The following is a 283,264-nucleotide window of genomic DNA, read 5'->3' on the forward strand; positions in this document are numbered from 1 at the left end:
ATTACTGGCAGTAGAGAAAAATCGAGACCACTTTTCTGTGGTACAGCATGCATGTTACATCCAATTTTTAGGTGTATTTTGACCTATCTCTACCTGGTAAAGAGTTTCTTGTGGACTTATATTATTAATTTTTTTTTTTTTTTTTTTTTTTTTTAAAGATTAATTTCCCTTTGTTGTTACTATAAATAACTTACATGATAACATTTTTATAATCAGCCAAAAAAATTCAATATGAAAACAACTGTGGGTTTTTATATATGCACATTTTAATCCAAGTGTGTTGTTATAATGTTATAACATATTGTATATGTAGTACAACATTGTTTATACATCATTGACAGATATCAGTTCATTATGTTATACTGCAGTAGAAAAAATTAGGTGCCTTCCAGTAGGGGACTTTGTATTGCATGGCAATACTTCATTCACTTGTTTAACACTGCATTTATTAGATACATTTAAAGTTAATGCAGCAGATGTTGATTGTACATTGGAATCTTGTCGTCTTGAAGTTGGTAATGGTGTTTTTTATCCAGAAACAGAATACACAAGTATATCAAGAATATATGATGATGTAATTAATTATTATTATAAACAAAATAATAAGACTACTGGAAGTCTGCTAAATAGATCAAACTTTAATAATTTATTTGGATTTGTTCATTTTAACTTGGAATATACAAAGGAAGTAACTATAGAAGACCCTAAACACATTACATTAACAGCTAAATTAAATGTTCTGCCGGCAGCAAATGTCCGTGTTTATGCAATTGTATTGTATGAAGAAACAGTTGAAATAAATACTATTGGAAATGAACTTGTTATTGTTTAAATAAAATAAAATTAAAATAAAATAAAATAAAATTAAAATAAATATAAAGTATATAATGACATCAAATTATATTGAATATAAAGTAAATTTAACAGACGGTCAAAAGAAAAACTTAGCAAAAGCTTATAGTAATAAAACTCCATACATATAATTTTAGATTAAAATATGAACAACTGCGTGGAAACTTCCCTTTACTTTTAACAAAAACACAAATTAATCAAATTAAAAGGTCTATTAGAAATAATAAGGGGTTAGAAATTACAATTTCAAAAAAACAAATGTCCAGTCAAGGTCAAAATGGTGGATTTTTAGGAGCTTTGGTTGTTTTGTTAGGAAAAACAATTCTTCCAATGGCAGCAAAAATAGCTCCAAAAATATTAGCCCCTCTAGGCATCGGAGCCCTCTCTGGGTTAGCCAGTACCGGTGTTAGTAAGTTACTTGGGAATGGTATGATTTCGGTAGCTAATGATAAGAGAAATATGATATCGCCATATCTTACACCTAATCAAAGAAAGCAACTAGTAGGGTCTGGAGTGATTAAATTAACACAAAAACAGAGACAAAATGGCGGTTTTTTTGGGTATGCTTACTGCTAGTCTAGGAATACCTTTGATTACATCTTAGTGGGAAAGGATTACAGATGGATTCCCAACGGAGGTCGTACAGACAAATTCCTATAGTAAAAAAAAAAGATTATAAACAAACCAATTTCCAACTTTGAAATTGAACAATAGGTTAAAAAATTGAAAATTAAAAATTTTAGGGGTGTATTTAGTAGAAATAATTTACCAAGAGTGAAACTCTCGGAGACCGTAGGTTTACCAAAATCAAAGTTGAATAATGAATGTGGAATTATAAATTTGGACGACTCTGTTGGGCCTGGAACACGTTGGGTTTGTTATTTAAATGCTTTGTACTTTGATCCATTTGGGCTTCCTCCGCCGAAGGAGGTAATTGAATATATACCAAATGTAAAGTCAACAATGTTCAATATCAAAACAAAACAAGTATTCTCTGTGGTTACTATTGTTTATTTTTCATAAAAATGTTACAAAACAAAGTACCGTTGTATGATTTATTGTATAGAATACTAAAAGTTAACAATCAAAGAGTAAATGAACAAACAATTATAAATTATTTTAAACTATTTTAAGTGTGGAGTTTAAATATAGAATCTCTTAAATTTTCCTTCTGGATTTTATTTTTAAATATATGTTTTCTTCATTTGGTTAAACAAAAGATTTTAATAAATAATTTATTAAAATCTTTTGTTTTTTTAATTGGTCGACTTTGGATTTTTTAGAAGAGGGTGGTTAATTAAAATTGAAAAAATTGCGCCAGAACCCCCAGTTCTTATACTACTATTCTTGTCACAGGGACACCGTACGAGCGCCGCACGAGCCAACGGTCTTCGCACGAGGTACGGCCGGGCTACTTGCGAGTTCCGTGCGACTTGTCTGCGATGTCCGTACGGATATCCTATGATTGTAAATGCAAATTTTTCAGACATCGCCGAGCTGATTTATTCTTGTCGCACGGACACCGTGCGGATACCGTACGAGTACCATGCGAACACCGTACTAACTCGCAAGCACTAGCTGTACGAGGTATGGCCGGGCTGACTGCGAGCTCCGCACGACTTGTCTGCGATGTCCGTTCGGATATCCTACGATTGCATCCTCTAAAGAACGTACCGGACCCGTAGGTACTGTGACCAGACACTACGATTGTACACAGACCGTAAGGATTCTAAAATTTGTGGACTCGTACGGTTATTTAAAACCGTACGGACATCGTACGGTTTTGTTACCAAGGCAGAACCCAAGGCCCGTATTTATCAACATATCAAGTCTGAAATTTAGACTTCAACTTAAAGAACTGCTATATTTCTATTTTTTTCCTTTCATTTTTAATTCGCACAGATTATCACGAAACTTCATATCAATATGCATTCCGCTGCCACAGACACAAAATGCTCTATAAATAACAAAGTTATGGCAAATTGAACTCTTGCCACACCTGTCTGATTATTAAAACTTTAAACATTGATAAACATGGGACCTGAGAATATATAAAACATTTCATAATTACAGATCACTTTCATATGTTACATGAAACAACAGGAACGTATATCATTGTATATACGACTGAATATAGAAAACAAAGACATATTGAATAGCATTACAAAGTAAGGCAATTCGAAGATCTTGATATGCACTGTTGGTTCATTACAAAATGTTTCCTGAGTATCTAGAATGGGCTCTTTGTTATTACAGTCTTTCTTGTATAAACACATACTTGTGTAAATGTCTGTTTTGGTAATGAAAAATAAAATATTCACAGCAGACTTTTTTGTTTAAAAAATTAACCAGTGCTTTTGAAACCACTTGGAATGTCTCATTACAAATGAGTCGATGTTTCAATATTGTCAACCGTTTTTTCTCTGCCGTCTACTTTAATATCTACATCTAACATATCTTCTAGCACAGCATCTTTAGTTTCCCTGTACAGCATCATAATGACAGCTGAGATCATCATCAGCACACCACTGAGAAAATATAGAATCCCTGGTATCTCGTCGTCCTGAATTTAAACATACATATTTAAATAAATAGATTTTTTGAATCGACATACATTTATTATATTTAACATAAAATCTAGTTGTTTAGTACACATACATATTTTCATTTACAATACATATTCCTTTAACCATAAAAAGGATTATTATAACAGTAGCTCGATCTTGGATGCTGTATTCGGCTCGAGTGAATTTTGCTAAATCGGATCTCAGAAGGCGAGCTGCGCCGAGTGTGATCCGTCCTTGCAAAATCCACGAGAGCCGAATACAAAATCCCACATCTAGCTAAGTACTGTTGTATTGACCTTTTTATCATATACCTCCATCTTTTTGATTGTTTATTTGTAATCGAACGAAATCTTAAATGTTTGATGTTAAAATGAAATGAGTGATTCTTTTGTGTGCGCTGTTTATATAACAGTGTCAGCTCATGCATATCAATGACGGTAGTCCGGCAACATACAATACGGAAGGTACAATACGGGATATATTTCGGCCTGTTCGTGTTTCCTTGTGAAATGCAAGCTGTAGTTTTGACAAAATGTATATAGGTGTATTATAAACATGTTTATTTGAATGTAAAGTATCCAAATCGAGACAGTTTCAGATATATAAATGACATGCATATATACGTTGTATATAGCTTATCGTTTTACTTATCTACTTATCTATATGAGCAGTTGTTTAAATTTAACCTTTAACTCCTTATTGATTGCAATTATTATATCTTTCTTTTACCAGGAAATGTCACAGCCTTATTGTGTAGCGGTGATTGCATTTAGTTCAATTTTAAGATTTTATTCTTACCAAGAAAACAATTTGTGGTGCAACCATGCCACCGACTCGAGCGGCTGTGCTATGAACGCCGTAAGCAATCGTTCTGAAGGATAAATAAACGTGATATCAAGTCATTGAAAATTCAACAGATCATACACTAAAAGTGCTCTACAAAGAAATGCTCTGACTGGTTAAAAAGATTCCACTTGAAAAGTGGAAAACCGCAGATCGTCCAACACGACATAAACGAAAATGTTGCAGACTCGGTTTGATTGAGCCTTTCATGGACGGAAGTAGGGATGCAAGCTACCGTCCACGCCCTCTAGCCCTGGGTTGAGCAGAACTCAACTTTTACACATGTTATAAGTACTAGGATATAAATTAGAGACATCATACGGCGGTGCATATGGAATGATGCACAGAGTGCAACTCCATGAAAAGCGGTGTATGGTCCCCAGATAAAATAATGGCTTTGTCCTAAACGAGGAAAAAATGGACAGAACTTAATAGACTGGAATTTAGAGCGGGAATATGTGGCTATGGAGCCTGCATATCACAGAAGCTGCCAAAAGACAAAATGAAAAAGTAGGCACCATATCCTAGGGGTGGTTAAACAATACCCAAAGCTTTTAAAGCGGGAGTATTGGAACCACCCAAGCCGAAATATTCAAGCTGAAAAATTACAGTACACTAACACAACATAAATCTCGTGCTGAACGATGTGAAAAAAACTAGTTACAAAGGTTCTACTAGTTATGCTTAAACTAGTTACAAAGATATCAATAGAAATGCTTAATCTAGTTACGTAGATTCAGTTGATGAAGATTCAAAGTAAATGTTCTTAGTAATAGCTAGATACCGCAAAAAGACAAATCTTATGTAGTTGCTGTTTATGTGACGGACAAACGGAAAAATATGTTAACGTTCTTCTTACCTGACAACAGTTGGGTATATTTCAGTGGTATAAACTATCATAGCTTGCCAGCCACACCCTACACTTAATTTTGACAGAAGTGCAATAGCATTGGTAAGTTGTCCATTCACTGGTAATGCTGTGAGTTTCAATTAATACAATGATATAATAAATGCAGCGCCAAACGTAACTGACAGTTGGGGAGCACTTGACAAAATAAGAATATTGCATACAGACTTAACTCTTTACGACATTTCAAATACAAACCTCACAGGCCCCCTTCTTCTAAAAGTCTTTTATATAGACATTCTAGCGAATTTCTGAAATTTGCTTTCCTTCTAAGCTAAGCGCTTGTGTAAATATATTGTAAGATATTATAAGATAAATTTTTTTTGTAAACTGGTTTTTAAAAAAAAAACTTAATATGCAAGAAACAAATCATCATTTATCTTTGTTTATACAAACGTACTAAAGTACTGTATGACACCAACTCCAATTCCTGTTACACCAGCAAGTACGTAAAATGTGAAACACACTTTCTTCCTGCCAAACCTAAAAAAATATAAATATAGCAAGGATGACAAAGTTAATAACTGACAAACTACCTGATAATATATGATAACTGTTATGGGCATCTGTGACCGAATTGCTGTGACTGCTTTCTTCAAAACACTTGTTGTTGCCTCTATGGGATTTTATGCGTAAGGACAGGAAAAATACAACTGCCACACGGAAGGTCAGTGCTTCTACCCATGTGTCATTCAGTGCTTAGAAATATGTTTTTGATGCACAAGTTCTCCCGGAAACACATGGGCCGTTTTTATAATTATTTTACTCGCATGATTCTGAAAATCAGAACGTAAGCTGTAATCATTTAAAGTGAATAAAAGATAATAGTAACATGTAACTTAAAGACGGTACATAATAAATATATATTTTTTTTAAATATTAATTTTGAAACCAACCAGTTGACCAAAAATGCCGTTAAAACCATAACTGGAGTTTCCACCACATTAATAAGAAACATGTTCAAATACAAGTCTCCTGATAAACTCTTCACACCAAATGTTATACCATAGTACCCATAGCTGGCTGCAAACCTAAAAAACAACAAGACGTTAATATGTATATTTAGTTAACTTAACTTGCATTGCATTTCACGTACTGATATAACAAAATCAAATACAAATATATACACATGGCGAAAAAGTCATGCTCACCCTGAATAAGAAATGACAAACAATTGCATAGCAAATTTTTAGTTGCATTTCAATTGTCTCTTTAATTACTCTTAACATTTTCATAAACATGGATACCAATTATTTGGCTATTTAATGATTCATTTCGTTCTAAATTTCAAATGAAAAAAATCAACAAATTTTTAAACATTATATAGGTTATACTGATGTCCCTAAAACGTTATCTCTGTTTTTAATTATAGCATAGTCAGTTTCTATTAACTTACACAAGTGTCCTCGTTGTTAATAAAAAATCAAAGTCAGTTGTCCAAGTAATCTACCAGCATCAAAACTGGCTTGTTCAGACATGTCGTTTTCTAAATTTTTATATTTAGTCGAACGAGTCTGTAAACATCTCGCTTGGAAAAAGAAGTAATCGTTGATAGGTGGTCTCTCAACACAGGTAAATTTACATTTTTTTATTGCAAAAATGCGAAGAGAAAGTAAAGACCTTCATAAGCAGGTTTAATATTAATGTCCTTTATTCGAAGATGGTCCATGGTATTTTCTAAGTATTAACTGGCCATGTTTTCACAAATATTCCTCCACCTCTGATTCACACAACTGGGGAATTTAGTAGTTACTTGTGGAGAACAGGTCTGTACTGGTACAGAATCTGGAAACACTGGTTAGCTTAACTGCCCGCCGTTATATAACTGAAATACTGTCGAAAAAGCGGCGTTAAACCCAGAACGAACAAAGAAAATCACAAATATTATTCATGAAGTGCAGATACACCTGTTTTTGCAGCTACTTTTGCACATGTAATGAAATTTTCCAACTTGATGCATACAGAAGGAATGCAAATACGATCGACATCACAAAATGAATACGAAAATGGAATGTACTAAATGAAATTTTTTAAATAGTATTTATAAACAGCAACTACGACTAAAAGAACATTTTGGCAGAATTACGGCACAATTAATTACCATGCAAACAAAAGGCCAATAGTGGTCTTTGTGCTCTCTCTTGTTCGGAAAAGATCCAGAAAGCTGTATCGTTTGCTTGTAGCCTGTTGATTTGTTTCTAGTTTTGCCTCTGCAAATATTTTGTCAAGTGTTGGCTTCTCCGCCTTGTTGACCTTAGCGATAATGTTAACAACTCTCTCTGCTTGTTTAAAACGTTGCTTTGTAACCAGCCAACGGAAACTTTCCGGCATTATCCTTAAATATAACCAAACATATAATTCTTGATAATGAATTTCGAAACTTTCTTGTCATACATTTAAGAGAAAACTCTTGATATATTGTATAGCTACAGCTTCTTTGCACTATACTACTTTGTAAATGATGTGATTTGTAATTTTACCCTCATAGATAAACAAAAACAGTGCTATCATATACTAAAATTATAAGCATGAACGAATTGCTCTAGTCTCATTTTGAAAAAGGTGTAATAAAGATATAACACTGACAACACAAGTTAAACTATAACTCAGTTCTGTCTCAAATATTTGTTGATTTATACTTTTGTGATTCGCATTTTGGAGCACAACTTTACTAGACGTCGATAACAGAAATCGTTTTTTTTAAACACAATGTCAAAGAATTTTAGAATTATCTAGTTCAAAGGTCACCTACCACCATGCTAATAGAAAAGGTGCTCCTACAATAGCAATAGCAAGATGTATTTTCTTCCAGTCATGAAATCCCCATGCAACCAAGGCAAAGAGGCTGGACTCCAATGCCCAAGACGGTGTAGTTACTATAGGTGGCCTCCATTTAGCAGAAGCAAACTCATTAGTGAAGCTGTACTGTACCGTTAAGTAAAATCCAACACCTATACCAATAAGGAATCGCAAGGCAGCGTATACCTGCCATGATGGTGAAAAATAACCAGCTAGATTAAAAGCAACCGTCGCAAAAATGGCAAGAAAATAAGTCGGTTTCCTGCCAATCATATCAGCTAAATGTCCTGAAACAATGCATCCAAGAAGTACTCCACCCATTTGTATCGTTGTTATTGTTGCTGAAATCCATTTCTTGTCACATACAAGGTCAAACTGAAAAGGAAGAAATTATCTTTGATTTGAACTAAAAATGCATACCCGCAAGAGGAATATCAAACTTTCAAACAGGGGATCACTATGGACCTAAGACAAATCGGCCTTAGATGTTTTGGCTCAGTCAATTCGGTCCGAAGAATTTTCGGTCAAAGAACATTTTGGCCATAAGATATTATGTACTAACATTAAAAGGTTGACTGATATTGTGAGAAAATGCTGTTTGGAAAACGGTGACCAGTCGGTTGGGCCAACGTTGCGCCAACGAACAAGACCGAAGGAAGAACGTTAGCAAAATGCGGCTGGTCCACAGGTAAAAACTGAAACCTAAAAAGACACATCGGTAATGTTATCTAATACAGGCAACATCAAACAACACATGTCAGCCAGAAGTTTCCTAACGTAAGCCAAAATATACGGAGCCGGATCCCTAATTGGGATGGAGGATAATGAAACCTAATTAGGGCCACTTCTTAAGGATTAGCACGTAATGTAATATCCAGGTCAAAATGTCTTATAAAGAATATTCATCGGTTTTTATTTTAAGAGTTAGCATTCAATATTAAGTTTAATATTTTCTTTCTGCTTAATTATTACTTGCAAACAATTAATTTGTGAGCTATTTGATAAACGTAATTCAATCATTCAATCTGACAATATGTAAATTTAGACATGCTCCAGTTCAATGTTCAAAATGAAGTAGGTCTCGTTTTATTCTATATTTAAATTTCTACAACAAACCCTTTATTCTTGCATTACTTCATAAATAATATTTACATACTATTTTCATACACTTAAGCAGGATATAATTTGCATACACTCATCATTTGCAAGCAACTTGTGCCGTCCTTGCACTTCAGAAGGGTCAATATTTAAAAAGGGTCTGGACTTAATGTATTTATGGTTAATCTTACTTTTCAACACCTAACACACATGTGTAATGGGGTCACAACTAATCCAATGTAAAACTTAGAGTCTGGTTTACTTGTAAATGATAAAACCTGTCTGAATGTTAACGAGTTTCAAAATAGTAAAATCTGAATGGTAAGTCCACAGGGGGAACTTTTAGATTTATGCGTTCAGTGATGATTCTAGTACAAATGTAAACAGTGGGTAACTGAGAAAAGTGAAACAAAAAATGAATATACGCATGTTACATGTTGGGCACGATCTCTTAAGCTATCGACTGCAGGAATTCGATTCTAAAATCTCAAATGTTCGCTAGTAGAAATGACGGGCCATTTTATGAACATTTAGAATTTATAGGAATTATTAAACATTTTTGAAGTAGCAGTTTGGTTAGAAGTTTTGATGAATGGAAATTGCCAGTTATAATCTGTATTGCTTAAGATTTAACAACAAAATACAACAAAGGCGATACCCACTGTGCTACTTTGTTTTACTTGTTTTTTGTATATATGCGCTGTTGTAAGGTTATTTCTCTGAGAGTCTGCGTTCATGGAACGTGGCTATCCCTATGGAACTTTTATCATTGTTTATACATTGATATGAAACCTTGTTATTTTTGCAACCGTACTTGAGTAAGTAGATTACATAGACATCCAATATCTTTGTTTGTAAAATACGTACAGTCATAAGATGATAGGGGCCTTCGTAAGCAAACGGTTAAGGTCGTTGGCTACGAATCATTTGCCCTTCATTAAAGTGGGTTCGAAACATCACGTTGGGCGTAGAATTATTTCGTGTGAGGTAGTACCAACTGAATTATGGAAGGTTGGTTGCCAATGTTTGTAACAATGCCGGAAGGGCATCTTGGCTCTTCATCAGCAAAAGCTGGAAATTCACCTTATGACGCAAAGTTGTATCGTAGTGACTAAAATCCGGACAAAACAGAATTATATGTCAAATAATAAATATATATGTTTCTTTCATTGACTGCATGTTTTAAGACAAGTCGCTTATTTACTTCCTGAAATTACTATAATGTTACTGATAAACTTTCTGAAATGGTGATACATGAAAAGATTATTAAAAACATTTTACTTTTACTGTATCCCACCGTGTGTACTTTTAATTCAATTTGCGCAAGATTGGCTTGTACTTTTACATCAGCGTTACATGAATTATGCGCACTCACTTAAATCTTGTCGTTGTCCACCAAACTTTGTGTGTTAACATTGGTCATTTTCCTTCTTTGTGGCGATATTCAGCAATTCGACGCGCACAACTAGTATTTGTGCGATCTTCAGCAATCGATTAATTGTTTAAAGCAAAAGTGTATCAAGAGAATGCGCGCAGAATCTTTTTCAACTAAAAGTAATTCCGTAATTCCGTGGGGAAATGCGAAGTTTGATAAAAACGTAAGCGAGGGTCTGTAAATCGTTCAAAACATGGAATTTTCCTATCAAAAACGTGTTCTGTTTTGAATCCAATTCAAATGAATCATTAAGTATACTTTTGATGAAAGAAAACAAGTTTTATGACATTACAGAATATTAACCACTGCACCTATATATAATTGCTACATTGTCTTTAAATATCTAAATGATGCAGAACGTTTTAAAAACAGAAGAAAATAAATCGAATTGATTATAGTTTAAAAGAAGAGTGCTTGATCCCAATATAATTATATTGAAACTTTAAACAAACCATATTGCTGCATTCAGATTTATTTCTTAACCTAATACTCAGTACAAAATTGCTACATAGTTCAGTAAAATAGTACAATGTACTCAAGTGTTTAAAAACTGTTTTCAGATACATTTCAGCTACTTAAAAATATTTGCGAATCACTTGTATAGGAATGTCTGTTATAAAGTATTCAGGAATGGCCAAATGAACCGGTGCCTAGGTGACTGAGCCTATGTCTTAGTCCAAAATGAAAAGGGTTCGGAATTAACAAGGACTGTTTTATTTTATGGCTTAAAAGTGTGGAAATCTTCTAATTTGATGCGATATGGTCCCAAGGTAATGGCACTTAAATGAGATATTTAAGTTACGAAAGGATTGTGAAACTCAGACTTACATCAGATACAACAGTCTTCATATGAGTTTGGAACACATAATCCGTACAACTGCTGCTATTTACGTTGCATTTGTCCTCGAGAGTGTCGTTATAACTGTGAGCAACTGATTCATTGTTCCCATACTGTCCATTGTAACACAGGAATCCTGGGTCCTGTCCAGCAAATGTCATTGTTATCATGCTCCATGTCGCTATTGTCTTTCCAACATGAACGATGGCAGCCAAAAGCCATTGATAAAGTCCGCATCCTCCAAGATCCGTGATAAGGTCTTCAAGTAATACGTTATAAGTCATTTTTTGTACGTGAACTGGAACCGCTTCTGATTAACTTAAAATTTACTACTTCATTTGATTTTGTTACATCTGTAAAAAGCAATATATATATTTTTTAAAAATAAAGTGTAAATAATAAACTATATCTACAGAAATACATTCTTCACTGTTATGTTGGCATAGCAAGTTATTTTTGTATGACCAACAATGGGGAGCAAAACTGGCATGGGATATGCAGAATTTAAGTATATCACAAAATTAATCCAATTAAAATATTCCCTATTGGCCTTGTCCAAAGTCGATAGAAGACGTGTTCATTTCAAGTGAAGAGACAAGATCAGATGTTAAGTCACGTGGAAATCCTCCATCAACTAGTTTTTATACATCGTTAAAGGTAAAATATAGCTTAAATTTAGTAAATCAATTTACTTTTAATTCAATTTGCGCAAGATTTGCTTGTACTTTTACATCAGCGTTACATATATTATGCGTACGCACTTTAAATCTTGTCGTTGTCCACCAAACTTTTCTCGCGGTTTCATTCTGTTGCCGATGGAGGCAAATACCATTGTTTTAAATGAATAGTAATACAAAACGTAAGTTAGAATATAATATAGTTATGGATACTGGAGGACCAAGAGGCTGCGATAGAAAGACCCTAGTAGTGCTCATTGAGTATAAGGAATTCTGTGTATTCCTCCGTTGTTCTCTTTGATATGGTGGTATGTTCAGTCAAGTATGTGCGTTCAGTTCTCAGTGAACTGAAAAGTTTTACATCATATGCAAAAGTTATTAAAAACCGGGACAAAAATCCACACGAAATGGCCACGTTCCAAGTATGAATGTATGTGTGTTTTCCTTAAACGCTTAAACGATAAGCATATACTATCAGTTAAAAGTTAAAAGATTTCCCGGAGGCACAGAGCACCCCATGTCAATATCCATTGAGCCATGCATCGAAGAGACCCAACAACCATTGAAGAGACGTGATTACCGCGACAATCCATTTGTGACTGCAAACAAGGTCCCACTGAAAATATAAACCAAACTTGACGTGTGAGACAATAGATTTGTCCAGTTTCATGTATACAAAGAGCTACGATAGCTGTATTGTCGTGCAATATACAAGAGCTCTCATAGGAGACAACATTTACGACTACATATCCTAGACAGTGACAATAGAAAACAAAACGTGCAGAAGCAAGGAATAAATCGTTTGGTACATCTGTCAGTCAGTTTATTAGCCTTTACCCTGCTGCATTTCTAAACTGGACTGGTCCAACATTCCGTTTGGGCAGCACCACTTATTATTCAAAGGAATAATCAGTGAATATTTTCTGACTGAACAGCGAACAGTGCAGACCATGACCAGCCTGCATGGACGTCCAAGCTGATCTTTGTCTGCAATGGTCGTAAATGCAAAATCACTTTCCGCAAGCACAATAAATGTTAAAGTGAGTAATTATTATGTTGACCGAGTAGTTAAGGTCACTGACTTTTAACCACTTGCCCCTCACTGACTCAGGGCGGTGGTTCTACCTAGGTATACGCCCGTAATGAAATTAAACATGTGGGTCACATTCGGTCTTCCTCTACCATCAAAAGCTGGAAAGTCGCCATATGACCTAAACTGTGTCAGTGTGACGTTACACCCAACAAGAACAAACACAAAACAAAAGCGAAAAAAATATTTTATCAATATTTCTACAAGCACTCGTTTTGATTGTGTTTCTAGATAACAGGTAATGAAATGTGCCACTACACTCGTATAACCGACCTAAGTGGAACTCTAATTATAGAATAAAGTTTGTTGGACTGAATGGTCCTAAAGGATTAGAAATGATTCCTAATAAGGGACAACCCGTTGTTACATAACACTTTAATCCTGTTGTTGCGAAGGTCAATAAACTTTATCAGAAAATGATTTGGAAACGTGTAATGTAACCAAATAAGTCTTACTGAGGCTGCTCATGAATGAAAATGAAATATTGCAACGCCCTTCCGGGTTTAACATCATCTTAAATACGTTCACACTGAAAAGACACCATGATGTTAAAGGACCAAAATGGTAACTACAACGTGTTCAAGTGCTGAGTGGCACACGGTACGTAGGAAAAGCTGTGTCAAATGAGTAAAATAAACGTGAAGTGAATTATTTAGAGTAACTCACAACTTCAACAAAGCATATCTAGACGCAAACTATCCCAGATTGCCATTAAAAGTTCTTTTACGTGGTACAGCTGAATTAGATTTTCTGATAACAGAAACATTCTACTTTCAATCCGATGCATACTTGACTTTGGTCACTTTTTAATGTTGCATTCCTCCATTCTGATGTATTTTCAAGATATATAATACAGTCTTAAAACATTCAAACAAAAAAAAAACATAGATGAAAATCAAACAGGGAAAGCCACGTTCCAAAAACGCAGCCTCCCAAAACGCTAACCCAGCACGCGGACACGCACACGCATCACACACGCACACACACCTACCATAGCGTATATATATTATAATGCAGTACAGAATATAAATGCTGTTTACCTGGGACACCACGGTAGACATGCTTGTATAAAAGTAGTAACTGTTACATTCCGCTGCTTCATCAATTTTACAAAGGCCTTCAGCTGAAACATCTTCAAAGGCAGTGTTGTCTGGTATTTCCTCTCTTTCAATGAACATTGACTTGCAGACAAAGCCAGGATTATGCCCAGCAAAAGCCATTGTAATTGTACTGAATGTTAGCACTGTCTTGCTTGCGTGCATAATTATGCATATTATCCACTGGTATGCTCCACAGCCTCCTACTTTTCTTATTGCCTCTTCGACAAGATCTTTGTACGCCATGTATCAACATTTATTCCAATCTTTATTTCTATGGAAAAGTACAATTTATTCGCACAGCTGCCATAGACAGTATATTGTTATAATATTTACTACAGTTTGCAGCAGACGACATCGATATAGCAAATTAAATTTTGCGTTTTAATTAAGCCCTCGTTCAGGTCGATATGTAAATTGACTGGTAGATACATATACTACTTTGTTACACTAATTAACTTAATAGTTAGTAAATGAAATTTGATATCAATGCATGTTTTCCACATTATTTTAGCCTTTATAGTGGTGATACGGTTTTATTATTAATGTTACATATATAGTTGTAGAAACAATTGTTGGTTACAGATGACAAATTTATCATAAACTTACAATATTTTGTACCTCAAAGAGCAATTCATGAATACAACAAAACCAACGATAAATACACAACCTCGTAGCTAAACATTAAAACTGTAAAATGTCTTAAAAGAATAACACTCTAATATTTGATTTTTAAACTCTTGCTTTTTAAAAGAAATTATGCAGCCTTATTTTTAACAATATGTTCCATTCATCTGCATGTAAAAATTATAGATGATTAATAAATGCAAATTATTGCAGAAAATATTCCAAAGCTGCTTGAAACGGGAAAAGATTGCAAAAATTCGAATAAAAAAGTACTAAAGAAGACATTTCGAACACACAGACACATGGCAATCATTTCAAAGTTATTTTCTATGATAATCTATAAGGAAATGGACACAGACATTTAATCAACACATTTAGCTATCCCTATCAATGTAAAGAGCTCACTTGATATATGTAAATTAAGTCATGACGTTTAATAAGAAAATATAATAAAAAAGAGCCAAGGGAAGCATTAAAAATTAATGCAAACAAAATTCCACGCATCAAACGTAAACTTCCACGCCGCATGAAAACGTAAAACTATATATCTACGCAGCAAACTTAAACCTTCAAGCTGAAAACACATCATCCAAGCCGAAAGAAAACATAAACATATATATCCGCGCCACAAATTTAAACCTTCATGCTGCAAACCTTATTTTCATGTCGCAGGAAATGATCAATCTAAATATCCACGCTGTAAACTTAGACCTTCAATCTAACACATCACAAACCTTAAAGCAATCAGCTTCTTCAGAAATTGTTCACCTTTACCGGCGATGTAGCGCTAAGAGAATTCAATAGTTACGTAAATCTAAAACACACAATTGACAACCTATAGCAGACATAGTGTTTTTCAAGTTCAAGGTACATTACAAAACTTCTTTGAAACTTTAATAATTTGTAATAGTTTGATCAGATTTTTTTAACTAGTACATTTACATTTTTGTTTTGTTACCTCTTGTATGTCGTAACGCAGTCATAGGATCGTACCGTGTTAAACGAAGGAAAGAAATACACACTGACCAAATATGAGAATATGGCGTCTTCATTATTTGTCAGCTATTTTTAGACAATCATGTCATTTCTGTCTGATATCATTGTCAGCTATTTTTAGACAATCATGTCATTTCTATCTGATATCAGCGTTCATTATAAGCATCATCATATTTAGCATGTACAAAACGGTGTAAATATAAAATAAAATTTAATCATTAATCTAAATAAAATCTTTGTTGATTGAGTTTTAAGATGCACTGTATTTTGACAGTTTAGTAGTTTGAAAACAAATTAAAATCTGATGAAAGATTGAGTTCAGTTGTGCAACTCTACTGTAAAGGATGTTTGTGAGAAATCATCATAGAAAATAAACATCATGTTGAAGCTGATATTTTCACCTGTCTTTTAATGACAAGCTACATTAGTCACACGTTTTGCTATTATAGTGTTTACCAAAGCAACGTAACTTGGATTAGCTCGAGAAAAGGGAATAATATATAATATGACGTAAGAGTATTAAAACTGGCAAGCTTTTACAAATAAAATAGTTCTTAGTTTACGCCCTTTTAATACTTCATGTACCGAAAGATGAACAGCATTCAATTGATGAAATTCTTTTATACTTTACTAGAGTAATTCATTCGTGTTTAAAGATCGTTAGCTTAACCTGTAATTCATTCTGATGTCCCGGTTTCTAGTCCTAATCTAGCTTCTCTTTATGTCACAATTAGTGACAATTATATATTGTATTTTATCTAGATTATATCTTAATCACGAAGAAATATTGCTATTGTCTAAAATCATAACTTAAATTTGATTGACAATTGTATAGAAAGAGTTCCATTCAAATAGTATATAAATTAGTAATTGATTTGCACAGACGGCTGATATCTCCCCGTATATTCAGTCAGAGTTGTTATATTTCGATCTTTCCAGATTGTTTGGCACGACTTATGTTGTGTTATTGGTACTGTTTAGTATTTCAGCTTGACAATTTCGGTTTGGGTGGTTCCAATACTCCCGTTATTATAGCTTCTGGTATTGAATAATCACCCCTCGGATGTGGCGCCTGTTTTTTTTTTTTATTATTTAATTTATCTTTTGTCAGTTCCTGTGATATGCAGGCGCCATAATCTCAGATCCCCTTTCTAAATTCCAGTTTGTTTAGATCTACCCATTGTTTTCTCGTTTAGGTTAAGCCAGTTATTTTGACTTGGGACCATATGACGCTTTTACTGGAATTACACACTAATTGAAAGTTCCATGTGTACCTCCATATGAAAACATGTTTGGATGTCTTTCAGTTGTATTTGGTACGTGTAACATGTGTTAATGTTGAGTTCTGCTCAACCCGGTGCAAGAGGGCGTAGAGGTAGTATACATTCCACTACCGTCAATGAACAGGGCCTGCAACATTTTCATTTTCGTCGTGTTGAGCGACCTGTGGAGTTTTCGCTTTGTCATTTTACCTGCAACCATCAAATATTTGTACAAATATGCATGTTACTTATCAGAAAAAATCTTCAAAGCTTCATTAGCAGTAGCTATAAATACAAAGTGCATGGAAACTTAGACTTACTACAATATGTTTTACTGAAATTCAAATCTGAACATAGACATAATCGCTTGTATCATTCTTTTAGATACAATATCGCTGTCTTAACGTTTAATTTGACAATGATACAATGTAGTAGACATGATTTGGTTAACGCTGTTCATTGAGTTAATGGAAACACACATCACGACGAAAATAAGAGGGCCAAGATGGCCCTAATCATGGCCCTAGGTCGATCACCTGAGAAACAGACCATAACAGTGTAATCATGTTTGACCTAGTGATTTCATGGAAACAAATATTCTGGTCAATTTTCATTAGGATTGGACCAAAAATGTGCTCTCTTGAGTTTAAACAAATATTTTTTTTTATATGACCTATGACCTAGTTTTTGATTCCAGATGACCCATATTCAAACTTGACCTAGATGTCATTAAGACAATCATTCTGACCAAATTTCATGAATATCAATTGAACAATAACACCTCTATCGCATACACAAGTTTTTTTTCTTTGATTTGACCTAGTGACCTACTTTGTATCCCCAGATAACACATATTCAAACTCGTCCTAGATTTTATCAAGGCAATTATTCTGAGAAAATTTTATGAAGATCAATTGCAAAATACAGCTTCTATCGCATAATCAAGGTTTTTATTTGATTTAACCTAGTGACCTAATTTTTGACCCCAGATAATTCATAATCAAACTCGACCTAGATTTTATCAAAACAATTATTCTGACCAAATTTCATGAAGATCAATCGAAAAGTACAGCATCTATAGGATACACAAGGTTTCTCTTTGATTTGACCTAGTGACCTAGTTTTTGATCCCAGATGACCCATTTTCGAAAGTGGCCTAGATTTCATCAAGGTGAACATTCTGACAAAAATTCATGAAGATCAAATGAAAAATACAACCTCTAACGCATACATAAGCTAAATGTTGACAGACAGACAGACAGACAGACGACAGACGACGGACGCCGGACATCGAGCGATCACAATAACTCAGGTGAGCTACAAACTGGCTTCAGCGGAAATCTACAGTACAGTAATATTAAATAGACTCAGTAATCTCAAAGGAAAATAACAGGGCGGCTTGTGACAGTTAATAGAAATCTACAACAAAGTCGTTGCAAAACACGGAACACGAATACAAACAAACTGGTAGATTGGTTGGTAAGTGAGATGTAATGAATTGTGGAGCATAATTTAAGCATCCTTGCTCTGACTGAAGAGGTGTTCTATTATACTGTAATACTGGATGGATTCCATGATCCCGGAGACCCAAACATGATATCACTGAGTCAAATTACTTTTAAGTTTTAAATCTGAGGCCACGGTACGGCATCCTTACAAGGAACAAAACTTTGAAATAACCGGAAAACGTATTTTTTAGAAAAAATGATGTTAAATTTTATTGAACAAATTGCCCCGACATTCTATACTTTCTGCTAAGTTACTGAAAATATCATTTGCAAAGTTACTGTAATAAATGAATAAACTACTTAACAAACCACCAAATGAATGCAGTACCTTAAAAAGTTAACTTGAAATAAAAAATTGCAAGTAATATTGATATATTGTATCTTGCTTTACAAAATAAAAACGCATCTGCTACATAAATGAATTCGTTATGATGCCATTTGGTCCGAGAGCTCACAGACTTTTATTGCAACATGTTGGAAAATCTTATAATCTACGACCTGGTCGTCTGCCAAAATGATTTAACTATCTTAAAATATTTTTTCAGATACTTCAATTGCGAATTAAATATCTATTTCATGCATGTGTTTAGCTGTTTATATATTTGTTCAACGTCAGTTTAGAGGAAAAAATGTAAACCGTATTCACACTATGTACCCGGATAATCCTAACTCTGTTCAGCGACCCTAACTCAGTGCCAACATGGCTGACAGAAAGACGATGTATGTAGTTAATTTCTTTGTCTTTTTTCATGTTTTTATGTTAGTATGCAATGTTAGCGTAAAACTTTTGATAGTCATAATATCCTGTATTGATAACATGTTTTGTGTACTAAATATTTTAATCGAAAAGTCACATTATGTGGCTGGAATTCATTAAAATGTACTCAAAGAAGTCTTAAAAATGAACATGTTTTATGTTTCTAACTGTTTTAAAGTACCAGAAATTGCAGTAAGACCTTACTTACCAACTGTTTTAGTTCCATAAACATCTCTTTGACAATGTTTAACAGTATCAAAGTTTGAAATTGATTTTTATAGCTTAAATAGTGTATTGATTATCAGGTGGGTTTAAATGTGCGGATAATTCCTAACTGGTATAGGAAACAGTGCTGGATAAATACGAACTTAAAATGGATAAACACCTAACCAAACGAAAACATAGCTGTTCGTCTGTGCTTTATTTATGGACTGTAGATGCTCGAAGTTCTTTGACCTACCCACCCCTGCAGGGATGTGGGATTCCTATGTCCAACTTATCCGACTCGTGTTTTTTTGCCGGCGGACAAGTGCATTTTTCATTCTGTCTGTCCGCGGACAAGCATACTTTTTCAGGTATAAAATGAGAAAACAAAAAATATCATTTAGATTGTGTGTTGCTTCAAGTGTATGGAGGTGATAAAGATAATGGGTTCTTTGACTAGGTCTCGCGCACACTGTAACTCGGTGACTATGATCAAATATCAGAGAAGATTTAGATACAAGAAGATTTATTTAACGTCGGATAAGTATAAACATATAACACTAGCTTAAAGCTATTTTCCGACAAACACATGTAAATAAGCTCAACGTAAGTAAAACAGCTGTAATAAAATTCATATATGTTAAAGCACATTAAAGCAAATAAAGTATCTGGCTGTAAGTAGACAAGAAACAAATCACAAATTATCACATACATGTTACAGCGCATTAAAACAAAATAGCACATAGGTACTAGCAAATAAAAGGAAAAAGTAATGTACCACATACAGATTTAAGCACATTGAAAGCAACATAAAACAAGATTAGCTAACACTACACAAAAATAAGAAGAGTCACATTTTACAACATGCATTTAAAAGAAAAACAACATATAAGAAGAAATCATATACATGCTAAAGGGAACATAAGAACTACTTAAAGCAGCTGAAGAAAAACATTTGCATCATCAGCATATAGCATTCTGTAACTAAAACTAAAATAGGAAAACAAGGGTTACACACACAGAACTAAAAGTACATTTAAAGACATCAGAAACGTAAACAACTTAAAAAAGTATTATGACAGGTTTGTAAGTAGAATTCCAACTGCTGAGACAATAAGTCACTGTCAAAGGAAATATTGGAGCCAGGAGTCAGCCAAATTAAAATCAAAAGCACACAGAGATCGCAAGTATGACTAAAAACAAGTCGGAACGTTTTAAGAGTCTTTCTCTGAATTCATCTGGCTTTGCACCATTGCGTGGGCAGTGTTTCGGGCATGACCTCAAAAGATTCCGAACCCTGCTAGACTTTTATAAACGTTAAAAGGCAAATATTTCAACAGCCTATTTTTACCACAGTTACTGTGATATGCTTTTCTTTTCATTGTCCTAAATAAAGAACTCGATCTCCAGTCTATTTGCACTTCCATGAAGGTTTAATATTACAAATCAGAGCAAGTGAAATTTGACTATGGACAAGTGGATTTTTAAGTGTCCGTGGACAAGTGAAAAATGTAAGGATACCCACACCCCTGCCCTGTCAGTCCATGCATCACTCCCACCCCCCCCCGCACCACACACACACTTTTCTTCCCTATTTACCGTCTGAAAAGTATCATATTTAATAATTATAAATCTAATCCCATTTAAACAATTCCATTAGCACCTCTATAAAAATCTCTTACACTATACGATATACAAGATTTGAAACAAACACAATTCTTTTGAAACAGTGTGTATGTGAGAGAGAGAGAGAGAGAGAGAGAGAGAGAGAGAGAGAGATGGAGGGAGAGAGGGTTGGGGGTTACAGAACTTCGAACATCGGTGGTATTAAATAATTTCTTATATAATAATATAATAATTTTGACTTTTATACTGAGTTATTTTTGAGGGTTTATCCAGATTTTTGCAAACATTGCTATTTACATAATATTAACATTATGAAAAAAATATTTGACTGTAGTGGGCATACATACAACATCTTGTAAAATTAATGACAAAGTTTGAAGACAATACCGCTTATAAAGTAATGTTTACAATAATCAGAGCATGTACATGTCAACTCATTCATTTCTATAGAATACTAGTCAGTTAGGTGTTTATCCGTCACGCAATTTCGTGTAAGTTAGGTTTTTATCAATTCCTCATGTAAACTGAGTTCGGTTTATCAACTCAAAGTTAGGTTTCTATCCCTTTTCTCGCTGTCAGTACATCTGAACATTTATTATGTCAACATGTAGTGGGTTAACAACATAGTGTAAACGGGCCTATAAAGCAGTATATTTTTGCTTTCAAACAACAAAATAGTCGAGGCATCAAAAGCATATAAGTATTTTTAAAGATTTTTTGTAAAAGTTTTCATTGAAAAATTTGCCTTGTTCGTCGTTTTTCCACCTGAAAACACAAGGGTTGATATATTTAACATGATACATTTTGAAATAAATATACACTTGATCAATGTAGATAGATATAACAACAGAAACATTCCTTTATACATCGTAATTACACAGAAAACAAAGTTGTATCCGCTTTACATCCGCCATGTTGGCACTGAGTTAGGGTCGCTGAACAGAGTTAAGATTATCCGGGTACATAGCGTGGTATTGTTAACATGTTTATATTAATTGCTTAGTATCAAACATACAATCAGTGTTAACGGTATTATATATCAGCTACGCATTGTGCACATTCAAATGACAGCTAAAACAGGACCACACGTCATATTAGAAATTGTAAATACATATTTAAGGTGTGGTTATTATAGGTTTAAAGCGTTTTGCTTTAGTGTTGAATAGGGACATGATCTATTACGTCTGTGACAGGGCAGTTCAGGTAATTGATTTTATATAATTCGTCATCACTACTATTAGTTTGAATTTATTTCGTTTGTTTTGTTCAATGATTTTATATAGGTTCAACGACATTTTCCTAAAGTATTTCTTATGTTTTTAAAAAGTATGCGCTGATCAAGCACAGTGCTAAAGTATAAGGAAAAATATTTGTCCATGCCTAAAGTCGTAAAGTTGAGCTATTAAATAAAATGTGAGCGCTTTCTGCCCATTCATCCATCAATTACATTGTTTTACTTTTAACACTCAAGATATCCCATTTCTTGATAAACTTCTATAAAACGGATAAAGAATGTATATGATCTAAAGATTTAAGATAAGTTCAATAGGGGATAGGACTGATCTAATAAAATCAACTTACTGTTTTGGATAAATTGCAATACTAGTATTTTACATTCCTACCTAAAAAGAGGTCTTCATAGCTTCATAGTAGCTGATCATTTCTCCTGGACTGGCAAGATTACTTGAAGTAGCAAAATTACATTGGCAGCACATCAGAGGTCATTGGAACAATCTTCACGATACTTATTTGAAATAGATGTCGTTGCAGGACAAAGTTTGTAGTGGACAAGTTTACGTTAACAATGATAGAGCTTTGTCTGAATTGCTTAATTTCGCACTAAGAAACCTAATGTCTTGACCATCTTATGAAATGTATAGATAAAGCATATGGCAACATATCTGAGCTGAATTCTAAGCATTATCGGTCCATCACAAATGTCCAAGTATTTGTTCAAGAATTTATTTTATTTTACCTAAGCGTATCAGTAAAATTTCTACAATTATTTATAGGAAGTTAATTTTGTACTTGTATTTGTGTATCACTTTAACTAGCAATAGTTTCTGTATTTTACACTTTGAACTCATAAAACTGAGGCTACAAGTCATCATGATCCTTTTTTCCATTCACAACGGTATCTTAACAAACAAACATCAAAATTTTAACAAAATGCATCTACATAGATAGTTTGAAGCATGCAGTTAATACATCTATTTAGACATCTAAAACAAAATCAAATATTCTGAGTTTTTCATTATTTTGATTTAGAGTTAAATATGTTTTATTTGAATTTTATTCTGAACAAAATTTATTTTTCAGCCGGCTTTATCATTCGATATTCAGTTAAATGGTGAACAATTCCAAAAAAAGCTTATCAACAAAAAATAACAGGAAGAAGGCGTTTTTCTTAACTCTTGTGAGTGTATAACGTATTTTCAAACAATGGTCAAAAACACCAGAACAGTTTTCCTTTTTATGGTTCTTATTTATCTATGTACCAAGTACGGAGATTTGAAAAAACTTAGCGAAGAAAGCATAGACTTTGTCTGTGATTTCAATAACAGAACTTTAAAACTAGTCATAAACAATGGTTTCAAAGACGAACAGGTTATAAAATGCTTAGAGGCTTATAACACTTCAGAAACATTAATCTTTAGCAACAGTAGATTGAAGAGAATTCCAGAATATCTAGATATACTAAAAAGGCTTGTGAGTTTAGACTTATCACAGAATGAAATAACCGCTGTTTCATTTGATACATCGCAACAGATGTGTCACAATTTAAGACAGCTTGTTCTGGATGACAACGATATTTATGTATTACGAGCAGGAAATCTCGATTGTTTAGAATCTCTAGAGAAACTTTATCTTGCTAACAACAACTTATCACTCATTGAGAACGGGACGTTTAGTGTCAAATTAAAAGCGTTAGATTATGTACATCTTGTTAATAACAGTCTGACAATTGTTGACTCCAGTTTAATTAGTAAGGTTTTATTGTCTAGTAAGACATATATTAGAATAAACGCTTCACGAAATAGAATAACTGGGTTTACAAATTCCGTTAATATCACCATAAACGACATTGATAAATCAACTGTAATTGGTATCGTTCTGACTCATAATAATATCACAACCGTGGACACAAATTATTACTTTAAAATGTTTTCGGTAACACATCCATTTCCACAGCTGCTTAACTTGTGGAACAGTGCATTCGATGCACGTTTTAACCCTTTTATATGTGATTGTGCTCTCCTGCCTCTAGCCTTAGCGCTTAGAAAGTTTTATACAATCGATCCAGATAATCCAGTCTTTTCCATAACGTGTGGAGTTCCTAAAAGTTTGGAGGGAATGATGGTTCGCAAGGTACAAGCTGACCAGTTTAACTGCTCAGTTACTCAAGATTGTCCAGATTGCTGCACTTGCATAAAAACTATTGCTATCGGCCTCATCACCGTCGACTGCAGTAATACATATCATGCAGGTGACCTACCTATGACATGTCCGGTAGCAGATACGCTTAACATTGATATTAAATCCAATGACATGATTCAACTCTCTTCAAGAGCATATCTTTACAATGTGACTGTATTTGATGTCTCGCAATGTGCAATTGCTGATATAGACCCATCCATCGTCAAAACTCTAGAAGGCGGAATTAACCGATCAATATTTTTACATGATAATAATTTTGAAAATATTCCAAGAACATTTGAAACGTTTGCATTTGCTAAAGGACAAGTTTTAACCATCGATGGAAATCCATTCACATGTGACTGTCATACACTTTGGATGAAAAAATGGCTTCTGTCAAATAAAGAGCACGTTTACAACCAGTATAAAATTATATGCGCAACTGGAACTGGTAAAGGTAGAGCAATGATTGAAGTTCCAGACAATAACTTTGTGTGCCAAAGAAGTCTACCTTTCGTTGACAAAGTATTCATAACAGTTGGATCGCTAATTGGTATTATTTTACTGTTCTTATTTGCAGCCTGCAAAAGAAATAGCATTCAAGTTTTTATGATATCAAATTTTAATGTATGCAAAACCACTTGTCGAAAGAAGATACCCCGGAGTTTGCCTTACGATATCTTTATAGGGCATTCACCCTCATCCGAAGACAATGAAAAAGTCTTAGAAATTTATAATTATCTGACAGGTCAGGATCCGAAATATGAGGTGTACAGGCAGGAAGAACAGCGTTCAGGTGAATTATTATCTTTTATTAATAATGTGATTGAATCTAGTCATATAACTATATTCGCCATCTCGAATGAATTTTTGAGAAACTCTTTGAATATTAGTCAATTCCGAGGGGCCGACATGAAATACCGTGAAAGACAAATAAATACAATGGTGTTAATTATATTAGAGGATCTAGATAATAATATTGTTACCTCGGAATTGATACCATACTTGGAAGCGCGTGTATGTATAAAATATAGTGACAGACATTTTTGGGCGAAACTTTTAAACCGTCTTCCTATTATGATTTCACCCGATAATGATAATGGAGAAGGAAGGCCGCTTCTGCTACCAGAGTAGTTTTTGAAATGGAACTGTAGTTTGTTTGTGCACAGGCTAATACTTAACGTAAAATATAGCATATGAAGATGTTGGTTCGCAAGGTCCAAGCTAACCAGTTTAACTGCTCAGTTACTCAAGATTGTCCAGATAGCTGCACTTGCATAAAAACTATTGCTATCGGCCTCATTACCGTCGACTGCAGTAATACATACCATGCAGGCGACCTACCTATGACATGTCCGGTAGCAGATAGGAGAAACATTAATATTAAATCCACTGACATGATTCAGCTCTCTTCAAGGACATATCTTCACAATGTGACTGTATTTGATGTCTCGCAATGTGCAATTGCTGATATAGACCCATCCATCGTCAAAACACTAGAAGGCGGAATTAACAGATCAATATTTTTACATGATAATAATTTTGAAAATATTCCAAGAACATTTGAAACGTTTTCCTTTGCTAAAGGACAAGTTTTAACCATCGATGGAAATCCATTCACATGTGACTGTCATACATTATGGACGAAAAAATGGCTTCTGTCAAATAAAAAGCACGTTTACAACCAGTATAAAATTATATGCGCAACTGGACCTGGTATAGGTAGAGCAATGATTGAAGTTCCAGACGATAACTTTGTTTGCCAAACAAGTCTAACTTTCGTTGACATATTATTCATAACAATTGGATCGCTAACTGGTATTATTTTACTGTTCTCATTTGCAGCCTGTAAAATGAATAGCATCTTAGTTTTTATGATATCAAATTTTAATGTGTGCAAAACCACTTGTCGGAAGAGGATACGCCGGCGTTTGTCTTACGATATCTTTATACAGCATTCATCCGAAGACAATGAAAAAGTTGAAAAAATTGATAATTATCTGAAAGGTCTGGATCCGGAATATAATGTGTACAGGCAGGACGAAGGAACTCCAGGTGAATTATTATTTAATATCAATGATGTGATTGAATCCAGTCATGTAACTATATTCGCCATCTCGAATGAATATTTGAGAAACTCTTTGAATATTAGTGAATTCCGAGGGGCCGACATGAAATTCTGTGAAAGACAAATAAATACAATGGTGTTAATTATATTAGAGGATCTAGACAATAATATTGTTACCTCGGAATTGAAACCATACTTGGAAGCGCGTGTATGTATAAAATATAGTGACAAATATTTTTGGGCAAAACTTTTAAAGCGTCTTCCTATCATGATTTCACCCGATAATGATAACGGAGAAAGAACGCCGCTTATCCAACCAGAGTAGTTTTTGAAATGGAAGTTTAGTTTGTTTGCGTACATGCATAATGCATAATCGATAGTTACAAACGCAAATTGTTTGTTTCAGATACTAACTTAAAATGAAGAAAGTCCTCATCAATATACTTTTCGTGTTTTCGCTGTAAACATTGGTAATATGAGAATGACTTTTGTAAATCATTTTTGTATTATATTCGATATTTTATCCTTTCGTAATACGTAAATGGGCATGGCGCTTTATGCGAATTTCCGAAGTAAATGTGCTGTTTGTTTACAAAAAATATATGACAATGCACAATTTCTGCGGTTTACCTTTAATTGTTTATATAAAAGGAACTTCCGCGTTTTTCCGTTTAATTGTTTATATCAAAGGAGCGCAACAAAAATATAATATTTTTGTATTTGTAACTTTAATATCATATCACTATTCTGCAGATTAGCAAGTTATCAATATTTGACTGTTTCAAAGACTTTTTTTCTAGATTTTAATTACGCATGGTTATCATACTGCTTGCACATTGTATATTTGACGTTTTAACTGATGCAAATTTATTACATTGTATATTTTCATCACAGCTTTTGATTTTGTAATGGTTCTTTGGAAACTGTGTCCACATTTCTGACTTGGTACCATTGGTTTTGTCAATCAAAATTGTCGTGTTTTTTCGAACGACAGTCTATGGACATACGTTATAAGACAATGTGAAAAAACAATTTTTACTAGACTACATACTTACTATATAATTTGTACTAGACTACATACTTTACTATAGAATTTATACTACACTACATATTTCACTATATAATTTAACGTTAACTACATACTTACTATAGATATAATTTCACTATACGATAAATATGTGAATGTTATGAGCACTTAGTTTTCATGACTGTTCCTTAATGGACAGACACAGCAATTATTTGCTTTCTTTCGTATACCTTTTATATTTCCGAACGTCGGAAAGTGGACGAAGCTATAATGTATTTTTACAGTTGTTTCATTATTAAGAAGGGTAGCTCATTTATTTACTTTGATATCGTACGTATACAGCTGTGATGTTTTGTTGATCTGACTTGCATACTGAACGTTAGACAATTATATGAAAAGTGCCATAAAACATTATATTCTGCTCTTCCTCTATAAGTATAATATCTTACACCACATATAAAAATTACGCCTTGGTCAGATTCTTGATCTGACTTTTTGTCACAACTGATAGCAACTTCGCTCAGTTTTTTAGCGATGACAAAAACAGTATTTTAGTCTATAAGACGTCCTCATTCTAATACCTTAAGTTGACTGTGTATAATAATGTAGAGGCTAAATGAAACATTAAATCTTATTTAAACCTTATTAATTAAAATCATTGTTCTATTTCATGAATAAGATATCTGCAAACCTGTTCAGTTACAGAAACATAACGTGCCTTGTTACAGTTGTATAAAGATGCCTATTACTTGGAATTCAATCACTGTAATCATTATTGTTCATGGAGTCTATTTATGTTTGAATATTTTGAACTTTTTAACGGCGCTTTATTTAAGATGAGTATAACGTTTACAAATTATAAGAGTATATTTACTGATTTCAGCGGATGCGGCATTTGAAATTCCCAAATGTATCTAAATGACAAAACATTATAAAACCATTTATTTTAACCAATCGTGACAGTGTTGATTGTATTTTTCTTTTTTATTAAATCAAATAAATATTTTAAAGAATTTTACTAAGTGTACTATCATGTTTAATAGACAAAGTAGTACAAATACAATGCCTGTAGAAAGACAATGCTACAATGAATGAATGGTAACAGTTATGCAAAAAAAAAAAAATTATGCCACTATTATCTGTGTATTGTATTGTTTAAATGTCGCAAAATTGTATGCTTTGTTAACTTTTATGTTTGTAATATTTCGCATGTAATTGTCTGATTGTCAGATTTATCAAGATAGCTCTTTAAATTTATATTCATCCTTTCGTCTTGCAAAAGTATTTCAATGCTTGAAAACTTTAAATCGGGTTTTACATGCACAGAGATATAATATTATTTCAAAACGTGCATGGTTCGAATGTTTCAAGGCTTAAAGGCCTAGATCTTGGCAGTGAGCCAAAGGATTTCTATCTTCATTAGCACAGTTTGGGGCTAATAACTGTCACAGTATGGTTCCTATACACAAATGTCATTGTTTATTTGAAAGTGTCATTTTACCTCATAAATATATCAATAACAGTCTATTTTTTATGAATATTTGACAACTTTAAACGTTATACCCATTTTTGGAAAAAGAAAAATATTTGTTGATTAATTTAAAACATAATGATAAGGAACTTCTAGAGGAATAAGTTACAAATTTCGTTTAAAAAATGAATACCGAATATACATTTCAGTGTTATAAAGTAAAACATGAAAAGTACACTTTACGCAATTAATTATTGAAATTCAAAATTCAGTATAGATCGAACACAATAATTTTATTTTATCCAGTCATATTATATGCAGATGAATAATGAGATTGCATGTAGTACTATATGAAAAAAAATCATTATAATTATGATATTGGAAGAAATCATTGAGTTTTCTCTTTACCTTTGTTCATTTTTATTATTTTTATTGTTGTTAATATTATTACTATTTTCTATCATTGTTATTAGTAATAATAATAAAATATCAACATTTTCAGAGGAAAAGTTAATTTCCTTCAATTCCTCTGCATACATCTCCATAGCCGAGATAGGACCACTGCTTTGCTAATTGCCTTCTAGTTAGGTACTGTTACATAAGCAGCAGATATGGCCGCCTTTAAGACATTTGAATAATATTTCGATAAAACACAACTTATCTTGTTTTTTGTTATTAGCTCACCAGAGCACAAAGTGCTCAAGGTGAGCTATTCTGACCGGTCATTGTCCGGCGTCCGTCGGCGTCCGTCGTGCGTCGTTCGTCGTGCGTCAACATTTGCCTTATGAACACTCCAGAGGCCGCATTTGTGGCCCAATCTTTATGACACTTGATCAGAATGTTTGTCTTGATGATTTCTAGGTCAAGATCGAAACTGGATCATGTTGGGTCAAACACTAGGTCAGTAGGCCAGATCTAAGGAAAAGCTTGTGAACGCTCTAGAGGCCACATTTGTGATCCAGTCTTTATGAAACTTGGTCAGAATGTTTGTCTTGATGATCTTTAGGAGAAGTTTGAAACTGGGTCATGTGGAGTCAAAAACTAGGTCAGTAGGCCAGATCAAATGAAAAGATTTTGAACACTCTAGAGGCCTTATTTGTGACCCAATCTTTATGAAACCAAGCCAAAATGTTTGTCTTGATGATTCCTAGGAAAATTTCGAAACTGGAGTATGTGGGTTCAAAAACTAGGTCAGTAGGCCAGATCAAAGGAAAAGGTTTTGAACACTCTAGAGGCCTTATTTGTGATTCAATCTTTATTAATCTTAGTCAGAATGTTTGTCTTGATGATTCCTAGGAAAATTTCGAAACTGGATCATGTGGGGTCAAAAACTAGGTCAGTAGGCCAGATCAAAGGAAAAGCTTGTGAACACTCTAGAGGCCACATTTGTGACCCAATTGTTATGAAACTTGATAAGTTTGTAAGTTTTAATGATTTCTAGCAAATGTTCGAAACTGGGTCATGTGGGGTCAAAAACTAGATAAGTAGGCCAGATCAAATGAAAAGCTTGTGAACACTCTAGAGGCCACATTTGTGACCCAATCTTAATGAAACTTAGTCAGAATGTTTGACTTGATGATCTGTAAGAAAAGTTCGAAACTGGGTCATGTGGGGTCAAAATCTAGGTCAGTAGGCCAGATCAAATGAAAAGCTTGTGAACACTCTAGAGGCCACATTTGTGACCCAATCTTTATGAAACTTGGTCAGAATATTTGTTTTGATGATCCCTAGAAAAGTTCGAAACTGAGTCATTTGGGGTCAAAAACTAGGTCAGTAGGCCAGATCAAAGGAAAAGCTTTTGAACACTCTAGAGGCCACATTTGTGACCCAATCTTTACGAAACTTGATCAGAATGTTAGCCTTGATGATTGCTAGGTCGTTTGAACTGGGGAATGTTGGGTCAAAAACAAGGTCAGTAGGCCAGATCAAAGGAAAAGTTTGTTAACACACCAGAAGCCACATTTGTGACCCAATCTTTATGACACTTGGTCAGAATGTTTGTCTTGATGATCCCTAGGACAGTACGAAACTGGGTTATGTGGGGTCAAAAACTAGGACAGTAGGCCAGATCAAAGAAAAATCTTGTAAACACTCTAGAGGCCACATTTGTGACCCAATCTTTATGAAACTTGATTAGAATGTTAGATTTGATGATTTCTAGGTCATCTTGAAAACTGGGGCATGTCGGATCAAAAACTAGGTCAGTAGGCCAGATCAAAGGAAAAACTTGTGAACGCTCCAGAGGCCATATTTGTGACAATCTTTATGAAACTTAGTCAGAATGTTGGTCTTGATGATCTCTAGGTCAAGTCTGAAACTAGATTATGTTGGGTCAAAAACTAGGTCAGTAGGCCAGATCAAAGGAAAAGCTTGTGAACACTCCAAAGGCCACACTTGTAACCCAATCTTTATGAAACTTAGTCAGAATGTTTGCCTTGACGATCTTTAGGAGAAGTTTGAAACTGGGTTATGTGGGGTCAAAAACTAGGTCAGTAGGTCAGATCAAATGAAAAGCTTGTGAACAATCTAGAGGCCTTATTTGTGATCCAATCTTTATGAAACTTAGTCAGAATATTTGACTTGATGATTCCTAGGAAAATTTCGAAACTGGATCATGTGGGGTTAAAAACTAGGTCAGTAGGCCAGATCAAATGAAAAGATTGTGAACACTCTAGAGGCAACATTTGTAACCCAATCGTTATGAAACTTGATCAGAATGTTAGTTTAATGATTTTTAGGTCAAGTTTGAAACTGGGTCATGTAGGGTCAAAAACTAGGTAAGCAGGCCAGATCAAAGGAAAAGCTTGGGAACATTCTAGAGGCCAAATTTGTGACCCAATCTTAATGAAACTTAGTCAGAATGTTTGACTTGATGATCTCTAGGAAAAGTTCGAAACTGGGTCATGTGGGTTCAAAAACTAGGTCAGTAGGCCAGATCCAAGGAAAAGCTTGTGAACACTCCAGAAGCCACATTTGTGACCCAATCTTTATGAAACTTGGTCAGAATATTTGTCTTGATGATCCCTAGAAAAGTTCGAAACTGAGTCATTTAGGGTCAAAAACTAGGTCAGTAGTCCAGATCAAAGGAAAGGCTTCTGAACACTCTAGAGGCCACATTTGTGACCCAATCTTTATGAAACTTAATCAGAATGTTAGTCTTGATGATTGCTAGGTCAAGTTTGAAACTGGGGAATGTTGGGTCAAAAACTAGGTCAGTAGGCCAGATCAAAGGAAAAGTTTGTGAACACACCAGAAACCACATTTGTGACCCAATCTTTATGACACTTGGTCAGAATGTTTGTCTTGATGATCCCTAGGACAATACGAAACTGGGTTATGTGGGGTCAAAAACTAGGTCAGTAGGCCAGATCAAAGGAAAATCTTGTGAACACTCTAGAGGCCACATTTGTGACCCAATCTTTATGAAACTTGATCAGAATGTTAGTCTTGATGATTTCTAGGTCAGCTTGAAAACTGGGGCATGTTGGCTCAAAAACTAGGTCAGTAGGCCAGATCAAAGGAAAAACTTGTGAACACTCCAGAAGCCATATTTGTGACCAATCTTTATGAAATTTAGTCAGAATGTTGGTCTTGATGATCTCTAGGAAAAGTCTGAATCTAGATTATGTGTGGTCAAAAACTAGGTCAGTAGGCCAGATCAAAGGAAAAGCTTGTGAACACTCCAAAGGCCACTCTTGTAACCCAATCTTTATGAATCTTGGCCAGAATGTTTACCTTGACGATCTTTAGGTGAAATTTGAAAATGGGTTATGTGGGATCGAAAACTAGGTCAGTAGGTCAGATTTAATGAAAAGCTTGTGAACACTCTAGAGGCCTTATTTGTAATCCAATCTTTATGAAACTTAGTCAGAATATTTGTCTTGGTGATTCCTAGAAAAATTTCTAAACTGGATTATGTGGGGTTAAAAACTAGGTCAGTAGGCCAGATCAAATGAAAAGATTGTGAACACTCTAGAGGCCACATTTGTAACCCAATCTTAATGAAACTTAGTCAGATTGTTTGCCTTAATGATCTCTAGGAAAAGTTTAAAACTGGGTTATGTGGGGTCAAAAACTAGGTCAGTAGGCCAGATCAAATGAAAAGCTTGTGAACAATCCAGAGGCCACATTTGTGACCTAATCTTTATGAAACTTGATCAGAATGTTAGTCTTGATGCTTTCTAGGTCAAAGTTGAAACTGGGGAATGTTGGGTCAAAAACTAGGTCAGTAGGCCAGATCAAAGGAAAAGTTTGTTAACACACCAGAAGCCACATTTGTGACCCGATCTTTATGACACTTGGTCAGTATGTTTGTCTTGATGATCCCTAGGACAATACGAAAGTGGGTTATGTCGGGTCAAAAACTAGGTCAGTAGGCCAGATCAAGGAAAAGCTTGTGAACCCTCTAGAGGCTACATTTGTGATCCGATCTTTATGAAACTTGGTCAGAATGTTTGTCTTGATGATCCCTAGGATAAGTTTGAAACTGGATCATGTGGAATCAAAAACTAGGACAGTAGGCCAGATCAAAGGAAAAGCTTGTGAACACTCTAAGGCCACAGTTGTGACCCAATCTTTATGAAACTTGGTCAGAATGTTTGTCTTGATGATTTCTAGGTCAAATTCGAACTGAGTCATATGGGGTCAAAAACTAGGTCAATTTGCCAGATCAAAGGTAAAGCTTCTAGAGCTATTCATTCCACCTTTGTAGGACGTTGCCGGGGATCGAACGCACGACCATCTGCACTCAAAGCAGGCACTCTATCAGTTAGCTACTGAGGCAGTCTCACTAAGTACGACCCAGAGCACAATTTTGTAACAATAAAACTTTGTCAAGATGGGTATGGGAGGGTGTGCAAAGCAGGCATTTCAGGGACCCAGTCTAGACCGAAAGCCTGAAAGTTAAAGCCGCATAACGAGATACATGTTGAAGAAAACTTCGTAAACTTCTCTGAAACACTCGTGATAAGTAGCAAGTTATTATTATGTTTTTGAATTAGTACACTTGACATTTTTGCATTATTTCCTCTATTTGTAAGATATGACAAAACACAGCTAAGGATCGTGTGGTGAAGACAACTAAGCGATACGTAGAAAATTACATGTACAATATGTTTCACTAAATACTATTTCAGCCATGTTAAACGATGGGACAATGACAAAAAAGGAAAGGTGCACATTCGCTGAAACTTATAACACGAATCAAATAGGGGTCAGCACTTAACGTATACCATTTATAATTAAAATCACTCACTGGAATACACCACCATAATACATTTACATATTTATGAATCAAGTGTAGCGGAAGACGTTAGGACTTAGGACTAATAGTGTTCGTTCTATCCGTCTTGGGTTCAAACCATATTACTCTTTCTTGTATTTGTTCCTTTTCCATCCTTTAAACATCGTTTTGATGCCTTAATTTGTTAAATTATTTTCTTATCCATCAATTAATTACAACAAATATGTTTGATTTAAAAAAAAGGATTAACTCTAACAATTATTTGAGATCCAATTCTTTCTTGGTGTACATGGTATCTTTTTAATTTCTTAAATTTGCTTTAATGTGTTACATATAACTTATACATACGTACATGTATGTTATATAACTGTATTTCTCAGAGCTTTACCAGCAGATGGTAATTTTAAAATAAGTTCAACACAGACACTAACGTGTTTGTACACTAACGTGTTTGTGTGTTGTAGTACATTTAATTTTTATCAGACTGCATTTAAATCATATAAAACATTTATTTTGTCTACAAACGATAGATATCAAAAAGAAAAAAAAAATCATTATACATTGTAGGTCCAATTTCAGTTTTTTAAAGTAAAGCACTCGTACCAATGGATATACCAAATTTCAAATTGTATATTGAATTGTACCGAACGAAAATTACTCCTGTTTCAATACAAACATAGTCTTAAAGTATTTTTTTAATTCTGAAAATTAATTGTGTATGGTACACCTTAAGGTATTTACAGTTCCTGAGTACTGTAAACTACAGAATGAGAAATATAGTAAGTTTGCCATGTAAATTAAATGAAACTGTAAAGTTCAGGGAACTTCAGCATATTGTCCCTAAGAAGGTTTACAGCTTCTACACAGATTTACAGGCTCTTATGGCTTCCCTGACGAGTGTAGATCTATTTTCAGTCACTGAAAAGTATGAAGCTACTTTTTTAACTTTATATACTATTTTTACAACATTTTTCAAATGTTTAAAATACTTTAAAATCTTCGAAAATCTGCAATTTTATTTATTCAACTTATATCTCAATATATCTCAATATGTTATCAAAGAACTTGCTGAATGGGTTAACATAAGCTGCCCAAATAAGTATCAACTGAATTAAGTTCTTTTGCTACTGTTACTAATTTTCAATGTTCTTAAGAACCTATTAATCACATCCCGTAAGGTTTTCCTCATGTAAAATGCTTTACAATTATAGTGAAAATAAAAAAAAATAATGCCGATACATACATGCAAGTAGTTTTTCAGTGGTACATCTCCAAACGACTTTCTTGTTCATGACCAGCTCGCAGCCATAGCGCCTTTTGCATAGCAGTCTTTAGACCACTTACATTAGTTGATATGTTTATATTATTTTACGCATTTAAGTAAATTTATGTTCTCTTACGAAATAAATTGTTTTAATTTTGGTGGGTATCGTCTTGTCTAACATAACGCCTCACTGCTAATCCGCACCTGTATTTGTATTTATAGTCGTATCGGTTCAAATACTAGTCTGACAAGTTTTAATCCCACGGGATTTTCATGGGCAAATTTAGTGCAGTGACAAGTACATTCTTTATCGGAAATCCGTAGAGGACAGATCGTTTACAAAAATTTAAAGAAGATTACGACGGAAAACTGCAGCGCTACTGTTTTGAGAATTCACAATTGAGATGAGTATACATTATATATTTTCTTTAGATGTCTGCACTTATAATTTTGATTGCTGAACTTTCTGTTTATACGGCATTTGAATATGTCCTCTGGAAAGTAATGGAGACACGTGTTCATCGTACAATCAGCAAGATATTGGTTATTTGGTTTTATTCAATCACTAACTGAATCAGTCTGAAGTGAATTTTAGTTAAAATTAACAGACATAGTGAGCTGACAAAACACGGGTATGGTCGAGCGTTTTTTTTTTTTTTGTTTGCATGTACATGCGCAAAAATGCAGTACGTTAGTTCCTGTACATTATTCTCGGTCATTATTATTTATGGACTTTAATCATATGTACAATATGCATGTACTGGTTTCACCCGAGGTGTATTGAGGTTTATGCATTTCTAACGTACATTGTTGCGGAAATATTTTGTAACATGATTTAGTATCGCTGGGATTAATCAAAGAATTTTGCTTTGTAGCCTAATATAATTTCAAAAAAAAAAAAAAAAATACAAACTATTATGTCATTAAATCAAATAGAAATATACATTTGGTTGTTTCTTACCAATTGTCAAAATTATACTTTAAATATCTTGCTTCAAATGATAAAAAGCATGCTGCATAGTCTAGTTACAGCTTAACAGATCCGATGAGAAAGGAGCGACATACAATTAATTGGTTCCATGCCGTTTTCAACAGTATTTCAGTCAGATGGTTGAAGTGTTCGTAGAGACTGCACATAGGAAAATTGACGCAGTTCTAGCCTGTACGCTTTGATGCGGATAATCCATTACGTCAGCAACTGTAACACCAGCATTAACACGGTCAGTCTCTGGTATAAGGGGCTGCAGAAAACTAATGTCGTCAACCGGCTATTCTCCTTATGTCTTTAAACAGTTTAGCTATAGAAGCGGCGCGGCATGGTCGGGATCGGCAGCTATTGGGACACCTTGTGTTGAAAGGTAACTACTGTACCTGGTTAATTTTATTAGATCCGATTTATCTAGGTCCGTTGCATGCATTACTTAACTGCCTGCATGTAAAAGAATAAGTTATAAAAATGCATTGATATGGAAAACGAAATAATCAAGAAATATCGAAAATAGGTGTAAAACAGAATTGAATCAATTATGAGAATAATGTTGATAATAATAATAATAATTATAATAACAATAGTGATATGAATAATAATTTCAATAATATGAATGCAAAGAAGACGTCACAGGAAACTGTTCAAGCATATTCTGTTTATGACGTAACAAGTCAGTGGCAGTAGGACTCTTCTAATTGAAAGTCTTATGGCTATTGGTTTCCTATTCGTCCGCCCTATCGCCCGTTCGTCTGATGTTCGTTCAAAATAAATAGATAATACATTTTGACTGAAACCTCAGCAAAAGGTTTCATGATGACCCTGGCTTATAGTAATCGAACTATTGGATAATATGTACATGTACCTGAATGACATTGTAACATTTAAAGATATACAATATGTAAAATATGCAGCGAGTTTCATAGATTTTGATACATCTTAAAAATTAAGGTACATAGCAAAAGGTAATTTCTAGCTCTAGACTTTAACTGTTTGTCAATGACCTGCTGTACCTATTGAGTAAACGTGTATTCACTGCATACCTCGTTTTGGCGAATTTTATTTTCATAAAATGTTGAGTGGCCCTCAATACACGTAATGTGCATTTCGGTATGGCATATTGTAAATCTTATTAGTACTAAGATCTAAAATGCATTACATTCGTTGAAATCTATAGTTATCATCTTATGTCATAGAGATCGGTGAGAGCATCTTTGCCTCGTTTCGCATTAGTGCGAAGTACTAGAACCTACAATTTCCTATTAGGTCTGGTATGTTCTGCGCTTATTTTCATAGTTTTCTGCACCTTCGCTCTGCTATGTTGCTTCCAGGCATTTTAGCTGGAGCTTTGTCTTTCATATTTTCTCATCATTTTCATATATACCATGCTATATATTTACAATATGACATAATTTTCATTTGAAAATTTACAATAAAGTCACGGCCTTATCCCACATAATTTTGTTTTGTTTTTGCTATATTACTTGGTACATTCACCTTTGTCTTAGAACCGATGAACTCCCTTATGCAGTCAGACCCGTACTGTAGACAGCCTCCAAAAAATATAACCTGCTTACTATGGTCACACGTCACCTGTCTTGAGAAAATATATGTTTTCACAAATACCGGCATTTTTCAGTCCCCAAGGGAGGTTCTGCAGCCGGGTTTGACTGTATATATATATAAATACCCTAGCACCCACCAATAAATTAAGTAAATTTATGTTCTCTTATGAAATAAATTGTTTTAATTTTGGTGGGTATCGTCTTGTCTAACATAACGCCTCACTGCTAATCCGCACCTGTATTTGTATTTATAGTCGTATCGGTTCAAATACTAGTCTGACAAGTTTTAATCCCACGGGATTTTCATGGGCAAATTTAGTGCAGTGACAAGTACATTCTTTATCGGAAATCCGTAGAGGACAGATCGTTTACAAAAATTCCCTCCCACCCTTCCCATTACAGTAACTTTGTTGTTTTTTAACATATTTCTGCCGTCAAGTTTAATCTGTTTCAGGGTCACAATGGTGAATCATACTGCTGAACCCTGCCACAAAATGTACTGCTGCACCAAACATGTCACGCCGCTTCTGTAATCTATGGTATATTAGAGAACAAACTCTTTACAGTGTGTGTGTATAAACTCAATTTTGCTAGTATGCTTCTGTTGGTACATTTAATCATCATGGAACAATACGGTTGAATGAAACCGGCTTGATTTTTAACTGCATGTATTCATTTATAAACATTCCGAATGTTACTATCTTTTTCTTTTTGGTACTTTGTTTGTTGTTTTCTGTTAAATTTGTTTTGAATTTAAGCACGAATATATCATGTATTAGTGCGGGTTTACTACACAAAGCGATAGCATGCAGGTTCGCCAAATTCTGGCATTGTATTTGCAGAAATATGAGGAGATGGTCTTAATGTCATTTATTCTGTAAAAAACAACAACAAACAAACATAATTGAAATATTTTTGTAGGACATCGTTTTGTACATCGATTTATAATTTGATGACAGCTCATGAACATTACCCAATTTTTTTCGTGTTTTGTTCTGTTTGGCACATTTATTTTATCTACTAGAAACATTGATGATAGTAAATACTCGGAAAGCAGGGGGTGGAGAGAGCCTTTTCGCTGGTCAGAGCCTCGGATTCTCCCTACCTCCCCCCTCTTATATAAAAATATCATAAAAAATAGAAAAGAGTTAGGGTTGGGGCAGCCGGCTCGCAGCATACGATTAACCTGTCTTTCTGGGTAGTTTTAGATGAAATTAAAACAAAACAAAATAATAATTATAATAATAATAATGCGTAAAGATTAAGATAACATGACAAGTATTTGTCATATTACATATGAATTGTCCATTCTGTATTCTGTCTTACTGCATATGTTCATAAATAGTCTGGTATATTTTATGTTTCTTTCGGCATATTGATTGCTTAAGTACATGCATATTTGGAAAGAATTATGATATTTCTGTCTATATATATTTCGAAGGCGTTCTATTGATGCATTGTGTTATTGGGATATTGATTGTTATATGAACAGTAGTTAACCACCATCTTTGAAACCAGTTTAAGTTGTTTGTTTGGTATTAGTTATATAGTAAAGGAAAGAAATAAGGCGTGTATGCGTATATAAACTTGATTTTATTAGTGAACTTACATTATTTGCATTGATCTGATTTCATCAATTTAGAATTATTTTATTGTCGTGACTTAAATGGCGCTTACAAATTGTAATCTTTATTTGGGGTACAGTAAAGAAAGTCTTCTTTATTAAAATGTTTGGCTCAAGTTTATTCTAATTTCATTTTAATTTTTGTCCGTGTTGTGAGCAATATTTAGTGATCCACAAAACATTTTATTCTTGTATACTACGGCAGTATCAAAATAAAAGCTCACTTGTCTAGGTTGACCTTCTCGTATCTGCAACCTCGCGCTCGGTTGGTCATCTCTTATTATTGGTGTTATTGGGCGGGCGCTCTTTAACCGTTAGAGGGGGCCTTGTACCATGTGGTCGGCCATTCACCTGGTCCATGGATTGACTGTGTCTTATATAAACAGGGTTGTTCAACTTATCGGCCATACGATTATTAGTGATCAGTCGAAAGTTGCATTTGTTATATGTACGTGTAGGTCCGTACATAATTTTATAATTTGTGGATCACTTTGCTACAAACCTCTAACACATGGGTTATGTTGAAACAGACATGTAAATCCCCCCTGTTTTCTTACGTTTCCAGTCTGCTGGTTAGCTCAGTCAATCGCTTGGATGGATTATATTATTATTGTAGCATAGTTTGCTATAACCATTCCCTCGCACCGGTCCGTTTGTTCATATATTACATTGAAACAAATTTTTCAATATTTTAATATTTTTGTGCGTTTGTTTGCTGAAGACTTTCTTGACTTACATCAGATTTTATTTTGATCTTGGTGTTATGTTTCATTTAGCATTTACTTAATCTAGGAAGAATATTTTTGTTGATATATCATCTCATGTCATAGAGATGGGTGAGAGCATCTTTGCCTCGTTTCGCATTAGTGCGAAGTACTAGAACCTACAATTTCCTATTAGGTCTGGTATGTTCTGCGCTTATTTTCATAGTTTTCTGCACCTTCGCGCTGCTATGTTGCTTCCAGGCATTTTAGCTGGAGCTTTGTCTTTCATATTTTCTCATCATTTTCATATATACCATGCTATATATTTACAATATGCCATAATTTTCATTTGAAAATTTACAATAAAGTCACGGCCTTATCCCACATAATTTTGTTTTGTTTTTGCTATATTACTTGGTACATTCACCTTTGTCTTAGAACCGATGAACTCCCTTATGCAGTCAGACCCGTACTGTAGACAGCCTCCAAAAATATAACCTGCTTACTATGGTCACACGTCACCTGTCTTGAGAAAATATATGTTTTCACAAATACCGGCATTTTCAGTCCCCAAGGGAGGTTCTGCAGCCGGGTTTGACTGTATATATATATAAATACCCTAGCACCCACCAATAAATTAATTACATTTAGGGTTAAACTTGTGTCTCTGAATGGCTTTTCTTATAAATAAAATAATCATTTTTCATTTAGACTAAGATGTGTTAAAGTGATTTATAAATATGTATTGAATACGTGTAATAACTCTTTAGATTGAATAAGTGTAATTTTAAGTATGATTTAAAATGTTGTAACAGGCTAAACGAAAGTCAATTGATTATCATAAGACATTTTAACATATTAATACAGCAAATTGTGCAGTTAAATGCTGCCGATAATAAGGTAAAAAGCATGGTTTTGTTTGTGTTGTGTTTAACGTTGTTTTTCAACAGTATCTCAGCCATGTTACGGCAGGCAGTTAACTAATCAATGTTTCTGGATTCTGTACCAGTATTAACCTGTACTCAGAACGTAACTGCCAACTTCCCCACATGAATGAGAGGTAGAGGACGAATTATTTCAGCCACAATGTATTTTATAAAATCGTCACGGAGAACATACGCCACGCCCGGGGATCGAACTCACGACCCCGCGATCCGTAGACTCTACCTACTGAGCTGAAAAATCATGGTAAAATGGTACCAGAGATGTATTGTATTTTATCCCATAAGTGCTACAGACATATGATAATCATGGTATAAAATCTAGAGTTTGAAACATTAATATATTAGCGGGAAAAAAAGGCTTATAAAATCTATAACATACGAATCAATGGAATCACAGCTTGTTCGGAGCGGGCAACGCCATTTTATTCCTGATAGGGTCCGTAAGGTAGAAACACTCATCTTTTCTGGGTAAGAAAGTGAAAACAGACTGTACAACCAAAGATAAAGATATACTAATGTCAGTATGTCACAAAAAAGTATTTGAAATGTAAAGCGGTATGCAAAATTTAATGTAAATTTTATGCAAAATTTAATGTAAATTTTTCTAAAACTACAATATGATGTTCGCACGAGTTACGTGTTCATTAGTAAAAATGTCAGATCAGGTCTTCATGAGTGCACAAGTGTTCGATCTTACATGTAAAACAATCCTTTTTATTTCATGTTTTGTATGTGCTGAACCAAATTTTTCATTATGACATTACCAGATATACTTCCATAATTCCCTAAAGAAAATGTGTATAAAAAATTGTGTTTTGATACAAGCCTAATAAAGCCATATAATTACCATGCATAATAAATAATAATGTAAGTGTATTTCATATTCAAAACTAAACCGTTTAGGTTTGTTCTAAATAAAGATAGAGTAAAATGTATTGTAGTTAAAATCAATACAAATTGAATGTTTAAATAGCCGTACAAAATGATAGACTAGTAATTTGAATTTTGGTGTTCATAATCATTAGCTCATACATTTGTTTTTCAGAGTTTTCTAAAATGTTGACATATAACTTTTAAAGTTAATCAACTGTTAGCGTAATCGCCTGTTAAAGTTTTGAACAACTGGGCCGATATTGCCAAGTCATTACTTGTGAAAGACCAGCATGTTAATAAGTTTTTAAGAAGTATATAAAGCATTACTATGTTTTAACGTATTGAATAAATACGAAGAGGTTATACTTATGTGGAATAATTTCACGATAGTACACCCCGAGTGAATTATACACACGCCGTATACTGATTCGTATTGTTGCGACATGTTTAAGGTACTGCTAAATAACATTTTGATTCTAAAATGGCTTTATAATAAATAGTTGATCCAATGTGGTAGCACGCTTTCTCGGCAGCTAAACGGCCCCAAATGATATGTCGACGTAACGTCAATATGTCTTAATGTATGTTTAAAGGAAAACATTCATTGTTTTTTATGTTAGAATTAATTTTTTACCACAGCTGGACAACCACTCGGTATAAGTTTGCCTTGCTTCTTCAATTTTAATGTATTCGAGGAGAAGCCGACACTGAAGGCAAAGCAGGTGGGGTACATTATTTGAATTGTGCCAAATGGTAGAATGAACTGTAAATGAATATGTGTGTGCAAATAAAAGATGATATGATTTAATTGTTTTAGTAGTAATTTGTTAAATAGGAAAGTAAGAAACAAATATATAGACACATTTTATGTACCCATCTTTTGCAGTTATCTGCAAAACTTCAGGTTCATACTGAACACAAATACTTCCCCATCGAATTATCATTATCCATATAAATGCAAAGAGCATTAAACAATCCATATTAGAAGCTTTCTCAAACCTCAACCTTAATTGATTCGTCACCAAAGAGAGTCACTATCACCAAAATAGAAGTTTTCCATTGTTGACAATTCAGTCACTTTACACATGAAAAGTAGTTTTTCAAAACAAATACGTTGTCCCATAAATGACAAAACCTACACATTACAGTAATGAATATAAACAGCATGTGAATAATAACAGTCAAGAGCAATTTTGACACTACTAGCTTTAGGCCATGTAAGTGTATTAAGCTAAATAAAAATAATCCTATTTCCCCATTACCTGACAAGTCTATCATGCATTCATTCTTGAACACTTCACAGGACAGATAGTTATAGTATGCAAACATTGTTTGCTCAATCATTTGTTAATACTTTAATAATTGTACTTAAGCTTATGCATGGTTGACAACGATAACCCATATTGGCGGGTCCTCTTATACGAATTCGAAATTTCTAGATTGTTACCAACTTGGAAGGCCGTATGTATTTTACTAGTCCCAAAGCGTGACTCTAGTTACCTCCACTGGCGGTCCGTTCACAGAGTCACAAGCACCGACTTTTTGGAAATCAGCGTAACCGAGGTACTTTATTTTTTTAGACATAATTGCAAGTATAATGATGATTTATTGGCGAAAAGAAAAATATTTCTGGTTAGCAAATACATTCTTGTGCTTGTCTTATGTAATACGCAATATGTTATGTCATGAGCACTTCGCAGTACTTTAAAAAAGTCACCCACTGACCTACTTTATCGATTTGTATTTGTCATTGGTGACGTCGCACCTTTATTACGTCACTATTGGCGCATTTCATTCACCGGCATATACCGGTACCGGATAGCAGATAATGGGAAGCACAACGTCTCAGGCTAATTCTAAGTGTATAAGGGCAGTATATTTTGTATATTTACCACGATCTCAAGTTAAATTACAACATTTGAAAACAAAACATACCTTGGGAGAGAACTATTCATTTCTATTCTCATGTGCTTGTTCCTTCATGAACACCCGGAATAAAGTTTGGTGAACAAATCGAGCACGACTTCACACTGTGCTAAATGCTGTATGTTCATGCATATATTTGATAACTATTTTTCTATTAGTTTTTTTTAAGCAGAACATATCAAATAACGCTTCTATTCATGAGATAAATGTATTACCTACCGCAAATTAAAATATCTCTTTGTTTTTCATACTGTGAAGTTTATAATTTATGTTCGTATTAATGGTTACGCATGTTATTCATTCAAGTAGGTAGACTCTCCTTCTGAGCATTTCTTGCTACAACCCGCATCCATTGTCTTCTCATCGGTAAAACTGGCTTTCTCTTCATCAGTTCTGAATGTGTTCTCAAGTAGTTTGTCTTTAGTTTCCGAGAACAGGCAGCAAATGAGACTTGAAGCAATGATCAGAATACCGCTGAGAAAATACATCAGCCTTGGTATTTCATCATTCTGTAAATAAATAAAATAAAATATGGTTAGCTAGCACATTATCTTACTTTCTCAGGAAAACTGTCATTGGACTATAATTATAATCATCAAGGCGAATAATTAACGCCGTTTCGAGTTCAATATATCTTATCAAACACATTCTTTGAAAATTTTGCTTAACAAACATAGAAAACACAGTTGAAATGGTTTTTGACATTGCCAAAACATAATTAACTAATAAAAGAGGTGATATTAAGTGAAGCACTCGTCAAGATTGATATTTAGATATATGATAGTGTTTTGAGATTTTGGAGGTGAACATACTCAATACTAATGTAGATACGATTGCATGTAGTTGACCGTTTCAGTTCCAAAACGATTGGGTGGACACTAATAAAATCAATGAAATACAAACAACACACTTCATTGTAATAATCAAAGAACCACTTACCAAGCACATATTTTGTTGAGATGATAATTAACGTTACTATCACCAAAACATTTTTGTAAAAACGTTCCTTATATCACAAAGAACACGATATTAGGATAGAAACTACGGTGTACAGCTTCCAAAAATCATTGGACAGATAACAGTTAGTTTTCCTCTTGCAAAAAGAAAACAATTTGGAATAAAATAACTGTAGTTCCCCTAACCAAGAAAACAATAGATATAATCATATTAATACACTCTGAGAGATGGTAATTAGTTGACCTCTTACCAAGAACACAATTTAATCAGATTAACCATATACTTACTAACAGCACAAACTGATACCTACCAAGAACACAGTTAAGTTAGATTAATCCCATATTTACCAATTAGATTAATCCCAGACTTACTAAGAGCACAGTTTAGTTAGATTAAACTTATTCTTACCAAAAGCATACCCTGAAATCCCTAAAATAAGCCGCGGCTTATTTTAAATTTTCGTAAAGATTTGGTGGCTTATTATTGAGTCCGGCGAACTTTTGAGTACATATTTCCGGTAAAGGTTTGAAAACCGGCGTATTTTCGAGTACCAAAATATTGCTGATACGGATGTCATATCTTTTGCTTTTAAGTAAAAACATCGGTGATAACTTCAACTTCTGATATAACTATTTTGTTACAATTTCTTAATGAATGAGAAACATCCGATGCAAACAGACCCATTAAAAAGTTTTCTCTAGTATAAAAAACAAATACACCTATGATTAAATCACCCTTCGAGTATGAATAACTTACACAATACGTGATAAACATTCCATTGTGCTATCAATTTAAACTTTTAATTGTCCAGGGTTTTAAAAATTAGCATTGTTTTAAGCGTTTTTTTTTTGTGTGTGTACAGGTTGGTAGGTTTTGTTATCTTATATGGTGTCCTAATAAGGTCCTTGATACTGTTACAAAAAAGTAGACGGCTTATTTTTGAGTACGGCTTATTTATGAGCCATTTTTGCCTGTAGTGAAATGGTGGCTTATTTTCGAGACCGGCTTATTTTCAAAACCGGCTTATTTTCGAGATTTCAGGGTAATTTAGTTAATATATTATACAAGAGGATAAGAGGATAGTAGTAATAACAGAGACACGTATTAGATCATAACTAATGAAGATCTTTATCAATTGGAAAACAAATATGAGGGTTGATCCAGAAATTATATCACTCCGTCATTCATAATTTTCATAAAGATTTTATATTAAATTGTACGCTAATTCAATTAATATATATCATTTTCTATGATGTTTTTGGTTTAAGATAGATAGATATTCCAAGTATACCGCCGATGCTATTTCGTCGCATTCTACTCTGTAAAAACAAAATTCAATTCTAATGTCAATATCCAGTGACGTGCGAAGGTTTTGCATAAATACCACTTTCTCGAGAAGTATACATTATTTGCGAGAGAGGACGCAGTGGTCCAATGGTAACATTGTCTGACTCCGAAACCAGGGGTCGTGAATTCTAGCCCCAGCTCCTCCAAGTAAAAAATACAAACATTGTAATGAGAGTCCCGTGTATGGGTGCTTACACCTGGTACGTTAAAGAACCAGCGAAGCTTCTGGAGTTTGAGTGTGTTCTGTATCTTCTTGCACTATCCTACTACTAACATTACTAACATTCCTATGGATGAGTCGCCCATATGGGTTACCGGTGGCAACTATAAATGAGCTTATATACAAACAAACAGTATACATTACATTATATGATACTTTCAAAAGATATTGATAATTGATAAAATTATATTGGTATGAACTTTCTTTCTATTTTTATTAATCACTTTTTTGTGACACCAGTATAACATTATTCCTTTGATCAACCTTCTTAGGTATTAGTTTATTAACTCGGATTCGGACAGCATTAAACTAGTCAAAACGGTTAAACAACCTTTTGCAGATTTACCAATATCATAAACATTTATGAAACTCAGCTTCTGTTTACAGCAATTTAAAATTTAAACTATGATGTAATTATTACTTCCACGTCCCATTTTTTTTTCAAAAAAAAGAAAAAAGAAACACACTTGAAAGTTTATTATACAGCGAGTGAATGAAAAAGATCCAGTCTAACATATACACCCCTAACATATTGATTTAAATATTCTATCCTTAGTATGTAACATAAAACATTAATTAAAATAACATATTACGAATTGGCATATTAAACATATTGTAGTAGCTATGAAAGGAATTTAATTTCTTCAAAGCCACTGAGGAACGATAATAATGTACGTATCGAGTATGTTAAAAATGTTAAAATGCAAATACATATTACAAATTTCAAGGAAGTTACAATATCTTGTGAACTCACGACTATGCATAACAGTGTCCTTTTTTCTTGAGGCTATCTTACTCCTATTGCCGGATACCAGTGTTCAAAGCCCCTGGTTACTGGTGCCATCACTTATTATTAAAAATATACTACACACCGCCCATAGAGCTATAATACCCATGGAACCTGTACCAACAAATATTTAAACGTTTATTGGATTAATAATCACTTTCAATGCAAATCATGCCAAGTTCCTGCATACCAGACGGGGATTTCCGGTATTTTTAGCGGTGCTGGAAAAACCCGTCTTACACCCCGGGGTGTAAGATGACTCTCGTGCTTTAAATGACGTATTACGAACTACATATATGTAGAAGATTTATGTAGTTATTTATATTTTATTTAAATAAAAAACGGAATAAAAATCCAATACCTTGACAATTCCTCTTTGTTCCTGATAGTATATTTCTCGATTCAAAACACGTTATTTTATCAAAAATTCATAAAGTAACGCTGCAACTGATAAAACAAAACCGGAACTAAACATTGTTTTTTGTCTTTGAAACGGCATGTCGTCTTTCCTGTTTACGGACGTTGCTTTCCCGCGCTTTGTTTAAAAACGCTGCTAAAAGAAATAGTTCTAAAAAGAAAGCCGTTCGATTGATTTTATTTTTATTATTATTTCTTGATATCAGTATGCAAGAAAAAGATTCTGTCACTGGTTATAGGTGCAGATGGGAATATCCGGCTCTCGGGTAACTGTTTAGGCGGTAACTCGGCTGGAGCCTCGTTACCGCCTAAGCAGTTACCCTCGAGGCCGGAAATTCCCATCTACAACTACAACCAGTGAAAGAATCTTATATTAAAATAATCTGTATTTCTGCAAGGAGATCTTCACATTCATTTGACATCAAAACAATAACTTGCTCAGAAGGTTGAAACATCCAATATGGCTATACATCAGACAAATATTAAACATTACACAATAACGACGTAAATTGGCTTTTTGTAAGAATTAAGCGTTTATAATGGGTATTAACCACAATGGGAATTCTTACAAACTCACGAATCGTGCTGGCGATTTTTGCATGATTTGTAAGAATTCCCAAATGAATGTGGTTTATGCCCTTATAAACGCACAGAAATAGCATTTAATTCTTACATTTACCTATTTCACAGTAGCTTGCTACAGAAAATCAAAATACATGTCAGGACATAGAACAGCCAAAAACCCGCACAAGTTAAATTGTCATTCGCCTTATTTAAAATATCGTTAATTCCAGTAGAAAATCATATAGGTTTTTCGATTCAGTTCTGAACTTTGTCACCAGATTTTAATTTAAGCAATAATTTAATGGGTTTTTTTTCCAAAGTTTGGTTTCAAATTTGGAAAGTCATTTCGAAAGACTCCATTTTGTTCATGTTTGTTTTGGTTAATGACGTCAGATTATGTGTGCAATTTCCCGGAAAGGGCCGTCCCTGATATCAACAATGTTGTTTTTACGAAAATAAATGCTTTTTCTTTCCATACAAAACATACAGTGAACATATATATACCATTTTTTTCTCTTATCGCTCGTTTGTAGATATCATTTAAGACTTTTCAAAAATGGGTTGCAGTCGTAGAACGATTGCATCAGTTGAATTTGTTGTAATTTCCAGATGTCATGAACAATATATTCTGGATATTGCTAATGCATCATTATATTATGGTCATTCAAAGGTGCCAGTGCGTTGAACCGATATCAATATTATTTTATACCGAGGGGAATAACTTCCAAGATAATTTATATAAGAATTCGCCTTTACGACTCAAACATGTTACATTTAGTGTTGTAACCTTTATAACCAATAATGTGATGAAAGTTTTGTCCTTAGACACCCAGTAGTTACCTATTATTCTTAAATGATTTAACAGTATTTGAGACGTCTGATATATTTATTGATAGAATATGATTGGACATTTGATACACTATCCTTTTTTAGTGTTTTATACCTAACACGAATTATTTAAGTCGCTTTGAAACGGAGCAAAGCGCCGTTAACCTAGGTGGAATAAAATATCAGTAAGATAAGAGTTATGTCCAATAGTCTATTTCAGTAACACAGATTCTTATGATTTAACAGTCAAATATATTGCTTCTAAATATAAAGCGTAAATCGATATTTATTTATATTCTTCATTTTCCTATAATAGTAAACGAGCAAACAGAACCTTTGATAGACAAAATCGATCAATATACATTATAGATATACACAATATACTTTAACCTATTAAGACTTTATAATGCTATATAGTACGGAATCACGATCTTGTATTTCACATTGTCCGATACTTAATGCAAAAATATCGTACTGAATCCTGAACTTGTATCTCACATGTAAAATATCATACTGAATAATGCCATAATTCATTGTGTTAAAATATCGTGCTTGTGGAAACATAGTATTAACTGATTACAAAAGGTTAGTAGGCACAAATTCTAATATTCTTAAAGTTCCTAAAGTGTATTCAGTTTCCGCTAATTATTCATTATATAAATTGGCGTTTTGGATGTAAAAAGAGTTTTTCTTTTCAAAAGAAGGGAGGAAAATAAAAGAAAAAAATCAGACTTCATTTGATACTTTTATGTTGTTTCCTATCATTCAGATAACGTACTATGTAGTTTAAGCTCGCTCCACATACAATTTGAAAATGTGTTGTTTTAATAGCCTGATTTAATTATTGATTTTGTTTAATTAGATTAACAGAGCTATGTGATACTTTATAAACAAATGATATACACGTAGATGTAGTTTTACATTGCGTAGTGTGAACATGTTACGAGTCAACTGACATTTTGATAACATTGCAATTTTTTGATGTTCAAACTAACATGTCATATAGTTGAAATGTAAGCTACACATGTATTTGTAATATTTGAACTGAGAAATTGTGTTTTCTATATACCATTTTCGCCTTTTTAGAAGAAAAAGAGAGTTGCTGAAGTTAAGATGACTAAAGTGTTTCTGAGATATGGGCCTTTTATGGTTAGATGACATATAACCATATACACAGACAAGCATTTGACCCCTCTCATCAGTAAGTGCCGTGTTTATTATTTATTTAGTAATTGGTATTGCCAGTTTAATTTAATTTGCTCCGATGTAATATGATAAACATTTATAATTATGTCGCAATTTAAGACTCAAATAAATATAATACCAAAAACAAATGACATATAAAACATCTCCCAAGCTAACTGAATAAATGGACAATCTATAACCTTTTACTAAACTTCCTTGTAGATATGTATTAACGGTAGTACCAGTATTTTGTATCATTAAAGAAATTAAAAAGCACCCTTCTGTTATCGATATATAAAATTTAATTTTGAAAATAAGTAAAGTAATTGTATGTAGTTTAGTATAAGACACACAACTTTAAGGTAAATGCACAATGTACAAAATCTAATAATAATAATAATAATAATAATAATAATAAATTATAAATCCATGTGTAGTGTATTTTCGTATGATAACAGTTTGATTTTTCAAACTTTACAATAACACGTCCTACACCGACATTCGTTGCATACTGAATTTATGTCTTTGTAAACTTCTAGGAGAGCTGGAGTCTGCTGGTTTTGTTGTGGTACCCGTAAAGATCAAAAGGAAAGATGCTTGTCAACTCGTCATTGACAATGACATTGTATGGTCACGCAGTCTCAATTTGTTCCAAACAGGTAATGTCCACACTGATCGATAAACAATCATTTCCTGTACTATTTCACTCTAATTTAGTAGTTGTTTACTTTCCAATGGTAGTGCCACGACGGAACTTTTTTTTAGGTAAAGGTGTGTCCCTGGGTGCAACCTAGGCCAGGGGCCGTATTCATAAAGCATCTTAAGTATAATTATAGAGAAAATTGATTTTTTTACTTAATATTACTTAGTGAGAAATTTTATTTTACTTAATAATTAGATTATACAAAAAACAACTTAATAAGTAATTCTTGACTTTTTATTGTGGACGAAAACATTAAAAAAAAACATTAATTTAGACAGATACAACATGCACAATTATAGGTTTTAAAGTGCTTTTTTCCTGAAAAAACAACACTTTAATTGTACTCCACACCCCATTTTGTTTTCTGACTTAAGTCCTTTCTTACGTATTCTAAGTTTTAAGGCTGTTTTTATGAATAGGACTTTGGGGGGGGGGGGTGGGGGTACAAAGCTGAAATCCACCACAAAATCAGTAAAATCTTCAAACTTAATCAAAAACTTATACTTAACGATGCTTTATGAATTAACGGCCCCAGGTAAATACCCTAATCCAGTCATCTTTTCAGGTACATGCGGGTACATGCGGGTCCATGGGTAGAACCAATGTCAGCGAAATACCCTACTCCAGCCAACTTTTATATTACAAGCGGGTCCCTGTGTAGAACCAATTTCAGCGAAATACCCTACTCCAGTTACATTTTCTGTTACAGGTGGGTCCCCGTGTAGAACCAATTTCAGCGAAATACCCTATTCCAATCATCTTTCTGTTACAGTGGGGCCCTGGGTAGAACCAAATGTCAGCGAAATACCCTACTCTTCCAGTCATCGTTTCTTGGTTTACAGTCGGTGCTGGGGCGGGTATTAACCAATATCACGAAATACATTTGTTTCGGTTAAAAGCTGGTCCCTGGCTTAAACCAACTCCAGCTAAATGCCTTCTTCCAGGCATCTTTTCAGTTACAGGCGGGTCCCTGACTAAAACCAACGCCATCTAAATACCTTCGTGCAGGCATCTTTTAAGTTATAGGCGGGTCGTTGACTAAAATCTACGCCAGCAAAATACCATCTTCCAGGCATCTGTTCAGTTACAGGCGGATCTCTGACAAAAATCAACGCCAGCTAAATACCTTCTTCCAGGCATCTTTTCAGTTACAGGCGGGTCCCTGACTAAAATCAAAACGCCAGCTTAAATACCTTCTTCCAGCATCTTTTCGTACAGGCGGGTCCCCGACAAATTCAACGCCAGCTAACATACCTTTTTCCAGCAATCATTTTTCAGTTACAGGCGATCTTGACTATAATCAACGCCAGCCTAAATACCTTCTTCCAGGCAACTTTTCCGTTACAAGGCGGGTCCCTGACTAAAATCAACGCAGCTAAATACTTCTTCAGCATCTTTTTCAGTTACAGCTGGTCCCTGACTAAATCAACGCCCACTAAATAACTTCTTCCAAGCATCTTTCAGTTACAGGCGGATCCTTGACTAAAATCAACGCCAGCTAATTACCTTCTACCAGCTCTTTTCAAGTACAGGCGGGTCCCCCCCCCCCCCCCCCCCTGACTAAAATCATCAAACTGCCAGCTAAATACCTTCTTCCAGGCATCTTTTCAGTTACAGGCGGGTCCCTGACTAAAATCAACGCCAGCTAAATACCTTCTTCCAGGCATCTTTTCAGTTACAGGCGGGTCCCTGACTAAAATCAACGCCAGCTAAATACCTTCTTCCTGGCATCTTTCAGTTACAGGCGGGTCCCTGACTAAAATCAACGCCAGCTAAATACCGTCTTCTAGGCAACTTTTCAATTACAGGCGGGTCCCTGACTAAAATCAACTCCAGCTAAATACCTTCTTTCAGGCAACTTTTCAGTTACAGGCGGGTCCTGACTAAAACTCAACGCCAGCAAAATCCCCTCCTTCCAGCATCTTCAGTTACAGTGGAACCCAGACTAAAAATCAACGCCAAGCTAAATACCTTCTTCCAGGTCATCTTTTCAGTTAAAAGGTTGATCCCTGACTAAAATCCAGCCACTAAATACATTCTTCCAGGCAACATTCCAGTAACAGGCGGGGTCCTTGACTAAAATTAACGCCAGCAAAATACCTTCTTCCTGGCATCTTTTCCAGATTACAGGCGGTCCTATGACTAAATCAACGCGAGCTAAATACCTTCATCCAGGCATCTTTTCAGTTACAGGCGGATCCTTGACTAAAATCAACGCCAGCTAAATACCTTCTTCCAGGCATCTTTTAAGTTACAGGCGGGTCCTTGACTAAAATCAACGCCAGCAAAATACCTTCATTCCAGTCATCAATTAAGTTACGCGGTCCTTGAACTCAAAAATAAACGCCAGCAAAATACCTTCTTTCCAGCCCCCCCAAAAAAAATCTTATAAGTTACGGCGGGTCCTGAACTAAAAATCAACAGCCAGCTAAATACTCTTTTTCAGACAACTTCTCTTGTACAGGCACGTGTCCCCAGGAATTGACCAACCGCCAGCTAATACTCTACTCAGACATATTTTCCGGTACAGACGGGCCCCTGGGTAGAACAACGCCGACTATATAGCCTCCTTACATGAACAAATTCTACATTTAAAATGGGATACTAAACCTACGGTGGTGAAAGACACTTTTTTGGATGTCAGCAACCACAGTTACTGGCAGAGGGGACACCAAATTCCTTTACTGGACTGAATTCGTATAACAAATACGTTTTATTTGCATTTGTTATAAGCAAATGAATTAGTATTTCATGACAATCCTAGACATAACATGTAGAACTATCGTGTACCAGATACAATAAAACCATATGATCTGTATGTTTTGTTATCACCATTACACATAACAAGATATTACAATTTTGCCTATACTTTTAGTTGATAGAAAGAAGAATGATCCATTGATACGAGAAGCTGTAAATGCATGTATATCTACAAACGGAAACTGCAAAGGTTTAAGTCATGATGTTAAACGGACATATGTGGAAGTCAGACTATTACAGAAGGACATATAAGAGTGTAAATATTTTTGAAACAGAACGTTTACCTTTTAATCTATGTATACAAGGCAGAATCTGGCATCCAGACATTGCAGCACAAAATAAAGAAGCCTTTTTTTCGGAAGCAAAGATTCCTATATTTGTCCAGATTAAGAGAACACAGCCTGTCACGCGGCAATAGTCACAAATGAATTGATGCTTCCACACACGTACCTGCATAAATATAGAGGTAACAAAACGCATGTCTTCAATATCAACGAATGTACCCAAACGAAAAATGACATACAACATTTTAGAATGGAATATAGTTCTTTCTGTCTAATAAGGTCATGAAATAGCTGCACTACTTAAAATAACATGATTAAAAGTTATGTTGTTTTTTTGTTAGAAACCATGGTAACAAATACTGATGTGTGCTTAATCATGTTGAAAACAGTTGTGTTTATAAAAAATAAAAAGCTAAAAACTGTTTTAGTTTGCGGTCTCAACAACAGAATTGTTGATGTCTTCGCCATTTCCTAATTTTATACATAACATGTCTCTAAATTTTGGACAATCGTGCTGATTCTTCCCTCAGTAATATCAGCATTTTCATTGATAAAAAGGCGGTCACGCTGTAATCCGTAACATTTCTGTGAGGGTCCGTAGACTTTGGTATCGTTTTTAGGCTAAAATAATTGTCTATAAAATAAATCAATTTGTATAGGCTTGTTATGACTCTCCACGGAAATATGTTGGGTCTGTATGGTAACCAATGGGACATAGCTACGTCTCGCCCCTATTATATCATAATGGACCACCAACTAATTAATACTGTTTGAATTTTCCGGACTGTGTACCAGTACAGATACAGCATTATCCTAACAACGATATACCAAGGCTGAAGTGATAAAACCGTTGAATATTGATTTTTATCTACTATTTTAGCAAACATTGTATTCACAATATGTTCGTTTCAAGTTATTGTTTTTGGCAATATATTTATTCATATGTGGCTGTAGTATCGTGATGTAAACTGGGTGAAGATTCCACTTCTGTGCAGAATTCAATTAGGTCAACAATATCAACGACTCTTTTAGAAGAAGATACAGCCGACAAGATCTTGTTGAAGCTGTCTCTGTATCATAGAAAAACAACTTCATTACGTTTTTATTTTAAACAGTGTGTATATAAAGGACGGTCATAAGTATCATTACTGGTCAACAGTTCATCGAACGTGAGTAACCATAATTTGCGAGACTTTCTCTAAAAATGTTTTAAACTACACCAACGAGAATCTTGAGGAACACATACTATGATCATTTCACAGATCAAACCAACGGCAAAAATGCCACAAATGACAAACAATGAAACGTAACTAAATAGCATAGATCAACCAAATCTGTTAAACAATAACATATAAAATACAAATCAAATCAACAGGGTATGCAATAATCTGGGAATGTACTTAGTTAAAATTGGAACGAAGCTGAACTAGCGTCAGAAGCAAAGGACATTCTCACAAACAGAAACATCGTAACTTGTATTTCGTATACTATATGGCCTAGAATACTGCTTAAGTCCGGTGCTAGGGGGCGTGGCAGTGTTGCATTTTCCAATACTGCTCATGAACAGACACAAATCAAACCGAGTCTGCAATTTCACGTTTGCCCTTTTTCTCAGTGCTTCCGAGGATCTACTTTCCAATTTTATTTACGTCACAACATCGGGTGTTAAGTGCTGTGTGGCGGCCGGTAAAAAGTCGCCCCGACTTACATCTCATTGAATGATATAATTTCTGGTCCTTCGGGATCATTGATTTCAACTCATTTTAGATTTGAAGATTGAATACTGCTTTAACGCCGGTGCAAGGGGCGTGAGCAGTGTTGCATTTTCCATACGCTCATGAACATACTCAATCCAAAACGAGTCTGCAATTTCACTGTATGCCTCGTTCTCGTTTTTCTTCCGAGGGATCTACTTCCAATTCTATTTACAAATATTTTTCATAATCGGTTATGAATGACGGGTACTGGAATTACCGTTAGAATCATAGGAAACTACATTTTACAAATACATGTACTAGCATCTCATAAGCATATAATATACGTGAAAAGAATTTGAAAATTCTCAGAAAGCTTGCTATTATCTGAACATAGTAATCATACTAAAGCGTTAATTAGCGTTCTACTTTTCAACCTAAATGTTTGCGAAAAAGCACGTTTTCAATTAATTGATGAAAATTTTGAAATATGCACTTTCGTTAATTATAGCATGTCACGGAATTTCCATTGAGCTGGAGCTCCATTGTTTTGACCGGTTCAATCGTTGAGTTGATTTCAAAGTCTCCAATTCTTCGTCCGTTTCTAGTACTGGCTCCTCAAAAGAAATATCCTGACATTCCCGGAAGAAAAGGAAACAAACTGCCGATACAATCATCACTATACCACTGCTTAAGTACAACAAGCCGGGGATTCTATCATTCTAAAAAAGAAATAAATAAATACATACATTTTCTAAGGATATTTTGATCTTCTCAGATCGTTCAGCACGACTTTTATGTCGTGTTATTTGTACTGTTTAGTTTCTTAACATGACTCATTGGGTGGTTCAATACTCCCCGCTTTCATAGCCTTGATATTGTATAATCACCCCTTGGATATGGTGCCTGCTTTTCAATTTTGTCCTTTGACAGTTTCCGTGATTAACGCAGGCTCCATAACCTCAATCCCCTTCCTAAATTCCAGTTTGTTAGTTCTGCCCATTGTTTACTCGGGTTTTGGGTCAAACCCTTTACTTTATCAGGTGACCAAACGCCGCTCTTCATGGAATTACACGCCTCCAACACGTGTATCATTGAAGGTTTCCATATTCCACCGCCCGTTGACTACATCTGCGGATGTCTCTAAATTGCTTTTGGGTACTGGTGAGGGGGGGCATGAGTAAATCATGAGTTCTGCTCAACCCGCTAGAGGAAATGGTAGTTAGCATCATTTCCACTACCGTCCATGAACAGTTAACAATCATCAAACCAAGCTGCAACCATTGCTCGTTTTTGTCGTGTTGAGCGACCTGTGAAGTTTCCACTTTTCTCTATTTTAAATGATATTTTTTTGTAATAATGAAATTAACGAAGTTCTTTTTTGCAGAAATGCATAAATATTTGCATCCAGTATCTCATTTTGAAGAAATAAATAGAAATTTCATGAGTTAAAAATGTGATACTTACCTACAGCACTATAAGAAATGTTTTAATTCAATTACAAAATGAACCTAATCGGAATTTAATTCAAAGATGACAAAATGTCATAAACGGTACAAATTTACAAAACAAAAACAATTAAAAAAAGTGTTTATTTCTTAATGATACCGAGACGTTCTCTTGCAAGCGCAACATTTCATGGAAATGAAGTGCGGCTTTTATAACAGTTTAGTGCTACCTTTGTGAAAACCTGTCAGAATATCTTAAAGCTGATATCACCCGCCCGTTTTGCTCCATAGGGAGAGCACAGATTTACCGATCTCGGGGTCGTATGTTCTTCGTGACGATTTGATAAAAGACATTGTGTCTGAAATCGTTCGTCCTCCACCTCTGATTCATGTAGGAAAGTTAGCAGTTACTTGCGGAGAACAGGTTTGTACAGGTACAGAATCCAGGAACACTAGTTAGGTTAACTGCCCGCCGTTACATAACTGAAATACTGTTGAAAAAAACGGCGTTAAACCCAAAACGAACAAACATTAAAACTGATATCGAATATTTTCAAGTAGTCAAAATGCCATAATAACAACTAAAGGGCAATCATTTCTTATAAAAAGAGGCAGCTGTTTTTATTAAGTATCTATATTACCACATTTACAATCAGAGGGAAATTGTCTTATAAAGTAACTAGATTACCAAAAGTATAACCAGAGGAGCAACAACACCTCCTAACAGAGATCCAGTGTAATGAAAGCCATACGCTAATGTTCTGAAAAGAGTAAATAAAAGCATTTGTTCTATAGCAGTAAATGCTTATAAACTGAATCAAAATGGCATGCGCTAAAGTTATAATCTATATTAGCATGCACTGTAGCATGTAAATTGGCAATATTACAAGGGCTAATAATAATGTTTAAGTCAGGGCTGACGTCCATGGTAGTAAAACACGTAGTGAATAGCTTGCCGTAATATTTACATTATTGACCTGCAAGCCATTCAATTAGTGTTTATTATTGCAAGGTTGGAGAATGATATGAGCCCGTATGAAAACAGATCCATTTACTAATTTTCATATTTTATGTCGTTTGTTGCTGGATAAACCATTTATCTGTTGCATTAAAGGGGGGGGTATATAATATATATCAGAAAAATACCTGATATCACTCTCGGGTTACATATCCAATGTAAACATCATAAGAACAATCCAAGCACTAGTACCAGTCATTTTACAAATCAGTGCAAGCACTGTGGTAAGTCGGTATTCGAAGAAATCTGCAAACAATTGCAAGTACCTGTCTACTAGTGCATGAACTATTGCTTCTAATTATATTCCTACTGTATATAAAATTGTGTATCCTGCATAATATGCACTCACAAGTTCTACGAATTCTTATGTGAAATTCATGTGTACACTAAATTAGACTTTAACAGTAAAAAGATTTCTTTGCCTCCTTTTGTATTCTGTTAGTTAAAGGATTTAATAGGAACATTAGATCAGTAATCTATTCCATTTTTTTACATATGACGTGTGACCAAACTTTGCCTACATGTTATAACAAGTTGTAAAAAAATGAGCTGAAATAAATAAGTAACAATGAAATGTTAAAAGAAATACAGAAGTATGTCGAATTAAACAGTTAAGATTGAGCATTCAAGAGAACTCCAGCCTCAAAAAAAGCACAACATACATGTGTATTGCAGGACTCCAACTATAATACCACAAACACCAGATACAACTATCGTACAAATGCCGTATTTCTTTCTTCCAAACCTAAATATGAAATGTATGAATGTATATTCATGTACATACACTTCTGGTAAAATGAAGAGATTATGCGAGTAATAAATGGGGTCACTCATAATGAAATACAACTACGAAAATGGCTATACACTCTAACCTTTAAGAAAAAATGTCTTACCAGTTCGCCAGCGGTCCTGTTAATGCTACCAATGGAGCGTCAATGACTGTAATGAGTAACAGATTCAGAAACAAGTTACCCTGAAGAACGCCTACACCAAATATCGTTCCAAAATATGTGTATCCCACAGCAAACCTAAAATAGCATTCAATAGTTTTGATATTCAAGTTTATTGTTAACCGCCGCATGAAAATATCATTTAACATTCTGCATTACATTTACTGGTACTCGGACAGTAAGGCTTAGTTAAGCATTAGTATTCACTTATTTTAGCTAAAGCTATGTTAGCGCAAGAAAGATATAGATACACCATTCTGTTCATACGGCTATAGTAATTCATTTACACTTAAGAAAAATCTGTGAATATGACTAAAATTGTATATGTTGAAAAAACATAGCTATCTAAGTTTTTTAAATGAAGCATAAGATTTTATTAACTCCACAGCAAGGAAGGAAGCCACTGTTATTCCACATGAATATCTAGAGGTAAATTGATTCAAAGGTCTACCATTCTTATAGTCCTCTAGCTCTGAAACAGTCTGTTAATAGGTCGTTGACGTCAGGTTTTTCTTTTCTGTTTACCCATGCGATCATACGGTACGTTCTAGCAGCAGTTGCCTGTTTATATTTTATCATTTGCCATCTAAAGCTGTCGGGAACACACCTAAAATATCCAAATAATTGAATATGTAAAGATATTACAGAATGATAAAGGAAACTGAAAAAGCGAATATTTTTTTGGGAAGGTGCAAGTTGGAATGGGTAAACCCCAGATAAAACCAAGGATGTACAACTTCACAAACCAAAAAACATGCCTGTAAAGTTTCATCAATGTCAAATGCGTTTTTAGATGAATGCAACACAAACTTAGATCCCTTTTGCATATTTTGACTATGGCACTGGCTCTACTGTGTAAAATCCTAATTAAAACCCCCAGAAGCACCATTATATATGCTGTATAATATTTATTCCTGTAGATTTAATTACTCTTTGCCAAACACTTGATAGAGATATGCTCGACACAAACGTTTAGGTCATTTATGCATATCCTTTACTAAGTTTTGAGACATAATTCTGGTCATACCCAGAGAAATCTTGAAGACCCAAGTGCATAACTTTGCATGCTGAATAACTATTTCATATATAATGCTGAAAACATATGTGCGTCACGAACGGACGGATGAACATCCGAACTGACAGACATTCGGACAAATGCAGAGCTAAATGCCCTAAACCCTAACACAAACAAAAGAACAATTGGAGGGGACACACAAATTTGGGGACGGTATGAATTCAGTCAGAATATAAACAAATATTTGGCAGTAATGACAAAAATGTAAATACATGAAGAGTTTTCAAAATAACCCGTATGTTTTTAATTAACAGCTGTTGTACTATGTTATCAATTTGTCAAATGTAAAAAATGCTAACTTAGTCCTATATTTTGTGTTGTATAAAATATTTTCCTAACATTGAATTAAAAAAAACTTACCAAAATAAAAGCAGGGACGGTAATCCTGCAACAGTGATGAACAAATGGAACATCTTCCAGTCATGAAGCCACCATACAACGGGAGCAAATAAACACCCTCCAATAGATACTGAAGGTACTGCTGATACTACAGGTACTAATTTAGCAGGCACATATTCGATCATTAATGCAAACTGCACAGTGACAGACAAACCGATACCTAACCCAATAAGTATTCTGATTAAAATATACAACTCTGCGTAAGTGGAGTAAATGCCAACAAAATTGAAGATTATTACAGTCAATTGTCCAGAGAAAAACGTGCGTTTCGGACCAATATAGTCAGCTAAATAGCTTGAAAAAAGACATCCAAACAAAACACCAACCATCTGAAGAGATGTGATTAACGCGACAATCCATTTGTGACTGCAAACAATGCCCCACTGAAAATATAAACCAAACTTGACGCGTGGACAAATAGATATGTCCAGTTTCATGTATACAAAGAGGCACGATAGCTTGTTTGTCGTGTCAATATACAAGACTCTCATAGGAACAACATTGTTCTATTGGAAACATATCCTAGACAGTGACAATAGAAAACAAAACGTGCGGAAGCAAGGGAGAAATCATTTGGTACATCTGTCAGTTATTTTATTAACCTTTCCCTGCTACATTTCTAAACTGGACTGGTCCAACATTCAGCGTATGCAGCATGGATGCCCATGCTGATCTTTGTCTGCACTGGTCGCAAAGACAAAATCAATTTCCGCAAGCACGCTTAATAATCATGGTGACCGAGTAGTTAAGGTCACTGACTTTGAACCACTTGCCCCTCACTGACTCGGGGCATTAGATTTTTCAAAAGAGGAAGCCACACATCTGTTTTACGGAAGGTTGGCGGTTCTACCTAGGTACATGCCCGTAATGAAATCAAACACGAGGGGCACCTGGGGTCTTCCGCCACCATCAAAAACTGGAAAGTCGCCTTATGACCTAAATTGTGTCAGTGACAAGAACAAGCGAAACAAATGTTTTATCAATATTTATACATGCAAAGATCATTTGGGAGAAGGATGCGCAACAAACAAATCAATAGCAGACTCATTTCGATTGTGTCTCTACAGACAGTAACGTGGCACAACACTCACGCAACTATTAACCGACTAAGGAACTCTTAATATAGAATAAAATTTGTTGAATCAATGGCCTAAAGGATAAGGAATGATCTAATAAGGGTCAAACCGTACGGTTATTATACAATACTTAATACCTGTAGTTGCAATGGTCAATAAACTTTATCAGATGATGTTTTAGAAACGTGGAATACAACCAACTAAGTTTATTGAGGCTGTACACGAATGAGAATGAAATATTGCAACGCGCTTCCGGTTTTAACATCATCTTAAAAACAGTCACATTGAATAGACGCCATTTTTTCCTAAAGGAACAAAATGGTAACTACAGCGTGTTCAAGAGCAGGGTGGCACACGGTACGTAGAAAAGCTGTGTCAAATGAGTAAAACAAACGTGAAGTGAATTATATAGAGTAACTCAAAACTTCAACAAAGCATATCTAACCGCAAACTATCCCAGATTGCGTGATAAAAATACTTACTAGTACAGCTGAATTAGATTTTCTGATAACAAAAACATTCTAATTTCATCCGAGACTTACCATGACATTGGTCACTTTTTAATGTTGCATTCCTCCATTCTGATGTATTTTCAAGATATATAATACAGTCTTAAAACATTCAAACAAAAAAAAAACATAGATGAAAATCAAACAGGGAAAGCCACGTTCCAAAAACGCAGCCTCCCAAAACGCTAACCCAGCACGCGGACGCGCACACGATCAACACGCACGCACACACGCACACACACCTACCTTAGAGTATATATAATAGTGCAGTACAGAATATAAATGCTGTTTACCTGGGACACCACAGTAGACATGCTTGTATAAAAGTAGTAACTGTTACATTCCGCTGCTTCATCAATTTTACAAAGGCCTTCAGCTGAAACATCTTCAAAGGCAGTGTTGTCTGGTATTTCCTCTCTTTCAATGAACATTGACTTGCAGACATAGCCAGGATTATGCCAGCAAAAGCCATTGTAATTGTACTGAAATGATAGTACTACCTGCTTGCGTGCATAATTACGCAACATATCCACTGGTATGCTCCACACCTCCTACATTCTTATTGCCTCTTCGACAAGATCTTTGTACGCATGTAATCTACAATTTTCCAATCTTTATTCTATGGAAAAGTAAAGCAATTTTCGCACAGCTGCCATAGACAGAATTTATATTAACTACCGTTTACGCAGACGACAATCGATATAGCAAATTAAAATTTTGCGTTTTAATATAGCCCCGAAAACACTTTGTAATAACTTCATAAACATAATAGGTAGTAAATGAAATTTTATATCAATGCATCTTTTCCTCATTATTTTAGCCTTTCTCAGTTGGTAAAATAGTGGTGACACGTTTTTACTATTAATGTTACATATATTGTTGTCGAATGAATCGTTGGTTACAGATAACCAATTCACCATAAACTTACAATACTTTGTACCTCAAAGAACAATTCATGAATACAGCAAAGTTAATGATACATAAACAGTCATCGTAGCTGAATATTAAAAACAGTAAAAAGCCTTTTTAGACCGTTGCTTTTTTTTTTTAAAGAAATTATGCAACCTTATTTTTAACACTATGTTCCATATATGACATTCATCTGCATGTTAAATTATAGATGTATTATAGATGCAATTTAGTTTCAAAAAAATGTTCCAAAGCTGCTTGAAAAGGGAAAAGATTCCAAAATTCGAATTAAAAACACATCTGCCAGTTTCCTAAATGTATATAGGCAAAAGTTTTCCTACGGACAGAATTTCCTTTAAACTTTGTGTACTGAACTGAGATCAAGTTTAAAACGGAAATATATTCTTTAAAATAATAGTACCGGTGCTTGATCTTGAATTATCGTGCCCTTGAAAAAATAGCTTTTTTTCGGTATTTTTCCGACTTTCAGGGCAGACAATTATGACCCAAGGCTGATACCTATGATTTTTTATTTCATATTTCTGTTTTGATTTTATTCTCTGTCATAAACACAGTTTGGTTTTTTATTGGAGGCCATAAAAAATTTGCCGCATGTCAATATAGAAACTGTGGCAAATGTCCTTGACTATGAACATAACAAAATGATACCTCAAAGGTCTTTCTTATGGACCGAATTTCATTAAACTTTGTATACTGAATGCAAATGATGACTAAAACGGAAATATAAATTAAAATGCACAGCTCGCTTGCCTTAATTGTGAATTATCTGCCTTGAAAATTGAGTTTTTTAGGAGTTGTTCTGATTTTTCAAGGCAGATAGTTCAAATCAAGCACCTCACTAAAAAACACATCCTCCAAGCCGAAAGAAAACATAATCCTACATATCCACGCCACATACTTAAACCTTCAAGCTGAATACCTTACTCTCCACGTCGCAAGAAAATATCATCCTAAATATCCACGCTGTAAACTTACTGGTTGGCGACCCAGATTCGGACAATTTTACAACCTTTTCAGCTGTCATATTTTCATTTTTAATGCAAGATCCATGAAAGTTACCTGAATCAAGTTTCAGTTTTTCTCTTTGTCACAAACGCGATGTTTGAATCTAAAAATAAAACGGACACGTCACTGAGGCCGAAAGAGGTACTAAATGTAACGTTTTTAGCGTGGTTGTAGGACCAAAAATTGGAACAGGACAAAAGCGCTAATTATCGTCACTTCGTGTTGCGCAGATTCACTTTTAGGTCCGGTGTAATGACAAAAGACATTTTACCACTACTAATGTGTAATATACGGCTGTCGAGAATTGAAAAAAAAAATCAACTTCCTGGCCGTAACATATACAACAGCTTGCCGTAACAATACAACACAATATTTGAGTATAATCATGTTTAAACGTATAAATCTCATTTGGGATTGTTGATATCGATCCAATATTTTTCAGGAGGGTCGAAGTAAGGTGACAACAACAACCCCCCCCCCAAAAAAAAAATACATACAAACAAAAACAGTCCATTTCGTGCGGGAGACGGGAGGGGTTCCATGCATTTGCAATATGACGTGTACGCTATTCGATTTAATCAATCCGCCCTGATAATAACTATGACTGTCTTTCATTGTATAGACACACAATTAGACAATACCTATGATAAGCCATCATTTCATTCTCCGACATACAGCACAATCAATTTTAATTCTTCTACATACAACCATGGTTTACATTGTCTACAAACCATCACACCTCTCCACTCAGCTTTCCAACAAATACTCTCGCTCCCGCATACTCAACATTCCCTCGTGTTACCACCTTTCACACATCTCTCTATCACCACCATACAACATTACACCCATTAATTCATCGTCTTCCTTCTCTTCACCACAACACTACAAGTTAATTTTTCTTTGCCGCCAGTCCTCCCGCCTACTTCTCTCTTCATCCTGTCCATTCCTTGCTTAATGCCTTGGATCTCCTGTCCTCCTCGCTCTTCTTTTCACAAGCCTCTCTCCTCCTCTTTCTGTCGCTGTATCCTCTCTCTCCCCTGTCTCTGTCTCTCCCCTTCTTTTCCTTCACTCTCCTCGCAGCATCTTCCTTCCTCCTTAAATCATAAATGAGCCGCGCCATGAAAAACCAACATATTTGTGTGTTTGCCTTCCGCACTGTCTGGCCAGATCCAAGCTGTAATTGTAACAGTCCTCTCTAATTGCAATAGCTTTTGAAATCGAAAAGCATGGATCCTGACCAGCTGCGTGACTAAGTAGATTGGTACAGATGGACGCTTAAATCATTTATTGTTTTTTGCCGTCGTCCGTCGTCTTTTCTCTGTCAGAAATATATTTGAAGATGGTTAGAATTTTCCAGTAAACTGTCACACAGTTTCGCCACCTCGAGGAAATGCCACCGCAAGGTACAAATTGACAACATCACATCACCACAGGATCGCTTGGTAGTCATAGAGTGCAAACACATTTAATATATTGTTTACCCGGGGACACCAAACGGTAGACATGCTTGTGTAAAAGTAGTAACTGTTACATTCCGCTGCTTCATCAATTCTACAAAGGCCTTCAGCTGAAACATCTTCAAATGCAGTGTTCTCTATTTCCTCCCTTTCAATCAACATTGACTTGCAGACAAAGCCAGGATTATGTCCAGCAAAAGCCATTGTAATTGTACTGAATGTTAGCACTATCTTGCTTGCGTGCATAATTATGCATATTATCCACTGGTATGCTCCACATCCTCCTACTTTTCTTATTGCCTCTTCGACAAGATCTTTGTACGCCATGTATCAACATTTAGTCCAGTCTTTACTTCAATGGAAAAGTACAATTTGTTCGCACAGCTGCCATAGACAGTATATATATTTACTACAGTTTGCAGCAGACGACATCGATATAGCAAATTAACTTTTGCGTTTTAATTAAGCCCTCGTTCAGGTCGATATGTAAATTGACTGGTAGATACATATACTACATTGTTACACTAATTAACTTAATGGTTAGTAAATGAAATTTGATATCAATGCATGTTTTCCATATAATGTTAGCCTTTATAGTGGTGATGTGTTTTTATTATTAATGTTTCATATATAGTTGTAGAAACAATCGTTGGTTACAGATGACAAATTCATCATAAACTTATAATATTTTGTACCTCAAAGAACAATTCATGAACAACAAAATCAACGATACATACACAACATCGTAGCTAAACAGTAAAGCTGTGAAACGTCTTTATAGAATAACACTCTAATATTTGATGTTTTGCACTGTTGCTATTTTAAAAGAAATTATGCAGCCTTATTTTTAACAATATGTTCCATTCATTTGCATATTAAAATTATAGAAGTATCATAAATACAAATTAGTGTAAAAATGTTCCAGAGCTGCTTGAAACGGGAAAAGATTGCGAAAATTCGAATAAAAAAGTACAGAAGAAGACATTTCGAACACACAGACACATGGCAATCATTTCGAAGTTATTTTCTATGATTATCTATAAGGAAATAACACAGACATTTAATCAACACATTTAGCTATCCCTATCAATGTAAAGTGCTCACTTGAGATATGTAATTAGGTCATGACGTTTAATAAGAAAATATAATAAAAAAGAGCCAAGAGAAGCATTAAAAAATTAATGCAAACAAATTTCCATGCAGCAAACGTAAACTTCCACGCCGCGCGAAAACAGAAAACTATATATCTACGCCGCAAACTTAAACATTCAAGCTGAAAACACATCATCCAAGCCGAAAGAAAACATAAACATAAATATCCGCGCCACAAACTTAAACCTTCATGCTGCAAACCTTTCTTTCACGTTGCAGGAAAACACCAATCTTAATATCCGCGCTGTTAACTTAGACCTTCAATCTAACACATCACAAACCTTAAAGCAATCAATTTCTTCAGAAATTGTTCACTTTTACCAACGTTGTAGCGCTAAAAAGAATTCAATAGTTACGTAAATCTAAAACACACAATTGACAACCTATAGCAGGCACTGTCAGTGTTTTTCAAGTTAAGGTACAGTATCAAAACTTCTTTGAATCTTTAATAGTTTGTTATAGTTTTATCAGATTTGTTTTAACTAGACTAAGTATACTTTACATTTTTGTTTTGTTACCCCTTTTTTATGTCATAACGCAGCCATAGGATCGTGCCGTATTAAACGAAGGAAAGAAATACATACTGACCAAATCTGAGAATATGACGTCTTCATTGTTTGTCAGCTATTTTTAGAAAATCACGTCATTTCTGTCTAATATCAGTGCTGATTATAAGCATCATAATATTTAGCAAAACGGTGTAATTATAAAATAAAATTTAATCATTAATCTGAATAAAATCTTTGTTGACTGAGTTTTAAGATGCACTGTATGTTGACAGTTAAGTAGTTTGAAAACAAATTAAAATCTGGTGAAAGACTGAGTTCAGTTGTGCAACTTTTCTGTAGAGGAAATCGTCATAGAAAATAAACATCATTTTGAAGCTGATACTTTCACCTGTCTTTTAATGACAATCTACATTTGTCTCATTTTTTGCTATTACAGTGTTTAACAAAGCAACGTAGCTTGGAATAGCTCAGGAAAAGGGAATAATATATACTATCACGTAAGAGTATTAAAACTGGCAAGCTTTTACAATTTGATTGACAATTATATAGAAAGAGTTTTATTCAAATAGTATATAAATTAGTAATCGATTTGCACAGGCGGCTGATTTTTAAGATGTGTGGCAGCCGTAAAATATCTCCTCGTACATTCAATCAGAGCTGTTATATTTCGATCTTTTCAGACCGTTCAGGACGACTTATGTTGTGTTATTGGTACTGTTTAGTTTTTCAGCTTAACAATTTCGGCTTGGGTGGTTCCAATACTCCCGTTATTATAGCTTTGGGTATTATAAATAACCACCACTCGGATGTGGTGCCTGATTTTTTATTTTATCTATTGGCAGTTTCTGTAATATGCAGGCGTCATAACCTCAGATCCCCTTTCTAAATTCCAGTTTGATTGTTCTGCCCCATTGTTTTCTCGATTAGAGTAAGCCAGTTATTTTAACTTGGGACCATATGCCGCTTTTTTGTGCACCTCCGTATGAAAACATATGTGGATGTCTTTCAATTGTATTTGGTACGTGTAACATGTGCTAATGTTGAGTACTGCTCAACCCGATGCAAGAGGGCGTAGACGGTAGTATGCATTTCCACCACCGTCAATGAACAGGGCCTGCAACATTTTCATTTTCATCGTGTTGTGCAACCTGTGGAGTTTTCGCTTTGTCTTTTATACCTGCAATCATCAAATATTTATACCAGTATGCATGTTACTCATCACACAAAATATTCAAAGCTTTCTTAGCAGTAGCTATTGATACAGAGTGTATAAAACTTAGACTTACTACAATATGCTTTACTGAAATTCAAATCTGATCATAGACATAATCGTTTGTATCATTCATTTAGAAACAATATTGCTGTTTTAACGTTTAATTTGAAAAAAGGTCGGTATAAAATGTGAATCAGAAATAATATCGTTATATGCTTAGATCACATCAAAGCAAAATGATAGTAGACATGATTTGGTTAAGACTGTTCACGGAGTTAATAGAAACACACATCACCACGAAAAAACTAGCTTCGGCGGAAATCTTCAGTACAGTAATATTAAGTAGACTCCATAATCTCAAAGGACCGGAACTTATTACGACACAGAGTAAGATACCAGGGCGGCTTGTGATAGTTAATAGAAATCTATAACAAATTCCTTGCAAAACATAGAACGTGCATACAAACAAACTGGTAGATTGGTTGGTTAGTGAGATTGAAGAGGTGTTCTATTACAATGTAATATTGGATGGATTCCATGATCCCGGAGATCCAGACATGATACCATTGAGTCAAATTACTTTTAAGTTTTAAATCTGAGGCCATCGTACGGCATCCTTACAAGGAACAAAATTTTGAAATGACCGGAAAACGTATTGTTTAGAACAAAAAGATGTTAAATTTTATTGAACAAATGTCCCCGACATCCTATACTTGCTTCTAAGTTACTGAAAATATCATTTGCATAGTTACCTTAATAAATGAATAAACTACTTAACAAACCACCAAATGAATGCAGTACCTATAAAAAGTTAACTTGAAAAGAAATTGCAAGTAATATTGATATATTGTATCTTGTTTTACAAATAAAACATATCTGCTACATAAATGAATTCGTTATGATGTCATTCATGTGAGAGTCATATTACCCCTTCTCTAAAACACTGAGTTTTACAGCGCCGGTAAAAGCACCGAAAAGTCCTGTCTGAATTGCCAGAAAACGATTTCAATTGATGTTTATGCAGTTGGCAAATCTTATTATCTACGACCTGGCCGTCTGCCAAAATGATTTAGATATCTTTAAATATCATCCTATTAGGTGTTTTCTTTTCCTTAAATTGCAATTTAAATATCTATTTCAAGCATGTGTTTAACTGTTTTGATATCCGTTCAACGTCAGTTTAGTGAGAAAAAAAATGTAGACCGTATTGTTAACGTGTCTTAGTATCAAACATACAATCAGTTTTAACGGTATTATATGTTAGCTACGCATTGTGTACATTCATGGCAGCTAAACAGGACTACACGTCATATTAGAAATTGTAAATATATATTTAAGGTGTGGTTATTATAGGTTAAAAGCATTTTGCTTTAGTGTTGAATAGAGACATGGTCTATTACGTCTGTGACAGGACTGTTCAGGTAATTGATTTTATATAATTCGTCATCACTACTATTAGTTTGAATTTATTTTGTTTGTTTTGTTCGATGTTTTTTATATAGGTCCAACGACATTTTCCTAGAGTATTTCATTATGTTTTTAAAAAGTATGCGCTGATTAAGAACAGTGCTAAAGTATAAAGAAAAATATTTGTCCATGCCCAAAGTCGTGAAGTTGAGCTAATGTGAGCGCTTTCTGCCCATTCATCCATTAATTACATTGTTTTACTTTTAACACACAAGATATCCCATTTCTTGATACACTTCTATAAAACGGATATAGAATGTATAAGCCCTAAAGATTTAAGATAAGTTCAATAGGGGATTGGACTGATCTAATAAAATCAATTTACTGTTTTGGATAAATTGCAATACTAGTATTTTACATTCCTACCAAAAAAGAGGTCTTCATAGCTACATAATATCTGATCATTTTTTCCTGGACTGGCAAGATTACTCGAAGTAGCAAGATTACATTGGTAGCACATCAGAGGTCATTTTGAACAATCTTCATGATACTTATTTGAAATATCTGTCGTTGCAGGACAAAGTTTGTAGTGGACAAGATTACGTGATAGGGTTTTGTTTGAATTGCTTAATTTCACACTAAGAAACCTAATGTCTTGACCATCTTATGAAATGTATAGATAAAGCATATGGCAAAATATTTGAGCTAAATTCTAAGCAATATCGGTCCATCACAAATGTCCAAGTATTTGTTCAAGAATTTATTTTATTTTACCTAAGCGTATCAGTAAAATTTCTACAATTATTTATGGGAAGTTAATTTTTTTACTTGTGTATCACTTTAACTAGCCATAGTTTCTGTATTTTACATTTTGAACTCATAAAACTGAGACTACAAGTCATCATGATCCTTATTTTCTATTCACAACGGTATCTTAACAAACATAAGAATGGATTTTAACAAAATGCATCTAAATCTACATAGATAGTTTGAAGCATGTAGGTAATAGATCTATTTAGACATCTAAAACAAAATCAAATATTCTGAGTTTTTCATTATTTTGATTTAGAGTTAAATATGTTTTTTTTATTTGAATTTTATTCTGAACAAAATTTATTTTTCAGCCGGCTTTATCATTCGATATTCAGTTAAATGGTGAACAATTCCAAAGAAAGGCTTATCAACAGAAGAATAACAGGAAGAAGGCGTTTTTCTTAACTATGTGAGTGTATAACGTATTTTCAAACAATGGTCAAAAACACCAGAACAGTTTACCTTTTTCTGGTTTTTATTTATCTATGTACCAAGTACGGGTATTTAAAAAAACCTAGCGAAGAAAGCGCAGACTTTGTCTGTGATTTCAATAACAACACTTTAAAACTAGTCATAAAAAATGGTTTCAAAGACGAACAGGTTATAAAATGCTTAGAGGCTTATAACACTTCAGAAACATTAATCTTTAGCAACAGTAGATTGAAGAGAATTCCAGAATATCTAGATATACTAAAAAGGCTTGTGAATTTAGACTTATCACAGAATGAAATAACCGCAGTTTCATTTGATACATCGCAACAGATGTGTCACAATTTGAGACAGCTTGTTCTGGATGACAACGATATTTATGTATTACGAGCAGGAAATCTCGATTGTTTAGAATCTCTAGAGAAACTTTATCTTGCTAACAACAACTTATCTCTCATTGAGAACGGGACGTTTAGTGTCAAATTAAAAGCGTTAGATTATGTACATCTTGTTAATAACAGTCTGACAATTGTTGACTCCAGTTTAATTAGTAAGGTTTTATTGTCTAGTAAGACATATATTAGATTAAACGCTTCACGAAATAGAATAACTGGGTTTACAAACTCAGTTAATATCACCATAAACGACATTGATAAATCAACTGTAATTGATATCGTTCTGACTCATAATAATATCACAACCGTGGACACGAATTATTACTTTAAAATGTTTTCGGTAACACATCCATTTCCACAGCTGCTTAACTTGTGGAACAGTGCATTCGATGCACGTTTTAACCCTTTTATATGTGATTGTGCTCTCCTGCCTCTAGCCTTAGCGCTTAGAAAATTTTATACAATGGATCCAGATAATCCAGTCTTTTCCATAACGTGTGGAATCCCTAAAAGTTTGGAGGGGATGTTGGTTCGCAAGGTACAAGCTGACCAATTTAACTGCTCAGTTACTCAAGATTGTCCAGATTGCTGCACTTGCATAAAAACTATTGCTATCGGCCTCATCACCGATTGCAGTAATACATACCATGCAGACGACATACCTATGACATGTCCGGTAGCAGATAGGATAAACATTAATATTAAATCCAATGACATGATTCAGCTCTCTTCAAGAGCATATCTTCACAATGTGACTGTATTTGATGTCTCGCAATGTGCAATTGCTGATATAGACCCATCCATCGTCAAAACACTAGAAGGCGGAATTAACAGATCAATATTTTTACATAATAATAATTTTGAAAATATTCCAAGAACATTTGAAACGTTTGCATTTGCTAAAGGACAAGTTTTAACCATCGATGGAAATCCATTCACATGTGACTGTCATACACTATGGATGAAAAAATGGCTTCTGTCAAATAAAGAGCACGTTTACAACCAGTATAAAATTATATGCGCAACTGGACCTGGTAAAGGTAGAGCAATGATTGAAGTTCCAGACAATAACTTTGTGTGCCAAAGAAGTCTAACTTTCGTTGACATATTATTCATAACTGTTGGATCGCTAATTGGTATTATTTTACTGTTCTCATTTGCAGCCTGCAAAATAAATAGCATTCAAGTTTTTATGATATCAAATTTTAATGTATGGAAAACCACGTGTCGGAAGAAGATACCCCGGAGTTTGAGTTACGATACTTTATAGGGCATTCATCCTCATCCGAAGACAATGAAAAAGTCGAAGAAATTGATAATTATCTGAAAGGTCAGGATCCGAAATATAATGTGTACAGGCAGGAAGAACATCCTCCAGGTGAATTATTATCTAGTATTAATGATGTGATTGAATCTAGTCATATAATTATATTCGCCATCTCAAATGAATTTTTGAGAAACTCTTTGAATATTAGTGAATTCCGAGGGGCCGACATGAAATTCCGTGAAAGACAAATACATACAATGGTGTTAATTATATTAGAGGATCTAGACAATAATATTGTTACCTCGGAATTGATACCTTACTTGGAAGCGCGTGTATGTATAAAATATAGTGACAAACATTTTTGGGCAAAACTTTTAAAGCGTCTTCCTATCATGATTTCACCCGATAATGATAATGGAGAAGGAACGCCGCTTCTGCTACCAGAGTAGTTTTTGAAATGGAACTGTAGTTTGTTTGTGCACAAGCTAATACTTAACGCAAAATATAGAAGTTATACAATGCTCATCTTTCACTAAAATAGTTGGTTTTAGAAACTATACTGAACAGCAAAAGAAACTATCCAGATGTATAACTGGTATATTTTGAAATAAAAATTAATTTTTCAAATTTGAATTGTTTCTTCATACCAAAATTACACTTGAAGATCTTCACGTGATAAATGTTTGAAAACCAATCAACCGTGAAGTCAGTAGTCCCACAACAGCCGTTTGAAAGCCTATATCTTCTGCGCGTCAGTTGCATTGTAACATCCCAATTGGGCGCTCGCGCTAAATTTGATTCAGTTGTGCGGTGCGACCAACAATATTTTTTAAACTTTATGCTGTTTTTCGTGTTAGTCAATTATCAATATTTCCAAAGACAATAGAATTTCACAAAGAAACTTTCGTGCCAAACGGCTTTTGTGCGACTACTGACTACGTTTTTTTAAATTTTACACGTCAAGTTCTTCAAGTGTAAAGTGATATGAAAAAACACAAGTGATTTATAAGTTTTTAATAAAAAATACCCCTGTTATAAAACTGGATAGTTTCTTTTGCTGTTCAGTATAGCTTAAAATGCAATAATTTCCTCATAAAATAGATTTTTCTTCACTCGTCAATATATAAAAACAAAATGAATATGTTTGTGTTTATATACAATACTGTTTGCAAGGTTTAAAATAGTACACGGCTAACTCAAGGCTTTTTATTTTATTTGTTTTTTTATTCAAATTACCGTTATTATACTACAAGCATAATTAGTTGGTACTATGAAATAATTGCTCATATTTTCAAATATGAATTTGGGTATAATATGTCTTTAATGCGAATTATCAGGAACTGATTTAAACAAACAGTAAATGAATAATGAAATGAGTTGGTGATATCCAAACCAATATTTCAAACGCACCTGCAGACGAAGCGGGGCGAGGAGTAATTTAAGTTTCATTGTCTTGTAAAAGAGGTTATAGCATGAGGTTTGGTGCCAACAAACTAGTTGAAACTCCCCGAGTGGTGTCTTTTAGCTCAGCCACTGAGTTTATACAGTTTATACAGATACACATATTCCCATATGTCCTTGTGGAGTCCTGTATGGGTGGATGTGCCTCTATTTAGAAAGAGCTAAATGAAACATTAACTCTGGAGAAAAAAATAAGGTTATAAACTTAATTTATGGCAATTTAAATGTTATTAATGTAACAGTTTATATGAACAGCAATCATTTTCGAGCACATTGGCGTCATCGTTCTTTACGTAGATAGGAATTACCTATCGTAGCAAAGGCATATTTTATGGAATTAAATGTGGGTACATACATAAACATTCAAAGTAAGATTCATATTATATTTTGGTCATATTTTGATTTTTTGTTGTTTTTCATTGATTATCATATTATAGTTATGCCCATAGATGTGAAAACCAATGACGTCACTGTGACCAAAATGACTGTCGTTATATTACATGGAATGAAATGGCTATATTTGTTTAGTTTGATTTTCTATATTGCTGTGACCATTTTTATACCCCCGTTTCGCCTGTCTGCCCTACCACCAGTATTTTTAGATATTTGGACACTAAGTCATAAATCATACTTGCTACAGCTTTCAAATTTTACAGGATGACTAAATACCATGTGCGGATCCCTATTGCTTTTTGGTCCAGTAGGTCGCAATAAATGCAGACTGACAACGGTTTTCTGATTCAGCTACGGCTTTCAAGCTTAACATAATATTTAAGTACCATTGGAGAAAGATTCTTATTGATAAAATGACTGAATATCTGTTTAGCAACAGCAATATCATGTGCCTTGTAACAGCTGTATAAAGTTGACCAGTACTTTATCACCATGTAGTCTTGATTGTTTGTCATTTGCATCTGTGGAATCCATTCATGTTTTAATTTTAAGTAGGCGTTTCATTTCAGGCCCGTAGCTACACTGAGGCACAGGGAGGCCGGTGCCTCCCTGTTTTTCTGCCAAGATTATGAGAAAAAAGGATATGTTTTGGGTCACCATCTTAAAAGGCATAACCGAACTGAGGCACTTTTATTTCGTTTTAATTTGTTAAACTATTTGCCGCCATTTTCTTAATATCAAGAATAATTACACTATACATGACCGTAGCGAGAGACTAAATTTTACCGAGGCAAACGAGTATGAGCGTTTGTTCGTGGTTGTTAGGTAAATTTGAATGGTAAAGGCAAAGCCCCGACAGGCATTAATTTGGAAGGTTGTGTCCCACCCTCCTCCATAGGAGGGTTTGTGGGGGCTCCCCCAAAAATAAGATATATGATATGAAAAACACACTTTATGGCGCTGTTTTTATATTAAAGAGAAAAATTACCCTTTCACTCCGCGATCTACCCCGGGTACTCATACCGATTTATGGTTCGTTTGTAATGTCTCTCCTGCGATGGAGGTCTCGGATGCAACACAGGACTTACTTTTTGGGAGGTGTATGTCTATAATATTCTTCTTGATGGAGCTGCTGATTTGTCTCATACGAGTAAAATTAAATGTAAAAATTTCAAACAATTTACCCTAAAATCAAAGTTCCGCCTAATGTTGCTCTCATGCTGAAAAGGACATTAGTTTTCTATAAAAAAAATCTTCTTTCATACAATGACAAGGCTGTTGCTACAAAGACTGGATATCAGTATAACTCGCCACAGATGTAAGAGCAAAATGCGTTTTAACAAATTGTTTGCGGCGTGAAATTAAAATAAAGCTTCATTAGGTTGAAAAGAACATTCAAATTCATATTAATTAATGAATACAGCATAAATGGAGTTTCATCAATTGCTCACAATACCACATGTTTTACCTATCGTCTGCTTTAACAAAAATTTCGCGCTTAATATTCTTCAAAATAAATGAACTGCGCCGTTCTCCATCAATGATATTTTGATAAAAATGAAATACTTATAAACTATAATGATAAATCATTAAGTTTCAAATGATTTTGCTTTTGGCACCAACAAATTCATCGATTTATTTTGAATCTTAACCATACTTTGAAATAAATTATGTTTGAAAAAAAAGATTTATATTGTAGGAAATTAGACATAAAGTAGCTAGAAAACGTAGGTATGTAAACTTTTCTAGTGTCCCAACCTCCCGATCCCGAGGTTTCGTAAATAATTGCTCCCGCTATAAGTGCCCAAGTACGAAATGACGATGGGAGGGATGCGAATATTAATTCGGGATCCGAATGTTACACGAATGAAAAATGCAGTCCTTGTGAATGTTTAGAAATAGCTATTTGGTTGGTTTAACCACTGGCGCCAGATTAGAAAGAAAATGCCGTTGTACATGTTATACCCTATCCCTAGGTATTCCATAAGAACCATGGTCATGAACGGGAAAATATACTAACCCGTTTCAATCGTAAATTTCTCAAGTTAAACGCGCAGTTCGGTGAATGGGTACCTAGTATATTGAACAAGCGATAATTTATCTTCCATCGTGCACCAGTCATCTTATCTCAATATTCCATATTGCTGAGATTATCAACATTTTTTTATGCTTTCGTCAACGTTACAGAAAAAACTTGCTTGACCTTCCCTAATGAACATCCGGTCTAGAGGTCACGGCAGTGTGCACATGTTTGGCGAAATGTAAACAAACAAAAACAGAATTAAAAAAAAAATACAATTTTACACTAAAACTTGAAATGATGAATGAAATTCATCTTGTATAGGATCTTTAATTTGAAATCGTACATTGGTCTGCATCTGGCCTGTTTATTTTATTTATTTTGCACATTTATGCTGCATTTTCACATTTAAGCGAGCACGTGTAGTAAAATGACGATTGACATACATTTTCACAACAGCCAATCAGAATGGTTTTGTAATCTAGAACGGAACTTCACCAGGGAAGGTCAAGCAAGTTTTTTTGTGTAACGTTGAAATAACTATAAACTACGCGTTGTTTTTTTTAAGATAAGATATATTGAAGAAATGTGACCGGTACACAATGGAAGATAAATTACAACTTGTTTGATATCCATAGTACACATTTACCGAACTGCGTGTTTTAAGTATGAAATGCGTGATTGAAACGGGATAGTAAATTTTCCCCTTCATGACCATGGTTCTTATAGAATGCCTAAGGGTAGAGTATAACATGTACAGAAACATTTTCTTTTGATCTGGCGCCAGTGGGTTTAACAGGCCTATTTTATCACATATAAAGGACATTTATGTTGAACTGTGATAGACGTATACAGTACATTTTGCCTTAGCGGTCACTTACAGGTATTAATGTATTAATCATTAAGTAGCCAATCAAGAAACTTCGCAAACTGACTATTCTATTGTGCCGAATAAAAAATAGTAAAACATTGTTTTGATATACTTATGGGCAACACTTCGGCTGATACTACAATACTGGAGCTTATTTGAAACTGAATAAGATCAAAGTTTAAACTAGTATCTAGAATGTTTGACATAATTTGTTTACGACAGGCACTATGGATATATTTAAAGTTGTAAGACTTAAGTGTACTACACGAATATAATTTTTCTAGTATGATAAATATATAAATTTGTATTCGTATAAAATACTCACGAGTACAATTTTGAAGCAATGGTAAGGGTAAACGTGTAGCAAGAAGTTATCATTAGGTTCAACACATCTGACCGAAAGAATTTTGCTATTGATCATTTAAATTCTAAATTTGACTGGAAACTTATTCTGTCACGCTCTTTGGAATAAAAGTAGCTACATACGTCTCTCATTGGTATAAGACACTGTTTTTACCTGCTATTTTTGAATTACCTTACATTTACAGTAGTATGGTTTCTTTCTATTTATATTATTCGAACGCAGTTATTAGGAGCTTTTTTCTCTCCTTTTGTTTTACAAATGCAATGACACTGCAACTTATGCCCATATTACCAAGTAATGAAATCCAAGCAATTAAAAGGGAAAACGACTTACCTTGTGGGTATGCATTTCGCTATTTACATTTGAAAGCAGTTTCACCATTTTTTTGTCATAGTATTTTAGATACTTTTTTGCATTTAGGGGCGTTTAGATTATGACGCTAATGTATCTATCTGATAACATATACTGTTATTTTGACACAGACAGTAGACATTTTTTGACCGGTTACTTGATTCAGTATTATATCTTATAAATCTTTTGAAGATTACTAAAATTTCTGATCATGAAAGGATATCAAATCATGTTACCCTGACATCCATTTCTTGTAATAGTGGTAAAACCTTTGTTGGTATTAACCAGTATGGCATTTATCTACATTTAAGCAAGATGAACATTTACAGTGAAATAAAGGTCTACAGTAGACATTATTAAATGAATTACAGTTGTGAAATATTTACTAGGCTGTAGGACTAGGAGTACCAAAATCTGCATTAAGCAAATATAAAATATTTATTTTGACCGTATCCCAGAGTTTCAGATATGCATATGCAACAGAAGTGTTTTATCACTCACTGCACTTGCTAATCAATTTCATTAAAGAGTGGAACGTCTTAACTGGACGACTGAAACGTCGAGGTCTGATAATTCTTCAAACATGTCCTTGTAAGTAGGAGACCGAAAAAGATGCAATCTAAATAATTTGCGCAAATGATTTGTAACAGTTTTTATGAAGGGGAGGAGGTGGAGGTATGTGGTGTTTAAGACCAAATAAAATCAACCTTGCTACGGTCTTGTATTTTCTTCTGAAATACAATTCTACAAAAATACAGTTTACTAATATATGCGCAAACATTGGCACTAGCCTCATACTCTGGCCTGATCTATTTCATTGCTTCTTTCGATATTTGATAGAATTAAGCCCAGCTGTAGCTGAGAAAATCGAGATTGAGCTTTAATGTTAATTTAGGTCGTAAGTTATATCAGTTTTTAACTAACTATTATTCGAACGGAGTTATCAGGAGCTTTTTATTCCTATTTTATTTCACAAATTCAATGACACTGCAACTCATGCCCATATTACCAAGTAATGAGTTCCAAACAATTAAAAAGACATAAAAACTTACTTTGCGGCATTAACTACGCTTTATACATTTTAAGATTTTTTTTCCACAGTATTATATATATATTGTTTCATTTAGCGTGTTTAGATTACGATGCAAGTGTAACTTAATGAGCAACTTTTTTGACTGCAAAACAACTTGATTTAGTATTATATTTGGTAAATCGTTTGAAGATAATTAAAATTTCTTTTCTTTACTTGCGTGTCTGAATCATGAAATGATATCTTAATATGTCAACCTGACATAGCCTTCAGTGCTATACTTAGATTTTTAATTTTAAGTACAGTCAAACTTGCTTGAGAGACCACAACACTCAATGACTCAGATAATAATCCTACCTTGCATTCATCCATACATCTATATGTCATAGCTTAGTGAAAAGTAATTTCAATGTAATGTTAATTTTCATGGTAAATATTGAATAGTTTTTTCTTATTTTTATATATGATATATGATATGGTTCGAATAATATTATATCTAAATAGTGGCTCTGAATTTATTTTATTAGACTTACAACATTTTCTGATATCATACAATATGCATGTATCTTACAATTTTCCGTCATTGAGAGAAGTTATTCCCGCAATAATTATCAATAGCTTGATAGGTAGGACTATCTATCAGCTACATGGAAATTAAAAAAAAACATTAAAACAACATGCTCAAAATGATCAATTCAAGATTTTTTGGTCTTGCATGTTATATATAAGCAACAAACAAGAATTTTTCAATTGCTTTTCATAATTTAAAATTTGGGTACTATCTCTATAATATGAGACCACTTGCATTAAGATATCTGAAATGCGCGCAGTTCAGTTTAGTTTATTTACAAATAAGCATGAGTCCCACTTTATGTGGGCAGCATCAGCATATACATTTCTATAATACATACATTCAGTAATATATCACATGACCACCAACTGAAGTATGATACTGAAAAAGCTCTCAAATACCACATAGTTATAACGTCGTATCGTGTTTTACGCTGTTGTCCTATAACATACCTATTCGAAAATGAAAATTGAAGACATATTTGTCACTCCCCATATAGCTTCCTTCGGATATAGTTCCCGGGGTGCTGTATTCGGCACACGTTTTCGTATATAGCTCCTTGGGACAGAGGAGCTGTATACGACAAAACACGAATATGACTCCTTATACATGGAAAAATTAAAATACTATAGCAGTACTGTTCGAGTAATAAAAAACATGAATATTTGGCAGAGTGTCATTTTTTGACCGAGGCAAGTGCCTCGGTTGCCTCAATAGTCGCTACGGCCATGCTATATAGCATAGTTTTCGCACAACCTATGCGCCCGTTAGTTTATATTCCAGCTTACACTATCGCTGTCAGTTAGTTCATGTTCTTGCGAAAGAAGTTTTATGTTATGCATACCTAAATAAAACGTGGCGTTTATCTGACTGAATGTTGATATATTTTCTAAATTGATTCATTTTGACATTAAAACAGAATAAAGTCTTGCAATCATGCGGTTTTGTTCTTAACACGCCTTTGAACATATCATTTCTAAAAAGTCACGATTATAGATTACAGCATTTCGAAACATCGTTATAAGATTTCTCTCAAAAATATATGGTCACTTAAAAGTTAAGAACTTATATCAGATATACTTATTAATTGTTCGTAAGTATGGAATCTTTCAGTTTATACTTTTTTTTATAAATGTGTGACATTTTAGATTTCGATTAACTTAAAAGTATAACTTTATGACGACATTTGATCTTTTAGATCTGACATGTGATACACATTATTTATCCAAGTGCTGAATTTCAAAGATGTAATATTATTTTAAGAAGATTGACAAAATATATTATGTACTAAGTAGATTAATTTTGTATTACATTTCTGTATTGTATTTGTATATGCATAAACTATGTTGCTTCTTTCAAATTTTCGTTTCACGTCAGCCATGCTAAAACGTTTATACATTTACTCAACTGAAGATGTAAGAACCAAGCAAACATGACCATATGCCTTTAAATTAGCGTTTTAGAGTGACAATAATCGCAAAGACGTTGGCTATTTCAAAACTCTTATTTTTCTGTAGATCTATATAAACTATATTAACTAAAATGTACGCGAATCTTTTTAACGTCATTTAATTTTTTTTTCGAAATCGGTATCTTAAAAGTAACAAAAACATGTTTGAAATGCAGAAAAACGCACGAAATGGCACCCTCGAAAAAAAAAGCCAGGGGAGCATGCCCCCGGGTCCCCTACCAAATGCCTCCCTATTGTTTTTACCTCTGGCTACGGGCCTGCATTTAAGGTGAAATACAATGTTTTACAGTCACACGAGTATAACTAACTGTTTTGAGCGGCGCAACCTCTACAATGCCAAAGATGGTTATGAATGCCATTGGTAACTGATTTGAAGTGACAAAACTTATTGTGATTTTCTATTTTAACCAGTCTCTAGTAACTGTTGCATTTTTCTTTTCTTTTCTTTTAGAATTGTAAATGAATATGGTTGTCACATGAACTACATGTAGTACCATGTTTTATAGAAACGTAATGCAGGTACGTTGCTAGTAAAACGACAAATCGCGAGTATACTCTTTTAGAGTCAGACGATTACTGAAGATGGTGAAGATGATTTTGGGGTCAGTGTCTTAAAGTTCAAGGTCACATGAACCTGACTTTTCTAGATCCCTATTGTTTTATGGGTCAATAGGTCAAAGGTCAGTGTCACAGACAAATCCCAATATCTTACTTTCAGATCAACTTCTTGACAATGTATCTATCTGTGTATCCATTTTCCAGACACATTACCCCTCTCAACCTGCTATGATTCATTATCTAATTTCATATAGATTTCGACACACTTTACTTTTATTTTGTTGTATAAATATCATTTTCAATATTACATTTTCAAAATTAATAAATAGATATTGAAAAGATATACTTTACGTGCTTATTGCTGTAATGTATATGTTTTCTTTTATTGTAAAAATGAGATGACGTTTTAAAATCATTTTTTTTTTATCAATTGATATTTTAGTTTTGGAATATGTAATGGTGCAATGTGCAACGCGCATTAAATGAGTAACATGTATATTTTTACATTATCAGAAAGGTAGATTATATTCTTACCTTGACCATCGTGCGTATTCAATTGCCAAGCTTTTGTTAAATATGCCTCCGTATGCAAGGTTAGGAAAACCATGACAATTGCTATAAGTTATCAAATTCTACTTTTCTTCAACTTCAATAGTTTTTTACCGCGTATAAAATTAGAATATGGGCAGATTTTTAACATGTAACTGCGACTTCTCGTATAGTCTTATAGCGATGACAAAAACCATTATTTATCCATGATATAAAGACATTTTTCTATTTCCTTTAATTAACTAAGTAAATTATTGTAACTAAAAGTTTCTTTATTTCACGAGTAAAATGACCAAATATCCGCTTAGAAACAGCAATAGCAGATGCCTTGTAACAGCTGTAAAAAGTTGACCAGTACTTTATCACCATGTAATCATGACTGTTTGTCATTTGCATCTGTGGAGTCCATTCATGTTTTAATTTTAAGTAGGCGTTTTGTTTAAATGTGAGTACAATGTTTTACAGTCATACGAGTGTAACTGACTGATTTGCGCGTCGCAACTTCTTAAATTGGCAAAGATAGATATGAATGCCATTAGTAACTGATTTGATGTGACAAAACTTAATATCAGTTTCTATTTTAACTAATCTTATAGTAACTATTGCATTTTTCTTTTTATTAGAATTGTAAATGAATATGGTTGTCCCTTCAACTACATGTGCTACGGTAACCATGTCTTATAAAAAATCAGTGCAGGTACGATGCTAGCAAAACGACAACGCTAATCTGTATATGAAAAGAATTGGAACCACTGCCTTACCATTGCACGATCGTAAGAGGCGACTAATAAGGTCTTAACACTTGGTTTTGCTGTAACTCTGTGATTCCAGCAGGTATGCAAATTTTGATTCCATACCTCATGTTTTTATTTCGCTGTAAATGAGATGTGAAACCAAAATTTGTAGTCCTGTTTGACGCCATATGACCTATACTGTGTTGGTGCGCCGTAAAACCCAAATAAATAAATAACAAAATGGAACACTATTTTCATTCAAGAGTCCCGAGAAATGAAACAGCTGCCTGAAAAAGACCCGCAGAGTATACCAATTATATGAAGAGACCTAACTAGCCACATAGACTTGGATTCAGGACCTTACCCCTGTCCTCCGCAAATGATGGCGAATTATTCTACACAGCGATTGACAGACTCAGTATGTGTGTATATTAATCAAGACAGTTGTTCTATGTGACATTTCGTTTTAAAGCGACTAACCCACACATTGTGAATTGTATTTTTTAAAATAATTTATCACCGAAAGGCAAAATGCCGCCACCGTTTCATATATTTACATTAAATATAATGGTTGAGCAGTTTACAGTTTTCAGAATTACGGGAACATTCAATTTATATACTCTTCTGTCGATTAGGGAAGTCAGCATGATTTATTTTGCCTTATTAAGGTAAGAACCACTATCGTATTGAATAACACTACCTAAATAACGGATCGTTCCATTATCAAAAGTACACAAACATCGCTCACTGCAAAACCGAACTATAGGTAGCGCACAGTATTATGGCGTTTAGAAGTGAAAACAAAACAATAACATAAAATTAAGTCGGTATATTACGTTTACGATTTAGTTAGTGATTCCTCGTTGGCCGAGCGGTTACGGTATTTGTATTGTACATTTTCGTCGGGAGTTCGATCCCCATTTCTTTTCAGTTTGCATTACATACTTAGTGCCAGTTTGTTTTTCTTTGGTTCCTAATTTATTGTTTTCTTATTTTCGCATAAAATTGGTAGTATCTATAAATCAATCAATCCTATAATTATGGCACCGGGCAATGCGTTTATTAAAGTGAAGTGTAAGATTGTTATTAAACTTATAAAACTAGCCAGTACAGGTTTACAAAAAAAAATCACAAGAAAGCTTAAAAAATCCATTAGATCATATTACAGGTGGAGTGTATTTAGACATAATTACGTGTCAATTGTGACATATATTTTTTGTGAACATGTTCGAACTAGATTAACTAACTCGTTTTGTCTTCATTGAATTGTAGTGAAGGAAAAAATATAAAGACACAATTTAACGGGTCTGGAAATCAAACTCACGACGAAAAAGTATAATACGAATTACTCCGTAACCGCACTAGGCCAACGAGAAATCACTGACTGCATCGTAAACGTATTAAGTGTACTGACTTCTTTTTATGTTATTGTTTGTTTGTTTTTATTTCAAAACGTCACAACAGTGTGCAATACCTATACGTGTGCGCTCTATTGATAGTCACGTGATGTTTGCTGACGGGAATTCCGTTTCTTTTTATAAGCCGGGAAACCCTTGCAGATATTGTAGACGAGTGTTTTTATCTTAAATTTATTAGGAAAACAACGATTTTCAACAGAATTTGATGAAAAATACATTTTAAGAATAATGAATATACAGCAAAAGTTTGATTTTTTTTTTAATCTGACATCTCGATGTGTAGGTTAGTCGCTTTAATTAAACATGTTTTTAAGTGAATGTTTGATCAAAGCTGAAAGCGCTATTTCTGGATGCATATACGGCGCTAAATATCACGTCGACGTGACGTGACATAATATCGTTGTGATGGTTTAGTAACTGGACGAAGTTCTCTTTTTTGTCGCATCTTGTCGTTAGATGGCAACCATAGAACATATTTTGTTATAACTTCAGCGTGTTTTAAAAATGCCCTTTTGAACATCAATGTTGTCTATACATGTGCTAGCTTCTAGTATAAGTCTAGTCCCTGGAGCAATTTGTGTGAATTTTTTGTCCAGAGCATTCTTGGTATAATTGTGTAGAAGGGTGCTTGAAGTTAATTTTAGTGAGGATGGACGGTTGAAATCCCGTCAGTTTCCATGGTAACCAAGATGACCCCCAATACGGCTACATTTCATGAGCCCATGACTTGCAAAACTATATTCATTATAACAATTGTGTGCACATATATATTGACCTCAATGTGTTTGGTAATTTATTTAAAGATATTGAGCTCTCTATTTACTGCTCATCAAGGTCACCAAAGGTCAAGTTCAAGGTAATTTAAAGGTCAAAATGTTAAATAATCCCCCAAAAAAACATATTTTACCCCTTAACGTTTTAATTGTTTTGCACAGTTTAAGACAAATGTTTTCAAAATGTATTTTGTAACTACTGTTATCAACAAAATGTATTTCATGATCATGCATTTTGTATTTCATGATCATGCATTTAATAGTTGAGAAATAATAATGTGACACCACTTCAATCTTTGTTATTTATAGAAAAATTAAGAGTATAGTTATGTCGTATCAGGATTATATACTACATGTTTAGACACATTAGACCGCACTAAATGTATAAGCATTAATATTAATGTATTTACAACTCATGAGCTAAGACAAAGTCAAGGCCTCGAGGTCCATGTCCTTACATGTTCAACATGTACACAAATGTTAAAACATAATGTTCATAGTAATATCACTGGAGCTACTGCTTGAAGAAGCTGATGTTTGTATCGTGCCCTGTGCAATCAGTGTCACATAGCACAGCAATAAAATAATTGTGCTGCTCTCTTACAGATGTGATGTTCTATTGTCAAAAAATGGTATTGATGAGTTATGGATGAGGACTGGACTGGGAAACACATTTCGCTACATTCCACTTCTTTATATTGTACACAAACCCATCAATTTGCCCGCAGCACACTTTTACTGGATGTGACAATACAAGCAAAACTGTGCTAAGAGGCTCCACCAGAAGAATTCTTGATTGAGTTTGACCAGACATTTGCCGGCACTCCAAAATATGTGTTAGTTAATGCTGAGGTATATCTGGTCCAGGTTGTAAAGCCAAACTTCCAGTATAAAACGATGGACGAACTCTGTTAAACACACATACAGTGCCTTTTACCAACATTTCATGCAACAAGAGGTCCATAATGCCCTAAGTCGCTCACCTGACCTTGACTATTTGCCCTTCAAAATATATATGACATATTAAATTATGAATGGTAATATGTTAGTTTATCATGCAAAAATAAAACAGGTCAAGTGTCCCAATTTGAACAAAATGAGGAAGGACCTCAAAATGATTTTTCAGTTCATGAGAAGAAGTAGTTTAAAAGTTTTAGTATATTTTATCTGTAATGGCCCCTATAAGGGTACCAAGTGCCCCTTTGAGTTCGTTCACCTTTTTTTCGGTGCTTAAACAGACAAGAGAGTGTGTACCGTTGAAACAGGAACAAAATCTGCTCTCCAAATGTCCAATGTTCTAGAGGCAGTATTAGTTGAAAACATAAATTAGTGTGACTGACGACAAACAGTTCAAACGCTATATGCTTCTTATGCCTTATAGACTGGGAGGAATAAATACACACAGACAACTGGAGCAGTCCGAATATTTATTGGAAGATCTCTTCTTAATGGTGATCTGCATCAGCAGTTCATAAGGATAAGTTGTTAAAAGATATTTCTAAATTTGGAAGCAGACCTTACCATGATGCTACAGATCAAGTTAAACTTAGAGAAGATCCATCAAGCAGTTCATAAGAAGAATTAAGTCGTTAAAATATATTCCCTTTTTAGCTCTAGAAGTCCCTAAACGGGCCAAGCGCCCTCAGTTAGTCAACATTTGGAGAGAACGTTATATTGATGCTAAAGACAATGTTTGAAAAATATCCATCAAGCGGTTCGTGAGAAAAACATATAAAGGTATTTCTATTTAAGCTGTAGTGGTCAGATATGGCCTAGCAAACGGTACATAAGCAAAAGTCATTAAAGGTATTATGTTTTTAACTCTAGTGGCACTTAAAGGAGTCAAGTGTCCCCACTTGATCAATTGTAAGAGCGGACCTTGTAATGATGCTACAGACCAAGTTTGATAAGGATCCAACGAGCGGTTCATGAAAATTTTAATGTATTTTCTATGTTTACCTCTAGATGCCCAAATCTGAATAAATTTCAGAGAGGGCCCTACAAAGCTTCTACAGACCAAGCTATTGAATATCCATCAACCAGTTCATTAGAAGTCATTTAAAGGTATTTTTATTTTTAGCTCCAGCGACTCCTAAAAGGATCTTAGCATTTGAACAAATTAGAGAGAAAAGCTTATCACAATGCTACAGACCAAGTTTGAAGGAAATACATCAAGTGGTTCATGAGAACTTTAAAGTTTTTCTTTTCTATTTTTAGCTCTAGCAATCCCTAAAGGAGCTTAGCACCCCATTTGAACAAATTTGAAATAGAAGCCTATAACGATGCTATACACCAAGTCTGAAGAAAATCCACCGAGTGGTTAATGAGACGAAGTTGTTTAAAGGTGTTTCTATTTTTAACTCTAGTGACTCAAGTTTGGTGTAATTTTGACCAGTAGGTTCAGGGGAAAAGATGTTTAAGTAAAAATGTTGATTAGCCTGAACCATATACTAATGTGCTAGTGTACAACATCCTTACAAATACACTGTATGGACCTGGACAGAATGACTGAACTTGACCTCTTCAGGTACGGATATACAAATGATGATGATGAACATAAAGTGCCCGTACATACAGGAGTATTCCAGACCTCATACTAGTAGCTGTGACATGCGCATGCATAAATTGTTCTGACTGCATGAAAAGTGGGGTTTTATGCTGCAAGTATTGTACATGCAGAAACAATCTCAAAATGTTTGTAAAAATCCAAATGTTATCTTTTTATATCTATGCCACTTGACTAAATTCATATAACATGAGCATCTTAACTTAATATATAACAAGAGGACAATGATTGGTTTAGATCGCTTACCTGAGTTTCAGAGCTTAACCAGTCTACAGAGTGTGCAGCTTTGAAAGTCCTTAATATGCTCCAGGTGTGGAAAGTTCCTGAAGGTACATAAAAAAGTATGAAAAATGACAAACAGTCCAAACACTATATGCTTCTTATGTCTTTAAAATGGAATGGAAAAACACCAACAGACTATTGGAGCAAGCTAATGGTGTCTTGGAAGGTCTCCTTTTTATGGTTCTATTTTTACCTCTAGCAGCCACTAAAAAGAGCCAATGCATCAATTTGCAAACAAGTGGAATGATGCTAAAGATCAAATTTGATGAAGATCTATCGAGGTTGTTCATGGGTAGACGTCACTTAAAGATATTTCTATCTTAAGCTCTAGTGGTGGCCACTAAATTAAAAAGAAACTAGTTTAAAATCACAAAATGTCACTAGATCAATTATTTCTGACTGAGTTATATTCTTTAGTATTAATTTGTTGTGTTTCTTGTGTATTTACATTTAGTTTTTCTGTTTGCCTTGACTGAAATGTACTGACAGTTTCCCATACTCATAAAAGAAACTAATTAATAAATAAAAATGTATTTCTTTATATATTGTTTTATATATTTCATTCACTGTGGTTAAAAACAGACCCTAGGTAAAGAGTTAGAAGATATCGCAAGAATACTCAACTTGAGGGATGTTATTAAGGTGGAGTGTGACTTTTATTTTTTTTTAAATACATCTATGAAAAATTAACGAAAGAAAATTGAGGATATTTCTGATTTATTCCCGTTTTCCGTTTGGCTCTTATTTAAGCCACATTTGTTTGGTGCGCTGTCAAACTTGGCCACTAACGGCACTTTTTGGGCGTCATTTCTTGGCGTCATTTTCATTGTTACTGTGAGGTTTTCAGGTTATCCCTATTTGGAAGCGGACACCAATGAAATTTTGATTTTTTTAAGATTTAAATTCCCTTTCCTGTGACATAAATTTCGTGAATGATCTATGACGTACCTTAAGATTATGACGCATTAAAGCGTCAGACTTACACAAAATGTAACGTAGAGTTTAGCTGGAAAATTGTCCGTTTTTTGAGTATATCATTTTTTTTTAGGTCGAGGAATTTTGTATACATTTCAATCATAAATGCGCAAGTATATTTACTTGCGTTTGATTAACAAAAAAGTGTATGTCACCGAATTCGTTTTTTCAGTACGACCGATTTTGATTCCCCACCCCGAGCTAAAATGCGACGTTATTTGGTGGTATTTTTAAAGTTACGCTAAGGTTTCGGACGATTTCGGAAAACTTGTACTATGGAACAAGTTGTCGACATTTTATAGTAAAAATATACGTTCAATGAAAGCATATACTGAAATATAAAAAAATATCACATATACAGTAAATCGAATTATAATAGAAAAATGAAGTGAACGCGATGTTAGTTGGTGGTATTTTTAAAGTTACGCTGATAGTTTCGGACGATTTCGGAAAATTTGTACTATGGAGCTTATTGCCGACATGATTTCGTTAATTTATACGTTTAATGTAATATACTGAAATATAAGAAAATAACACATAGGCCTATAATTCGAATTATAATAGAAAAATGAAGTCCCGGCTAGTTTTGAGCTGTGAATTTTCGGGATTTTTTTCAATTATAATTAAGTTAGTTAGCATTCGAGTTTAATGTGTGATTATGATTGAATTCTTACGCGTAAGAATATATCACGAAGGTCCACGGCCTGAATGATATATTCTTACGCATAAGAACGAAAAACTCGGGTTATTCTACGATAAGGTCGCTGACTTCAAATCACTTGCCAAATGGAAGTTTTATAACAGAATGGCATAATGTTCAAGGCTAATTTCTGTAGAATAAACATCATTAATTTTGTATTACATAAGGCATTAACTTTTAAATACATTAAAACATCATCATACTTTATCAATGAACAGAATGGTCATGTTCCAAAAATTATTTCAAAATTGGACACCAAAACTTTGGAAAAGAACATTTAATTATAGCTTTAACTAATTCGTCTGGTGTCAAAGATCTCAGAACACGACAGTATGAATTTTCACTGGAGTTAAAATATTTCAAACCAAAACAAGGAACTATTTTTATCAGAAGGCGAATTATCGTTGAACGTGGGTGGGCCTTTTTGACTGTTCTGTTATAGGATGACGGAAGGATATCTTGACATTTATTTTGATTTTCTGATACTTCTAGAAAGCAAATCAGTTATTTTTGTAGTAAGGTATCGTAAAATGTAAATATAAGAATTGAATGCTATTTTTTTGTGTGCGTTCATATGGTTATGAACCACACCGGAAGGCCAAGTATCGCTTGTGTGATTCATGAATTTGCAGGAAGTCTCAACGTACTTTATACCTGTATAAACGCACAGAAATTATTATTCAATTCCTAAATAAAGTATACATGTGTTCATACGTGTTACAACAGAATATATGCAAAGAACCTTGAAGTAAATACTCTAGAATGCCTATGAACTGATCAGACTGCTGAGGGCAAACATTGACTTATGCACAATTTAAAATCAGACAAAATGATGAAGCTATTTCAACAGATTCTTATTTCATTCTTCAACTAAATTTACGGTAAATTCTCTTTTAAATATTGCAGTTAGGAAAATGTTGTAAGCATTATATTGATTTCTAGACCAAGTTATTGTTTGCAATCTTTTGCATGTTTTTGATATCACAATCGTCTTCCTTTTAAAACTTCAAAACACTTTCAGTGAAATGAATCACTTCGTTATTGGAAACCATCAAGTAAATAATTATACAGAGACAAAAGTCTTGTGACAGGTGTTAAGGCTGAAATATAAAATCTATATCACGAAACAATGATAAAGAAATTGTGCAGACGATATTAGTAATTAAATATTAACTGGTTCTGAGTATTTATTGCACAGATAGATAGACAGAGACAGAGACAGAGACAGACAGACAGACAGTTTCTTCAAACAAAAGGCAATATGCACATATGTATATCCTAGGTTTCTAAATTACTTTCTGGTACTTATGTGTAAAAATGTTTAGTTCTGATCATCTCGGGGCTAGAGGGCTTGCACTTCCACTACCGTAAATCAAACCGAACCTGCAACATTTTCGTTTATGTCGTGTTGGGTGACCTGTGGTTTTCCACTTTTTTATTTTAAAGAAATCGAGGTATTACCGTATTTCAAACGTATTAAGGTGTAGGATGTATAATCATTTCGCGCGTTACATGCCATGAATATACTATCATTTTAGATTCCCTACAGTTTGTTAACTCAGCGCCAGGTTATAGTGATTAGTACAGCCAGTCTACCTAACCCTCTGACCTGTGACATTCTGTGCAAAGCATAGTTGTAAAGTCGTATAAATACTATAGCCTACTTATTAACGGTTAATAATGTTACACACTGATAGCCGCACGAGAACTACATGCAGATATAGACATGTCATAGTGCACTACTGCGGGAAATATAAAGTGGAAGTATTGGACTGGGAATTCATGGCATGATTAATTTTGATTGATGTATTTTTTTCTGCAATAAATTTTGGGAGATGAGTGTAAGGGCATAAGAAGAAGGCGGCTGGAATTGAAATTTGATTTCTTTATACTAACCCCTCCCTCGACGGAGTGATGTAGGGTTGAGTAAGTGCTTTGCAGTATAATGACACGGAAATATATAGTCATAACGGTATGATTTCCATGTAGAAATTAATGAAGTGATAGTTTATATGACAGAAATTGAGTGTTATACTATGGCAATGAGGATAACAAAGTCTAAATGTTAATTTATGATCTGTTCTTTTTGCTGTCGTTGATTCTCTTTGATTATGGGATAGGTAACTTGTTTTTATTTAGGAAATAATTCTTTTGAATTCATAGTCTGTTGTTACAGACACAGTTGCTTATCCTTCCAAATTTTACTAGTGATGGACAATTGCCATTAAGCAAATTGTTCTTATGGTCAATAGCAGCTCTAGTATATATGCATCTGAAATCATGTATGTATTTAGAATTTTAAGCGTATTTAGATTTAAATATGTATTTACAATAACAAGTGCAAGTGGAGCAAGAAAAATAAACAACAAAAGGACATCGGACATTATACTAGGGATTTTGCCCTAAGTTCAATGCTATTTCTTGACTTCAATAGCTTATAGTTTTATATAATAGCTTCAAATACTGATAAATAAGTTATATTCCTATCAAACTGTCACAAAAAATAATTTTGTTTCATATTCGATTTCTTGAAATTCGAACAGTTTGTAACTAAGAGTCATATTTAAAAAAAATTAAAATGTGTTTTTAGTTAAAATAAGCATTGGCATTTAAGATATGTCTACTATGAAATATTTTAACACAATAAATAAACTTATACCATGCAGATTATCAGTTTTATTGACATTTTTGAAAATAAACGAAACGGAAAAAATAAAAGTGGAACAAAACTTTCGGTCCCTAACTGTACTTCAGTTATTTCCACCCGAGTGCCCATGATAACCGATGCATTGATCATAGCCTATTGTTTGTTTTCTATACATCTATTGCTATACTGTATTTATATTAATAAGCTTAGATAATGTGGCAGTTGACCTCAATACAATAGACAGTTTATTTTCCAATACAGGTAACTAATAATTATTTTGCAATATAGCCCCAACATAATTTTGCGATGAATTATCTTTGAAGACACCTGGACCTATTGGACTCAACTGCAACATTATCAAAGTTTATTAGTACACATGTACAATACTGACCTGGCATTATGTGAAGGATTATTATTGAATACATGCAGTGGTGTAGCTGGCCATACATTGGCGTAGTTGGCCTTTTTCAGTTGAAACGGAGGGGTGCAGGAGACTGCCTATTCCACTGTGGGTTCAGGGATGCCTTACTTTTAGCATTTTATATCAGTGGAACAGAACTTCTCTAGCTAGTATCAACATTTATAAAGATATTCTTGGGGTGTCTGTGTTAGTTCTTTGTGGTCCTTACTAGTATTTCGGTTGGCTTCAAAATAAGTTTCAGACGTGTGAGCGAATTGATGTTAATTCTGGGGGTATCAGTGTTAGTTCTGGGCGAGTCAGTATTAGTTCTATGGGTATCAGTGTAAGTTCTGGAAGCAACTGGGTTAGTTAATGAGATGGTGTCTGGTGTAGTTCTGTTAGGGTATAGGATGCTGGATCGAATAAAAGCAAATGTTGCTCTTAAAATGCATTGTAGGTTCGCTTCAATTGTTTCCTACAAAAGGTAAAAAATTTGCACCAAAGTGGCACTATTCCCATAGAAGTTCGTCTGTATTTCTTTGTCATGTTTACGTTGAAGACACATATGTAATATGTCTAAGCCGCTTGCTTGGTTCTTGACTTACGACAGACGCAGTTGTCTCAATCCTGATGACACTCAATTGACTGACTTAGACTATCAAGAGGTAACAGATCTGATTGAAAAATTCATAAGATATACTTATAACGATCTGTCTGCTCTCTAGCTTGACTTTCTATGTCCGCTATTTATTTAGTTTAGTGTTTTCTGTGCTTGAAATATTTACAAAAATGAATAAAAGGTTTAGGAAACACATGTTATAAGTGTCAAATATTTATGTAAAAAATTATTTGCTGACACCATGTACGTAGTTTTTTTCAATTTTAAACACTTGCCCCCCTGTGACCAAGTACCATTTTTTGCAGCATATGTATATAATAATTATTTACAAAGGCATGTGAACTATTTTGTTGCGTCACTGGGGGAAAAGATGTTTAAAACGTAAAAATGATTTATGTTCATATTTTAATAGAAAAGAGAATTAGAATGTCTACAAAGTCTTCTTTTTTGTTCATAAACTTGTAAAATGAAGTCGCATTTATCAAGAAATGGTCTTCAACTATCGTAACTATGCAATTTCAGAAGTCTATCCCTATGTCACTTTTTCCTTAATCGGATAGGCAATCTGAATAGCAAAAGGTCCGAGGTCCTTTATATAAATTTTGTTCGAAATTTTTATAAAAGAGCAACAGCAATCTACCGACAAAAACTTTATTAGTCAATGACCAAGACAACAACATACTCATATGCTATGACATTGTCCCTACACCCATACCCACTCTTGATCAGTTTTATATTGCTTCTACGGAGTGCGACGTTAACCCCAACCAAAAAAAATATATTTGAGCCGCGCCATGGGAAAACCAACATATTGGCATTGCGACCAGCATGGATCCAGACCAGCCTGCGCGCATCCGCGCAGTCTGGTCAGGATCCATGCTGTTCGCTAACAGTATCTCTAATTCCAGTAGGCTTTGAAAGCGAACAGCACGGATCCTGACCAGACTGCGCGGATGCTGGTCGCAAAGCCACTATGTTGGTTTTCTCACGCTAATAAAGTTTATTATAACTGAAGTAAAAACCAAAAGTTCGCAACTCAAAACTAGCCGAGATTTCTTTTTTCTATTATTATTCGATTTACTGTATATGTGTTATTTCTTATATTTCAGAATATGCTTTCATTGAACGTATATTTTTACGATAGAATGTCGATAACATGTTTCATAGTACAAGTTTTCCGAAATCGTCCGAAACTTTAGCGTAATTTTAAAAATACAACCAAATAACGTCGCATTTTAGCTCGGGGGTTGGGAAAACAAAATCGGTCGTACTGAAAAAACGAATTCGGTGACATACAATGTTTAGTTAACCAAACGCAAGTAAATATACTTGCGCATTTATGATTGAAATTTAAACAAAATTCCTCTACCCGAAAAATTGTTATACTCATTTTCCAGCTAAACTCTACGTTACATTTTGTGTAAGTCCGAAGCTTTAATGCGTCATAATATTAAGGTACGTCATAGAACATTCACGAAATTTATATCACAGGAAAGGGAATTTTAAATCTTTTAAAAAAATATAAATTTCATTGGTGTCCGCTTCCAACTAAAACAGGGATATGCTGAAAACCTTTCAGAAACAATGAAAATGACGCCAAGAAATGACGCCCAAAAAGTGCCGTTAGTGGCCAAGTTTGACAGCGCACCAAACAAATGTGGCTTAAAATAGAGCCAAACGGAAAACGGAAATTAATCAGAAATATCCTCAATTTTCTTTCGTTAATTTTTCATAGATGTATTTAAAAAAAATTTAAAGGTCGCACTCCACCTTAAGTAATTACTGATGATGGTGCTGATATGTTTGCATGTGAGAAACATTATTCTCACTGAGATTCAGAGGACACCTCAGTCAATTGCCTGTGTTAAGAAAGACACAAGCAGATATTTTCAATAATATTAATATGTTTTAATGTTATAAATATTTATATAAGGATTATTAGCGAGAATTACAATGGTACATCATCACACAAATACACACAAAATGCCTCCAAATTGCGCGAAATGGCGCGTATGATTTCAAAATTGACCTGGGTAGCGGAATCCTCTAGCCCCATGCCCGTTTTTGACTGCCCCATGTTTTTTCGATTCGGGATACAACACTGTGGCCCCTAAAAGGGTCCAATTTTCCGCAATTGAACAAGTATGTGATAGGATCTTATAATGATGCTACATATCAAGTTTGATAAAGATCCAGCATGGGGTTCATGAAAAGAAGTTTTTTACTTGTGTTTTTATTTTTAGCTCTAGCAGCTCCTAAAGGGGCCAAGTATACCCATTTGAATGAAATTGTGTGAGTACCTTATAACGATGCTGCAGATCAAGTTTGATGAATGTCCACCCAGCGGTTCATCCTGTTTTAGCTCTAGTGGCCCTTATTTAACAAAGTTGGGAGTGGACCTTATACTAATGCTACAGACCAAGTTTGATAGAAGTGGTTCATGAGAAGAAATCATCTAAAAGATTTTTTTTCTGTTTATCAGCTCTGTCGGCCCCTACAATGGACCAAGCTGAAACATTTGAACAAACATGATAGAGGGCCATGCCAGGATGGTACTGACCAAGTTTGGTGTCGTTTCAGAGGATATGTCATGTGAAAGTTTGGACGGACGGATGACGTACGGTGAGTGATCCAAATAGCTCACTCCAAATACTTCGTGCTCAGATGAGCTGATATTCAATTATCTGGTTGCACATTGTGTGATAACAGGAACTGTAGACGAAAAACTGGACTTTTACATTTGTTGGTGGGTTAAACATCTATAATTTCTTAAGCAAATCATTGTTTAAGATCTTATTCCATTTTGAAACCAGTTTCACTCTTTTATCACCAACCAGATTAAGAAAGGGTTGAATTATCGTCTCTATGGTCCTAAAATGAAAAATTGCCATGTACAGTCAAATTTTAGTCTTAGTTAGTTTGTCCTACAATGATAATTTGGCAAGGTGGGTGGGGTATTGGAGGGGGTGCAAAACAGGTATCACTGAGACCCAGTCTTGACCGAAAGCCTAAACGTTCAAAACTCATATCTAAACGAGATACATGTTAAAGAAAACTTTGTAAACTTCTCTGAAACTCTCGTGATTAGTAGCAGTTTGATTATATTTTGGTATTACTACACTTGACATTTTTGTATTGTTTCCACTTTGTAAGACATGACAAAACACAGCCTTAGGATTGTAATGTGAAGCGGACTAAGCGATACGTAGAAATTACATGTACAACAGCTTTCACTAAATACTATGGTATGTATGTTAAACGATGGGACAGGGACAAAACAGAAGAAACGACATAAAATGAATTGTATAAACACATAGATTTAAAGTATTTTGAATACTGAAAATTATGTATCGTATATCATTAGGTATTTACAGTTCTTTAGTACTTTATGCTTCAGAATGTAAAATACAGAAATTTCGTGGTGTATATTAAATGAACCTGTAATGTCCAGGGAATGTCAACATATTATCTGTAAGAAGGGCTGCAGTTTCTACACAATTGAAGGTTTTTATAGCTTCGCTAAGGAGTGATATTCCCTGAAAAGTATATAGTTATTTTTCAACTTTATATTCCAATTTCATAACATTTTCTAAAAGTTTAAAATACTAAGAAATCTTAGAAAATCTGTCATTTGATTTATACAAACTATTTCTCAATATATTGGAGCTATCAGTTCATCACTTTACTGAATGGGTTTTTAACTATTGATAAATATAAGCTGCCCAAATAAGCATCAACTCATAACTTATTAAAGTTATTTTTCTACTTATTTGAAATGTTCTTAAGTACCTACAAATCACATCCCATAAGGTTTTCTTCATGTTAAAGTCATGAATACTTTATATTAATTGTGGAGATAGAACAAATCGTGCTGACACATACATGCAAGTAGTTCTTCCGTGGTACATTTCCAAACAACTTTCTTGTCTATAACCAGCTTCAGGCATAGCGCCTCTTGCCTTGCATAGGTGCCACCTCAATTCCACCAGCCTACATTAGTTTATACGTATGTTTATATTATTTAGATACATTTAGGGTAAAACTTGAGCGTCTGAAAGGCTTTACTTAGTGATATATCATATTTTATTTATACTTATAGTGTTAATTATTATGTATGATGAATATATATTGTATACGTTTAATAACTCCGTAGATTAAGTAAGTGTATTTTTAAATATTGATCAAAATTGCTATGAAAGGCAAAATATATCAACCAATGTTATGACAGAACTAACCAGTTTATATACGAACTTCTCACTGTCAAAACATTAAAAAGACGAGTGTTTTTTCGGACAAGGTAAAACTCATGGTAACAGAAATGTATTGCATCTAATACCATAATTGCTATAGACATATGATAATCATGGTAAAACATCTCAAGTTCAAATAAATATATTAAAAGGAAAACGTCTTATAAAATTTATAACTTACGAATCAGGTGTAGCACGGCTTGTTCCGAGCCGTCAACGCCATTTCATCCTTGGAAGGGTCCATAATGTAGAAACACTTTCATCTTTCCGGGTAAAGAGAGTGAAAAGTAGATGTACAGTTGACGAAATGGATATACTAATATCTGCACATACATAATTATATAAGTGTTTTACAAATTTGAAATGTAAAATGATATGAAAATATAGATGTTTCTTTAAATAAAGATACAATGTAATGTTTGCACGAGTTACGTAGTCATGAGTAAAAATGTCAGATAGTGTCTTCGTGAGTGCACAAAAAAACAAGAAAAGTTTCTTTTTATAATTATGTTGTTGTTTTTTACGTGCGTACCCAATTTATTTTAATCTGGCATTTTGATATGAGCCTAATAAAGTAATGTATTTATCATAATATTATATATATGTATATATATATATCAAATAAATAAAATGACTTCACATGCCACATTTTATTTATTTGATTTATAGACTTCCATCTTGTGCCGAGTCTTTTCATTGTCCAGTATATATATATATATATATATATATATATATATATATATATATTGGATTTAACGTCGCACCGACACATTATAGGTCATATAGCGACTTTCCAGTTTTAATGGTGGAGTGGAGGAAGACCCCAGGTGCCCCTCCGTGCATTATTTCATCACAAGCGAGCACCTGGGTAGAACCACCGACCTTCCGTAAGCCAGCTGGATGGCTTCCTCTCATGAAGAATTCAACGCCCCGAGTGAGGCTCGAACCCACATCGATGAGGAGCAAGTGATTTAAAGTCAGCGACCTTAACCACTCGGCCACGGAGGCCCCCATCATATATAATACATACAAAGGTAAGTGCATTTATATTCGAAACTAAATAGGTATTTTCAAAATCAAAACAGAAAAATTAATTGTAGTTTTAAACTTACTCGTTTGTTTACTTCAGCACCCAAGCTTTGTATAATTTGAGTGGCAAATATCAGTACATTTGTATAAATATAGAACGAAAAGCAATACCAAATTGAATGTTTGAATCCGTACAAAATGATATTGTCAAGTCATTAATTGTGAAAGGCCAGCAGGTTTATAAGTTTTTGAGAATAAATATAAAGCATAACTACTGTGCACCCCTTGTCGCAGATTTGTTTTTATATTGTTATGGAAGAGAATTTATGTTGGGCCTTTCTTCAGATACACAGGCAGACATTATTATTGCATTTAATAGAAAATCAAGCTATCTAGATGATACACTTAATATGGATAATCCGTTTTTTCTCAGTTAGTGGATACTATTTATCCCCGGGAGCTGCAGTTAAATAAAACTAACAACTTGGATACTACTACTTAATTTCTAGATTTACATCTCTCTATTTACGATACTTTATAATACCAGAATTTATGACAATAGGGATGATTTTAATTTTAGTATTTGTAAATTTCCCTCATTTGGATAGGGATGTACCCCATGCTACATCTTATGGGATATATATTTCTCAGTTAATTCGGTTTGCAAGAGCGTGTAGTCATGTTGAAGATTTCAATGAACATAACCAATATATTACAAATAAGCTTCTTCAACAGGGCTACGGTTATTAAAAATTACGTAAATACTTTGCTAAATTTCACCATCGTAATTCAGATTAGGTTTTAAAATACAATAGCAATTTAAAGACACTTCGAGAAGGTATATCAAAACCCGTCTTTTATGGGGATGTGGTTTACAACCTACGTAAGATTTTGGGTCATAGCAATTTTCCAGTTATATTTAGTAAAGGCATTAAGTGTTTTATTAAAAGAGGCTATGACCCAACTGTTTTGAGTCACACTGCGTGTTTGGGGTTCAGCCATTTTACAGTTGGACGCTACGCTTTCCTCTTTGATTGTGTCTGTCGGAACAAGTGGAGGACTCTATATATAAGAGCATTTTTCTGTTTTACATTACATGCCTTATGTTGCATTTGCGTATGTTAGGGTTCCACCTGGCGGGGATAACTTTTATTTACACTGCCCTGTGGCTTTGGGACATGGTGGAGGTAAGAGTGAGGTTAGGTGAACCATAAACCGGTTTAAGCTCCCCAGTGGTGGTTTCGCCACTGACTGTGCCAAGGCGGTGCCCCATTGTGTTCCTTTGTTTGTTTGTTTTGTCCTTGTGTGTTTGCTTTGTGTGTGTGTGTGCGCCTGCGCGCGTGCGTGCGTGCGTGCGTTGTGCGTGCGTTTGTGTGTATGTGTTGATCGTGTGCGCGTTTGGGGAGGCTGCGTTTTTAGAACGTGGCTCTTTCCCTGTTGGATATTCTTCCTTGATTTTAACATATCGAATCAATACGAAGAGCTTCAACTTCTGCGGAATAATTTTACGAGGGCACAACCCGAGTGAATTTTGCACACGGCGTATAACTGATTCGTATTGTTGCGACATGTTTATGGTACTGCTAATTATAATTTTGATTCTAATAGGTTTTTTATGCATTTAAGTAGAAATACGGAAGTTTATTTCATGTCTTCTGTATGGTGCAAAATACAGTTGGTAGGTGTGAGGTCAACGCGTAACCTTAACTGGTAACACATCCAGCGGAATAACTTAGGAGTGCGAAGCCTATGTGTGTGAATTAAGTTATCAAATACCTTTCTGTTGTCTCGTTTTGATTCTGAAATGTCTTTATATAATTATAAGATAGTAGATCGACTGTGGTAGCACTTTTTCTCGGCGGCTAAACGGTCCCCAATTATATGTCGACGTGACGTTAATATGTCTTAATGTATGTTTAAAGGAAAACATTCATCGTTTTTCATGTTACAATAAATATTTTGTCACAGCTGGACTACCACTCAGTATATGTTTGTCTTAATTAATTTTAATGTCTACAAGAAACCTAACCTGGAGGCACAAGTGGGTGAGGTACATTATTTGCAGTGTGCTAAATGGTAGAATGTACTGTAAATGAATATGTATGTGCAAATAAAAGAAGATATGATTTAATTGTTTTATTTGTTATTTGTTAAATAAGAAGTAAGAAAAAGGTCATAAGACATATTTTATGTACCTATCTTTTGCAGTTATTGGCAAAATTGCATGCTCATACTGAACAATAAAACTTCCCCCCACGAATCATCATTATCTATATAGATGCAAAGAGCATTAAACAATCCATATTAGAAACTTTCTCAACAATAATTATTAATTCTTCGCCAAACAGAGTCACTTTCACCAAAAATAGAAGTTTTCCATTTCCAGTTGACAATTCTATCACTTTACACAAGAAATAAGTTTTCCAAAACAAATAAGTTGTCCCATAAATGACAAAGTGGTACCAAAACCTACACATGTACAGTAATGAATATAAACTACATATGAATAATGACAAAATCAATTTTGACACTACTTTAGGCAACGTAAGTGTATTAAGCTAAATAAAAATACTCCTATTTCCCCATTACCTGACAAGTCGATCATGTATTCATTCTTGAACCTTCACAGCACAAATAGTTATGGTATGCGTAACATTGTTTGCTCACTTTTTTGTTAATATTTTAAAGTTTGTACTTAAGCTTATTTGTGGTTGCCAACGGTAACCAATACTGGTGGGTCCTCCTATACTGATTCGAAGTTTCGCGATTGTTTCCAAATTCGGAGGGCCATATGTATTTTACTAGTCCCAAAGCGTGACTCTAGTAACCCCGCCCCACTCCCCGGCGGTCCGTCCACAGAGTCACAAGCAACGACTATTTAAAATCGGCGTAATCGAGGTACTTCACTTTTTCAGACATGACTGCAAGTATAATGATGATTTAATGGCGAAAAGAAAAATATTTCAGAATAGCAAATTTATTCTTGTGCTTGTCTTGTGTAATACGCGATATGTCATGTCATGGGCATTTCGCAGTACCTGGAAAAAGTCACCAACTGACCTATATTATCGATTTGTTTTTCGTCATTAGTGACGTCATACCTTTATTACGTCACTATTGGCGCATTTCATTCACCGTCATGTACCGGTACCGGATAGCAGATATCGGGGAGCACAACGTCTCAGGCTAATTCAAGGTATATTAACGCAATATTATTTGTATATTTTCCACGATCTCAAGTTAAATTACAACATTTGAAAACAAAACATATCTTGGGAGAGAACTATTCATTTCTATTCTCATGTGCTTGTTCCTTCATGAACACCCGGAATAAAGTTTGGTGAACAAATCGAGCACGACTTCACACTGTGCTAAATGCTGTATGTTCATGCATATATTCGATAACTATTTTTCTATTAGTATTTTTTTAAACAGAACATATCAAATAACGCTTCTAATCATGAGATAAATGTATTACAAACCGCAAATTAAAATATCTCTTTCGTTTTTCATACTGTGAAGTTTATAATTTTTGTTCGTATTAATGCTTACGCATGTTATTCATTCAAGTAGGTAGACTCTCCTTCTGAGCATTTCTTGCTACAGCCCGCATCCATTGTCTTCTCATCGGTAAAACTGGTTTTCTCTTCATCAGTTCTGAATGTGTTCTCAAGTAGTTTGTCTTTAGTTTCCGAGAACCAGGCAGCAAAGGGAGACTTTGAAGCAATGTTTCCAGATACCGCTGAGAAAATACATCAGCCTTGGTATTTCATCACTTGTAAATAAATAAAATAAAATATGGTTAGCTAGCACATTATCTTACTTTCTCGGGGAAAATGTCTTTGGCCTATAATTATAATCATAAAGGCGAATAATTAACGCCGTTTCGAGTTCAATATATCTTATCAAACACATTCTTTGAAAATTTTGCTTAACAAACATAGAAAACACAGTTGAAATGGTTTTTGACATTGCCAAAACATAATTAACTAATAAAAGAGGTGATATTAAGTGAAGCACTCGTCAAGATTGATATTTAGATATATGATAGTGTTTTGAGATTTTGGAGGTGAACATTAGTATACTCAATACTAATGTAGATACAATGTACGATTGCATTTAGTTGACCGTTTCATTTCCAAAACGTTGGGTGGACACTAATATATTCAATGAAATACAAAAAACCCACACTTCTTTGTAATAATCAAAGAACCACTTACCAAGCACATATTTTGTTGAGATGATAATTAACGTTACTATCACCAAAACATTTTTGTAATAACTTTCCCTTATATCACAAAGACACGATATTAGAATAGAAATACGGTGTACAGTTTCCCAAAAATCATTAGACAGATAACAGTTAGTTTTCCTCTTGCAAAAAGAAAACAATCTGGAATAAAATAACTGTAGTTCCCCTAACCAAGAAAACAATAGATATTATCATATTAATACACTCTGAGAGATGGTAATTAGTTGACCTCTGACCAAGAACACAATTTAATCAAATTAACCCCATACTTACTAACAGCACAAACTGATACCTACCAAGAACACAGTTAAGTTAAAATTATCCCAATTTACCATTGATTAATCCAGATTACTAAGACCACAGTTTAGTTAGATTAAACTTATTCTTTACAAAAGCATAATTTAGTTAATATATTATGCAAGAGGATAAGAGGATAGTAATAACAGAGACACGTATTAGATCATAACTAATGAAGATCTTTATCAATTGGAAAACAAATATGAGGGTTGATCCAGAAATTATGTCACTCCGTCATTCATAATTTTTATAATAATTGTACGCTAATTCAATTATTATTATATCATTCTACGATTGTTTGGTTTAAGATAGATAGATATTCCAAGTATACCGCCGTTTGCTATTTCGTCGCCATTCTACTCTGTAAAAGCAAAATTCAATTCGAATGTCAATATCCAGTGACGTGTGACGTGCGAAGGTTTTGCATAAATACCACTTTCTCGAGAAGTATACATTATTTGCGAGAGAGGACGCAGTGGTCTAATGGTAACATTGTCTGACTCCGAAACCAGGGGTCGTGAATTCTAGCCCCAGCTCCTCCAAGTAAAAAATACAAACATTGGAATGAGTCCCGTGTATGGGTGCTTTTCACCTGGTACGCTAAAGAACCAGCGAAGTTTCGGGAGTTTGAGTGTGTTCTGTATCTTCTTCCCACTATCCTACTACTAACATTACTAACATTCCTATGGATGAGTCCCCCATAGGGGTTACGGTAGCAACTATAAATGAGCTGTATACAAACAAACAGTATACATTCATTATAATTATGATACTTTCAAAAGAAATTGTAATTGATAAAATTATATTGGTATGAACTTTCTTTCTCTTTTTTTTTAATCACTCTTTTGTGACCCCGGTTTATAACATTATTCCTTTGATCAACCTTCTTAAATATTAGTTTATTAACTCAGATTCGGACAGCATTAAACTAGTCAAAACGGTTAAACAACCTTTTGCAGATTTACCAATATCATAAACATTTATGAAACTCAGCTTCTGTTTACAGCAATTTAGAAAATTTAAACTATGATGTAATTATTACTTCCACGTCCCATTTTTTTCAAAAAAAAAAAGCACACTTGAAAGTTTATTATACAGTAAGTGGATGAAAAAGATCCAGTCTAATATATACTCCCCCTAACATATTGATTTAAATATTATACCCTTAGTATGTAACACAGAACATGAATTAAAATAACATATTACGAATTGGCATATTAAAAAGATTGTAGTAGTATGAAAGGATTTTAATTTCTTCAAAGCCACTGAGTACAATACAGTGATGAACAATAACAATGTACGTATCGAGTATGTTTAAAATGTTAAAATGCAAATATATATTATAAATTTCAAGGAAGTTACAATGTCTTGTGAACTCACAAATAAGAAGAATGAACTGTATACACTAATGCCTAGATATTGTGGATGATATTGAGGATGGTGGTGGGCAGAAAGAAATGGAATACACATCAGGAAATATGGAAACGAATATGCATAACAGTGTCCTTTTTCTTGAGGCTTACTTCTATTGCTGGATACCAGTGTTCAAAGCCCCTGGTTACTGGTGCCATTATTTATTATTAAAAATATACTACACACCGCCCATAGAGCTATAATACCCATGGAACCTGTACCAACAAATATTTAAACGTTTTTTGGATTAATAATCACTTTCAATGCAAATCATGCCAAGTTAAAATAATCTGTATTTCTGCAAGGAGGTCTAAACATTCATTTGACATAAAAAAAAATAACTTGCTCAGAAGGTTGAAACATCCAATATGGCTATACATCAGACAAATATTAAACATTACACAATAACGACGTAAATTGGCTTTTTGTAAGAATTAAGCGTTTATAATGGATATTAACCACAATGGGAATTGTTACAAACTCACGAATCGTGCTGGCGATTTTTGCATGATTTGCAAGAATTCCGAAATGAATGTGGTTTATGCCCTTATAAACGCACAGAAATAGCATTTAATTCTTACCTATTTCACAGTAGCTTGCTACAGAAAATCAAAATACATATCAGGACATCTAAATAGAACAGCCAAAAACCCGCACAAGTTAAATTGTCATTCATCTTATTTAAAATATCGTTAATTCCAGTAGAAAATCATATAGTGTTTTCGATTCAGTTTTTAATTTAAGCAATAATTTAATGGGTTTTTTTCCAAAGTTTGTTTCAAATTTGGAAAGTCATTTCGAAAGACTCCATTTTGTTCATGTTTGTTTTGGTTAATGACGTCAGATTATGTGTGCAATTTCCCGGAAAGGGCCGTCCCTGATATAAACAATGTTGTTTTTACGAAAATAAATGTTTTTTCTTTCCATACAAAACATACAGTGAACATATATATACCATTTGTTTTCTCTTATCGCTCGTTTGTAGATATCATTTAAGACTTTTCAAAAATGGTTGCTCTGGTAGAACGATTGCATCAGTTGAATTTGTTGTAATTTCCAGATGTCATGAACAATATATTCTGGATATTGCTAATGCATCTTATATTATGGTCATTCAAAGGTGCCAGTGCGTTGAACCGATATCAATATTATTTTATACCGAGGGAAATAACTTCCAAGATAATTTATGTAAGAATTCGCCTTTATGACTCAAACATGTTACATTTAGTGTTGTAACCTTTATAACCAATAATGTGATGAAAGTTTTGTCCTTAGACACCCAGTAGTTACCTATTATTCTTAAATGATTCAACAGTATTTGAGACGTCTGACATATTTATTGATAGAATATGATTGGACATTTGATACACTATCCTTTTTTCAGTGTTTTATACCTAACACGAATTATTTTAGTCGCTTTGAAACGGAGCAAAGCGCCGTTAACCTAGGTGGAGTAAAATATCAGTAAGATAAGAGTTATGTCCAATAGTCCATTTCAGTAACACAGATCCTTACTATTTAAAATTCAAATATATTGCTTCTAAATATAAAGTGTAAATCGATATTTATTTATATTCTTCATTTTCCTATAATATTAAACGAGCAAAAAGAACCTTTGATAGACAAAATCGATCAATATACATTATAGATATACACAATATACTTTAATCTATTAAGACTTTATAATGCTATATAGTACGGAATCACGAACTTGTATTTCACATTGTCCGATACTTAATGCAAAAATATCGTACTGAATCCTGAACTTGTATCTCACATGTAAAATATCATACTGAATAATGCCATAATTCATTGTGTTAAATATCGTGCTTGTGGAAACATAGTATTAACTGATTACAAAAGGTTAGTAGAAACAAATTCTAATATTCTTAAAGTTCCTAAAGTGTATTCAGTTTCCGCTAATTATTCATTATATAAATTGGCGTTTTGGCTGTAAAAAGAGCTTTTTTTCAAAAGAAGGGAGGAAAATAAAAGAAAAAATATCAGACTTCTTTTGATACTTTTATGTTGTTTCCTATCATTCAGATAACGTACTATGTAGTTTAAGCTCGCTCCACATAAAATTTAAAATGTGTTGTTTTAATAGCCTGATTTAATTATTGATTTGTTTAATTAGATTAACAGAGCTATGTGATACTTTATAAACAAATGATATACACGTAGATGTAGTTTTACATTGCATAGCGTGAACATGTTACGAGTCAAATTAAAACTGTTACTACTGACATTTTGATAACATTGCAATTTTTTGATGTTCAAACTAACATGTCATATAGTTGAAATATAAGCTACACATGTATTTATAATATTTGAACTGAGAAATTGTGTTTTCTATATACCATTTTCGCCTTTTTAGAAGAGTTTGCTGAAGTTAAGATGACTAAAGTGTTTCTGAGATATGGGCCTTTTATGGTTAGATGACATATAACCATATACACAGAGAAGCATTTGACCCCTCTCATCAGTAAGTGCCGTGTTGATTATTTATTTAGTAATTTGGTATTGCACTAGTTTAATAATTTTGCTCCAGATGTAATATGTTAAACATTTTATATTATGTCGCAATTTAAGACTCAAATAAATATAATACCAAAACCAAATGACATATAAAACATCTCCCAAGCTAACTGAATAAATGGACAATCTATAACCTTTTACTAAACTTCCTTGTAGATATGTATTAACGATAGTACCAGTATTTTGAAAATAAGTAAAGTAGTTGTATGTAGTTTAGTATAAGACACACAACTTTAAGGTAAATGCACAATGTACAAAATCTGGTATAATAATAATAATAATAATAATAATAAATTATAAATCCATGTGTAGTGTATTTTCGTATGATAACAGTTTGATTTTTCAAACTTTACAATAACACGTCCTACACCGACATTCGTTGCATACTGAATTTATGTCTTTGTAAACTTCTAGGAGAGCTGGAGTCTGCTGGTTTTGTTGTGGTACCCGTAAAGATCAAAAGGGAAGATGCTTGTCAACTCGTCATTGACAATGACATTGTATGGTCACGCAGTCTCAGTTTGTTCCAATCAGGTAATGTCCACACTGATCGATAAAACAATGCATTCTGTATATTTCTCTAAGTTTTGTAGTTTGTTTACTTTCCAATGGTAGTGCCACGCCGGACATTTTTTTAGGTAAAGGTGTGTCCCTGGGTGCAACCAAGGCCAGGGGCCGTATTCATAAACTTTAAGCATCTTAAGTATAAGTATAAGAAATTGATTACTTAGGTGAGAAATTTATTTTACTTAAGTATATTTGTTATTCATAAAACAACTTAATAAGTAATTCTTGGCTTTTATTGTGGACGAAAACATTAAAAAACCATTAATTTTGACATATACACATGCACAATTATGTTTAAAGTGCTTTTCCCGAAAAACAACACTTTAAATTTTATCACGACGCCCTTTTGTTTTCTGACTTAAGTCTTTTCTTAAAGTACCTTAAGTTTAAGCTGTTTATGAATAGGACTTAAGTTTTTTACTTAGACTTAAGCTGAAATCACCACAAAATTAAGTAAAATCTTCAACTTAAGTCAAAACTTATACTTAAGATGCTTTATGAATACGGCCCCAGGTAAATACCCTAATCCAGTCATCTTTTCAGGTACATGCGGGTCCATGGGTAGAACCAATGTCAGCGAAATACCCTACTCCAGCCAACTTTTCTGTTACAAGCGGGTCCCTGTGTAGAACCAATTTCAGCGAAATACCCTACTCCAGTTACATTTTCTGTTACAGGTGGGTCCCCGTGTAGAACCAATTTCAGCGAAATACCCTACTCCAATCATCTTTCTGTTACAGGTGGGCCCCTGGGTAGAACCAATGTCAGCGAAATACCCTAGTCCAGTCATCGTTTCTGTTACAGGCGGGTGGCTGGGTAGAACCAATATCAGCGAAATACATTTGTTTCGGTTAAAAGCTGGTCCCTGGCTTAAACCAACTCCAGCTAAATACCTTCTTCCAGGCATCTTTTCAGTTACAGGCGGGTCCCTGACTAAAATCAACGCCAGCTAAATACCTTCGTCCAGGCATCTTTTAAGTTACAGGCGGGTCCTTGACTAAAATCAACGCCAGCTAAATACTTCTTCCAGGCATCTTTTCGTTACAGGCGGATCTCTGAACAAAAATCAACGCCAGCTAAATACCCTTTTTCCCGGCATCTTTTCAGTTAACGGCGGGGGCCCTGACTAAAAAACAACGCCAGCTAAAACCTTCTTCCAGGCATCTTTTCAGTTACAGGCTGGTCCCTGACTAAAATCAACGCCAGCTAAATACCTTCTTCCAGGCATCTTTTCAGTTACAGGCGGATCCTTGACTAAAATCAACGCCAGCTAAATACCTTCTTCCAGGCATCTTTTCAGTTACAGGCGGGTCCCTGACTAAAATCAACGCCAGCTAAATACCTTCTTCCAGGCATCTTTTCAGTTACAGGCGGGTCCCTGACTAAAATCAACGCCAGCTAAATACCTTCTTCCAGGCATCTTTTCAGTTACAGGCGGGTCCCTGACTAAAATCAACGCCAGCTAAATACCTTCTTCCAGGCATCTTTTCAGTTACAGGTGGATCCCTGACTAAAATCAACGCCAGCTAAATACCTTCTTCCAGGCATCTTTTCAGTTAAAGGTGGATCCCTGACTAAAATCAACGCCAGCTAAATACCTTCTTCCAGGCATCTTTTCAGTTAAAGGTGGATCCCTGACTAAAATCAACGCCAGCTAAATACCTTCTTCCAGGCATCTTTTAAGTTACAGGCGGGTCCTTGACTAAAATCAACGCCAGCTAAATACCTTCTTCCAGGCATCTTTTAAGTTACAGGCGGGTCCTTGACTAAAATAAACGCCAGCTAAATACCTTCTTCCAGGCATCTTTTAAGTTACAGGCGGGTCCTTGACTAAAATCAACGCCAGCTAAATACTCTTTTCAGACAACTTCTCTTGTACAGGCTGGTCCCTGGGTAGTACCAACGCCAGCTAAATACTCTACTCAGACATATTTTCCGGTACAGACGGGCCCCTGGGTAGAACAACGCCGACTATATAGCCTCCTTACATGAACAAATTCTACATTTAAAATGGGATACTAAACCTACGGTGGTGAAAGACACTTTATTGGATGTCAGCAACCTCAGTTACTGGCAGAGGGGACACCAAATTCCTTTACTGGACTGAATTCATATAACAAATACGTTTTATTTGCATTTATTATAAGCAAATGAATTAGTATTTCATGACAATCCTAGACATAACATGTAGAACTATCGTGTACCAGATACAATAAAACCATATGATCTGTATGTTTTGTTATCACCATTACACATAACAAGATATTACAATTTTGCCTATACTTTTAGTTGATAGAAAGAAGAATGATCCATTGATACGAGAAGCTTTAAAAGCATGTATATCTACAAACGGAACTGCAAAGGTTTAAGTCATGGCTGTTAAACGGACATATGTGGAAGTCAAGACTATTACAGAAGGACATATAAGAGTGTAAAGATTTTTGCAACAGAACGTTTACTTTTAATCTATGGTATACAAGGCAGAATCTGGCATCCAGACATTGCAGCAAAATAAAGAAGCGCTTTTTTTGCGGAGCAGATTCTATATTTGTCAGATGTAGAGAACACAACCTGTCACGCGGCAATAGTCACAAATGAATTGATGCTTCCACACACGTACCTGCATAAATATAGAGGTAACAAAACGCATGTCTTCAATATCAACGAATGTACCCAAACGAAAAATGACATACAACATTTTAGAATGGAATATAGTTCTTTCTGTCTAATAAGGTCATGAAATAGCTGCACTACTTTAAAGTAACATGATAAAAGTTATGATGTTTTTGTTAGAAACTATGGTAACAAATACTGATGATGCTTAATCATGTTGAAAACAGTTGTGTGTATATTAAATAAAAAGCTGAAAAACTGTTTTAGTTGCATCTCAACAACAGAATTGTTGATATTTGCCATTTCCTAATTATATACATACATGTACTCTAATTTTGTACAATCGTAGCTGATTCTTCTCCAGTAAGATTCTAGCATTTTCATTGGATAAAAAGGTGGTCACGCTATAATCCCGTACATTTCTGTGGAGGGTCAGTAGACTTTGGTATCGTTTTAGGCTAAAATAATTGGTCTATAAAATAAATCAATTTGTATAGGCTTGTTAGTGACTCTCCACGGAAATATGTTGGGTCTGTATGGTAACAATTGGGACTTAGCTAACGTCTCGCCCCTATTTATCATAATGACCACCAAATAATTAATACTGTTTGGATTTTCCGGACTGTGTACAAGTACTGATACAGCTTTTCCTAACTATGATATACCAATGCTGAAGTGATAAAACCGTTGATGATTGATTTTTCTTACTATTTTAGCAAACATTGTATTCTACAATATGTTCGTTTCAAAGTTATTGTTTTGGCAATATATTATTCATATGTGGCTGTAGTATCGTGATGTGAAACCTGGGTGAGATTCCACTTCTGTGCAGAGTCGATTTAGGTCAACAATATCAAACGACTCTTTTAGAAGAAGATTCGAGCCGACAAGATCTTGTTGAAGCTGTCCTGTATCATCGAAAACAAACTTCATTACAGTTTTATGTTAAACAGTGTGTATATATAAGGACGTCATAATATAATTACTGGTCAACAGTTCATCGAACGTGAGTAACCTTAATTTGCGAGACTTTCTCTAAAATAAGTTTAAACAACACCAACGAGAATCATTGAGGAACACATTCTATGATCATTTCACAGATCAATCCAACGGAAAAAATGCACAAATGACTAAAAATGTAACTACTAAATAGCATAATCAACAAAATCTGTTAAACAATAACATATATAATTAATCAAATCAACAGGGGTATGCAATATTCATGGGGAATGTTCTTAGTATAATTGGAACGAAGCTGTACTAGCGTCAGAAGCAAAGACATTCTCAATCAGAAACATCGTACTTGTATCTCGGTATACTATATGGCCTAGAATACTGCTTAAGCCGGTGCTAGGGGGACGTGGGCAGTGTTGCATTTTCCATTACTGCTCATGAACAGACTCAATCAACCGGTCTGCAAATTTTCACTGTTTGCCTTGTTCTCGGTGCTTCCGAGGGATCTACTTTCCAGATTTTATTTTTCTTCAAAACAGCGGGTGTTAAGTGCTGTGTGGCGGCCGTAAAAAGTCGCCCCGACTTCATCTCAGGGGTTGTTATATTTTTGGTTCTTCGGGATCATTGATTTCAACTCTTTAGATTTGAAGATTGAATTTCTGCTTAAGCCGGTGCTAGGGGGGCGTGGGCAGTGTTGCATTTTTCCATTATGCTATGAACAGACTCAATCAAACGAGTCTGCCCTAACTACAGTTGGATACAGTTCCGTTGTATAGACAATGAGACATCCCCATCCGCACGCTATCCCCATTTTGGAAGCCAAAGCAAACGCATTTGTGACTACACCACGATGTGGAGTGTCTGCATTGTATTAAAAATAAATATTTAATGCAAAATATATTGTAACACCGCGTTACAATACCCGCAAATGCCAAAAAGAAGAAAGAACAATGACATTGCGCCCATAGGAAAGAAGCCAGTAAGGAATAATACTTTTGCTACAACTTCCCACCAAACAAAATCGATGGTAAAACACTAATATACCAAACCCATATAGGAGCGTTTTAAAGTAAAAGTGGGGGAATCTGGGATCGTGGAGAAACAACAAAACAACAAAATCATATGACATGCTCAGTAAATAACAATCAGTCGAAATGTTTCCACTGATTCTCTCTGTTGGGGGTGGGGGGGGGGGCGGTGTAACCTTATCCTCACGACATCTCCTTTAAGGAATCAAACGTTTCTGTTGTCTTGAAAAACAGAATACATAATATCTTTAAATGCTCAAACAGAAAAAAAACGTGAGGTGTATGGTCTCCGTGACAACCTGATAACTGGCATTGTGTCTGAAATCATTCGTCCTCCACCTCCGATTCATGTGGGGAAGTTGGCAGTTACTTGCGGAGAACAGGTCTGTACTGGTACAGAGTCCAGGAACACTGGTAAGGTTAACTGCCCGCCATTACATAACTGAAATACTGTTGAAAAAAACGGTGTTAAAACAAAAACAAACAAACAAATAAAAGGATGGTAAAGACAGTTTTGCGAAGATCCATCACGTGTTTTTTTCTCTAGTTTTAGTTCTGGTGACCCCTACAAGGGTTTAAACGAAACCACCTAAAAATATGGATGGTTATGCCAGGACGCTACAGACAAAAATGTTGTATTCTGACCAGCAGTTTTATAGGTGAAGATGGTTAAATGAAAATGGTGGCGCAGGAGTAAGGACGACAGACTACGGACGATGGGGCATTCACCTGCACTAATAGCTCACCCTGAACATAGTCCATAGTCCAGGGAAGATATTTATAAAACCGTTCAGATTTAATTTGTTAGAATTTACAGATGAAATTTCCACCTGTTTTCCTATCTAAGTAAATTTTCGTTACTTCAGAAAGGGAAGGATTGCTAAAAGCATAAAAATATTTGTTTGCGTGCTGACGCGGACACACAATTTAAGTGTAACGTAGACACACATAGTCTCATCAAAATGCAATCACTGTTACTATTACATAACACTAAAGCGTGCTAGTTAGCAAACATGATACTTAACGTTAATGAATATGTTCAATGTTAAATTATGACGCCTACCAACGTATTGTATAATGCCAACAACGACCCCACACAATCCAGTAAACACGAAGAAAAATATGCAGCAGTACTTTCGTCCAAATCTGAAAGTAGAATGTAGTATTTACTTATTGAATGGCTTAAAAGTATATTGACCGATGTTCCAAGGATCTATGAGCAATAGTTTTGAAAATTGACTGGCAAGCAATGCAACAGTCAAGTGTTTTATTTCATGACTTACGTAATTAAAATTAATAATGTTTTTTTCTTTCTTTCTTTTAAATTTTCAGGCTGAATATTCTAGTAATTAGATATGTGTTAAATATAGACCGGTCAAATTGCACAAACTATTGACCGAAGACTAATATTAGGAATCTAATAATCAGAATATGTCATTATGTCAGGGTGTGAAAGTTATAAAGTACTGTGACAATGTTATAAGGTCCCACATTAGAATTGGCTCCGGCTGGACATTTTTCCCTCGGTATGAAATGTTGTTTCACGCATTTGTGTCGACCTCAACATTGACTTTCGATCCTGTAGAAATTACTACATTTTATGTCCTTACCAACATTTTAAATTAACGTTTTCATAGTAAACAACTTGTATTTGGGCCGCTGAGACTATAATTTTGAAACAATGATGGAGGTTTCAAGAACAAATGTAACTTACCTTTTGGCTAAATACATGATGGAGAAACTAGCAGGTGCTTCTATTATGTTCATCAGAAACATGTTCAAGTATAAATTTCCCGCCAAACTGTTTACACCAAAATTCAAGCCATAGTAGGAGTAACTGATTGACATCCTGGAAAAAGTACACTTGACAGATATAATGTCAAACACGTATCTTTAATTTAAATATTCAATTGTATTACGATTTTGTTCAATGTAATCGCAAAATTTCCCAGAGTTAAATTAGTCATAACGGCACTTAAAACAAAAAACTTCGAAAGAGAATACCTTAACAAAGACCATTTTTCATCTCATCAGAAATGGTGATCTTATCGACATGGGTGAAAGTTCTCTGTTGATGTTCTTGCTAAATAGCAATCTTTGAATTTTATTTGTATTTCTTTCCCGGTTTTCAGGAAGGCGTTCAGAACGGAGCTATGTTGCCAATAAAGCCAATGGCAGCTTGTTTTTTAAGGCTCTGAACAGGTGTTAGTGGAGTAGTATTTAATTAAAAAGGAAATGTAAAATGCAAACCATATAAACATTAGGCCAGTGGTTGTCTTAACCAGTTCTCTTGTTTTGAAGAGATGTAGAGCCGTGTAGTGTGCCGTCATCCTATCAGAGTCACTTTTAGCCGCTTCTTCCATTATCCTACTGGTGTCTGGTTTCGGTTTGCCGTTTAATTTGGCAATCGTGTAAATAACTTTTTCAGCAGCATCATAGCGTCCCTTGGTAACAAGCCAACGAGCGCTCTCTTGTACAAAACTGAAGTATATAGATCTACATCAGCAAAAACGTTTGTTACAAAATTTAATGTAACAGTCTGGTTTCAGTATCCAATAAACGACTTATTTGTTTCTTTATTTGTACACAGGTCATTTATTAGAATACTGACTTCCAGGCACGTAAACTAAAGCTCTGGTGCTTAGTTATATGATTCTTAACTGTCATTTTTTATCATAACATACTTAACAATTTGCTTAACTTTTTACTTAACACTTCACACACAATAAACGCCATCAAATCATCAGGAATGGAATATTTCATTGAACAAAAAATTTAAAGGCTCTGTCAATTTTCCGAAACTGTTTTTTAAAATTGGGTAAATGGAGACAACCATTTAAATTGTACACATTGTTTGACACAAGATATTTACCAGTAAGTAAGCAAAAACGGCACACCAATTGCAGCAGTTAGCAGATGTAATTTTTTCCAGTCCTTCAAGGCCCATGCTGCAAGAGCAAACAGACCTGCTTCAAACGCCCAAGCTGGAACTGCCACAATACGAGGTCGCCATCTGGTTAGAGCAAACTCAGTCATGACGTTGACGTAAACTGTCAGGAAGAACTCTATACCTATGTATCAAATTGAAACTGTCATCGTTTATTTTGAAGATAAAAATATCTGAAAACAAAAATGTTATCAATGTCGTATTTTTATGGCATTTTTTTTTTCGTGAATTTTCTGTTTTAAGTTTCAAATATCTGCATCTTTATTTTGATAATAACTTGATCATTTCGGAACATACAACATTACTTTAAAACTATATATTACTTTCGTTAGTAACCTAAATTCTTGCATAAAAACTACTTTTTTCACTGGATCCGCCCATGTATAAACGGGAGAAAAATCGTGTGCAAACAAGGCAATTCACGTGCTGTTAATACATGATTTTTATTTTTGAAATGCTTTGCCAGGGACGTATGTATGTATTTCTGCTCAGACTGATATTTGGCATCTGCATCTTGTTTCTTCCATAATAACCTCTTCTTGTAGCATTATGGATACACTGTAATCCATAGTATGTTTAGCTGTATCAGTTTCCAACCCCAAACGTACTGCCCCCATCAATGTACGCTCTAGCTTCTCTTAGAGTTTACTCCCTTTACAAAGCGTCTGTTCAGTTATTGTAAATAACTGTGAATAAATAAGTATCGCGTGTAACTTGTGCTATTGCCCGTTTTTAGGTATTATATTAATGATTTTTGTTAGTACCAGTCGGTTTGTTTGTACCTGATTGTTCGCAGAATTCATATAATAAACCTCGAAAGCTAGTCACTAGCTTCGTACTCATCCGTACTCTGTTTGTTCGTACTCAAAATAATTCGAATGTAAAGTAGTTATTCTTAAAATAATTGTGTTCCGGTTTTTCAAATTTTTTAGTTATATGCAAAATTATGTGTAATGTAACGTTTGTAATAACTAAAAATAAAAATAAGATGCTCAAAAACCTTCAAATCACGCTTTTAGTAGTGTTGTTGTTATGTGTGCCCCGGTTATGGATATTTAAAACATGTTTACCGTTTCCAAGAACAACAAGAATGGTAAATAAAAAATGTACCGGAATCGTCAAGTCATCACGTATGAAAACAATGCATTTAGTCGTCGTGTAATGTTTTTTATGCAAGAATAGCGACAATACACGTTTGTTTTGTGTATTAACGCCTGCAGAAGCCCTTGGGATATGTTTGTGACCTCGACCTTCGGTCTCGGTCACAAACAATCCAGCGGGCTTCTGCAGACGTTAATACACAAAAAAACGTGTATTATCCCTACAGTGACACTTTGTTGGTTCATCTTAGATGACATGGCTATTGGCAACAAACACGCGTATCCACGAATTTTCTTTCTGGAACACAGCATGTTTTTCACTAATGAATACACAGATAGGAAAATATCCAATAGTAGGACTACTTTTGTTTAAGTTGCGGCGTTCCATGCGTGAAAAGGTAATACCGTTTTCAAACGAGTTTTCAATCTCATTTTGGCTGATGTAGCAGTAGAAATAGGTCTAAGAATATATTAAACGGCTCTGCAATGATTCACTCAGCTCTCGTGGATTTTGCCAGACCGGATCACACTCGGCGCAAGCACCTCGTCAGATCCATTCCTGGCAAAATCATCTAAGCCAAACTCAACATTGCAGATAACGTTGTTTAGTTAATAATTATAGCAAAAGATAAGAGGTAAGTGTAGATTTCTCTGAAGCACAGAACACAAAAACACAGCCACAGAGCCACGCATTTGCAAAGTAGGCCCACAACAAAAAGAAGCTGTAATGGAAAAATATTTCAGACGGGTTGCTTCAAACATCCAACAAGTACATATTTATTTATGCTAAATATAGATGGAGGAGAAGGAAATGGTAAGGGGCAAATTGGACGCGTGGGGAGGGAGGGGGTGGGAAGGAACCCGAAGGGGAAAGTTGAACAAGGACGAAGATACAAAGGGAATGCTACATTCCTTAATAACAGTCACACAAGAACGTACACCACGATAGCCAATTTTAAATTGATATCCTATTCGAATTCGCTAATCAGCTAACAAAGCCCTAGAAGATTTGTCTCAAAACGAAAAATCGACCGAACCTCAACAGTATATATTTCCATCACGAAAAAGGTAAATACATTTAAAAAGTTCCTCAGTCTGGCTTAGCTTATTGTTTTACACTGAAAAAAGGAATTCAGCAGAAACAATGAATAAATATGTAATTACTAAACAAAATCGACTTTCTCATGTTTTTGCTCATTCTGTTTATAGATTTTCTTATTCCACATTGGCAGTCAAATAATGCTACAACTGTTGCATGTTACATCCATAGTTAAAAAGTAGCTGTTTTAATGACAATTTTAGCCGTACAGTTTTGTTGTATGTAATTGTCTGGGTATGTGCAGAAAGGCCTTATAGTATCATTATAAACAATATTTACCCATGCCAAGAAGGAATCTAATAGCCGCATACATTTGCCAATTTACAGAAAAGTATGCTACAACGTTGAACAGAGTCAAAGTTAAAAGCGACAGAAAAAATGTTGGCTTCCTGCCAAAAAAATCCCCAAGATGACCAGAAATGAAACATCCAACAAGCACGCCAGACATCTGTATTGTGGTAATTAAGGCAGCTATCCATTTGTTGTCACATACAAGGTTCCACTGAAAAACGTATAGTTAATCTTACTAGGATATAAAATTTCAATTAAAATTCAAATGTAATAATAGGGCTTGAGCTTGAGAATATTTCTTCCCTGACGTTCTGAAGATACAGGAAAACTCCAGTCCTAATCGCATTCTTTGAAATCTCACTGTGATTAAAGGACAGTCAAATATAGTTTTCCACCTTATCTTGTTCCACAAAATCCCCCCTGTATCTACTCTTTGTTAACATATTACATTAATACAAAGTCATATAAAGTTGAACTTTGTTCGCGCGAACTCTACAGAACCGGCAAAATTTGTTCGAGGTATTGGTAATTCGAGCCATCAAACAATATATATTTTAAAGGGATTTTTCCGGGACCTGAAGGGACGTGTTCGAATTATCCGAGTTCGAGTGAACAAAGTTCAGCTGTATATAAAATTTGTCATTAAACATTGTTATTTTCAAATTACTAATTTTAGAATTGCATTTTGAACGGAAGCATTTTTCTAAAATTTTCATAAAAGTTTACATATAACTTTTGCAAAAATGAAATGAGTTTAAAATTTTTCTTGAAAAAAAAAAATGTATAACAAGCATTAAAAATTCTTGTCAAAATTGTGCTGTAAAATCAAGACTAAATTCACTGTATTTCAGGAAATGTTTGGCCCGTATTGTTATATTTTAAAAGTACCTCATTCACAACGGTATTCATGTCATCGCTAAATACATATCCATCACATTCCGTTATATTTTCTGGACTGCACACATTATCGAAATTTTCTTCCTGTTTACTCGAATTTCTGCACATGAAATCGGGTTGCTGTCCATTGAATGTCATGGCTAGCATACTCCAGGCCGCGATAGACTTTGAGGATTGCCCAATTAATGATATTATCCATTGGAAGCGACCGCACCCGCCTAGATCTCGAATCATATCCTCAAGTAATATATTATATGACATCTTTTTCGGTCACCTTGGAAAGGGAAAAATGAGGGTGTTATCATAAAAATCACAGCACAACTATAAAAAATCACCAAAAATGCCTTCCAAGATCAACATAATATCATTTGTTATCTTTTAACACAACTCGTTTGACTCATTCAATGCAGCATCACTTTTCATTATTAAAACTTTCGAGCAGCGTACGTAATACAAAAAATCTTCTCAGATCAACACCACTTCATTTATAATCTTTTTATACAATTCTTTTGACTCATTTAATGCACAGCATCACTCTTTATTAACAATTTCGAGCAGCGCAAAACAATTTTCAGAAAAAGATAGTGAAAAGCAATGTAATAGATAAACTGCCAGACTAAGTATTAGAACTGGAAATCATCTGTATTAAAAATTTGCAACAGTTTAATATAAGTGTTACCTCTATGTCTGCACGAGCTCATTTAAATGATATATACATATAGCCCATTCGAAAAATTAGAGACACTGTTATGTATAATATTATACAACACTTTGATTGACAACACAAATCTTAAGTTAACAGTTGTTGAAGTGATCCCGGTATATCAAGAGATGTTTACCCTCAGTGCTGCTCTTATAAGTTGCACCACTAAACACTAAAAAGCTGAATGAAATTTGACCGTTACGTGAAAAGATGCGACGTCAGGTAAAAAAAATGTCATATCTCAGAACACTTTATGTAACTACAAGATAATGTGGCATGCGAGTCCTGAAAATATACCTTTGAATACATAGGAGTGTTGATTCAGAAACTATCAAAAGAAAATAACTAAATTCATACTGTCAAAAAATCTCAATGAAAAGAGGTAAAAAGAATGATTATCACGAATGCATATATACGGGAAGCTTGGTAAATTCTTTTAATATTGACGTTTAATTCCTAATCAAAAAAGCGACATTGATGCTCACCACAGCACTGATGTTGTTGTTATTTTCAGCCGATCACGGAAAACATATGTAACTATCCCATTTCTTGAAGAGATGAAAATATTTATATCTTTTTGTTTTTATATCTGGTAATTACCCATTTTCACTTAAGAGGTTGGAAACAGACAACTTTCTTGCCTTGAAGTTGCACGCACGTGTCTTCAGGTTCTGTAACGATCCTGTTGTGAGCTTCTTATCCCTATCCCTGAAACACCGATACTACTTGTACGTATTTTTTTTTTTTGTTAATTGTTTTTTATCATTTTGTCTCATTTGTTGTCTTCACAGTCGCTATCGGTTATACTATAATGTTCTTCCGGTGACTTCTCTGTAAATACGTGTAGCGCAATGGTACCATCATACGATTTAGTGAAATGGTGAAGCGCGACAGTACGACAATATGATGTTACAAATGACACTTCGCCAAACACTGTCATACCTTCATGCTCCGCCATCGTACCATCATACCTTCACGCACCGCCATCGTACCGTCATACCTTCACGCACCGCCATCGTACCGTCATACCTTCACGCACCGCCATCGTACCGTCATACCGTAACGCACCGCCATCGTACCGTCATACCTTCACGTTCCGCCATCGTACCGTCATACCGTAATGCACCGCCATCGTACCGTCATACCTTCACGCACCGCCATCGTACCGTCATACCTTCACGCACCGCCATCGTACCGTCATACCGTAACGCACCGCCATCATACCGTCATATTTTCACGTTCCATCATCGTGCCATCATAACTTCACGCTCCGCCATCGTGCTATCATACATTAACTCTCCGCCAACGTGCTGTTGCACTTCACCAGCGTATTGCCACCGTCGTTATTTCGCGCTTCACTAGATCTAAGTCAAATTTCTTAAGAGAATGCTTTAAGATTTTAGAGCTTTTTTATAAACTCGTGGTAAAGGATACAAAAATGTCCGCTTTAGTCCGATCTAGTAATTTTTACTATTATTATACCAGATTTGTTGAGCGCCATTTTCATATGAAATAAACGTTCAAGGGCGCTTAACAATTAAACATGTGACATATCGCAGATATGTAGGAAACTCACGAAACATGACATATGCAATCATAAGAACAACTTAATTCAAGTGAAACTCAAGTCTTGCAAAACATGCACATAGAATGTCATAACCATTAAAGTGTAACATGATGAAATAAAGGATAAATTGCCAATTTAGTTAATTACATGATGAATTGTACAGTAAAGAGATCTTCATCACAAAAATAGCAATAACATATTCATTATGGGTAGGAACAGTCACATTTGGTATCCATGTGTTGTAGAAAACTTTGAAAAGGTGTGTTTTGAGAGCTCTTTTGAATGGATTTAGTGATGAATCTTTTCTGAGATTGTAAGGGAGAGAATTCCATAGTTTTGCGGCGACAGCTATGAAATTTCTATCACCGTAGAAAACCAGTCGACTTTTTTTTGTGGCACAAGGGTTGTTGCTGCACTTGCTGATCTCAGTTTCTAGTTTGCACGTAAACCTCTAGCAAGTCTCTCATATACACCGGCGACTGACCATGCAAGGCCATCAATGTCTGAATGAGAATGTTGTATTTAATTCTGTCTTGTATTTGAAGCCAGTGAAGATCTTTACGGATTGGTGTTATATATTTAAAACGGGTTGTTTTCGTAATAAGCCTTGCAGCTGTGTTTTGAACATTTTGCAGTTTGCTCGTTGTTGATTTCGGCACGCCATACAATAGGGCATTGTAGTAATCTAATCGTGAGGTCACAAGCGAGTTTATAAGGGTTTTGGTGGCATCAATTGTCAAATATGGTCGAATGTGACCAATTTGTCGTATTTGGCCATAGCATGTACGAGTCACAGAATTAACATGATAGTCCATGTGCATGTTCGAATCAAGCGTAGCACCAAGGTTTCGAACAGTTTTTGATGGCCTTATGCTCGAATCGCCAACTTTCAGTTCTAAATTTTTAACATGTTTGGAGTGTTTTTGACTCGAAAAAAGAATTACTTCAGTTTTGTCTGCATTCAATTTTAACATGTTTGAATTCATTCATGAGTTTCATTTGATTTACTCGCGTGATGTGGGTGCTTATGCTTGGTCAACGTATAACATAAGTTCGATATCTGCATAAATGGGTAGACCTGGTTTCTACAGAGGACCATGCTTGTGTACCGGTAGAAGTGCCCAGAAACCCTTGGGAACATGATTTCATAGACTGGTCAAGAATTGCTCGAGCATATGTTTGTAGCGGTCTTCTAGATATGATGCCACCCATTGAAGAGGCTTATCAGCGAATCCTAAGTTAAATTCGAGTCTATGAAGAAGGGCGTTATGGTCAATGGTGTCGAATGGAGCCGACAGGTCCAACATCACAAGTACTGTGACATCACCTTTGTCTAGGAATTCGAGAATGTCGTTCTGAACTTGTAACAATGCGGTTTCAGTTGAATGAAAATTTCTTTATGCTGACTGGTTTATTTCTTGTAATTGCTTGTTTGTCAAATGTTCCTCAATTCTTCTGTTTACCACGTACTTTTCAAGTATTTTTGAGAGGTATGGCAGATTGGAAACAGGTCTGTAATTCTTGAGTGTGTTTTGGTCAAGACTTGGCTTTTTTAACAATGGTCTTATTCGTGATGTTTTAAATGATTTTGGCACGATTGCACTTTGTAGAGAGATGTTAACAATTTTCGTCAATATTGGGAGAAGTTCGTTTATACACGATTTCAAGAGCCATGTAGGAAGAGGGTCTAATTCACATGACTTACTAGCTAACTGTTAACAAGCTTTTTCACCCCCTCCTCTGTTGCTGGACTGAAACTATCCAAACGCGCAGTATCACATAGTTCTATGCGTCCGTCTTCTGGAGTTACTGATTCACTCTGATTCTGGGATACAGTATTTGTTCTGATTGTTTCTATTTTATCTATGAAGAAATCGCTGAACTCCTGTGATTGTACTTCTGGGTTCTTGCCTGATTAAAGTGCAACTTCGCTTGGACCGTTCAATAAATGTTTCGTTAACGTTATTTTGTAATATTTAATTCTACTTCTTATGATTATCTACACGACACGCAATACGACATTTATTTCAAGATACGTACCTTGTAATATAATTTCAACTTTAACTGTAAGAAGAACTTTAATTATTTGAGGTTAGAGTTTATAATAATGAAATTATTATGAGTAATAAAAAACATTCAAAAATAGTTAGGCCTTATTAAGGTTTAGCAGTATATCACAAAAGAACAGCTTTTTTAGTAAATAACAGCATCTTGAAACACAACTTATCTGTCCAAATACATGTTTTACTGTTCTGTCCCACAGAGTTGGATACTTAAAATATTCTAAATGAGTTGTCCCCCCTTAAATAAGAATGCCATTTGTAAAGAAATAAATGTAAACAATTGTCAAAAACGATGTTTTACCTAGTTATGTAAAGTTTAAAGACTCGCACGATGTTGCAAATGCATCAAAACGAAGACATGTAACAGCTTTTAAAAAATGGTGAGTTTTTAAAGGCGCTGAACTGTCCAGAAGTGTGGCCCCTTCATGAAGTCCCTTTCCGGAATTCAATACATATATGAGTAAATTGACAAAGGTTTTGTAGAATAATATAAATGTTTTATACGCTGTTAAATTTTCATGTAAAACAATGCTTTCTTTCTATGATTTGATGACATTTGAACATTTCTCTCCGAAACATGGACCTATACCTTAAAAACAGAAAATGATCGACTCACCAACTCTCCTACTGAGAACAGGGAAATATACAATCCACGCAATATATAATTTCTCTTACTTTCCTTATTTTCTGGTGTTTGAACTTGAAACCATAATTGAGAAGTAACATGTGTATATTAAGAAATATAGTACACACAGACCACTTTCCCCCGAAAATAATGTATAATACCGGTCACTGTGAATTAAACAGAGATAAGGCCATATGTTTTAAAAATGTGATAATATCTAAAATCCTTATTTCCATGAATTCATAAAGAAAAAGAAAATCCCTTAAACTTCTCATGTTTAATACTAAGACATTCAAACCTCCTTTGAGCATTGCTACATACCTGATGACGAACTAATTTCAGCTTTAACTGTTAGAAGAATTTTGATTAGTTGAAAGCGATCTGAAAAGGTAGGCTCGATTGTGTACCCGTTTTCGCCCGGTACGCCGATTTCGCCAGGTTTGTATTCGTTTCAACCGGGCTTAGTAGTTGCGTGCGCATTATTTCGCTACACATGCATGACATGCCGAATACATCGTGGCGCATTTCAAGTTTCAAGTTAATTTTTCTTATGTTTGGTCCGAATGGGCATCAACATTTACAATTTTCATAAAAAAGAAACAAATTAAAAAAAAAACGCCCAAAAAATCCCTAAAACACAATGCTAAAAGTAGTTAGCTTACCATAAAGCATATTATACAATGCAAAACAGCTTTTAACTTTCTAGTATTGTGAGATGAAGTATCCTTAAAGAATCTTGCCCAATGATAGTTAAAGTATATCATACAATGTAAATTACGTTTGAACTTTCTAATATAGTAAAATAAAATATCATTATAGAATTTTGCCCAATGATAGTTAGACTATCCACGGTCACCTTTAACATAAACATATAAACATTCTTAGACTAATTTTCGTTAAAAGACACAAACATTCAAAATATCTTAATGAGATCAGGTAAAAAAAGGTAAAGGAAAATTTGGGGAAAGTGATAGATCATTTTATTTTGGACATTATTACCTTGAATAATTCGCACTCATATAAGTAATGAAATTCATGTCCTAACCTATTGTAAGGACATTGTTCACAAACTCCCATGTTACGATTCAAACCAATAAAACTCCCCTTTTCTACAAGACGTTTATGATTACTGCATCTAAAATGACAGAGGGATGTTGCTAGACTCCTTTGTAAAATTTTTAAATAGTGTTCAAGTTCAAAGAAGATTTAAATACCTTTTAAGTAGAGCATTTACTTGAATTTGACAGTTGTTCATTCCAAGTTTGCAAATGTCATACTGATCTTATATCCTATCTTTAATAATATTTTTTAAAGAAAATAATGGTGATAAAACGGTTTGATCTGCCCGATAAAACGGTTTGATCTGCCCAATAATTAGCAAAAGATAATAGGTAAACGGGGAACAAAAAAAAATACAGGATGCGAATAAGTACGGATAGGTACGGCGTACTACGTTAAACTTGCCCAGCGCGTTGGACGGGTCTACGGTGAACTGCATTGAACTACGCTTAATAAGTACGGGCAGCCTCGGATAACTACGTTCAGTTACGGCAAGGTACGTTTAAATACGTTTAACTACTGATGAATAAGTAGCGGGAGGTAATGGGTTCGATCCCTAAACGCGTCATACCAAAGACGTAAAAATGGTACTAGTAGCTTCCTCGCTAGTACTAAGACTCGTCAGTCCGGTATCAGTATAATGTGACTTGGTGGGGTATCATGTCCCGTGTCTACGGCGTGATATTCCAGTGAGGCAGCACTATAAAGTTAGACATTGTGTTCACTGCTGCAAGTAGACACCATCGTTTCTATGACTGAAATATTGCTGAAAAAGACGTTAAACCCGAACACAAACAAAATAAACGGATGAATATGTTTCAACCAAGTTGGACTAAAGTCTTGATCGAATGGGTACGGATCGCTCAAACTTTTGTGCATGTTCAAAAGGTGGAGAAACTTGCAAGTTTGGGATAGTTCTTGAATACGTTTTGACCAAGTGCTGGTACGGATTAATACGGGTTACTTCTTTGAGGTACGACTCAGGTACGAACGATACGGATTACTAAGTTTCTATCCGTGGCTAGACGTAGCCATCCGCGCCTGTGTGACTTGGGTTTTAGCGAAATATGCCTTGGTATTAAATACAACTGTTTATAAACACTTATGAAAGAGGAAACACTCGCGGACAAAACATAATACATTGAGACTCGTGATAGCTACGCTTGTATTTTAAAGAGGTGTTCAAATTAACAAGTGCACCGCTTGTGGTAGCCCTTAGGAAAAAGGAAGGCAGTAAAACTGCAGTTTTTCAGCATTATATTTCAGGGCATTCAAAACGCAGTTTTTAGCAGTTGTTTGTCTTCAAATGCCTGCATTTACATATTTAATAAAAAAGCAGTGAAGATGCAGTTAAATTGGCTGAAATATGTAAATGAGCTAAGAAGTATAATTATGTCATAAAAAACTGCAGCAAAACTGCAGGATCAGTTTTATGCAGTAAAATGTTATCACAAAACACTGCAAAAATACTACAATTCTTGCTCCAACCATTTAAGTGACTTCACAAAAAACTGCAGAAGAACATGCATCAACTTGTCCAAGGGGAGTAATTCATTCTAAACTTGCTTTTGAATATTAAACTGTCTGTGATGATTAAGCCAGCCATAAAATGTACAATGAGCTGACTTTCTATTTAAATACAAAACCTCAGATTCATTTATACAAATTATGAACTGGTTTGTCATTTATCTTGTAAATCCTCTGAATTTGCACATTTTCACCAGTTTCCACCAAATGACTATAAATCCAATCAGCCTGTGCAAGAGTTTCACACTTTAATCCATTAAAACAGTTGTTATCAATTACTTCACTATGTGTGCATAATATGTGTTAAACATTGCATTTGAGCAGTTATAATCCATTTTTACGTTTCACATGCTTTAGTTTTCACTGTGAGCGGCCATCTTTCGCACTGCATTATGGGACATCAGGAAGCAGTATTTAGCAGTTTTTTAATATTGCTGTTCATAAAAGATGCTAAAAATACTGATTTTTGATTAAAAATTAATTAGTAAAAAAAAAAAAAGAAATAAATAGAAAATAATTGCATTTAACTGCGTATAAAACATCTACAAAAACTAACTTCAAAATAACTACAAAAAAACTGGCCAACACCAGTTTTCAATCCTTTAGTTATATGCAGTTTCTAAAAAAAACCCTGCTTTTTACTGGTCATTTCATGCTGGAAACAGTTTTAATAACTGGCAAAAAACTGCCGTTTCACTGCAAAAAGACTGCAAAATTGAGCAATTGTTTTCCTATAAGGGAGTCCAAATAATAGGACGTTTCGGGACAGTGTGATAACTTTTGACTGTCGCTGTCTAGTCATTCCGATAAGCCAAATTAATAACACTTCTCCTGTGGGTGCCATCGCTCGTCTGCAATTGCTGGACAATATGAAAGGAAATAGTTATAGCTCTTAGCCTTCTTGCTCAAAGCTATAGTTAGTATTCAAAAAAGTGAACTCTAATAAAATTCTAATTCTCTAAGTATAAAAACGGCCAAAATTCTGACAAAATACATATTAGAGTTTTCGTTCTTGGCCTACGTAGTCACATAATGATTATGAACATGCGTGCAAAGTTTCAAAGGTGTAGCTCTGATAGTTTAGGGAAAAAGACAACCTAAACAAAAGTTTTAATCGACGCCGACAATCAAGTGACGAGAATACCCCGTACATTGTTTTTTCAGACGAGCTAATAACCGGTAAACATTCTTATTTAAATTTTCGAAACAGTAACTTTTGCCCAGACGGTCTCGTTTGCATCGCTAGCATTGTCGCAGTATAGTAGCATCATTAACAGAGAGATGTTCAGCTTATTACGTTTTTGTAATTATTCTAAGCAAATTGACAAAATTCGATAGACTGTCACTCGTGACTTTTCGGTATCGTACACACGGAGAAAATCGCCCAAGTCAGGTAACAGTTTTGTATATAATTACCTTACAAGTTGACAGATTTTAATAAAATAAATAGCTTCGGAGACAGGAAATGAAAATTTTCCTCGCTACAAAGCGCCTGTTTGGGCACTTTTTACATTTTTCTCAAACGCTTCGCCAAACTATGTTTTTCATAGACTAAAGTGTAGGAAACTTTAACACTGGAATTTGGGCCAAGTCTCTGAAGACAGTATTGGTAATGTCAGGCACCAAGGAAAACACTAGTATTTTCTATCTTCGACACTACATATTTTATTAAAATCCATCCAGTAACACAGAAATTACAAACAAAAATGTTACACGATTTTCACCGTGTGTACGACACCTAGGGTCGAGTAGTTTGTGTGATACAGAGGCATCGGAGGAACAGAAAAGTGATCACGAAGAGGAGATTTATTTCCCTTTTGCTTGCCATGGCAATTAAATTTCTTCATGTATGACCACATCTAAGGGAATCTGAAAAACGACCACTCAAAGAACGTTCTTGATAAACATTTTTTAATCAATGGGAATTTAAGGTTCATCTACGAAAGAAAGAATGAATTAAGAAATAATATGGCTCTGCAGAGCTTTGTCTTGTCTTCAATTCACATAAAACGTAAATTATTATACCCTTTTTGTACTTTTCAGTTATATAAAAGATATAATTCTGGTATTTTGTTATATCTTGTATTTGTCTTATTAGAAGCCCTAAATTTGAGAAGTAAATCAGCTTTCAACATAGTGAGCTATATTCTCAGGAGCAGCTAAGCGGTCAATAGTTTAATATAATATGTAATATACATTTGCCCACATTATGTTTTTACAGTTTTGCCACAGATTAAAGTAAACTCAAGTTTTCAAAGAAGAAAATGGCTGATATTTACCTTGCCTTTAGCCTAACTTGTGTCCTCTATGATCCCGACGATCTTCCTAACTGCTTTTAGGACTTTTAGGCCTAGAGCTGGAAGGTGAAACCCTCCCCACCTCTAGGGATTTTTGTAGACCAAATTACTTTTGAAGCCCCTTGTATGTAGATCATATTTCTGAATTCTGCCATCTGGCAAGCGGGTACTGTATGAGTTACAGCCTGCTATTTACGATACCTTAACACTTATTTAATAAATGATAAAACTGGAATGTGGTGACTTATATAGTAGAAACAACCAAACTCATTAGCAAGTGGGTTTAGTAATATGCAGAATATGCTGTTGTCAATATTTCTACTTAGTTTTGTTCTCTTAACTGATCAAATCATTTTGTAATTTACGTTACCATATGTTTTATAAAAATACTCATATGAATTAATTCAGTAGGTTTAATTTTCAGAAAATATCAGATATGTCTAAAGTATAGTATTTTCAGATACACATTACATTAGTATTCAAATATTTATCGTTCAACAGTTTTAAGAACAAGTACGTTACCATTATTATATACGTTACTAAAGTTCATGATATATCATTTTCATTTCTCTGTCAATAGATTGTTTATGTAATCCTTATAATGATGTTCAAACTTAGACAATGTGAGTATCTTATCAAGTTCGAACTAGTTTACTATAAAATGCATATATCACACCACTGACATTGTAACCTACGTCACGATACGTTACTGAATGTGTATTTTAGTAGCTGAAAAATACCCGCTTGCAACCGCTTATCTGTTTAATCAAATAAATTCACATAAATCAAAATTGAGAAACAATAAAGTTGTGGGGTTCAGTCACCTAAGTTGTCATAATCACTGTCTGTTTTGTATATGGTGTCAATTATATCGGTCATCTTCATAGTCATCACCAGTTTGTTTGTTTGTTTTGGGTTTAACGCCGTTTTTCAACAGTATTTCAGTCATGTAACGGCGGGCAGTTAATCTAACCAGTGTTCCTGGACTCTGTACCAGTACAAACCTGTACTCCGCAAGTAACTGCCAACTTCCCCACATGAATCAGAGGTGGAGGACTAATAATTTTAGACACAATGTCGTTTATCAAATAGTCACGGAGAACATACGCCCCGCCCGAGGATCGAACTCACGACCCCGCGATCCGTAGACCAACGCCCTACCTACTGAGCTAAGCGGGCGGGCATGTGTCATCAGAGTCACATGTTGCTGATGTGTCACAAATAATTTCAGCTACTTCTTGGAACACCAGTCATATTCCAACACATTTTCTGATCCAACTTTCAATCCACTTTTATCCACTTTTGGAACAATTGGGTAAATTGATAGTTTACACGTGTTATGTGCATTTTAAGTGACAATTGGTACAGTGGAAATAGACTCATGTCCATACCATATATACTCGGGACATTTTCGATGCCGTTAAAGAAGACATCAGGTCAGTGATGTGTATAAACTACTATTGCTAATGTTGCAACATACACCTGTTTTGTTCTCTACTAATTTGAGCGGTGTTACTTTCCCTGTGCGAATAAAAGCACTGGTTGTGTCCACCAGTCGGACAGTGTATTGCAGGCAAAATTGAGCAGATACTTTCTCCTTTGCTTATAAAGATGTTGTGAGCATTTAAATGGCGTCTTTTATTGCCTGTTCCAGTGTAAAATAAAACAGTAGTTCGTGTTTTTGAAGATATCACTAATAAAACAAATGCATCTGTATATGGGGATCTAACTTTTTCGCCTTTTTCGTGTAGTGCTAGTAGTACTGATATCTATGCAATGAAAATTATTCTTGTGTCTGCTTCTTTCTTTGTATAGAAACAGTGGTATATAAGGTCGAGCTTGAATCTTCATTTGTGAGTAAATAACACTTTTCACCATTGACAAAACACAGTTGTCCTTTCTTGATCTTTGGTGCATATGAATCACATTTTCATTGTTCGAAAATTAGATTGATCAACTGTGTTTTGTTTTAAATTCACTATTTGACATGAATGCTTTTCAGTCACGTAGTACTTTGGTTTTCACTCCTGAGAAGTAAGAATTTTGGAGCACGCTGATATGATTTGATGGACTGAGGACTGTAAGTGTCATTTACAAAATCGAGACAAGCTGCCTAAGGTAGTTGACTGAACACAGCTTCGGCTACGTCATGGAATGTTGCAGGAATGGTTACTAAGCTTTGCAGTAGGGCGTTACTGTCAATCAACAAAACAATGTCATCTTTTTTGGACGGCTGCAGCCTCTACATAGTGAAGTAGTTTTGACTTGTCTGTTTTCATTGGCATTCCAGTCGCAGTAGCTATAACGGCCAGGTGACAGGTCCTAGAGGAAAATGTGTCAATTCTAGATCTATGTTGTGCTGAACAGCCAAAAGTACCAACTGTTCATACACGTTACGTTCTGCTCTTATCTGTAGTATTGATTACTTTCCTTTTAACGTCAGCTGTAGCAAATGCTTAAAGTTTTCTTTTCTTAATGGGGTCTTGAAAAGGAACTGTTTTTCAATCAATCGTCTTTTGATAATCCATCCTTCTTTTCACCTATTTCAGTTGCCTTAAGGTGATGAGCGACTTCTGCTTTCGCAGGAATACCAGACTACGCACAGTACATTTCATATTTGTTGGGTTTTTTTTTCAGCCTGGAATGTGTTCGTGAAGGATTCTATGCCATCATAACTCTTCACTGTGTATCTGAACAGGTTATACTTTTTTGTGTTCAGACAGGTCTTCTCTATTTATGTTTGCATTCTAAAGTGTTGCTTCAACATACCTGGCTCTGCAATGACGGGTTATGCACAAGTGGAAAAACGTAGCAGTTTCTACTGAAACCAAGTATGCCAACCTCAGACTTTGCATGTCTGTTAATTGTCCGCTCTCTAGTAATATCTACAGCATTTCTGTATGCCGGTACCGAAGACCTAGATACACTAAAATCATTACTTCGGAGTAGCTCTTCTGCACCCGGATCAATATTCATCGATGTCAACAGGTAAATGAGGAGGTAGCGGGCATAATTATTGCGGTCAAATGCTGAAGAACAAAAAGCACAGTTTGTATAGAGATGCTATATGTAAATCAAGAGCATTAATCTGTGTTGCTTTGATGAGCAGCAATATCATGTGAATTATGTCTACATAGTTACGTTAACCAAAATTGAGCAGTTTTGCCACTTTCACCCTTTCTGATTTTTGGTTTGAACTGCTGATATCTCTTAAAATATTCTTCAAAGCCAGGAGAGTAATTATTTCAAACACCTTTTCTTTGCATGGACTTTCAGTCCGTTTCTGTAATATTAGTGTCTTCTGAAATGTTCTCCTTGCGGGGTTCTGTCTCTTCAAACATGCAGAGAAGTAAACGCTCAAGAGCTTCCATAACAGACCTGTGTACATTTTGGGTATGGTTGTAGCATTTACCTGGTAATTCTTTATCATGTGAACCACTAGAACAAATTTCTGATTCTATTACAAGTTCTGCAAGACTATTGCCCTTCATTGATTTTCCTACAAGCCCAAATATAGAGCAGATTGTGTGAAACAATTATGTCACCAAGTCTATCTCTAGAATTTAGAACCAAAGAATATGCATTCTTAGCAACAGCCGAGTCACATGTCACTATAGTATATTTCTTACCAACTTCATTACTTGCATCTACTGGCATTTTTAACATATGCTTGACTGTAACATTATCATTGATTGAATAATTCGAAGGTGCCATATATATTCTGGACATGTCGCAATAACCCACTTATTCTTACTTAATAACAAACAGCTGTCTTACTGTATCTTAATATTCTAATATTTCATTAATCTTATCTGATGTCTGATCTTTTTTTTTAATGCTTACTAAATAGTATATTTACAATGATATTTATGCTCATTTATGTTATATGTCATTAAATATCTTGATTTTTGTCGTATTTTTATGTATATTTGTAAAACGCCATTGAATATGTTTGGCGTAAAAATAGGCGTTTAACCAAATAAAACAGTTTCAGTTTCAGTTTATATGAAGCAAGTTTGAGCACTCACTCTCTGCAAATGATACACATTTGTATTTTATTTATTTATTTATTTATTTATTTCATTTTATTTTATTTCATTTCATTTTCCATCCAATGAAATCAGTTTCATTTCACATAAAAAATGTTGGTTTTTTTTGTTAATCTTGATTGTAAATTCAGTTTGAAGAAAACTACATGTATATATAATTTATGTAATTAGTAATTATTTATAATTTGTGATATATTTATATGTTTTAAAATAGCAAAATATAAATCTGCATATTCTGTCTTTATATACTGACATATTGTGTAGCTAATAAACCATTTATGGCTAACTGTAGTGCCAATCAGTATTTTCTAGAAATTATTAATGGTAACGTATAAAGTAGGCTGTGACGTAAAAAGAACCCAACTGTCAGATGGCAGAATTTCTGGAATGATAGTTCATATTATATACTTTAAGAAAATCATAGCGTAGAAATATCCCTAGAGGGGTGATGGGGGTTATTGTCAGCTCAAGGTCTATTTTTTCTGAAAGTGATATAACTTCCGTGATACTAGATCTAGCAAAAATAAAATGTAAGCAAAGAAAGCTGAATATTGTGTGTTATTGTGCAACGATTCATTTTTCTGACGTCACAATTATTACGCCTTGGCGTCAAAGGACATAGCGGCGCGCGCTTGAAAAGAACCAAACAGAAAGAGGCGAATATTTGGCGAATGACGTAAAGGATATACAAAAATGTCCTTTATAAACCTGTTAAAATTGAAATAATATATCTCATATAGTGATTTGCTCTCGCATACAATCATTGTTTTTCGTTCAAATGCGTATTATTATGATTCTTTCGCATCTGAACTCCAAACAATGATTTTATTTAACGACAAATCACTATTTCTTAAATACTGTTAGTAACATTCAAACTGATAACAACATAAATACTGACACGTCAAATCGTTGATGTTTGGACGGATTGTCGAAGACAATTCCGTCCAGTGAAACCATAATAATACATTTCGGCTGAATCGATTTTTTTATAACCATCGTAGATTTCACACTCAGCCGAGAGAATATAGTTCTCAAATAGCAGCACATAGAACAACTGAAATTTACGAAAGACCCGTGGTGACATTTCAACTTCATTATTTCACGATTTCTGCTTCCTGATTTCACGATTTCAACTTCATGAATTCACGATTTCACGATTTCCACTTCATGAATTCACGATTTCACGAATTCACGATTTCACGAAAAAACTTCACGATTTCTTGATTTCACGATTTCATCATTTCACGATTTCTTGATTTCACGATTTCCACTTCATGAATTCACGATTTCACGATTTCTGCTTCCTGAATTCACGATTTCCACTTCTTGAATTCACTATTTCCACTTCATGAATTCACGATTTCACGAATTCACGAAAAAAACTTCACGATTTCTTGATTTCACGATTTCACGATTTCTGCTTCCTGAATTCACGATTTCCTTCACGAATTCACGATTTCTACTTCACGAATTCACGATTTCCACTTCACGAATTCACGATTTCAACTTCATGAATTCACGATTTCACGATTTCCACTTCACGAATTCACGATTTCCACTTCACGAATTCACGATTTCCACTTCACGATTTCACGATTTCCACTTCACGAATTCACGATTTCACGATTTCCACTTCACGAATTCACGATTTCAACTTCATGAATTAACGATTTCCACTTCACGAATTCACGATTTTCACTTCACGAATTCACGATTTCACGATTTCCACTTCACGAATTCACGATTTCACCTTCATGAATTCACGAATTCACGATTTTCACTTCACGAATTCACGATTTCACGATTTCCACTTCATGAATTCACGATTTCACCTTCATGAATTCACGATTTCACGATTTCCACTTCACGAATTCACGATTTCAACTTCACGAATTCACGATTTCAACTTCATGAATTCACGATTTCCACTTCACGAATTCACGATTTCCACTTCACGAATTCACGATTTCACCTTCATGAATTCACGAATTCACGATTTTCACTTCACGAATTCACGATTTCACCTTCATGAATTCACGAATTCACGATTTCACGATTTCCACTTCATGAATTCACGATTTCACCTTCATGAATTCACGATTTCACGATTTCCACTTCACGAATTCACGATTTCCACTTCACGAATTCACGATTTCACGATTTCCACTTCACGAATTCACGATTTCAACTTCATGAATTCACGATTTCCACTTCACGAATTCACGATTTCCACTTCATGAATTCACGATTTCACGATTTCCACTTCACGGAAATTGTGAAATCAAGAATTCGTGAAGTGGAAATCGTGAATTCATGAAGTGGAAATCGTGAAATCGTGAATTCATGAAGTGGAAATCGTGAATTCAGGAAGCAGAAATCGTGAAATCGTGAATTCATGAAGTGGAAATCGTGAAATCAAGAAATCATGAAATCGCGAAATCAAGAAATCGTGAAGTTTTTTCGTGAAATCGTGAATTCGTGAAATCGTGAATTCATGAAGTGGAAATCGTGATATCGTGAATTCATGAAGTGGAAATCGTGAAATCGTGAATTCATGAAGTGGAAATCGTGAAATCGTGAATTCATGAAGTGGAAATCGTGAAATCAGGAAGCAGAAATCGTGAAATAATGAAGTTGAAATGTCACCAGGGGTCTTTCGTAGAAATTACTACGCTTCACTGCGCGCTTTAATTGAATGCAGAGGATTAGTGTAGTGTAATCTCGAGCAGACGATGTGCCCGCTGACAATTAAACTAAGCACGCTTTTCTTATCGCTGGATGAAGGATTTTTCATTGAAGATTTTACATCGATGGAATTCACAAATAAATTAGCTGTACTAAAAATTCAGAAGTTAGGGGAAGTAAAAGCTAGGATATTTGTTATTTTTAATCACCACAAAAAAGTAAAAGACTTTTCAATGATTTATGATACTTGGAAATTTATTGAGAAAGGAATCTATTAGATTGCCGAATACAATATTACTTAGCTCTCGGTAAATCTGTAAAAGTTATTACTATTCTAGAGCAAAATCAAAATATTTCATGCTCAAATGATTTGGCTATTACAGTCTATTTTAATTTACAGCACGGTAATCAGTTTATGTGTATTCCTTAAAAGTCTGATCGTCCCTGCTATAATTAGTGACCTTAAAAATGTGCGTCAGTTCTGTTCCCTGTGTTATTATAGTTTGATGTATATTTGCCCAATAGTTATTACAAAATGTATGATTGTAATTGTGTGTATGTGTCTACATGCACATCTGTGCAGTCTGATAATGATAGTCCGCATTGTTCATATTTAGTCATTAAATTCACAATGAACATAGAAATTTGGCAAGGAAGTGGTTACACTGTTGTAAAAAACAACCGAAAAAGACATTTACTAGTTTAACAGTCCCAACAGAAAAGGGACATTGCTGATCTCGGACCTGACAGAATCAATACATTTCAAGACAATCCGTCCTCCAGTATTTACAATGCTATGATTTTTTCGTGTGGCGCTACGCGGGTGCCATGGGTAAAATTATGTTTCAATCCATTAAAGATATGAAATGAAAAGAACATTTGTTTGCTTTATCTGTAAAATTAGCAATCTTTCAATTGCGAAGTCCACGATTTATAACAATTATTATATCAAATTACCGTTTACATTTTACAGCGACCGTTGCCTAGGGGAAAAGAAAGAAATACATCGCCAATTAAACTGTAGCGTTCCACAAGGGAGCTGCTTAGGACCGTGGCTATATTTGACATATGCGGGGACACTGTTTGATGTTATTCCGCCGTCGATTTCAGTTTACGGCTTTGCGGATGACCACACTGCTAATAAACGCTTTAAACCATCTTCTCCAACAGTAGAATCCCAGGCAATACGAGAACTTGAACAATGTGCTAAAACAATCAACAACTGGATGAATGAAAATAAGCTTAAAATGAACACTTCCAAAACTGAGTTCATCATGTTTGGTAGTAGGCAACAGCTCTCTAAGTGTTCAACTGACAAAGTATGCATTGTAGGTGATGAAGTGAAATCAGTGAGCTTTATTCGATATCTAGGTGCATTCCTGGATGAAAACTTGAATCTAAAAGAGCATATAAAACGAAAGTGTAGAACAGCAATGCTCAACTACTTCAGAATAAAATGTATCCGGAAATATCTTACCAAGGATGCTACCGAAACCCTTGTCCTGTCATTGGTGATATCCCATTTAGATTATTGTAATGCCATTCTGTATGGTATTGCTCAAAGCGAAGTAAACAAAATGCAACGAATTCAGAACATGTGTGCAAAACTTGTCCTAAATCGAAGAAAATATGACAGTTCCAAGCAAGCGCTGTATGACCTTCACTGGCTACCAATCAAAGCCAGAATCACATTCAAAATGCTCACCTACATGTACAATTGTTCAGTTGGAAACTCTCCAGAATATCTTTCTGAACTTCTCATAAAACAAACACAGACAAGAAACTTGCGTTCTTCAAACTCCGTTACTGGGTGTTTCGTTGTTCCTTTCAACAAGCGCAAAACGTTCAGCGACAGAAGTTTTGGTACTGTTGGACCTAAACTCTGGAATGAATTGCCTCTCGAAATAAGGAACTCAGACACAATAGATGTTTTCAAAAAGAAGTTGAAAACTCATTATTTTGGAAATTACTTTGCACTCTTTTAGAGACTGTGACTGTAATTTTTAAGAAATTGAAGTAACGTGAACTGGATGATTTTATTGTGTAAATACATTCGAATATGAACTATATTATAACAAATACAAAATACAATTGTTTGTAATAACGTCTGGACATGTCGCAATAACCCACTTATTCTTACTTAATAACAAACAGCTGTCTTACTGTATCTTAATATTCTAATATTTTATTAATCTTATCTGATGTCTGATCTTTTTTTTAATGCTTACTAAATAGTTTATTCACAATGGTATTTATGCTAATTTATGTTATATGTCATTAAATATCTTAATTTTTGTCGTATTTTTATGTATCTGTAAAACGCCATTGAATATGTTTTGCGTAAAAATAGGCGTTTAATCAAATAAAACAGTTTCAGTTTCAGTTTTTTACATAAAACAAAAACAATACCATGATCATTTTTGCACGCTTCGAAGAAAGTCATCCATAAAATGTATAGATAATATAATGTACATTTTCAATCATTAATCTACGGTGGTATGTTTAGGACATATGTTATTTTTTTTTAAGATTAAATTATCTCGTGCGCACGACATCTTATCTTGAGCGATCAACATCTTATCTCGTGCGCACGACATCTTATCTCGAGCGATCAACATATTATCTCGTGCGCACAACATCTTATCTTGAGCGATCAACATCTATTCTCGAGCGATCAACATATTATCTTGAGCGATCAACATCTTATCTCGAATGATCAACATCTTATCTTGAGCGATCAACATATTATCTTGAGCGATCAACATCTTATCTCGTGCGCACGACATCTTATCTCGAGCGATCAACATATCATCTTGAGCGATCAACATATTATCTTGAGCGATCAACATTTTATCTTGAGCGATCAACATATTATCTTGAGCGATCAACATCTTATCTTGAGCGATCAACATCTTATCTTGAGCGATCAACATCTTATCTCGAGCGATCAACATCTTATTTCGTGCGCACGACATCTTATCTTGAGCGATCAACATCTTATTTCGAGCGATCAACATATTATCTTGAGCGATCAACATATTATCTCGAGCGATCAACATCTTATCTTGACCGATCAACATATTATCTTGAGCGATCAACATCTTATATCGAGCGATCAACATGTTATCTTGAGCGAACAACATATTATCTTGAGCGATCAACATCTTATCTTGAGCGATCAACATATTATCTTGAGCGATCAACATCTTATATTGAGCGATCAACATATTATCTTGAGCGATCAACATCTTATATCGAACGATCAAAATATTATCTTGAGCGATCAGCATCTTATCTCGAGCGATCAACATCTTATTTCGTGCGCACGACATCTTTTCTTGAGCGATCAACATCTTATCTCGAGCGATCAACATATTATCTTGAGCGATCAACATCTCATCTCGAGCGATCAACATATTATCTCGAGCGATCAACATTTTATCTCGAGCGATCAACATATTATCTCGAGCGATCAACATCTTATCTCGAGCGATCAACATATTATCTTGAGCGATCAACATCTTATCTTGTGCGATCGACATCTTATCTCGAGCGCACGACATCTTATTTATATATTTTAAGGCCCTTTGTGTGTGCATTTAGGTCATCAGTAAAACATACGACAAGTTGTTAATTAGGGTCCCACCTATTCCGCTGTTATTTAAACTTCCCACAAGTACATGTACAAGTTTATCACATCAATTGGGAAAGCAATGCATATAATTGGTCATCCTATCTTCAAAATCAAATGAACATAACCAATGATGCATACTGCCTGTTAGAACAGCAACAAATTTCAGTTCGACTGATAAATTCGCGCAGAAAAGTTGCATGTATGAATTAAGGGAAAACAAGGAAAATCGTTTAATATATGGGCGAAGTATGGAAGCCCTGGAGGGACAATTAATTTCTGTACTTCCCACTTCTGACTTCTAACTTTTGCACTTCTGACTTCTAACTTCCTGACTTTCTACTTCCAACTTCCTGACTTTCGACTTCTGATTTCAAACTTCCACACTTCTTACTTCCGACTTCTTGACTTCTTACTTCCTTCTTCTAACTTCCGCACTTCTGACTTCTAACTTCCGCACTTCTAACTTCCAGACTTTCGACTTCTGATTTCCAACTTCCACACTTCTTACTTACGACTTTTTGACTTCTTACTTCCCTCTTCTAACTTCCGCACTTCTGACTTCTAACTTCCGCAATTCTGACTGCCATCTTTCCTTTTTTTGAAGTCGGAAGTAAGAAGTGTGGAAGTTGGAAGTCGGAAGTATGAAGTCAGGAAGCTGGAAGTCAGATGTGCGGAAGTTAGAAGTCAAAAGTGCGAAAGTTAGAAGAAGGAAGTAAGAAGTCAAAAGTCGGAAGTACGAAGTGTGGAAGTTGGAAATCAGAAGTCGAAAGTCGGGAAGTTGGAAGTCAGAAGTGCGGAAGTTAGAAGTCAGAAGTGTGGAAGTTAGAAGTAGGAAGTAGGAAGTCAAGAAGTTGAAGTGAGAAGTGCAAAAGTTAGAAGTCAGAAGTGGGAAGTACGGAAATCAATTGTCCCTCCAGGGCTTCCATAGAGAAGCCTACATACTATTTTTTTTTGTCAAGGACTTAAATTTATTTCTTTGCATCATCACTGATTTTTTGCTGCCTTTTTTTTTATCAGTTTCCGTATTTAAATGTCTAACCCTGCAAACATGTGAAACGGTTATAAGTATAATCTAAATAAAAACAAAAACAGTGGCAGCCGTATCTTTTTACTAATGATCTGAATTCACACAAAGGTCCTTAATAGATATTGATAAGATGACCGAGTAAAGATGTTGATCGCTCGAGATAATATGTTGATCGCTCAAGATAATATGTTGATCGCTCGAAATAAGATGTTGATCGCTCAAGATAATATGTTGATCGCTCAAGATAAGATGTTGATCGCTCAAGATAAGATGTCGTGCGCACGAGATAAGATGTTGATCGCTCAAGATAATATGTTGATCGCTCAAGATAATATATTGATCGCTCGAGAAAAGATGTTGATCGCTCAAGATAAGATGTCGTGCGCACGAAATAAGATGTTGATCGCTCAAAATAATATGTTGATCGCTCGAGATAAGATGTCGTGCGCACGAGATAAGATGTTGATCGCTCAAGATAAGATGTTGATCGCTCAAGATAATATGTTGATCGCTCGAGATAAGATGTTGATCGCTCAAGATAAGATGTCGTGCGCACGAAATAAGATGTTGATCGCTCAAGATAATATGTTGATCGCTCAAGATAAGATGTTGATCGCTCAAGATAATATGTTGATCGCTCAAGATAATATGTTGATCGCTCGAGATAAGAAGTTGATCGCTCAAGATAAGATGTCGTGCGCACGAGATAAGATGTTGATCACTCAAGATAAGATGTCGTGCGCACGAAATAAGATGTTGATCGCTCAAGATAAGATGTTGATCGCTCAAGATAATATGTTGATCGCTCGAGATAAGATATTGATCGCTCAAGATAAAATGTCGTGCGCACGAGATAAGATGTTGATCGCTCAAGATAATTTAATCCTAAAAAGATAATTGCATGTCCTAAACATACCACCGTATTAATTTGCCTTTTTCTGAATTTATTTTTTTCTAACTTTGCACATTTATCTCACATTGCAAGTTTATTTACAGTTAGCACCTTGATGTAGCACTGACAGCATTTACACTGCAACACATCAATCGTAGTATCACCAAGATGCGCAAGAACAAATATATTGTAATCGTCGTCGTCGGGTTTTATTTTCAGAACGATTATTATTATATTTGCTATTGCCCAGGCTTAAGTTACAGAATGGCAGGGCTATTTTGTATAGAGATGGTACGGTAGTGATTTTTATACAGGCCGGCCGAATGCGAAACTACCTAGAAATACTCACATAAAAAAGACAGATGTCTATTTCTGTACTTTTAATATTGTATTAACCAAATAAAATACAACAGTGCTTTAATTTAATGAGACTTATTATATAATGTCACCCTTGGTATGAGCTTCCACAATGTTCCACAGTGTTACTATGTTTGATGTTAGGGGAAGTACGTATGTCTATTAAGGAAATGTAAGCTTTCAGAGCTAGCGGATTTCGAGATTTTAGCGGCGATCTCGTTTTGGCGGATTTTATAACCAGAGTTTACACACACTAAATGTAAAACAATATACTGGCGGATTAACTGTTCTTTAGCGGCAGTCTTGTTTTAGCGGCTTAGAGCTTTGGCGGATGATGGAAAATGGCGGATCTTTGACCTACAACGTGACCTTATGTCCGTGTCTGACGGATGGAAAGCTGACAACTAACGTCTGTGCTCGTATTTATAAGCTTTCAGGCGTTGGAATACACAACCGAAATTGTCCCGCCGTAAAACTTTCAAATGCACTCTCGTCCAATCAGCAACGATAGCGGAAACGATCGACCAATCAAAACGTTACGCTAAACTTAGAACTGTCATGGCTCTTACGCCTTCAGAAAAGATAGATCCGCTTAGGATTCCGCTAAAATAAGATTGTTCTGCATTTATACAATTAATGCACACAAAAAAAATTGATTTACAGTCCGATATTGAGCAGACGATACAGTATCTGAACATACTTAGGGTAGTTTTGTTGCCTTACGGTAGTTTTTGGTCGTTTGCCTGGAAACGGCTCTTGCTTCCGCTAAATTTCTCCGATAAATGTAAACACCAGCGAATTGTGTATTTTCTACAAAATGATACACCAAAATGGGTAGTTGCAGTAACAGTACTGATATAGATTTACATCTTATCTGTTTATGGTGGTAAATGTTTCATCCGTTTATTATTTATTCGTGATTGTAATGTAATTTCGCGACCCAAATGGGTTTGACAGCTGTACTGCACAAAGTTCAAGACAATTTAGATGCACTGCTAACTGAAATCACTGAGTGCTGGTACCATTTGTAATGAGTTAGAATGTGTATCATGCCTATGCTGCAGATTTTATGTCAGGAAAGTTTCGTTTACACAAGTTCTGAATTTAAGGTCCAGTGATTCTATAACAATTTTATTTTTGGTTTAAATTTTAAATGCTCCTACTGACTTAACATTTTTGATGTGGGCCTTACTATATTGCTGATATATTTTGGACTATATGTTGGATTAGATGAGTAAGTCCAACTCTAAATGACAATCAATGTAATCTAGCAATGCTTCATCAAAATGAAGACATGTCTTTACTTGGTTTGGTTTTTTATGTATGTTTTCTATGTTAGTTTCAAAATGGTTACTAATTCAGCGGGGGTTAAAATACTATAGCTGTAAACTCAGCCCTAGGATAGGTTCGTGTTGGATCTTTAATTATATTTGGTAAATCGGGCGGTAAATCAACAATTATCAGAATGTTCTGCTATCATTAATTTAACAGGACCCTTGCAGCATACTTTCAAGCTCATGTTTACGCTTTGAGATAAGATTGTTTGATATTTACATAAGTAAACATCCTGAGTGATACGTGGCATCTTTACGATACATTGTGACTTATACTATCATTGCTAAAACAACCCAAGAACATAAAACAATGAGATCAAGTTAGATGATTTTTAGTTAACTAAAGTTATATATAATGCTTCTTATGTTTTGAGGTGCCTCAGAATCACTGCCTTCAAATCACTTGCTCCTCATCGATATAGGTTCAAGCCTCACTCGGGGGATGTAATTCGTTATGCGAGAAGTCATCCAACTTGCTTGCAGATAGTCGATGGTTCTACTCGTGATGAAATAATCCACAGAGGGGCAACTGGGGTCTTCAAAAAGCTAAAATATCGCCGTATTAGTTTAGACTAATCTGTTTTAGCTGGATTGTGATGAAAGCTTCGAGCTTATTTGAACCACTCTCGAGTCCGCTTCCTGTAAAAACCAGTACTGGTGTCATATGAGAAGTCATGGTCGTGACCCCAGTGGGACTCGAACCAACGACCCTTTATCCACTAGACCACCGCTCCCCTTACTTACACTAATTTTGTGTCGTTGTGACATTAAACACAACAAAACCAAAAACAAAACAAACCTTATGTTTTAAGTATTAATCAGAACACAGTTATAAGGTTGTTCGAAATGTTTTGTGTATTGTGATGACACGTAATTTCATGGAAGAGAACATTTATAATATCAATATTTATTCACTTCAATCTGCACAATGTATGCATCCAGTACAGTACTGCTGTTCATAGTACTTTCGTAGTATTCCAAATTCAGTCTACATTGGGGCTTTTAAGAAATGGGTCCAGAGAATAAATAAACTATGGTGAGTTCTTTGCGAGTATTAAATAAAATTAATGCACGTTTTGATCAGCCACAATACATGTCGAACATCCTTCGTACAATCAGACTCGCCACCAAGCCCTCGATTCAATACTTCATTACCATTTAAAGTTGAAAATTCAGAGAGTGTTATAAAAGCAAGGGACTACATCTTGAAAACATTTTACAATCCTATCACGGACAAAAATGAAATAGAAAGTTTGCAATCTGTTGTTAAAAAGATCAAATGACCGCTTTCTTTCTCAATGCATCTACAGAATTAACAATAAACATAGACATTGTCTTCTGGGGGCCAGCCAATACAAATGTAGACAGCTGACAATTGCAAAAAGCCCTGACTTAATGTGTAGCCCTAGAACAAAATAGATCCAAATCTAAACAGAACATATACAATATATAAGAAGAAAAACCCAAACACGAAGTCGATATTACATAGGAATTAAGATTTTTTTAACTTTGATATGTTTCCCGATTTTACAGTTTTGATAAAGTAAAAATATGACTTACTTTATAGGTAGATCCTTTTCACACGTATACTTGTGACTGACAGTTTTAAAAACTTCCTGATGTAGTTAACGCGCGACTATGCATGTCTGGTAAACTGAGATATAGCCTTATTTATTTCTGAGTGTTGTCATTAAATGCGCGTTGGTAACTTTAACATAATTCTCGTATCTACTATATTAGGGGATTGTGTCAAATGATTTGTATTTATCACTTTGATATAAACAAATGTCTGTCAACTTAGATTTCAAAAGCTTTAAAATGATAACAGGGTAATAGATTTATCTTAAAGATTAGTTTTAATGTCTTAAGATTTATATTGTAAAATTAAGTTAATACAATACGTTTACGAGGCAGTCAGTGATTCCTCGTTGGCCGAGCGGTTACGGTAATCGTATTATACTCAAAAACCGAGTCTCTTCTCGCTTAAATTTATTTTCCGTTTGTTTTTGTTGCATTCAAGGGCATAATCTAAAAATCGAGCCGTCGTCTGAGGTAACGGTATACAGCCGGGGAAAGACAAATGCCAGTGCCGTGTTATAAGACAAACAGTCTCCCCTTAAGGATATACCAAGAAGAACAAATAAGGAGCCTACCTCTTCCCAACATCCACGTTCGCCATCTTGACTTTTTCTTGCCGTACACAAGGTCGCATGACAGCATACATTGCATCTCGCCGGACCGCTTATCATAATAGGAAAAACGTATGTATAAACTGATCGAAGGATTGTACGTGCAATCCATGGGCGAGACGTATGTTCTTCGGGACGACTTCAAAGAAAACATCGTGAGTGAATTCATTTCCTCCTTCACCTCTGATACATGTTAAGAAGTTTACAGTTACTTGCGGAGAACATGTTGTTACTAGTACAGAATCAAGGAAATCGTGTTAAGTTAACTGCCAGCGGTAGGTAAAAATGTGTATCTAAAACATAAAATTATCATACGGCAGGGAGGACTAACAATGGCTAATCTTAGTCGACAAACAGTGAGTAAAGTAAGCTCGGTCATGTCCCTATATTACGCGAGTTCCGATATGTATTTAAACATAGATAAGCGGTTGTCTAGTGATTTAGGTGTTGGTCGCTCAACCCGGAGGTCGTTAGTTCGATACCTACTGGGATAACGATCGGACCTTCTAAGATGACAACAATCCAGTTTATTCCAGGAAGTGGACTCGTAAGCAACAGTTGCTTTTTCATTTCTTGACAAAGATTGTAATAACATGAAATTATAACAAAAATACTTTGCAAGTAGAATCAGTCATAAAGGGTAAAAAAGTTTCAAATCCATAATGTCTTTTACAGTGTTCTTTACGTACCACTTTGTATGATGATATCGGTGGAGTTATAGAAAGGAATAAAATTGATTTTGAATGATTTAATTTACAGCATTATACGTAATATGAACCGATATTAATTGCTGTAGTTCTAATAGATCAAAATAAAAACCAGTCCTACCTACTTTATGAAACAAGGCTAATTTTATTATCGTAATTCTGATTTAGTTTTAAAATTCAATAGTAATTTAAAGACACTTCTGCGAGAAGGTATTTCTAAACCCGTTTTTTATGGGGATGTGGTTTACAAACTTCGTAAGATCTTGGGTCATGGTAATTTTCCAAATGTATTTGAAAAGATTATCAAACGTTTTATTAAAAGAGGTTACGACCCAACTGTTTTGAGACATACCGCATGTTTAGTGTTCAACCCGTTTACAGTTGGACACTACGCTTCCCTCTTTGATTGCGTCTGACGGAAGAGGGGGAGGACTCTATGATGAACAGTTTTTAAATCCTACCAGGACTGAACTGTTTTGATATTTGTCTTCTGGCCTGTTTCGTCGGGCCCTTAAGGGTGTTTCTCTTGTTGCTCTGTCTTCTGAAAAGGCATTGAGTACATACGTTTTTGGTTCTTAAGGTTTGCTTTTTATATATTTATACACGAGCATTTTTGTGTTTTACATGCCATGCCTTTTTGTTTCCATTACGTGTGTTAGAGATTCACCTGGAGGGGATTACTTTTATTTACACTGTCCCATGTCTTTGGAACATGGTGGGGGTAAGAGTGAGGTTGGGTTCGCACCATAAACCGGTTTAAGCTCCCCAGTGGTGTTTTTGCCACTGACCGTTCCAAGGCGGTGCCCCACTGTGTTCCTTTGTTTGTTCGTTTTGTCCTTGTGTGTTGACTTTGTGTGCGCGCGTGTGTGTATGCTTATTGTTCGTCTTGTCCTTATGTGTTGGCTTTGAGTGTGTGTGTGTGTGTTGTTCGTTTTGTCCTGATGTGTAAGCTTTGAGTGTGTGTGTGTGTGGTGCACGCGTTTGCGTGCTGGGGGTTCGTTTTGAGGAGGCTGCGCTTTTGGTGCGTGGCATTCCCTGTTTGATATTTTTCTTTGTTTTTTTACAATGAATTAACATATTTTTGCCGAGCGGTGACAAATGATAATTTGACAAAATTGAAGCACTAACGGCAAATTTTACTTTGCTAATTACTAATCGTATTGAATCCTACTGTATAGCTTTTGATCTATGTTTAAGCATAATACAATGTAATAGTTTCCACTCAGATTTTAATACGTGTGTGCCCTGGAGGGAGTATAAAAGGTTAGACTTTACGGAGAACTTTTGCTCAACATTTCTTTTCAGTATTTTTTTTGACACGCGTTAAAACGTGTTAGGAAAATAGTAATTTTTTGTATTATGGATTTAATTAATATAAACTTGTTCGATTTTTGAAGCAAACCGTCTGCTGTTTCTTTCAACAATAGTTTCTATTTGCTGCGGGCTTACTTTGCGATGCGGGACTCTGGTTGTGTTTGTTGTGCTCTTTGCTTCTGAGAGAGCTCCCCGTATCTTTTAATTTTCTCAGGCTCGTGCCTGCACTACATATCATTACCATATAAATTCAAATTCTTAAAGTGTCTGCGATATTTCTGTAAAGAAAGGTATTAGTGCTGTATTTAAACAAACAAATCGTATCCGTAGAGTCAATTTCGTCGTGTTCTTTTGTTCTTGCAGCAGAAAATACGAAAGTGTTTCTACATTACGGTCCCTATCAGAGATGAAATGGTGTTTACCACACGGGAAAACCAGTGACTCCGTTGATTGGTAAGTTATAAACATTTTGCTTTTGATTGTTTCTGTTTTAATCACAAAGCTGTATTATATCGACCGTTGTATTGGGAACTAAAACGCTAAAATGTTGGTGGGTGTGACGTAAAATGCGTCGATCATGTCAGAGACCTGGGTGTAACTATGACCAATACACTCAACTTTGACCATCACATTCAGAAAAAAATGTCAGATAGCTCATGTGCAGTTACGAAACCTTAGGGCTATACGGAAACATCTCACACAAAAGTGGACTGAATCATTAGTGCATGGTTTGGTTCATTCTCACATTGACATCTGCAACAGTTTATTTACAGAAATTCCAGCCTACCTAATCAATAAACTACAGCGAGTCCAAAATCATGCCGCTAGAGTAGTCAAGAATGCTTCCTTTGAACAACCAAGTGTCGAACTTCTGAAAGAACCTCACTAACTTCCAGTTAAGGCTAGAGTCATGTTCAAAGTCTTAGTAATAGTCTTCCGTGTCATCAATGGTACAGCTCCAGTATATCTGAGAGAAATGTTTGTACCTACTCGACAACGATACAGACTTCGCTCACAAAGTGACACTAACTTTTACATCCCTAGACGGCGAACAAAATTAGCAGACAGATCTATGGCAGTCGTCGGTCCCAAATGGTGGAACGATCTACCTAGCCGTCTGAAAAACATTCAGTCTGAAGTCAGGTTCAGATCTAAACTGAAAACACATTTATTTAGGCAGTTTCATGAACAATTAGTGTAGTCTAGTTAAAATACAAAATATCAGAAGTGGTGTAAAATAGTATTTATACATGTCCAAATCTCTAAATCTAAGTTCTAGAATCCTGTTCATATTTTGTATGTATATATTTTAAATGTGTGTTATGTAATTGTAAAGCGCAATAGAATATTTTATAATTTTTGCGCTATATAAATGCCATGTATTTGTATTTGTATAAAATTGGTTTTTGTTCTCATCTGTTTGTTATTTACAGATTTCTAAACAAAAAATACATCAGAAGTATTTCAAATTAAAGCAAAATAAGCGCATAATGACTGTAAATTCTGATGTTTTATCATTTAGAATTGTAAGACACTTAAAAAGTTTACACATTTATCATTTCATATACAATGCATGTTGTAGTGCAATCGCAAATCTTATCTGCCGTAAATCTTTTGAATCTCTCTTAAAAATAAACAGCATTGACAGTAAGAATAAATTAAAAGGTCTCCCAAGACGGTCTGACAAGATAAAGTAGAATTGCTTTAAGGACGCTCGCTACAGTTTCGTAATTTTTTTCTCAATAATAGATTTTGATGAAATGTTTTGTATTAAAAGATCATGTTATGATGTATTGAAAAATGAAATAAAATACTAGGTCACCAGCTTTGTTTCAATTTAATTTGCCCCTAGATATGGTGCTGTTTTAAACATTTTTCAAAATTTCTGTAATCCTAAAATATCTTCAGTAAAGTACAATAATCAGCATAAATTTGATTATCTAAGCATTTTTATAACGGAAAATAATATATCTATTTGAAACATGCTCAGAGAAATAAAAAGAACATGATTTTGTAAAGAAAGGAATACTTGTTCAGCAGACCCAATGGCTATTTTTGCATATTTTTGTCAGTTTTAAGTTGGTACTTCTGCTATTTTATCGAGTTTCACATAATAGAATTTAATCAAACTCTGCACATACCTTTGGTTGTGTCTACCTAATCTAAAACAAAAAGAAAATGATAGGTCACCATATTAGATTTCGCTTAAATCAAATTACAGCGAGGTGGGGTGTGGCGGGCATTTTTAAACGCAGGTTGGTATGAAATACTCTTTCAGTGTTTGAGCAAATGACTTAGAAATATATATATAAAATTATCAAACGGCAGATTTCTTAATAAGCGGATTTTAAGGTGTTTCTGAAGCATATTGGTGGCATAGAACGATGAAAGTTTCCGCATTTTTTTTTAACAAAACCTATAGTTTACGAATGTACGGTACGGGTACGGTACGGGATTAGAAATGCAGAGTTTGATCGGTGGTATAAATAACAGACTCCAGTATATGTCGGATTGAAGCAATTTGAACTAAAAGTACTTTAAATGTATATATTTTGTAACCATGGTGATACTTACCCTAACCTTTAGTCAGTATATTATACATTTTGTACATTAAATGCATGCGAACATACAATAATTTGCGAATGTTTGCCGTACGCGACATTAGATAATCACTTCCGGGCATGCGCAGAAGACCGCAGCAAGTCTGCAGTGAGCTACATCGATTAGAAACACAACCAAATTGGCACGGTGTTGGGGTAAATATCGACCCGTCCGGAAAAACTGTAACGAGTGCCTTTAAGACACGATTTATGAATTAATAACGATCTCCGATTATCTTATTTGTAATGTTACGCTAGCTGGAAGTTCGTCCTACATTTCGACACGTATTGGCTTGGTTTATATTGCCAGTTACAAAACATTTAAGAGTTTTATAGTAAAGCCTGCAGGAGGCACAAACTGAAGCTTTAAAAGTAGCTTATGAGTTGAATATGTAAACTAATATATACCAATATATCAATGTCTGGCGTCAGCTGGGTTTACGGTGGTACCTGTGCAAGTTAAGAGCCGCGATGCCTGTGAGCTACATATAGACAAGAAACGTGTTTGGAAATGTAACATCCAAGAGCTATCTACAGGTTTGCCAATACATAAAATATCACATGTTTTGAGGTCAATAGCGGATGTTGTTAACCTGAGAAATTCGAATATGCTATCATTAGTTTTCAAGGTTTCAAAATGTCTGGACCCATATGTGCATGCAAAATTTGTTTTATTACACTGAAAAAATGGAATATAACCAACTGAAAACTTGCTTGCAATAAAATACATATGATTAAAGACATCTGGTCTAGACTTTAAAAAGATATTTTAAAATGAATATTTGTAAAGGCTATGTGAAAAAATGAAACGTCTATTTTTCATCACGATAGTTATGTAAACAAATTAAGAAATGAAAAAATACATTATGTATCCAGTAAGCAAATACTCAAAATCTACATATAAGAACATCTCAAGTAATGTAATTGATCAAGAAATTCTAGAATACACCGGTCGTACAACTGTATCAATATATGTTGAACGCATTCATCGACGTTTGAGTTGTACTGGTAGCTCGCACTATAACAGAACTGTCAATACTTCATGCATGAACTTAGCCAGAGCAGCCAGAGTAGCCAGAGTGCTAGAACTAACCATAACCCTAACCCCTAACCCTTCTAGCTACTCTGGCTACTCTAAACCCTTCTGGATACTCTGGCGTCTGGTTAAGTTCATGCACGTGTACTTCAATTTACACAATTACATTATTCATAAGTATTTGGAAACTGTAATGAACATAACGTATTTTGTTTCAAAAGCATTTTATTTTATTTTTCAGTCACTGTGAAAAAATCCTCATTAATCGGAGATGCCATAAGTGCCTGTGAATCTGTGAAGAAAATGTAGGTCTCCTTCTGACTTTCTCCGACGCCCACACCTCTGTCGTTTTATAATAGTACGTCAGTTCTTCATTTCATAGTCTTAAGCCCAAACTATTAGAAAACCTTAAAAAGTGGAATACGTTTTTCTGTTTTATTCGTGATGCAACTTGAAAAGAAATGCCATATTACTTTAATTCCTTCCGGGATCGGTGTCAATATTTCAGTGACTGTGTTAAGTCTTTAAACTAAAGACTTCATGTTTTAGGATTATGCTGATTGTACAATACTGAGACCAGACAGAAATGATATGATTGTCTGAAAATAAGGGACAAACATTGAAAACGTTGTAGATTTTCAGTTTTGTACAATATGGATAAAATTTATGCAATTGTATCATAGCTCGGTGTTTTTCCTTAACAAATTTGGTGCAGGTAATTCGTATACTCTTGAGTACAGGGGGCGGTAACTAAAAGTGTGCAGGTATTTAATACCCGCACGCTAGTTACCGCACTGTTAGATAGAAAAGTATGCCAGCGTGACTGGAACAGTAGACAGCAAAGTGTATTTTATTGATTTTCTGCTCTAGCATTGGTTTATTTTACCTGGGCGTTACACATTTGTATAGCAAGGATTTTAAGTACTCACTGAACTGCTGTATATGGCAATGTGGACCGCCTACAACTACCATATATGGAAGGCTATGATACAAAACAGAAAGAACATTAAAACTCGAGGGTAAACGATTTATACTCGGGGGCTACGCCCCCTCGTACAAATCGTTTACCCTCGAGTTTCAATGCTCTTTCTATTACTTAATCTTGTTTATATTTTTATTTGTGATTTTGTCTTTTCTCCATCGTTTTACTTAAATAACGTAGGATAAAGTCTTTATAAAGGAAACTCCATGATGCATAAGACTTAGTCGGTCGGCTTCAGAAATAATTACTATTTTTGTCGAGCCCGCTTGCGGAAGCGAAGACATAGTTGTCCAAATGGCTGTTCGGTGTATGTGCGTGCGTATGTGCGTGTGTGCGTGCGTGCGTCCGTCCGGATTTGATTTTTCGGACCATAACTTTGACATGCATGGAGCAATCTTGTTTATATTTGGCATGAATGTTAACCTCAGTGAGACGGAGTGTCATACGCAAACCCCAGGTTCCTATCTCAAAGGTCAAGGTCGCACTTACAGGTCAAATGTCAAATTCAAAAATGACTTTGTCCGGAGTATTTTTTCTTCATGCATGGAGGGATTTTGATATATCTTGGTACAATTGTTCACCATCATGAGACGGAGTGTCATGTGCAAGAACCACGTCCCTAGGTCTAAGGTCAAGGTTACACTTAGAGGTCAAAGGATACAAAAATGACAACTTTGTCCGGAGCATTTCTTCTTCAGGCATGGAGGGATTTTGATGTAACTTAGCACAAATGTTCACCACCATGAGACAAAGTGTCATGCGCAAGAACCAGGTCCCTAGGTCTAAGGTCAAGGTCACACTTAGAGGCCAAAAGTCAGATACAAAAATGGCTTTGTCTGGAGCATTTCTTTTTTATGCATAGAGGAATTTTGATGTAACTTGGCACACTTGTTCATCATCATGAGACAGAGTGTCATGCGCAAGATCCTAGAATTACTTCCCTTTGTTGTTACTATAAATAGCTTAAATTCGTACCTTTTTTATTACTGGTCGTAGGGAAAAATCAAGACCACTTTTCTGTAGTACAACATGCATGTTACATCCAATTTTCAGGTGTATTTTGACCTATCTCTACTGGTGAGGATTTTTTAGTGGACTAAGAATTTTTTTTTATGATTTATGTCCCTTTGTTTTTACTTTATTTAAATAACTTATATTGTAACTTTTTGCAATCCCTTTTTTATTTGGCATAAATGATTGCCGCAGTGAGACAAGGGGTGTCATGTGCAACTCCCAGTCCTTTTGACAGCTGGCGGGCTCGACATGTTGCCCGTGGGCATCTAGTTAAACCAGAAATGACTTCATTTTAATGACATTGAAATGCTCTGTATTTTGACAGTCTAATTTCAATAAATATTTTGAGAAACTGCCTTATTTGCTTGATAAACTGACAATATTAAATTAATACTTACCTTATAAATAAATAGAAATATACATCTACTACCACCTTGAAAATATCAAACAACATTTATTTAGTATTTTTATAAAAGGAATAGGACGTGTATCAAATATACATAATATATTATTTGCTTGCTTGTTCATCGAAATACAAGCTTACAGGTAGAATACTACTTACTTCCCAGTTTTGGTCATACAGTATAACACAGGTAGAGGTTTTAACATGAAAAAACCTGTTACATTCGTTCCTTAAATAGCGATATTATATATCGATTCTTATTTTTGAGAGTGTAAATATCAGACTTAAACATTGCTTTATCTAAATTGTATTCGAAACCGATCAATAAGCATAATCAATTTACAAAATATACCATACTTTATTTAGATCATTCTAGTGTTCTATCGTACGGAATTTTAAACTTGCATGTCACTTTTTTCCAATAATACCCTTTGCCTGGGATCAATTGTATAGATGAAACGTTCTGACTAATGCCTCAGTCAATTATCGTGCAGGTGGAAATATATGATTATACTTCAAAGTAAACTGCACTGTACGGGTAACTACGAGGATTGTTCAAATATGTATCCTTGATAGATTTCAATGAAAATTTTATTTGGTCCCCTCGAAGTATTCACCTCCAATAGATATGCAAAGTTTCAGTCTTCTAATCCAATCCTTGAAGGCATTTTTATAGTATTTTCTAGGTATACTATGAAGACATTGGAATATTGCAGAACCGAGTTGTTTGCGCTGCACAAATCTTCGACCAGAAAGGTATTTTTTGAACCTTGGGAACAAAAAGAAGTCACACGAGGCAAAGGTCAGGCGAATAAGGAGAGTGAGGGAGCACAACAACCTTTTCCTGCTTCAGAAAGTCTTGTACAATAGACGCCTTGTGCGATGACGAATTGTCATGTAGCAATCTGACATTGGCCTAACCAGTTGCGGGTCTTCGATTTTAAATATTTCCCATAGGAACGTCCTCCCATGGCCGAAATATGGGAACGGTTTCCCATGGGAAAATCTGTAAAATAATAAAATGACAAATAACTTTTTCCAAAGTCATTTTATGATGTGCCTGGTGTAGAATAAGTTTAAAAGATAATGATTTATCATTTTAAGAAACAAATATATTTCCCATGGGAAAAGACCGCATTCCTATGGGAAAATAGCATTTCCCATGGGAAAGTTAAGTTTTTAATGTTGACTGCTGCTTTGTTGGTGGCATTAAATCAAATTGAAAAGTATTGCGTGCATCAGAATTTGAAGTACTTTACTTTTTCGAAAGAATTTTTAAGATAGCGTGTACAGAAGTACTTGCTGTTTTTGCCACATATTGGCGTGGCAAATTAAAATTGGCGGCCATTATATTATTAATATCGGCAATAACATTGAAACATGATATTAGATCTATATGTTTTAAACTGGTAATGGTCTAATAATATATGGATATTCATGAAAATGTTGTTTTTTTATTTGAAATATGGCAAAATAAAACACAATTGCCAATTCTGATAATGATTTTTTAAAATTTTTCCTAAGAATTACAAGAAAACGTAAATCTAACATTTAATACCAGATAATAATAACATATTTCAGACACATGCTAATTCAGAGGCGTACTTGTGAGTTTGTCGTTCACATTTTTGTACAAGAAGATATTTGAATTTTACCAAAATGTTCATCTAGTTTAGTTTTGCATATTTTGTTGAGCTATTTTGTGATTATTACGGTGCGAGACACATTTATTTTCATCAGGAACATTTCGTAATGACGTAATATTATTTCATAAATACGAAATTTATTTCTTAAAAACGCAGTATTATTCCTTAAATATGTAATATCATTTCGTAAAAACGAAATACTATTTGGTAAAAGCGTAATACTATTTCGAAATTACAAAACATATTTCGTAAAAACGTAATATTATTTCGTAAAAACGCAACATCAATTCGTAAAAACGTACTATTATGTCTTTTTGCGAAGTAATATTACGTTAATACGAATTCTAACACGACCCTTTTATACAAAGAAGGCTGATCATTCTGTGTTATTATACAACAATACATTTTTCTGACGTCACAATTATTACGTCATAGCGTCAAACGGCATAACGGCTCGCTAGAAAATAAAAACAACAGAAAACAGACAAATATTTAAGTGTATCAAGGATGTACTTAAATACTTGGTAACGTGTTAGAATCGGAATATTATATCTACTTTAGTGATTTGCTCTTGAATAAAATTATTGTCTGTCGTTCAGGTGCGCATTATTATATCACTCGGGCTGCGCCCTCGTGATATAATTCCTTCGCATCTGCTCTTCAAACAATGATTTTATTCAACAACAAATCAGAAAATGAAGATATATTAATTATTAGATAAAATTACGTATTTACGAAATATATTTCGTTGAAACGAAATAACATTACGTTTATACGAAATACCTTTCGTAATTACGAAATAGCATTACGTTCTTTTTATAAAATACATATCGTGATAGCGAAATACTGTTACGTTTTTACAAAATACATTTCGTAATAACGAAATAATATTACATTTTTTATGAAATAAAATTACGCTTAAAGGGAATTCTTATAGTTTTTTATGCGCATCTTTCTGCGCAGCAGACACTTTCTATGGAAAACTGAACTGAAGTCAACATTTGTTGAAACATGTTACAGACAATCTTAAATATGAGGAATCTTGAATGAAATAACATTTTTAATAAATTATATCAGTAATCAAATGTTGATACTTGTTTATGCTGTATTGACAAGTATCATGCCTGACATGTATCTTGCTATTTTTGTGGTTGTGTTTTCACATCGCATTTTAGTACAAAGACAGTGTTGTTCATATAATGTAAGATAATTGACTTAGTACTGATAAGACAATATCACCTTTCAGATTATTTAATATTCAATTATAGAAAGAATTAAGAATTTTTAAAACTTTTTTTTAACTTTTAGCAGACATACATGTAATCAATTTGGCCAGGTTCGCGCCATTTCCGTCCGAACAGGTGTTGTATTCTAGCGGTCTTAACATAAAATTTAGCCTGGTGACCCATACATTTTCAGCCATTTTTATGCTCACAATACAATTATCTATACACAAGAAGAAAAAGAAAAAATTCTATGAAAGAGTTTGTTCAAAATAAAAAAAATAATTCTTCACTATGGGTATTTTTCATTGAAAAATGTTCACAAAAGTAAATATGAAACAATATTTTTTTTTCATTTGTACCCATTATTGTAAGGATAGAGTATAACAAATATGACTATGATATCAGATAAGTATATAATAAAATCTGTAAAAAGAAAAAACCGTATTGTGCTGCCTGCATGTATATTTTGGTTAGTATTTATAAAACAGCAGAAAATTATGAAAATGTTAAAAAATCGCTGGCAGTTTCAGCAACAGTAGGTATGTTCAAAACAATTTTTCACTAAAACAAGCCTGGTGACCTATTGTTTTTATTTGTTCATTGTTTTCAGCACAAATTTTCCTATCATATATGTGAATTTAAAAAAAATTCTATGAAAGGAAAAAAAACTATAGGAATTCTCTTTAAGCAACATAATATTATGTTTTTACGAAATACATTTCATAATTACGAAATGTGATTACGTTTTTACGAAATACATTTCGTAATCACGAAATAAAATTACGATTTAACGAAATGATATTACGTTTTAACGAAATAGTATTTACAAAAAAAAGAAGATATTACGGATGAAAATAGATGTGTCTCATGTCACTTTAGGGGCACCGTAGGTTATCATTAACTCTTAATCTTTTTTAAATCGTTCATAATCTTAACAAATCCTGCTGTCTGTAGCTATGACAATAACTAATTTAATTAAAAATTTTGTTAGACCTTTTTTTAGTTCCTACATGTCAAATGAAGTGAATTTTAAAAATTAATCGCGATAGACTGTTCCAACATAAATAAATCTTTTTCTATTTAGACACGCATTGTGTTTAAATTGACAGAAATGTAATTGCACTTTATAGACATAACTATTTTGATGTAAGATATTAAAATATTTGACTTACGAATCAATGGAGTCACTGGTTTCTGCGAGTGGTAAACACCATTTCATCTCTGATAAGGGCCGTAATGTAAAAACACTTTCATCTTGCTTGCTTAAATAATACAAGTGAAACATACAGTGTAGAATATAAAATAAATGTACAAATTTAGAATAAACCACTTTATCTAATTACTCTACTGATTGGGCAAGTCTATCAAATATATAACGTATGATAATGTATTAATTCGAACCTGCCAAAAACAAATCAAACAAAACAAAACCAACAAAAAAACTATGGCTATATATCTTACTGCTACACAATATTATAAATTGGTCATTTTCTAAAGGTAAAATAGGAGAAAACGTTAAAATAAAAGCTGTAACATTTTAAAACATACCTTTTTATTCACTCCAGTGCACAAGATTATTATAAACTGAATGTCAAATATCAGTACATTTTACATACGAATTGAATATTGAATTAAGTAAAGTTTAAGGCCGTACAAAATTATAACAAGCGCTACGGTTTGTCAAATCAATATTAGTCTGATTTTATCGCCGCTCTAGTCGTTCTCCGATGAAAAAGTTAGAAACGGTTCTACTATTTTCTGCTTTGTAGCGGCAAAGCTTTATCATTCGCCGCAGTCTATTTGCAGATCAAACCTAGATATAAGGCTTTTCACGAGTTTCCTCCAGTTAATTATTAGGGAAGCTGAACTTGTTCAAGAGATACTTTTTTGTTGCAAGTTTGTAAAACTAACTTTTCATGCATGTCAGACAGGATTGGCCCGTGTTTTTGCCAGTGCTGAAACAACTTGTCTTATACCCCGGGGTGTGGAACAATTGTCTTATACCCCGGGGTGTATTAATTGTATAGATTCATGCACTTCTGTAATAGAGTAGTGCTAAAATAAGTGTTCGTTTTATTTTAAATAATTTCTTCTATCAATTAAAAATTATGGTATGCTTGAGACATCACATGAATGATCGATAAATGTTTGGTAACTGCTATTCCTTAAAGGTTTAATTACAATCACTATTGAAAGTTCAGTTCAACTGCATAAAGGATTTTCGAAATGTGCATGATTAGGTAAAGACACACGATTTACAGCAATATAAATTTATTTTTTTAAGGAGACATATTCATAAACTCGTAAGGTCGATTCTGAAACTCGAAAGTTTACGTTTCTAATTGGAATAATCGAGACAAGTAACTCGAAAGTTTGACTCGTAACTACTCGTTTCTGCAGGGCATGTACGTATTAAAGTCCCACAATATTTGGCTCGAAATGGATCAGACACCTTCTAGACTTAAACATGGTGAAAATAGCGTTTATTTTAGAGCAAACGCTACCCTGTCGTCTTATAAGACTCTCCTGGACTACCTGAGGGTTACACAAGGCACCTAATCTAGGTCAGGACCTATACTATGGTAGTTAGCAAGTCGAAATTTCGAGTTACTAACTACAGTTTTCGAGAAACATAACACGAAATTTCTAGTAAGTAATTCTAAATTTCTAAATACTCAGCATTTCTAGAAAGTATATTGTATAATATAAAGTATTTTTTCGAGCTATAATAACTAATTTTCGACTTTTATATATTAAGTTTGAAATTTTATTGTTGCTTGTCAGTATCTTGAAATTCCAAGCACACCAGGCACTAATTGTCTGCCGTAATTATGTGTCTGATTGCTGTAAAACTGAAAAAGAACAGAAACTACTGAGGGGAATGACTGCAATCATGAATGGCTGTTTCCGGATTAAGTCATATGACATTTATATATAAAAGGTCTGAGTGTGTACTGGATACAAACCTGTTGATTTTACCATCTGTGGTGGCATTAACTAATTTTCAATAAATCGATATGTAAAAGTATTCATACTTTATAGACCGGAAATCTACATGTTCTTTCCTTACATCCCGTGCACTGGTTTCCTTACATTATAATGGAATCTATGCGATTTTATGCATTTGTTTTATTTTTGTTTTTGTGGGGTTTAACGCCGCAACGACACAATTATAGGTCATATGGCAACTTTCCAGCTTTGGTGGTGGAGAAAGACCCCCGGTGCCCCTCCGTGCATTATTTCTCATCACAAGCGGGCGCCTGGTTAGAACCAACGATCTTCCGTAAGCCAGCATGGTAGTTTCCTAACACGAAGAATTCAACGCCTAGAGTGAGGCTCGAACCCACATTAATTCAAAGTCAGCAACCTTAGCCACTCGGCCACGGAGGTTCCAGCTGATGTATGAACTTCGGTATGAGATGAACTAGACATTTTCAAATGGTATATTTATCTGACATGTTTAATGAAATAGTTATGCTATCACCTTTAATATTTGAAATCTATATCATTTTATTGCTACCATTTTCATATGATGCAACATTTTCATTTAAAATAGGTTTGACGCATACACCTTAAATGAGTAAACCGGAAGTGATATTGGAAAACCAGCTATAATTTAAACGCAAGTGCTTAAAAAAAGTTACGGTGTTCCGTTTGGACAATTGTGACTTTTTATTTAATACTAAACCTCGATGCACTATGGTTGATGACGAAAACGCGATGGCGCGATGGCACGATGATGAAACAACGATGGTACGATGATGAAAACGCGATGGCATGATGAGAAATCGCGATGGTGCGATGAAATCGCGATGTAATATCGCGTTTAATCATCGTACATCGCGTTTTCACATGCACCTCGTCCATTCGCGTTTTCACTCATCGTACCTTCGTGCCATCGCGGTTTTCTCATCACCTCGTACCAACGCGTTTTCACCATCGTGCCAATCGCGTTTCATCATCGTGCCATCGCGTTTTCACCATCGTGGTTTTCACCATCGTACCATCGCGTTTTCACCATCGTACCATCGCCTTCCGGTTAGAAATGCGTAGTTCCGTACACTTGCATTTTTGTCAACAGTAGATGAATGTATCTCAATATATTTTGTGAGAAGAAATTTACCATTTAGATTCTGCTGTTTTGCAAAATGTTTTACAAAATCATTGTTTAGTGCTCAGTTCATAAAAACTGTAAAATCTTCAAGGCCACGTACTTGTTTTTTAAGTATGCATGAAAGTATTTACATATTTAAAAGCTTGGTGTAATAGTCACATGGTATTATTCAAACTCAGCTTATTCTTGTTAGGATGTAGAAGGTACATAGTGCAATGTAAAAGTGAGATTGTATCAAGCCTGTATTTTACTGACACATATACTGTACCACTGCGCATGACCACCGGAAGGCGATGGTACGATGGTGAAAATGCGATGGTACGATGGTGATAACGCGATGGTACGATGGTGATAACGCGATGGTACGATGGTGAAAATGCGATGGTACGATGATGAAAACGCGATGACACGATGGTGAAAACGCGATGATACGATGATATAAACACGATGGTACGATGGTACAATGATGAAAACGCGATATTTCATCGACATTTCACCATCGTACATCGCACCATCGCGATTTCATCATCGTGCCGTCGCGTTTTCACCATCGTACCATGGTTGTTTTATCATCGTGCCATCGCGTTTTCGTCATCGTACCATCGTGCATCGCGGTTAAGTATTAAATTAAAATTCACGATTGTCCAAACGGAACACCGTAAAAAGTAATTAAGATTGTTAAGAAGATGTGCAATATAATGCATGAGTATTCACGCCTTCTAAGTGAGCACAATAAATAATTATCTCTCTGCTGCAATGTAGTTAAACTTATGCTTGTGTCACTCAAGACTAATCTGGATATAGATTTTGAGGAATAAAGGTAGTAAATCAATTTTTATAGCAATTACATTGTACTAATCATATATTTCACATAATTATAAGATTTGAAAACATTATGCATTCAAGCTTAAAAAATAATGCATGCGGTGATTTGCTAAATTTAGATTACATATTTCACATACAATTATAATGCATCATGCATTCAAGCTTATTGCTTAAGAAAATACATGTTGTGATTTGCTTAATTTATATTTCTGAATGATTTGGTGTGTGTAATAATATTTGGATTGTATTAATTTAGAACTGTAAACATCAAGCTAAAAGTAAATATTGGTAAGGTGTCAACAAAAGTATTGTTTGTTTTTTTTCGTTTCACGAGAACATGTATTTGACTGGTTTCCCCAGTTAAACTCTACTGTGCATTTCAACATTCCTAAAGTGTTCCTGCATGTACAGGATAATGATTTTTGTGCCGAAGAGAAATGCATCCTAACGCAAAACATATGAAATAAAATGATTATCGGTGTTATCTATATTTTAACTGATCCAGTGCAACTGTATTCATTGCGTTGTTAAGGCATAGGAGTATATCATCAAAACACAGAAATATTTGATAAACAAACAACATCTTTACCAACAATCTATCTGACCATTTCATGTCCTGTCGTACTGGCCCGTATGATGGATACTTAAAATATTCTGAAAAAGTTGCCACCCCACACCCTTAAAATGAATATCATTTGTAAAGAAATAAGAAAAACAATATCTGAAAACTATGTTCCACCTAGTTTTGTGAAATTGCATCACTGGGACATTACTGCAAATGCAAAAACGAAGATATGTAACAGTTCTTTGAAAATGGTGAGTTTTTAAAGGTGTTGACCTGTCAGGAAGTGTGTCCCTTTTATGCAGTCCTTTTCCAGAACTCAACGTGTATATCAATATACTGACTACTGTTTCATGGAGAAAATACATGTTTTATATGCTGTTCAGTTTTCATGTGACACAACCGTTCCTTTCTATGATTTGGTATTGTTTCTCGTGCAAGGCAAAGCATTAAGTCAGCTGATTATTGTGTGATTAATGCAGTAGAGACGCATTCACGTACCCCACTCGGAGGAAGCACGTTGATTTAGTTTTCTTACAGATGAAAGTACATGAACTTTCAAAATTTCGAAAATTTTGTTTTAATGAATAACCTAAATCCTGACTTTCGAAAGTTAAGTGTTGAATTTCAAATAAATCACGCGTTGTTTTTCTGTTTGCATTGTAATTCAAGGCCATTTACCAGACCTATTTAAACTGTGCATCATTTCAGCGACCTTTATGCAGCGTGCAAATGATGAGAGAGGCGGAAACGTGATAATCTATTTAATAATACAACTAATAATAGAAATTTTATGCTGAATCATTTAAAAGTAGGATTTTATTCACTGCTAGAAATTGACACTACTTCCTTATTATTCCGAAAATAAGAATTCGGACGAAGAATGCATTTTTTTTCTGGTCACATCAACATGAAAAACATTCGCTTTGCCTGAGAATCGGACTAGCGACATTTCGATTTCTTTGCTTTTCCTTTACCATTGAACTTACCTGGCGACATATCATTTAAAGACAGCATTCACGCTCATACTCGTCATAATTCTCAGAGGAGCACTTTAGACCATTCTATGTAATTACCTCCCGGCCGCAGGTACATTGGAATGCAACAATTAGTGTAGCACATGAAGCGTTACTCATATATTATGCAGTATCGAATATGACTACAGGTAGTAAACTCGAGCGTAGAATACACCGACTGGTAATAACATCAGTACTGCATCTAGAGCTAACCTGGAGCGTACTGCATCTAGAGCTCTGGGCGATTTCGCGTGATTTTTATTTACAGACATATGATTGGCTAATCGCATTTATGGAGCGCCGTTTATGCAATATAAACTGGTATAGATATAATAATAAAATAATAATAATTGTTTTACGTAAAACTTAATAATAGTAAAAATCATGTTTAGATACTATATTACTTAGTATATTTTGTCTATGAACAGCAATAAACTATGTATTTTATTTTTTTGATGAAATTAATTTTGATTTACTCAGTCTCCGTAATTTTCCGGAAAGGAAACCTGCGGACTGGGTGATTTCACGTATGCGATTGGCTAATTGCATTTATGGAACGCCGTTTTTGCAATATAGCTTGCACTCTATATGATATAAAGAGAAATGTTTGTGACCTGAATTTCTCATTCATTATTTCATATAATTTATTCAAAGTTTCAGCAATGATCAATATTGATACCTAGTTGTGCATAAGGGTTTTTGTATCAATTGCTCTGCAATTTCCTGGATTATGGTCCTGTGTTGTCAACGAAGTCCAGGTAAAGGCATGAATTACATTTGTGAAATTTCAATATATTCAAGGAATGTGACCAGTTGAGCTAAAAGTTAAGTTATGCATGAAAAGGAAATATAGTTATGTTTGCTCAAAACAATAAATTTCAGAATTATGAAATACATATTACATAGATCTACTTGTAAATCATGTAGAATGGAGTAATATTTCCTACATTAAAGCGTAATGGTATAATAAAAAAACAACAACAAAAAACAAGTACGTTATTCACCCATAAGTTACTTTTTAGGCTGAATGGTCACAATTGCATCCATAACAATTTCTGGTCTGTATAACTTCTGGCTTGTTCCTCTATATTGAGTAGGTCGATTACCCTTCCCAGGCTTCCATCGTCTCGAATCGCATTAATATTAATTAAAAAAAATGTAATAGTTTGCGCAGTTATTTTTACACAAACTAAGACTGTACCAGGGCTGATCCAAAAGTTCTGATGCGGAGACTGCAGCCCTAATACTATTATATTTTTCCATCAGACGCAATGCTACCATTCACTTCTGTTTATCAGATATAAGAACTTACGATGCTATTAACATAACAAAATTCGTTTACTGGGTAGTATAACTGTATACATTTTGCAAGCATGATCTTGGTACTGTTTTGTGAATGTGAGCTAATTTTTGCTTTATTTGAATGCGCAGCATAACACTTAAAATGCTTTTTTAAACAATTATGAACGCTTCCAGGCAACTTAGTTCCATGTATCATAATATCGAAGGAAATGAAAAACAAAACAGTTTTTTGTTTGCTCTTTTTTTAAAAATAAATTAATTCTTTCGTTCCGACCTCCTCACTAGATGTTTGAACGGCTCTCGTATAAGGAAAAATATCTGAGACAATTTAATCAGTTCATCAAAATAAATAGATATGTCATTCTTAACGCACTAGAGGTCATTATCCCTGAGAATTTCTGTGGGTCTTAGATAGAATATATTTGTGCAAAATAATGGGCCAGCAAGATTTCTCATAAAACAGATATGTTACAGCCCTTGAAATATTTAAAATAGTTATGTCACACAGATGCATATACTATCTTCAATCTTTATGAAAAATGAGTGAGTGCACGTAGCGACATGATGTAAGATAGTTTTCATACTAGACAACATTAGCCAATCAAAATGTTATGATTTTAAAATTAGTCAAAATTGCCATACTACACAATGATCACCCGAAAGAAATGGTCAACACGATCAAAATGAATATGGACACGAAATGTAATGCCAATTTGATACAACTAAACATAAATACTTATTCTAGTGTGTGATATAGTCTTGACAGTATTATATATAATTCTCAAGACAACATCATAAACAAGGTAAAACTAGATATCAGATCTCTTAAATAGTTCCAGGTGTAATAAGTCATCTAATGCGGTAATCAAATGTACCTCATACTTGTGGTCTGCTATTGATTTTTCCATAGGCTTCCATTAAAAAAGAAGAACCAATTCTTCCTTTTGCAATTTCTCTTCAAGCACCTACAGCTTTAGTTGAATGACATACAGAGGCCAAATGCCCACTGACACCAATTATTCTAAATTGACAATTTATAAAAGTCATGCGTTTAAAACTTTTCCAAATTTCACAGAAAACATTACATGATATTTTAATTAAATCAGCTTATTTTCATTGAATCTTACGGAGTTCCTTCACCTTTTTTCAACCAGTTCAAATCGCTAAAACAACTTCTGATCTTGTACTTAAAATATATTAATTTTGATAAATTGCTTTGTTAATAACATTATTTATAAACATGTATTTTCAGTTTCGATGATTGTTGATTTGTTGAATGGCATAACGGGACGTTTCGAAATTTTTTCAATATGTCCCAGTTTAAATAAGAGATGCACTATTGCTTTTATATCAAGGTTAACAACATATGTCTATGTATCTATTTCAAATTATATTATATGCTTTTTCTCCGAAATCTACCAAACTATCTATGTGTAAAATACACATAAGAAATGAAGCAAATATAAAATAAGGAATTCTAAGACATGTACGACTATCTTTACTAGTTTGAGTTTTCATATGATTATGATAACTTTATCTTCCTTTTGCAGCTCACCAGTAGGACATCCAATTGACTGTTTAAAGCGTAGACATTCCCAAGAGAAAGGCTTGCTACGAAAATGAGAGGAAGAAAGTACTATTATCGGTTAATGTTCATTTAGAATATACAGTCACAGAATGGTAAAACACACCAGTACGTCGTTACTTCTCCTGATATTTCTATATTGGAGCACAAAACCTGGAGATTTAGCAATCCTAAACAAAGAAAACTCGTTATTTTTCTGTGATTTTGATAACAGCACTTTGAAACTAGTCATAAACAATGGCTTCATAGAGGAACAGGTTATAAAATGCTTAGAAACTTATAACTATGCAGAAACACTGGTGCTTAGTAAAAGTAGATTGAAGACAATTCCAAAGTATTTAAGTATTCTAAACAGACTAGTAAATTTAGATTTGTCACACAACGAAATAGCTACGGTTTCATTCACGGCGTCACAGCAGATTTGCAAAAAATTGAAAAAGCTTGTTCTGGATAGCAACGATATTCATGTAATACGGCCGGGAGATCTAGATTGTTTACAATCACTAGAGAGACTATATCTTGCCAACAACAACTTAGCAATTATTGAGAATGGAACATTTACTGACGGATTAAAGGCGATAGATTACATCAACCTTGTACATAACAACCTGACAACCATTGACACTAGTTTATTTAGCAAAGTCCTACTTTCTGATAAGTTGCGCATGAGAGTAAATGCGTCATGGAACAGAATAACTGGATTCACAAACTCAGCTAATATCACAATACAAGACGTTTCTCTGTTAACCTCGATTGGCATTGTTCTTACTCATAATAATATCACAACTGTTGACATACCATACTACTTCAAAATGTTTAATGTTACACACCCATTTCCACAGCTGCTTCGATTTGGAAACAGCGGTATTGATGTCCGTTTTAATCCTTTTGTGTGTGATTGTGCACTATATCCGCTGGCCTTAGCGCTAAGAAAGTTTTATAAAATGGATCCAGATAATCCTGTATTTTCAATAACGTGTGGAACTCCTCTAAGTTTGGAGGGGATGATGGTTCGCAAGGTAGAGCCTAAGCAGTTCAACTGTTCCGTTACCCAGGACTGTCCTGATGCCTGTATATGTACAAAAACCATCGCTGTCGGTCTCATTACCGTTGACTGCAGTGATCAGTACAAAGCTAATGATCTCCCTATTACATGTCCAGTAGCAGATACGATTAACATCAATATCAAATCCGGTCACTTGAAAAGACTTTCCCCAAGAAAATATCTGCACAATGTAACAGTGTTTGATGTATCACAATGTGCAGTTGCCGATATTGATCCTTCTATCGTTGAAGTGCTGGAAGGCACCAGAAAAACATTGATATACGTTAATGACAATAATTTGGCAACTATTCCAAAATCATTTCAAAAGTTTAGTTTTAGTGAAGGACAAGTTTTAACCATCGATGGAAATCCTTTCAACTGCGACTGCCACACATTATGGATGAAGAAATGGCTACTGTCAAACAAAAATCACATCTATCACCAAGATAAAATAATATGCGCAACTGGAACTGGAAAAGGTAGGCCGATGGTTGAAGTTTCGGACAGCAAATTTGTTTGTCAAACAAGTCTTACATTCGTATACATACTTTGCATTTCTGTTGGATCGCTGGTTTTCATTTTACTTTTTGCAGTCACAGCTCGCAACATAAACAGCATCCAAGTTTTTATGATATCACATTTTGATATTTGTAAATACTGTTTTAGGAAGAGAACACATCGACATTTGCTTTATGATATCTTTATACCACATTCTTGTGAAGACGACCACATCATTGATACTATTAGTAATCGTTTGGAACGCCACAATCCGCCATATAAAATTTGCATTGGTGAAAGAAACTTTGAACCAGGTAGAACAATATCCGAGAACATTCTCGATGCGATAGAATCTAGTCATACGACATTACTCATTGTCTCAAACAACTTTCTTAGAAGTGCCTGGTGCAACATGGAATTTCGAGAGGCCCACATGAGATTCCTAAGGGATAGGAATATAAACATGGTGTTGATTATATTAGAGGACTTGGATGAAACTCTTCTTTACAGAGAACTAAGACTGTACTTAGACACACATGTGTATATAAAATACAGCGACACACATTTTTGGGCAAAACTTTTGCAATGTCTTCCCAATATGATTCCAAGCAATTCTGCTCTAGACGAAACATCGCCGCTTATTTCAAATTAGTCTACTTTGTTTTATCAATTTTGTATAAGACATTAAGAAGAAGCAGAAAGAGTGGTATCTCGACTGCTTAAATACGATTCACTTTCGTCAGTATCGCCAAAACTGTATAAACATTAGCATTATAGACATACAGACACTTACACGCATATACGTTTTTGCATAATTGTTTTCCCTGAAAACCAGATAAACCTCTTCATTTAGTTTATATTTATATCTTTTGAAATGTGTACATATCTCAAATTTTAAAAACTCTCTTGTATGCAACTATCTTTGAGATAATTCATGTCGTTTGAATGATTGTATTATCTCTTGCATATACACATAACTATTATTAACATTTTCATCTTTAAGGCAAACTATCACATTGAAATTAGACATCAGTTGTAACAAAATGTTCTCTTTCCATGAACAAATGATTTTATTACCATCATCATTTTAAAGACAGGTCGGTTCTATCTGATAAACACACGATGTGTATATATATTTGACTTTTGTACATTTCAACTTAAAGTTTTCTAATTTCTATTCCAGTATTTATTATAATTGATCAGTTGTTTTAACAATTGTTTGGCTTGCTAAATTTAGTAATGTTTTCTGGGTGATGATTTGTAGTATAATTTAAATCTTGTTATACAGTTTCGACTTTTTTGTAATAAACACGAAATATATGAAGCTCTTCATCAATATATGCATGCTACCTAAAGTAAAACTGTATGAGTTCAATACTTTATTGTATTTTGTTATTTTAAATACAAAACTAAATGTTTCTTTACAAACATTGAGCAAAGCTGATCATTACAGTAGATCAGCTGAGGTCAAGTTTATCATTTGCTTCCTCATAACGATTAATATTAAGTTCTCGTGTGCTTACTGCATAATTTCTCCTTTGTGACTAAAATGAATCAATTAAAACCACTTGATATAAAACAATATACACTATGATAACATCAGTGTCATATGATTGTCATTATGAATATTGTAAACAATTGTATTTCCAAGGTTAAGAACATGTTATATCACGCAGATGTTAAATTTAGCATTTTTAGATTGCCATTGTTTGCTTTGTGATACTATTAAAAAATTACTGTAAATTTCATTAAATCTTTAATGTTGTTTACTGAGGAGCCAGTTTCGTATTTTAATTTGCTTTATGAATAAAAGAGATTATTTTAAAGGCTTTTATTCCATTTGGTTACTAATGATGTTGATTGAACTAAGGAATCTCACTAATGAGCAATTAAGTAAAATATACGAATTCCTTAGAGATGGTCGGGTCTTATATTTACCTGAATCTGAAAATCAGTCAAACGGAAATGGTAATCCAGTTACATTTATACATGGATTCAACTAAAGTTTGCAAACAATTCAATGATTATAAGACACTTTTCTCATCATCACTATGGATATCTGGTCTTTTGCTATGAAATATACAATATTTTGTAGGCCGTACATTTGCAGAAAAAAAGAGACAAGTCTCACTGGGTGTGTTATTTAGACCATTTATGATTTCGTTCCCTACTCGTTTAATTACAAATAAAAAAACTGGAAAACCACAGGTCGCTGAACACAACAATTTATAAAAACGTGTTGCAGGCTCGGTTTGATTAAGCCTGTTCATGGATGGTAGTGGAAATGCAAGCTACCGTCCCCGGGTTTAGCAGAACATGGTAACAAGTACCGAAATATAATTTAGAGACATCCGCAGGTGTATTCATACTGCGGTGTACATGGTACCTTCAATGATACACAGGGTGCAACTCCATGAAATGTGGAGTATGGTCCCAAATTAAAATTAAAGGTTAGACCTAAACGAAACAAAATGGACAGAACGTAGCAAACTGGAATTCAAAGAGGGGGTCTCAGATTATGGAGCCTGCATATCACAGAAACTGCCAAATGACAAAACTAAAAAACAGGCAACATAGCCTTGGGGTGATTAGACAATACACAAAAGCTTTATTAAAGCCGTAGTATTGAAACCACCAAAGCCGAAATGTTCAAGCTAAAAATAATTAAACAGTTTACTAACATAACATAAATATCCTGCTGAACGGTCTGAAGATATCGAAATATAACAGCTCTGATTGAAAGTACGGGGATACTTGTTACGGCCGCCACATGGCACAAACAATGCTGCTGTGATAATTAAATAGAAAAAGTGGAAAACAACAGGTCGTCCAACACTATATCAGCGAAAATTGTGCAGGCTCGGTTTGATTGAACCTAGTGGAAATGCAAGCTACCATCCGTACACTCAAAACAATTGAATTGACACACTAAGTATGTGTAATACATTCGCTCTAGACTCCACTGGCATGTCTCAAATTTGTACATTTAATGCTTTTCTCACACTGGTATAAATACATTTTATTGATTTTTCAAATTTACTATCTCCTGCTCCGATTATATACGAATACATAACGTAGATGTATCAGCATTATATAGATGCGGGAGTGCATTCTAATTAGAAACTTGACCTAGTATACGAGATACTGTATGACTTTACATTTAAAAACTTGAATAAAGAAGATATGTGGTCTACTTGTCAGTGAAATGAAGCGTGTTAACTCTTTGTCCTTTTATGGTACTCTCTATCAGAGCACGTTACGGTTAGGAAACAAACTGGCAAAGGTACGTTCAGAGAGTGGATTGAATAACTCATTGCTTATTTTGTATGGCAAATGATTTTTGTGGATTTTATTTATTGTTCGTAAACTATACGCATGGGATTAATGAATATTTTGTTGAATTGATTGGACTTGTCTTGATCACATACTTTATTGATAGCCGTTATTTTTGTCCTCTGAACATTAATAATATGTTTCCGCTATTGTAAAAAAATTCTGAGCTGTTTCTTGATTTTGTTGTACCTTCTTGGGTGTGTCTGTCAGTGACAGAACAATCAATTTGGTATTTAATGTCTTAATTTCATCCGCATTATGTACTGGCGATATATTTGGACGCATTCGAAAGAGCCAATAGGCGGATCCATTTCTTTTCTCGGACGGGTGCGCATCCACATAAAGCCTCTTATTTTGCAGGGAAATATTTCAAAGTCCTTTATCATCTTGTTAATCGAACCTTCGAAAACTGATTTTTTCCATAATGTATTGACATTCCTTGTGCTCTACCGATTGCACCAATGACGAATTTATATCGGCTGGATCATTACATAACTTGTTCTTACGTTAGAACATATCGATTAAATAAACTATATTTTGTAGACAGCTTGTAAAATAGAGAATAACAGGCTACTGTCTTTTGGTATCAATGTAATCAGGTCGACGTTGATATGGGCTTGGTGAGGTTCACCGATAACATCGATATCAAAAGACAGTTCAAATATGTAATAATGTTTAATTTTTGTAAATGATCGAATTGAGTTTTGTATGACGTGACTTAAAGCACGAGCTACACGTGCACAGATGACAACGGACCACAAAAAAGTACCACAAAAGAAACCATTTTACTGGATCAGATTTAATGGATTATATGTGAATTATTAAAATATTTCATTTTTGCCACTTGTATTCAAGTAATTGCCATATATGGATGAGGTGTTTTTAAAGTTGTTGAATATATTTAACAAAGTTGACCTACTCATTTTTTAATAATAGAAATATGCGCACGTATCGCAAACATGGCTTTCCTGAACAATATTTATATGGATAAGTTAATAATATGAAATTTATGGATCCAGATAGGTGTTTGTTAAAACATTGTATAGCAAACCCCAGATGTGCTACATGTACAATGGTTATGTCGCATAATTAAATTCGTGCAGAATGATGGATGAATGATGCGTGTTCTTATCAATTTGATATAATTAAGGTATTTCTTTTCAAATAAATGAATTGACTGTTTCTGTTTGCCTAGTCAGTAAAATGTTAGTGAAAAGCTTAAAATTGTTGGAATTGTTCACAGTTACATATATTTCTGTTGTAAACGTTTAGTTCTATTTTGAATTTTACTAACGGAGTATTTATCTACTAAGGACTATAATTTTGACTTGAATTTGCTTTTTAGATATGTTTATAAATGATTGATTAAAACGATATCCTGAGTTGCTGACCTTTCTGAAAGGATTTCAGGCATTTATTTCAAACTAAAAAATGATAAAGCTTTTATAGAAATGCTTACCAAAAAAGCTTAGCGCTGTACTAAATTGATAAGATTGTGCTGATCTTGAGATGGATTGAGCTGTGTCAAAATGTAATAATTTCTTTTGTCGCAGGTGATAATAAAATGTCGTATAATATATTGATCGATGATATGATACAAGATTTGGGAGGATGTGGTCGTTTTCAATGGGCAACATCTATAATTGGGCAATCCTCAAAGATTATTTCTGCTTGGAGCATGCTTGCAATGACTTTTAATGGGCAACAACCCAATTTCATGTGCAGAAGTGCAAATCAACAATACTCAATGACCAGTGAGCAGAGTTTTGATAATGTGTGCAGTCCAGATAACATAACAGAATGTGCTGGATATGTATTCAATGGCGACATGAACACTGTTGTTAATGAGGTACCAATGATTTATACAAATTAGATTAAAAATGAATTAAATATAGATTTATGTAAACTGCAAATTAACTCTTAAATCTAGATATATTTTAAAACATCCAACCTTGTTTATACTGTATGATTATGTATGATTTTAGATTAAAAGCTAAATTTGGTCAAAGCAATTGCTTAATAGTCACTAACGTATCAAAATTAAAACAATCGGGAAAACAAGGATATGATGAAAATAGTTACACGTTTGAAACGATTAGCGCAATATGTTAAGAAGTTCACTCGGATAAGAGAGTTTGGACTTCCGAGTCTACTGATTTGACCATTGCCACTCTGGGTCCGAAATCGCATTTTGGGCGTAGTATTACTTCATATGAACAATCCCTTTCGCTGGTGTACGGAAGGTCGGCCGATTAATTAGGTTACAGTCCAGGAAAGCCATCTGTGGTTCCATTCAACATCGAAAGAAAGTAAAGTCGACGTATAACCTGAATTGTGTCGATTTGACTTTGAAAACCAACAGAACGAAACCTAGAACAGAGTATTGATTTTCGTCTATCCATTTGAGAAGAAGTTTGAAATATCAAAATCGTCTTAACTTTCTCTTATCTGTTATATGTCCACTGTTTTAATATAATCCACTTAACTTTGTATTTGTATTTTAGTGGAACCTTGTATGCGATACCAAATGGATCGCCGCTTTTATCACCACGATACAGATGTTTGGCATGCTTATTGGTTGCTTCATTTCCGGGCATCTTGCAGACCTACTTGGCCGGAAGCCAACATTTTTTCTGTCGCTTTTAATTTTGATTGCTTTCAATTTCATTGCATACTTTTCCGTAAATTGGCAAATGTATGCGGCTATTAGATTTATTCTTGGCATCGGTAAGTCTTCTTATCTGTTTCAGTACGCATGTTATGTTTGCATCGTTAATTCCTTATACCAAGATCAGTATAAGAACTTCAATGTCATCGTTATCCACACGTGACGATTCCACGTCAGGATTCCAACTAACATCTAGCACACTTATGATTCCAATCTGGTCTGCAACACCACTTGTGGGTGAGAAATTAATTGTCGATTGAGAAATTTCTCTTGTCGGCGGAGTCCGGCTTGCCAGTATATTGCAAACGCTACGCAACGGCGGACACATATAGCCAGTATGGCAGGATGTTTAGTATAAATGACCTAAGAGTTATCACTATGCATTCTGACAAAATTCAGAATATTACTCACGAATCGGAATTAATTGATTGAATTATTGATTTATTCATTAATATCTTAGCAAATTATTATGTTATGTTTTGAATACTACAACAGTAACAGCTTAATCGAAAAATGACATCAAACTTATTAAATTTCGAATTTACTCTTGTACAGCTAAACGTCAACATAACATGAGAATTCAAAGTGAATCTGTGAAAGTAGTTACGATTGCGAAGGATCTCCGTGAATGTAGCTTTAGCTGATGTTTGGTCAAAACACGATCATTTCTTTGTTTGTTTTTATAGTTTCGGGTCTCTTTAGTTGTGCTTCATGAAAAATGGCGAAAAGGTGCTGTTGACAATTCGTGTGTAAGCAGTTTTTACCAAATGGCTGATCTGTAAACATATAGCAGATGGTAGATCATTTCTTGGTTTAAAGTGACATATAATAATATGAATAAGGCACTCTCTCAATCGGGAATCGTTGCATTCCATCAGCTTGTCCAGAAATATGCGTTTGTATCAGTTTCAAGGTAGATTTTGGAATACAAAAACAATACTGCCCATATATGTACTGATGTGCAAGATGTTGCAGTTCGGACAAGTTATGTGGACGCTTATTACGCACAAGGAAAGGCGTATTCTTTCAAAAAAATCCGAATTCAGACGCTCTGTGCACATGCCGGAAGGACACATTTTTTAATTCGATAGTATATCTCATTAGGTTTATATCGCAGGTTACCAAAATCGGTAGGATCGATTCCCTAATAATAATTATCATAATGATAGTCTTGAGATACTGAGAAATCATCAATTTTCTTTGGGGACCTAATTTCGTGGTTGAGTGAATCTACAAAATCAAATCCCAGGCAATGGTCAAATTCCTCAAATATTGAAATCCACGAATTCATATAAGCATGAAATTACAATTTTGTCCAAAACTACGAAATTTTGTACCTATGAAATAAAATGATTTTACAGCAGTCATGTTAAAACTTGCTAGGTATGGGTTTCTTCCTGACGGTTCACTACAACATCATGACTGAGTTTGCTCTAACCATATGGCGTCCTCGTATAGTGGCAGTTCCAGCTTGGGCGTTTGAAGCAGGTCTGTTTGCTCTTGCAGCATGGGCCTTGAAGGACTGGAATAATTTACATTTAGCAACTGCTGCTATTGGCCGTTTTTGCTTACATATTGGTAATTAACTTAGATAATGTCAAACTTTAATCTTGAAAATGTATTGGAAAATAGTAAAACAAGTTCTTATCTAGTCTTATGACATTACTGTTTTGATTCATGTGCCTAAATGAAATATTCTAACAACCAAACTATAGAAATCAACTTATACAATTTATCCAAATAGGTTCTTTACATTTAGCAGTAAATAACAAGTCTATAGGCGCATTGTACATTTTCAATGTAGGTAAAGTTCAAAGTATGAAATCAACTGTCAACACGTTTTGTCACCTAAATCTTTGCGCTTTGAAAAGAAGTTTTCTTGTTCACATGAACATGATCCTGTTAGTAAATAAAAGGTGAAAAAAATTTATATCACATATTAAATAAATAAATAATTGCTCAGAATTCTATCTAATTACAGTATTGTTCAAGAGAGTGCTCGTTGGCTTGTCACCAAAGGACGCTATGAGGATGCTGAAAAAGTATTTTACACGATAGCCAAAATAAACGGCAAACCGAAACCAGACACTAGTAAAATCATGAAAGAAGCGTCTAAAACTGACTCTTCTAAGACGAGTGTACACTACGCTGCTCTACATCTCTTCAGAACTCGAGAACTCATTAAGACAACCATTGGCCTTCTGTTATATGGTTTATATTATTTCACTCTGTTCTCTTTATCAAATAATTGCTTACTGTATATATATTCGGGCTATGAGATGTGTTGCTCTGGGTTTATTTGCTGTTCAATACTTTCAGAGAGTCTATATTTGCCTTTTAATAAATGAGTGATGTCAGCGAGCTATACATACACAATTTCAAACTTAGGATAGCGGACAATTTTACTAAGTATCTACATGTCGGAAGAAGTCACATTTTCAGGTTAAAATATCTACATAGTCGTTTTACTAATTCGACCTCTTTGTACCAACCAATGAATAAAGATGTCGCGATATTTCCAGCTAATTATGAAAACACCATGTTTTTAGCTCATTTTGTGAATTACTGACTGTCAGGTGTCCATCGTCAGTCTTTGTAGATTGATCGTCATCCTTCACCGTCAACTAAATACCATCTCCCATTAGCTGCAGGTCTTTAGCATCCGGGCATTGACTTCTCAAATCTTTATTCAAATGTTTCATTTGACTGTAATTAGGAATCGCCTGAGTTAATACTATGTTAATAGTTAATCGACTTTTTCTCATAAACTACTAAAAGGATTTTTCGCAAACTTGTTCTGTAGCATCCTTTGGTAGCTTTTTCTTCGTTTTGTAACATTGTTTGTACTTGACTGAATTAAGGGGCAACTTTGTCTCATGAACGTCTGGTCTGATGTTCACAAAACATCCTTATATAAACTTTTCTTACATTCCAGTGTTTACCTTGATTGCACAAAGGGGCTAACAAAGCTTTAATAGATTATTATTAAAACGACCTCAGCTCGTAAACCACTTTATTGATGTTCACCAATCTTGATGCGTATCATTTTTGTATGTGTTTTTCACAACAAACGGTTTTACTTGACTATACACTGGGAACCCCAAAATTAAAATAAGATATCTTCGTGTTCCAAGAATCTTGGCATTTTTATTTCTCAAATGTGTTCAAATGGTTCCGCTTGATTGCACGTAGGAGCTGCCTGAAGTAAAGTTCACTCATGAATCACTTGATAATATTCAACACAAATGGTTACAAAAGCCTTACGTTTCTCAAGTTTATTCCAATAGTTCTGCATGACTGCACTCAGGAGTCACTAGATCTATTTTTATTGTATATTTTACATCAAGCTCATGATCGTTACCTTTTAAACAATTTTGTTTTACAGTTGTTTATTTTATTAATGATCAACTATACATTGCAAGACGGTTGATTAATGGTCTACCTTAATACTTTATCTTACACCATCAAACATTAACACGGCCACTGATTATTACATGTAAATAATAGCATGTATAACCCAGAACCTGCATTTGCGAAGAAGCGGTTAGTAAAAAAAAACAAAGACAAGTATCAAACAGGGAATGCCACGCACCAAAAACGCAGCCTCCCCAAAACGAAACCCACAGCACGCAAACGTGCACACCACAAACACACACGCACGCACGCACACACACACACGCGCGCGCGCGCACACACACACACACAAGCCATAATTAAGTAAGCCACCATTCGCTCGAGGACGCGACGTGGTGAGTGAAATGCCTGAGATATCCACGGCTTCGAGCAACAAAAACATTGACCGACATGCGTAGGAAAATTGAATTTGTTTACTAGTATCTATTGGTAGAAATGGTTATACGTAGTTACGTTTACAAAAAAAATAAATGTATAGCGAACGTTATCTATGTTACACATTTGAATATGATATTTGTAAATGCCACATGTGTACTCACAACGAAGACTTTATAAAGTATGTTAGTGATCAAAGTGCTGGATAGCGGCTGACCTTTCTATTACAAAGAACCCACTAAGCATTACCTACAAGAGCAGTTAGATGAATACGAAATGTACAAGAGCAGTTAGATGAATACGAAATGTACAAGTTGTTTCGCTTAAACATATTTATTGTATCCAGGATGGCAATGAAATATAAATGTTGTTTGACATAAATGCATATATATTGTGACCAGAATGTCAATGAAATGTAAAAGTTGTTTGACCTAAATATATATTGTATCCATGATGTTAATGAAATGTAAAAATGTTTGACCTAAATATATATTTTGTATTGTTTTAGGATGTCAGTTAGTTACTCGTATTATGGTCTGACGTTTGGAATTAACAGTTTGTCTGGAGATCTGTTTCTGAACATGTTTATGATGAATGTGATAGAGGCACCTGCTTGTTTCTTAGTTATGTATTTTGTAAACAGGTGAGCTGTTAAAAGCATATATTCTCTGAAGCATGTCTGGTAGCCATCTCTTTCAATACAGATGCTCATATTAAACATTGAAATCTTTACACACTTTGGCTACAGTGTTAACGATCATACTTCTATATGAATGATTGCCGAATTTGTAGATACAAAACAATAAACAAAAATCAACTGGGCTTAATGTTCCTACCACTTAGCATTAGTTTTCCGTAGACAATGTTCCACCGTACAAAGTTCTTCTAATTTCTAATTATTATACTTATGCTTTTAACACACCCTCTCAATGAATATGAAGAGGGATGGAAAAATTTTGCATATTTCTTTGAACACGTTGTTTTTTAATTTCATGAAATCAGAGGATGCGGTAAATTTGTTGTAGGATTGTGACTCGAGTCGAGACACCAAAGCAACATTCCAATACTAAACAAACTGGGTAGTAGCGTCGTTTATTTGAACCTAGGTGAAGACAATATTTAACAATAATTTTACATGGCAAATGGTATTATTATTGTCTTTATTCTGCTTTCAGATTTGGACGGAAGTACTGTTGTATGTTTTTCTTTATGTTTACTGGCGCTTGTGGGATTGTTGTTGGTATCATACAGTATGTTGGTAGGCATAGTAATATACTCAAACGCAAAAGAAAGTGTTCACTTTTTAAATTTGAATATTCTCAGTTCTAAAAGTGGTATCCGTTTACAATTTGCAACATATTTTGCGCGAAGCATGTACAATTGACCTTCCTTCAATTTTACGATAATAACTGGGTGGAGTCAAGATAAATAGCGATAGTGGACTTTTGCACGATTTGCACGTGCTGCCCATAGGAAATGTACATGTCTACAAAAACGTGTTTTGTCAGTTTTCTTATGCCTTTGCTGAAAGGAAAAACACATCAGATTTCAAATCTGTGTTGTAATAAAATGCCTCGACTTAGTGCAACTCGGCGAATCGAAGCATTAACGTGACAACGTTATTTACGGCAGCAGAATGTTTGTGTGCCAAAGTAATGTCATAATTCTTTTGCACCAGCAATTTCAGCAAACTGGTCGAGTTGCTGTACACCATAGATCCAGCAGATCTCGAGTGACAACCGCTACTCAAGAATGGAATAAAAATTCCTCGTGACGTCATTCAACTGTTACGTTAGGCCTAAGCATTACCATATCAATGCTTGAATAAATAGTAGAGGTGGTCAAACACGATATTTAAACAAAATAATGTTTGAGGAACAGGCATCTTTTTTATCATCTGACAAGAAAGATATTTACAACTTCCGTTTTTGACCCCTGTTGGCTTTGAATAGCCAAGAATCCCCATAAATGTCAATTATTTTGAAAATAATCAAAACACATCAAATTGGCCATAAACTGCACTAAATTTTGGTATCAAACATGACATACTTTTAGACAAAATAATCTACTTCGGACAACATAATCTACTTCAGTTGACGAAAACCTGAGTGCATACTTTCTTTTGCGTTTGAGTATAGAATAAAACTTAACAAATACATTTACAAAACGACTGCAAATTGTGCGAATGGCTTTATGACTAGTAACTTTGGTGTAAGAGCATTTTTAAAGCAGAAAAAGGGTAAATAAAATGAAAACGACAAAAATATCACCTGATAATGCCCACATCAATGATTCCATGAATTAGTCTTTCACCTTCGATATTTCATGGGATTTAAGTATATTGGAGTTATTAACATGTCTGTTATTTTTCATGCTGCGGTTCACTTTATCTTATGTATGATAAATTATATAATTTTATTTTAGACACTCCGCACCGAGGTGCTGTCACTAATGTATTTGCTTTGGCTTCTAAAATTGGGTTATCATGCGGATGGATTTGCCTGATTGTTTATACAACGGAATTGTATCCAACTGTAGTAAGGTATTATAAATTTGTCAGCAATGAGGATTAAATATAATTATATACTTCTGGTGTTATTTTTAATGGTTGTGTTCTTTTTTATTTCGTACAATTTTTTATTCTGCAGTTTACTTAAGTTAATGATAACAAAGCAGAGCCCAATCAGATTCCACATCAAACTGTTATCATCATCTTTTTGCATTCAATGGGTTTAACTTTAATTTGTCAATTGTTAGAGCCTGCCCGCTTAGCTCAGAAGGAAGAGCGCAGATCTACGGATCGCGGTGTTGTGAGTTCGATCCCCTGGCATGGAGTTAGTTCTACATGAAAACTTGATAAATGACATTTTGTCTAAAATCATTCGTCCTCAACCTCTGATTCATGTAGGGAAGTTGGCAGTTATTTGCAGAGACATGGTTTGTACTGGTACAGAATCCAGGAACACTGGTTAGGTTAGCTGCCCGCCGTTACACAAATGAAATACTGTTGAAAAACAGCGTTAAACACGAAACAAATTGTCAACTGTTGATTTATGCTCTAAGGAAAGGATAGACTGACATGAAAAGATATATCATCTTATTTTGTATGACAGAAAATAAATATGGTTTAAACTAGTTGAAAATAAATTTCCTTTTCAGAACAATTGCATACGGCCTGCACAATACATCAGGAAGAATTGGGGGAATGATTGCTCCCCAAATTGTGTTCTTGGTAAGTAGGACGGTTTTAACATAACGAAATTTTGACACTGGTACGTAGAACAGGTTTAAATGTTTAGCTTTGGAAGCTATCCATGGTAATTTCTATCCTAATACCGTGATCACAGCGGCATAAAGTACTTTTAAAAATTGTGTTTTTGGAAAGAGGTACGTAGATTATCATCTCAACAAATTATGTGCTTGGAAAGTTGTATATTTATTATTTTCGTGGAGGGTATTGTTTGAATTTCATTGTTTTGATTATTGTCCACCCAGTCTAATCCGAACTTATACGGTTAACTACATGCATTCTTATAATCCTTTGTTGTGCTTTAGTTTTCAGTATCCTAATGTTCACATTCAGTCAAACACTAACATCTACCTAAATATCATTCTTGATTAGTATTTGCTAAATATCTTTTTTCTTAATTATATTTTGGCAATGTCAAACACTTTCCATCAGTGGTTTCTATGTTTGTAAAGTAATTTTTCAAAGAAAATTTTTGATAAACTATAGTTGGGAAATCATTCATTATTCGCCATTGTGATAGTTTATTATTATGGTCCACAGACAGCTTTCCTCAGAAAGTAAGATTATATGCTAGCTCACAGACATTAACATGGCGGAGAGATGACAATTCAAATATAAGTAACTGCCGTAACAGCCTCGTAATTTCCCTATTTACCAAAGTCGTTTGAAATAATAACAGTCTTAAGTGAGCAACTTAACTTTGCATTACCATGTATTATTTTATTTATTTACAGAATGATGATATACCTGGGCTGATGTATTTTCTCAGCGGTATTCTGATGATTGCTTCAAGTCTTATTTGCTGCCTGTTCCCGGAAACCAAAGACAAAATACTCGAGGACACATTCAGAACTGATCAAGAGAAAGTCAGTTTTACTGAAGAGAAGACAATGGATGCGGGTTCTACCAAGAAATGCCCAGAAGGAGAATCTGCTTACTTGAATGAATAACCATTTTTTATTTTAGTTTTACACAGACTTACATGACGCTTCTGAAAGACGATTTTTATACAACTATAGTTTGTTTGTAAAAAAATATACCGCCCTCCAAGTTTGGAAACTCATCGACTTGGGTTGGAACCACACTCGCGGCGTTGAATTCTTGGTGTGAGGAAGCCATCGAGCTAGCTTAGTAATACGGAAAGTCGGTGGTTCTACCAAGGTGCCCGCTCGTGATGAAATAATGCATGGATGGGCACCTGGGGTCTTTCTCCCCCATCAAAGTTGAAAAGACGCCATATTAATTGTGTCGATGCGACGTTAAACACAACATATAAATAAATAAACTTAATATTGGACTATTTCAATGTGACTCAGTACTATATTTTCTACTTTGAGTCCAATATTTGTTTAATATTGGACTGTTTATTAGATACTGGACTGCACGAGGAAAACGATTAATATACACATTCAATTTACTAGGGGTCTATAGTAATATCTTTAAATAGCTGGATTCCATACATATACATTACTGTAATCCAGTGAAAGCAGTCCAATATTATAAAACAGTACTGAAAATAAAAATGATATTTGATATCAAAACAAAGTTTTATGCATAGATGCCTTATGAATATGGAAGTAATAGCAAAATGTTTAAAATGACATTATGTTTTTTTTTGCATGAGTCGACGCAGTCTTACTCTCTAAACAACACCTTACTAGAGTAACCACTTCCCTTGAAAAATATTGTTTTAATTTCCAGTCTTAAGATTGTGCAAGAATTTGATCCCTCCCTGCATGAAAAAACAGTTTAATTAGACCAATGAAGATAATTCTGAAAGGCTCTACTGTAGCAAAGTTATAGATTTCGCGACGAAGGAGGGCCTGCTAGTCATATACTTCAAAGTCCCCTATATTGACCGATGTGGTTATCTACTGCTTGCATTAACTTTAAAAGAAAAAGATTAACTATGGTACGGTACTACCTTTAATTGAAAACAAATCAATCATTATAATTCGGTACTATTTGTTTTACATTTAACTACCTTTTTAACAGTATTTCAGTCACAGAAATAATAATAAGTAATAATTTACGAAAGTTGAGTGGATAATTGCATCCTCATACATAGTTCAGTTTTGTTATGTCACAGTCAACATTTCCGAATTTATCCGAACATGGTAGAAAATCTAAACTAATGCTTTCATGGCATTCATGCACGTTTCTGAATGTACATATTGTATTTTTGTTTTGATTTTCACGAGAAATGTTTAGCATTAACCATAAGATTTATATACCGTTATGTTCAGTTTATTTGAGTACATTTTGTATATCATTCAATGTACCTTCAAACATAATACTGTGGAAATGGTGAAGCACAAAAGTGGGCTTTCTATCGAATGTCATAAAAATTTCTAACTACACCATTCAAAACGATAAATGTTTAATAATGTAAACGACTAGTGTATTTTAAATAAATATTCTAGGTCCTCCTAACAAATCTAATTCACACAAGTTGTTATACACTAAATGTCCTGTCGAAAACATCGTGATTTCAATATTGAATAAAAACACACACTCTTTTCTTTTGTGAGCCCATTTAAGTTGATATTGGCCTGCGTGCCCTAGCAAACATATTTTAAGCCTTTAATGCCTGAAACAGAAACCTATCAAATTATGCGTTTATGCAAAATGAGAACTTCCGTGTTCCTTTCAAAATATAAACGTTCATAGCACACCTTAAAAATCAAACCGCCTTCATTTCTTGTGACTGAAGCATTTGCTCACAATTGTTCAGACTGCCTATTTAAAAAGTAAACAAATCTGCAAATAAGGTGCCCCAGTTTTAAACAGATGCACTTACATGAACCTTAGTTTTGTGACAATGTTTTGGAATTGATATTCTATTTCAATCTATGATTTTGGATGAAATACTGAGATATTAAAGATACATTTGATAAATTCAAAGTGAAAAATATCAAATGCATTTTTACAGCATTCCAGTTGGGACTACCTTAACAGTATTTAATTACATTTCCTCATAGTGTGCTTCAGACAATGTCACCCATTGCAATAATAACTGCGGTAAGAGTAGTTTCGGGAGTACAAATCAAATTCTTATTGAAACTAGGTTTCCTTAGTTTTCAGCTTCCGCCTCGCTATGCGCCGTGTACTAACAGAAACTAAAATGTATCATTTAGTATGGTTTGGACTTACCAGTAGCTATGTCCGATAACATATTGAAAGGGTCTGTTCTGTAAGTCATTGCATTGAATTTGAAGATTTTTGGGCATATTCATGTACAGCACAACAAAACCTGTCATTGAACTAATAAATCACAAAAAGAGTTTATTGCCAAGCAGGTAAACAAATAACCCATTTTCTCATCCAGTGTACATGTCCGCGGTTGTAAATTCTCTTCGGCTGTCCGATTCCAACTAGGCTTTTAATGAAACATTATCCCTGGCTAATTGGAACAAGAAAATGTTTCTTTGTACACGCTTTAATAAAAGGAACAAAAGGAGGAATTGAAATAAGCATTTGATACCGAAATGTCACAAAATTTCTTTCTTCGCTCCGCCACTCGTAAGAATGCTACCTTTGAAGCTCACCCGATAAGATAAAATTGATTATTCCGTACACGAGTTAACACAACAAGTAGCAACACGAGAATCCAATATTACGAAAGGAAACACGAGAAAAGCGCAATTGTGCATTATGAGAAATGCGTGCGTAAAAAAGTCATGAGGATCTACAGAGTATTTCATAATCAAACAACAACTGTTATTAATGGATAAGTTTATAAAACCGAAATAATTCATGAATATTTTACGTCAATGGTTTCTACGTACTTATTTATTGGTTTTGTCATAAAAGGCAATGTTTTAAACCAGATACAAGTCTCAAACGATCATATATGTAAAATACTGGATGGTCCGAAGAACAGTCCAGTATTTTACATATTGGATTGTTTTCGTCTTATATCCTATACATAAAAATGAAAATGATTTACAAAAGTCATTCTCATATTGACAATGTTTACAGCGACAAACACGAAAAGTGTTAATTTTGGAAAAATTAATATTGAAATTTATATATACACAACAATTTAACAACTAAAAATGATACTTAATTTCCCTCACGAAATCTATATGAATTTAGACAATGCGGTATAATACTGAAAATAGAAAAACAGACAGGGGATGTGACTGAGATGGATAATATGTCTGGATTAGGGATACTTAGATAGATGCAATATCGAGAATAGATCTAAAAGTATTTTATTCCATTGACATTGATCTTTGACTTGTTGACCAACAGAACAAAAGGGATCCACTCTACGTGGTGCTTAGTCAACATGTAAGGTTTCAAAACTTTAGCTAGTTTACTTTCAAAGGGCCAGGAAATGAAACCAAAACTAAAATTAAGACAGGTTTAGTTGACATTGACCTTTAAGCCACTGACCCCTAAATCAATAGGAATCTTTTTAGACTGAATCTTCAGTCTACATGTAACTGTGACCTATTGAACGGACAGACAATGTCATTCTATACGATTTTTTTTATTTTCACAACGGGAGTATAAAAATGGTCATAGCGAATCAGGAAATCAAACACCAGACAAAACAAATATTGCCATTTCATTTTGGCTACAGTGACGTAATTGATCTTTTTATATGGACATAACCATATATGATAATCAATGAATAACAGCAAGAAAATCATATTGTGTAGGTTATGTATGTTTGAAAATTAATGTGTGTACATTCTTTTGCCATTTCTATTTAAGTAACGAAAGATGTCGCCAATTTGGTCAAAATGGCTGCTGTGTAATGTAATCCGTTACATTGATAACATTTCTTTCATGTTTATTCAGTTTTTTTTCTCCCACATTTAAGGTTTCATTTAGGTCTTTCTAAATAGAGACTTTGTTACATATTTCATATTCCGTTTAATGAAAGAAGCTCCTCTTAAAATATTCTCTTGAACAAATTTGAGAAAAACAAAAACAAAAGCCCAACAAGAAAAGCCGCATTCAAAGAACACAGCCGCCAATACAGCCTTCCACCTGGAAATATAGGGGTGTGTATAACTGTTTACATGATAGGAAGACGCTTTAAAAGTTTTGCCCAAAAATGTTTGTCACTTTATCTTATACATACATGCGCTTCCAAGTATGGTTTTAATTCCGGGGTAACAGGATTACTATCTAGATCCTCTAATGTAATTAACACCATTGTATCTATTTTTCTTTGACGGAATTTAAATTCGGTCTCTCGGAATTCGATAACGTGCACAGAGTTTCTCAAGTATTCATTTGAGATGGCGAATATAGTTATATGACTGGATTTCAACACATCATTAAGTCCAGAAAAAGGTGTACCTGGACGAAATTCTTCCTGAATGGACACTTTATATGGCGGATCCTGACCTTTCAGATAATTAACGATTTTTTTCAACATTTCCATTGTCTTGGGATGAAGGCCCTATAAAGATACCGTAACGCAAACACCGGCGTATCCTCTTCCGAGAAGTGGTTTTGCATTTTACAATTTGATTTCATAAAAAAGCTTGGCTGTTATTTTTTTTGCAGGCTTCAAATGAGAACAGTAAAATAATACCAATCAACAATCCAATTGTTATGAATAGCATGTCAACGAAAATTAGACTTGTTTGGCACAAAAGTTATTGTCTGGAACTTCTATCATAATGATTGCTCTACCTTTACCAAGTCCAGTTGCGCATATAATTGTATACTGGTTGTAAACGTGTTCTTTATTTGAAAGGAGCCATTTTTTCATACATAGTGTATGACAGTCGCATGTAAATGGATTTCCATCGATGGTTAAAACTTGTCCGTTAAACGATTTAAATGTTTTAGGAATACTTTTAAATTAGTGGTGATGTTTCGTCGAGAGCAATATCGCTTGTAATCATTATGGGAAGACTTTGCAAAAGTTTTGCCCGAAAGTGTTTGTCACTGTATTTTATATACACATGCGTTCCCAAGTATAATTTCAACTCCTTGTAAACAAGTGACGTATCTAGATCCTCTAAGATAATCAGCACCATGTTTATATTCCTATCCCTTAGGAATCTCATGTGGGCCTCTCGGAATTCCATGTTGCACCAAGCACTTCTTAGAAAATTGTTTGAGATGACGAGTAAACTCGTATGACTAGATTCTATTGCATCGAGTATGTTTTCAGATATGGTTTTACCAGGTTCAAAGTTTCTCTCACCAATGCACACTTTATATGGCGGATCATGATGTTCTAGATTATCTACAATATCGTGAATTATATTGTCGTCTTCACACGAATGTGCTATAAAGATATCATAACGTAAACGCCGATGTTTCCTCTTCCGGAAACAGTATCTACATATGTCAAAATGTGATATCATAAAAACTTGGATGCTGTTTATTTTGCAGACAGTGACTGATACTATTATAACACAAACTAACAGTGATCCAACGGTAATGAATAATATATCAGCGAATGTAAGACTTGTTTGACAAACAAACTTGCTGTCCGGAACTTCAACCATTGGCTTACCTTTTCCAGGTCCAGTTGCGCATACTATTTTATCTTGGTGATAAATGTGATTTTTGTTTGACAGAAGCCATTGTTTCATCCATAATGTATGGCAGTCGCAGTTGAATGGATTTCCATCAATGGTTAAAACTTGTCCTTTACTAAAATTAAACTTCTCGAATGTTTTTGGAATGTTTTCCAAATTATTATCATGCAAGTATATTGATGTGTTAATTCTGCCTTCTAGTGCTTTGGCGATGGATGGATCTATATCGGCAATTGCACATTGTGAGACATCAAAAACAGTCACATTGCGAAGATATGCTCTTGAGGAGAGCTGAACCATACCATTGGATTTAATATTAATGTATATCTTATCTGCTACTGGACATGTCATGGGTAGATCATCTAAATGGTATGTATTACTGCAGTCCACGGTGATGAGGCCGAGAGCAATAGTTTTAAAGCAAGTGCAGGAATCTGGACAACCATGTGTAACTGAACAGTTAAATTGGTCAGCATGAACCTTGCGAACCAACATCCCCTCCAGACTTTTAGGGGTTCCACATGTTATTGAAAAGTCTGGATTATCCGGATCCATTGAATGAAGCTTTCTAAGCGCTATGGCTAGGGGAAAGATAGCACAATCACATATAAAAGGGTTAAAACGTGCGTCGAATCCACTGTTCCACATGTTAAGCAGCTGTATCAATGGTCGTGTAACCGAAAACATTTTAAAGTAATAATTCGTGTCCAAGGTTGTGATATTATTATGAGTCAGAACGCCCTTGAATGCAATTGATTTATGAATGTCGTTTATGGTGATATTAATTGAATTTGTGAACCCAGTTATACTATTCCGTGAAGCGTTTATGGTAATGCGTGTCTTATTAGACAATAAAACTTTACTCATTATACTGGAGTCAAGAATTGTCAGATTATTATTAACAAGATGTACATAATCTAACGCCTTTAATTTGACACTAAACGTTCCATTTTCAATGAATGATAAATTGTTGTTAGCAAGATAAAGTTTCTCTAGAGATTCTAAACAATCGAGATTTCCTGCTCGTAATACATGAATATCGTTGTCATCCAGAACAAGCTGTTTCAAATTGTTACACATCTGTTGCGATGTATCAAATGAAACAGCGGTTATTTCATTCTGTGATAAGTCTAAATTCACAAGCCCTTTTAGTATATCTAAATATTCTGGAATTCTCTTCAATCTACTGTTGCTAAAGATTAATGTTTCTGAAGTGTTATAAGCCTCTAAGCATTTTATAACCTGTTCGTCTTTGAAACCGTTCCTTATGACTAGAGTTAAAGTGCTGTTATTGAAATCACAGACAAAGTTTGCGCTTTTTTTGTTAAGTTTTTCCAAATCTCCGTATTCGGTATGTAGGTAAAGAAGAACCAGAAAAAAGAAAACTGTTCTGCTGTTTTTTACCATTGTTTAAAATACGTTGAAGACTCACATTAGTTAAGAAAAGCGCCTTCTTCTTGTATTTTTGTTGATAATCCTTTCTTTGAAATTATCCAGCATTTAACTGAATATCGACATTGATAAAGCCGGCTGAAAAATTAATTTTGTTCAGAATAAGATTCAAATAAACATATTTTATTGTGTGGAAGAAAAATTACCTTCCTCTAAATAATTTTAGAAATGTTACTGATATGCTTAGGCAATATATATAGATTCTTAAACAAATACCTGAGCATCCATTTAAAGGTTCATAACTCTACTTGTGATGGACCAATATTGCTTAGAATTCAACTCAAATATTTTGCCATATGATTTATTTATACATTTCATAAGATTGTCAAGACATTAGGTGTCCTAGTGTTTGTTTGTTTGTTTTGGGTTTAACGCCGTTTTTTAGCAGTCTTTGAGTCATGTAACGGCGGGCATTTCTGTTCTTCGCATGTAATTGCAAACTTCTCCAAATTACTCAGATTAGAGGTAGAGGACGAATGGTTTCAGACACAATATTTGAATATGAAGTCGTCACGGACAACATACGCCACACACAGGGATCAAACTCACGACCCCGCGCTCCGTAGATTAACGCTCATTTACTGAGCTAAGCGGGCGGGCTAGGTTTCCTAGATTAGTGTGAAATTTTGCAGTTCAGATTAATTCGAAATTCAAAACATATTAAAAGTAATACTGTCCTTTATAAAATTTGTTTAGAGAGGACATACATTTCACATTCATCATGAAGAATGCTCGAAATGACCTGTAATATGCTACCAATAAAATATATGCTACTTCGAGTAATTTTGCCAGTCCAGGAAAAATGATTTGAGCCTCCTTTTTTCTTTTCTGTAAAAGCTATGACGACTTATCAAAAGTGATCGTTTTTGGTGTGTGTCTGTGTAAGTGTGCGTGTGTGTGTGGGAGGGGCGGGGTCGGGCGGCGGGTGGTAGGAATTGTAAACTACCAGTATTGCAATTTTGACTTTATCCATATAAATAGTACGACATAAGTCCTGTCCGCAATTGAACTTATCTATAGTACATGCATTCTAGAAATGTTACAGGGGCCGTATTCATAAGCATCTTAAGTATAAGTATAAGAAATTGATTATTTACTTAAGTTTTACTTGTTTTACTTAAGTTAATAATTTATTTTACTGAAGTATATTTGCTATTTATAAAACAACTTAATAAATAAGTAATTCTTGGCTTTTATTGTGGACGAAAACATTAAAATAAACAACATTAATTTCAGACAGATACAACATGCACAATTATGTTTAAAGTGCTTTTATCTGATAAACAACACTTTAAACGTACTCACGATGCTATTTTGTTTTCTGACTTAAGTCATTTCTTACGTATCTTAAGTTTAAGCTGTTTTATGAATAGGACTTAAGTTTTTACTTGGACTTAAGCTGAAATCGCCACAAACCTAAGTAAAGTCTCTTAAGTCAAAACTTATATTTAACATGCTTTATGAATACGGCCCCAGTTTTATGATTATTGTAAGTTTATTATAAGTTTATCAACAAACAAGATAGCTTGTGTGCTAAAAGCAAAACAGTGTAATTGATGGATGAATGGACAGAAAGTGCTCACTTAAGCTGAAATTTACGGCTTAGTGCATGTCGATTTTTTCTTTATTCGGCAGCGTTTTTGAAAACAAGAATAAGAATTGAAAATTCTTGTATTCGTTTTTAAGACAGGCGATTTCGTGAAGATTTGACACACAAAATGTTATCTAGATTCATTCATTCTCCGCTTCTGATTTTCTGATGCATGTGGAGAGATATTAATGCCAGTTAAATGCGAAGAAAACTAAGCACTTGTACAGAACCCAGGAATCCTGCTCGCGTTACATAAGCAAATATTTTAGGAAAATTACAAAGAACCTTTATTAAGCAGTTGAACAAAACAAACTAAATAAATTCAAACTAATAGTATTGATGATGAATTATATAAAATCATTTACCTGAACAGTCCTGTCACAGACGTAATAGATCATGTCCCTATTTAACACTAAAGTCAAATGCTTTTAACCTATAATAACCGCATCTTAAAATATAGTTTGTTTCTAATCTGACGTGTAGTTCTGTTTTAGCTGTCATTTCAATGTACACGAAACTTAACTGATCTATAATACCGTCTTGACTGTCTGATATAAAGTAATTTATACAAACCCTTAACAATACAGTCTCCTTTTCTCAGTAGACTGACGTTAAACAAATATAAAAACAGTTAAACACTAGCGAGATATATATCTAAACTGTAATTTAATAATCTGAAAGTATCTGAAAAGAAAACACGTAATATGAAGATATTTTATGATATTTAAATCATATAGGCTAATTAAAAAAAAAAAAAAAAAAAAAAAAAAAAACTCTTATGTAATTACATGTACTTAGTTAAGTCTATTATTTTAAATGCTTGTTTTTGCCCTTTATGCATCTTCATTGTTGACCTTTTCATCTAAATCAGAAACCTATATGACCATTTCATGGATCAAAACAACACAACAATTCTTCTTCTTCTTTTTCTTCTTCTTCTTTTTCTTCTTCTTCTTCTTATTATTATACCAGATTTATATAGCGCCCTTTTCATGATAAACACGTTCAAAGGCACTTTACCTAATTCTGAATTTTACAGAAAACGAAGAATAGAAATATGAAATGTACTTAAGCAAACACTCAAGTTTGTTATATCCTGCTTAATTAAATAGATATATCATATTTGCGTGACTGAAATACGTACTGCAGACAAATATTACTAAACTAATTAGTACTAGTATAATTTAGCTATAAATACATTGTTATAGGAAAAATCAGCATCAAATAACAATAACTTAAATAATAGCATGATTTTAAATTAACAGACTTAACTAAGTAAATATTTAAGTTTCGAGAAACTGGGGCCAGAGGTTCGTAGGTAATAAGATTTGCCAACGTCAATGTCAATTACAATCGGTCATAAGTTTTCTGCTAAACCAGACAGGACCTTTCGGTGTTTTCACCGGCGCTGTAAAACTGTATTTTACTCAAGAGGTAAGATGACTCTCACGCCACAAATAGCATCATAACGAAATACATTTATGTAGCAGATGTTTTATTTGTTTATCATGATACAGGATGTCAATATTACTTGCCATTTCTTTTCAAATTAATACTTTATAGGTTATGCATTCGTTTGGTGATCTGTTAAGTACATGTAGTTATAACTTTAGTCATTTATTATTATGCAAATGATATTTTCAGTAACTTAACAGCACGTACAAGAAGTCGGAGCAATGTGTCCAATAAGATTTAACATTAATTTTTCTAAATATAAGTTTTCCGGTCAGTAAAAAGTTTGCTGAGTAAATGAATGTAGAAAGCAATGGTGCTAGATTGGCGAATTTTTGCTACCTGTCAGGGTGCCGTACGGTGGCCTGAAATTTAAAACTTTTAAGTACTTTGACTCAGTGATATAATATCTTGACTTTTGGAATCATGAAATCTATCCAGTATTACATATAATAGAACTAAGTCAGAGCAATGATGCTTAAGTTATGTTTTACATTTCATTACATCTCACCAACCACCCAACCCATCTATCAGTTTGTTTGCATAAGCGTTTTACGCTTCACAACGATTGTGTTAAAGATTTCTATTAACTGTTACAATTGTAGTAAGAAACCGCCCTGTTATTGTGCACTTAAAACTTCCTGTCCTTTGACATTATGGAGTCCATATGATATTACTGCTTATCACATGCTTGACATAGTGAGCGTAAAATAAAGACGTTACATTTTTGATAAGAATAGGAGACATTGGTATTATTGACTTTAAGTATAATAGGCAAAGAAAGAAGAAATTTTGATGTTTCAGCAGGAAACGCTTACATGTGATAAAAAGAATATTGCATTTGTGTCTCTTCAAATTAAACGATTTGAATAAGACTGATGACATGCTCAGCAGAACCTCGCATTATATTATTTTTTTCAACTCGTTTAATAAATGAAACGCAATATGAAAAGACACTCATGTAGTATCCTCTATATTGTAGATTTCCGCTTAAGCCAATTCCGCTTATTGGGCCGTGATGTGTGTTGCGCATTTCATTTACTCTCGTGGACTGAATTAACCAAACCATTTTTTTTTGTTTCCGTTTCACATTTTGTATCAATCTTTGTTTCAGATTACACGTTTCTGCACCGACTGTGCAAATCGATTGAACCAATTTGTGTACTATTAGAGTAAAAGCATAAATAACATGTCATGGTCGCATAAAATCAAACATTTGTTTGATACATTGGGTTATAGCGAACTATGGAATAATGTTAACTTAGACTCAAATGTATCTGAGCGGGCGTCCAAGTTACTGATAGCTCCCTGCTTCTTCTGTAGCGGTATTTTCTGCCTAGATATGCTGAAAATTATCATATTAGGTTTCTATATGTTTGAGTTATTTGGCAGAATAAAATTTGCCCATTTTCAAGTCAACCTAGAGTTTGGTTTTATATTTCCCCCATACTTAGTTACGCAGAGTCGGACCTCAGTAGTGAACAGGTGTACATATATGTAAATTATCTTGCTTTGCTTAAACAAAGAAAAAGGGATCAGTATATCCAAGACTTGAATGCATCGATCAAAAAAGTTTCTAAACTTGAATATTATTGTAAATTTAAAACTCAGGTTTGCTTTGAAAGTTATCGTGATTTCTGCAAATCAATAAAGGAAGCAAATCACATCATTTACGGTTTGTTCACATAATTTAGAAATAGAGTTTGGTAGATTTGCAGGTATAAGTAGACAAGATCGTTTGTGTAAAACGTGTACCAATAATGCAATTGAATCAGAATATCACTTTTACTATGTTGTCCAAGATATGCAAGTATTCGTCAGAAATATTTTGGGCATGTATCATGGCTTTCTATTCAAAAATTTGTTTCTTTTAAATTAAGGAAAAAAAGCCTTGGAACATATTTCTGCTTATAAATTATATAATGTTTATTTGAGCCGTGCCATGGGAAACCAACATAGTGGGTGTGCGACCAGCATGGATCCAGACCAGCCTGCGCATCCGCGCAGTCTGGTCAGGCTCCATGCTGTTCGCTTTTAAAGCCTATTGGAATTGGAGAAACTGTTAGCGAACAGCATGGATCCTGACCAGACTGCGCGGATGCGCAGGCTGGTCTGGATCCATGCTGTTCGCAAACCCACTATGTTGGTTTTCTCATGGCACGGCTCATGTAATGTTTATTTATAAATGATTTGTGTAAGGTATGCCATGGTAGGAAATGTATTGAATAGTTATGATAAAATATTTATGTTAAAATATTCTTATTTTGTCTTGGCCATATTTGTTTGTATGCTTTGTAAATGGTCAATGTATGCTTTGCTTAATGGCCACGTAATGCTGTGTCCTCTTGATACTATGGCTGTGTTATGTCATATGTTACAAATGGGGTAATAAAACAAAAATGTAAAATGTACTAGCTAAAAAATTCCGATCAAACTATTACCAATTATTAAAGCGACTAACCCACACATAGTGCTGTGAGAATTTTTGAAATCAAACGTTATCTATATTCACCTTTATGTTGCATATTTAATATTCTAACAATGTATTTTTCTGTCGAATCCTTTCCTAATAAATCAAAAATGAAAACATTCGTCTACTATTTCTAATAAGGATTTTCCGGTTTATAAAAATCGGAATTCCCGGCCTTCAGCGAACACATTGCAAACATCAGGTGACAGTGAGAACATGATAATCAATAGAGCGTACAAGTATAGGTATCATATAGTGTAATGGCGTTTTGAACATGTAACCAAATAAAACAATAACATAATACGAAGTCAGTACACTACATTCTATACATAGAGCGTGACGTCACACATTCCGTTTAACCTCTATACTAGGAATTGATAACTAGCCGATTTTGGATAATTGTACATACACTAAAACATAGTCCCGCGGAGCAGATGAAATTTTCAGAATTAACTTATTTTTTGCATGTTATTACAAGAAATATGAGTAATTGTGATTACTTAAACTTTTTAAACCATTATCGTCCTCTAACTTGTGTCACAGAATTATTTTTTGACAAAACGGAAAATCTACTTTCACTTTCCTATACTATAGTATTGCAACGCAATATGGTATATTAAACATGGATTGGAAGACTTAAATATCATAAGATCAATGTCCTAAACGTCTAAATGATGCACAAATAGAGTGCTTAAGTCAGCTGGCACCCATGTCAATATACATGTATATCATATTCTGTTCAAAGTGTTAATAACCAAACACTTTCTCTAAGTTTACATATTGCAATTCTGATAGTCTAATCCTTCCCATGGTGCAACACTGACAGACCTAAGATACAAGATACAAGAAACTTTATTTTGAGTCGGTCTTATAAACATATAACATTAGCATTATGCTATTTTCCGACTATAAAACAAAAGACAATAAAGCAATTAAAAAAACAAAAAACCTGTAACTAAAACATATTAAGTTAAGATTATACATTAAGATATTTAAGACATAGTTAAAACAAAGCAGGATGAAAATATGACATATGTTAACACATTAAAAAGAGAGAGTTATTTCTCTGCTACTCCTAATTGGAAATGCTAAAAAGTACTTCTTGTCATGGACCATGTAAAACTGACAGGATCTCAGTTTTCAACATCACTATCATGAGTGAAAAGCAAGTAAATAACAGTTATATTTGTACATATATTAAAGTTCATACATACTATATTTTGCAGTGTATTTTTTTTATTAATTAACAGGTCTACTAAACATGGGTAACATATCAAACAAATACACTTCAGGTAAACATATACAATCCTTAGCACAGACAACTTCAGTACAATATAGTTATTGATTGAAGTATTTGCTGGTCAATAGTAACAATAAGGCAAAGTTATGAATACTGACCGGCATGCCATTCAATAAATGGTATATTACACAACTTTAGACATTAATAGTCACTATTATTCTCAAATATTATACATGACATAAAACACAAACTATGGACCAGATATTTATGTAAGAAGTCGTGTAATATTACTAATGATTATCAATATTATAACTGGTACACACATTAAAATATTTTATCAGATCAGTAAGAAGTAAAAGGGTAATACAGTCATAACTTAAATGAAGATAATAACTAGAATGTTAACGATGTGTATATATAAACAGTCAATAAAAAATGTTTAAAATGTTTCTAGATTCTGATCAATGTTTTAGTTTGACAGTCTTTCACACAAGAATTCTATTTCCCAGGCTAATTGTAAAATATTTGGTTCTTTCTTCTCTCAGAAAGTATGTTCAATTTCCAATATTTGACCAAAAATTCTCTTCATCTTTTTTACAACTTCCAGCCAAAACTTTCAGTAAATATTATGTCAACCATACCATTTAAAACACAAAGCAATATGTTTAAATTAAGTCCCTTTCTTCCGAAATTGAATTTATTCATAATTTATTTTGATATAAAAATAACAATGTCACTTAGTTTCAAAAGATTCCATTATTTCTATTATCACTACAATTTTTTGACAGCTCATGCAGCAGATTGAGAAGTATACAAGGATTATGTACAATGACCTTTACAAAAATGTAATATACTGATGCTAGTATCTTGGTCATTATTTATCTAAAGTAGACTAATGAGTTTGATTACTCTTAAAATTACAACAGAAATGTTTGTACAAATAAAACAAACATGTTCCAGTTTGTATTGCCTATTGACCTGCAGTTTAAAAGCATGGGACATGCCTGTTTCTCAGTTGAAAAAATCTAAATGTTACCTAAGTATACACCTACTGTTTCATGTATCTAAACAGTAACATTATATCTAAGTAAGTAAATAGGATACTATGCTCAGCAACAAAATTTATAACAATAAATCAAAAAATCAATGTCATAAGTTTTCCATGGCAAAATGCTCGAAACACTTTCTAAATGTGCTGTGTTATGAAAAATATTATAAGATCAAATGTACATGTAGAATTGAAGTTTTATGTGTTAAAATTTGTGTAAATTGACATAATTGGAGGTTATATGTTGGACAAGTGCCAGGTCAGGATTCGAACCTGAGACCTCCCCATGACATCGTATTTCGATGTCTGGGGTGCTCTAACCAATTGAGCTACCTGTCACCGACTGTCCTCATCAAGAAATAAATAAATTCAGAGATTTTTTAAATTTCAAAGCAAGCTGAGAAATCTTTGTTGAATATGATTTTTACTATTCCGATATCATATAAACTCGTGCTAATTATCAAATGTTTATTCAAATTTGTATAGAAAAAATATCAATTAACAAAACAAGAATACAATACAAGAAAACAAAGTGTGCATCTGGTATTTAGCCTTTTAGGTCTGGACCAGTTCTGACGAGACTGTGCATTTATCCTTATTGAACTACATTGATACTTTGGAAATTAGTCCTGCAAAAAAAGTTAAAAAATGTATGACTGACATTATTTCAATTTATTGTTATACTGAAAATTGGTGCATTCAATACTTTTGTACATTCCTTTAATGAAATGATGTACATGTACAGCTCAGTAGGTAGCGTGTGAAACTTTGGATCGAGGGGTCATGAGTTCTCCGCAACTATTTGATAAACAATATTGTGTCTGTCTGAAGTCATTAGTCCTCCACCTCTGTTTCATGTAGGGAAGTTGGAAGTAACTTGTGGAGAACAAGTTTGTACTGGTCCAGAATCCAGAAACACTGGTTAAGTTAACTGCCCACCATTACATGATTGAAATATAGTTGAAAAACGGCGTTAAACCCTAACCAAACAAACAAAAAGCATTACAGAAAGATACATGTAGAATTTTGCAGGTAAACTGTAAACAAGCTAAAACTTCGTAAACGATGCTGTTGTTTATGTATGAATCAATTTGCACAACTGCAGATAACTTACATTCATCATTTCAAATGATACTAGAATGGATACACTAGAATAAATCATACTCTGGAAACAAAAATGGTGAATATTCAACTAAAAATGCAAAACACACTTTCACTTCCTTGTTTACGACTCCATGTTGAAAACAGTTCTTACACATAATGCCCCGAGCGAAAGTACACAGGTCAGTGCGACAGTATGAAAGCGCTACCGTACTGTACACAATGCAGTACACTATTGTCCGTAAGTCATGAATACTAGTATTCCGTATCTTTGCGTAAATTATTTCTCGGTGTCCAAAGCTTAATAGCGATGTAGCGATATAACTATTGCATATATATTTCTTTATAATTTAACTAATATCGCATGTGCAAGTAGCTGTACGGACAAAATGTTTACCTGCTAATCTTGGGGTTGTTGGTTCGAGTTTTGCATCTGACCACTTTTTTTCCAAAATTTATCTGCAAACTTTACATATAGAAAAATTGCCACACTTATCTGATTAAACTTTATGGTCCACGTGTAGTCTAGTTAATCTTTGTGGAACAAAATGAACTAAAAATCTATAAAAGTTTCTCAGATAAAAAACAAAGTACTTGTCAACAACGTTTCAAGAAAATCAATACTACAAGGAATAACGGCCAGAATTTGTGAAATATGTTGCGTAAAGAATAAAAGCAATATCAATAACATAAAATTGCACTAAAGTTTTTAAAGAAAGTGATCTGAGATGTTTTTGAACTCGTGGTAACGTGTATGGAAATCAGACTCCTTACCACCATGCCATCGTACCATTGGTTATTTATATAGGTTAAAGTAATATAGATATTTTCAGGATACAAATATTGCGTAAACTAACGAAAATCCCCGAATCTATCGGCGAAGTTTAATGAGTGCCGGGTCAATACTTGCAGACAATACGTTTACGATGCAATCTGTAATTCGTAGTATAATTTTTCGTTAGGAGTTCGATTCCCAGACCCGTTAAAATTTTGTTTTTAAAACTGTATTTAATTTTTTTATCTTCAATACGATTCAACAAAAACAAAACGAGTTAGTTAATCTAGTTCTAACTTGTTCACTAACTTATATATATTACTATTGACATGTAATAAAGCTTCCCTGTGATATTTTTAACCTGTACGGGTTAGTTTTATAAATTTTATAGCAAGCTTACACATCACTTTTAAAATTAACAAGAGCCATGTTAGACATGGCTAATGCCCCCGCCGGGCATATTATAATTGAAGGCTAAAGTTCCTGGCAAGTTAGTGTCTGAAAGTATTAATTTTGGGGAAAGCTTTAAAGAACCGTTTAGTTGTGGTCCGCATCAGAGGTTTTAAGATGTGGAAGAAAGAATAAGTCAGTAGTGAGGTGGTTTACTGCTAAATTTTATTAATTTTCATGAACAGTATAGCTATGATGTTTTTCTATATGGCTACTGTAAAAAGAAGGAATGGAAAACTAACAGGGAACAAGAGTGCCAGAATGTCACAATATATGCCGGTCAAAGCAAATTTCTTTACTCTAGCAGCTGTATTTGCAAATGGAATGTTAATTTTGTGGTTGTTTAGTAATCATTGTAAGTCTTTTGTTTTTTAAAGTCCACAAAAAAACTCCTTACCAGGTAGAGATACCTTATATATAATAAAATACACCTAAAATTGGAGAGTAACATTTATGTTGTACCACAGAAAAGTGGTCTTCTTTTTTCCCTAGGGTCAATTATAAAAATGTTACAATATAAGTTATTTATAGTAACAACTAAGGGAAGTTAATCTTAAAAAAAAAAAAAAAAAAAAAAAAAAAAAAAAAAAATTGCAAGTCCACACAAAAATCTTTATCAGGTAGAGATTGGTCAAAATACACCTCAAAATTGGATTTAGCACGCTTGTTGTACTACAGAAAAGTGGTCTCGATTTTTCCCTACAACTAGTAATGAAAAAGTTACAATAAAAGCTATTTAAAGTAACAATAAAGGGAAGTAATTCTAAAGAAGGGAACTGCGCATGACACTTCGTCTCATGATGGTGTATAATTGTGCCAAGTTACATCAAAATCCCTCCATGCATGAAGAAGAAATGCTTCGGACAAAGTCATTCTTGTATCTGACCTTTGGCCTCTAAGTGTGACCTTGACCTTAGACCTAGTGACCTGGATCTTGCGCATGACACTCCGTCTCGTGGTGGTGAACATTTGTGCCAAGTTATATCAGAATCCCTCTATGCATGAAGAAAAAATGCTCTGGACAAGGTTTTTATTCTTGTATCCTTTGACCTCTAAGTGTGACCTTGACCTTCGACCTAGGGACCTGGTTCTTGCGCATGACACTCCGCCTCATGGTGGTAAACATTTGTGCCAAGATATATCAAAATCCCTCCATGCATGAAGAAGATATGCTCCGGACAAATTTTTTTAAGAAAATATGATAAAGGGGAATAACTCAAAAAATAGGCAAGGTAGAGTTATTGTTCTTGCACACTGCACTTCCTCCCAATTAGTTCTATCAGTGTATGAAGTTTGAAGAAAATCCCTCCAGTACTTTTGGGGTTATGCTCCGGACAAAATGTTTTAAGAAAATATGATAAAGGGGAATAACTCAAAAAGTAGGCAAGGTAGAGTTATTGTTCTTGCATACTGCACTTCCTCCCAATGTGTTCTATCAGTGTATGAAGTTTGAAGAAAATCCCTCCAGTACTTTTGGAGTTATGCTCCGGACAAAAAATTTTAAGAAAATATGATAAAGGGTAATTACTCAAGAAATAGGCAAGGTAGAGTTATTGTTCTTGCATATTGCACTTCCTCCCAATGTAATCAGTGTATGAAGTTTGAAGAAAATCCCTCCAGTACTTTTGGAGTTATGCTCCGGACAAAGATCGTTGCGGACACACGGACGGACGGACGCACGGACGGAGAGCATTTCTAATATCCCCTTCGCCTTTGGCGGGGGGATAATAAAAGCATTGCCCGGTCATAATTTCAGTGTCGACTGAGTTATACGAAAATACTAATAGGAAACAAAACAATGAATTCGAAACCAGGAAAAAAAAACAAATTTACGCAAAGTATGTAATGCAAAATAAATGTCGGTCGAATGCAAGGTTCGAACCGTCAAAACTATCACTATCAAATGAATATGTATCCATCCACTCAACCTACTGCGCCGTCAAGCCAACTATTGATATCCAGCGTATATCTTTACTTTAAACGAGAGTGCTAGATCTACTGATTGTTTTTTTTTTAAATTAAAAACGACACAATACTGTGCGATACCTATAGATACGTATCATCTCTATTATAAATACAGTATATGGTCTGCTTCCCACGTCATGCAAGTGTCATAAAATATTTTCGCGTCTCGTTCTATATTTATATCAATGTTTACGAAATAAAGCGTTGTAATGGTTTATAAAAATGCGTGAGAAAAACTATGAAAACTCGAATGTTCCCGTAAATCTGGAAACTAGAAACTTATCAACCATTAAGTGTCATGTAGATATATGAAATAGTGGCGGCATTTTGCCTTTCGGTGATAAATTATTTTAAAAATCACAATTCACAATGTGTGGGTTAGCCGCTTTAATGTTTCAAAGAAGTTTTGATAATGTACCTTGAATTTGAAAAACACTGTGCCTGCTATAGGTTGTCAATTTGAAAAGAGGCAATGTGTGTTTTAGATTTACATAACTATTGAATACTCTTAGCGCTACATCGTCGGTTAAGGTGCACACTGTGAGTGTAGCTTATTTACTTTGATATCGTGCGTATACAATTGTCATGCTTTTGTTGATCTAACTTACGTATGGACATTTTCAAGTTGCTAAGTTTAAAATCTTATTCAATAATATTTGTTGGCAAGATAACAAAGTATATAGAAAATCTTTTAACAAGGTCTTTGTTCCATTGTTTGCCACTTCTTTCACTATCTTATTTCTAATAAGATCTAAAGAATGGTCGTACAAGAATAATTTGCATAAATCACATGTACTGTTTGTCATGATAATGATCTGAGAATTCATTGGATGAAAATCATAAATTGAAACGACAAGAAATAAGGCAGCATTCTGGTAAAAAAGAAAGAAGGACAATTAGTTAGACTTAGTGAACATCCATAGAACAAGTGCGATATACTTTTAAATTAATATTTAATTTCTTAGTTAGTTTGGCCAACTGTTACATGTGACACTAATATTTTTATCTAATTATATTGAATGGATAACCAGTCTTCAAATGTCGACTATTTGTTTTGTGATAAATATATATTTGTGATAATTTAAATAATTGTGGAGAAAATAGAAATAATAAAACTGGACAGATATTTCTTTCTACATACATCTGACATCGCAGAATCTTTGGCATCACAGAAGGTTGGAAAAATATATGAAAAGTGCCATAAAATGTCATATTCTACTCTTCTTCTTCAACTTTAATACCTTTTACTATTTACAAAAATTACACTTTGGTTAGATTCTTGATTTGACTTTTTATTGTTCATAGAGTCTATTTTTGTGAAAGGCATTTTATTTAAGCTGCGTATAACGTTTTTAAATTATACGAGCATAATTATGTGTTTGATTTTAAGCGGATGCGACATTTGAAAATCCCTAATGCATTTAAATGACAAAACTTTATATAATCTTCTATTATATCCAATCGTGACAGTGCCTTAAGTTGTAAAAGAATATAGTTATCATTTCTACTTTGTGTACTATCATGTTTCAAAACAAAATAATACAAGTAAAATGCCTGTAAAATGACAATGTTATGATTCATGTACTAATTTTTGCCACTTTTAATTGTGTATTCTTTGTTTAAATGTCGCAAAATTGTATGCCATGTTAACTTTTATGTTTGTTATCTTTTGTATGTACTTGTCTAATTGTCAGGTTTATCAACAATGTATCTATGAATTTATGTAAATAAATTTTATCTTTTGTCTTGCAAAATTATTTTAATACTATTTCTGTCTTCATTAGCACAGTTGAGGCTAATGACTTACAGTATGGTTCCAATAAACAAGGGTCATTATTTATTGGAAAGTCAATCTACTTTAAAAATGTATCAGTAACAGTCTATTTTATTTAATAAATATTTGATAACTTCAAAAGTAAACCCTTTTTGGCATTTTTATAATGAAAAGAAAAATATTTGTTGATCAAACATAATAATAAGAAACTTATTTAGGAATATGTTACAAATTTCAAATTTCTTCATGTCTTTGGAATAAAACAAGTTTGTTGTTTTTAAGTTTTGTCTGGAGATGTGCACAATTTTAGAAAGATGTAACATTGTCTCATCTTAAAGTTTTGTTTTAATGCTTGCCGAATATTTTAAGATTGAATACCGAATGTACATTTCAGTGTTATAAAGTAAAGCATAAAAAAGTACATTTAACGCAATTTATTAATGAAATTGAAAATTCAGTATAAATGGAACACAATAATTTGATTTTATTCAGTCATATTATATTTTAATAATGAAGATCGCATTATATATGAAAAAATCATTTTCCCATCCTTTATGTAAGTTTTCTAAATAAATACATTGTATCATGGAAGGATCACTTTCAGTGGTATGACCTTTTTAATTATAATTAAGATACTGGAAGATATTGTTTGTCAGCAGAAAGAAATCATTGAGTTTATACCTGTGTTTTATTTTTAGCTCACCTGAGCATGAAGTGCTCAAGGTGAGCTTTTATGATCGCCCTGTGTCCGTCGTCCGTCGTACGTCGTCATTCGTCCGTCCGTCGTCCGTCGTCAACAATTTGACTGTTAACACCCTAGAGTTCACAGTTATGGCCTAATCTTAATATAAATTAGTCAGAATGTTACCCTCATAAAAATCTTCGACGAGTTTGATATTGGGTCATCTGGGGTCAAAAACTAAGTCACCAGGTCAAATCGAGGGAAAAGCTTGTTAACAACCTAGAGATCACAATTTTGGTCGAATCTTAATGAAACTTGGTCAGAATGTTACCCTCAATAAAATCTTGGACGAGTTTGATATTGGGTTATCTCGGGTTAAAAACTAGGTCACCAGGTTAAATCAAAGGAAAAGCTTGTTAACACTCTAGAGGACACACTTATGACCATATCTTAATGAAACTTGGTCAGAATGTTAAACTTGATGATCTATAGGTCATGTTTGAATCTGGGTCAGGTGGGATCAAAAACTAGGTAACCGGGTCAAATCAAAGGAAAAGCTTGTTAACATCCTAGGGGCCACATTTATGACTGTATCTTCATGGAATTTAGTCAAAATGTTAATCTTGGCCATCTTTAGGTCGAGTTTAAATCTGGGTCATATGAAATTACAAACTAGGTCACCAGGTTAGAACAAAGGAAAATCTAGTTAACACTCTGGAGGTCACATTTATGACTGTATCGCCATGAAACTTGGTCAGAATGTTAATCTTGATAATCTTTAGGTCACGCTTAAATCTGGGTCAAATGGAGTGAAAAACTAGGTCACCAGGTCAAATCAAAGGAAAAGCTAGTTAACACTGTAGAGGCCACATTTGTGACCATATCTTAATGAAACTTAGCCAGAATGTTAATCTTGATGATCTATAAATTATGCTTTAATCTGGGTCAGATGAGTTTAAAAACTAGGTCAAATCAAAAGAAAAGCTTGTTCACATTCAAGAGACCGCATTTATGAATGTATCTTCATGAAACTTAGTCAGCATGTTAATCTTGGTCATCTTTAGGTAAAGTTTGAAATTGGATTATGTGGGGTCATAAACTAGGTCACCGGGTCAAATCAAAGGAAAAGCTTGTTAACATTCTAGAGGCCGCATTTAAGACTGTATCTTCTTGAAACTTAGTCAGCATGTTAATCTTGATGATCTTTAGGTCAAGTTCGAATTTGGGTCATATGGGGTCAGAAACTAGATAACCAGGTCAAATCAAGGGAAAAATTAGTTAACACTTTAGAGGCCACATTTATGACCATATCTTAATAAAGCTATCTTGATGATCTTTAGGTCTATAGGTCAGGTGAGCGATACTGGGCCTTCATGGCCCTCTTGTTATTAGTATTATTATTATTGTTAATATTAGTACTATATACTTTATTGTTGTTATTTGCAATAATAATAATAATAATAATTATTATTATTATTATTATTATTATTATTATTATTCAACATTACAGAGGGAAAGTTAATTTCTTTCAATGGTCTTGATGGGAACCATGTTGTACTAATTGCTCTCTAATTAGCTCCTGTAACATAATTGATGATAAGAAGCAGATAAATGTGTGTTGTCTACGGGGGAAACTTATATATACTAATGAATCTGGACCTTTAAGGTAGACTACCCTTATTAGGCCTCAATTTCACCAAAAGCGTACATACAACTTGATAATGTAAGCTTTAAAAATGCCAAACGATAGAAATAAGGTGCATATTGACAAGTTATATAGTGACAGAAGTTCTCAAAAATTTCCTTTAGATTACCTCCCCTGATATTTTTTCATGAGTTATCTCCCCTGAAAACTAGAAAAAAATTCTACTTTTCCCTACGGGAAATTTTAAATTTCTTTTTGATATCTGTATTCGAATCATATAATGCAGATTTCTATCGCAAACAGTTCTCGAAACTCGAGTTCAGATTCTCATAATCAAAGAAATTATATATTTCCTATAGTCATCAATGTTAACTTCAAAAACTGATAAAATTTGAAAAATTTCTCAGTGAAACGTTTTTAATTTTGAATGTCTTTAAAGTGACCAAATTTCATTTAAATATTACCATCCAGTTACCAGAAATGAAATATGGCTATTACACCATGATATCTTTAAGACATTTAATTAATATTTTGATAAATCATGACTTGTCTTGCTTTTTTTGTTTGTTTGTTTTGTTCACAGACACTTGGGGTTCAGACCTCCACAAACCCCATTCTCCTCCACCCCTGGTTAGGTTTAGCCAATATTTTTTAGCATTTTGCCATGTATTGAGCATAGGTGACGATCAAAAAACGCAATTTGTAACATTTCAGCGTGTTTTTAAAAAATGTATTTTTACCATCAATGCTCTCAATATTACAAGATATGAAACATCACACGAACAATGGGAACACTTGCTTGCGATGGACCCTCGCTTTTTGTAGTGCATGTAATAAACCGGGTACCAAAACTGATACTCTTACGGCTGTGTTAAACCAGATCATCACTTCTTTATGTAAACAAACCTCGTGTAACACGTGCTGAAGCGATAATCCGGTATAATGTAGTCGAAACGGTATCAATTTTTGGTATCCGGCAACGATATGCGCAGTTCAAAGCAGGGATCAATTCGCAAGGAAGTGTCCCATAGAATTTAGATTGATTGATTTATATTATTTATTGATTTCTCGTTGGAATACAAATGACAGTTGTCAAGACCGGTGTCATTTGACAGAATGGTAACAGATCTGACGATTGATACCAGTGATTCATTGGTAGGGGTTCATTTAAAAGTTTAACTGACTATTGTTTCCCTAGTGTTCGTGTGATGTTTCATATCTTGTAATATTGAGAGCATTGATGGTAAAATACTTTTCTTTAAAAAACACGCTGAAATGTTATAAATGCGTTTTATGATCGTCACCTATGCTCAATACATGGTAAAATGCTAAAAAATATTGGTTAAACTTAACCAGGGGCGGAGGAGAATGGGGTATGTGGGGGTCCGAACCCCAAGTGTCTGTGGTTTTGTTTTGTTTTGAGTCTTACAATTAGCTGCTACAGAGTACCAGTAGGAAATTTTATACGACTAACAATAAAAAAAAAATTGTGTAATATGTGAACACTTAATAAAGATTTATTTCAAAATTATACAACATTCTTCCTCTTTTGTATTGCACTAGGAAGGTCCGTATATATTATATTTACCTGCGACAAGAAACTGCAATAACCATATATGCAATGACATATACCCGTGTCAGATAGCAGTTATTGAATAGCATTCAAGCGAAACCAAAGTGCATCGGCGCAGTTATATTTTGTAAAAAACTATTACTTCCTGGTAGCAATTGCATGCAGAAACTTATTTTTGCGGAAAGATCTAGCTACATGTCTTATATGCTTTTAATTTCCGTGTTCTGTTTAGAATGTACCGGATAACCTTTTGTGGAGAATCGAGCGCGACTTTGTACTGTGCTAAATGCCGTATATACAGGTATATATTTAACAGCTGTTATTTTTCTAAAGGTTTTATGCGGAATATATAAATATATATTACCTATAGCAAAATAAACGGTTTTAAACTTTTTTTCTTGAGCTTAAAATATACATTTGTTTGGGAGTCACCAATGATAACGACGATTGAGTTGGACGTAACGTAAGACTTAAATGAAATAAAAGTGATCATTACGTTACGAGTTAGACAAAGCGTAAAGGTACATTGTACATTCCATTACCTCACATGAACCAAGTCTGCTGTTTAAATATCTTTCTTGGTTGCGTTTATGCTTAATAATCTATCTTTTCACAATTTTTTTCTGAGTAAATACTAACAAAATTGAACATCATTACAATCAAGAGTCTCCAGAAATGCGTGCATTTCTGACCAATATAGTGAAACAAACAGCTTCCTGAAAGAACCCTGCACAGTGTGCCAATCATATGAAGAGAGGTACATCATCATGTAATTAGCCATAGACACTTGGATTCCCCCGTCTCATCCACGCCCAATAACTTTAAACTTTAGAATTTTAAAACAAAGGGAGTATAAACGGCGACGTTAGAACATGTTTTGTTACAACTTATGAAACTGCCATTTTGACCATCAATTTTCTTTATACATGTACCAGCTCAGTCATATATTATTTCTTAAATAGTGTCTCAGCTCCATTTTACTCTTATATATATTACCAAATAGACTAAGCAAAGGTGATATATATAGTCCTAAAATGAACTGTTGCCATAGACAGTCACATTTTAGTCTCACTCAGTTTGTGTGTGTTCGGGTTTAACGTCTTTTTCAACATTTTTGCAGTCATATTTTTTTTGGTGGGGGGGGGGGCGGGTTTAGCGCCGTTTTTCAACAGTATTTCAGTCATGTAACGGCGGGCAGTTAACCTAACCAGTCTTCCTGGATTCTGTACCAGTACAAACCTGTTCTCCGCAAATAACTGCCAACTTCCCCACATGAGAACATACGCCCCGCCCGGGATCGAACTCGCGATCCCGCAGTCCGTAGACCAACGCAACGGTGTCTGTTTATAGCAGTGAGCACAGTGCCCAACTCACTGGAATATCACTGCATACCCCACCCAGTCCCATTATATTGACAGCGGATCATACCTACAACCATCCGCACCCGTACGAAGCGACTGCCCTACCAGTAGCCTACAGAGGTGGTCTCACTCAATTTGACCTACAAAACAATTTTGTAACAATAAAAAATTGTCAAAGTGGGTATGGGAGGGGGGGCAAAACAGGCACTACTGGGACCCAGTCTTGACCGAAAGCCTAAACGTTAAAGCCGTATCGAGATACAAGTTAAAGAAAACTTCGTAAACTTCTCTGAAACTCTCGTGATTAATAGCAGTTTGATCCTATTGTTGGAATTAGTACACTTGACATGTTTGTATTGTTTCCACTTTTGTAAGACAAGCCAAAACAGAGTCTTGGACTCTGGGACTAAGCGATACGTAGAAATTACATGTACAACATGTTTCACTAAATACTATGTCATCGGACAGGGACAAAAAGAAGAAACAATATGAAATGAAATTGTATGAACACATACTGTACAAAACTGAGTCTACGACGTTTTCAGTGTTTGTCCCTCATTTTTAGACAACCACTTCATTTCTGTCCGATGTCAGTATTGTATAATACGCATTATCATATACATGTATTAGCATAAAATACTGTAATTAAACTAATCGACATTAACAGAAACAGAAGATCTGGTTACATTTTCGCTAAAAAATAAAGTATGTGCTGAAAACTTATAACATGAATCACTTAACGTATACCATTCATTATTGAAAATCACTGGAATACTCCCGAATTGTTATTAACATAATACATTAAACATATTTATGAACCAAGTTTAGCGAAAGTGGTTAGGACTCCGTACTAGTAGTGTCAGTTATTTTTCCGTCTTGGGTTCAAACCACAATCCTCTTTTTTGTATTTCTTCCTTTTCCATTCTTTAAACATCGTTTTGATGCATAAATTAGTCTTTTCCTTATCAATCAAAAAAGAACAACAAACATGTTTCAATAAAACAAGGGATTAAAACTCTAATAGAAACTTATTTGAATTCCAATTCTTTCTTCATGTACATGGTAAATTTCTAATTTCTATGCTTAAATTGGGTACATATAACCTATAGATGGTTTCAAATATCTTTTTACTAGATATTTATACAACTGTTTTTCTGTTAAAAGACGGCGTTAAACCCAAAACAAACAAACGAAACAATTTATTTCTCACAGCTTTTCCAGTAGATGTTAATTCTAAAACAAGTTCAACGCAAACAATAACGTGTTTGTGTGTTTTAGTACATTTGATCAGACTACATTATAAATCATCAATACATTTACTTTGTCTATAAACGATAGATATTAAAAAGGAAATAACCATTATACATGCCTAGTGTAGTCTAGATGATGATTTGACTTCAACAGTTAAAAATTCCGGCTATCTCTAAGACATTTCCCAGTCCCGTCCCGAGAAAACATTTTAGGTCGAATGTTATATTTCGAAGTAAAGCGCTCGTTCCCGTAGACTTCGATGTACCGTCACCTCAATGCAAGAAATGGATAAATGCATTGATTTAAAGAAGGACTTATACACTTTTTGCACTAAGGTAACGATACCAAGTTTCAACTGTACAATGGAATTGTACCGAAAGATACATAGTATGGTACACCTTAAGGAATTTAAGGTTCTTTAGTACTGTAAGCTTCTGAATGTAAAATGTAGGAAGTCCACGATGTATATCAAATGAAACTGCAAAGTTCAGGGAATGTCAACATATTGTCTGTAAGAAGGGTTGCAGTTTCTACTCAGATTTACAGGCTTTTATGGCTTCGCTGACGAGTGAAGATCCCTTTTCAGCCACTGAAAAATATGAAGTTATTTTTTATCTTTAACCTATTTTAATAATATTTATCAAATGTTTAATATATTTAGAAATCTTAGCAAATCTGTAATTTGATTTATTTAATATATTTATCAATATATCTCAATATATAATCAATGAAATGGCTGTATGGGTTGTTAACTAGGGAAAGAGGTTCTAAAATGCATATAACTTTACTACTCGATCCTTTGCTTTTGTGAAATGTATTGTAATCACATGCATTTTTGTTGAATAAGATATTGTTTAAACTAACCATGGACAAGTAAGAGCTGCCCAAATAAGTATCAACTTATTAATGCTTCTTATTTTCAATGTCTGAAATATCTATTAATTCTCATCACGTAAAGGTTTCTTCATGTAAAAGTCACGAGTACTTTGCTTGACAATAATTGTGGAAATAAAATAAATAATGCTGACACATACATGCAAGTAGTTCTTCAGTGGTACATTTCCAAACAACTTTCTTGTCCATGACCAGCTCGCAAGCATAGCGCCTCTTGCCTTGCATAGGTGCCACATCAACTCCAGCAGCCTTTAGACCACCTACATTAGTTATTTTACGCATTTAGATACATCTAGGGTAAAACTTGTGTCTCTGAATGACTTTACATAACAATAATTACATCATATTTCATTTAGACTTACCTTGATGTATTAAAAATGTATTATGAATATGTATTGTAAACGTGTAATAACTCTTTAGTTTGAATAAGTGTAAATTTAAATAATATATATTTAACTGCTATTACAGGTTAAACAACGGCAGCCAATGTTATGACGGTGGTAACTAGCTTATGTGTCAAAATATGAAATGGACAAGTTCAGGATTTACGGAAATCCGGCTAAATGACAAAATAAGCCGACTTATAACACCGTCTTATTAAAACCGGTAGTATAAATCGGTTGATTATCATAAAACATTTTAACATATTGATGTAGCACATTGTGCAGTTAAATGATGTCGATTTGAAAGGTAAAAGTCATGGTAACATGGTAATAGAAATGTATTGAATTTTATAAGTGCTACAGACATATGATAATCATGGTAAAAGTCTAGAATAGAGAAAAGTGAAAACTTCACAGGCCGCTCAACACGACAAAAACGAAAATGTTGCAGGCTCGGTTTGATTAAGCTTGTTCATGGACGGTAGTGGAAATGCGTGCTACCGTCAACGCCCTCTAGCCCCGCGCTGAGCAGAACTCAACATTTACACATGCTAAAAGTACGAAAAGCAATTTAGAGACATCCGCAGATGTATTCAAACGGCGGTGAACATGGAACCTTCAATGATACACGTGTCGAGGCGTGTAATTCCATGAAGAGCGGCGTTTGGTCCCCAGATAAAGTAAAGGGTTTGCCCAAAACGATAAAACAATGGACAGAACTAAACAAACTGGAATTTAGGAAAGGGATCTGAGGTTATGGAGCCTGCGTATCACAGGAACTGTCAAAAGACAAGATTAAAGTTTGAAACCTTAATATATTAGAGTAAAAAATAATATTAATTGAGAATAAATTTTATAACTTACGAATCAATGGAAGCACAGCTTGCTCCGCGCGGGCAGCGCCATTTCATCCCTGAAAGGGTCCGTAATGTAGAAACACTTTCATCTTTCCTCGCTAAAAAGGGTGAAAACATATTTCACAACCGACGTACTAAATATACTTATATTTGCGCAAACATACATCAGTATTTCACAAGAATGTATTTGAAGTAGCAAACAGTATGCAAATGTAAATGTTTCTTTGAATAAGATATATTTAATATAATGTTCGCACGAGTTATGTAGTCATGAGTAAAAAAAGTCAGATCTGGTCTTCACAAGTGCACAAATATTTGATCTGTCATTTCTTTTCACTGGTTAAGCCAAATTTTCCATTATGACATTACAAGTTATACTTCAATAATTCCATGAAGAAGACGTGTATAAAAATTGTGTTTTAATACAACGAAGCCTAATAAAACCATATATTTATCTTGTATAATACACAATAATGTAAGTGTGTTACATATTCAAAACTAAACTGTCTTTTTAAATAAAAAGGTAAAATTTATTGTAGTTTTAAACTTACCGATTTATTCACTTCAGCGCCAAAGTGTTGTATGATTTAAGTGGCAAATATCAGTACGTTTGTATAAATTTAATATAGGAACGAAAATCAATACATAATTGGACGTTTACATAGCAGTACTAAATGATATTGTCAAGTCATTATTTGTGTAAGATTAATAGGTTTGTAAATGTTTTAAGACATAATACATAGCATAACCATGGTTTAATGTGTAATACAACAGGAAGAGATTATACTCTACGAAATAATTTCAAAAGGGCGCAGAGCCTGCGTAAATTATATACGCGGCATATACCTGATTCGCATTGTCGCGACATGTTTAAACACGGTATCACCAAAAATGTAAGCCTTCAATTATTGAGAATTCAATCACTTTACATAAAATAGTTTTCAAACACAAATACGTTGTCCCATAAATTGCACAGCAGTACCAAAAACTACATAATGTACGTTAGGAATTATATAATCTACATATTTATAATAACGAGCAATTTTAAATATTTTGGCATCTGGGTCATAAAAGTCTAAATAAAATGTACACTATACATTTTCGCATTAAAACTGTCAAACCCTCAAATCTGGATTATAGTATTCGGTATAAACGCCGTAACAGAAAGATGTAATTAGGGTATTATGACATATTTTTTGGTCAAATGATTAACTTAATGATCTATACTTTGAACTGGTTAGTGGGATAAACAACTATTGGGTCAACATCAAAGGAAGCTTGTTTAAACATCTAGGGGCCAATTTATGACTGTATCTTATTGAATTTAGTCAAAATTAATCTTGGCCATCTTCTATGTTCGAGTTTATCGGTTATGAATTTCAAACTTAGGACCGGTTAGACAAGGAATATACTTAGTTAACACTTGCGATCACAATTATGATGTATGCTAAATTTGGGTTCGAAGTTTCTTGATTTTCAATTAGGCGTAAATTTGGTTCAAATGGAGTGAAAAATAGTCCAGGCAAATCAAAGGATAAAGCTAGTTAAAACTTAAGAGCCACATTTTATTATATCTTAAGTAACATTAGCCCGAGCATCTTGTGATCCCACATCAAATTTGCTTATCTGGTCAATGGTTAAAACTGTCATCAATAGCAAGTGTTCCATCGAGACGATTTTTGTTCTTGTTCGAAACAGGTCAGCAATGTAACTTGTCATCTTCAGAAACCGTTAGAAATATCAGCTGTGTATTTCATCATTCTGCAAATAAATACAATAATACATGGTAATGCAAAGTTACGTTTCTCACATAAGACGGGTACGTTTGTATTATTTCAAACGATTTTAATAAAAAGGGGAATACGAGACTATTACGGCAGTTATTTATGTTTGAATTGTCATCACTCCGCCATGTTTATTTCTGTTAGCTGGCATATTATCTTACTTTCTGAGAAAAACTGTTAGTGGATCAAAATTATAAACTATCACATGAATGATTTTCCAGCTATATTTTATCATAAATTTTCTTTAAAAAATTAGTTTACAAACATAGAAAACACAGATGGAATGGTTTTTGACATCGCCAAAATATAATTAAGAAAAACGATATTTAGCAAAATACTCATCAAGAATGATATTTAGGTAGATGTTTGTGCTTGTGAACATTAGAATACTCCAAACTAATGTACAACAAAGGTAGATAAGACTGCATGCATTTAACAGTATAAGTTCTGATTAGATTGGGCGGACAATAATCAAAACAAAGAACAATACCCGCCACGGAAATAATAAATATACAACTTAACAAGCACACAATTTTCAAAAGAATTTTAAGCCGCTGTAGACACGGTATTAGGAATGAAATTACCATATATAGCTTCCAAAGCTAAACATTTAAACCTGTTCTACGTACCAGGGTCAAAATTTGGTGATGTTAAAACCGTTGTACGTACCAAGAACACAATTTGGGGAGCAATCATTCCTCCAATTCTTCCTGATGTATTGTGCAGACCGTAGGCAATTGTTCTGAAAGGGAAATTTATTTTCAACTAGCTTAAACAGTATTTATTACCTTCATACAAAATAAGATGATATATCTTTTTATGTCAGTCTATCCTGGTCTTAGAGCATAAATGAACAGTTCACAATTTGTTTCGTGTTAAACGCTGTTTTTCAACAGTACTTAGTTTGTGTATCGACGGGCAGTTAACCTAACCATTGTTCCTGAATAATGTACCAGTACAAACCTTGTCTTTGCAAATTACTGCAATCTTCCCTACATGAATCAGAGGTGGAGAACGAATGATTTTAGACACAAAATGTCTTTTATCAAGTTTTCATGTAGAACAAACTCCACGCCCGGGGATCGAACTCACAACCCCGCGATCCGTAGATCTGCGCTCTTCCTACTGATCTAAGAGGGCAGGCTCTAACAATTGACAAATTAAAGTTAAACCCATTGAATGCAAAAGAATGATGGAATCTGATTGGGCTCTGCTTTGTTATCATATTAACTTAAGTAAACTGCAGTATAAAAAATTGTACGAATTAAAAAAGAGCACAACCATTAAAATAACACCAGAAGTATATAATTCTATTTAATCCTCATTGCTGACAATTGAAAATATTATTATTATTATTATACCAGATTTATACCTTACTACAGTTGGATATAATTCCGTTGTATAAACAATCAAGCAAATCCATCCGCATGATAACCCAATTTTAGAAGCCAAAGCAAATACATTAGTGACAGCACCTCGCTGCGGAGTGTCTAAAATATATTCTTTATCAAATATAAGATAAAGGGAACCGCAGCATCAAAAATAACAGACATAGAAGTTCCAAGCATGGGAATAGAGGCCAGCATCCACTCCAATAAACTTAAACCCCAAGAAATATCGAAGGTGAAACACTAATTCCTGGAAACATTGATGGGCGCATTATCAGGTGATGTTTTTGTCGTTTTCATTTTATTTACCATTTGTCTGCTTTAAAAATGCTCGTACGCCAAAGTTACTAGTTATAAAGCCATTCGCACAATTTTCAGCCGTTTTGTAAATGTAATTGTTCAGTTTTATTCTATTACTATGCCTACCAACATACTGTATGATACCAACAACAATTCCACAAGCGCCAGTAAACATAAAGAAAAACATGCAACAGTACTTCCGTCCAAATCTGAAAGCAGAATAAAGACAATAATAATAGCATTTGCCATGTAAAAATATTGTTAAATATTGTCTTCACCTAGGTTCATATAAACGACGCTGCTACCCAGTTTGTTTAGTATAGGAATGTTGCTTTGATGTCTCGACTCGAGTCACAATCTTACTACAAATTTACCGCATCCTCTACGTGTTCAAAGAAGTATGCAAAATTGTTCCATCCCTCTTCAGATTCATTGAGAGGGTATGTTAAAAGCATAAGTATATAAATTAGAAATTAGAAGAACTTTGTATGGTGAAACATTGTCTACGAAAAACTAATGCTAAATAGTAGGAACCATAAGCCCTTATTGTTTTGCATCTATAATTCGGTAATCGTTTATATAGAAGTATAATCATTAACACTGTAGCCAAAGTGTATAAAGATTTCAATGTTTAATATGAGCATCTGTATTGAAAGAAATGACTACCAGACATGCCTCAGAGAAATATATACTTTTAACAGCTCACCTGTTTACAAAATACATAACTAAGAAACAAGCAGGTGTCTCTATCATATTCATCATAAACATGTTCAGAAACAGATCTCCAGACAAACTGTTAATTCCAAACGTCAGACCATAATACGAGTAACTAACTGACATCCTAAATACAATACAAAATATATATTTATGTCAAACATTTTTACATTTCATTAACATAATTGATACAAAATATGTTTAAGTCAAATAACTTTTACATTTCATTGACATTCTGGTCACAATATATATACATTTATGTCAAATAATATTTATATTTCATTGCCATACTGGATACAATAAATATATTTAACCGAAACAACTTGTGCATTTCGCATCCATCTAACTGCTCTTGTAAGTAATGCTTAGTGTGTTCTTTGTAATAAATAGCCACCGGTTTCTTTTTGCCACGCCGGTATTTGGCAAATTCAGCCTATATTTAAACGCGCTTTACAAAAATGAAAATTGCCTTAAATTGTTACATTAACCCACCTATTTTAAAGTTAGTATGTTTTGATATGATAACATTACTAGTTTTTTGTTAATCAGTACGAGAAAATTACATTTGCCATGGCAAATCGGTCTTTTGCCATGGCAAGAAAATTCATGATTTTGCCATGGCAATTTTTTTTTCATTTTTCTTAAAAAGTGATTTTAACTATTTCCAAACGAATGTATTGGTTGAAATATGTTGGTTCACATCGATAACTCAGTTTTGTTTGTTTTGCCATGGCAAAAACTGGCCATGGCAATTTTGCAAGGTTCTGCCATGGCAATTTTGCCATGGCAAGTTTCTGCCATTGCAACTTTGCCATGGCAAGATTCTGCCATGGCAAAATTTTATCATGGTAAGTTTGCCGTGGCAATTTTTTTTTTTTTTTTCAAATATTTTAAAGGAAGTTTGATAATTTTAGTGATTATGAAATACAATACTGGCAGGAACAGAGAAGATTTTAGATTTCTTGGCACATTTAAATCAACAAGCGCAGAATCTTGCTACATAGATTGTTTTACCATTACTGGGATAAATGCTGATTGATTTTCAGCGGCAAGAAGTAGTTTTTTACTTCCTTGTTTTAATGAATGAAAATGTATGAAATGTATTTTAATATTACATAACGGTGACCGTGTGCCATATATTTTTCTATTTAGAACAATACAAATATTACTTAAATTACAGAACATATCTATTCATAAAAAGGTCAGCCACTATCCAGCACTTTGATCACAAACATACTTTATAGATATACAAAACAAGAAGGAAGGTCGTGACGCCCATGAATAACCAAAATGCAAATGATTTATAATTTTTTTTTTAAAAAATCCTTCGGTCAATAACTATTCGCATCAGATGTTACAATGCAGTTATAAATTGTACTTTTTGCATCCTTTTCGCAGGTTCTATATGATAACTATGAAAACTTGATTTCGAGATAAAGAATGCGAGCTGGAGTATCTGGCGAAACTTCGGCACATTTTGTTTCAAATAAAAAGAATGGGTTTTTTTTCAAAATGAAACTAAATCGAATTTGATTAACAAAATGAAAAGAATCGTTAATAAAGTATTCGCTGTATGTGCACATGTGGCATTTACAAATATTAATCCAAATGTGTAACGTAGACAACGTTCGCTATACTTTTTTTTTGTAAACGTAACGAGTGTATTATTATTACGTATAACCATTTCTACCAACAGATACTAGTAAACAAATTCCATTTTCCTACGCATGTCAGTCAATGTTTGTCTTTGTGGTTTACTACATTATGCCTTAATAACTGCTTCGCAAATGTAGGTGTTGAGTTATACATGCTATTATTTACATGTTATTATCAGTGGCCGTGTATATGTTTGATGGTATAAGATAAAGAATAAAGGTGGACCATTAAACAACCGTCTTATAATATATAGCTGATCATTTATAAAATATCTTAAAATGAACAACTGTAAAACAAAGTTGTTTAAAAGGTAACTATCATGAGCTTGAAGTAAAATATACAAAAGAAATAGTTCTAGTGACCCCTGAGTGCAGGCATGCAGATCTATTTGAATAAACTTAAGAAACTTAAGGCTTTTGTAACCATGTGTGTTGAATATTGTGAAGTGATTTATGAGTGAACTTTACTTCAGGCAGCTCCTAAGTGCAATCAAGCGGAACTATTTGAACACATTTGAGTAATAAACATGCAAAGATTCTGGGAACATGAAGATATCTTATTTTAATTTTGGGGTTCTAAGAGTATAGTCAAGTGAAACCATTTGTTGTGAAAAACACATACAAGAATGATACACATCAAGATTGGTAAACATCAATAAAGAGGTTCTCGAGCAGAGGTCGTTTAAATGATAATCTATTTTAGCTTTGTAAGCCCCTTTGTGCAATCAAGGTAAACATTGGAATGTAAGAAAAGTTTCTATAAGCCAATAAGGATGTTAAGTGAACATCAGACCAGCATTTTATGAGACAATGTTGCCACTTAATTTAGACAAGTATAAACATATTTTAAAATATGAAGAAAAAGATACCAAAGGATGCTACAGAACAAGTTTGCGAAAATTCCATACAGTAGTTTATGAGAAAAAGTCGATTAATTATTAATATATTATTAGCTCAGGTAATTCCTAAATACAGTCAAATAAAAAAAAATGAATCAAGTTGAAAGAAGTCAATGCCCGAATGCTAAACGCAGTTTTCTGACCTGCAGCTGATGGGAGAAGGTATTTAGTTGACGGTGAAGGACGATGCACAAGCCATAAGGACAAACGATGGACACATGACAGTCAAAAATTCATCAAATGAAAACATTGTGTTTTCATAATTACCTGGAAATATAGTGACATTTTTATTTATTGGTTGGTACAAAGAGGTCGAATTAGTGAAACGACTATGTAGATATTTTAACCTGAATGAAATGTGACTTCTTCCGACATATACTTAGTAGAATTGTCCGCTATCCTAGACTGTGCATTTATAGTAAAATGGCAAAAGTAGACTCTCTGGAAGTATTCAGCACAGGAAATGAACCCAGTGCAACACATCGCAAAGCCCGAAAATCTATACAGTAAGCAATACACAGAGCAGAGTGAAATAATATAAACCATATGAACAGAAGGCCAATGGTTGTCTTGATGAGTTCTCGTGTTCTGAAGAGATGTAGAGCAGTGTAGTGTACACTCGTCTTAAAACAGTCAGTTTTAGACGCTTCTTTCATAATTTTACTAGTGTCTGGTTTCGGTTTGCCGTTTATTTTGGCTATCGTGTAAAATACTTTTTCAGCATCCTCATAGCGTCCCTTGGTGACAAGCCAACGAGCACTCTCTTGAACAATACTGTAAACAGATAGAATTTTCTATATTTATCCAATATGTGGTATAAAAGTCAAGTATCAATAAAGCCTCATATTTAACGGATAAGATACCGTATATCGAATCAATTCTGCGGTGTTTTATTTCTGCTAAATCTGCGGGTCGAGGCTGTCACGCAGAAATAAATTCCGCACATTTAAACTATCAGCAGAATTTTTGACGCAGAAATAAACTTTGATATTTCGCTTCATATAATGACCCGTTATCTTTATCTCAAGCGTTTTTCGTCTGCTGTTATTCACACTGTATCGATTGTGGTTGATTGCTTTGTTATTGTATCAATTTATTGTCCACGAATGAATGGTTACAACTTGTTTGAAAAATAAACTAGCCCGGTTTATAGGTTGGTCAGGGCTACGGATATGTATTGTATTTTGCCCCCGAAATATTTCTATAAAATGCTTCTCCCCCGTTTGGATCTGTCCATGTTTACAAACATGTTTGTTTATTTTATGGACTGTACCGTTTCGGGCGTGTAATCTTTACAGTTCGTGTTCGTAAACATGATGTTTGTAAACATTAAAGATTGAGTTTTGTAACCTAAATTCAGGGTTCCATATTTTATTGTGTCTTGTATAAGAAAGACTTGCGCTCAAGCTAAAACAAAACATGATCAAAAAGTAGAAAGTTCATTTTGTAAGTAGAGACATTTTGGTTTGAAAACATGTAAACACGTATGACCTAGTAATCGAACTGTACAAGTGTATATAACAAAACACTCTAGGTTAATGAAAAGTTAAACACACTAATTAATTGTTTTGTTTGTGTGTTTCTTTTGGTTGGGTTTAACGTCGCACCGACACAATTTAGGTCATTTGGCGACTTTCCAGCTTTGATGGTGGAGGAAGACCCCAGGTGCCCCTCCGTGCATTATTTCATCACGAGCGGGCACCTGGGTAGAACCACCGGCCTTCCGTAAGCCAGCTGGATGGCTTCCTCACATGAAGAATTCAACGCCCCGAGTGAGACTCGAACCCACATCAATGAGGGGCAAGTGATTTGAAGTCAGCGATCTTAACCACTCGGCCACGGAGGCCCCCCTTATTAATTTTGTTGTAACAGTTGTAACTGAATGGTCTGTGAACGGACTATGTACCAGTTTTTGCATTTGTATATATTTGTAAATAAATCGTTTTTTTTTTCTACCAGCAGTGTTACATTTCATGAAAATGTCTTTCAAAATGAATTACCGGTACAAGACTTACAGTATTTATTTTCAACTCTGATTTTTATCATGCACGACAATGAAAAGAAATCAGATTTAAACATAAATCAGCTGCGCCAACTTCACTGTCCTAGATTCCGACCTAGAAAAAAAGGAGAAATAAACTAGGCCCATTTTATGACAAAACCGCAGAATGTTATGCCCGCAGAATCAACCCGCTATACGGTACTATAAAACAGCTGATGAAGGACGTTTCCACCTTTTATTAACTAACATTGTCATATTCGTGTGAACATGAAAACTTCTTTTCAAAGCGCAAAGATTTAAGTATCAAAATGTGTTGGCAGTTGATTTTATATTAAGAAGATCAACTTAAGATTACATTGAACATGTACACTGCGCCTAAATACTTAATATTTACTGCTGAATGTAAATAACCTATTTAATTTAGATAAATTGTATAAGTTGATTTCTATAGTTTGGTTGGTTATTAGAATATTTCATTTAGGCACATGAACCAGAACAGTAATGTCATAAGACTGGATAAAAACATGTTTAAAAAATTTACTATTTTCCAATATATTAAAAGATTAAAGTTTGACATTAGATTTCTATCTGAAGTTAATTACCAATATGTAAGCAAAAACGGTACGCCAATAGCAGCAGTTGCTAAATGTAAATTCTTCCAGTCCTTCAATGCCCATGCTGCAAGAGCAAACAGACCTGCTTCAAACGCCCAAGCTGGAACTGCCACTATACGAGGACGCCATCTGGTTAGAGCAAACTCAGTCATGATGTTGTAGTGAACCGTCAGGAAGAAACCCATACCTAGCAAGTTTTAACATGACTGCAGTAAAATCATTTTATTCATGGGTACAAAATTTCGTAGTTTTGGACAAAATTGTAATTTCATGCTTATATGAATTCGTGGATTTCAATATTTGAGGAATTTGACCATTGCCTGAGATTTGGTTTTGTAGATTCACTCAACCACAAAATTAGGTCCCCAAAGAAAATTGATGATTTCACAGTATCTCAAGACTATCATTATGATAATTATTATTAGGGAATCGATCCTACCGATTTTGGTCTCGAAGCGTCGAAAATCAGGATCGATCCCTCTACGGTAACCTGCGATATAATCCGAATGAGATATACTATCGAATTAAAAAATGTGTCCTTTCGGCACGTGCACAGAGCGTCTGACTTCGGATTTTTTTGAAAGAATACGGTTTTCCTTGTGCGTAATAAGCGTCCACATAACTTGTCCGAACTGCAACATTTTGAACATCAGTACAAATTTGGGCAGTATTGTTTTTCTTATTCCAAAATCTACATTGAAACTGATACAAACGCATATTTCTGATCAAGCTGATGGACTATAACGATTCCCGATTGAGAGAGTGCCTTATTTCATATTACTAGTATTATATGTAACTTTAAAACAAGAAATGATCTACCATCTGCTATATGTTTACAGAGCAGCCATGTGGTGTGGTAAAGACTGCTTACACACGAATTGTCAACAGCACCCTTTTCGTAATTTTTCAATAAGCGCAACTAAAGAGACCCGAAACTATAAATCCAAACAATGAAATGATCGTGTTTTGACCAAACATCAGCTAAAGCTACTTTCACGGAAATCTTTCGCTACTGTAACTACTTTCAGAGATTTACTTTGAATTCCGATGTTACGTTGAAGTTTAACCTGCACAAGTGTTAATTCAAAATGTATTTATTTTGATTTTATTTTTTTTATTAAATTGTTACTGTTGTAGTATTCCAAACATAACTAAATATTTGCTAAGATATTATTGAATAAATCAATAATTCAATTAATTAATTCCGATTCGTGAGTAATATTTTGAAAGAGAATTTTGTCAGAATGCATAGTGATAACTCTTAGGTCATTTATACTAAAGAGTATAAAGAGAAATTTCTCAATCGACTATTAATCTCACACCGACAAGTGGTGTTGCAGACCAGATTGGAATCATAAGTGTGCTAGACGCAAGTTTGAATCCTGACGTGGCGTCATCACGTATGGATAACGATGACATTGAAGTTCTTACATGATCTTGGTATAAGGAATTAACGATGGAAACTCAGATGCGTATTGAAACAGATAACAAAACTTACCGATGCCAAGAATAAATCTGATAGCCGAATACATTTGCCAATTTACGGAAAAGTATGCTATCACATTGAACGCAATCAAAATTAAAAGCGACAGAAAAAATGTTGGCTTCCGGCAAAGTATGTCTGCAAAATGCCCGGAAATGAAGCAACCAATAAGCATGCCGAACATCTGTATTGTGGTGATAAAAGCGGCTATCCATTTGGTATTGCATACAAGGTTCCACTAAAATATAGTTTTAATATAAAGTTAATTGGATTATATTAAAACAGTGGACATATAACAAATAAGAGAAAGTTTTTTACAAACTTCTTCTCAAAGAAAATCAACACTGTTCTAGGTTTCGTTCTGTTGGGTTTCCAAGTCAAATCGACACAGTTCAGGATATACGGCGACTTTACTTTCTTTCGATGTTGAATGGAACCACAGATAGCTTTCCTGGACTGTTACCCAAATAAATCGGCCGACCCTCCGTAAACCAGCGGAAACGATTGTACATATGAAAGAATACTACGCCCAAAATGAGGTTTCGGACCAAGAGTGGTAATGGTCAAATCAGTAGACTCGGAAGTCCAAACTCTCTTACCCGAGTGAACTTCTTAACATACTGCGCTAAATGTATAACTATTTCATCATATCCTTGTTTTCCCGATTTTGTTTTAATTTTAACACATTAGTGACTATTAAGCAACTGCTTTGACCAAATTTAGCTTTTAAGCTAAAATCATACATAATCATATAGTATAAACAAGGGCTGATGTTTTAAAATATGTCTAGATTTAAGAGTTAATTTGCAGTTTACATAAATCTATTATATATTTAATTCATTTTGAATCTAATTTGTAAAAATCATTGGTACCTCACTAACAACAGTATTCATGTCGCCATTGAATACATAACCAGCACATTCTGTGATGTTATCTGGACTGCACATATTATCAAAACTCTTCTCACTGGTCATTGAGTATTCTTGATTTGCACTTCTGCACATGAAATTGGGTTGTTGCCCATTAAAAGTCATGGCAAGCATACTCCAAGCAGAAATAATCTTTGAAGATTGCCCAATTATAGAAGTTGCCCATTGAAAACGACCACATCCTCCCAAATCTTGTATCATATCATCGATTAATATGTTGTACGACATTTTGTCATCACCTGCGACCAAAGACATTATTATATTTTGACGCAGCTCAGTCCATCTCAAAATCAGCACAATCGTATCAATTTAGTACAGCGCTAAGCTTTTATGGTTAGCATCTCTTTTAAAGCTGTATCATTTTGTACTTTGAAATAATTGCCTAAGTCATTCAGAATTGACAGCAACTCAGAACATCGTTTTGATTATCATTTATAAACATGTCTAAAGCAAATTCAAGTTAAAAATTATAGTACTTAGTAGATAAATACTCCGTTAGTACAAGTCAAAATAGAACTAAAAGTTTACAACAGAAATATAATATATAATGTTAGCATACCAGTCTTTAATTCCACCAATTTCAAACTTTGCACACTTTTTTTACTGACAAAACAAACAGGAACAGCCAATTCGGGAACATTTAATTACATGGAAAAAATCCTAAGCTATATCAATTGAAAAGAACACGCATCGTCTATCATTCTACATGAACTTAATTATACGACATATGCTTTGTACATGTAACACATCTGAATGAGGAGAGACATGGTTTATCATACAGTTGTTAAATAAACACATACCGGCATCCATAATCTTCTTATAATTAACTTATCCGGATAAATATTGTTCAGGGAAGCCATGTTTGAGATACGTGCGCATGTTTCTATCATTGAAAAAAAAATGAGTAGATATAAGTTTGTTAAATATATTAAGGACTTTAAAACGCCTCGTCCATATCATATGGCAATGATTTGAATACGTAAGTTGCAAACAAAATATTTTTAATATTTCACTCGATCCAGTATAATAGTTTCTTTTGTGGTATTTTTGTGGACCTATGCACGTGTAGTTTGTGCTTTAAGTCACGTCATACAAAATGTAAAATATCATCTTAACAAATGTATGAATTGGGCGTTTTTAATGTGCGTGAGTGTATCTGTTTATTCCTAACTGTTTCATTTATGATGTCAGGTTGCAGCTGCAAATATATATTTTCATAAAACCAAACATAAAATCTGTTACACGGACTTCATGTAATTAGTTCAAAGGTAAATTTTTATGATACATATATTTGTATCTAGAATGTGTTATGTTTCTCTCAGTGAATATAAGAAATAGTTTGGTGTTATTATAGTGTGGAAGTGGTTACTTTAACTAGAGAGTTTTATCCAACCCGTAAAATCAACTGGATCATTAAAAAAACTTGAGAGGTTTCGTTTGACGTTACCTTATGAAGTAAAACATGAACTTTTAAATAGTTTGGTACACATTTTTCTCCCTACCCTGGTAAAATCTAATTTGCTACGTATCACAATTGATCGGTCGTTATTAAATATAAAATGATTTTATTCTATAAATGTATTCAAATATTGGAGATTTGCTAAATGAGTCACAGGGAAAATGAATATTCTAGGCCTTCTAATAATAAAAAAACCTTTGTTTTGAGTAAAACACCTGTAACATATGAACCATTTGATAATGAGATGGCTTTATTTGGGCAGAGTAGATACATTTCCCACCTTCAATTTATTTGTTTTCTGTTTTCGTAGTATCATAAGCGCTATTCTCTTGCCTTTTGTAATCGTTAGATAATTGTTATAGCTAGATTCCATCCGAAACCAAAACAGCGAACAATATTTGATGAAAAATGCCCGAGGTGAAATATGTTTCAAATCAGGTTGTCAAGTTTCATTTGAATACATAAACTAGAGACTGGAATCACATACTAGTTTGTTTATACGATAATTTGTTATAAAGCGCAATGACTTTAGTTTAATCTTTGTACCATTTATCCCGACTGACATCATATCTAAACACAAAACAATAAGGCACTAGTATATCCATATAATCATGCAACTGTTGTGCAAAGTGCTTGTTATCACTTGCCTGGTTTATTTTATATATGGTCATTGACCTGATGTCAAAATTAAACACCTCCCATATTGACGGAATAGATTTTACAGCAGTTTTCATCCAGACTGAATTTCATTACAGGGTGTGGTTTTAATGTTGCAAGACTCTTTAAAAAGAAATTCTGTAATCTGTAATCACAATACTAGCTATGCCTGCCTCCACTTTTATCTCACATACAATAGTACTTAATGACGTCATTGAGTAACGTTCATCATCACATCGCAATGTTTGCAGAAATTGATTCTTGGAAAGGTTTTTTATACACCTGACACTGTTTTATTTTATCTATGCCTAATAAAGACATCTATTTTTACTAACTAGTATGTGTTTATTTATATAATTCTTGGAATTTCGAAAGAGTAAATGTGATTAAACTTTAAAGTCTCTCTGATTGAGTTTGGAAATGAAAGTGAAATTTTCAGCGCTTGGGACATGTAGTAGCTTGAGTTAAATGGATTTATTTAATATGAAAATAAATCATGTTCTAACTTATTCAAGAGGATGCATTTTATTTTTACACAGGTAAGAGTTCATTCTATTATTATCTTTTTTAGAATATTAGAAAGTCAAATAACATTGTCGAAGTTGAATTCAATATGGCTTCCGTGTTGTTCCTTTCAGATGTTCTGGAGCGGATAAATTGTCAAAACCGTAAACTATGGATTTATTTATATTTTGTTTCAGGAGTCAGTTTTTACGAAATCGGAGATGAAGACATATGTTGTTCTAGGCAGGTTGTATAAGTTTCATGAATAATAGACAACTGTCTTTTGATATCGATGTTATCGGTGAACCTCACCTAGCCCGTATCAACCTCGACCTGATAACATTGATATCAAAAGACAGTAGCCGGTTATTCTCTGTTTTACAAGTTGTCTACAAAATATAGTTATTTAATCTACATGTTCTAAAACACAATGAATTTTATCCCTCAGTAAGAACAAATTCTGTAATGATCCAGCCGATATAAATTTGTCATTGATGCACGAGTATAGTTTTAAAATAATTAAATAAAATCCACAAAAAGCAATATTACATTTGAAAAACAAAATAAGCAACTGTGTTACTGAACATACCTTTCCTAGTTTGTTTCCAAACCGTAACGTACTCTGATAGAGAGTACCGCAAAGAAACAAAGAGCTAACAGGCTTCATTTCACTGCCTAGTAGACCACTATCTTCTTTATTCAAGTAGTTAAATGTAAAGTCATACAGTATATCATATACTAGGTCAAGTTTCTAATTAGAATGCACTCCCGCATCTATATAATTCTGATACATGAACTTCATGTATTCGTATATAATCGGAGCGCAGGTGATCACGAAAAGTAGAGTAAATGTAATGTATTACAAATACTTAGTGTGTCGATTTATTTGTTTTCAGGCCGTGGACCGTAGCTTGCATTTTCACTACCGTCCGCGAACAGGCTAAATCAGACCGAGCCTGCACAATATTCACTGATGTCGTGTTGCGCGATCAGAACAGAACATAACATAATTCTATTTCAGAAACTACTACATATACTGTATCTCGTTACATACATACTTTTTTAAAATATGAATATCTTGGTCACATGACAAACCCATAAAAAAGCAAAGATAAGTATCAAATCTTAAGTAGAGAAAAAGAACATGCGGCATATTGAAGTCATATTTTGTGTGTGGAGAATATAATATACATTGTTATTATATCAATACATGCACGGTATGCTATCATACGTTGTGCATGTTATAATAAAGGCTATACAATACCAAATAACCCTGAGAAACTTTTTACAATTAATTTATACACGCATTAAGAACACCGTTAAAGTCAGTTGCACTACGGATGTATGAAACGTCACCGTAAGTTTGTTGTTTTATATTGACTTGTGTACATGGTAACAGAATGAAACCTATTATTTACACACAATTGGCACTGTGCCATTTTGGTCAATAAGACATTTTATTTTTATTTAAGCATTATAACTAAAATACAAATTACCCTATTGATAAAAATACATGTCTGACAATGAACTGCATTGAAAACGACCTATGTACCCTCCATATGGTGTTATATTTCGATATCTTCAGACCATTCAGCAGGACACTTGTGTTGCGTTTGTGAACTGTTTACGTTTTCAGCTTGAACATTTCGGATTCGGTGGTTCCAATACTCCGGCTTTAATAGCTTTGGGTATTGTTTAATAACCCGTAGGCTATGTTGCCTGCATTTTAGTTTTGTCCTTTGGCAGTTTCTGTGATATGCAGGCTCCATAACCTCAGATCCCCTCTTTGAATTTCAGTTTATTAAGTTCTGTCCATTTTGTATCGTTTAGGGCTAACCCATTATTTTAACTGGGGACCATACGCCGCTTTTCATGGAGTTGCACCATGTACACCGCCGCATGAATAAACCTGTGGGTATTTCTAAATTTGGTGTCAGCGTACTTGTAACCATATGTAAATGTTGACTTCTGCTCAACCCTGGGCTAGAGGGCGTGGTAGCATGCATTTCCACTACCGTCCACGCACCAAGCCAGCAACACTATTTATATCATGTTTAGTGACCTGTGGTTTTCCAGTTTTTCTATTATAATTAAATGAGTTAAATACCGGTTTTAGGGAACGAAATGTTTAAATCATAAATGGTTAAAATAACACATCTAGTGAGAGTTGTCCCTTATTTTCTGAAAATGTTTATTACCTACAACATATTGTATATTTTATTGACAAGATTTCCATAACGAAGACAAAAAAAGTGTCTAATAATCATTGAATGTATTTGCAATCTTTAGTTGAATCCATGTATAAATGTAACCGGATGACCGTTTCCGTTTGACTGATTTTTAGCTTCAGGTAAGTTTAAGACTTGGCCGTCTTTAAGGAATTCTTACATTTTACTTTAAGTTAATTGCTCATTAGTGCAGGCCCTTAGCTACATTGAGGTTTGCCTCCCTGATTTTGTTAAAGGGACTTGCCTCCAGATCGTTCGACAACATTTATTTTTATCATTTTTTTAGGTATCTGGAAATAAATGTTATATTTATTTAGAAGGCTTTAAAACTTCATTACTGATAAACTATATGTTACGGAACCACACACATGAGAATTTGCTGTTTTTACTACTTTTTACGGTGAAAATCGAAAAGCGTTTGTAACGCTTTACTCCAAACGCTTTACTCCAGGTAAACTGTCTCGATTATAAATATCTATATTTTGAAGTCATATTTCACTAATTCCGCTATAGCGCTATTGGTTACGACGACGGGAAAACGTCTTTATTCCCGGCACGGTCATATTTTTTTGTTGATTTGGAATTTTCGAAATATTTTTGAAACAAAAACTCTAATGTTCATAATATGACCAGACTTTAATTTGAACGAAAGATTATTTTAAATAGTCAAATCTGGAGGTCAGTGCCTTTAAGTTATGAAACAAGATGCGGAATGAGACATTGGATATTGCAAAACAATGAGCTGAGACACTTTTTCATGTTGTTTTTTCTGTTCCCATTTATTTCACTGCAACATAATTTTATAAAAGATACATGTATACCCGCCAGGTTTACCTTAAAAAAAACGTGTCTTCGAAGGAAGTAAATTGATAGAGGATGAAGAATTGACATTTTCCATCTTGACCGACAGACTTGGATGCAGTTACAGTAAAATTCGCCTAAGGGCACGACCCAATTTTCGAGGAGGCAAATAAAAAAAATAGAGGCCTCAGCAGAATGGTCCGATCGCAGTAACTATTCCAATAATTTGCATATCTTACTGGCTCCTAACCAAATCTACTTTTGAAAAGATAATATAAACTGCCTTTAAATTCAAAGACATCATAGAATGTTCATTTGTGTTTGCTCGCTCCGTTCGCAGTACCTATCACATTCTCTTCCATAACTTCCAAATCCTAATATTTCTTCACTTTGAAACAAAAATAGTATAATGGTAAGGTTTTCTAGTATCTACTTATATATTTTATCTTCTAGGTAAAAAGTCATATCTCTCTACCTAATAGTACGTATTTGCGTACCCAAATGTTTCATGTTTTTTTTATTTGTATATATATTTTTATTTGTATAATTATTACGATTCGAATGTGACCCGAAAATTGCTTCTGACCCTAGTTCCAAAGTAAAGTTAAACTATCTGGTCCATGTTTCTATCGAGCCTGATACAAAACTGCAAACCCAACCCAGCTCCGATTTTCTAATGATTTTCCCTCTGATAGATTAAGTTTGACGTTTAACAAATTAGTATGAAATTTAAGTTTGAATTTTGCCACTCTGAACCTTACATGTGAATGATAAAAAACGACACATTTTACCATATAAAAGCTTTACACGCTCATGTACATTAATCCTGAAGCTGGTGGCCTATTGGTTTATATTATATAATTAAAATTCAATCGTTTGACATCACTTAAAAGTACTTGAAGTGTGGATGCTGTCGGTAGTATTGTTTGGCTGACAAAGACAGATGATCGAATCCCGTCCCATCCCGTCACTTAAAACTCTTTCATCAATCTTGTTCACCGACTTCACTGTGATACTTCAGAAGCGCCATTAGTGCTCAGTGTATAATTTCTATTTTGGATTCTGACTTTGCAAGAATCACAGGTCTCCTGAAAAAAGTGGTATGCATTTACTGTCTTTATTTTGTTTTGCGACCAAAGACGGAAATTCGTTCGTGAGCCTAGATAACAATTTCAAAAATGATGTGTGTTTACAGAAGTAATACATTACCTGGGAGGTCTATAAGATATACAAAAATGTCTTTGTTTACTCTCCTGTTAACTATCATTAGTTATCGTGTTTGTTAGTGACCCTCCTAAGGAATTTGTGGGGTCTTTATGATGAAGCGGGAGCGATGCGTTAGCCGAGTCCTGATATTCATCAAACTGACCCACATACTTTCAATGATGTAAGACATTATCTAATATCATTATGGCTATTGTGGTTACCCTGTTAGAGGAATTTGTGTAAAAAGCAATATAAATAATCAACTATCAAGTTTTCATCTTTCTTGAGCATGACAGTAGACCATAAGGTCATTACCTTGAATTTCTATATCTCATGTTTCAATATGATCTATCATTTAAGTAAGTAAAACAGCAATTTCTCTTAAAATGTAAAAAAGTCTGTAAAATGCAGGAAAGTCCGTGGAATGGAACTCCAATAAAATTATTTCTTCAGAGAAGCATGCCCCGACCCCTAGAAGTTCCCCCCCCCCCTCCCCTGTTTTCAAAGGCCTGGCTACGGGCCTATAGTGAGATTCCTTAGTTCTATCAACATCATAAGTAACTAAATGGAATAAAAGCCTTTGAAATAATCCTATCTGTTTTATTCATAAAACGAGCAACAATACAAAACTGGCCCGAAATTTACATTACTTTTTTTTAATATTATCACAAAGCAAACAGTTCAATCTAAACATGCTAAATATAACATTTGCGTAATATAACATGTTCTCAGCCTTGGAAATACAATTGTTACAATATCCGATCATAGGGCACTGATGTTATCATAGTGTATTGTTTTACTAGTATGTCAAGTGGGTTTTAATTGATTCATTGTAGTCACAAGGGAGAAATCATGCAGTAAGCACACGAGAGTTTATATTAATCGTTATGAGGAAGCAAATGATAACCTTGACCTCAGTAATGATCAGCTTTTCTCAATGTTTTTATTGAAATATTTTGTTTTGTATTTGAAATAACAAAATACAATTAAGTATTTAACCCAATCATACAGTTTTACTTTAGGTAGCATGCATATTTTGATGAAGAGCTTCATATATTTCCTGTTTATTACAAAGAAATGTCGAAACTGTAAAACAAGATTTAGATTATATAACTCATCACCCGGAAAACATTACTAAATTTAGCAAGTCAAAAATTGTTCCAAAAAGTGATTAATAATAAACATTGGAATAGAAATTAGAAAAGTTGTTATATAAAGGGAAACATAAACAGACACTAATTTATGATAAATGTACAAAAGTCAAATATATATACACATCATGTGTTTATCAGACAGAACCTACCTGTCTTTAAAATGATGATGGTAATAAAATTATTTGTTAATGGAAAGAGAACATTTTGTTTAATTACAACTGATATCCTATTTCAAAGTGATATTTTGCCTTAAAGATAAAGCAGTTAATAATAGATATGTGCATATGCAAGAGATAATACAATCATTCGAACGACATGAATTATCTCAAAGATGATTCCATACAAGAGGGCTTTTCCAAATTGAGATATGTACACATTTCAAAAGATCTAAATATAAACTAAACGAAGTGGTTTATCTCGTTTTCAGGGAAAACAATTATACAAAAACGTATATGCGTGTAAGTGTTTGTATGTCTATGATGTTAATGTTTATACAATTTTGGCGATACTGACGAATGTGAATCATATTTTAGCAGTCGAGATACCAATTTTTTATGCTTCTTAATGTCTTATACAAAATTGATAGTACCAAAAAATATACTAATTTGAAATTAGCGGCGAAGTTTCGTCGCGAGCAGAATTGCTTGGAATCATTATGGGAAGACATTGCAAAAGTTTTGCCCAAAAATGTGTGTCGCTGTACTTTATATACACATGTGTGTCTAAGTACAGTTTTAGTTCATTGAAAACACGTTTTGTATCCAGGTCCTCTAATATAATCAACACCATGTTTATATTCCTATCCCTTAGAAATCTCATATGGGCCTCTCGGAATTCCATGTTGCACCATTCACTTCCAAGAAAGTTGTTTGAGACAGTGATTAATGTCGTATGACTAGATTCTATTGCATTGAGTATGTTCTCGGATATTGTTCTACCTGCTTCAAAGTTTATTTCACCAATGCAAATTTTATATGGCGGATTGTGGAGTTCTAAACGATTAGTAATAGTTTTAATGATGTCATCGTCTTCACAAGAGTGTGATATAAAGATATCATAAAGCAAATGTCGATGTGTACTCTTCCGAAAACAGTATTTACAAATATCAAAATGTGATATCATAAAAACTTGGATGCTGTTTTTGTTGCGAGCTGTGACGGCAAAAAGTAAAATTAAAACAACCAGCGATCCAACGGTAATGCATAATAGGTATACGAATGTAAGACTTGTTTGACAAACATACTTGCTGTCCGGAACTTCAACCATTGGCTTACCTTTCCCAGGTCCAGTTGCACATATTATTTTATCTTGGTGATAAATGTGAATTTTGTTTGACAGTAGCCATTTTTTCATCCATAATGTGTGGCAGTCGCAGTTGAAAGGATTTCCATCGATGGTTAAAACTTGTCCTTCACTAAAACTAAACTTTTGAAATGTTTTTGGAATAGTTGCCAAATTATTGTCATTAACGTATATCAATGTATTCCTTGTGCCTTCCAGCACTTCAACGATGGAAGGATCAATATCGGCAATTGCACATTGTGATACATCAAACACTGTTACATTGTGCAGATATCTTCTTGGGGAAAGTCTTTTCAAGTGACCGGATTTGATATTGATGTTAATCATATCTGCTACTGGACATGTAATAGGGAGATCATTAGCTTTGTACTGATCACTGCAGTCAACGGTAATGAGACCGACAGCGATGGTTTTTGTACATATACAGACATCAGGACAGTCCTGGGTAACGGAGCAGTTGAACTGCTTAGGTTCTACCTTGCGAACCATCATCCCCTCCAACCTTAGAGGAGTTCCACACGTTATTGAAAATACAGGATTATCTTGATCCATTTTATAAAACTTTCTTAGCGCTAAGGCCAGCGGATATAGTGCACAATCACACACAAAAGGATTAAAACGGACATCAATAGCGCTGTTTCCAAATCGAAGCAGCTGTGGAAATGGGTGTGTAACATTAAACATTTTGAAGTAGTATGGTATGTCAACAGTTGTGATATTATTATGAGTAAGAACAATGTTAATCGAGGTTGACAGAGAAACGTCTTGTATTGTGATATTAATTGAATTTGTGAATCCAGTTATTCTGTTCCATGACGCATTTACTCCCATGCGCAACTTATCGGAAAGTAGGACTTTGCTAAATAAACTGGTGTCAATGGTTGTCAGGTTGTTATGTACAAGGTGGATGTAATCTATCGCCTTTAATCTGTCTGTAAATGTTCCATTCTCAATCATTGCTAAGCTGTTGTTGGTGAGATAAAGTTTCTCTAGTGATTGTAAACAATCTAGATCTCCCGGCCGTATTACATGAATATCGTTGCTATCCAGAACAAGCTGTTTCAACTTTTTGCAAATCTGCTGTGACGCTGCGAATGAAACCGTAGCTATTTCGTTGTGTGACAAATCTAAATTCACTAGTCTGTTTAGAATACTTAAATACTTTGGAATTGTCTTCAGTCTGCTTTTATTAAGCACCAGTGTTTCTGCGTAGTTATAAGTTTCTAAGCATTTTATAACCTGTTCCTCTACAAAGCCATTGTTTATGACTAGTTTCAAAGTGCTATTATCAAAATCACATAAAAATAACGAGTTTTCTTTGTTTAGGATTTCTAAATCTCCAGATTTTGTGCTCAAATATAGAAATATCAGGAGAAATAACGACGTACGGGTGTGTTTTACCATTCTGTGACTGTAAATTCTAAATGAACATTAACCGATAATAGTACTTTCTTCCTCTCATTTTCGTAGCAAGCCTTTCTTGGGAATGTCTACGCTTTAAACAGTCAATTGGATCTCCGACTGGTGAGCTGCAAAAGGAAGATAAAGTTATCATAATAATATGAAAACTCAAACTAGTAAAGATAGTTCGTACATGTCTTAAAATTCCTTATTTTATATTTGCTTCATTTCTTATTATGTATTTTACACATAGATAGTTTGGTAAATATATTTCGGAGAAAAAGCATATTATATAAATATCATATGGCAGCGTGTGTGACACTGATATTGTCAACCCGAGGGCAGAATGTCACCCGAGGCGAAAGCCGAGTGGTGACATTCTGTTTCGAGGGTTGACAATATCAATGTCGCACCCGCCGTCATATGATATTTATTTTATCATACCGAACAAAATTAAGCACATAAAAAAGTTTTGAAGATGATTTTACTACATTTAATTCAACAGTTTCATCTTTAGCGCGGTAATCACCTGTGTACACATTGAATAGTGACGTCATTACAATATGACATTGTGTACAAGGGAGGCAATCATTTGGCTAAAGAATTGAAGCAGTTATTTGCCCTTATATGACATTCAAAATATCAGCGCGGTCACCTAACCTGACAGTCACTTTCGCTTGGTCACGTGTCAAAAAGGTTGAAAATGTTTCTGATAGTCAAAATATCTTTTTTTCGGGTAATGGGATTTTACCATTGTAGACAAAGTGAGGTATAATAAAATATAACTTGAAATAGATACATAGACATATGCTGTTAACCTTGATATAAGAGCAATAGTGTATCTCTTATTTAAACTGTGGGACATATTGAAAAAAAAAATTCGAAAAGACCCGTTATGCCATTCAACAAATCAACAGACATCGAAACTGAAAATACTTGTTTATAAATAATGTCATTAACAACAGCAATTTATAGGCAACTTGATATCAGAATTAATATATTTTAAGTACAAGGTCAGAAGTTGTTATAGCGCTTTGTATTGGTTGAAAAAAAGTGAAGGGAACTCCGTAACATTCAATGAAAATAAGCTGATTTGATTAAACTATCATGTTACAATCACAGAATGTCTGTCGAATCATGAAACGTAATGTTTTCTGTGAAATTTGGAAAAGTTTTAAATGCATGACTTTTAAATTATCACTTTAGAATAATAGGTGCCAGTGGGCATTTGGCCTCTGTATGTCATTTAACTAAAGCGGTAGGTGCTTGAAGAGAAATTACAAAAGGAAGAATTGGTTCTCCTTATAATGGAGGCCAATGTAAAAATCAATAGCAGTGCCTGGCCACATGAATGAGGTATATTTGATTACCGCATTAGATGACTTATACGCCTGGAACTATTTAAGAGATCTGAGATCTAGTTTTATCTTGTTTATCATGTTGTCTTTAGATGCAATGTTATATAATACTATCAAGACTATATCACACAATAGAATAAATGTATTTATTCTAGGTTTAAAGTAATCGAGATTTTACTGTATTGAAAAGTTATTGAAGTGTTGGTTGCACGATTATTTCGTGCAAATTTCAGTTGGTATATAGCTGAGTTGAATAGTCAGTTAAATCATTCGAGGTTGTCTGCATTGCTTAACACAACACACACAACTTACATGTATACAAACTGGATCCCATCCCGCCCACCCATTGGAAACTTTTTTGAATTTCAATAATATATTGAAGTCTTGAAAAGATAAAAAAGTTAAAACAAATAATAATGATAATAATGATAATAACAAATCGGTCGATATACATGTTGTATATTTTGTACACGGTTGGAGTGGCATTTATTTCAATATTTATACTGAAATTATACAATAGTCATGCATAAAGGGAGGCAATCAGAACTAGAACATTCAATAATAGTTTCAATTGAATTTGTATATCAATTAATCATCAAACTCTTGACAAAATTTTCAAATATTGGAGAAAACAATTATCAAAAGAAAAAAAAAATTAGGAACTAAAAATAAATTATATTTTTATGTTTTATAAAAGTGTGACAGCCACGTCATAAACAAATGTAATACGAGTTTAAACATTATTTCGAATATATACAGCACATAGCACTGCATGGAAGTTTCCCTCATGTATTTTATGATGTGTTTGGTTAACTTGCTCGGCTTAATTGTAAGAGCTGATTTAAGTATAATCGGTACAGTTTTCAACATGATGTTAATAATAATACAGTTAAGTTTATATTTTACAGATTATTCCAAGAGTTGAGGAGTTTTTCTGGATACATTGTCGCCTAGATTTCTCGGGATGGATATATGTTTCATAATGATGCATATAGAGAACTGTTCTACAATGGACTGACGTACCACGAATGATACAATCATTTGTCTTGTTTAAAGATCTTTTAAAAATAGAAAGTTACTTTTTCTTGTAAGATAGAAAGATAGAGACAGTATTTTACCAAAAGTGCAAAATCGATTTTATCAGAGTCTCATTAAGATATAAATACATTGTAAGAATTCAAATGAATTTATATGTACTCGTATATTATAAGTTTAATGAAATGATATGTTCGGATGACATACATTTAATGAATGTACATGCTTTTGGCTAGCAATTGAACATCTATGGACTGCATTATCTTCACTGAGGATAATGTTTTTCGGCAATAAATTGTGGGGGTTGTCAGGCTGCCGGAAGATGGTAGCTGGTCTTGAGACTTGGTATCTTTCTACTTCCCCCTCCCATGACGTAGTTAGGGTTGAGTAGCCGCCTCGCAGCACACTGACTGGGAAAGTATATTCATATATGTAAGTTTTCCGTGTAGGAATTAAAGAAAATTGATCTTTTATATGATTGAAGTCAGTTGAACAGGATATAACTATAAAGAAGGTTTATGCAGTTTTTGTATATAATTTATAATGTATATAAATATGTGCAGTTTTCGCTCTGTAAAAAACCAACACACTAGTATTATAGTTCATGCATGATGTGTTGTGTTAAAGTTTGAAATGTGTTAACAATGTGGATACATGACAATGCAGACAACAAATCCTAAAATGCATTTATGTATTTGTTCTCCTTTCTTCCCTCGATTTACTTTGATTATGGGATAAATAATTTATTTACGTTTGAGCGTAGCGAATTAGGAAATAAGTATTTATTATTAGTTGTATCAAATTGGTCTTACATTTCTTGTCCGTAATCATTTTGATCGTGTTGACCATTTCTTTCGGGTGATCATTGTATAATATGGCAATGTTGACTTATTTTAAAATCATAACGTTTTGATTGGCTAATGTTGTTTAGTATGAAAACTATCTTACATCAATTCGCCACGTGCACTCACTCAATTTTCATAAAGAAAGTATATGTAAGTTGTGTGAAATATTTCAAGGGCTGTAACATATCTGTTTTATGAGAAATCTTGCTTTTATTAAATCCAATTATTTTGCAAAAATACGTTCTATCTAAGACCCACAGAGATTCTCAGGGATAGTGACCTCTTAATGCGTTAAGAATGATACACGTGTAAATCTATTTATTTTGATGAACTCAGTGGCCCAAAAAAGCCTTGTCTAGTCCACTGATTAATTTGTCTCAGATATTTCTCCTTATACGAGAGCCGTTCAAACATCTAGTGAAGAGGTCGGAACGAAAGTGTTGATTCCATAATAATTTGTTAAACAAGAGCAAACAATAAATTGTTGTTGTTTTTTTTTTATTTCCTTCGATATTATGATACATGGAACAAAATTGAATGGAAGCGATCATAATTGTTTCAAAAGCACTTGCTGCGCATTCAAGTAAGGCCAAAGTCACCAAGCAGTACCAAGATCATGCTTGCAAAATGTATACAGTTATAATACCCAGTAAACGAATTTTGTTATGTTAATAGTATCGTTAGTTCTTATATCTGATAAACAGAAGTAAATGGTAGCTATGCGTCTGATAATATAATAGTATTAGGGCTGCAGTTTCCGCATCAGGACTTTTGGATCAGCCCTGGTACAGTCTTTGTGTTAAAATAACTGCGCGAACTATGAGAGTTTTTTAATTAATATTCATAAGATTTGAGACGGTGGAAGCCTGGGAAGGGTAATCGACCTACTCAATATAGAAGACTGACACAGAATAGTCTAGGGTGCTCCTCTAAAAATTATAACGAGTATGAGCGTGAATGCTGTCTTTATATGATATGTCGCCAAGTAAGTTCAATGGTAAATAAAAAGCATAGAAATCGAAATGTCGCCAGTTCGATTCCCAGGCAAATCGAATGTTTTTCATGTTGATGTGACCAGAAAAAAATTGCATTCTTCGTCCCAAATTCTAATTTTCGGAATAATAAGGAAGTAGTGCCAATTTCTAGCGGTGAATAAAATCCTACTTTTAAATGATTCAGCATAAAATTTCCATTATTAGTTATACTATTAAATAGACTATCACGTTTCTGCCTTCCTCATCATTTGTATGCACGCTGCATAAAGTTCGCTGAAATGATGCGCAATTTAGATATGTCTGGTAAATGGCCTTGAATTACAATGCAAACAGAAAAACAACGCGTGATTTATTTTAAAGTCAACACTTATCTTTCGAAAGTTAGGATTTAGGTTATTCATTAAAAAAACACATGCCTCAAGATTTTTGTCATTATTTTCGAAATTTTGAAAGTTCATGTACTTTCATTTGTAAGATGCTAAATCAAAGTGCTTCCCCGAGTGGGATAATCACACAATAATCAGCTGACTTTTTGAGAAACAATACCAAATCATGGAAAGGAACGTTGTGTCACATGAAAACTGAACAGGAAATAAAACATGTATTTTCTCCATGAAACAGTTGTCAGTATATTGATATATACATTGAATTCTGGAAAAGGACTGCATAAAAGGGACACACGGACAGGTCAACACCTTTAAAATCTCCCCATTTTCAAAGAACTGTTACATATCTTTGTTTTTGCATTTGCAGTAATGTCCCATTGCTGCAATTTCACAAACCTAGGTGGAACATAGTTTTCAGCTATTGTTTTTCTTATTACTTTACAAATGATGTTCATTTTAAGGGTATTTTAAGTATCTATCATACGGGACAGTACGGCAGGATATGAAATGGTCAGGTAGATTGTTGGTAAAGATGTTGTTTTTTTTTATCAAATATTTCTGCGTTTTGATGATAATATTAGTTACACTGCTTGTTGGTGACAGGATACGGGATATACGCTGTCGAGGAAATCCATATCAGGCGAGAGTGAAGCTCGAGCCTGATATGGATTTTCTAGACAGCGTATATCCCGTATCCTGTCACCAACAAGCTGTGTAACGATTTTATCTTGCCGACTACTCTTTACTTACTTGCTATAATCTAATATTTTGTAAATTAACAAAGCGGCAGCCATTTGTTTTAATCAAAATTCATATCTGAAATGTACTAGCAGGATATGGAATATTTCCTGTCTCCACGTGACGTCTGTTGACCAATAAAATTGCAAGAAACTTGTAGGAGGCAAGATAAACTCCTATACCTTAACAACGCAATGAATACAAATGCACTGGATCACTTAAAATATAGATAACACCGATAATCATTTTATTTCATATGTTTTGCGTTAGGATGCATTTCCCTTCGGCACAAAAATCATTATCATGTCCATGCAGGAACACTTTAGGAATGTTGAAGTGCACAGTAACAGAGTTTAACTGGGGAAACCAGTCAAACATATGTCCTCGTGAAAAGGGAAAAAACGATGCTTTTGTTGACACCTTGCCAATTTGTACTTTTAGCTGGATGTTTATATTTCTAAATAAATACAATCCAATGTTAATGCACACACCAAATCATTCAGAAATATAAATTTAGCAAATCACTACATGTATTATCTTAAGCAATAAGCTTGAATGCATGATGTATTAAAATTGTATGTGAAATATGTGATCTAAATTTAGAAAATCACAACATGTATTATTTTTATCAATCATTGAAGCTTGAATGCATAATGTATTCAAATCTTATATGTGAAATATATGATCAGTATATTGTAATTGCTATAAAAATTGACTAGTACCTTTTTCCTCAAAATCTATATAATCCAGATTAATCTTTGAGTGGCACAACTGTATTAAGTTATTAACTACATTGCAGCAGAGAGATATTTACTGTAATCACTTAGAAGGCATGAATACGCATACATTATATTGCACATCTTTACAACAATCTTAAGTACTTTTTAAGCATTTATGTTTAAATTATAGCTGGTTTTGCAATATCACTTCCGGTTTACTCACAAGTTTAAGGTGTATGCGTCAAATTTATTTTTAAATGAAATGGTATATTCCCAATGTTGCATCAGATGAAAATGGTAGCAATAAAACGATATAGATTAACTATTTCATTAAACATGTCAGATAAATATACCATTTGAAAATGTCTACTTCGTCTTATACCGAAGTTCATACATAAGCTGGAACCTCCGAGTGGCTAAGGTTGCTAACTTTGAATTGATGTGGGTTCGAGCCTCTCTCTGGGCGTTGAATTCTTCATGTTAGGAAGCCATCTAGCTGGCTTACGGTAGGTCGTTGGTTCTAACCAGGCGCCCGCACGTGATGAAAAATAATGCACGGAGGGGCACCAGGGGATTTTCTCCACCATCAAAGCAGGAAAGTTGCCATATGACCTAAAATTGTGTCATTGCGGCATTAAACCCAACAAAAAATAAAAATAAAACGAATTCTGTAACATAAAATCGCCTAGATTCCATTATAACGTAAAAAACAGTACACTAAGATTTCCAGTCTATAAAGTATGAATACTTTAGATATCTATTTATTGAAAATCTTTTAATGCCACCACAGATGGAAAAATCAACAGGTTTGTATCCAGTACACACTTAGACCTTCTACAATACATGTATAAATGTCATACGACTTAATCTGGAAACAGCCATTCATGATTGCAATCATTCTCCTCAGTAGTTTCTGTTCTTAATCAGTTTTAAGGCAATCAGACACATAATTACAGCAGACAATTAGTGCCTGGTGTGTTTGGAATTTCAAGATACTGACTAGTATCAATAAAATTTCAAATTTAATAACTAAAATACGAAAATTAGTTATTATAGCTCGAAAAAATACTTTATTTTATATAATATACTTACTCGAAATATTGAGTATTTAGAAATTTAGAATTACTTACTAGAAATTTCGTGTTACGTTTCTCGAAAACTGTAGTTAGTAACATGAAATTTCGACTTGCTAACTACCATAGTATAGGTCCTGTCCTAGATTAGGTGCCTTGAGTAACCCTCTGGTAGTCCAGGAGAGTCTTATAAGACGACCGGGTAGCGTTGGCTCTAAAAATAAACGCTATTTTCACAAAGATTATGGTACTTTAATATGTACATGCCCTGCAGGACGCGTAGTTACGAGTCAAAGTTTCGAGTTACTTGTCTCGATTATTCCAATTAGAAACGTAAACTTTCGAGTTTCAGAGTCGACCTTACGAGTAAGCATCTCTGCATTAACACAAATCTGTTAGTTTAATCTCTGAGGATTGTCGGAAAAATGGGATTTCAAAATATTGGGATTTTATGAATATGTCTCCTTAAAAAAATAATTCAGGTACAAAATTAAGTCCTATTACTTTAAATCGTGTGTCTTTACCTAAACATGCACATTTCGAAAATTCTTTATGCAGTTGAACTGAACTTTCAATAGTGATTGTAATTAAACCTTTAAGAAATAGCAGTTACCAAACATTTATCGATCATTCATGTGATGTCTCAAGCATACCATAATTTTTAATTGATAGAAGAAATTATTTAAAATGAAACGAACACTTTTCTTTATAGCACTATTGTATTATAGAAGTGCATGAATGTATACAATTAATACACCCCGGGGTATAAGACAAGTAGTTTCAGTACTGGCAAAAACACGAGACAATCCTGTCTGGCATGCATGAAAAGTTAGTTTTACAATCTTGCATCAAAAAAGTGTCACTTGAACAAGTTCAGCTTCCCTTATAATTAACTGGAGGAAACTCGTGAAAAGCCTTATATTTATATTTGATCTGCAAATGGGCTGCGACGAACGATAAAGCTTTGCTGCTACAAAGCAGAAAATAGTAGAACCGTTTCATCGGAGAACGGCTAGAGCGGCGATACAATCAGACTAATATTGATTTGACAAACCGTAGCGCTTGTTATAATTTTGTACGGTCTTAAACTTTACTTAAATCAATATTCAATTCGTATGTAAAATGTACTGATATTTGACATTCAGTTTATAATATTCTTGTGCACTGGAGTAAATAAAAAAGGTAAGTTTTAAAAAGTTACAGCTTTTATCTTAACGTTTTCTCCTATTTTACCTTTAGAAAATGACCAATTTATAATATTATGTAGTAGTAAGATATATAGCCACTGTTTTTTAGTTTGTTTGATTTGTTTTTAGCAGGTTCGAATTAATACATTATCATACGTTATATATTTGATAGACTTGCCCAATCATTAGAGTAATTAGATAAAGTGGTTTATGCTAAATTTGTACATTTATTTTATATTCTACACTGTATTTTTCACTTGTATTATTTAAGCAAGCAAGATGAAAGTGTTTTTACATTACGGCCCTTATCAGAGATGAAATGGTGTTTACCACTCGCAGAAACCAGTGACTCCGTTGATTCGTAAGTCAAGAAAATAAATCTGTCTCGCATCGTAATAATCACAAAATAGCTCAACAAAATATGCAAAACTAAAGTAGATGAACATTTTGGTAAAATTCAAATATCTTCTTGTACAAAAATGTGAACGACAAACTCACAAGTACGCCTCTGAATTAGCATGTGTCTGAAATATGTTATTATTATCTGGTATTAAATGTTAGATTTACGTTTTCTTGTAATTCTTAGGAAAAATTTAAAAAAATCATTATCAGAATTGGCAATTGTGTTTTATTTTGACATATTTCAAATAAAAAAAAAACATTTTCATGAATATCCATATATTATTAGACCATTACCAGTTTAAAACATATAGATCTAATATCATGTTTCAATGTTATTGCCAATATTAATAATATAACGATGTATTCATGCAATTTTACTGCAGTTCGACTGTACATAGTCAGTTTAATCAATAACGATAGTAAAATTCTTGCACTGTTTACTCTAAAAGCTGAATTAGTTATAATTTTATTTTCATAACACACTACATTACTCTTTACGGAATATTACACTATACACTATTGGAGAGGTTGCTTTGTAAACAAACTGAGCATTCAAAAGGAGTTCATGAGCTTACATGTATACTTATAAATTGATTAGATGGTCTCGGGTCAGCTGGTTTTACGGTGGTACCTGTGCAAGTCAAGAGGCGCGATGCATGCGAACTAGTTGTAGACAAGAAAGTTGTTTGGAAACGTACCATCCCCGAACTTCTTATAGGTATGTCAATAGATAATACAAATAATAGTTACATACATTCGAGGGCAATAGAGGATTACTGAGAACCAACGAAATTCGCCAAGGTTGACAGTATCGTTAAGTAGTTTACAACAGCCACTGAGATCTTCTTGTGCGTGCAATATTTGTTATACAGATACATATATGACACATTTAATGAAAACAGCTTGTGATGCGATACATTTTATTCAAAACTTTCAAAGAAGACTTTCAATCCAGATTTTAAATATGTTTTAACAAAGGCTAGTATTAGCATGCAGCCAACAGGGTTCCTGCATATATGTATTATTTCTTCGTTAAATCATATTTGACAACTCATATATATCTGAGTAAAGACAGCTCATTCTCCAATGCCAGTTGAACGAGGGACGTTTTCTGCTTCAGAATAATTTCAGTCGAAATATTACATATATCATAAATCTATTAAGTGTGATATTTTAACGTTTAATAAAATGTTATTATAAAAACAATGTTTGTATTTTTCAGATACTGTTAAGAAATCTACCCTTGTCAGCGATGCCATCAATGCCTGCAAATCTGTGGAGAAAAGTAACTCCTTATCATATAATAATGACACTAATGCTCAAAGTATCAAATTTTAAAAATGAAGATTACGACATCACTAGTACTTAGGAACTGTGCATTCGTGAATAAATGCAAAGGAAATGCACATAGCCTCCCTACCTATTAACGGATTTCCCTTCAGTCACAAAGATACTATTTCTATTAATGAATTTGTTAAATTGATTATAACGTTTTATGTATTACTTATGCTGCATATTCGAAGAAAGTGCTGACTATACAATACTGAGACCAGACAGAAATGACGTGGTTGTCTGAAAATACGAGACAAACATTGAAAACCTTATGTACTTTCAGTTTTGTATAAAATGCATTAAATCGTATACAGTTCACTTTATGTGTTTTCTTTTTGTTCATTCCCCATCGCCTGCCCTTGATGAATATTCGACGTATATTTTGCAAAATCGCTGCGTTTTGCTCGTTTTTATCCTATACTATCCTATGGTTGTGTTTTGAAATAGGTTACAAGAGATAAAAAGGAAAAACGAGCAATGTGTGTGTGTGTGTGTTCGGGTTCAACGTCTTTTTCAACAATTTTTCAGTCATATAAACGACGGTGTCTACTTGTAGCAGTGAGCACAATGCCCAACTTTATAGTGCTGCCTCACTGGAATATCACGCCGTAGACACGTGGCATGATACTCCACCCAGTCACATTATACTGACACCGGGCTGACCAGTCCTAGCACTATCCCCTTAATGCTGAGCGCCAAGCGAGGAAGCTGCTAGTACCATTTTTACGTCTTTGGTACCTAACATGATTAATACATATACGCTGCTGTCTTTAACTCTAAGCTTACACTTAGTAACAACACTATTCTTACGAAGACAGAAGTGGCATTTCTTTTTATACAATAATAAAATTAATCTCTTTTTTTTGTAATCAAAGTAACGTATTTACAGTAAAATCACATGCACTCAGCTAGTAGTCAAATATAGAAAACAGCCCTAATTTACAATGTTAGGTTTTTGAAACAGAAAAGAAAATGTAAGTTAGAATACCTGGAAGTATTGAACGCAACATAAATTATGTAGCCACAGCAACACATCATAAAGAAGGCTACCCAGACGGTGTGTCCTAAATACCTTTCAAAAAGATATATTTTAATTCTATGAAAACAATTAGACAATTGTATGAAGACGGAATGGATAAAAGGATGGTGTAAAACTAAAAACCGGGGGAAGTCACAAAGCCAACATATAAAACATTATGCATTACACATGATACGGTACAGACAAAGCTGAAAAAAGCTACAACAACGCCTGATGTATAAGAAAAGCACTTGATCTGATAATGTGAGTATAAAATGAAGTTAATGCCTGAATGTTTAGAGCAAATAATGTTCAAAAAACGTACACCGAGTGAAATATTATATTGCTCTCAAAGATGTTACAAAATAGGACCTGGTTACATATACAAAATCCAATAAGGCCGTCTAGGATACTTATTCAGTTTTAAAACTCTACTCAAACATTTACATGTGTACGTAGCTCCAGGATTACAAGAAAATGTGTTGTTTTCAGGAAACATTTGTATCTATCTACTTTTTTGTTTTTGTTGTGTTTAACGTCGCACCGGCACAATTATTAGTCATATGGCTTTAATGGTGGAGGAAGATCCCAGGGGCCCCTCTGGGCATTATTTCATCACTGGCGGGCACCTGAGAAGAACCACCGGCCTTCTCTAAGCCACCCGGATGGCTTCCCCGTATGAAGAATTCAAGAAAGGCTCAAACCCACATCGGTGAGGGGCAAGTGATTCAAAGGTCACAATGTCTGTTTATAGTTAGGAATTCGGCATTCGCGCACCTGTTAGATGAAAACCAAACTTAATAGTTGCATTTTTTCTGCACAGTATGGTTCCTTTTTCAGAAAAAAAAGATATTTCACGTAAAAAAACATACATCATCTTAATCCTTACAGATAATAAAACTACACGAAAATATATATTGCTGTGTGTCTTTGGAACGTCACAGCGTCATTCTTATTTACGGACGTAAATTTGTCGCATCATGACTAGTTCAAGAAGTTTGAAACTTTTCCATTTTCCAGAGATCTACTGTACAATGCTTTACTATGTTTATTGTGTTTAGTCAATGAGAAAACACAAATCGGTGTTGAAAAGAAAACATCTCAGAGAATAATTAGCATTTAATCGGATATTTTAAAAATAATACAAAACTGTAGATAACATAATTAAGCAAACATCAGTATTTGTTAACAATAGTTTCTAACAAACACGTCATAACATTAATTATGTCAAAGTTATGTTGTTTTTTAATTAAATCATATATGTCACACAAGACAAACAATCGGAATTCTGGGATGCTAAAAATTGAAAATGTTTGTAATTGTCGTACATGTAAAAATGCACTAAAGGCCGGTATTTTTATTCTAGTTACACGAGTGTTAGCATCATTTTTGCATATTGCAGCTGGTTTCAGGAGGACATGTCATCATCTACACGTTTAAGATTTACTAGCAGTTGATGACTGTTGTACTTCATTTAACAGCATAACAGTTTGTTCGTTGCAATGTGGCTGATGCTTCCTCATGCGCCGTAGAGAAAAAGTAGACGACCTGATGGAAAATTCTTAATCATTTTATATGTCGGCTTGACAAAGTTAACTTAACCCTTCGCAGTTCCAGTTGCAGATGCACATGCTTTAATTGCATCTCGTATCATAGGGTCATTCTTTTTCCTTGCAACTGTAGGAAAAGATAAAATTACATGTTTTTATTTATGATACTTTGGAGGTGATTACATAACATACTTACCATGCAATGCAATGTAACTGTAGGTACAGAAAAAAAAATGTTTTATTTATGATACATTGGAGGAGACTACATTTCGTTTTAATGTAATATGTAACAAAGAATGAACAAAAATAATAATCGTACAATGTTATTTCATGTTTTAATCGAATTCGAAGCGAGGAATGAAATATGGGATCTCCGTGGCCATGTAGTTTCGGTCACCACATCCTTACCTCTATGAATAAACACACTTCGCTCATGTGAGAACTAAGAAATCAAAGAAATAGTATTCAGTATAAACTGATTATAGAATTACCTGCTTGAAACAAATTGAGACTGCGCGACCATACCAGTTTATCGTTAATAACAAGTTCCAGTGCATCTTTCCTTGTGCTCTTCATCGGTACTACAACAAAACCAGCAGATTCCAGCTCTCCTGAAAGTTTTTTTTAAAGATAACTTAGATATGCAAAGAACAACTCAAATTTCCTAAGTGTACTTTAGCTTTAAACTTGCGGTAGTTTTATTTAGAGAATTTGCTCCGATTTGTTCTATATTATTATTTGTCAAATACTGAATTTGCGACGATATGAAAAGCATTCGGATATACCATAAATATACTGAAATATTACTCGCGAAAATTGGTGACAATAAAGTTCGCAGTAATGATGTGATTTACAGTAATAAATCATATGTAGTATTTTTAAAAAGCATCTCGTAATAAACTGCAGATATTACTGTATTTTTCAAAAAGTAACTGGTATAATATATCATTTTGATTTCACTCATAAATATTCACAAATCATTCCTGTTATCTTGTTATATTTTCCATCACTTAACTTTGCAAACGTGAAATTGTTCATCTTTCTCTCTATATATATTGTATATTAACGTAATTCTCTGAATCCAACAAAATATTAAATGTTTTCAGGTACTGCAACTGTACCAAAATTGGTATACTATTGGTATACTAACGACTATATAAAACGCACACAACTTACTGATGAGAGGGATCAAATGCTTGTCCGTGTAGATAGTTACGTCTCACCTACCAATAAAAGGACCATGTTTGAGTAACACTTTCGCCATCTTACTTTGAGGACACGCTGAATCTGTTTGAAATACAAAAAGTTAGAGATAATAATTCTCGGAACGAAACGTTTATTTATCAATCTAAACAAAGCTTAATTAAAGAAAATGTTGTTATCAAGATGTCAGGAGCTTAAATTAAATTAATATACAACGTAACTCCATATAAAAAAAAATCATGTATATTTTTTAATTATTAGAAATAAGTGTCTACTTGTTACAGCTCTGAATTAAACGAACAACAACAATAACTAAAACCGATAATTAAAGATCAAATGAACTTAACTTTGTATACTTTTGCATCAAATAAAGAAAGCAGTACGTTTTTTATTTGTACTCGAAATAAATATTTTCATTGTCTATTCAATCACTGATAGAAACACTTTCAATCTAAACATCAGTTAATTTCTCAAATTTAGTAAAGCAAAGCCAGAAAACAAATGCAATACTTTTATGAAAATTAAAACATTAAATCAACAATTGTTTTGTACTTACCCGTAGAATGCAGTTAGTACATTTACTTTGATGTATAGTTATATGTTTTCACCTGCGCGATAATTGACTGAGGCATTAATCAGTACGTTTTATTTATACAATTGATCCCAGGCAAAGCGTATTATTGGAAAAAAAAATGACATGCAAGTTCAAATTTCCGTACGATATTAGACTAGAATATCTAAATAAAGTATATAGTATATTTTGTAAAATGATAATGCTTATTGATCGGTTTCGAATACAATTTAGACCAAGTTATAACCTGGGTTTATACATGGTTAAGACTAATATTTACACTCGCGAAAATAAGAATCAATATCTAATATCGCTGTTTTAAAATGCATGTAACATGACCTAATTTTTCTTATGAATGGCTGGTGTTTGTGGTGACCAAAACTGGGAAGTAACTCGTATTCTACCTGTGCGCTTATGCTTACATAGGTTGACGGCCTTTCAATGTACAAGCGAGTAAATAATATGTTATGTATTTGGTCCACGTTCTTTCCATTTTTATAAAAAAAAAAACTCTGAAGATATATTTTTATATTTTTAAGTTGGTGGTAGATATATATTTCTATTTATTAATACGGTAATTATTAATTAAACGTTTTTAGTTTATTTTTACGCGGATAACAAGCAAATTTCAGGCAGTTTCTGAATGTTTTTATAAAAATGAACTGTCAAAACAGAGCATTGCAATGTCATTACAATGCAGTTATTGCTGCTTATTTTTAAAAAAAGTAATTATTTTGGATGGTTACGGTCGACTGTACTTGGTCTTATGTATCATGGAGTTTCTTTTAAATCTACACTTTATCCTATGTTACTTAGGTAAAACGATGGAGAAAGGACACGAACAAAAATAAACAAAACAAGATGAACTGCATAAAATTTAATGCATATTGTACGAAACTGAAAATCTACGACGTTTTCAATGTTTGTCCCTTATTTTAAGACAACCATATAATTTCTGTCCGGTCCCACTATAGTACAATAAGCAAAATCATGAAACATGAAACACGTTTAAAGACCTACATTTTTGTAGCACAATCACTGAAATATTAAAACCGTTCATGAAATTTTAAAGATAAAAACTGTGTTCATAGATCTGGACAGGATTAAAGTAATTCGTGCATCTATTTTTAATAAAATGTAGAAAAATGTATTCTACTTTCAATGTTGTCTTATACTTTAGGCTTAGAAAAGGAGAACTGATATGCTATTATAAATGAAACTGTAGATGTAGAGACTTACCCTAAGCCTTCTTTACACAAGGGAAACAATCTGTTTATATAGTGAAATTGTTGAGTGAACACCGTTTGTTAATCCTAATCCTGTCCATGTAATACCAGAACAAAGGAAAAGTAACCTATCTATGTTAAATGCTATGCATGATAACACAGTCATGCATCCAACAGTCCTGAAATTGATTTCTTTTATTTTCTCCTATTTCTAGATATTTTCCCATACTTTGACGCATATATATGGGTAGTAGAGATTGTTCTCTTTCCAGCAGTAGCCTTTTCAACATATTTTACCTTGTGAAATTCTGAGGGTTTTGTCTCTTTTTTTAAAAAAAATCGTCTGTTTGTTGACACATTTCACCACAGAAAATGTCACACTTTCCCCAGGGCATTAACTTATTTGATCTTTACATAGTTTCCTATTCAGATTGTTAATCGATGTGGCAATTATGCATGCTTTTTCCCTGTCTGGAGGTAAAAAGTGCATAGTTTGCATGAGGTTTTAGGTCAATAGCCACCTAAGCCTACCATAAAGTCTTAGCGGAGTTGTCTCCATTTTTTCCAAATATTTTACCCGTGATCATTTTTCTTTCAGCTCAAACAACTCTTTTTCAGAAAATGATATTTTAATAATTTTTTCAGTATACGTACTTTGATGCAGTTAACTACACATATATCTAAATAGATAGTTCCTACTTGAAGTTTGTATTTTAGTTACACTGCCTAGTAGATGTGTAAACGTCCGAGCAGGTCAGAAAGAAGAACTACATTTTCTTCACAGGCACTTATGGCATCCGTTACTAATGAAGATTTTTTCACAGTGACTGAAAAACAAAATATAACATTTGAACTTATTATGTTATGTTCATTACTGTTTCCAAAATACTGAAGAAGTAATAATGAAGTAATGTAATTGACGTGTAATTTGAAGTATTGACAGTTTCTGTAATAGTGCGAGTTACCAGCACAACCCCAACTTCATATATTATATTGATACAATTGTACGACTGAAGTGTTCTAGAATTTCTCTATTAATCACATTACTTGAGATGTTCCTATATATAGATGATGCGTATTGGCTTTCTGGATACATGATGTAAGTATTCATTTTTTTAAATAGTTTACATAACGATCGTGATAAATATAGACGTTTCGTTTTTCAAATAGCCAGTACAAACATTCATTTTAAATTATAATTTTAAAGTCTAGACAAGATGTCTTTAATTGAGTAATTATATATTTCATTACAAGCAAGTTTTCAGTTAGCTATATTCGATTTTTCAGTGTAACAAAACAAATATTGAATGAAAAGCTCTTGGATGTTACATTTCCAAATACGTTTCTTGTCTATATGTAGCTCACATGTATCTCGGCTCTGAACTTGATGTGCGTGAAATTAGCCAGAGCAGCCAGAGTAGCCAGAGTTCAGCCAGAGTTTAGCCAGAGTAGCCAGAGTTCAACCAGAGTTCAGCCAGAGTTTAGCCAGAGTAGCCAGAGAAGTCAGAACTCTGGTTACTCTGGCTAGCCAGAGTAGCCAGAGTTCAGCCAGAGAAGTCATAACTCTGGTTACTCTGGCTGGCCAGAGTAGCTAGAGTTCAGCCAGAGAAGTCAAAACTCTGGTTACTCTGGCTGGCCAGAGTTCAGCCAGAGAAGTCATAACTCTGGTTACTCTGGCTGGCCAGAGTAGTCAGAGTTCAGTCAGAGTAGCCATAATTCTGGTTACTCTGGCTGGCCAGAGTAGCCAGAGTTCAGCAAGAGTAGCCAGAGTTCATCCAGTATCCAGAACTCTGGCTGGCCAGAGTAGCCAGAGTTCAGCAAGAGTAGCCAGAGTTCATCCAGTATCCAGAACTCTGGTTACTCTGGCTGGCCAGAGTAGCCATAATTCAACCAGAGTAGGCAGAGTTTCTAGATTTTTAACATGTTCTGGCTACTCTGTTCAGCCAAAGTAGCCATAGTAGCCCGAGTCACCAGGATATCATTTGCTCTGGTTACTCTGGCTGTTTCTAACAGAGTAGCCAGAGTTCAGCCAGAGTAGCTGGAGTTTCTAGGATTTTAACATGTTCTGGCTACTCTGGTCAGCCAGACTAGCCAGTGTAGCCAGAGTAACCAGGTACCATGTACGCAAAATATTTTCAGTCTTAGCTAAGTTTAATTATGAAACTTAATTTGTCATTTCTATCTAAATAGCATATTTAAAACTGAATTTCAAGTTAATAACTATTTTCAAGTGGTTAATTAAAGTAGCTCTGGTTACTCTGGCTGGCCAGAGTATTCAGAGTTTCTAGGGTTTTAACATGTTCTGGCTACTCTGGTCAGCAAGAGTAGCCAGAGTAACCAGGTCCCGTGTTCGCAAAACATTTTCAGTCTTAGCTGAATTCGATCTTGAAACTTAATATGTTATTTCTTTCTAAATAGCATGTTTAAAACTGAATTTCAAGTTAATACCTATTTTCAATTGGCTGTTTATAGTAGCCAGAGAAGCCAGAACTCTGGTAACTCTGGCTGGCAAGAGTAGGCAGAGTTCAGCCAGAGTAACAAGACTTTATTAGCATTGAATCACTTGATATATAAAATAACACAAAAAATCAACCCTGAGAGAACGAAAATAGTCAACAATCTTCTCACACTTTTCCAATATAGCTTCCGTTCCAAACATAGCTGTGAGGCTCAACTATTATCTTTTACACAAGAAACATTTGACAATCTCCAATCTGGAAACAAACAGGTCTCATTGTAATGGATTTCTCGAAAACTTTCGACAAGATCGAGCATCAACTCCTTCTCTGTAAAATCGTGAAACTTTGTGTCGACAGAATCTCTCTATCCTAGATTCAATCTTTCTTTAGTAACCGTTCTCAATCTGTAGTAATTGAAGGCTCACACTCTTTACCAGTTCTTTCAGGGGGTTCCTCAAGGTTCAGTGTTGGGTCCTTGTCTCTTTCTTTATTTTATCAATGACCTTCCTGACTCTGTTAAAGGTAGAATACGCTTATTTGCTGATGACACTATCATATACCTCAACATAGACTCGTTAATAGACTTTTACAAAGTTCAAGATGATTTGACAAAATTAGAATAATGGGAACGTAACTGGTCTATGGAATTCAATCCTGATAAATGCGAAGTAATAGGAATCTCAAAAAGAAAGAAAAAAAAGAGAAAAAATATCATCTTTCCATATTAATTACTTAATCAAGATCTAAAAACTTCAGAAAATGCTTAATATCTTGGGATTACTATTAGTGATGTCTTAACTTTGAAACACTTACTGAAATTACATCTTCAAAACCTAGTAACACTCTCAGATTTATAAAAGAAATATGTACAATTTAATAACAATAATATTAAAGAAACTGCCTAAAAACATACGTTCGCCCACAATTAGAATACTGTAACACCATATTGCATCCATTGCAGAAAAAAACTTAGTATATGAGATTATTATCTTTATTATATTATTATCATCATCATCATTATTATTATTATTATTATTATTATTATTAATCCATATTTGTTGAGCGCCCATTTAATATAAAATATACGTTCAAGGGCGCTTAACAATTAAACATGTGACATATCGCAGATATGTAGGTAAATCACAAAAACATGGCATATGCAATATTAAAACTGAAACTGAATGATTTGATTAATGGTTATTTGTATAACATTAATCGGGATGCATGTATTCTTCTATGTTCTAGTGTCTGCCATTTAAGTTTCAAGCATTGATGTTACGCTGCTTTGGTATGAGTAGCCAGAACATGTTAAAATCCAAATAAAGTCTTGTTACTCTGGCTGAACTCTGCCTACTCTTGCCAGCCAGAGTTACCAGAGTTCTGGCTTCTCTGGCTACTATAAATAGCCAATTGAAAATAGTTATTAACTTGAAATTCAGTTTTAAACATGCTATTTAGAAAGAAATAACATATTAAGTTTCAAGATCGAATTCAGCTAAGACTGAAAATGTTTTGCGAACACGGGACCTGGTTACTCTGGCTACTCTTGCTGACCAGAGTAGCCAGAACATGTTAAAACCCTAGAAACTCTGAATACTCTGGCCAGCCAGAGTAACCAGAGCTACTTTAATTAACCACTTGAAAATAGTTATTAACTTGAAATTCAGTTTTAAATATGCTATTTAGATAGAAATGACATATTAAGTTTTATAATCAAACTTAGTTTTAAAGACTGAAAATATTTTGCGTACATGGTACCTGGTTACTCTGGCTACACTGGCTAGTCTGGCTGACCAGAGTAGCCAGAACATGTTAAAATCCTAGAAACTCCAGCTACTCTGGCTGAACTCTGGCTACTCTGTTAGAAACAGCCAGAGTAACCAGAGCAAATGATATCCTGGTGACTCGGGCTACTGTGGCTACTTTGGCTGAACAGAGTAGCCAGAACATGTTAAAAATCTAGAAACTCTGCCTACTCTGGTTGAATTATGGCTACTCTGGCCAGCCAGAGTGACCAGAGTTCTGGATACTGGATGAACTCCGGCTACTCTTGCTGAACTCTGGCTACTCTGGCCAGCCAGAGTAACCAGAATTATGGCTACTCTTGCTGAACTCTGGCTACTCTGGCCAGCCAGAGTAACCAGAGTTATGACTTCTCTGGCTGAACTCTGGCTACTCTGGCCAGCCAGAGTAACCAGAGTTATGACTTCTCTGGCTGAACTCTGGCTACTCTGGCTGAACTCTGGCTACTCTGGCTAGCCAGAATAACCAGAGTTCTGACTTCTCTGGCTACTCTGGCTAAACTCTGGCTGAACTCTGGCTGAACTCTGGCTACTCTGGCTAAACTCTGGCTGAACTCTGGCTAAACTCTGGCTACTCTGGCTGCTCTGGCTAATTTCACGCACATCTTAACTTGCACAGGTACCACCGTAAACCCAGCTGACGCGATGCGATCTACATTAATATATAGGTATATATTATTTTACATTTCAACTCATAAAATTCAGTTTATGCCTCTTGGAGGCTTTTATCATAAACCTATTAATAATGTATTTTTATTTATTAATTGTAATGCGAAGTTAATATTAAGTAAGTATCGCTAATAAGTAATTAAACATTAATTAAATGACAATGTAAACCAACACAATACATGTCAAAAAGTAGAACAAACTTCTAGCTGGCAAAACATTAGGAAAGAGATAATCGGACATTATCATAAATTCATCAATCTTATCTAAACGCAATTCTACTTAACCCTTAGCCTGCTGGCGGCAGATAATTCTGCCTTTGCGACCAGTGCAGACCAAGATCAGCCTGCACATCCGTGCAGTCTGATCATGGTCTGCACTATTCGCTATTCAGTCAGTAAATTTTCAGTAAACTCCCCTTCAGATGATAAATGGTACTGCCCAAATTGAAAGATGGACCAGTCCATTATAGAAATTTAGCATTGTAAGGGTTAATGTTATCAGACTGTCTTATTGGGAGACATCGTAATTAATTTTTGCTGTCAATGCCGTTGATTTGTAAATGAAATTCAATAGATTTCCGGTAGTTAAGATTTGTAATTTCACTAGAATCATGGATTATGACTTGTATAAACTGATAGAAGTGTATATTATATTACAATTTCAAATAGCAAGCCATCAGATTTACATGTCATTATGCGCGAAATCTGCTTTGGATAAAATAAGTACTACTTATATAATATTTCGTTTATATCTGTGAATAAAAATCAATTGTAAGCTCTCAAAGTGATGATCTTTATGTATTAGCTCGACTGAAACTGTTTTGATAGAAGTTTGGCGCTAGAAGCAGAAATAAACTAGAATTTTGTCCATAGGACACAGATGCCCCCACATACTGTGTCATCCTCTATAGCAAAATCTATCAAAGGGCCATGACTGCAACAAAATTATTCTCAGAAAAATATCCTTCCTTTAGTGCCGTCTGCCAATCAAGCTTGTTCATCTGACAAGTGTGAAAGTTTAAAGCAAATTAAGCTAATAGCGTGGGAGGAATTGGACACAAGATTTTTCTCTATACTCCATAAAACAAAAACTACCAAAGGGCCATAACTGCGGTAACATAATCACAGAAAGTTCTTTCATGGTCATCTGCACATTAAGCTTGTTCATCTGTGACAATTTAAAGCAAATCAGACAAACAGTGTGGGAAGAGTTGGACACATAAGATTCGGGACGTACGATCGGACGGACGTTAGGATAGCGGCAACGCTATATACCCCCCCCCCCCCCCCCACACACACACACACCCATCCCCACCCCCGCATAAATGCGTGAGGGCATAATATGAGTAAAATATTTGTAAATATATTCGTATAACTTACCAATCAACGGAGTCGCTGGTTTTTCCGAGTGGTAAACAGCATTTCATCACTGCTAGGGACCGTAATGTAGAAACACTTTCATCTTAAATTGACGCTACGGTTCAGTGTGTTTGATTAACCTTAAGTCTGCTAAATTTCTAAAACGGAGAGGTTCATCATTAATTTGGGCAATATCATTTATTATTCGAAGAGGTGTCCACAGACAGTTTACTGCCTGAATTGCGAACAGTGCAGACCATGATATGCCTGCACAGACGTCTGGTCGCAATGGCAGAATAACTTGCCGCCAGCAGGCTAATGGTTGTATTGATATCGGTATGATGTATGGTACAGACACGAGTCTGAAAAAAAATAATTTAAGGTATGTGGCGATTTCTTGGAAGCAAAGAGCAACCCGCATATTTCAGGAACAAGACCGAGTTTACTATACCCACTGCTTGCGGACAAAGATTTGCCTTTCTCAATCCGTCCGTCCGTCCGTCCGTATGATAAAATTCGTTAAGATATAGCTTTGAAAATATTTTAACTACCGCGGGCAGTTAACCTTACATGTTTTCATTGAGTCTGTGCTAGTACAAACTCATTATCCGCAAGTAAATGCAACTTATCAGCATTAATCAGAGGTGGAGGAAGAAATGATGTTTCCTTTAAAATCGTCACGAAGAATATGCGTCTCGCCCGGGGATTGGACGCACAATCCCTCGATCAGTAGTCCTGCGCTGTCCCTGTTGAGGCAGGCAGTCGAGTTTGATTAAGGGTAAGCGTTTAAGTATTCTAATGGGACAGGTGAACATAGCACTTTCCTGCGTATCATTTCATGTTCTGAAATTTTCATTCGGTATTTTTTTTTTTGAAAATCAGTATATATCACTGGCTGGGACAATATTTATTTCTGGGTCATTAGCTGTAATGGTGAAGAATCGGACTTCCGGGTTCCAGCTCTGGTCAGGTTGCATTTTTCTCACAATATGACACTTAAGCATTGTTTTCATGTAAACTAATCTTCAATATGAATTTAATACCCTATTATTCTTCTAAAGCTTTTGAAATCAGAGTTGACAGACAGTTGTATAGATCAAAATGATAAACACAAATCGTTTTGCACAGACGTTGATTTTGTAGATATGTTAAAGTCACAAAAACATATTTATTATTAAAACTCTGCAGTAAATAAGGCTAAAATATCTGTGAAGGTAAAATATCTCATTTTACCTGCTATAATATGCATAGTCGCGCGAAAACTAAATCAGGAAGTTAATAAAACTTTCAGTTACAGTTCAACATTTGGAAAGGATCTCGCTTAAAAGTAAGTCCTATTTTTACTTTCTCCAATCTATAATTTTGGAAAAAAAAATAAAGTAAACAAAATCGTATTTTCTATCATATTTTATTTAAAGTGTTCATTTTGGCATAAAAATGGGGATGATTTCATGTTTTTCTTTTTATATCTTTGTACGCTGAGTTTAGATTTGATATATTTTCTAGGTCTGCACATTTGGCCAGGGTATTTCTATTTTCCATTTGTCAGCTATCTAACAGCCATAAGAACACACAAGGTTACGAAACAAATGCGGATTTATCGTCGTATCAATAATATACCTTACCTTTTTAAGTTTATACATAAATAATGTAATAAATAATCCCAAATGTGAATGTGGTTACGCCATCAAATATCGTCCTGTGTATCAAATATACAGAACAAACAATCCAACTTTTTCATGATACCAGACTTTTTCAACCTTAAAATGACGTTTTGCTATTATTCGGATCTGAGTTTTATTGTACCGAAAGCAATTTATTAATTACTTTGCGGTGCATAAATTTATTTTAAATACGTAAATTTTTAATGAGCTTAGCAGTAAATTGTTAATTTTAAAATTCCCTTTAACCACTGAGTTTAATCTTAAATTAATAATAAAACTTCAATTTATCCACACTGAAAAACAATGGATAGCCCCTGTCCTTGGCCTAGCTCCTACGAAAACAGTTGATAATTTCTAGAACGAATTTTATTTATAATTTTATTTATTTATTTTTTTATTCAGTATCGACACGCTTTTTAATATCCTTCAATATTGTTTGTAAAACATGTCAAAGTATTTATTTCTTAAAGATATTTTATATGTAAATTGCAATAGTTAGCTTTTCAGTAAAAACACCTCTGGCTCGGCCCTACTGCAAAACTCATTTTATTATGCTTTTCGTGTGGAGCTATGCATATATCATCAGTAAAAGTTTGATTAAACATTAATAATATGAAATAGATATAACATATATTAATGTATTATATAATATAATTAATATATAGATACAGGCTCTTTAAGCAGTAAAACAAGTTTAAAAAAATCAATATGACTTAACAAAACGATATTGTTCTTGCGCAGTTTGATGATACAACAATTGTTACGCTACAGTGTAGGGTAAAATGGGGTAACGTAACTGGGACACTTAAAGAAACACTGTTGAGTAATATTTTAGAAAGACAAAATATAAACTGGATTTATTGATATTTCAGTATGCGCAACCTATACAATATAGGATGAATATAAACTTTTACAAATACCTGATAACCTGTGATTAACAATAAACTTATTAAACATTGGTCAAGTGTCCCAAGTTACCCCACCCAGTTGGGGTAACTTGGGACATTTTAGTTGTATTGAAATTGTGTATATTACAGCCGCATTTATGACAAATGAAACCATTCATGTTTACAGGTCAAAAAAGAATTCTAAACTGAAAATATAGCTCAGTATTAATTACAATTTATGACTGTTTTGTAAAACAAGAATGCATAAAGAAATCAGCATGTCCAATTTTTGCCCAAATAATGTCATTATTTGTTTCAATACATGCTTATTATACAAATCGTATAAAATAAAAAATGTTATAAGTGTAAATAACTATGTGTGAATTAAACATAAACTTGACATAAGCCATAATGTACTTATATTAATATGTGATTTTACACTTGAAACTGATCAAAATTTTAAACAGTCTTAGAACATAGCTTTTATCAAATATTTACGGGACAATTAAAATGTGTTTCTTTTTTCACAAAGAAATAAGGACATTAACTAGCTTTTTGCATAAAGGAAGACTCGGGGAGGAGGGGGCGAGATGTGAGGAGAATGAAGGCAGGGTTAAAGAGAGTAGAGATCTAGAGGGACACATGGGCATACGCTCTCGGAAACTATTGGCAACTGTACCTAAAATTGTGTTGTCCGACCAGTATTTAGTGTTTGCTTTAGCCTAAATATTTGACACAACGTCATCTTTTAAAGGAGTAATTAACGAAAAGAACTACCCAGTTGGTTTGACTGTCGTTTCCTCCGCTTCACCTAGTATAAATACTACTTATTTATATAAGATTTGTCGACATTTTCTTTAAAAATGAAAGAAATATCAGTATTAGCCTATCAGGCTGTCAAAAATTCTAAACTCACCAGATTTTACGCGGAATGAGTGGGAGGGGTTCACGATACGATCGCCCTTTAAATAAACCTATGTGACTAAACAGTGACTTGGATCATGTAAACTTGGTATCAGGTAGAAAGTGTTCAGTAATTGCACCCAAGTTATAAACATGTATTAAGCTAATATAGATTATGACCACGCCTGTGAACTAGTGGTAAACTTACAAAATATCAGAGCTTCATCATTACTAGACTTTCTTTCCTTTTTTCATTTAATTTGTGGAAAAAGATTAAAAGTTGACAATTTATAGTGGTAATGTCCAGTTATGTACACCATTTTACGTACTGGCCATTGGAGCATATCCCCTTTTTCTTTCAGCATCCAGTTTGTTCAAAAATAAAATCATGGAGAACTTTGTTTTTAACGACAGTGTCCCACTTGCCCTAATACATTTGGGTAAGCGGGACACTTTTGAAAAGGAACGTTCAAAATAAAGTATGTTGTAACTTCTCAAAAACAAATCTCATTGTATGAAATAGTAATGTGATACCTACAGTCTTGCAACTCTTCCCATAACTTAAGGTATAAATACATACTAAGATAAATATTTTGGACATGCCATATTTCACAAACAAGCACCTGTTTTATAACGTCGTTGTCTGACGTCAACGCAACGGTTCATGAGAGGCCACTTTATTATTCAAAATGAAAGTCATTAAAACAAAATTATTATACTTTTTGATAGAATTTTAAAAGACTAATGTCATGTCCTTTATTTACAATGATACATAATAACGCTTCAATATTTCAAACAAGCTTAATCCGATATTACATATATACGAGAACCAGCTTCTTGCGTCAAAAATTATCATGACGTCACATTTATGACCAAGCCGTATCGAAATTAGATATCTTTAAGATCTTATGGATATACCGACCACATATAAGCAAATATATCTATAAAGTCAGACGACTATTTCTACTGTGCGTTTCACTAGACAGGCACATACCGAGGACATTTTAATGGACCATCTGAAAAAATAGGCATAATTATTTACAGCGTGTAATTTTATGTTTTCTTATTTTTATTTAATTAGTAATACTCTCAACATATGTCTAAGTAAATCGATTCTTAAAGCATTTCCCAACTCCATCGGCAGAAAACTTTTGTCATAATAGGCTTTAACACTGAATGTTCTTTCTCAACATATGATCTTATTTAGGGAACGTAACCCATATTTACCCCAATTTACTGAAAAGTGTAAAGTGTCCCAGTTTACCCATTGTCCCAGTTACCCCATTTTACCCTAAATGCTGTCGTGCTACATCTACGTGCTAACTGAAAATAAACTTGCAATGTGATAAATGTGCAAAGTAAGTAAAAATAAATTCAGGAAAAGGCCGTTTAATGAATGAATAAACACATATATAATCTAAACATTTTATGATTTTCTTCAAAGTGTGCAAAAATGATCATGATATTTTTTTTTTTTTTTCTGTTTCTTGTTTTCTGCATTTCTTTCTTTCCCGGCTTAGGCAACGGTCGCTTTAAAATGTAAATGGTAATTTGATATCATAATTGTTATAAATCCTGGTCGTCACAATTGAAAGATTGCTAATTTTACACGTAAAGCCAACATATGTTATTTTCGTTTCATATCATTAGTGGATTGAAACAAAATTTTACCCATGACCTCCGCGTAGCCCCACACGAAAAGATCAACGATTTGACCTATCACTGTTTACGTTGTAATCAGTCAGTATTTAAGAAATAATATATCTCATTTAGTGATTTGTCAATAAATAAAATCATGGTTTGGAGTTGAGATGCGAAAGAATTGTAGATTTATCATAAGGGCGCAGCCCGAGTGATATAATAATACACGTCTGAACGACTTACAACGATTTTATGCAAGAGAAAATCCCTATATGAAATATATTAGTTCATTTCTAACACGTTATCAAGGATTATTTTGTATATCCTTTACTTCATCCAACAAATATCTGCCGGTTCCCCGTTGGTTTCTTTCCCAGTGCGCCGCTATGTCGCTTGACGCTATGACGTAATAATTGTGACGTCAGAAAAATGAATTGTTGCACAATAACACACAAATTTCAGCCTTCTTTGTTTAATAGGAAAACAAACCGGGTCGTGTTAGAATATGTGTTTTATTTTTTTACATTTTACTTTTTGTTAGTATCACGGAAATTATATCACTTTCAGGAAAAATTCTAAAAGCAGTTAGGAAGATAGTCGGGATCATGGAAGACACGTGTTAGGCCGACAGCAAGGTACATATCAGCCGGGTTTATTTGAAAATGTGAGTTACTTTAATTTGTCGGCAAAACTGTAAAAATATAATGTGAGCAAATATACATTAAATGAACTGTTGACCGCTTAGCTGCTGCTGAGTATATTCCTCACTATATTAAAAGCTGATTAACCTCTCAAATATAGGGCTTCTAATAAGACAAATACAACATACATGCATGTCATTATAACAGATTTATATCTTTTATATAACTGGAAAAGTACAAAGAGAATATCATACAATTCGATCTATTGACTCTTGAGCCATTGGATATGATGTGATATTAACCGGAAGAGGCGATAGCCGAGGTCAATATTGCCCTCTTCCGGTGAATATGACAACATATCCAATGGTTTAAGAGTCAATAACTGTTTTATTATATGGGTTCAGGTTTATGAACAAGTAACAAATATTTGTTGCAACATATTTAATGTTTGAAAGTAACAATAAACAACTGCCATTCTATTTTTAGAAAGTCATGTTTAATGAGGAAAACCCACTAACCATTAAACATGAAATATATTTTGAAAGATGATGAGCGGTTTCGGCCAATGAAATTTAGGTTATTTTTGGAACATATAATAAAATAATTTTAATTTTATATGAGTTAAAGACAAGATGAAGCTATACAGAGAGATGTTAATCTTTTTTTTTCTTTTGTAGATGAGCCTAATATTCCAATTTTTGAAAAAATCGGTTTATCAAACTTCTTTTGTCTGAATTTTTCCACAAGAAATGCTTAACGACCAGGTACAGGCCTGGTGTGAATTACTTTAAAATGTAATTAATTAAGTTACAATTACATTGTGAAATGTAATTATTTACCTTCAGTTACAATACCAAATGTTGTAACAACATCATGCTTCTAACATGAACACTGTAGCTAAAGTCTTTACTTTGAACTGCATGTACATGATGATACTTACGTTTTTTTTGTTGTTTTATATTTCAAACTTTATGAGTATATGCTTGAAGAAATATTCATGGCTTAAATCTGTGTCTTCGGGAGAACATCACTCAGTCCTTAAACCTTAGCCTGCTGGGGGCAAATGGTTCTGCCTTTGCGACCAGTGCAGACCAAGAACAGTCTTCACCGTGCAGTCTGATCATGGTCTGCACTGTTCGCCATTCAGTCAGTATCGTTTTTGATAAGCACCCCTTTTAACAGTTAATGGTACTGTCCAAATCGAAATATGGACAAGTTCATTATAGAAATTTAGCAAGGAAAGGGATAATATTTTCAAATAAACTGGAGCAAAAGAAGCTGATAGACATCCTTTAATATTATATGCAAGTAGTACCCGGTACCAAAGATGCATTTAAAGCCAGGTCTTCAATTCCCAGCGATAAATTTGATTCTATTCCATAATGAATACCCATTCCATTTATACCCGACGTGTTTCTAATTCTATGGTATAACAAAACAAGAAAAAGTCTGGACATATCTGCAGCTAGCTTTTCCAGTTGCTGTGAGATTGTGATGTAAATATAACAGTTTCAGTCCTCACTTTATATTATCATAGTTCTGTGGTATGTTTAAAATTTAGATAGTATAGTTCAGTATCTAATCATTTACTTTTTTAACATTTATTTATTTTTTTATTCTCGACACTACATGGTATGAAAAGGAAGGTTGTAAAGCATTCATGAGTCATCTTACAAGGATATTTATGTCACTAAAATTGTAGAATACTCAATGTCTACGGTAATGATTATATTTGTCTTGTTATAACTTATAAAATGTAAAATGATTTTAATGAACTGCGATATCCAGTATGTGTTGTCACATGCTATGTTTTTGTATCATTTAATACCATATATTTTATCACAAGACAAATAGAATATATTTATTTAGTTTATGCTAAATTTATTTTAATTCGAATCTTGTGAAGCTTTCAGATTTTTTTTTTAAATTACAATCAGAAAAGCAGTACTAGTGTCATTCTTGAAGACGTTGTCGTGACTTCAGTACATTGGTCCCGAATTCACGACCTCTGGGTAAAGCTGTCGGCAGCATTTCTATAGAAAACTGCTCCTCGAATAGTAAGTTGTTATAATATTATCACATTTTGAAAGAACGTTTCTTTTTTTCAGCGAATTGTACTCTCGTCGATTTACAAGTGGGACATTTGAGGATGTTTTAAAGGATGTACATTTCGAAGAAGTGGTTAAAATGGTCACCAGAAAAGGGGAAAAATTATGATATTTTGAAGCGTGAGTGTGCATCTTGATTACAACTTTACAGAATGATCAAATACATCGCAACACCGTTCTTCCTACTATTGTTTCTTTATCTGAGAACTACGCTCGGGTATTCAATAAAACTTTACAAAAAGAACTCGGACTTTACCTGTGATTTCAGTAACAGCACTTCGAAACTACTCATAACCAATGGTTTCATCGAAGAAAATGTTATAAAGTGTTTAGAAACTTATAATCATGCTGAAACACTGGTATTTAGTAACAGTAGATTAAAGACTATTCCAAAATATTTAAATATACTAAACAGGCTTATAAATTTAGACTTATCACACAATGAAATATCAACAGTTTCTTTTAATGCATCAGAGCAGATCTGTAAAAAGTTGAAACAACTTCATTTGGATAACAATGATATTCATGTTATACGACCAGGAAATCTTGATTGTTTAGAATCTCTAGAGAAACTTTCTCTTGCAAACAATAACTTAAAAGTAATTGAGAATGGGACATTTAATGTCAAATTAAAGGCGTTAGATTATATCCACCTTGTTCGCAACAACCTGACATCTGTGGACAGCAGTTTAGTTAGCAAACTCTTATTGTCAAAAGAGACACACGCAATAGTGAATGCCTCATTTAACAGTATAAGTACAATGATAAATTCGATCAATATCACAATAGAAAATTTTTCACATTTAACCGATATTGGCGTTGTACTTACACATAATAATATAACGACTGTTGACGTAGACTATTATTTCAAAATGTTTAATCTTACACACCCATACCCGCAGTTCTTACAATTGTGGAACTGTGGCATTGATGCACGTTTTAATCCGTTTATTTGTGATTGTGCTCTCTTTCCTTTAGCCTCAGGGCTTAGAAAGTTTTATACAATGGATCCAGATAATCCTGTATTTTCAATCACGTGTGGAAGTCCTAGAAGTTTGGAAGGGATGATGGTTCGCAAGGTACAAGCTGACCAATTTAACTGCTCAGTCACTCAGGATTGTCCAGATTCCTGCACGTGTACAAAATCTATCGCCATCGGCCTTGTTACCGTAGACTGCAGAGGCCAGTACCTTGCAGACGATCTACCTCTGACATGTCCAGTAGCAGACAATATACACATCAATATTAAATCAGATAACTTGATTCACCTCACCTTAAGAGCATTTCTTTACAATGTATCTATTTTTGATGTCTCACAATGTGCCGTTGCCGACATAGATCCAACCATCGTCAAAGCACTAGAAGGCAAAATTAACACATCAATATATTTCAATGATAATAATTTGGAAAATATTCCAAAAACATTCGAGAAGTTTAATTTTAGTGAAGGACAAGTTTTAACCATTGATGGAAATCCATTCAACTGCGACTGCCATACATTATGGATGAAACAATGGCTTCTGTCAAACAAAAATCACATTTATCACCAAGATAAAATAATATGCGAAAATGGACCTGGAAAGGGTAAGCCAATGGTTGAAGTTCCGGACAGCAAATATGTTTGTCAAACAAGTCTTACATTCGCTGACATATTATTCATTACCGTTGGATCACTGTTAACTTTTGTTATACTAGTATCAGTCACTGTCTGCAAAATAAACAGCATCCATGTTTTTATGATATCACATTTTGACATCTGCAGATACTGTTTCCGGAAGAGGAAACATCGGCGTTTACGTTATGATATCTTTATACCACATTCGTGTGAAGACGACGATATAATTAACGATATTGTAAATAATCTTGAACATCATGATCCGCCATATAAAGTGTGCATTGGTGAGAGAAACTTTGCACCTTGTAAAACCATATCTGAAAACATACTTGTTGCGATAGATCTAGTCATACGAGTTTACTCGTCATCTCAAACAAGTTTCTAAGAAGTGCTTGGTGCAACATGGAATTCCGAGAGGCTCACATGAGATTCCTAAGGGATAGGAATATAAACATGGTGCTGATTATCTTAGAGGATCTAGATGCGTCACTTGTTTACGAGGAGTTGAATTTATACTTGGAAACGCATGTGTATATAAAATACAGTGATAAACACTTTTGGGCAAAACTTTTGCAAAGTCTTCCCATAATGATTACAAGCGATCCTGCATTCGACGAAACATCGCCACTACTTTCAAAGATGAAATAGATGATTATTGTAGTTGTAAATAGATCTAGCAGACTTTACATAAACAATAAGATTTAAAACATTAAACATGTCGTTACATTGAATAAGTTTTGTGAATTATTTACACTGTATATATTTACGAAAGCCAAAGTATCAGGTCTCTTGGGATAGCCAACAGCCCACGGGGAAAATATTCTCCCACGGGAAGACCGAATTTGAAACTGTCCCAAGAATTCATATTAAGGAAATGGTCAATTATTTCTTTACGAGACCCTAAATTTAGTTAGGTATCAATGAATCAAAGAAAAGTCAAAAACTAAAGGTAGCTGAGGTTTTGAAACTTTCGGATTTGCAAACATAATTCGAAGATTGATAGTTTTGAAAAGCATTATTTTAAACTTTATATAATATCATTGTGTAAGTGCCTGATTTATTAGCGGATATGATCACTGTGAACTTGCGTCTTTCTGTGTTTAATCCTCATTTGCCTGTTTTATATTTCCTTCATTTAAAGACTTTACAAATATATGCTGTGAATTTGTTTAAATGGAAAGTTGCATCACTATAGTATCTTATTTATATATCAAGTCAACTTATAGGATGGTGATACAAGTCACAGTTTTACACAATGATTTGCCTTTACCAAAACATATATATGAACATATAGTGTAACGAATCGAGGATATTTTCAAAATTTAAAAGGTCCTTAAGTCACTTCTAAAGACATTTTATATATAATATCAAGTTTAGTGGAAAAAACTAAATTAAATGCTAAATAATCTCATAAAACAGTAATATTTGATGTTGCCTTTTGTACGAACTGTCCTATAGTTAATTAAGGTATTTATTTTGTCATATCATATGGAAATTGTCAACAATTGCATGTGGAATGAATGAGCCACTTGAGATTATGCACAGCACGATGTTCACTCCCATTTATATTAATAGACATTTCTAACGTAAACGTAAATCGGAAACGGATTACTGAATCCGTAAATGTTATTTGCAAATAATGGTCTAAGGGAGATACTATTGTATTACTATTGGATGAAATTGTCTCCCATAGACCACAAATTAGCCTAAGCCTAAAATTTTACGGATTCAGTATTCCGTTTCGTAATTACGTTTACGTTAGAAAGGTCTAATTGTCTATATCAATGTCTTATGACTGCATTAAAACAAATACTTGGAACCTCCGTCAATGTTGTTAATTATTTAAGTTCACATCGCTGTTGTTTGCTTTATTATCAGGTGGTGTTAGAATATTTCTTTCTTTGTTAGATTTGTTTTCCGAACATCGCATGTTTTATAAATAGATGTTTTATGAAATAAAATCCATGGACACAATATCCAAATGCGTTTTGGGGTTTTATATTACCAATGCTTTTCAAATATGAAATGATCAATATAACCGAGTTTATGCCATCAATCATCGTACACATTTTTAGAGGCCGACCCATTTAGCTTTATTGTCTTATATTTCTACGTCAGGAAATTGTCTTTACTTGACGATTAACATGGCCAATTACAATACATGTATATGTTTGTATCAATGACAAGTTATAGATATTATTATATTTTTTTCACGTAATTTTAATTTGAGAAGTACACTAAGTTCACTATTAGCATTCGTCTATAATTTCACATTACATTTAACGCACTAATCTTGTCTTCATAAGATATATAATTAAAGGCAAACTTAAGATTAAACTCCAAAAGTTACATAAAGAAATCTTGTTTCTGTTTTTTATTTTAACTATTCTGTTTAAGCTTACTTATATTGTCTTTAGCATTAATTCCTCTAGCGATAGTTTTTTTTTATATATACAATTTATACAAAAGCGCAGCTAAGAGAGGCATATTTAGGTATCCTGGTAAAACGTTTTAATGAGGGTGTAGAATTGATATTTGGCAATTATGAAATGCTCATAAATCATTTTTTTTTCCATATTGGCGTCTGAATTTCATATCAGTTTCAGTTTATTGTGTGTCGTTGCGCTAATTCTTTTATTTACGTCAGTATTGTCAATTTTATTTATCCAGTAGTGTAATCTCATTATTGTATTCATAACTGCCGAAATTCATTGCTTCTAATAGGCTAGGAGTCAAAAAGGAAGAAATTGGCTGTGGATGACCAAGCTATTCTTGCTGGAGGTTAGAAACAAATCGGGCTGGCAAAAGAAAACCGACTGCGAAACTTAGCTGTCGATTCGTCTTTAGAAATTCGATCTAAGCCAGTGTCATATTTTTCAATGTTTGTATTGCAGACGAAAGAATATTCAAAAGAAAACAGAGTGTATATATACGCACAACCGATAGAATGTATGCGTTAACTATTTCCATTTTACTGCTCTTATTCAATGCCAAACATCTATATTTTAAATCAGCACACTTTCCATTTTTGCACATTTGCGGTATCCGTGGAACTACTAGGTAAAATCCAGATTACTTGATAGTTACATTTTGTACCATATAGTGCGAAACTTCATTCAGAAAAAAGACAATCATATTATCAAAAATGCATAACAGTACCCTACAGATAATGAAATTAAGACAAAACTGTATGTTTCTGTGTGCCTTTGAAACGTCATTCTTAATTACGGACATAAATTTGCCGCATCTTGATCGGTTCAGGAAGTTTGAATCCATGTTAATTTACCGTGTTTGCAGCCTGTACTGGAGTATATACAGTTCGAAAAAAAAATAACCTTGTTGAAAGGAACATTCTTTCGCTATTTATTTAAAATATACATAACTGTAGTGAACATGATTAAGCATAGTTTCTAACAAACACGTCATAACATTCATCATGTCAAAGTTATGCATTTTTTTCTCAATACAATCATATATGCCACAGAAAACGGAAACAACGGAATTCTGATATGCCAAATATTGAAAATGTTTGTCATTGTCATACAATGTAGGAATACACTAATAGCTGATATTTCTATTCCAGTATCACGTGTGATTGTATCAGTTTTGAATATTGCAGCTAGTTTCAGGAGGACAACGTTATCATCTTCACATTAAGATTTAATAGTGCACTATTTCTTAACAGCATAACATAAGTTCTTTGCAGTGTGGCTGATGCTACCTCATGCGTGGAAGAGAAAGAGTAGATATTTAATAATCTTATTCATTGGTTTTACAATCATAACTTATCCCTTTGCAGCTCCAGTTGCAGATGCACATGCTTTTAAAGCTGCTCGTATCATCAGGTATTCTTCCTTGTAACTGTAGGAAAAGCTAAAATATGTAATGTTTTGTTTTTTTAATGATACGTTGGGTGCGATTAAATTCAGTTTAATGTAATGTGTGACAAAATGTGAATAAAAAGTAACAATGTGTTTTTAATTCAATTAGATGAGAGGAATGTAACATGGGGTCTCCGTTGCCGTGTGGTTGAGATTATTTACATCGAATCACTAAATTACTACCTTTGTGAGTTTACTATTCTTCGCTCATATAAAAACTATCAAGCTGACGACGACCAGACATCATGTCCAAATTGGCACCTTGTGTTTAAAGTTGAAAAGTCGTCATATGATCTAAATACTATCGGTGGCATTAACACATAAGGAAATAGAATTTAACATAAACTAATGATATAGCTATCTGCTTGAAACAAATTGAGACTGTACGACCATACCACGGTGTAGTTAATAACAAGTTGAAGTGCATTTTTCTTTGTGCTCTTCACTGGTACTACAGCAAAATCAGCAGATTCCAGCTTTCCTGAAATGTTTCAGTATGTAATGATAGTCCAGCTCTCCCAAAAATGTATTCATATTACTTTTAACTCGCGCGATCGTTACTTAGCGTGTTTGTTCTTTTTTGTCCTATTTCATTATTTTGCAACTGAGTATACACTGAAATATTATGCGAAATCTCGCGAAAATTATTCACAATAAAATTCAATGGAAATATGTGAAGTGTTTAACAATAACAAATTACATGTAGTGTTTTGAAAAAGCACCTCGTGTTAAACTACTGTATTTTATAAAAGTAACTGGTATACTTAATATTCTTTTTAATGTACTCATACATATTCTTTGAATGTTGAGAACACGCTAATTCTGTTAGCACTACAAAAGGGTGGAGAAAATAATTTCTCGGAAAGAATTATTAATGTATCTTAACAAAGCCTAATTAATAAACAATGTTATGTAATCAAGATGCCAGCAGCTTAAATTAAATGAATATGTAATGTATAATGTAACTCCGTACAAGAAAAATCATGTATATTTTTGAATATCTTGAAATAAGTGTCTGCTTGTTACAGCTCTGTTGACTGAATTAAACGAACAACAACCATAAATAAATACAGATAATTAAAGATCAAATGAACTTAACTTTGTATAACTTTGCATCAAATGAAGGAAGCAGTACATATTTTTACTCAAAATAATTATTTTCATTGTCCATTCTATCACTAAAAAGAAAACGCTTTCAAGCTTAGCATTAGATAATTTATCGAAATTAGTAAAGCAATACCAGAAAACAACTGCAATACTTTTATGAAAATTAAAATAATTATTTTGTACTTACCCGTAGAAGTTAGACTAAGTGCAATTACTTTGAAGTATAGTCATATGTTCCACCTGCGCGATAATTGACTGAGGCATTAGTCAGTACGTTTCATTTATACTGTTGATCCCAGGCAAAGGGTATTATTGGAAAAAAGTGACATGTTAAGTTCAAAATTCCGTTCGATATAAGACCAGACTGGTCTAAATGAAGTATAGTATACTTTGTATATTTTGTGAAATGATAATGCTTTATCGATCTAACTCAATTTAGACCAAGTTATATTCAGGGTTTATACAATGTTTACTAATATTTACACTCGCAAAAATAAGAATCGATATCTAATTTCGCTATTTTAGAAATACATGTAACGTGTCAATGTTTTTTTCACGAATGCTGTGTTAAACTGTGTGACCAAAACTGGGAAGTAACTCGTTTTTCTATCTGTGCGCTTATACATACATAGGTTGATGGCCTTTCGATGTACAAGCAAGTAAATGCTATGTTATTTATTTGGCCTTTCATTTTAGACCACGTCCTTTCCTTTCTTTAAAAAAATAATACTTCATATTTTCAAGGTAGTAGTAGATATAGATTTCTATTTGTTTATATGGTAGCTATTAATTTAACATTTTCAGCTTACTTTTACGCGAATAAAAGGCAAATTTTAGGCAGTTTCTCAAAATATTTATAAAAAATAGACTGTCAAAATTCAGAGCATTGCAATGTCATGAAAATGCAGTTATTCCTGGTTTTTAAAAGCGTCATTATTTCTGATGGTTTAGGCCGACTAAACGAAGTCTTATGTATCATGGAGTTTTTTATATACACTTTATTCTATGCTATTTAGGTTAAACGTCGGAGAAAGGACAAGAACAAAAATAAATAAAACAGGATGAATTGCATAAAATTTAATGCATATTGTACAAAACTGAAAATCTACGACGTTTTCAATGTTTGTCCCTTATTTTCAGACAATCATATCATTTCTGTCTGGTCTCAGTAATGTACAGTTAGCAGAATCTTAAAACATGAAGTACGTTTATAGACCTAACACAGTCACTGAAATATTGACACCTTTCCTGGAAGAGATTAAAGTAATATGGCATTTCTTTTCAATTTCAGTTTTCTTCATCACGTATAAAACAGAAAAACGTATTCCACCAAAAAGCTTTTCTAAACCTTTAGGCTTAGGAATGTGAAATGAAGAACTGCTGTGCTATTATAAAATGACGTTGTGGAGTTGTAAACGTCCAAGAAAGTCAGAAAGAAGAACTACATTTTCTTCGCAGATTCACAGGCTCTTATGGCATCTCTGATTAATGAGGACTTTTTCACAGTGACTGAAAAATGAAATGTAACCATTGAACTTAATACACTATGTTCATTACAGCTTTCAAATACTTATGAAGTAATGTAATCGTGTAATTGAAGTATTGACAGTTTCTGTAATAGTACGAGCTACCAGTACAACTCAAACATCGATGAATGTGTTTAACATAATTATATTGATACAACTTTACGATTGGTGTATTCTAGTGTTTCTTTATTAAGCACATTACTTGAGATGTTCTTATATAGAGAGAATGAGTATTTGCTTTCTGGATACATGATGTAATTTTTCATTTCTTAATTAGTTTACATACCGATCGTGACAAAAAATAGACGTTTCATTTTTTTTCACGTAGCCAGTACAAATATTCATTTAAAAATATCTTTTTAAAGTCTAGACCAGATGTCTTTAATTATATGTATTTCATTACAAGTTTATCAGTTGGTTATATTTGATTTTTCAGTGTAATAAAACATATTTTGCATGCACATATGGATATTTCCAGATACCTTTAACACTTAAACAATAATGATAGCACATTCGAACTTATCAGGTTAACAACATCCGCTATTGCGCTCAAAAACACGTGATATTTTATGTATTGGCAAACCTGTAAAAAGCTCTTGGATGTTACATTTCCAAACACGTTTCTTGTCTATATGTAGCTCACAGGCATCGCGGCTCTTAACTTGCACAGGTACCACCGTAAACCCAGCTGACGCAAGACCATCTACATTAATATATAGGTATATATTAATTTACATATTCAACTCATATGCTACTTTTAAAGATTCAGCTTGTGCCTCTTGCAGGCTTTACTACAAAACTCTTAAGGAGGTAGGTTACCTTAATATTTGTATGTGCGCATGTCAAACCGGAAGCTAACGCGACGATTTACGATGACGTTTACGACAAATTAAATGTGTTTGTATATCCATTCTTCTGAAAACAAATCATGAACCTGTCTCCAATCTGACGCTTTATGGTTTAATAATGCAGAAATAATGAATAAATTGCCACAGAAACGCTTCAAAGCAATATTGCCTTAAAATGACGTCATTGGCGTCATGACGTTACGTGTCAGTTACCACGCAAAATTAATAGCGTAATTCTGTCCATTTTCTTTATTTGAACTATTTTCAAACAGCCATTATTTGCTGAACTATTTTTATGAGTCTTTTGCTCTGAATAATAATCAATATTTTGCTTCTTTTATGTAATAATATTGAAATGTTATGTGGAATGTAAGAAAATGGATGATGGTAACCAATGTTATTTGGAATATAGTCGGGTGAAAGGTTACTTTTTACGACCATTTTCAAATAAAAAAAACTGGCAGTTTGATTTGTAATACCTATTTTTCAGTTTCCGTTGACAATATGTTACTTATATACTTAAACTAAGCTCTAAAATAGTTCAAATTTCGGTAGAAAATATTGTGGTTTCTTGAATTTAATTGATGTTACCATGGAAACGAAGCCCGTTACCTATATATCTAAATGTAAAATTCAAAAGCGTTGACACTGGTCTATTTGAGGAACACAGCTTCGGCTTATTTTTTTCATTTCAACAATATCCATGAGAATAATAGCAGCATGCCGAACGATTTTTCCATGAAAAATGCCAGACGAAGGGTACTGCAGTAAGTATTTTAAGCTGTGAAATGTGTTTTAATAAATGCAAATAACATGAAAATATTACTTACGTTAGAAATAATATGTTTTAAAGCTACATTAACAAGAAAGATAATTTTATTCAATATTTTTATTAGAAATTACGACAAAAAGCAAGATATAAGCTATTTAAACATCTTTGTTGCCATGGTTACTTTAAACTTTTAGAAAAATAGGGTACCATGTAAAGTGCTTGGTATTTTGCAGAATGGCACTGAAGCCGTCGAAAACCCCGTTTTTATACATAGTTGTTTAAAAATGAGAGAAATTGCGTTATCATGGAAACACGAGCCCCGCGACATATACATTTTAAGCTTATATTAGAAAGCTAACGCGTAAAATTATCAATTATGCAGACTTCTACGGATATCAGTGAAACTAAAATATGCTGAAAAGTGTTAAATATCCGTATTTTCCTTCTTCTTTCAATATAAAATACCTGTGGAAGGTCATGTTCTTCAAACCTGGATAAAAACTGAAAGGGACATATATAAACGAAATTGAGATTGTAGCAGTTAAAACATCATATTACACGAAATTAAAAAAATTCCTGCGGTTCAACTAATTTGAATTTACCCTGGTAACAAGGTAACCTACCTCCTTAAATATTACATTATATTAATATAAACCAAGCCAGTACATGTCAAAAAGTAGGACGAACTTCAAGCTAGCATAACATTACGAATGAGATAATCGGAGATTATCATAAATTCATAAATCTTATCTTAAAGAAATTCTACTTAATCCTGTCAGACCATCTTATTGGGAGACATTTTAATTTATTTTTACTGTCAATGCTGTTGATTTTAAAGTGGAATTTAATAGTTTTCCAGCAGAGCAGATTTGCGATTTCACTAAAAACATGCATTATATATTAAATGATAAATGTGTCTTATAATTTATAGTAAGACCTCAGATTTTACCGTCATTATGTGCGAATTCTGCTTTAACTGAAAATAATACTAAATTAAGTTTAATGTTTCGTTTATATCTGAGAATAAAAAAACTCTCAAAGTGATGATTTTTATAATACAGCTCGACTGAAACTATTTTGATAAAAGTCTGATGCGATGCTGGAAACAGAAACAAATGAGAGTAAAATATTTCTAAAATGTAAATGTATTCTTATAACTTACCTATCAACGGAGTCACTGGTTTTTCCGAGTGGTAAACACCATTTCATCTCTGAAAGGGACCGTAATGTAGAAACACTTTCATCTTTTCTGCTGCAAGAGAAAAGGAACACGTAGAAAGCGACGCTACGGATACGATGTGTTTGCTTAACCTTTAGCCTGCTAAATTTCTGATATAGGCTAGTCCATCATTCAATACGGGCAATACCATTTATTATTCAAAGAAATATTCACAGAAAATGTACTGACTCAATAGCGAACAGTGCAGACCATGATAAGCCTGCACGGACATGCAAGCTGATCTTGGTCGTGCAGGCTGATCATGGTCTTCACAGGTCGCAAAGGCAGAATCACCTGCCACCAGCAGGCTAATGATTAACTACAGCGTTAACTACCTTCTTTTACAAAATCTCCATGGAAACCGTATGATGTTGAATTGATGGTTATGATGTGTGGTAGTGACATTAAACTAGCAAAATTAAAATGTATTGGGAGGTTTTCTAAAAGCAAAGAGCACGGCAAACACAACCAGAGACATGCATCGCAAAGTAGGTCCGCAACAAATAGAAACTGCTATTCAAAGAAAAAGCAGACGGGTTGCTTCAAATAGCAAGTATCATTTTATTGTATGCATAATGCAAAAAGTTACCATTTACCTTATGCGTTTGGCAGATAATATTGTTGACGCGTGTCAAATATGTAAATTACTCTGTACCCCTAGATTTATTTAGCAAATACATTATATTATATAGTTTAAACTGAAAACATGATGAGCTGTAATGCTTTGAATTTTTAAACTAACCTTTTATATTCCCTCCAGTGCACAAATGTATTATAATTTAAGTGGAAATCAGTACGTTATAAACATAGATCAAAAGCTATACAATAAAGTTCAATAAGATTAATAAGGTGTTTAAGGCCGCACACAATTTGCCGTTAGTGCTACGGTTTTGTCAAATTATTTTATGTCACCGCTCGGAACAAAATGTGTTAATTTATTGCTAGACTTTCTTCATAAAGAAGTTTGGATTGTTTTGTGTTTTTTCCATTACTAATATCGATTCATATTACGTATAATGCTGTAAATGAAATCATTCAAAATTAGTTTTTGGCCTCCCAATAACTCGACAGATGTCACCGAAAAGAACATTGTAAAAGACTTAAGGGATTTGGAACTTTTTTTTTTTTTGGTTATTGCCCTTAATGACCGATTCTTCTTGCAAAGTATTTTGTTATAATTTCATGTTTTCGCATTATTTGGCAAGAAAAGAGCAATTGTAGCTCAACTTCCTGAAGAAAAACAGGACTGCTGTCATCTTACAGACTTTTTCATCCTCAAAATGAAACTTTGCTATTATTTGGATCTGATTTTTATTATACCGAAAGCAATTTTAAACATTTTATGTTACGCCTGACATGTTCATTAGTAACATATTCCTAGCGTATACATTTAGTGTTAATCATTAAGCTTTACGTACACAATTTTGAGTTAGAGCCACCACACCACAATGTAGCAAATACGGCGACATTTCTTGCGTTTCATTACAGAGTAAACTCCAGTTGCCCATTTGAGCGTTATTTCATGCCTTATCGAGCATCTTAGTAGATCTGCATACCTTCTGTTAGCCATCCGGATGGCTTTCTTAAATGAACAATAATTCTATACCCCGAGGGAGTTTCCGAAGCCACATCAGTGAGAGTAACTGATTTGCAGTCGGTGACAATAACCCCACAACCCCGGAAAGGCCCCAGTAGTTATTATCAACACGAGGCGTACGTTAAACGACTAAAACTCCATATAACCTATAGCTGTGCTAGTAGCATATTAAACTCAACCAACAAGTACGAATGAAAATTGGAGGAATGTTAATTTTATTTAGGGACTTTATATTTCGATTATTGAAATAGATGTATTTAGTTTATGCTAAATATTTATTTTAATTCGAATCTTATGAAAGCTTCCAATTTTTTTAAAATTACATTCAGAAAAGCAGTACTACTGTCATTCTTGAAGACGTGAACGTTAAATTACCTTTAGTACGATGGCTTTTAATTCACGACATTTGGGTTAAGCTGTCGACAGCATTTCTATACAAAACAAATGCTCCTCGCATACTAACTTGTTTTATCTATTTTTGAAAGAAAGTTTGTTTGTTTTTCAGCGGATTGTACTCTCCGTCGATTTAGGAGTGGGACAGTTTAGAATGTTCTAAAAGATGTTCATTTCGAAGAAATGGTAACCAGAAAAGGGAAAGGATATCATATAATGAAGCGTCAGCGTGCATCTTTTTTACAACTTCACAGAATGATCAAATACATCGCAACACCGTTCTTCCTACTTTCTATATCTGAGTACTACGCCCGGGTATTCGAAAATACTTTTCAAAAACAACTCGGACTTTACATGTGATTTCTGTAACAGCTCTTCGAAACTAGTCATAAACAATGGTTTCATCGAAGAAAATGTTATAAAGTGTTTAGAAACTTATAATCATGCTGAAACACTGGTATTTAGTAACAGTAGATTAAGGTATTAGATCACTAATAGAGAACCTCCTTTTTGAAGAGTATTCAATTCCTACCATAAACCTACTTTTACTGCAATTCTAAGGGGGGCGTAGGTTCAAGCCCTACTGGGACCAAATTTTTTTTTCCTTATTTTCCTTTTTTACTAGTAAGTTTTTACTTCTTTCAAGACTTATTATTGATGTTTTGTACAAAATGGACAAAGATGAATCTTATAAGCAATTACTTGGTGTTCAAAGAGAATTTACTACTTAAACAGAAGGGGTAGAGTTACAAATCTTTAAAAATATTGAGTTACGCACGGTGAAAGTTCTCTATTTTGCTTTTACTCTTAGATTATATATTGTGGAAGAAATTTAGGTAGGTTTTACGTCTTCCCTATGGTTATTTTTAAATGGAGTAAGCAAAATTCAAAACAGAAACACATCATTCGACCTTATTTTTTCAATGTTGAAGTATGAATTCTGTCTCATTAAATCCGTTTACTTGAGGCATCATAGAAAAAATGATATTCACATTTTTATATTGTGTTTTATAATTGTTTACCAATAGTTTGATGTTTCTTCTATTGAAATTAATGGTAAAATGAGTTCTCTGCAAACGTTTTGGATAGTGGCTATCACTTTGAAATTTGTCTCTACTTGAGCTTGAGGAGATACCATAAGTTATTCAAAAAATTTTAAAAACGGCACGGTAAAAGTTGTTTAAAATTTGCGAATTAGTGCAAAACACGGTTATCTTTCAGAATATACCAAGCAAAGGCCATTTTGTAAACATTACTATTAGTGACCTAATACCTTAAAGACTATTCCAAAATATTTAAATATACTAAACAGGCTTATAAATTTAGACTTATCACACAATGAAATATCAACAGTTTCTTTTAATGCATCAGAGCAGATTTGTAAAAAGTTGAAACAATTTCATTTGGATAACAATGATATTCATGTTATACGACAAGGAAATCTTGATTGTTTAGAATCTCTAGAGAAACTTTCGCTAGCCAATAATAACTTACAAGTAATTGAGAATGGGACATTTAATGTCAAATTAAAGGCGTTAGATTATATCCACCTTGTTCGCAACAACCTGGCATCTGTGGACAGCAGTTTAGTTAGCAAACTCTTATTGTCAAAAGAGATACATATAATAGTGAATGCCTCATTAAACAGTTTAAGTACAATGACAAATTCGATCAATATCACAGTAGAAAATTTTTCACATTTAACCGATATTGGCGTTGTACTTACACATAATAATATAACGACTGTTGACGTAGACTATTATTTCAAAATGTTTAATCTTACACACCCATACCCGCAGTTCTTACAATTGTGGAACTGTGGCATTGATGCACGTTTTAATCCGTTTATTTGTGATTGTGCTCTCTTTCCTTTAGCCTCAGGGCTTAGAAAGTTTTATACAATGGATCCAGATAATCCTGTATTTTCAATCACGTGTGGAAGTCCTAGAAGTTTGGAAGGGGTGATGGTTCGCAAGGTACAAGCTGACCAATTTAACTGCTCAGTCACTGAAGATTGTCCAGATTCCTGCACGTGTACAAAATCTATCGCCATCAGCCTTGTTACCGTAGACTGCAGAGGTCAGTACCATGCAGACGATCTACCTCTGACATGTCCAGTAGCAGACAAGATACACATCAATATTAAATCAGATAACTTGATTCACCTCACCTTAAGAGAATTAACACATCAATATATTTGCATGATAATAATTTGGAAAATATTCCAAGAACATTCGAGAAGTTTAATTTTAGTGAAGGACAAGTTTTAACCATTGATGGAAATCCATTCAACTGCGACTGCCATACATTATGGATGAAACAATGGCTTTTGTCAAACAAAAATCATATTTATCACCAAGATAAAATAATATGCGAAACTGGACATGGAAAAGGTAAGCGATTGGTTGAAGTTCCGGACAGCAAATTTGTTTGTCAAACAAGTCTTACATTCCTTGACATATTATTCATTACCGTTGGATCACTGTTAGTTTTTGTTATACTAGTATCAGTCACTGTCTGCAAAATAAACAGCATCCACGTTTTTATGATATCACATTTTGACATCTGCAGATACTCTTTCCGGAAGAGGAAACATCGGCGTTTACGTTATGATATCTTTATACCACATTCGTGTGAAGACGACGATATAATTAATGATATTGTAAATAATCTTGAACATCACGATCCGCCCTATAAAGTGTGCATAGGTGAGAGAAACTTTGCACCTGGTAAAACCATATCTGAAAACATACTTGTTGCGATAGAATCTAGTCATACGAGTTTACTCGTCATCTCAAACAAGTTTCTAAGAAGTGCTTGGTGCAACATGGAATTCCGAGAGGCTCACATGAGATTCCTAAGGGATAGAAATATAAACATGGTGCTGATTATCTTAGAGGATCTAGATACGTCACTTGTTTACGAGGAGTTGAAATTATATTTGGAAACGCATGTGTATATAAAATAGAGTGACAAACACTTTTGGGCAAAACTTTTGCAAAGTCTTCCCATAATGATTACAAGCGATCCTGCTCTCGACTAAACATCGCCACTACTTTCAAAGATGAAATAGATGATTACTGTAGTTGTAAATAGATCTAGCAGACTTTACATAAGCAATAAGATTTAGAAACACTGTAGTCTTCCAGTGCTTAAAACATTGAACACGTTGTTACAATGAATAAGTTTTATAAATTATTTACACTGTATATAATTACGAAAGCCAAAGTATCAGGTCTCTTGGAATAGCCAACAACCCACGGGGAAAATATTCTCCCACGGGAAGACCGAATTTGAAATTGTCGCAAGAATTCATATTAAAGAAATGGTCAATTATTTCTTTACGAGACCCTAAATTTAGTTAGGTATCAATGAATCAAAGAAAAGTCGAAAACAAAAGGTAGCTGATTTTTTTAAACTTTCGGATTTGCAAACTTAATTCGAAGATTGATAGTTTTGAAAAGCATTATTTTAAACATTATATAATATCATTGTGTAAGTGCCTGATTTATTAGCGGGAATGATCACTGTGAACTTACCTCTTCCTGTGTTTTATCCCCATTTGCCTGTTTTATGTTTCTTTCATTTAAAGACTTTACAAATATATGCTGTAAATTTGCTTATTGCATAATTGATAAATGGAAAGTTGCATCACTTTAGTATCTCATTTACATACCAAGTCAACTTATGGGATGGTGATACAAGTCACAGTTTTACATAAGGATTTGCCTTTAACAAAACATAAAGTGTAACGAATCGATGATATTTTCAAAATTTAAAAGGTCCTTAAGTCACTTCTAAAGACATTTTATATATATAATATAAAGTTTAGTGGAAAAACAAAATCAAATGCTAAATAATCTCATAAAACAGTAATATTTTATATTGCCTTTGTACGAACTGTCCTGTAGTTAATTAAGGTATTTATTTTGTCATATCATATGGATATTGTCATCAATATCATGTGGAATGAATGAGCCACCTGCGATTATGCACAGCACGATATTCACTCCCATTTATATTGATTTTCTATATCAATGTCTTATGACTGCGTTAAAACAAATACTTGGAACCTCCGTCAAGATTGTTAATTATTTAAATTCACATCGCTGTTGTTTGCTTTATTATCAGGTGATGTTAGAATATTTCTTTCTTTCTTAGATTTTTTTTCCGAATATCGCATGTTTTATAAATAGATGTTTTATGAAATAAAATCCATGGGCACAATATCCATATGCGTTTTGGGTTTTTATATTGTCAATGCTTTTCAAATATAAAAATGAGCAACATATCTGAGTTTATGTTATCAGTCAGCGTACACATTTTTAGAGGCCGACCCATTTAGCTGTATTGTTTAATTATATTTCTACGTCAGAAAATTCGCTTTACTTTACGGTTAACATGGCCAGTTACAATACATGTATATGTTTGTATCAATGGAAAGTTATTTTTATTATTATCTTTTTCACGTAATCTTAATTTGAGAAGTACACTTAGTTCACTATAAGCAATCGTTTGCATAATTTCACATTTAAATTTACACGCACTAATATTGTCTTCATAAGATATATAATTAAATACAAAATTAAGATTAAACTCCAAAAGTTACTTAAAGAAATCTTGTTTCTGTTTTTATTTTTACTATTCTATTTAAGCTTACTTATATTGTCGTTACCATTATTGCTCTAGCAATAGTTTGTTATACAAGAGCGCAGCTAAGAGATCCTGGTAAACGTTTTTCGGAGGGTGTAGAATTGATATTTGGCAATTATCAAATGCTCAAGAAAAATACTTTTCCATATTGACGTCTGAATTTCATATCGGATGCGAGGTTTCAGTTTATTGTGTGTCGTTGCGCTAATTCATTTATTTACGTCAGTATTGTCAATTTTATTTATACGGTAGTGTAATCTGATTATTGTATCCAAGACTGCCAAAATCCATTGCTTCTAAGAGGCTATGAGCCAAAAAAGAAGAAACTGGCTGTGGATGACCAAGCTATTCTTGCTGGAGGTGTCAAACAAATCGGGCTGGCAAAAGAAAATCGACTGCGAAACTTAACTGTCGATTTACCTTTAGAAATTCGCCAGTGTCATATTTTTCAATTTTTGTATTGAAGACAAAAGAACATTCAAAATAAAAAAGAGTTTATATATACGCACAACCTATAGGGTATATGTGTTAACTATTTCCATTTTACTGCTCTTATTCAATGACCAAGATCTATATTTAGCACACTTTCCATGTTTGCACATTTGCGGTATTCGTGGAACTGCTAGGTAAAATCCAGATTACTTGATAGTTGCCTTTTGTACCATATAGTTCGAAACTTGATTCAGAAAAAAATATATCATTAATAATGCATAACAGTACGCTACAGATAATGAAATTAAGACAAAACTATATGTTTCTGTGTGCCTTTGAAACGTCATGACGTTATTTTTAATTACGGACATAAATTTGCCGCATCGTGATCGGTTCAGGAAGTTTGAATCCATGTTAATTTATCTTGTTTGCAGCGTGTACTGGAGTATATACAGTTAGGTTACTTTGATGGAAAAAATAATAACCTTGTTGAAAGGAAAGTTTTTTCGCTATTTATTAAAAATATGCATAACTGTAGTGAACATGATTAAGCAAAACATCAGTATTTGTTACCAATAGTTTCTAACAAACACGTCATAACATTTATCATGTCAAAGTTATGCATTTTTTTCTCAATATAATCATATATGCCACTGAAGACGGAAACAACGGAATTCTGAGGTGCCAAATATCGAAAATGTTTGTCATTGTCATACAGTGTAGGAATACACTGATAGCTGATATTTCTATTCCATTATCACGTGTGATAGTATCATTTTTGAATATTGCAGCTAATTTCAAGAGGACAACGTTATCAACAATACGTTAAGATTTAATAGTGCTCTATTTCTTAACAACATAACATAAGTTCGTTGCAATGTGACTGATGCTACCTCAAAGCGACGTCGAAGAGAAAGAGTAGACGACTTGATGTAAAATTCTTAATAATCTTATACGTTGGCTTTACAATCATAACTTAAGGAAAAGATAAAATATGTAATTTTTTTTATTATTATTTATGATACGTTGGGTGCAATTAAATTCAGTTTAATGTAATGTGTGGCAAAATGTGAATAAGAAGTGATAATCGTACAATGTGATTTTAATTCAATTAGATGAGAGGAATGTAACATGGGGTCTCCGTTGCCGTGTGGTTGAGGTTATTTACCTCGAATCATTAAATTACTATCTTTGTGAGTTAACCATTCTTCGCTCATATAAAAACTATCAAGCTGGCGACGACCAGACATGATGTCCAAATTGGCACCTTGTGGAAAGTTGGAAAGTCGTCATATGATCTAAATACTATCGGTGACATTAACACATAAAGAAATAGAATTTAACATAAACTAATGATATAGCTACCTGCCTGAAACAATTATACCGCGGTATCGTTAATAACAAGTTCAAGAGCATTTTTCTTTGTGCTCTTCACCGTTACTACAACAAAATCAGCAGATTCCACATTATGTAAAGCATTTAAATATACACTGAAATGTTACGCGAAATCTGGCGAAAATTAGTGACAATAAAATTCAATGGAAAGATCTGAAGTGTTTAACAGCAATAAATTACATGTAGTATTTTGAAAAAGCACCTCGTGTTAAACTACTATATTTTATAAAAATAACTGGTATACTAAATCTTCTTTTTAATGTACTCATACATATTCTTTGAATGTGACAAAATATTAAATGTTTTCAACTACTGCAACTGTAGCAAAATTGGTATACTAACAACTATATATGTAGCACATAGGGATCAAATACTTGTCCATGTATATAGTTACGTCTCATCTAGGGACCAGGTCTGAGAAATACTTTCGCCATCTTATGTTGAGAACACGCTAATTATGTTAGCACTACAAAAGGGTAAAGAAAATAATTTCTCGGAAAGAATCATAAATGTATCTTAACAAAGCTTAATTAAAAAAAAAACAATGTTATGTTATCAAGATGCCAGGAGCTTAATTTAAATGAATATACAATGTTTCATACAAGAAAAATCATGCATATTTTTGAATATCTTGTTACATCTCTGTTGACTGAATTAAACGAACAACAACCATAAATAAATACAGATAATTAAAGATCAAATGAACTTAACTTTGTATAACTTTGCATCAAATGAAGGAAGCAGTACAGTTTTGTACTCAAAATAAATATTTTCATTGTCCATTCTATCACTAAAAGGAAAACGCTTTCAAGCTTAGCATTAGTTAATTTATCGAATTTAGTAAACCAATACCAGAAAACAAATACAATACTTTTATGAAAATTAAAAGAATTATTTTGTACTTACCCGTAGAATGCAGTTAGACTAAGTGCATTTACTTTGAAGTATAGATATATGTATTCACCTGCGCGATAACTGACTGAGGCATTAGTCAGTACGTTTCGTTTATACAGTTGATCCCAGACAAAGAGTATTATAAAATCCAAGCACTG

General features: G+C 34.1%; 9 protein-coding genes and 7 long non-coding RNA genes across 32 annotated transcripts; 6 read left to right on the forward strand and 10 right to left on the reverse strand.

The window, feature by feature from the left end:
* Positions 1-3,012: 3,012 nt before the first annotated feature.
* On the reverse strand, positions 3,013-11,928 carry LOC123564934 (solute carrier family 22 member 4-like). 2 transcript variants are annotated; one of them, XM_053537582.1, is made up of 8 exons: positions 11,330-11,927; positions 7,922-8,343; positions 7,271-7,504; positions 6,066-6,200; positions 5,570-5,652; positions 5,122-5,239; positions 4,218-4,290; positions 3,013-3,415 (listed from the first exon to the last, which is right to left on the reverse strand). In XM_053537582.1, exons 1-8 carry the CDS (start codon positions 11,621-11,623, stop codon positions 3,233-3,235), a joined length of 1,542 nt encoding a protein of 513 aa, XP_053393557.1. In that variant the 5' UTR covers positions 11,624-11,927; the 3' UTR covers positions 3,013-3,232. The 2 variants fall into 2 exon arrangements, with proteins under 2 accessions (XP_053393557.1, XP_053393558.1); XM_053537583.1 differs by lacking the exon at positions 5,122-5,239 and having other exon boundaries at positions 3,235-3,415; positions 11,330-11,928.
* A 10,316-nt stretch (positions 11,929-22,244) lies between these two features.
* LOC123564939 (P-granule-associated novel protein 1-like) lies at positions 22,245-54,263 on the forward strand. 4 transcript variants are annotated; one of them, XR_008370004.1, is made up of 5 exons: positions 22,245-22,386; positions 35,895-37,030; positions 50,500-50,614; positions 51,138-51,257; positions 54,177-54,263. XR_008370004.1 is itself a non-coding variant. In XM_045358868.2 (2 exons), exon 2 carries the CDS (start codon positions 23,626-23,628, stop codon positions 25,732-25,734), a length of 2,109 nt encoding a protein of 702 aa, XP_045214803.2. In that variant the 5' UTR covers positions 22,245-22,386; positions 23,503-23,625; the 3' UTR covers positions 25,735-37,030. The 4 variants fall into 4 exon arrangements, 1 of the variants encoding a protein (XP_045214803.2); XR_008370006.1 differs by lacking the exon at positions 35,895-37,030 and having other exon boundaries at positions 22,254-22,386; XR_008370005.1 differs by lacking the exons at positions 22,245-22,386; positions 35,895-37,030 and adding an exon at positions 49,861-49,998.
* LOC123564966 (organic cation/carnitine transporter 2-like) lies at positions 44,707-223,664 on the reverse strand. 3 transcript variants are annotated; one of them, XM_053537584.1, is made up of 10 exons: positions 223,093-223,664; positions 222,236-222,531; positions 221,379-221,601; positions 219,869-220,067; positions 217,808-218,038; positions 214,703-214,837; positions 214,123-214,205; positions 213,681-213,798; positions 212,938-213,050; positions 44,707-44,802 (listed from the first exon to the last, which is right to left on the reverse strand). In XM_053537584.1, the coding sequence occupies exons 1-10, from the start codon at positions 223,100-223,102 to the stop codon at positions 44,798-44,800; spliced, it is 1,413 nt and encodes a 470-aa protein (XP_053393559.1). In that variant the 5' UTR covers positions 223,103-223,664; the 3' UTR covers positions 44,707-44,797. The 3 variants fall into 3 exon arrangements, 2 of the variants coding, with proteins under 2 accessions (XP_053393559.1, XP_053393560.1); XR_008370008.1 differs by lacking the exon at positions 213,681-213,798 and having other exon boundaries at positions 223,093-223,663; XM_053537585.1 differs by lacking the exon at positions 213,681-213,798 and having other exon boundaries at positions 212,978-213,050; positions 223,093-223,662.
* Positions 59,908-61,356, reverse strand: LOC123564938 (organic cation transporter protein-like). Its single transcript, XM_053537586.1, has 2 exons — positions 60,891-61,356; positions 59,908-60,062 (listed from the first exon to the last, which is right to left on the reverse strand). Exons 1-2 carry the CDS (start codon positions 61,256-61,258, stop codon positions 59,912-59,914), a joined length of 519 nt encoding a protein of 172 aa, XP_053393561.1. The 5' UTR covers positions 61,259-61,356; the 3' UTR covers positions 59,908-59,911.
* Positions 69,960-111,066, forward strand: LOC123564936 (uncharacterized). Of its 2 annotated transcripts, XR_008370010.1 has the most exons (5): positions 69,960-70,201; positions 71,312-71,409; positions 107,463-107,570; positions 108,038-108,157; positions 110,480-111,066. It is a non-coding gene; the product is annotated as an uncharacterized LOC123564936 (long non-coding RNA). The 2 variants fall into 2 exon arrangements; XR_006689060.2 differs by lacking the exons at positions 69,960-70,201; positions 71,312-71,409 and adding an exon at positions 106,796-106,948.
* On the forward strand, positions 71,429-75,435 carry LOC123564937 (slit homolog 1 protein-like). The gene has a single exon (XM_053537581.1). It carries the CDS (start codon positions 71,436-71,438, stop codon positions 73,092-73,094), a length of 1,659 nt encoding a protein of 552 aa, XP_053393556.1. The 5' UTR covers positions 71,429-71,435; the 3' UTR covers positions 73,095-75,435.
* On the reverse strand, positions 153,273-162,764 carry LOC128555365 (uncharacterized). Of its 2 annotated transcripts, none has more exons than XR_008370012.1 (3): positions 161,833-162,764; positions 157,228-157,317; positions 153,273-154,189 (listed from the first exon to the last, which is right to left on the reverse strand). It is a non-coding gene; the product is annotated as an uncharacterized LOC128555365 (long non-coding RNA). The 2 variants fall into 2 exon arrangements; XR_008370011.1 differs by lacking the exon at positions 161,833-162,764 and adding an exon at positions 157,604-157,742.
* LOC123527424 (toll-like receptor 2) lies at positions 160,826-168,828 on the forward strand. Of its 3 annotated transcripts, XM_053537580.1 has the most exons (3): positions 160,826-160,989; positions 163,227-163,330; positions 165,425-168,828. In XM_053537580.1, exon 3 carries the CDS (start codon positions 165,552-165,554, stop codon positions 167,652-167,654), a length of 2,103 nt encoding a protein of 700 aa, XP_053393555.1. In that variant the 5' UTR covers positions 160,826-160,989; positions 163,227-163,330; positions 165,425-165,551; the 3' UTR covers positions 167,655-168,828. The 3 variants fall into 3 exon arrangements, with proteins under 3 accessions (XP_053393555.1, XP_045162800.2, XP_045162802.2); XM_045306865.2 differs by lacking the exon at positions 163,227-163,330 and having other exon boundaries at positions 160,827-160,989; XM_045306867.2 differs by lacking the exons at positions 160,826-160,989; positions 163,227-163,330 and adding an exon at positions 161,112-161,282.
* Positions 181,108-190,608, reverse strand: LOC123564967 (protein toll-like). Its single transcript, XM_045358909.2, has 2 exons — positions 189,969-190,608; positions 181,108-188,090 (listed from the first exon to the last, which is right to left on the reverse strand). Exon 2 carries the CDS (start codon positions 187,965-187,967, stop codon positions 185,868-185,870), a length of 2,100 nt encoding a protein of 699 aa, XP_045214844.2. The 5' UTR covers positions 187,968-188,090; positions 189,969-190,608; the 3' UTR covers positions 181,108-185,867.
* On the reverse strand, positions 194,360-197,226 carry LOC128555366 (uncharacterized). Its single transcript, XR_008370013.1, has 2 exons — positions 196,928-197,226; positions 194,360-196,442 (listed from the first exon to the last, which is right to left on the reverse strand). It is a non-coding gene; the product is annotated as an uncharacterized LOC128555366 (long non-coding RNA).
* Positions 207,637-211,100, reverse strand: LOC123528209 (uncharacterized). The gene is made up of 4 exons (XR_008370009.1): positions 211,076-211,100; positions 210,532-210,622; positions 209,425-209,544; positions 207,637-208,979 (listed from the first exon to the last, which is right to left on the reverse strand). It is a non-coding gene; the product is annotated as an uncharacterized LOC123528209 (long non-coding RNA).
* Positions 223,665-229,733: 6,069 nt separating the features above from the next.
* Positions 229,734-239,294, reverse strand: LOC123564965 (protein toll-like). Of its 2 annotated transcripts, none has more exons than XM_045358903.2 (2): positions 239,084-239,294; positions 229,734-233,132 (listed from the first exon to the last, which is right to left on the reverse strand). In XM_045358903.2, exon 2 carries the CDS (start codon positions 233,005-233,007, stop codon positions 230,902-230,904), a length of 2,106 nt encoding a protein of 701 aa, XP_045214838.2. In that variant the 5' UTR covers positions 233,008-233,132; positions 239,084-239,294; the 3' UTR covers positions 229,734-230,901. The 2 variants fall into 2 exon arrangements, with proteins under 2 accessions (XP_045214838.2, XP_045214839.2); XM_045358904.2 differs by lacking the exon at positions 239,084-239,294 and adding an exon at positions 235,605-235,625.
* A 1,899-nt stretch (positions 239,295-241,193) lies between these two features.
* On the forward strand, positions 241,194-243,392 carry LOC123562984 (uncharacterized). Its single transcript, XR_006688702.2, has 4 exons — positions 241,194-241,335; positions 241,612-241,701; positions 242,341-242,460; positions 242,965-243,392. It is a non-coding gene; the product is annotated as an uncharacterized LOC123562984 (long non-coding RNA).
* A 1,804-nt stretch (positions 243,393-245,196) lies between these two features.
* Positions 245,197-269,579, reverse strand: LOC123562983 (uncharacterized). 4 transcript variants are annotated; one of them, XR_008370014.1, is made up of 5 exons: positions 269,565-269,579; positions 249,297-249,469; positions 246,819-246,929; positions 246,134-246,253; positions 245,197-245,769 (listed from the first exon to the last, which is right to left on the reverse strand). It is a non-coding gene; the product is annotated as an uncharacterized LOC123562983 (long non-coding RNA). The 4 variants fall into 4 exon arrangements; XR_008370015.1 differs by lacking the exon at positions 269,565-269,579 and adding an exon at positions 264,048-264,062; XR_006688700.2 differs by lacking the exons at positions 249,297-249,469; positions 269,565-269,579 and adding an exon at positions 247,402-247,556.
* Positions 256,035-266,365, forward strand: LOC123564962 (protein toll-like). Of its 3 annotated transcripts, none has more exons than XM_053537587.1 (3): positions 256,035-256,257; positions 260,593-260,689; positions 262,775-266,365. In XM_053537587.1, exon 3 carries the CDS (start codon positions 262,927-262,929, stop codon positions 264,772-264,774), a length of 1,848 nt encoding a protein of 615 aa, XP_053393562.1. In that variant the 5' UTR covers positions 256,035-256,257; positions 260,593-260,689; positions 262,775-262,926; the 3' UTR covers positions 264,775-266,365. The 3 variants fall into 3 exon arrangements, with proteins under 3 accessions (XP_053393562.1, XP_045214836.2, XP_045214837.2); XM_045358901.2 differs by having other exon boundaries at positions 260,593-260,660; XM_045358902.2 differs by lacking the exon at positions 260,593-260,689.
* A 1,081-nt stretch (positions 269,580-270,660) lies between the features above and the next one.
* On the reverse strand, positions 270,661-273,777 carry LOC123564964 (uncharacterized). Its single transcript, XR_006689062.2, has 3 exons — positions 273,686-273,777; positions 271,487-271,606; positions 270,661-270,886 (listed from the first exon to the last, which is right to left on the reverse strand). It is a non-coding gene; the product is annotated as an uncharacterized LOC123564964 (long non-coding RNA).
* Positions 273,778-283,264: the final 9,487 nt, after the last annotated feature.

This window comes from Mercenaria mercenaria, chromosome 2, assembly GCF_021730395.1.
Source record: "Mercenaria mercenaria strain notata chromosome 2, MADL_Memer_1, whole genome shotgun sequence".
Classification (NCBI taxonomy): Eukaryota; Metazoa; Mollusca; class Bivalvia; order Venerida; family Veneridae; genus Mercenaria; species Mercenaria mercenaria.

Bases quoted from the DNA above. Each gene is read 5' to 3' on its own strand.
- LOC123564934 (XM_053537582.1), bottom strand. From the start codon at position 11,623: ATGACTTATAACGTATTACTTGAAGACCTTATCACGGATCTTGGAGGA. The intron at 8,344-11,329 runs GTAAGTCTGAGT...CTTCCTTTTCAG, and splicing joins TGAAGACTGTTGTATCTGAT to TTTGACCTTGTATGTGACAA. The intron at 5,653-6,065 runs GTTGGTTTCAAA...ATATTTTTTTAG, and splicing joins ACGGCATTTTTGGTCAACTG to GTTTGGCAGGAAGAAAGTGT.
- LOC123564939 (XM_045358868.2), top strand. From the start codon at position 23,626: ATGGTCAAAAACACCAGAACAGTTTTCCTTTTTATGGTTCTTATTTAT.
- LOC123564938 (XM_053537586.1), bottom strand. From the start codon at position 61,258: ATGGTTGGTGTTTTGTTTGGATGTCTTTTTTCAAGCTATTTAGCTGAC. The intron at 60,063-60,890 runs GTAAGTTTTTTT...TGGATATTTTAG, and splicing joins CCGTCCCTGCTTTTATTTTG to GTGTGTTCCCGACAGCTTTA.
- LOC123564937 (XM_053537581.1), top strand. From the start codon at position 71,436: ATGGTCAAAAACACCAGAACAGTTTACCTTTTTCTGGTTTTTATTTAT.
- LOC123527424 (XM_053537580.1), top strand. From the start codon at position 165,552: ATGGTAAAACACACCAGTACGTCGTTACTTCTCCTGATATTTCTATAT.
- LOC123564967 (XM_045358909.2), bottom strand. From the start codon at position 187,967: ATGGTAAAAAACAGCAGAACAGTTTTCTTTTTTCTGGTTCTTCTTTAC.
- LOC123564966 (XM_053537584.1), bottom strand. The intron at 213,799-214,122 runs GTAGGCATAGTA...AATATATTTTAG, and splicing joins TGGTATCATACAGTATGTTG to ACACTCCGCAGCGAGGTGCT. The intron at 213,051-213,680 runs GTATAAATCTGG...TTTCCCTTTCAG, and splicing joins TTATATCCAACTGTAGTAAG to AACAATTGCCTACGGTCTGC.
- LOC123564965 (XM_045358903.2), bottom strand. From the start codon at position 233,007: ATGGTAAAACACACCCGTACGTCGTTATTTCTCCTGATATTTCTATAT.
- LOC123564962 (XM_053537587.1), top strand. From the start codon at position 262,927: ATGATCAAATACATCGCAACACCGTTCTTCCTACTATTGTTTCTTTAT.